The 288,358-nt window shown below is 42.1% G+C and overlaps 4 protein-coding genes and 1 long non-coding RNA gene across 8 annotated transcripts; 4 read left to right on the top strand and 1 right to left on the bottom strand.

The window, feature by feature from the left end:
* Positions 1-146,356: 146,356 nt before the first annotated feature.
* On the top strand, positions 146,357-217,385 carry GRIN3A (glutamate ionotropic receptor NMDA type subunit 3A). Its single transcript, XM_051641954.1, has 10 exons — positions 146,357-146,637; positions 177,118-177,722; positions 184,481-185,528; positions 200,463-200,608; positions 202,021-202,136; positions 204,428-204,579; positions 212,972-213,136; positions 213,901-213,974; positions 214,361-214,444; positions 215,922-217,385. Exons 1-10 carry the CDS (start codon positions 146,392-146,394, stop codon positions 216,256-216,258), a joined length of 2,973 nt encoding a protein of 990 aa, XP_051497914.1. The 5' UTR covers positions 146,357-146,391; the 3' UTR covers positions 216,259-217,385.
* A 3,309-nt stretch (positions 217,386-220,694) lies between these two features.
* Positions 220,695-237,124, bottom strand: RNF20 (ring finger protein 20). Its single transcript, XM_051641956.1, has 21 exons — positions 237,086-237,124; positions 235,858-235,919; positions 235,429-235,599; positions 235,118-235,285; positions 234,870-235,017; positions 234,538-234,720; positions 233,357-233,475; positions 232,374-232,520; positions 232,103-232,180; positions 231,519-231,638; positions 230,195-230,374; positions 229,890-230,025; positions 229,017-229,138; positions 228,295-228,686; positions 227,592-227,709; positions 225,960-226,109; positions 224,813-225,025; positions 223,624-223,749; positions 222,428-222,568; positions 222,018-222,119; positions 220,695-221,798 (listed from the first exon to the last, which is right to left on the bottom strand). The coding sequence occupies exons 3-21, from the start codon at positions 235,555-235,557 to the stop codon at positions 221,622-221,624; spliced, it is 2,949 nt and encodes a 982-aa protein (XP_051497916.1). The 5' UTR covers positions 235,558-235,599; positions 235,858-235,919; positions 237,086-237,124; the 3' UTR covers positions 220,695-221,621.
* A 117-nt stretch (positions 237,125-237,241) lies between these two features.
* Positions 237,242-244,426, top strand: LOC127395287 (uncharacterized). The gene is made up of 3 exons (XR_007891772.1): positions 237,242-237,420; positions 238,075-238,222; positions 244,358-244,426. It is a non-coding gene; the product is annotated as an uncharacterized LOC127395287 (long non-coding RNA).
* Positions 244,427-246,609: 2,183 nt separating this feature from the next.
* On the top strand, positions 246,610-257,532 carry PGAP4 (post-GPI attachment to proteins GalNAc transferase 4). Of its 4 annotated transcripts, none has more exons than XM_051641960.1 (3): positions 246,621-246,684; positions 247,357-247,561; positions 253,930-257,532. In XM_051641960.1, exon 3 carries the CDS (start codon positions 254,059-254,061, stop codon positions 255,244-255,246), a length of 1,188 nt encoding a protein of 395 aa, XP_051497920.1. In that variant the 5' UTR covers positions 246,621-246,684; positions 247,357-247,561; positions 253,930-254,058; the 3' UTR covers positions 255,247-257,532. The 4 variants fall into 4 exon arrangements, with proteins under 4 accessions (XP_051497918.1, XP_051497920.1, XP_051497917.1 ...); XM_051641957.1 differs by having other exon boundaries at positions 246,625-246,684; positions 247,347-247,561; XM_051641958.1 differs by lacking the exon at positions 247,357-247,561 and having other exon boundaries at positions 246,610-246,684.
* Positions 257,533-263,552: 6,020 nt separating this feature from the next.
* Positions 263,553-273,265, top strand: LOC127395534 (fructose-bisphosphate aldolase B). Its single transcript, XM_051642658.1, has 9 exons — positions 263,553-263,671; positions 269,733-269,854; positions 270,147-270,358; positions 270,889-270,943; positions 271,098-271,258; positions 271,476-271,559; positions 272,043-272,217; positions 272,360-272,559; positions 272,767-273,265. Exons 2-9 carry the CDS (start codon positions 269,743-269,745, stop codon positions 272,860-272,862), a joined length of 1,095 nt encoding a protein of 364 aa, XP_051498618.1. The 5' UTR covers positions 263,553-263,671; positions 269,733-269,742; the 3' UTR covers positions 272,863-273,265.
* Positions 273,266-288,358: the final 15,093 nt, after the last annotated feature.

Here is a 288,358-nt window from a genome sequence, read left to right as displayed (position 1 = left end):
AATGATAGCAGCCCCTGTCCCTTTGGTGAGCTGGTTGCACAGGAAAGTGTTTCAGTAGCACAGCTGTATGTGAGTGTGGGCTCAAGCTCCGATCTCCACTGATGCCACAAAAATCTAGGAGTGAAAATCTCCCAGCTTCTTCAGAAGCATTGCAGGGTAAACAAAAACAGAACCTGGACATGGAGTCAGTGAAATTCCATATAAATGCAAGTTGCCTGCAGTGCACTGCTCTTTTAATGAGAAACTGACACAAATGTGTGTACTCTGCCATAGCACATGAATGTCTCCTGTAAGAATGAAGACTGACGTATGTAAGCAAAATGCTGTTAAGAAGAGCTTCCTACTGTAAGCAAATCCAAATGACAAACCTGTAGAATTAGCAAATGATGCTTTGGCTAAGCAAAGATCAGTCATTTAGCAGCTGTGAGTTATTTTCTCCCTGGGTTGCTGCCAAATGTGTGGAAGACATTGGGAAGCTCATAAACTGGAAGCAGAAGTAAGATTATCATGAGGAAATGTGGAAAGGAGTGGCTAGTTACAGAGCAAGTCTGAAGTTACTGATACAAAGGACAAGCTCATCACAAAACACTTCACAGAAAGCTCACTAAGCTCACTGATGGGCTGCAGCAGCAGCTGCCACCAAGCTATGCTACAGCCCTGGGACTTGGCTAGAGGCTGAGCAAGTCATTAATTTCACCCTACAACCTCTTGCAAATAATGGGGAGGCAAGTGATCTCTGCACAAGAGGAGGACGATCAGCCATGAGCCACTCTCATTTATCACCTCATGTTGCACATGGACATTGCACAAACCAAGCATGGCAACACTGTTAGACTGTAAATTTTTAATGCAGCACCAGTGTAAATATGTGTGAGCAAAATCCTATGCCTGGGGAGTGAATGTTGTGTGTCGTGCAATGGAAGAGGAGCTGCTGCCTGCATTAGCACAACAGTGCTTGTGATTAGCTAAGCCAATGTATTCAGAATGAGACTGCTGTAGAATTCTGCAGAGTTATTGTGGTGGAAGGGGTATAGGATGTAAGAAATGTGGCAAGTGCAAATATCACTACAAAAGACAAAGACTGCCAGTTCTAAAGCAAGGAGACTTAAAAAGAATCACAAATGCACACACACACACATTAAAAAAAAAAAATCTGTTTTCCCTTCATCCACCTGTAGGAAAAAGAGACACTGAATGGAAATAAAAAGTGTCAGAGTTTACTTTTTATACCACATGTAGGTTTCTATCCTCTAATGCCACCAAAGTTAAGATTTAAACACATCCAGAAATTATCAACTGAAAAGAAACAAATACTTAGTCTCATTGTCAAGGGTTAAAGCCACTTCCAGCTACTACAGGTTTTCAAAACTGTAATGTCACACTTACAGAAATTATTGACTATAATAAGCATTAATATGGAAATTCCCTATTCCAGTTATATTTTTTAAAAACAGTCATGTCATAAATAGTTCACCATTTCTGTTTTCTTCTATAGAGAAGAATGACCTGATTATTCAGAAATACAACTTTCACCAAAAGTACTGTTCAGAAAACACTTCAAATATTCAAACATCTAGGGGGATAGACACGTCATCTGAATAATAAACCAACCTTGAGGAAATGGACCATGTTTAATATTCAGTTGTCAGTTCTTTCTACTGTCATTTCAATTTCTGAACTGCACTATGACTGACTCCACAATTTTGCAAGCGGAAAGTGTTAGAAAACTGACCTCCAGGATAAAATTTTTAAGCACTTCTCTTGGTTTCCTTCAGGGGATGTTTTTGTAGTTCACATTTACTCATGTAACAGATATTAGGATAATCCCCTTCTTCCTGCCCCTGGTACTAGTTATTGCCACTTCATCAGAATCTGTTGAATAATACCTTCCAAAGGTTGTCTTCTGAAAACTCAGCAGCTGGCAGTATAACTCAAAAGAGAAGAAAATAAGTAAATATTTTTTTAAAACAGGGCTTCATTGGTCCGTGCTCTCAAAGGTGCAAAGCATTACAAGATCAAAGATGAAAACAAAGTGTATTTGTTTCCTTGTTTCTTCACCTCCAGGAGTGCTAACCAGTGCTTCTGTCTGAGGAGGAAAGATATAACCAGGCATGTGACTGCTGTGCCTTTCTGTGAGTTCTTCCAATCTCTGGCAGACTTTTTGCCATGTGTCCCCACCTCTCACTTTCCTTTAAAAGTAGTTGTATCTTCTCAGCATGGTGAAACCAGTCAAAGCTGAGTTAACGGCATACTTTTTTCAGGCCTTAAAACCTGTGTTCCAAGGACTTCTGGAAAACTCTAACTTTTCTGCATGATTTATTTGAGGAGCTTTTCACAGGTTTTTTGTTTAATTCTGTGCCACTAAATGAACTACAGGTACTGCCTGATTTGTAGCACAGGTGGTTCAAGTGATGGTTGTGCAGGCTGGAGGGGAAGGAGGGATAGATCAAGGAGGGATTCTGCATCATCTCTCTAAAACTTACTTCAGCTTTAGATATTGAGAATTTAAAGAAGATTTACTGTCCATGAAGAGAGAACAGATTTAATAGGTACTTCAACACCTCGCTTTTAGTTTGCACACACGTACATAAAAGCAGAGTACATCTTGGCTTCTCCAATGGTAGTAAAAATCTGCTGTTCATACAGGCAGCTCTGAGACAGAATTATCACACTAACGGAGTCACTGCTGGCTTTGTACCATGCTTGGCACTGATCTGTGCCATAATACAGGACTACTTCCCATATTTTCATCTCTTCTAATGAGGAAAATTATACCATGCATTATTCATTCTTGTAGGAATTTTTTTTGGTGGGGTTTTTTTAGTGTGAAGTATATTTTTCTTTCTTCTGACCTCTCCAAAGAAAAGTTTCTCATCTGATTTCTCCAAAAAAGAAAGAAAAAGTAGGGAGGAGGAATGAGAAGAAAAGGAGGAAGCAAGGGAAAACTCTTTGTATCTTTTACAAGAAAGTAGAATTTCAGCTAGTTTTTAATTTAGCAGAGCTCTGGATTTTCAGGGAAATTTGGCTAAAATTACAAATTTCATAGGGATAACTGCTTAGCTTGAGTTCTGAATGTACTGCAAACTGACCATCACAGAGTGCTGTACATATACTCTGGGACAAGAGTCATAGCCTCATCATATAATACAACTTGGAGCTGTAACTTTTTTCTACTATAGTAGCTCCCTGATGGACAATTTCTGATCCCTCCCGATCCCAGTGCTGGAGAAAACTCTCCAGACCTACCCTTCTGTGATGCCACAGAATATGCTTTTGCCTTATGCTCAATTTTGGGGATAGAGTCTACCATGCTTGAAAAAGCTAGGAGGAGAATAATTCCTGAGTTTAATTCAAGTTTATATTGCCAGTCAGAGTATTGCTGTGAACATTTTGCAGCCTGTTTATTATCCCATTAAACAGACTGCAGAGCTCTTATAAGTGATACATCAGATACTTTTGCTTATCTGGCTATGACAGTCTTTTATTCTTTCAATCACTCTACACGTTAAAGGGTTTTTTTCCCCTATAATACTGTATAGCAGAATGAAACATAACACAGGGCAAGGCAGGATCCTGAAGTTATTGGTAGATATTACTGAATTGGTCTGAGCGCAGTGAGGTCTTATGAGACACCTAAAATTTCTCTCCTACCCAATACTGGTAAAGTTCAGCTCGTCTCACTTCAAACCAGATGATGGTGAACCAGCTGATGGACAGTTCATCATCTCCAACAGGATCAAAGACTGCTCTTTGAGATGTAGCTTCTGATGAATGGCTGAAGATGCAGTAGTAGTTTCATCTGGAAAGAGAAGAGCCAGAGATACAAGTCTTCCAATATGCAGAATATAGAAGAAGCTATATTCCTCAGCATATAGCTTCTCAGGAGACAGTAGTAAATTTCCTTGAACAGTATAGCTTATTGGAAAAGGAAATAAAATCAGGAAATAAAACTGGAGTGAGGAAGGTCTAGGAGAAATTACAGAGAAACATAAGGTTTAAGTACTCCGAGAGTAACAACCAGTGATGGTTGTTTCTGGAGAAAAGTGAAGAGTCTGGATGTTGCCTCAAAACCTCATCCAGCCTAATTTCTCATGACTGCAGTTTGTGAAGGTGCTGTCTTTTTCTCTAGAATAAGAATCACAGTTAGTTACGAGAGCCTTCCAGGCTCAATAAGGAGTAGTCTGGAGTTCTTTACTGCAGACACTTGATGGTTCTGTTTACCATCAAAAAGTGGTGTAAAACTTGTCCCACCTCATTATTTCTTTGCAGAACAGCAAGAGTTAGCAAAGAAATTGGCAAGCCTATATATCGTCCAATCTATAGCACCGGGCATATCATTTGGCTTTGCAAACCAATTTATTTGGAAATGCACAGTCTTCTTTATCTATTTCATATCCTAAAGGCCCAAAAGGCCAGAGAAGACCAATGGTTTGAAGCAATAACAGAAATTTTTCTAGAAATCCACTAGAAGACCCAGACTATATGAACATAAACCAAAAATAAAGATCTCAACCTTTATGAATAAAAACCCTTTCCATCTAAACACACTGAGAAGAGGATTAAATGAGCTGGTCAGGAGTTAGCAGACCACAGGCCAGTGGGAGTTCTCTGTTTTTCTATTGCACCAAGTTAGCTGTGATCCCAAAAGTGCAGAACTCCATTAAGATCTTGCTGGAGATCATACACATGGTTTCTCAATAGAGGTCATTAAGTGAATTATGCTACCAGCCAGGTCAGAAACCTGACCTTTGAGTCCTGTTCCTCCTTGCTTTCTGTGCAGATGGAAATACATCCAGAAAAAGTGAGGAGTATTTGACAATTTTGGACACATTTTGAATGCCTGCATCTTATTCTTAGAAAAAGGAGCAAAACATCATAGTCATCTAGCCCAACCCCTCTACAATAAGCTGTGACACCTCACACTAGAACAGATTTCTCAGAGCCCCATCAATTCTGACGTTGAATGTCTCCAGGAATGGAGCCTCCACCACCTTTCTAGGCAACCTTTTCCAGTGATCTGCCACTCTTGTATTAAAGAACTCTTTCCTAATGTCCAACCTAAATCTACCCTTTTCTAGCTTAAAACCATTACCCCTTGTCCTATCATTACATGTCTTTGTGAACAGATCTTCCCCAGCCTTCTTACAGGCTCCTTTCAGGTAAGGTTGCTATAAGGTCCTTCCACCTGGACATCAAGCCACTGTTCCTACACAAACAGGCAATGTCTCTGTAAGCTTCCCAGGACAACTGTCGCCTCTTCCACTGCCTGTGTAGTTCCATCTTGCGTTTTAGTTTGACCAGAAGCACTTTTTCCCAGGGAGTCCTATTTACTAACTCCTTGAAGAGCTGGAATTTTGCTTTCCTAAAATTTAGGGTCCTGACTATGCTTTTCACCTTCTTTATACCTCTTAGGACAGTGAACTGCACTAGTGCATGATGACTGCAGCCCAGGCTGCCTTCAAATTTGACGACCCTGATCACTAGCATTTGTGACCATCAGGTCAAAAAATGCATCCCCTTGGGTAGGGCTGTCAATTTCAATTTCAATGACAAGTCTGATGTAGCTTGCTTGACGTCCACATTCTCATTTGGCTGTTCCTTCTCAACAAGAGCCTCATACCTGTAGTTCAGAGGAACCTAGGAGGGCAAGGTGAGCAAGAGGGGATTTTGCCTGCTACCCTTACCATGAGCTTGCCTCCACTCACTCCTCTCATTCAGACTTCTGCCTTTGGCCCAACAGGGGCAGGATACAGAGGCCCCTTGATCCTGGGTGCTCTTTGATGGTTGCTCCCATTTCTGTTTTAAGGATGGCACAGCCTAACTCCACCAGTCGATCTCTTGTTCAGCTTCCCTAATGCTCCTCAACCTTTCAACTTCTTTATGAAGCTCTGCCACCAGGCTAAGCAGATCATCCAAATGTTGACAGCAGACACAGCAGTTCTCACAACTGCCACTTGTTGCCAGTGCAAGGCTCTGGCACACCATGCAGCCTGTGACCTGAACAGCTGCATGTTTCTGTGGGAGTTCTACATGAAATGCTAATCTCTTGGGAGAGGCCAGCACTGTGTCAACATCGTATTCTTCTACTGAGAACAAGGTATCTGCAAGCCACGAAAACTTAGGGCCTCATCTCAGAAACTAGACCTACTAGAAAGAAAATACAAAGCCCCCCCCAAAAAAGGTAAGTCTGGTAAGCCTGTAAGCTTAAATGTATTGCCTATTTCTAATTTAGCTAATAGTGTATGCCAACTAAGATGCCAGTATGGGATTTGTGCCTGGATTTCTTTTGCATGGAGATGGAAGTCTGGAAGAAGCAGATAAGAGCCTAGGTCTTCCCTGGTTCAGATGCTTTTACATGCTGGAGGATCCATCCTGATGCAGGACAAGCCCCAGCATCCTATCATACAACCATAGTTGTGTTCAGCCCAGAGCTAAATTAAAAAAAAAAATTCAAGGCAAATGAGTTTAAATACCCTGACACCTGAGCTGCGTATCAACTTCTGGTATGTACATTCTCTATTTTATAACAATATTCCTCCTGATAACCACTCAGGGTGAGACAACATCATTTAATGTCTTTGAATGAAATGTTTGTCTGGGATGAGTTACTACAGGAAAACACTGTCAGAAACCACTGCTGTCATTGTGTGGCCTTTATCATGCACCCAAAAACAGATGATACAGAGATCAAGGAAGGAGTGTGTGTTATCGACATGTTGACAGGAGGGAACAAAAACACCCATTTATGTGCACAGTTAATTTTCCGGCCCAACAGAAAGAGCATGAATTTCTGTTAACTGCTCATGCTCCTGATTCTAATGCATTGTATTGCTGTTCGTTTATTGATTGAAGGCCATTTTAAAAGACAAGGATTACAGAGTTGTAATGAATCTGTGAAAGTCTTAAGCAGATCCATCAATCATTGTCATTTACCCCAACTAGGTTATTTACTTTGTTCAGTTCAGAAATGATGTGTAACATTTTCATTTGTGCCTGTTTTTATAAGTCCAAGTCACTTGTCATGCTATAAAGACATTAGTTTTAAGTAGCAATCTCCTGTGCAATAGCATGAGACTTGTTCCTTGCTGCATATGTCCCTTTATTCCTTCTTCTGCAAATGTTTTGAACGGAACATAAATTAGAAGTACAGTGAAAGTGGCGGTTCAAAGAAAGGTTACTGTTCTCAAAACATAAATAAGAACACGACATTTCAGTAAACAGTGTATTTTGATGTTTAGAGAACAAGTTAGAAGAAATTCCTACATAACCTCTCATGCCAGGAAATCAGTTCAGCAAAAGCTATTTTCAGCTGACAATGCTGAAATAAGATATCAGAAATTACACCCTAAATTGAGAAGTCTAATGTTAGTAAAAATATAGATACATATGGAGCTGATTCAAAAGTTGTGGTTGTAGACATCTTTATTGTTGAAAGATGCCATTGAGAAGCAAGAAGTAATATTTTTTTATTAGACTAAATGACTGTAAAGACAAATATATATATAAAAGAAACAGATTACACTTTTTTTTTCTGTTAAAGAAGAAAGGCAAAGAGAGGGATTACTGGACCTGTAACTTTGTACAGGGGTTTTTTTGCTATCAGATGTGAATCTTTTGAAATACTTTTTTTTTTTTCCTTAGTCACTTAAAGCTGTCTCAACTTCGTTAGTTTATGCTCTCCTAAACAAAGCAGCAAATTAAAAACCCCAATGGATTAAATGCTCTATTTTGCCTCCACATCAGTATTTCTTAAGGGAATTACACTTAGTATTTTTCACTCCTGCTCATTATGCGTGGACAGACAAGCAGGAGCAGGTCAGTGCTCATATTCCAGAATGATGTGTACCAAATAATGCTAGCTTTAGCTAGTTCTGGCAAGTCCAAACTGCTGATACTCCTCACTTGTTTCCCATAATCCTTGACCTTCCTACTCTCCCCTCCTACCCAACATCAAAAATTAAACACTTAAAAACACAGCTTTTACATCTGTGGTTTTTCCAGCAGCCTATTTAGAGCAGTTGATTTTTAATGTCACCAGCGCCGAAATAACCACCTCTTCATAGCACCTTTATCTGCAAATTCCAGAGTCCTCAAGGACACATGACTCTACAGAGTTTTAGATGGGGAGCATGAGGAACTGGCGGAAGTGAGAATTGTCAGCTCAGGCCAATGCCAGGGTTGGAGCCAAAACACAGCCCTCTCAGCTCCTGCCCCTGCACTCTCTGCTGCACCTCAGCTCCTTGCTGGCAGAGTGAAGGTGACTTCTCCTGAGGTGGAGCTTTAGTGGAACAATTGGTGTACAAATTTTCAACAGCCCTGCACGCCAGCCTTACCTGCAAGAAGTAGAATTGGTCTTTTCTTCAAGACAGCAGTTTTGGTAAATAGTAGATGAAACTGACACCACTCTCCTCGAGACACTCCCTGTCTACTGCAGGTAGAAAAACTTTCAGGACCTGACCATTTTGTTCCTCTTTATTCCATCTAAAGGAGCCTGCCAAGCAAGGAGACTGTTCTCGGGGATTTCAGAGTCAGGCACAAACTGCTCTCATTCCTTTTGATCAAACCAGCCACAGAACACATAAATCTTCTTTCTCTTGCTCCTTTCCAGGGCTGCCAGCCTGTGCTTGCTGCAGGGGCATCCCCAAAGAGCTCAGGCCAGCAGGGAGACAGCACTGACAGGTATTTCTTATGGGCAGAAATGTAATCATTGATGCCATTGATGGAACACCTCGATGTATGAAGTTTTACCAGTCCTCACCCTACATGACCTCTACTTCAGAGCAAGATGCCACACACACACTCCACTGTCTACTGACTTAAAAATGCACAGCCCTCAAACTAGAAAGCTGTTAGCCACCAGCACATTGCAACCATGGACTGAAATTATCTCCACACACAGACTGTACTTCCAGCAATGCCTTCTGGCTTGCAGGGAACATGTAAAGCTCCAGCCTGTCACTACCAATGGACAAACTCATAGCTGCAGAAAGGCCCTCAGAGAGCCAGAACAACTTGCAGTTATTAAGATTAGTACGTATTTGAGTTAGAAACCTGAAAAAAAAAAAGAAGAAATACTGGCTTTTGGGAAAAGAACAGTATCCTTCCAAAGGTGTTCTGTTTCTAATACAGGGTGCCCTGGTTTGGCAGCCTGTGGCTCCAGCTACCACAGCGAGAGCTACCTGGAGGCTGGATGTGACACACACTGGGTAGCACAGCTGCCTTATTCATTCCAGAATATGACTGTTAAGATCACCACCCGTTGCAATATGTGCTGTAAATGGCAGCTGCAAACCAGCTAATAATTTCTAAGTAAACATACACACAGCAAAATACTTGTTAATTATTCCATATGTTACTTAACCAAATTTCAAACTGCAGTTTTCATTTTAAAATGTTCATATTTACTAGCATGATTTATTTTTCACACCTGACACTGAAACACAATATCTGGTCCCTCAGGTAAGTGTTGGTGCCAGATCAAGGTTCCTGACTTCAAACAGGGCGTGGATGTTCTCATCCTTCTGTAACTTCATTAGAGGTTGTCTTCAAAGCTGTAATCACACAGCTTTTCCAACACTCCCAGGATCTTGTAAAAAAACTGAGTACCAAAGTAAAATTTTCTTTCTCATCTTTTTGCAGGCTAAATAATAGCTCTCAAGAGAAAATCTTTCGCTCCAAGGTTGTTTTGTTTCCACATGATTGCTCCTACGAGAAGTTGATCCCTGAACACTTGGCTGCTTTTGGTGTTGATATAACCATCTACATAACACCACTGCAATTAACAGAATGCTAATTTATACCACAAATCCACATATTCATGCCAAGGGTTGGATTTGTTATTTAATCCAGCAAAATGCACCTGAGATATTTTTTTTCAATGTTAAGCAAAGGTGCCTGATTAGCTTTCAATACTGTGACATGAAAAATAGAGCAAGATATTTTGCTCCGTATTTGTGCTGATGGCTTATTCTCAGCAGGATATCTGTTCCACAAAAGCTTTGAAAAGCATACAAATTAATTGTATGTATCACAGAAACCATCCCAGTTTCCACACACATCCCAATTTCTAACTAGCACAATGTGGCAACACTTACAGTGATACACTGCTCACCATAATCTTCTTCAAAAGAGTTTACTTTTTGCTTTCAAAGTAATGTTAAGGAGGACAGCAGATCTCACATTCCACACATCAAGCCATAAACATTTATCAAGGTGTCAGCAGAGAGTAACACTTCTAGGTTGTCAATATTTAATCTGCAGTAAAATTAAATCATAGGCCATTAAGCCCAGTTCACTGAGTCAAGAGTTCAGTGCACATGCTGAACTGGATGTCAGGAAGCTTCTAAACAAAGCATACAGAATCCTCTGCCCCTTTTGACCACAAAAACACCACATAGTACTTGCCTAAGTGGACACTATATATGTACAGCATCACCCCACAACACATATTCTTGAAAAGAGGCTGCATCAGCACTTTTACTCCTGAAAAATCACCACATTGCTCTTGTGGATGGGCAGCCTCAACCCCATTGCATACCTGACAGAGGCCAGCACAAGACCAAAGGGATGACATTAGCTTTCAGTCTATGTGAATTTTGTATGATCTACTGGTAGAAAACAAACCTGCTATCCAAGGAGCTCTGCCTCTTGCTCCCCTATCTTGTTTGTAGAAATAAGCCCAAACTATCAAAAGCCAAAAATTGAAGTATTTATGATCCTTTATTAGCAACTAGACATCATAGCCATGATCTTCATTAAATGACTATGAAAATGGCATGCCACTGTGCAACCCTGGTTTTCCTGCATCTTTTTCCCTTCCAAAGCAGGACCACAACTACTTCTGATTTCTTTATAAACACTCAGCAATCAGCAGTGCAGAAGTAACGACATTCATTTTCCAACTTAGTAGAAATTCTTTACATTTCAAAGACTTCTCCATTCTTTCTAAAGTTTTATGAACTTGGATAGTGAAATCTCATTCCTCCGAACCATTCTGGTGGAAGTATTTAAAAATAAAGCCTACTCTTGGACTGATTATCAGCAGCCATGCCTTCATTCTCTTTCTGCAGCTCAAGTGTAAGACAAACCTCAGGCCTGAAGGCAGCTGCCTATGCTAGACTGTGCTAAAGCAAAATGTAAGGAGTGGGATTGAGCTGAGATCCTGAGGCAAAACTTCACCTAATGTTGTAATACAGCCACAGCCTGAAATGTTGTTGTTTTCAACAGCACAGGCTGAGACTACTACAGTAGTTCTACATAAATCTCACCTGCTCTTAGCTGATAATACTATTCTCCTTTAACAGACCTAGTCACTGGTAGATGTAAACTTGTGGCAAAGACTAAAGTAACCTGTTTAACTAGATCTAAGGAGAGGACAAAGATCCCTTTGCCCACTGTTCTGGCCTTGCCACAGGACTCCCCTTTACCCACCTGGCCAGCAAGGGCTATTTATCAAACATAAAGATATGTGCCTTTTCTGAGTTAAATAAATGTGGCTCATCCACCTGATTAGTCCAGTTCGGAATGATGTTTCATGTTTAAGTTAATCATTATGAGATTCCCAGTTTTGTCCCACCCCTATCCTGCAGATTTTATTCAGAGAACCTGCACACTTAAAATGTAAACTGATGCGATTTACACACTTGCCTTTGATGCAAACATGAACAATCTCAACAGACACAAACAAAGCCTGATTAACAATTCGTCATGCAACTTTAAATTGATGTGACTTAGACAATCCAATTTCTGATGAAACATCATAATTACCTAGGTACCCCTATGGGAGAGCCTACATATTTTACACTTGTAGCATTTGTCAAATCCTGTATTTGCTGGGTAAGATGTTGTTATTTCTGAACATTTTCTGTGGCAGTCTCTGACAAAGAAGTAAGGTTACTTTTATATCTTAGAGTGACAACGATGATTAATGCTTGTTTATTTTTTACACATATTAAATCAGGTTTAAAAGGATTATTGCTGTCCCTTTGTAAGGGTTATGCCTCTTACCACAAAAAAATATATCTCTCTTAAAACTTTTTCATCATATGAACACTGCTCTTGCACGGTGCTCGTGGCACCAGGCACCATTCAAGATCTGAGGCGCTGGCTTCTTCTTTGCAGAACTGGTCTGCCTGCTGCCTGCACACGATGAGTGCCTGCTGCTCTCCAGCCCTGGAGCCATCACTGCTGCTACCTTCTGCTACCTTCAGCTTGTCAGGAGTGTAGGAAACCCATCCTAAAATCTTCCCTGCTTTCTTATCTCTCTATGGAGTTAATTCCCCATTCTCACACACACAACGGCCACCCCAAAGGGAGGGAACTGCGATGTAGACTAAATCACCTCCTTTTATCATAACAATCCTCTTCCTATCCTTCGCACCTCATTAGGGGCTTGTATTATAGTCATATATTTGTACACCTCTGTTTTGTTCATAAGATATCAGCACTCTCACAGTGTCCTAATTCTTTTTTGGGGCAGAATTGAGTACTACCTGTGTGGAGGGGGTTTTGACAGGTATCAAGTAAAGCCTAAGGGGAAGGGATTAACCACTTGAACCCCCTCTTGTTCTGTTTTTCAACCCTTACACCCTTAAATTTGGTTCTTGAAATACAATCCAATCCTTAGTTTTATCCTCCTCAATTAACAAATCCCATATATTATTGTGTCTTTTAATTCTAGCATCTTGTACTTCAGGGCAATAGCCAATTATATGGGCACATGATTCAATATCAGCTTGACAGTGTCTATGGGATGCATCTTGGCTGCCGCGTCTGCCTCTTGCCAAGAATTCTCTGCTACAATACACATTAGTTCTCAATCATAATTCAGTGAGGAGCTTCTGTGAGGAATGCCTCTGTAGCCAATTAGCCAGTCATTACTGGTCTTATCAAAGTTAGAGATTCCTTTGCCTTTAGTTAACAGTTTAGTCCAATTGTTAAATTCCTCTTTTCTCTAATTGCAAGGTTGGGATAGATGTTTTTAGGAGCAGACACCTCCCATTCTGATGTTAATTCCACACAATTCTTTTGTTACGGCTTTTAATTACGGTTCTTGGGTCCCAAATTGATGGAACCTTTTCTTTCTTTCCTCCAGCTCTTACCCATAGTTTTTCATACTCTTCAATAACCTTTAAATGAACTATTGTTATAACCTCATCTGGAAACTGTGCCAATAAGTGAAGCCTTCTGGCTTGCAAATTTGTGATCAATTTCGAGAATCTGGTAAGACCAAACCCACCATCCCTGTTGCTAGAATATAGGATGGCATCACAAGTAGTTGGTGGTAAATGTAGCCATTGCTTCACTGCAAATCTTATTTCTAGATCAAGCATCTCCAAATGAGTTATTTTAACACTGGCTTGATCGGCCAAATAATTTGTTTGTGTTGGAAGAGTCCTTAAAGATCATGTAGTTCCAACCCCCCTGCCATGAGCATGGACACCTCCCACTAGACCAGGTTGCTCCAAGCCTCACCTTCATTTTGTTCATAAAATATCAACATGCCTCACCGCCGTCATAGTGAAGCAAAAGCACCCTAAAAGAAGCAAAAGCATTTCTGGTCTCATAAAAACACAAAGGTGAGAGTAGAACTGTGTATGACATGTCTCGCAGGTTTCCCATTTTTTCAAGTTTGTTCTAATTCTCTCTTTCATGAGCAGTTTTCTTCCAAATTTTTTCTCCTTTGCAGCACAGTACTGTTCTGCTTAGCCCTCACTCAAACTTATGTTCACCATAGATATCTCACAGTCAAGTAGCATCCACCACTGTTGTGATCAGAAAGATGCTTGTGTAACTGCTAAAGGCTTTGCAATGACCCCTTGTCAGAACATCATAATCAACTTTTCCCTTCAACTCCACTCCAATGTCTTATTTTTTTTCCCTTGCAAGGTCAAAATGCCACAAAGAAGTGTCATCCAAAAATGGAAAGGAAAAAAAAAATAAATTAGATTACTTAATTATTTGTAGCTAGATTTCTTTAGCATCTCATGTCTCCTTGTATTATGATATACTTTACACTTGCTATCATATGCAACATATGTCTTCCAATTTGATCCTTTTTTTACCACGTCTAAAAAAGAAATCCAGAGCCGCTTCCTCTGCCTGTTCTGTTAACCTGACTCTGCCCAACTTATTTCTCATACCTCTCATCTGGCATAAGGTGACACACATCCCTGGCAAAGGCATTCACATTTTTACATTAGTGTGGATTGGCAGTTTATTCTTTACTTAGGCATGTCCTTCCTAAATCGGCGAGTTAATGGAGCAAATTTACCAATGTCTTCGCTCTTCTCATCTCATAAGTCTCAATTTGTCACAATTTGCTTTGTCCATTTCTAACATCTCACTTCTTGTGTCAGGTAGACATATATTCCCCTTGGAAGAACCCTGTTGCTGAAACTTTTTTTTTATTCTGAGCTATCTCTTTGAAACAGCCTTACTATCAAGTCCTCCACACACCTCCCAGCACTTAGAAGAGGAAGCACAAATTTAACTGATTGTTCATTCTGTATCTTGGCTAATGTTCCTGTAATTTGCTAATACCATTTACTTTCTCTGTAAATATTAATTTCTGTCTATAGACGGATAGATGCTGGAGGATAGAGTTTGCAGGAGACTCAGGGAAGCTGCCAAAGGAAAACTTCCACAATAGTTCCCTACTTAAAAACCATTATATCCTGGGATCAGCACAGACCTCTTGAGACCAGTCTTTGAGAGAAAGATACAAGGTGTATTTCTAAGGGAATACTTTTACCTGGTGGAGCTGGCAGCATATGGACACTTTTTCAAGAATACTTTTTTCTGCTCTTAGAAACCTTTGGTCAGTGATACTTGAGGAGGCACGGGAATGATATGAAAAAAATAACTGTGTGTTAAAATGCAAAGTAGGCAGCTGAGAGAACAAATACAGAACATCTAATGATAATGTCCTGGCACACTGTGGTGTTCTATTCAGATACCCAGATCAAAGCCTTATGTAAATACTCAAAGGCATGTTGTCAGGTAAAGACAAACCCTTGAAGTTCTCTGGATGTAAAAGCAGATCCATTCCCACACTTTCATAATTCAAAATACACATCTTTAAATCTATTTTAAGTTATTGAACAAAAATGTTAACGAAACTTATGTAAAATAAACAAACAAAAATACAAACAAGCAAAAAAAGAAACAACAACAAAACAAACAAACAAACAAAAACAAAACAAAACAAAAAAACAACAAAGAAAACCAACCAACCAACAAAAACCTTCCCTCAACTTTCTCTCCTTTTTTGTTTCTGTAATAACTGTATTAATCTCATTCATACATTCTGCAACATTGACATAAATTTCAAGATAACCTTAAGGGGAATGAAAATAGGGTTTTTCTCTCACTATTTCTTTGTTTCTATAAAAGCTGAGTTCTAGCTCCACTGAAAACAGGAATATTAATTTTCTATTTTAAGTTTTTCACACAATAGCAGAATCACACAGAATCACAGAATCTTAGGGGTTGGAAGAGACCTTTTCAGACCATCAGGTCCAACCCCTCCTGCCAGAGCAGGACCACCCAGACCAAAGTGGCATCTGGATTAATTATCTGAGGAGGAAGGGAGGACTGTGGAAATATAACAGAAATGCTCTAAAACAACAAAGGACTGAACACCATAAGAATAATGGGGGAGATAAAAAAAAAATACACACATTTGAGAAAGCAGGAAAGAAAGAAGATGAAATAACTGTATACAGGAGAGAGACACAAGCAGGGGAAAGGTTTATCAGCTTTAAAACCTGATGTAAGCATATAAGTTACTTGTCCCATCACCAATATAAAGCAATGGTGTGACTCCATTTAAACACAAGTTTAATAGAAAATAGTATTTTTTTAATGTTCTCAGCACCACAAGTATCATTATCATTAATGGGAATAGTTGGATGGTGACAATATCTTAAAGCCTGGCAAATACTGTCCAGTGATTCAGCTGAAAAACAAGGAGAAAGCATCAGACACTGGTTCCTAGTCCTATTAAGTCAATGAAACTACACTGTCTCAATTTGCAGAGTCAAATATATCTGCTAAATGCTTTATTCTTCCTCAGGAGAACAGAGAATGGAAACCAAACCCCAAACATGTGTTTCAAGTTCCTAGCAGGGGAACTGGAAATTTATCAAGAAATACAGTTTTATTACAAGTACTCTGTTACTATCATCATTCAACTATGTTAACACAAAAAATATTTGTTAAAGAAAAAGATTGTCAAAAAAATAAAACCTTCCATGCAGACCTATCCTGGTTTGAGCCAGCATTAAGCCAATTTTCTTTTTACTGATTTTTTTTCTTCAGTGAGCTCTCTTTTAAGCAACACACTTGCTTAAACTAGCAGCAAGTTTTCCAGCTGGTGGACTGATAATGCTCAGATGTTTATAGTTAGTGCTGAGAGACCAAGGACACTTTGCTCTGCTTGTCAGATCTGCTGTTTTGGACACTAATGGAGCAGAAGGATCACATCTACAACCCTTCTAGGGAGGAGGGAGGAGCACACTGGACATACGACAAAATTGCCTCCCTTTCAGCATAAATTTAGGGATAACAGAAGTGAAGCGCCTTTTCACCCTTCTTCCATCCATGGCCACTATCTCCAGAAGTGGTCTGGGACTTTTCAGGATGGCCCCAGCTCAGGGGATTGCGCTGGGATTTGCTGGGGTTGGGGAGAGGTGTAAGGGTTTTGCACATTCCTGCACATACTTGTATGTATTTGTACAGATTTTATTTTATCATTAGTATTTCACTAAAGCTGTCTTGTTTCATTTTCAATCCAGAAGCCTCTCTTCTTATTCTCTCCTTTCCCCGTCTGGGTGGGAGGGGGAGGATAGAGAGCATTATTGTCATTTGTTTAATTGCCAATCCTGAGCGAAACCCTTTCAAGACCTGATTAACAAAACTGTTGAAGAAATTTTCAGTAGCACAAGCAAAACAAGTGGGAATGAAACTGCAGCTTTAACATGCCAAAGAAGTACAAAAAGTATACATGCGAACATGTGAGAAAAAATAAGGAACAGAAATTAACTGGAAAATTACTACTAAAATTACATAGGTGTATTTTTAAATTTAAAGCTGGGAACCAGCGAACACCTCCTGCATGCTTGGCTTTGTCCAGGAGAATTATTTCATTCTAAAGCCACAGAGCACAGGTGCAGTCCCCCACTGCTGAAGTACTGGGAACTGATAGGTTCCCCCACATATTGGTCAGCTTTAAGTCTCAGCTTGACCAGGTGCTGGACCACCTCATATGAACTACAGTATTGTCTAAAAAGGGTGGAACAGATGATCCTTGAGGTCCATTCCAACCTGGCATTCTATGATTCTATGATCCTATGAGGTGTCCAAGCAGAGGTTCCCCTACAGTGGTGAGTTAGCAGGCTGTCTCCCTGAAGCCCGTGGAGGAACACATTGGAGCAGCCCGGGCCGGACCATGGTGAAGCAGGGACTTATATTGGAGGAGTTCATGCCTTCACTATCTCCCGTGGGAGGGATTCCTCTGACAAAATGACAGTATAAAGGAAAATTGTCTTTGGTGGGAATTCATCTATTTGATAGTAAACTGAGACACACTGGAAGTAAGTCTTGAAATGGCAGTAGTTCAAACAGTACAATCTCCTGAAGAACTTGTGAGAGATATACTCTCTGATTAATCAGGTCTTCAAGGCAAGCTATGATAGACAATGTGGAAGATGCAGCAGACTTGTGAGGGGGAAGGTGTACGCAGCAGAGGAGAAGCATCACAGGTCGCAGCAATAGCAATGCCAGCTGCACTGCTTCTAATCAGACATGCAATTTTCATAATTTATTATTTCATTATTAGGTTCCTAACAAGAGTCTCCAAGTTCCCCTAGGGCCCATCCCCAGTTTTGTCAGCTTCTGTAGTCTTGCTAGTTGCATGGTCTCTTGTGGGCTGAAGAAGCCAGGGAGACACTGTTTCTTCTCTTTGAGGGTGCTAGGGCCTGTCAGGTGAGCAATCTTTGCCCCAGCCATCAGTAGAGGAATCAGCCACCACCTGCCCCAGCTCCTCATTAGGCTCCTCCTGCGCTCTGTGGCTGGGGACAGGATTCCCCTCCAGAGAGGTGGCAGGACCAGGAGGTGTCATAGGGCTGTCCCCCTGCTCCTCAGCAGTCTGGGAGTCTGGGAAGCCCAGCTGCTGCAGGAAAGCCTGGCCACACAGGTCTGTGGCCACAGCAATGAGCCTGTGCACAAATGTCACCGTCTGGTGCTGCAGGAAGGGCTGCAGCTCCCGGACCAGGGATGCCTCGTCCAGCCCATAGTGGCACAGACTTACGAGGATGTTACCCTGTGCCAGAACCACGTCCCACCAGCGGGCCCCATACAGCCCCGACAGCTCCTGGTACAGCCAGGGCAGCAGGGGCTCGATCACCTCCATGCAGTCCCGGAAAAGGGCTGCCCAGACCTCAGGCTCGAAGACAGCCACATAATTCCTGGGGGACAACCCTGAAGCCTCCTGCTCATCCTGGTGGCTGGCAACTGATGGATCAGGGGGCTGCACAAGAAAAATCTCCAAAAAATCTTCCTCTGACCGCACAGAGTAAATTATGGTCTGGACAGTCTGCCTGCAAAGAGGACATGATGGTCTCCTCTTTGTCCACCGCACAATGCAGCCCAGGCAGAACTGGTGCAGACAGCGTGTCACGTAAGCGACATCATCTCGAGGGTCATGGCAAATGGGGCATCTCCACGCTGTCTCTGTGGCCATGTTTGTTTCCTGTGGCACACTGGGTAGAGCCAAGAACAAGGAGCTGCTGCCCCTCACTACTCTCTCATGCTGCAAAACGGGATGAGGCCAAGGTCAGTTGCAGTCCCAAGGAAACAAAGGCAGGAAGAAATGCCCCTGGAGAAGGACACCCTCCTGGCTCCCCAAGCTCATCACCCACCCCACAGCCACCCAGCCACCCGTTTCCCCACACAGCTCACCTCCTCTGCTGCAAGTGTGCCCCACTGCCTGAACACAGGGGATGGCTCTGGGACGGGCACCGAGAGCTGCCGACAGCAGCCCCCAGGGCACCACCAGCACCAGGAGAAGCCTGGCTCCAGCCTCCAGACCTCGCAGGCACGCTTGGTCAGAGTCCAGGCACAAGACAGACTGAGCCAGGCTCTGCTGGTTAAAGATAAGCAAGGAATGTGAGATCACAATCCATTACATATGATCATCACCACCCACCTCAGTGACTTAACAATGGGCCATTTGCTGCTTTGGGTAACACTGTGGCTGGCACTGGCATCTGTGCAGATGTAAAATGCAATAAATCCCATATTCCTTAAACCTAAAACTACCGCTCCTCTACAGTTTGACCATTTTTGTTTGCAAGTATAAGTTGGCTAGAGATGACATTGCTGAAGAATGACAGATGAGAAGAAGTCATCACTCATCTTTACTGCCTAAGCCACTTTAGGAAGCTCAAAAGCAAAGGCGCAGTTTGCACAGGAAACACCCTGCATACAGCAGAACAGATCTGTTTTTCAGAGATTTGAGGAGAGTTGCACACTACAGGAAGCTGATGCCCAAAAAGGTTTTTTCTGACTTTCTTTTCCTAATCATCATATATAAGTTAAGTTTAAATGGCAATACAGTGGAAAATTCTGTTCATCTGGAATTCACTGGTTTGATAATAAACTGAGACACACTGGAAGACCTGGAATGGCAATTGTTAAAATTGTATAAGCACCAGAAGAACCTGTGAGAACTCTCTGACTGATGAATTGGGGTTTCAGGGAAGGTTTGATAGATAATGTGGAAGTTTCACATCTGTTTGTAAAAGGGTTTAGTACAAACCATAGAAGAACAGGGGTTTTTTTAAAGTGGATTTGAAAAGGATTGTTGTACTTGCAAAGTTATGCTTAGCTTTAAAAAGCAGTAAATGCCTGGTTTTAACATCAGGTAAACACACCAGTCACCTACAGGTAGCACAGGGAGAGAGATACCTGTGCTCCTTTTTGGAATACTCATAACCAGTGCTGACACCTGTGATGTCTGAAACCTTGCCATGGGTACCATATTAAAAAATAGATTAAACTCTTTACCACACAAACAACATTTTGGAATACAATTTTCTTCAAACCTGGATTTCACCTCTTCAAAAATTGACACCACTTTTCTGCAATTTCTGCAGTCATCACAATTGGCTCCTATCCCAGACCAGACAGAAAAACCCAATGGAGACACAGCTCCAGTATCAAGAGCTAACAGCACACTAGTCAGACCAAGACAATTCAGATAACAAATTTCCCTGAACAGCACCAAAACTCCAGCACACGATGTGCCAGTGCCTCTGCTCCCCCCTCCCCACACACGCTGCTGTCGCGATACACAATACACGGTGCTCAGTTCTCACATCAGCCACTCATGGTCAATTCCCATGAGGGTCAAAACAAAGTGCACAGAATAATCAGGTGAAGGACAGCATGAGTATGTGAATCTAGAGTTATGTACCTCAAATCTCTGAATCAATACATCAGCATATGTCACAGCTTTCCTTCACATTTTTTGGTCATCCCCAGTATTTTCCTCCAGTTGCTCTTATCTGTAGCTTCCATTTCCTTCACTCTTAGAAAACACTTTTTGCAGCATAACCAGAGCTATTCATGATGTTTTCCTTTATTTTATCTTTACCATTATAGCTGAGATTAACACAGCTTCTAGACTCTTCTTTCTTTTGTGAAGACCCACGGTAAGAACAACACTGTTTCAACACAGAAAGTGCTCCAAAATTACACATCTTGTGCAATGCTGTGAAATAGTTACATTCAGTCAGAAAATCTGTGAAAACCGAAGGACACTGAAGTGTATAAAATGTCCTTATAGGTAATAAGGAGATAATAGAATAGTCTGTGAAAAGAACACATATAAATGCTAATGAAAAGAAGAGAGCAGCCTTCGTCAGTAAGACACAATGAGAAGGTTGTGTGCTGAGCAGAAAAAAAAATTATTGAGTTCATTGACAGTAAAAGAATAGTTAACCAGATAAAGATAGCAAAGAACTAGGAAATTAATGAAGAATTAAAGAAAATATAACCTTGTCAGTTGGGGTTTTATGTTTACATTTAACCCCCCTTCACCTTTTTTTTCTTTTTTCTTTTTTTTTTTTCTTTTTTTTTCCAGGAGTGAATTCCTGCTCCTCTATTAACAGACTGAAATTTCTGATCTTCCTCCTTGCATCAAAGCAAAATCCAGTTTAGGGCTTGGAAGAAGAAGGGGGACTCTTTGTGGATTCCTCTTCATGAAAAAAGATTATAATATTATTTGAAAGATGGCAGACATCATAGTATTTTTTAAAAAAAAGGCCAGTATGCCCATTATTAATGGAATAAGCAAACCCGTTTAGAATTTCTTTTGCTCAAGGGGATTAATTTGCAATGTCCATGCCTATGACTGTTCCCTTAGCACATAACAGATCTTTATTTGAAATCTTAATTTAACAGTCACTTTTCTATTTTTCACAGAGAGACAGTGTTCAGCATAACATAAAAGAAAGTCCACTATTGGAAGAACATTATTTCCTTTATCATCTAGCTGAGATTCATTCCCCTGCAGCCTCCTAGCCCAAGGAAAATGTTCATCTCCAGATCATTCAATCCAGTTTTAAAATGTCTTCTTTGTTTTTGGGAGTACACCTGAGAAACGATGTTTGTGTTCATTAGAATTATTCCAGAAGTAACTGGAAAAACAATGTAATTCGGGGCTTCCTAGGAAGAGATTTTTTGACGGTTCAGAGGTTTCCCTTTCCAAAATACATGGATCAAATTATCTTATTTTCTTAATCAACAAAGCACATTTTCCACTTAAACTGTTGCTTTTTCCTATAATTTTCCCTGTTTTGAGCCACTTAAGAGTATTCTTTGACTGACAGGGCACTAAAAAACAATCATAGATTTCAAAGCGAAGCTTCCATCAACATGTTATTTCTATTCTGGAGCCTTCCTCAACAACAAAATTGTAAGAAAGGAATAAAGTTTGTATTAGCCTGATACAAATCTCATTGTCTTTTCACCAGAATTGAGTTTCTTATCACATTTTCCAGATTTTTCCTTTCCTTTCCTGTACCATCTGTAGCAATCTGAAAACCACTGATCACCCTGAGTTTGCTGTGGTAGATTAGGACTGGGTTAGGGATCAGTTGAGCAATCCGGACATCCATAAATTGATGGGTCCGGATGGAATGAACCTGTGGGTGCTGAGGGAACTGGTGGAGGTGATTGCTGGGTCACTCTCCATCATTGTTGGTAAGTCGTGGGAACAGGAGAGGTGCCTGAGGACTGGAGGAAAGCAAATGTCATTCCAGTCTGCAAGAAGGGCAAGAAGGAGGACCCAGGTAACTATAGACTGGTCAGCCTCACCTCTATCCCTGGAAAGGTGATGGAACAACTTGTTCTTGGCACTATCTCTAAGCATATCAAGGATGAGGGGGTCATTAAGAGCAGTTAACATGGTTTTACCAAGGGGAAGTCATGTTTGACCAACCTTATAGCCTTCTATGAGGAAATTACTAGGTGGATAGATGATGGTAGAGTGGTAGATGTGGTTTATCTTGATTTCAGTAAAGCATTTGACGCTGTCTCCCACAGCATCCTTGTACATAAGCTGAGGAAGTATGGGCTTGATGGTCAGTTAGTGAGGTGGATCAAGAACTGGTTGAAAGGAAGAAGTCAGAGAGTTGTAAGAATCCAGCTGGAGGTCTGTGCCTAGTGGAGTCCCTCAGGGTTCGGTACTGGGACCGGTGCTGTTCAATATTGTCATCAAGGACCTGGATGAGGGAACAGAGTGTGCCCTCAGCAAGTTTGCTGATGACACTAAACTGGGAGGAGTGTCTGACACACCAGAAGGCTGTGCTGACATTCAGCAAGACCTAGACAGGCTGGAGAGTTGGTTGGGGAGAAACCTGATGAAATTCAACAAGGGCAAGTGCAGAGTCTTGCATCTGGGGAAGAACAACCCCATGGACCAGTACAGGTTGGGGGCTGACCTGCTGGAGAGCAGTGTAGGAGAAAGGGACCTGGATGTTCTGGGGGACAGGAGGATGACCATGAGCCAGCAATGTGCCCTTGTAGCCAAGAAGACCAATGGCATCCTGGGGTGTATTAGAAAGGGTGTGGTTAGTAGGTTAAGAGATGTTCTCCTCCCCCTCTATTCTGCCTTAGTGAGGCCCCATCTGGAATATTGTGTCCAGTTCTGGGCCCCACAGTTCAAGAAGGACAGGGAACTGCTTGAGGGAGTCCAGGGCAGAGCCACAAAGATGATGAAGGGACTGGAACATCTGCCTTCTGAGGAAAGGCTGAGGGAGCTGGGTCTCTTGAGCTTGGAGGAGTCTGAGGGGCGACCTCATCAGTGTTTAGAAATATGTTAAGGGTGAGTGTCAGGAGGATGGAGCCAGGCTTTTTTCAGTGATATCTAGTGATAGGACAAGGGGCAGTGGGTGCAAACTGGAGCATAGGAGGTTCCATGTGAATATCAGGAAGAACTTCTTTCCTGTGAGAGTGACAGAGCACTGGAACAGGCTGCCCAGAGAGGTTGTGGAGTCTCCTTTGCTGGAGACATTCAAAACCCGCCTGGACACGTTCCTGTGTGATGTGATCTGGGTGATCCTGCTTTGGCAGGGAGGTTGGACTAGATGATATTTCAAGATCCCTTCCAACCCCTAAGATTCTGTGATTCTGTGAAAGGGAAAATAAGGAAGTATATACAAATATATAATATCACTCTTCTCACCCAGTAATTCTCATGTCACCCCAGAGGCTGCAGAGAAAGGACCTGGGAAAGTCCTGGGCTGGACTCTTGGAGTCATTGGCAGATGGGAGCTGATGCAGCAACGCATGGTTCAGGAGCACATGGATCAGGATCGAAGGTGGATGAATGGACTGAGTCCTCCCAGGACTCCGGCCATGGGTAAAGAGATCTTAACCCTCCTGTTCCCTCATATTTATATGGAGTATGACATGTATGGGACAGAACACTTGCAGGAGGGTCACAGGTGTGACCCCTTCCTTCCTTTTGTTTCCAGTGCACAAGAAGTTTTGCAGACCAAGCAGTGACCTTGGTCCTGCATAGCATTTCTCACCAGTAACTATAAAAATGGAGCATTATCAGTCTTAGAAGCAGACACTGACTGAAAAGCATGTTGTTAGTTTCAAAAAGTGCAGTTACTTGGAAGAGATTCAACTGAATAGTAAAATTACTAGAAAGAAAATTGAGTCCTGGCTCAAGCCAGGACAGTGTCATATTGAGTACATTAATTTCATTTTTTCAGGTAAACCCAATGTAAAAAAAAAAAATTAGAAAAATTTTCCTGGGTTTATTTTTTTCACAGTAGAAATTTTCCATCTGCAAGATCACCATAGCAGAAAAAAAAAGCTAAATTACGAAAAAGCCCTCAAAATAGGAAAAAAAAATCAGATTCATTTTCGTTAAAAAAAATGAGAGTTTGGTTTTGCTTGAATATTATACCCAAGTGACTCAATATGAGGATGTTGTTGAAGTACTGGGTTTTTTTAGATTCTTACTAAAAACAAAAAACTAGTAAAAAAAAAAAATAAAAAAACACGAAAAGCCACAAAAGAACACAGGAGTTTCAGTTAATCCAGCTTGCTGCATTGCTTGTGCAATATCATCAAACACTTTCTCTAGAAGCAAGATTTTAAAGTCCTAACCTTATAACTTTGTTGGAGTACGTTTTGTTGGTTATAAAAAGTATAATTAACCAAGCTAAGATCATAATACCCTTCGAACGGATGTTATCAGAGCAGATACCACTACACATTTGCTCTCATGGCTGCCAACTCCAAAATCCAAATAAACATATAGCATCTTACCCCTCGGACCATACAAATATTCATCAGCCATATAATGCATTTTCCATTGTCTCATAGCGTTTAAATTTTTTCATTCTTTAGAAACTGTGCTGCCCTCTGATACAGACTTAGAAATTAAACCTTTTCTGATTAGCAAGGGATTGATCTTCCTTCCCCATAATGTAAGAAACAGAGACTAGAATTCAAACAGAGATTATGCATCCATCACCATCAACTCCAAGAGTGAACCCAACAATGCCATTCATGAAGAAGTTTATATGTATTGCAAAAATTTATGCCTCTCTGTAAGCACTGAGGTTTTGGGGATTTTTAAATTGTATGCAACACAGTCCAACACAGAGATTATATTGCTCACCTCCACTACCCAAAATTGTGTACATTTATATTTGTGCATGTGTGCCTGATTTAGCTCCACATTCCAGCTATGCTTCCCAGCTGCCATGACTATTCCAATATCTAGGTCAGGTAGTTTTAAACCCAGAGGTCTTTTGATTCCTTCAAATAATCCAGTTAAATGCAAAGATCCAGGCAACTGGCTTTCAGTTGCATGCTCCCTCTGCCTGCAATACTTTTAAAAAAGCAATCTGCGATTGAACCTGAAAAGAATTACTGAAAATCTTCATCAGTGACACAGACTGTGGGTTCAAGTACACCCTCAGCAAGTCTGCAGATGACATCAGGCTGAATGGTCCAGTTAATAGACCCAAGGGGAGGGACCTTGGCAGGCTTGAGGAGTGATCTCATGTAAACCTAATCAAGCTCAAAAAGGCCAAGCATAAGGTCCTGCATTTGGGTTAGCAACAGATTAGCTGCTCAAATTTCACATTAGCAGCTCAAACTTCAAAGCAAACTTCAAATACCCAGGCTGCCTGATCAAATCCCACAAACAGGTACCCTCCACCTCTCACCTCCAGAAGCCAGGAAGTCTAAACATAGCTTCCATGGTGACATAAGGAAACAAGACCAAGCACTTAGTTCTCCAGGGACTAAAAATGCCCACCCCATTTCAACTCAATAACGAGTTCATGCCTTGTGCTTTAGCTGAATCTGGAGACCAAAGGTGTGCCTTTCATAAAAACACAGCTTCTTAGTAGAAGCTTTTGTTGAATGAATGAGTGGAGTAGGTATGTTATTATAAAACAGTGTTAAAATTCTGATATGGTTGACTCCTTAGTTCTTTCTGACTATTACACACTTGGAGTACAGAGACAATGAGTCTGGTCTGGGCACCGGATGTGGGAAGAAGCTGCAGGAAGTCTGTTCTTGCGTGTCAGAGAGGCTCATGCAGCAAGAAAGTGTTTTGTTCTTCCCTGTTGTTCCTCCAGGAGGAAAAGAATGTGGTTCATTTGCTTGTTTTCAACTTGAAACAGTGTTTCTGCTTCTCAAGATGTAACCTGTAAACACAGCAAGTGCTGAAAAAGTGACAGCCTTTAGCAACCAGACCCTAAGGCTCTTTTACACTGTTATTTTGACATTCCATTCTATCTGTGCCCAAAAGTAAGCAACATCATTGTTTGGCTGCTGGAAGATTAAGGGCATTCACTGCACACAATAATAGAGCAGTAACAAATTACTTAGATATTGATAATGAGATAGATTGTGTAAATGCAATACAATAATGTTCTGATGAAAAACGGAGGAGCTCAAGTAACTACTATGTTTAAGTGTGTAGAAATCAGACTAGGAACACACTTCTATAAATGCATCAGGTTACAGTCGTGACCAGTCCTATACATTTGCTATTCCCAAGGTAGTTTATCTTCAGTGGATTACAAAACCTGAATGGACTATTTGGAGAACATCCTTCTTGTATTTGGCTATACCTACTCTAGGATAGTGTTAGTATAAGATTCATTAAAGTAATATTCACTTTATGTCATGTTTACAACCTCTGCATCAAAAAGAATAGTGACTGACAGCAGGGGCTTTGCAAACAGCAGAGTGTATATGATGTCTTTACAGTGTCACCCAACCAGGGAGAAGCTTCTAGCCTCCAACAAAGTAACTACAACAAACATCATTGCTCAAAACAAAGAAAAGAGAGCAGGTACACACACAGCATTGACTAAGAACATGCTTATAGGAATTGTATTTTGCAGTTTAGCACTGGAGTATTTGTTACAGACGCAATAATTTATTTGAAATTTGCATTTATTTTCATTTGTGTTACAGCTGCAGCCAGATGTCTCAAATAAAATAAAGGCCTTCACTCAGTGAAACCATTGCACCCCTAAAATCTTTATTATAATTTACAGAAATAGGACTAAGAAAAGGAAACCATCACAGAAAATAGCAATTACTTGATCTGGGGATCTGAGCAAATAAGAACAACAAACCCAGTGCCAAAGAGAAGAATGTCTCAGAGCTCCTATTTCCTGGCCAAGGGCTTTAAGGGTTGGGCACTTTACCTAAGTAGGAAAACTCCATTTCTTCTCATATTTTGGAAGAAAATAGTTAGCCTCACTTGTTGTTTTTGGGTTTTTCTTGTTTTTTTTTTTTTTTCAAGAATGGGTAAGGCACTCTTATTTAAGAAGACATTTTGAGAAGTAAATCCTGCTTTGATAAAGTTTCATCTCCAAGAACCTCTAGCCTCAGAGGGACCAGGATGGGACAACAGCTTTTCTCCAGCCAGCACCTTCAGCATAGAGCTGCCTTTACCACAAGTGCTACTCAGGGACTACTCTTCGAAGAACCCAGACAGACAAACTGAAGGGCAAACACTAATTCTTCCTACAGGCAGAGGCGATAAAGTAGGCCAGGGAAAGTGACACAAAACTGAAGTTCCTTATTGGAAGAACAGGGGCAAATTACAAAATTTAAATACCACTGAAGGATAGGACAAAAATGCCAAATCAATGTTAAGGTAAAATGACATTAGGTGTTCATCAGATATAATTGACACATTCACAGTGCTGACCTAGAGATGTCATTGCCCACAGGCATCTGTATTTCACTGATTTCCATTTCATTTGCAATTACATAGCTGTCTGGATGTCTTCGCTTCGTCTTACCTCTTCTCTTTTCCCTGTCCAAAGCATCCTGCATGCATTTCTCTGCTATTTATGCACCACTGAATGAGTACTGCTCTTGCTTAGAGGATGAATCCTGGGCAGCTAGTGACAGTGCTGATCTTTGCAAAATGACATTGTGTCTTGAGCTGCTACTTTGACAACCCTATGCTACCAACTGCTGGCAAGTTAAGCCTTGGGACCTGAGGACATCTTTAATGAATATTCAACAAAACTCTTCTATTGCAAATGTAGTCACTCTACCCTGTCACCTTGTCACTAACTACAAGCTTGAGTGTCTGATGATCAAGCTTAAAAGCATGACCAGAAATGCACATCTTGCAATATGATTTGTGAGTTGAAGGAGTGTGGCAGGGAGATTTGGAGCCATTCCCTTCCTTTTTTCCCCCCTATACACTTAAGATTTTTCTTTGTAAAATGCATTTATGGGAGAAAAGAAGCTCCCTTGGCAGCTGAATCTTAAAGAAAGCACTCTTGAGAAACTTCCACCGAATGCTTTCTGCATATTTTGTATTGGAGATCTCGGTAAGAAGGCAGAAGATGGGTAAAACAGTAATTTTCAGTCATCTCTCACTATTCTGCTATACAGAGCCAGTACAACATAGTTCATATAGCTCAATTTCATCTTTAAACTGCATAGCTTGAGACACACTCATAAGGGAACACATCCGCATCCATGATTCTAAACTTGACAGACTTCAGTATTGTCACTCATCATCATTTTTCTTTCTTTCTTTTACCTCCATAAAACCCTAGAACTAATGTTGCAGAAAAAGCAGTAGAAACACCTCTACACAAATCCTAAGGTAAGGGCTGAAGGAACAACTTCAGTATTAGGAAAATCTACAGACTCCCATGGGACGTGAAAGCAAAAGAGGAAGCAACTCCAGCTCCTAGGTCTTGCTTACACACAGAAGGTGCCTTGCTGTTACTGTACCAGTATTGTCAGTATTAGCTCCCAAGGCAGAGCAATTATCCCACACCCAGGGAACATCAAGGAAACATTCAATGAACAGACAGACAAAACTAAATATTATTTCACTTGCTGAATGAATGAATGAATGAATGCATGTCTGGGTTTTATGCTGCATGAAAATTACACCCAAAACATAAACAGATCTCTAAAAGACAGTTTCTTTCACAGCATTTTCTGTGGAACACTAATCCCAGGTACATCCACTTCTTTTCCCCTGCTCAGTTTTAAGGTCACTTTGTGACCTAAAAGAGAAAGGCAATGACCAATGTAAGATTATGATCTTTAGCCCAAGTTAGAAAACTAATATAACTTTTTTGAAAGCTGATCTAGTTCCCCTGCATGGTATTTTTGCTTTGTCTTGACTGATGGAACACCTATCATGACAAAATAAATTCTTTTATCTTTTTTAGATTGAACAAAATCAAATAACAACAAATTGATTAAGAGGGAAATATTATGGGAAACAATTAAAAGCACAAAAATCTCCCTTTTATTAACTTGCTAACCTCCAGTGCCTTATGTGTGAATGGACAAGTCTTCTTTTAACCTTTCTAATTTTAATAAATCCAGACCCTTAATGGGAAAAAACTCAGTTTTCCACTTTTTATTTGTACCTGGTATTTATGAACAATATGAACCCAAGTATTTCTAGACTTATTTAATCCCTTTAATATGTGCCAACACATGTTTCTCTGATGGATTTGTTTTCCCATGGTAGAATTTAGTAAGGCCTTTGTCTGATTATTGTGAAAAGAAAAATCTTTTTGTAAGTACAGATTTGTCATAAAGAAGGCTCTGAGTTTAAATCCTCTTCTAACCAGGTTGAGGAGCACCTCTCTAATTAACGCTTTAGAAATAACAGTAACTTGTTAAGGCGGCTATAATGTCTAGATGTTTGCTTTGTGCCAAACATCAACTCTTTGTAGCAGCTTCCACAATACAAAATTTAACAAATTGGGGGTTTTGTTTTCACAAAACACAAACAAAAACATTTAAATGCCAGGAAGTGAGAATATGCCTTTCTTGCACATACAAAGATTGCACAGATTGTTTCCTTTTTCCTTCCTTCCCTCCTCTCCTTTTCCTTTGTCCTCTCTTTTTCTTTCTTTTCCTTTTCTATTGCCTTTCCGGTTTCTTAATTTATTACTTTATGGTAACGTTGATAATTAGGTCAAGTTTCATACAAAATGAGGCAAGTCAGGAGAAGTTTATTGAAATTTTGAAATTGCTGTAAGTTTTCTACCTTATACCTCTGAAAGATTCTGCTGAGCAGTGCCAAATAGCCATAATCTGATCAGCTCCCCTACAAATCCCAAAATTTTCTTTGCATTTGGAAAGTCTTTCATTTAAATTATTATGACTGACTGCTATTTATTTCAGGCTCATTCAATAGAATCTGTGTCCTGAGAGACAGGAAAGAACATTTATCATAGTGTGGAACATAAGTTATGCATATGAACAGTTAACCCTCCTGGGCTAATAAAAACTATTTCTTTCTATTAACAAGGACAATATTTTGCTGCCAGCAATTTGGATTTATTCTCATAATATAACTAAAAGAAAACACTGTATTTCTGTTTCTAATTAACCTCTTCAGCCATAGGCACATATCAGTGTAGTTTAATTCAGATGGTAGTAATTATAATTAACACTTCTGGAAAAGTCATTTGTTGTGATTTGGAAGGGATTTCTTTTGGTAGGGCTTAAGGAATACCTCAGGAGTGCCTTGTAATAAAATGCAAACAGGAACTTACATCCCTGCTAGTGCTACTGAGACAAACTGCATACATAATAGTACAGAACATAGGGATTTGAAGAACTTTTCTCTGCCAAGCTTCTGCACCACGCTCAGTGATGAAGATCCCAGTTAAAAGACTAGATAAGGTAACAGTTCACAAAACAGAAGACAGCACAATACTGAAGGAGCTCTTCTAGCTGGGCCAGGCATTAAATTAGCTCTCAGAGAGGACAAGAACTGAAATCATTGCTGTTTTCTTCTATGTAGTTAACTTCAATGGAGTGTTGATGGTGAGAGTGAGTTGCTGAGCTCCCAGACAGCTGCAGACAGATTTCTCAAGGATTTGGAATAGCTCTACAAGTGTCTGACCTATGGTGAATAAAATTCAATGTTGACAAATGAACAGTAATACACAGCACGTTCAAAAAACCCCAAACATACAGGGGTACACATGAATTAACCCAGTTTAATCCTCAAGGCCATCCTGCAGTGTGAGGGAATAACAGTGGACTTCTTGTTAGCGAAGAAACCATACACTGCAAAGCTGCATAACCAAGTTAGCATGAGGTATTTAATAGCTCAGGTGAAGTTGTCTGGAACATCAGCACACAGATTCACTGCAACAGCTTGTAATGAATGGAGATCTCACATGATTGGAATGTTTTGTTTAAGCCTATGCTGTCCAGATGTTGTTATTTCATAACTGAAATTAAAATTTAAGTGCAAGTTTAAAAAAATGGTAGGAACCTCCTCATTCTATTCAGGATTTGCTGAGTTTGCTGCTGTACTAAGAAGGAGTGGGCCTCTTTTGACACACAGGAAAACCATAGTCTGTGGTCCTGCTTCTCCTTCCAGTTGTTCAGGTCCATCAGCTAAGTTCTGTATCAGAAGGTTTTTGGGGGATTTATCCAGTCTGATAGGGTTTTTATAGCCAGAGGAGTTTTCAGGAAACCATGCAGATAAATAACTAGTTTCTAATTCATAATTCTCACTGTTATAATATGAAAAGTTACACAAGATGCCAAGTGGTAAAGTATCCAAGAAGAAATCCAAAAGGCACAAGTTTCAGCTCCATTTTGGGCTTTCCAATGCCTTTACCAGGAAATCAGTCATACATAAGGTGCCTGATCTGTTTGGCTCAGGAAGACAAAAGAAATCAGTGATAATACACTGCTTCTTAGTGTGAGCTGAAAATAGTGGCTAACATTACTAAGGGCAGCCTTTTGGTTTGTGTTGTTTGGGTTTTTTTTCCCCAGCAAGCTGGAGTATTTAACGCAGCTTGAGGGTCTCTTATATGTTGCCTGGGTACATGTTCATCATGAAGAAAGCAGAGTAAAAAAAAAACATGTTGGCCACTGAATCAGAATCCCTGAATATGTGTTATTCCTCAGCAATATTCTGCTATAATATCCTTTCCTGTGTGTTGTGTCTACCATAACTCAAGCACTTGACATTTTTCCAGTTAACGTAATCAACCAGATCTCTCTCCATTCTTCTTCTGTATTGATCTGCACCATCTGCACCATACACACCTCATTACTGTGTAATTTACACCTCATGCCATTACTATCCTGATAAAATGCAAAAAAATAATTAAATTTTACTAGGTTTGCTGTGGAGGCATATCTTCAAAAGCATCAGGGACAGGGAAGTTTTATGTATTAGTGATTCACAAAAGTTGCTAGTCCTAAAACAGGAGCTGTGTGGCATGTAACTAGATGTGAAGAGAAGTTGTACTTGAGTAAGTAGTTGCCAGAATTTGCAAATTCCACACTAATTTTGCTTTCTTTTTTGGGCAGAGGTACCATCAAATAAAGATCTGTCCTACTTACCCTCATTATCATCATATGGTATAAAATTTAAGGGTACGTTTGAGGCACAGTAAAGATCCTGAGATAAGAAAAGTAATTTCACCAGCCCTAAGTCAACTGTTAAATAAGAGTCTGTCCGAAGTTTTGTTTGGGTAACAACTATCCCTTAGAAAAGTACACTAAATATTTTGTGCCTGGAAGTCTTAAACCAACTATAATGTGTTGCTCTGCCCTGGAAGCTCCTATTTCAGCTTCCTGAAGTGATAGGATTACCTAGAAAATATACAATTCCTCTATAAGTAAGCCCTGAGAAAATACCAAGTTACTTGGATCCTGGTGTCATACCTCTCTAAACCTCAGAAACACATTTGTACATTAGTCTTGTAAGTCTCTATGAAACAAAGTATTTAAGTATATGCATCTTAGGTAAGGTAGAAAATATACCATAACAATGGCACTTGAACTCATGTTTAGCTCTGCTCAACTAGAATTAAGAATGCAATGCTGAATAGGATTTTGAATTTAATGTGCAATCCTTCTGTGGCTGGCTTCCAGCAGTGGGACACATTTTCCAGAGACTGGATCACCTACTGCTCCAACAGTCAATGGCTGTCAAGGTTTAATATTGGGTTGGCAATTTAATGAATGAAAAAAGCTCTCAAATAACCCCTCTCTCTTCACCAGGAAGGGAAAGGAAAGAGGACAAGGGAAGAGAGTTATGGGTTATAAACTGAACTACACAGCTTTAATGAAAATGATGAAAAAGAAAATAATGAAATATATATAAATATCCACCAACCCTCTATCTCATTCTGCTCCAATAATGCTCACATCACCACAGAGGCTGCAAGGCAGGACCTGACAAAGTCTCAGACTGCGCCCCTGGAGTCAACAGCAGACAGGACCTGGATGCAGGAATGCATGGATTCAGGAGTACCTTGATGGGCATCAAAGGCAGGTGAATGGACAGAATTCTCACACATCACCAGTCACAGACAAAGAGAGCTTGACCCTTTTGATCCCTCAGATTTATGCTGAATATAGCATGTAGGGGGTGGAATATTTGATCAGTTTTGGTCACCTGTCTGGTCCACTCCTCCCCTCAGGAGGGTCTTGGGTGTGACCCCTTTAGTCCCTTTTGTTTTCAGCACACAAGAAGTTTTGCAGAACCAAGAAGTGACCTCAACCTTGCACACCATTCTCCAGAAATAACTATAAACGTTGAGCATTATCAGTCCTAGAAGCAGACACTGACTGAAAAACATGCTGTTGATTTCAGCAGCTGCTGCTACTTAGAAGAGACTTAGCTGGGAAGTAAAATTATTAAAAGAAATTTGGTTCTGTCCTGCCTCAAACCAGGACATTTCCCCCCTTATTCCATACCGTTTCCATCATGCCCAAGTGACAACTGTCCTTTGTCCTCAAAGACACAGAGTACTAGACCATCTTTCTATACCAAAGTTCACTGAGTTAATTTAGTCCACACTGGCAGGTATCCATCTGGCATTGCAGTCTCTCAGGGCAAGGGAGAGGGTGTGAAAGTTGCTACAGCTCATGCCCAAGGGTTGCAGGCTACAGATGTCAGCCTTGTATTCTTCAAGCATCTTACAAGATGCCAGTTGATGAGGCTCATTCTGGTTTGATCACCAAAACATTAATATGAAAAACACTTTTTGAACAGCTAGTATTATGTAGCAATTAACATACGTGAGGTTCAAGTCCACAATCCCAGGACTAAAAAACCCCATGAGTGAAAGAGATCCCACAAATGGCTTTGGCTTTTCCCCAAACCAGGAAAAACACAGTTTTCCTCAACAGTTTATTTTCATATACCTCAGGGACTTTATCCCCTTTTACATTTCAATCATTAAAACCTGAGTGGATCACAGTAAGAATATATCACCTCTCAAAAATATTGCTACTACAGTATTTTAGCTCATTTGTCTGATGCCTTTACAAGCTTTCAAAGCAGGCCACCCTTTCCTGAACACCACATTTCCTTTCTCCCCTTTTTCTGCTGCATCTGCATTGCAGATACCTCAACAAAGAGCAGCCATGGTTTAATTAATTACATCTAGAAATCACTTGTGCACATTTTCCTTTGTTACTGCCAAAGTGAAATGAGAAAAAAAGAAAAGAAAAAAACACAAAAAGAACCCACAAAAAAGTCACTGACTCGGGTTTGAGAACCAGATGCTTAAAAACTGCCATTCCTTTCTTCGGTCATTAGCATTTGATGGAAGTTTGATATTATGTTTTTATTGTATTCAGGGGAATATTTAATAACAATGTAAACCTAAGGCATATCATTGGAATACATTTGGAAAGTGTGAGCCCTTTTAAAAATGAAGACACGACTGTTAAGAACATTAAGTAGGTTTATAACCAACTTATAACCAAGGCTCTTAATATTTATCCTTGGTATTACATCAGGACAATTTTATGCTTATTTTTTCTCTCATTAGTAAGCTGGCTTTTGAATGGAAAACAAGTCAATCTTTATGACAAAGCCCAGTGTTTCCACACTGTTGAAAGAACATTAAGCTTTTTTCTCAGGTTTGCAAAACATGAAAAAAAAAAAAACCACCCTGAAAGGAGAAATAAATTTTTAAAATCATTAATTGCAGCCATTTGAATTTAACACATTTGATATTTAGGATGCAAATAAATCAGATCTATGAAAAACAATTATCATAACTGAGCATGAAACACTTTCACCTAGTTTACTTATCTTTATCTTCCTCATAGTAACAATAAAGGTAGAAGGGAGAAAAAACAACATTAGATTTTGGGACATTTTTAGTGGGTTTTTTTCCAAAATGAATGTTTCTTCCTTTTTTTTTTTTTTTCTCTTTTTTTTCTCCACACAGACTAGCACTGAAACACTGAAACAATGTCAGTGTTCTGCAGACTGGTTTGAATTGTTCTCATTTAAGTATTGCTACATGGTACCACACTGCAGTCTTCCTTTCAATGAATGAAAATTACCTTAAGGAGTGATTTGGAGATATTGTATTTATTGTAATAGAATTTTGATCTGTTACACCAGTCTGTGATGCTTGCATTTATACCTGTATTTCAAAAATTCATTGACATTGTATGAACTGTGTAAGATTGAAATAAAGGAAGAGACAAACTAGGCCACCAAGATACTAGGTCTAGGCCTTCAGTTTGACACAAGGATGCCACGTTTTCTAGTTTAGGTAAACTGAGGACTCTAAAGAGATAACAATAATATAAGTGTTGAAAACTGTGAAAATCTTAAGAAAATCAAACCTGTTGTACAATCTCTAAGTGAACCTAAAAAAATATACACAAGGGAAGCAGAGGTCAGCAGCCTCTAATGACACAGAACAATATTTTTTTTTTCTCAAGCTCAAAACTGGATTTTTGTACTACCTGAATAAAAATGAAAGTGCTAAAATCTGTTTAGAAGCTGTATGCTGCAGATGACTGATCTGACACACACTGTGTGTCAGAAGATACCTGCTGTGTATGACAAAGAACAGAATGAATCCTTTATGTAGGATTGAATTTAAAGTCTTATTATGTAGAAGAATTCAAAGCTGGCTATTCTGAAGCTAATATCTGTATCCAAATAAATTATTTAGTGACAATCCAGAGATGGGATGCTCTCAGTTTCTCTTTATTACTGGTCAATTTAGCATACAATGAACATGAACTAACAATAAGCCCAGAACTCTGCAACACCAGTCACTAACCATCGGGCTTTGGGCATTCCTCTGAGAAAAGGGAGTTAGGGAGTCATCTACCTGGACACTCTCAATATAGAACAGATCAGAATTTGGGTCTTCTCTTATACTGTTTGCATGCACTGACTCGAACTTAAAAAGGAGTTGGAAGATGTCAGTGAGTTCAAATCATTTTCTTACACATCAGTCAGTCGAACAAGCTCCCCTCCTTAATCACTCAGTTCTAGCAACATTATCCAGGAAGATGGCAGCACAAAAATAATGCAAATGGTCACATCAAACATGTTAAAAACTGTGCAACTTCTTTAAATAAAGTTTTGTGTTCCAAAATATTTTCTACATGTCTCACACAACTATCATAACATCCATTTAACTGGAGTTCTGTCATTAATAAATAAAAATAAAAATTAAAAAATCATAGAATCATATAATAATTATGGTTGGAAAAGACCTTCAAGATCATCAAGTCCAACTGTAGTCCAACTACCACAAACACTAAACTATATCCTGAAGTGCTACATCTAAATGTTTCTTGAACACCTATGGGATGGCAACTCCATCACCTCCCTGGGCATCCTATTCCAACACCTCACCACTCTTTCAGTAAAGAAATTTTTCTTAATATCCAACCTAGACCTCCCCTGGCATAACTTAAGTCCCATTTCCTCTCATCCTACTGCTAGTTCCCTGGGAGAAGAGACCAACACCAGCATCTCTACAACCTCCCTTCAGGTAGTTGTAAGGAGCTATAACATCTCCCCTGAGTCTTCCCTTCTTCAGACTAAATAATCCCAGTTCCCTCAGCCACTCCTCAAACAACAAAAAAGACCTGTTCTTACTCTACTGTTAACATCTTCCAAGTCTTAGAAGTAATAGGCTTTGAGCTAAGGTCTACAGATTATATCTAAAGATTTGTATGCTATGGTAACCAGTATAAATATATGCTGAATCACAATTAGGTTTCAGAGCTCTATTTGCACTTGCACTTTCCAACAAAGACTTCTCTCCACTAATGTGGCATAGGCCCTTAAATTTGCTCTTGCAGCTAAGTCAGAGCACAAATGCCAATGCCACCCCACCCAGAATATTTGCATGGCAGACATCTACTGAACTATCTGGAATGCAGTCTTTAGTTCCTGCTGCAACAGCAGCTATCAGCTTGATCACAGCCAATAAACTCTGCTTATTGCTAGAAAAGTTACAAGTGTAAGCAGCATTTATGCAATCTCTCTAAATATTTCGACACCGAAAAAAACCAAAGTGCTGGAGAAAACTCAAGACCTGAAAGAATATCAGCCCTCTGACCTTATCAAAAAACTATGTCAATTCAGCCAGCTTCTCCTCTCTTTACACCACCAACTTTCTGTCTCCCTGGAGCATGACTATGGTCTGGAGCATCTGAGTTCCTGAAAGAACATATGCCAAAGCCAGAATACTCAACATAAAATTCTTCCCTGCGTCTTGTTAGTTAAAATTTTAATGACACTGTGAAAAATCCTTGTAGAAAAGAATGCTCCCAATTTATTTTCTAAGCACCAGAAAGTCATCCTGGATACCCTTGCTCATTAGAAGACAATTTTTACTCTCTTAACCTTTACGCCACTTCTTTTGCTGCTAATTCACCCCTAACGGGAGATATCTTGGCACGCCTGGGATACTCCATGCAATATGCAGGGAGGCAGGCAGAATTCTGTGGCAGTGTGTTTTCCTCCCCTTCTGTCTAAGCAATAGCCACCAGTGGCAGTCATGATGGCTGCATCTATCTTAAGTTGGACTCTGGGGAGGCAGATCACAACACAAAAGGTAAGGGCTATAAATCTTGTTCAATAGCTGAGGGCTAGTTGAGCATGTGCCAACAGAAATATGGCTGCTGTGCAAATAGAACTGTAAGGGATGCGACAGGCTAGATCTTTCTTTCCAAACTTTGGTCATTCCTTCTTCTTCATGAAATCTTTTACTCTTCTACTCTCATCTGAAACAGTTTCACTTTCTTTAAGAAATCTTTCTTTTTAATCCGTGTCACTTTCTGCATTTTTTTGTTGTTGTTGTTAATTAACAACTGTTTCACCCAGTAAGTGAAAATCTCTCTTTTTAGTAAATCACTCTAGATCTTTCTCTATGAAATGTCTTCTCTGCTAAATCTCTTAGAAATCACTCTGTGGTGACAAGGTATTTGGGCTGATCCCTACCACTACCTCGCATCTAAGCACAGTGTATGGAACCAGTATTCCATGGCTCTTCTATCTTTAAAAATCCACAACTTATTTGCCTTTATGGAAGGCTCATTCCTTCAGAAAGGGTGGTAAAATATCGCTGATGAAGTACACTAAGGGCTATCTTCAAAGTGTTCAATTTCAGACAATCAGAAGTTAGGCAGTATGAAAGTTATGCTCTTCTTCCTTCTTACCTCTAATCACCTGTGCACCATCACTTGGGTTTAATGTCTTGGCTTTATGTTATCTTTTTTCTTACGAAGGATCTGAACTTCAGCTGCATTAGAAAACCCCATGTTTCTATAGAAACATGATAATTTTAGGTATAAGAGGAGCTGTGTATCTGTATTTAAGAATGCAATCTTTTATGCCTTATATTTATTGTTCTTTTCCAATATCCCTCTCTCAGTTTTGAAAAGGAATAGACTTCACAGTGCACTGAGTAGGCCACTAAAGCAGAGGGTCAATGAAGAGATGATCTGAAATACTCCATCATGCCCTTTATAAAGTTCTGTGGTGTTCTGGGACAAAATCCAGACGTAGTATAGGCACCAGCAGCTGAACAGGTAAAAAAAACTCCCCTGAAAAAGGAATTCAGTAAGAAGCACAAAGGCATTAAAATTCCACACCAATGTGCATTCTGCTATTGGATAATTCATAAAAGATCACAATCAAATAAGGGAAATTTTGTGCTAAAAGCAAGCTTCATAATTATAATAATCCTCAATTTCTGCTGAGGAGGTTTAAAGAAATCAGTAGTGAGCAGACGTAGCCACTATGCATTCAGATGTTAGAGAAAGCTAATTCCTTTGACAAGGCACTTTGCCAGCTCCGACTCCTCTGGAACCAGGTTCTGCCATTTTGGAGTAATTAAGGCCATTTCAGAGTTGCCCTCTTCCCCTCCTGCGGCTGCTCATTGGGACAGGCAGAAGCTGGAAGTCTGGCAGAGCAGGTGATAAAAGAAGACAAGTGCAACTGAAGTGATTTCTGCCAGTGACATACAGATATTAAAACCCAGAGAACCACTGTGGGGGAAAAGTCACATTTGCATACCTCAGGCAGACCTGAAACACAAAGGTAACTACTGTCAGTGGAAGGGGTGCCACTGCTTAGAGATGCTGAGAGAATTTAAGAAGTTTTTAGTGAGAAAATTAAAAAGTGAGAAAATATCTACATATAAGAATTCTGAGTCTCCCAATAAAAGAGCATATCAGTATTTTCAGCACAGGAGAATATTTTGAGAGGGAAAATAATAGGGCAGTATTCTGTAAAGAAGCTGATCTTCTTTTCTGTGTTACAGGTTTCATAGAATCACAGAATGTGTGGAGAAGGGACCTTTAAAGGTCAGTTACTCCACCCCCCCTGCAGTGCACATGGACCTTTTTGATTAGATAAGGTTGCTCAGAGCCCTGTTAAGCTTTGCTCACCTGCAGATTAGCTCTTGTTTGACATGCCCAGATATCTGCCACCTCATGATTGTCCCATTAAGAAAAATAATGAAAAATAAAAAGCTCAACAATCAAGTTTTAGCAAATTACTCTCTTTTCCCTCACCACATCCTTCTTTTAATCTATCTGTCCCTGATAACAGCAAAGATCTTTACATTCTCACTGGAGCTGCTCAGCACATCCTGACCTACAATATGCTGAGTTTTGATGTAGATAATTTAAAAAGTAGAATTAGAGATCATGATGAAGCAAAAAAAAAAAAAAATCCCAGTCTGCAAATTTTGGAGGGTTTTGTTGGTTTTCTTAGTCTTTTTACATTTCCTCTTTAATTCATCTACTTAGTTTTGTTTTTTTTCCTCAGACATAATGACAGAACCATGTTTATTGTAGGTAAACAGGAATCATGTCAAACCTGAACATAACAGAAAGCAAAAACCTCATCAGGCACAGCGTGACCACTTTCAACTTCACATTTAAAACAACTTATGTAACAGTGTAACAAAAAGACAAAATTCTGCACCTGGAAATGCTTTAGAAGTAGAGCAATGCTTTTCCTCACAGTTTTCTCATAGCTGTCAACTTACATTGTCTGGGAAAGGAAATATTCTAGGACATATAATCTGTCATTAATTTTACTAACTTCTAAAATTCCTCAGTTCCTTCACTACAAGAACATTATATTTATTTTTTTTTACTTCACCAAGTAACCTTAAGAAAAAAAAAAAAAAAAAAGGTAAACAGCCTTCAGAACTTGTAACCTAGAATTATTAGGTTCCTCATCTTTCATAACAGCTGTACCAAAACATCCTAAAGAGATAAGACAACATCAGAATAACCCAGAATGAAACACAGAAAAGGAGTAACAAAGACAACAAAAGGGGATTTTCAATTTAGGGGGAAAAAAAGAGAGAAAATTTGGAACATTCATGGGAGTTCTGGACAGTTCCTACAGAGGGCCTAGTACTACAGCAAGATCATGCTGAACAAAGGAAGACTACTAAGATGCTAAAAGTCAGTCAGATGAAGAGGAGAAGAAGAAAGGATTTTGCAGACCATATTTTCATCAAGTATGTTTGAGGTCTTTAAGCTGAAGCTGGGGCTAGGGTGAATTTTGCAAAATAACTGTTCTTCAGCATGTTGAATTCAACACCTTGGCTGTTGGGATCCCAACATCTGCATGTGTGCATGACCACAACCTTGTGCCTAAGAGTAGGAAATAGATGACTTAGACACAGGGTATATAAGTGTTTTGTAACTTCACATGGTATTCAAAAGGATGAGCAAACTGCAGACATAACTTTCATGCTCTGAAAAGCCAATTAAGTAAAGAGCAGTTACAAGTCCCAGACCATACTGTGCTTACTCAACATATAGGAAACATGAAGACTTAAGCATTTTTTACATCATGTCTGTGAACCATGTACTTCTGAGGGAAAGTAATATGTTTGCTTCTCCAGCTCAGTCCTTAGGAGGAGGTGTCATAGGCACTAAACTCTGCTCTGAAGTTCTCCCAGATAATAGCTGTTTGGCCCCTTGGCCTCTTCAGTTTTCCCTTTTATCTCATAAGAGACATGATATGTACAATTTTCTAATTTTTAGTGTGGGGTATGCCACTTTCTGAAGGCAGGGCCAAGCAGAACATTTATGACCTGATTATTAATGGATTTGTTAACTGAGTTGTGAGTTTTGAGTGTTCTGAAAACATTTAATTAAATATATATGATACAGTGTGAGCATTCACCTTGTTTTCTTCAGATTGTACTGTTTGTTTCAATATACTGTGAAGCAGACTTTTTTCCTTGCTCTGCTATTTCTGTTTGTCTTTTATATAGCTGATAAAACTTTAATAACTCAAGGATAGTGCTTACATCCATTCTGTTGAGCCCTTACGTTTGATACATTTCACATTTGAATTTACTTCTAGTCTGCAGAAAAATTGTGTGCTTCAGAATTGCCTTCTAGCATTTTCCATGTTCTTTAGATTTGTGTTATCAATACTAGTTATTAACAGATTTTAAAAAGAGGAATTAGATGTTTATAAATTTTTCATTTTCTCAGTGGCAAGAATCACAAGAATCTTTGGTTTATTGCTCTTTGGAAGAGCTTCCTTCCTACTCTACGAGCTCTGTGCTACACCATTCTTTTAGTCAAGAAGAAAAGGATAATGATGTTAACAATAACCTGACAACATTCAGATACTGCTCTGCTCTTTTCCAAACAATTCACTGAACAATCTGTGCCTGAGGGCCACTAACAGCCACGTGACAATGAGTTAAGTCAGCAGTTCTCAAAGGTCAAAATTTTCCATAGAACTCAAATCAAAGCTGAGAATTTCTGTACTGCATACAGGGGTTTCATTCTCAAACATGGGCATTCAGCGAGCTGACTAAAGCTAGAAAAACTAGCAGGAACTCATCCCTAGCATACCAACCTGCAACTCCATCCCTCCTGCCTGTCTGAACAGACAGAGTAACTGTGGAGCATTGCTGTTCCCCAGGGAAGAGTCTCTTTTGCCTGTAAAATCAAAGCAGTGTTAAAACACCCTGGATAAATATTCATTTGCTCTGTATTTACCAGCTTGTCATTCAATCCCTGAGATTCATAGAAGGGGGGTTATACGGCACAGGTCTCTCTCTTTAGAATAGCTTGCTAAATCAGTATAATGACATCTAAACTACATAGTCTGATGAAGTGCTGAGGACCTCCCTGATCACACTCATATCAGAAATGATTTCTCTACCACCCTCATTGCTAACAGCTCCCATATGTAAAGAGTTTTTGCCAAATACTTGGTCATATTAGAGCAGAGGCATCTAATGTGTGACTGTTGTATATAGATTAATAGATTTTTGGAGGGTGGGGGACTTAAGTAGATTACCTCAAAATTCCTTAATCTCAGAAGTCATCCACTAAACTCTGGTATGATTCCAGAGTAGCTTATGATTGATGAAGCCCAAATTTCAGACAAGTATCCAGGCTTTTTCACCTAAACTAACATGTTGGTTACCCACTTATTAACAACTAACACTTAATAACAGAGCATAGCTACATGAAACTTTGGTTGTTTGCTGTGATGTGTTATGCCTAGTGACCAGAGACCACTAAAAAATGATAGACATAAATCATCTCATCTCTGAATGAAAGCTGGAAGTAGGAAACATCACTCAAGGGGAGTCAGTTGCAGCATCTACTTATTCCATTCATGAAATCACAATAGCCTGATGGAAGAAAGTGAAATGCCTTTTTCCTACATCCTCATCAGCCTTATACAGATCACACAGATCATTAGCTCCAGTAGCCTGTCACCTTTTAAATACCTTATTTTCTTTTTTTCTTCTCTCTAGTATTACTACCACATGAAAAATGGGTTTTGGACACGGACAGCTCAATCTCTGTAGGCTCAGTAGTTTCCATGGCAACAGGCAAGTCCATGGCAAAACACAACAGACCAATTAGAAGGTAAACAGTTATTGCATATCAGGGATACTTCCACTGGATCCCCCTCAATTACCCACATTTCAGAAACATCTCATGAGAAACTATAAACAAATAGGAAAAAAAAAAATTAGTTTCCCGGCAGGTTTATATCTTGATCTTAGGCATAGGAAAAAGCAAGTGTTCACAGTAGCACAGAATCCCATCATCTTTTAAACTGCCACTACAGCATATCCAGAAAAGGCTGAATATCTTAGAAGAGTGAGGAGTGAACTTCCATCCACTTAATCCTGAAAATAGTATTGATGTTCTTACTCCAGCTATGGATGTGAACACTAGCAAGGTGCTAAACACTCTAGTGAAGAACTGCAGAACAGATTCTTTTTTCTTCATAGTCCTAACAGTTACAGAAATTAAATTGTGAAAAAGGGAAAGATAATTAAATTAATCTTAGTCTAGCAGCCACTCATTACTAATGTAAATAAAAGCAGACTGAATTCTTTTTCTCTATTCCACAGGTAACCACTGGAATAGCATGTATTCAGTGGGTCTCACTACTTAGATTTTCTCATCTCATGACCAGGCAACTTTCTTGCTGTGCATGTGTGCAGTATCTCATCACCAGGCACAGGGCTGGCTGGTGACTGAGACAGCATGAGGATATTGTTAGTAATTTGCGGAAAAGCTCTTCTGATACATTGCTTAAAGCATTTAAAATTACCTAAAGGTGCACACTCTGAAGCATGAGCATCTTTTAACAAAACTTCTTCCTGATATGTGCAAAAATCAGTCAGATCAAGGCTAGAGGAGTGTTTTGGGAAAAAAAAAAATAAAAAAAAAATTATATATATATATATATTATCCTCAAACCATATATCTTAGAACAAGTATGGCCTGGGAAGATGTCTATATCAGCTAAGTAGCTAACAAACTATAAAAAAAGTCAGGGAGAGTATAACAAGTAAAGCTTGGTAGAAACAGAGAAGTAAGCAGTGACTGGAAGAGCAGGTTTTTATTACTGTGCTTTCTAAACCTGATTACAACAAAGAGCATAAACATTCAAAGTGAAAAGAAAAAGACCTGCTCTATTGCTTTAGATTGTGAAATGGGCGTTTCCGAGCCTGAAGGAACAGGTGTCTCAACTCAGCAGAGCTGACTGCTCCTGCAATTTGAGCGGTCTTTAGAAATGACATTTAGAAGGCCATGAAAGAAGTAGCAATTTCTAATGTGTAAGGTCAAACATTGTTTCATTTTTATTTATACTAAAGACACACACGAAGTCCCTTGGAGACCTAACAGAATATAGTAACTTTTCTTTTTTAAAATAAAATTTAATATTTTGATAAATTTCCAACTAATGCTGTCTGTTAAATTTGTCAGGCACTCTATGGATCTGGCACCACATAATGAGAATTAATTACCTCTTGCTCTCTATATCAATTTATATATATTTTCATAGACTCATAGGATCGTAGAACGGTTTGGGTTGGAAGGGACCTGAAAGATCGTCTAGTTCCAACCCCCCTGCATGAGCAGGGACACCTCCAACTAGATCAGGTTGCTCAGAGCACCATCCAGCCTTGAACACTTCCAGGGATGCGGCAGCCACATTTTTAAAAATAAAAAATAAAAAAGTAAGTAAATACTTCCATTTTAAAGTAATCGTTTATAGCTCAAACAAAAGGTATTTAACTTTCTCAAACCCTCCTTGCTAAGTTGTTCTGTCCTTCTATTCCTTTTAGAAAAAGGCTTTTGTCTTTTTGTCAACTAGTTGGAGGCTACCAAAAAGACTGAGTTCAACCAGCATGAAGGAAATCATTTCTTCCACAATGAACTCTCAGATCACCACTGTCCTGAGTATGTACAGAAGATCCTATTGCCTGAATTTTCATTACCAATGAACTCTTAAATCTCTAGCTACCTTTCTATATGACTGACAAATAACCTTGGAAGAGAAAGTAATAAAGATAAACAATGTCATTGAAAGGAGACTGAAAGTAGCTCTTTAAGAGTGATTATTTATCACTAAATCACAAGAAAATATTAAAACGTTACTGAGTCCATAGAATACCAGTGCAAAAAGAATTTGAGGTTGTGGAAATTGAAGATTTTGATCATTTAGCATGCCAAGTGCAATCTTAACACTGCCATCTTTTTTACTTTTTCAGTTCACATTGCCTGGAAAAAATAGAAAATCTACTTTGAACAAAAACATTTTAAAAGTGCACTATGAATTTAAATACTTCCTCCATATCTTCCCATATATTACTTTAAGTGGAGCATTTACGCCACTGGCATCAGCTACTAATTATTTGTTTTCCCTGTGGCAGCACATCAAGGAATAGAAGCCACCATTAATTCCTTATGTTCAGCTCCATTCAAACCTGACTAAAATTGCAGTGCATGCCCCAAAGGCTGTACAGTCTAAATCATGAGAGTTTCTCCATTAATTTCAGGGACATTTGCAGAAGATCCTTGAACTTCTTTTCAAACAAAATAGGATTTTAACAGCACAGTGCGAGGATTTGACTGACCAAAATGAGTAGAGAGAGAAACAGGAATAAGAGTTTGATTCATCTTAACATTTTATCCCTACTATGTATTTCAAAGGGCTATTCTGCTCACTTATTATTGTTGTTTTACAGTTATTATTGACTGATGCAGCAGCAGCAAAGTCTCAAAATTGGGTTTATTACCACAAGACACTGAACATTCTGCAGACACAAAGGACTGTCCCACCCTACAAACTCGTAATCTATGCAAGGCATAGATTCGTAAGTTTTCCTGTAAGGAAGTCAAAATAATAAAGATTTTTAAACTAACCTTGACCTTACAGCATGACACAATGAAAATTAGTCAGGAAACACTGACTTGCAATGATTCAGCCTCAGTGTTCAACCTGCAGAGAACAGATCAACCTAACACAGGTTGTTTTAGAAAATAAAATTGTCAAGAGCCATCTGATCATTTGCAAACATTGAGTGTGTGAGTTAGAAAACTGCTCAAGTCAAGAAACTTTGCCGAAGTTAAGAAATAAAGCTGCAGTCACATAAAAATGTTAGAAGAGTTAACCAATGAAGATAAAATAGAGACAACTGGAGAAAAAACCCGATTCAAATGTGATGGTTTGGCTAGTAAATTTTCAAGAAAAAGTGAAAAAAAATGAAAGCAAAAGACCCAGCAGTCCTCCAAAAAGAGCCAGTTAAATTAAACAGTGTTATGATAAAAGAATACATAGGGTTGGAAAAGCTAGCTCAGGGAAATGCTAAGAACGGTTATGAAATTGAAAGAAAAAAAATTAAAAATTATGATGAAGATATGATTGCAAACCAGTAACTAGTGCTCTTTGGTCTGGAATTACCTTCAGGAGTAGCTTTTAAAAAGCCCAGATTTGTACACCTGACAGATCTTATTAGCAGATACTGCTAAACTCTGACTATCGTGGCTAAAACTAGTGCAAGAGTCAGCAGCATCACAACAGGATTTTCTCTTCTGAGCATTTGATTTGAGAAAAAAAAAACAACAACCCATGTATTTGTTCACAATAAACAAGTTCTCACCTCTAATGCAACTTGGTCCTTCAATAATTCATATTCAGTTCACAAGGGACCACACAAGACCGTTACTTAAGCAGTAGCATGCATTTTTTTAAGGAGAAAATCACGTTGAGGAAAAAAAATAAAAACTTGCACACAACAGTATGCAAAGGGAAAGGAAAGTAAGATTTGAGGAGTGAAGCATGGCAGTTGAGGCAGCAATGTCATTTCATACCATTAGTCTACAAGATCAGAGGTCAGGCACTGAAACAATTTTCTCTTCCCAGATGTGAAAATGCCTGAAAAGCTGAATAACTGATAAAAGACCTAAGAGAGAGAAATAACTGTAAATTAACAGAGCAAAAGGTACACATTAGGAGTTGCTGCACCTGGCAGCCTGACACAGGCAAGGCTGCCAGAACTTCATGGTTCAAAGGGCAGTGATGCTGAGCGTGCATTCCCAGTGGGTTCACATCTAGAAACAGAACTGTGTAACACCTACACTCATGTATGTGCAGCCAGGCACACGGACTAACCCAGACAGAAAACAGCCAGTCCAAGAAGCAAGGCCAGGCTCTCAAGCGGAGCATCACCATCCTTTCATGTATGAAAGTACAGTGTCAGTAGAGATGCTTTGCAGGATGATTTAGAAGTCAAAACCAAAGGGAAGTACACTGCCCTTTATATGCTTGCAAATGATTACCAAGGCAACAAGCAATTAATTTAAAAGTTAAGAAAAATGTTTCTTGTGGAGCTTCCTTTACCAATTTAAAAGTCTTTATGGGACATTGAGGTACAGATTGTAAATACTGTGCCCAAAATCACTGCATTTACCTGTTGATAACACCTTTGACTTATCAGAGCTCAGTCTCTTCTAGAAAATCACAGATGTTTCCCTGGCAGAGAGCAGGAGAAAGATTCCCATTTCATCAGTGTGGTCAAAAAATTTGGAGGAGGATAGGATATCAACAGCACAGCCTTGGTATCATATGGAAAGGACGAGTGGGTCAGACAAGCTGCAGGGTTTGTGTCTTTGATGATGGTTTAATAGAACATAGATCCTACAGCTATCCCAGTGTAAGTACTAATTGAATTTCCAAATTTAAAATAAGTTAAATTACATTTCCAAATTTCCAGCTTATTTCTAGTAAGTTCTATTTAAACTTTCAAATTCCTTTGAGAGCTTGCTAAGTAACACCCAGAGTGTGAGGAAACTGTTAATATTCCCAGCTCTGCTCTCCAGCCCAGAAAAGACAGAGTATCTGTCCAAATGACTGATGGTACAATAGACTTCAAATGGAGAAGCTCCATGCTTTGTGCATGAAAGCCATCTTGTAACACTGAAGAGGGCACTATCCACTCCTCTGAGCTCTGGCTTCAGCTTCCTTCACAGAGGACTGAGGGAGCACAGCACTCAGTCCTGCTCAGGACCTTCTTTCTCTCCACAGTCGGGTAAGCTGGAAAGAATTCTTTTTCATTTGAACCTTACTTACTACAGATAGTGGATGACACAGGAAAAGAGGCATGCCAGCATGGGGTGATAGATTCCTACAAAGCAGTTCAGAGCAGTTAATGAATGTTTCTCACAGCTCATTAGTGAAATGCTGACAATTACATTGACCACTTCCTCTTTTCCCAGTCAAGGCTGTAACTTCACCTGTGTAAATCACAAAGGCAGGCTCAGCCCTGACCTGGTGAGGGGAGTTACATTTTCTTCTAGGCAACCTGACTTTGTTTCTCATCTTGTCCAACTATTCTTTGATTTATGCCACATCATCCTTGTAGGAAACTACTTGTGGTTTTCTCTGGCTGGACTTTCAGGTGCTGCAGAAAAACCTCCTGCCAGGTCCCTGGCAGTGACAAGGACTATACCTCAGAGAAATTATGGGTAACATTAATCAGAGAATCAGCCAACGGCAGACATCACCAAAACTGTTATCCCACTTATCGTAAGATCTGGGATCCAGGTTTCTTCCAGGCTGGCCATGTCCTTTATGACACACAGACCTCAAAACAGCCCTTTTCATTGAATTTGCCCAGTAAATGCAGGAAAGACTTTCTTACAATGTAGGATCTCTTGATTAATAATCAAGTCAATAAGTGAAATGGCATCCATTTATTATAACATGGCAATCATTTGGGGGGCAACTACAGAACCTTATATGTCCTACGGCAGTTTCAACTTCCAAGTAACTATGGTGCAAAAATACCAGAGTGACAAAAAATACTGCTGAGGGAAACACAAAGAAGTCACTGTGTCATAGTATGTAGTCATCACTTTGTGCAATGTTCATTGACTTGTACAGAATGATGAATCTTTATTCCCTTGTGAGAAGCTGAAGAGCCACGTGCCTATTTATACCACACACAGAGAAAGAAAACCTATCAATCTGTACAGTGCAACTTTCATCTCATTTTTCACTCATCCTGAATATTTTTAATTACAGAGAACAGAAATAAATGGCAAGCTAATTAACTCATTAACTTGATTCTCCCATTCAAAATGTTGCCATCTTTTGGAAACAGCAGAGGACACAAAGGGTCATCCCTTATTGCAGAACTCAGTGTTTTGCATGTGTTTTGGGTTGCACTTTTTTTGCCTTGGTTGACTTTTTCTTTTACAAAAAAAATCCCTAAAAATGTAATACATATAAATGATCTTCAGTTCTATAAAATTTATTCTCATTTTATGCAAATATTTAATCCTCTATTACATAAAACATGAGCTGTTCCTGTACTTATTGTCATAAGCAGGTCATTAAACACCCTCTCAGTCACATTTAATACAGCAGAAATTTTTTGCTAAAGGAGTACATCCATTAGCATCTATTGGCTTACATTTTGCAAACCTCACTAGCCAGGCAATCCAAAAAAAATTCAATTTGATGGTAAGACAGAAAAATGGGAGAAAAAAATTATGAAAGCTATAAAAAAGTTACTATTAAAAAAATATTGGAAAAGTTTTAATTACATGTTGGAAAAATCTGTTCCAAAATTCAATAATGAAATACCAATTTTAAAATGTCCTTGTAGATGTTTAATTAACTACATTTTATTAAATGTATAAAAAAAATGGCAACAGCATTTCTAAACAGTTCAACAAACTAATATTTTTAATTTTTTCTTATGTTTCTTTTCTGAATTTTCAATTGATTTGTTTCTTCATAACAGAGTTTTCAAGCAACCTTACATACAAAAAAACAATTACTGATTCAAAAAGTAAGGAAAAAAGCAAAGCAGCTGTTCCTCTGTACAGAACAGTGCTGGAAGTAAACAATAAACTCAGGACCTTTCCAGAAGTTTTTGACCTTGATACTCAGAAAACGGGCATAAATGTTTTACTTACCAAAAAACTGGTAAGGAGAGGAATTGGTAAGGAAAGGAAAAGGAGAGAATTTCCCAGGTCTCAAGTAAAAAAAAAAAACTATTAAAAAAAAAAAAAAAGGAATGTGGTGTGGAAATGAGGAGATAATTTCTGGAAAGAGCAGGTAATTTAAGTGTTTGTGACAGTGCTCTTAGCTGAGGCATTTAAACAAATGTTGCCTAGGAAAAAACACTTCTGGCAATGGTGAGTAACAAACCTCCACTGATGTGGATGTGGTCTACCCTGATTTCAACAAGGCTTTCAAAATCAGCTCCCACAGCATCCTCACAGTCAAACTCAGGAGGTGTGGATTGGATGATAGAGCAGTGAGTTGGATTGGGAATTGGCTGAAGGACAGAGCTCAGAGAGTTGTGCTAAGTTGAGCAGAGTCTAGTTGGAGTCTAGTGGTATCCCTCAGGGTTCAGTACTGGGTCCAGCCCTATTCAATATATTCATCAATGACCTGGACAAAGGTCACCATTCGCAAGTCCACTGATGATACCAAACTGGCAGGGGTGGCTGACACACCAGAGGAATGTTCTGCCATCCAGCATGACATGGACAGGCTGGACAGATTGGAGAGTTGGGTGGAGAGAAATCTTATGAAATGCAACAAGAGCAAGTGTAGAGTACTGCATCTGGGGAGGAACAGCCCCATGGATCAGTACAGGTTGGGGGCTGACCTGCTGGAAGACAGCTCTTGAGAGAAGGACTTCAGGGTCCTGATGCACAACAGGCTGATCTTGAGCCAACAATGTGTCATCCTGAGGTGCATTAAGATGAGTGTGGCCAGTAGGTCAAGAGAGGTCACCCTCCCCCTCTGCTCTGCCCTGGTGAGGCTGCATGTGGAATACTGTGTCCAGTTCCAGGCTCCTGAGTTCAAGAAAAACAAGAAACTATTGGAGAGAATCCAGTGCAGGACCACTAAGTTGATTAGGGGGCTGGAGCATCTACCATATGAGGGAACGCTAAGAGAATTGGGTCTGGTCAGCCTTGTGAAGAGGAGACTGAAGAGGGATCTCAAAAGATCTTATAAATATCTACAGAGCAGATGTCCAGAGGATGGGACAAAATTCTTCACAATGGTGTCCAATGACAGGACAAGGGGCAATGGTCACAAACTGAAACACAGGAGATTCAACCTAGACATAAGGAAAAATTTCTGTGCTGTGAGGGTAACAGAGCACTGGAACAGGCTGCACAGAGAGGCTGTGGAGTCTTCTTCTATGGAGATATTCAAAACCTGGATGCATTCCCGTGTACGTGATTCTGCTCTAGCAGAAGGGTTGCACTAGGTGATCTTCAGAAGTCCTTTCTGAACCCAACCACACTGTTATTCTGTGGTCCTATGATTAATGTCCAAACCAAAAAAATTACACTTTCTCTCCAACAACAGCAGTACCCCTGTGGCCACCAGATCAACACCATGTCAAACGTCTCTGTGTCAAGCTGTGAGCACAGGGCACTGTTCTTTTAAAGGTATCTGACACATAAAATTGATGGGAATTTGCCATCACTTATACTTTTGAAACTCTCCTTTGAGGATCTCAGCTACTGTCCCCAACTGGATATTTTTAAGGTTCCACCTAGTGCCTAATGCAAACTCTGATTTTTCTGATCAATCTTGTATGCCAAAGACTCAGTGTCCTTCTCTTCCCAAGAGATGTTGATCTTGTACTCCTTTTAATAAATAGTTTTCTCTAATGTGTAAATGCATTGAAACAGTGATCATTCTATTATGACATACAACTATACAGTACTGCCGATTTTAAATGATCCATGAAGGCAAAGAAACCAGACACAAATCTCCTAAAGCTCCAGACACCTAAGATGGTTAGAACTGGACAAAAAAGTTGCAGTTTCCAGGTACATGCCTTTTCTAATAATTTGCCATTCATGACAGACTGCAGGTAAGTGATTATTTAAAGAAGACTTAGACCAATCATTCTGCAATAAACTCATTTAAGCATGTCCTTCCAACTGATCAGTTATGTAACAACAAGAAAAAAATTAAAACCAAGGGATGCAATCTTTAGAAATGGAGGTTTCAGGTGGTAAGCCTCAACACTTTTGCTCATATTTAACAAATCTTAGTGTAGTTTGAACTCCATTAGCTAGCAAAAGTTTAAAATAAAATCTATTCTGCATTAGGCTTGGTCACCTTTCACATTACAGTTAGATCAAGGCTTTTTGCTGTATGCAATTTTAGTTCTGTGGTGTTTTTAAGGACTAACAATTCTGTCATGGGTCTTCTGAAGGCTTCTCTGTTCCAGCCTTTATATCAGCTTACAACCTATCATCCACATATGACCATCTCTCAGAAAATAAATTGTGACAATATTTCTCACTCAGGATGATTTCTCACTTACTTGAAATACTGAAGACCAGAGACTTCAAAGTAGGGAGGCTGATTTACTGCAGCTTAGAATTTGGCCCTATTAAGAATAACAAGGTGCAGGCAGTGAAGCTGCTATAAACAGACCTGAATGACTTCAACATGTCTTACTCCATATATCAAGCAGTAACTCTACACTTTCTCATTTCAGATGCCATTAGAAAGAACCATTTGTACCAAAGGTCTCTCACTGTTCAGGAAGCTAACCTGACCCATGGTTTCACAGGAAACTCCTTGGAGGCTCAGATTGTGTCTGTTTCTCCACCTCCCATGCAGCAACTCCAAGCCCCCAGCCAACATCCAACCTGGAGGAAGACCATTGTCTGTTGCTCACCAACAAAATGGAAGCTTTATCTTAAACACACTGTCAAGCTATAGACTAGAGCAAGCTTCTCATTCACCTCACCTCCAACACAGAAATTATTTTCTAGCTATGAATTTCTCTCAGCATTCAGCACGCACATTTTGTATTTTGGAAAGCAATGTTCATTCTGGCTCAGTCTCACTGTGTAAGCATACACTGAGTGAATACATATTTCCTTTTAAGCAAAGCCTTGGCTTAGAGCAATATACAGTGTCGGGCATGTAACCCATTAGAGGAAGTTTCAGTGCCTTTTTAATAAAAATCTGCATTTTCAGGAAGTCCTCTCTACAAAACCTGGTACAGGAGGAATGCTCCACAACAATTATTTACTTAAATAAAAGGGAGTTAAAATTCTTCATTAACCTTTTTCATCCTTCATTTTCCTGCTCAGTACGTGAACATAATATACACTCACTAAATCTTAACAAATACTGGAGGAAATAATTTAATTTACTATCAACAGCGAGTGCTGCATTTGTTAATGCTGTAAACTGCGCTTATGATTGGCTAACCCCACCACTATGAAAAGGACTTAACACATCCTTACTAACCGCTTTTATATGTCTCTATCCATTTCATAAAGGGGAGCTCTAAACCTTGCTGTTACTGGACACAGAAGCAGAAAGTAATACACACCAGGAGACATTTGTACACAGTCAGGATGAGATGGTTTTGCCTCTAAAACCATTTTCACTAAAATCTTTATGTTCAAGTTTGACAACAGCAAAAACCAGAGCAGCTGTAACACAAATAAGACCAGAGTTATGTACTACCATGCAAGCCATTAGTGCATGCCAGCCATATGAAACCTCCATTAAATTTCTCCATAAACAACTTAATATTACCTCATACTAGTCATCTATATCAGGCAAATATTCTGCATTGAGTGTTGTGGTGTACTTGAGCAGGATGACTCACAGCTTTCTAACTGAAGCCAAGCAAGTCCTGGAGCGATGCAACTCTCCACTCAGATTTACTGAGAATGTGTAATAGGGCATTTTTCTGAGAGGTTTTTTTTGTTTGTTGGTTTGGGTTTTTTTTCTATAACAGATATATTAATAAATATTTCATTCACATTTGTTCTTTGCTTAATTATAAAGAGTTTGAATAGCTGGAGCAAGACAGCAACAAAAATGGTGCCTCTAATCCTTAATATCCACACAGTCAGGAACCAGAATACACAGTTCCTTATCTTAGAATACTAGCAGTTGTCCAGAAGAGGATAGATTTTACATAAACCCCAGGGGGCTAATTGAAAGTCATATGAGAAAGCAGAAGGTAAGCATTCACTTTCACATATGAATGCAAATAGTTTAAAAACAGAGATGAGTTAGAAAGCTTGGCATTAAGAAAGACTGTATGTAAATAAATGTTTCCAACTCATGGTAGGGTGACAGCCATAAGTTGAGTAATTTTTTTAAAACAGATTAGTTCATGAAAGAGCTGCTTCTAAAGCCAGACATCCTGGCAGGCAGCCCAAGCAGTGGAGGTGCTTCAGACAAGGGAAGTGTCCTCTGCTGTGTAGGCAGTAGAGACAGGCCAGCAACCCCAGGGGGTGAAGCACAGTGCAGAAAACAGCATCACCTGTCTGCTGGCTGCATCACAGCACTGGCTAGGCAGTTTGTTCAGAAGCACTAAGGTGATCCAAAAAGCCATATTTTCAAAAAGGCTTGGCATATGTGGCACTCAAAATACAGTGTTCCCACCAAGAGCTTAAATACCATTGAAAGATAGGATCTGCAGTGAAAACAGAACTTATAGATAGGAAAGTATCTCTTAATTTTACTTTCAGCTTCTACATAAAAGTGTTAGTAGAAGCTCCAGATACATATTATAGAACACTTTCTGAACTGAAGTGCATTTTGCAAACTCACAGGCAACATAACACCTTGACACTAACAGGAGCACCAATCAAGGAGCAATCACTGGGGATAAACAAACAAGAGGAAAACAAACTGCTGTCATACCCTTCCTGACAAAGCTGACTAAAAAAGTTTACAGTGTGCTGTATCAGAAAATTCACTTTGCTAAGAATCAAACTCTTTCCTGGGAATGCTCTGGTTTTCATCAGACATTGACAGCATATTGAGCCCATTTTGTATTACAAAAAGCATTTCACTGAGTGTTTTGGCAACAGTTCTGAACCAAGCATCAGAAACAATGTTTTGGTAAGGCCATTTTGAGTTTCTTGCCCCTTGATATAATTTAATTTAAAACTTGCACTGCAAAAAATATTTCAAGCTTGCTTTTGTTCCTAATACTGATGAAAAAGGAATCTTTCAGCTCTCAGAAACTGCTTTATGCTCTGAAGCCTGTCTGCTTTCTTCTCAAAAGATTGGTGTACTAATGGAAGAAAGGGACAGGAGTCCATTGAATAAGATGCTTATGAGTAGCATAACTCCATTACATGCATAATATTTTGGTGCTTTAATGAAAATATATTTATATGTGCTAATTTTGTCACTAACAGCAGAAGCCCTTAAGGGAAGAAATAATTCTCTAGGAACAGAAGGGGTTTGCAGGTTTATTCAAACCTTGTCCTTAGCAACACCCTAAATCCATTTTGAATGTTAGAACCTATGCTGGCAACAGCAGTTCTTTTGTTGCTCAATATAAACAGTAACCTCTGAGTTTATGGTTCTCTTTCACCTGCATCTAATGCCTCACTTGAATTACAAAATGTTTTCACTTATACCCAGAGTTTTTCACTTACACCTCAAAGTTAAACAAACTGTGACTACCAGTAAACTAAGAGTAACTTAGAAGTCAACTGTGAAACTAATGACTAAAACAAGAGGTTTATCTTGGCCATAGCCCCCTCTACAGCACTGCTGCCACAACGGCTAGACAGCATCTCCCTCCATTCTCTCCACAACTCCAGCTGGAATGTGATAATCCTTCTGTCCTTGTACACTCAGAGACCTCAACACCCAAGCAGAGAGTCTCATGTATTGTGGGATCCAAAAGCTGCCAGTGCTAGACAAGGATGTCTCTGCTCTGCAGGTCACTAACGAGGTCTTGAAATATTCCACCTGGCAGATTGCAGCCAAGCTTAGCCTGCCTGACAGCGAGCTTCGTGAGAGAAGAACAGGAGGCCATCAAGAAGCTGCCCCACTGGTCTCCAGCTGTGGTGGGAAATGAACAGGAGTCAGGAAGGAACTCTCAACTCTTGTGATTTCACTAGTATCATATCTTTTCATCTATCGCTTTCTCTACACACCCCCATGTGGCAGCGTTGTTCACTGCAGGATGGGTTAAGCTACGAAATGTAACTTCGCAGCTGAGACAGTGTAACACTGCATGGCCATAAGAGAAGCCCATGCAGGAGTCTCCCTTTGGACATTCAGTGTCGTAAGACCAAGTTTGATAAAAACATAATGCTATCAGGAAGTGAATAGACGGAACTGCTCAAAGTTAGTGATCCTGTACTTTTACCGATTCCCATGTTTTCCATTCTCTTCCCTCTCCTCTCTCTTCCTTTCTTCCCCTCTCTTCCTTTCCACTTCCCTTAAGCTTCTCTGCCCTCGACCTTTCCTCTTCCCTTCCCTTCCCTTCCCTTCCCTCTCCTCTCCTCTCCTCTCCTCTCCTCTCCTCTCCTCTCCTCTCCTCTCCTCTCCTCTCCTCTCCTCTCCTCTCCTCTCCTCTCCTCTCCTCTCCTCTCCTCTCCTCTCCCCCTTTCCTCTCCTCCCTCCCTCCCTCCCTCCCTTCCTCCCTCTCTTCCTCCCTCCCTCCTTTCCCTGGGTCATGACATCTTAAAATTCAGAAGATGAGAAACACAAATTCCAAGGCAATAAATATCAAAAACAAAGAAATTAAAAGCATTTAACAAGCTATTGAAGTTTCACACCTTCATGACACTTGGGTAAACCATTCTGTATATTCAGCTGAGACTCCTAAATTCAAATCCATCCTACAGGAGGCTTTGGTGCTGTGACTCTCCCTGTCCTTTAATCCAGTCACACATACCAAATCCTTCTTCAATTGTCCATGCACAGAATTAAACACTCCTGTGCAATCAGACAACACCAGCACCAGAATTGCCCCAAGGGGAGCTCACTGTCTCTGCTAACTCTGTATAGAACTCTGTCTTTTCAATTTTCGCCTCCAGTCATTAAATGCAAACACTTCCCTTCCTGGACCTTAGGCCCCTCTCCCCACATTGCGGCTGCTTATGTCTTTCATCTCAAGGGTAGAATCCTGAAAAGCACTCCACCTCACAAATTAGGATTTGCTCCAGTGATGTTTCATGTCTCCATTTCCAAAAGAAAGCTTCCCATTTCATGGGTAATAACTATTCAAATTCAGGTAACACTACATTGTAAGCATTACTGTGTAGTTTAAGAGGTGGGCTGTTCATATCTGAACTCAAACCAGCTCAACTGAATGGGTTCTCTTAAACATGACAATGTTTTTGACTAACTTTCGCCAGCTGTAGGGAATCTGCCTACAAGGAGGATAGAATCTTCTTGCTCCTCTGCAGATATATCTGATTTATATGCCAGATTTTTATGTTAGCCTACTTTTGACTAGAAACGTTTTTTACATTGTTTTTCATACAAATTTTATTTCATAAATGGAAATTTTTCTACATATTCCCAAAGAGAAAAAGAAGACATTTATACTTTTAAAAGCACCTCAGGGAAAACAGGAATACTTTATGCTAGAACAAAAAGTGAAAGTTTTTCTACTGGGTTAAAGGTCACTGTTGAGCTAAACATTTTGAAGCTGTACATCTATTCTCTACTACATTCTTTCCTGATATTTAAAGCACCTAATTCTTCCATGATAAAACAAAATACTGCCATTCAAAAACCCACTAAACATTACAACATATACAAATGTTGCTAGAAAAGTGAAGTTAGAAGTATGATGTTGAGTCACATGAGATTATTTTATTCAAAGCCAAAACACAGACTCATAAAATCATTTAGGTTGGAAAAGACCCTTTAAGATAAAGTCCAACCATAAACCTAACATTGCCAATCCATCACTAAACCATGTCCCTCAGCACCACATCTAGAGTTGTTAGTGACTGCACAGCTGGAATGGGTTATTCAAAGTACTAGTAAATTTATTCATAGTCAGCCTGTTGCAGAGTACTTGAGGTGGGGAAAAAAGCTGTTTTATATGGGGCTTTGGATATTACCTAGCAATGCACTGTGTAAGAAAAAGCAAATAACCTGTATATGCAACAACAAATACCTTTTATTTCTTAAATTAACTAGAAGACAAATGAGAAGATATACACTTTTAATACTGCCTGGCAGTTTGGTGCACACCATAAAATAACAGAGTTTAGGATTCCATAACAACATAAGTGTTTAACACAGAAAATCCACTAAGGAATCCAGTTTTCTAGTGTAAAAGCAAAACCCTGGTTCCCATATGAGTGAACGGTGAAAGAAGACATGGAAACACTTCAGTGAATGCTGTGCTGCAACAGCCAGTGCAATATAATCTGTAGGGTATATGTTTTTAAAAATATTCCAAAATCTCTTTTCTAAATTTTCCAGTTTCACTTTGAAAATGCTTTTCCAAACATTGAAGTGAATTCACCATTAAAATACAGTTTAAAACACAGAGCACTGGAATACTCCTTCATATCACATTTTAGAGGAGAAAAAATTCTTAATCTTCAGGATTTGGCAGGGGATAGATACCTCTTTTTCAATGGGAAAAAATATTAATGAGTAAATAACAAACGTTTTAGTCACTGTAACCCACCACTAATAAGATTTTTTTCAACTAAATGAGGAAAATTTTACAATACTTTGTAATAATCTTCTCAGCTGCTCTGTGATTATTCAGAGGGAAAAAGACTATGTACAACTAATCCATATTTACTAAAAGACACTAGCTATAGTAGATGTCTTATAGTTCAGTAATTTTGAGAGCTCAAATCAGTTAACCAAGACTTTTTTTCCTACTGGTGAATAAGCTTTCTTATTCAGTACAACATGGACAGGCTAGAGAGTTGGGCAGGGAGAAACATGAAATGCAACACTAGCTAATGTAGAGTACTGCATCTGGGGATGAACAATCCCATGGATCAGTACAAGTTGGGGCTGACCTGCTGGAGAGCAGCTTTGGAGCAAAGGACCTCGGGGTCCCGGTGAACAACAGGCTGACCATGAGCCAGCAATGTGGCCTCATGGCCAGGAAGGCCAATGGCATCTCAGGGTGCATTAAGAAGAGTGTGGCCAGTAGGTTGAAGGAGTTCATTCTCCCCTTCTATTCCACCCTGGTAAGGCCACATCTGGGGTAATGCATCCAATTCTGGACTCCCCAGTTCATGAAGGACCAGGAACTACTGGAGAGAGTCCAGCACAGGGCCACAAAGCTGATGAGTAATGGAGCATCTGGCCTGTGAGGAAAGGCTGGGAGAGCTGGGTCTGTTCAGCCTGGAGAAGGCAGCCTGAGATGGGACCTCATCAATGCTTATAAATATCTACAGGGGGTGTCAGGAGGATGGGTCTGGTTTCTTTTCTTTAGCGTCCAGCAACAAGAGAAGGGGAAACAGGCAGAAGCTGGAGCATAGGAGGCTCAAGTAAAACATAAGGAAAATTTCTTTAAGACCCAATAAGCAACATTTTTCTCCATCCAAATAAATGGTAAACGAGACTTCTCTTTACCTTTTTTTTTTTTTCTTCTTTTTTTTTTTTAAATACATGTTCTAACTACCCAGGGTAAATTCAAGAGTACAAAACTGGATTCATTAGGATGAGATCTTCTAACTAATTCACTGGGTTTGGCTAGGAGAAAGTTCCATAGCATAAAATGTTTCATGTGTCTGAAATGAGTTTGTTTCACATTTGAATGAAATCCAGAGAATCAGACTTCCAAAGCCAATTAATAAGAAATTGGCAGACATAGGTGCAAAGGTTTTGCCTTGTTGATACAATCACAGGTTCAAATTGAAATGTGATTTTTTTCAGACTATGATTCAAGATATAAACAAACCAGTTTACGCATCCCAGCAGTTGAGACACATTCTCAACAGCAGACATTCTCTAAGTAAGCCGTCCCACACACACTGCTGTATCTAGATAAAGTGATCATTACCAAGACTACGGTAGCACCGAGCCATGTTTTCATGATGCCATAAAATTCTTAGATGAAGAATTATCAATGTGCCAATGAGAATAAATTAAATTAGGGGGAAAGGTGGGTTTATTTAACTAAGGTCTGGAGGTTTTATAGCAAAATGTGCTGCCTCCAATTGAGTCACTCTCCTGTAACCCACGTGGTTACCAAAACAAAGCTCTTAGAGTATCATTAGTGCACAATGACAGTTCAGCATGGTTACTGCTTCTGTTATGACAGAGAGCATCAGTAAAGGAAAATCCAACACTGAAGATAATGAGGAAAGGCTGGAAAGAAAAGCTGTTAACATTCTGTGAAGTGCTGTGACATGGTGAAGATAATGTTTGTTGTTGAAAGTGTGTAGGACTGTGCAAAGACAATGTATCTGGCAAAAGAAGAAAATTATTCTTATTTATGAATAAAACATCACCTGAATTAGTAAGAAAAAAAAATAAATTGGAGAAGTTACAGAGAATACTTTGGACTCAGAAACATAATTTTTTAAATGTTAGTTTACAAAAAGGATGGGTATTTATAAGCCTGTTGAAGCATCACTACAAGGAGTCTAAGGAGAACATAATCTGCACATATACCAAAATAAACAAAAACTGTGTTATTACACTGAGTTTCCTTCAAGGTTAAGTTTTAAACAAATGCAGAGAAGTAGGTGCTATAAATTTATCAAAAGAAAACTCAAAAAAACCATTAAAACAACACCCTTTAAAAAAAGCCTTGATGTTGTCCATAATTAACAAGCACTTAATGGGCAGAATCATGTTTCTAATATAATAATAACAAATCACTATCTCTATTTCTCCTCCTTTCACAATATTCAGGATGTAAGATGTGTTCACCCTCTGCCTCCACAGCTGCATCCAGTCCCTTGGGTTACTTGTGTGCCAAAGGACATTTAATTCTGTCCTTTTCTAGTACTCCAAAGTGTCCAGTGCAAACTGCATTTTCTCTTATCTGCTTATCCAGTGTCTCAGTATTAGTTTAGAGATTCTGAACTAGTTCACAACTCGTGTCAATTAATGCCGACCTTTTCAACACTTGCCAGTAGTCTAGTTCCAAACCAGCTTCTCCTCAGACCACTTTTTTAAATTGAGAGGACTGTTTTTTCACAGAAGAGAAATGTTCTGATCATCCTTAACTCTCACTGCTTTATGTCACTGTCCATGAATAGCTATCTCTCCAGGGCAAACACTGTGGGCCATAGATCTAGTGGATATAAATCTCCATGCTCCTATTGACTTAAGTGTAACTACAGAGATTTACATCTGCTCACAGTGTGTGTATATGAATTTCAGTGCCCTTTAAATACCACCTAAGAGCAGAGACCTGTGTCCCTTTAAATTTGTGGCAACCATTAATTGGTGAGGAGTCAAGTTTTAAACACATCTGTTTTATTAGAAGTAAAACAAGTTGCCTGAAACACCTATGTTCAGTTCTCAGTTGAGCTGACTATCCATGCCAAGTGACTTTTATGACAAAAGGGAGAATTTTCACACAAAAAATTATATGCTTTATAGCATATTAGCCATAGAATACCAAAGAATTTGCGTACATTAATATATCATGCTGATATTCCTCAAATTTTTGTTTGAAATACATTAAAATAGACAAAATGTATTAAATATGACTGAGAAATTTCTTTTTTTTTCTCTAACACAGGGTATTTTTATCTAAATCAAATAAAAACCCATTAATTAATCATTAGGGCATATCTGGTGGATATCAGATACTGAAATTGCAGACAGCTCTCAACTACATATGGAGGAAGATCAAATATTTTTTGCTTTGGACTGAGGCAAACTTGAAGTTCTTTTCCAACCTTGACAACTCTATAATTCTATGAAAGAACAACTTGAATTCTCTGCATGCCAGCAAAGATATGTCAGTGTATGCAAACTGGAAATCAGTTATCCAGCCTCTGTAGGGCTGCTTGAGAAGCACATCCCATATAACTACAACAATAACCACATAAAACTCAGATTTCGACCACAGATTCATTTATATGTGTACTAAGAATTACATGGTACTGTTCACTACAGGCTTGAATGTAACACATGCTACATAAAACTTAGTCTCCTTCCTTCTTATTTCCCCTCCTCTTTTTTTGGTTATTCTTCATCTAAAGGAGCACAACCATAACTCAGATTGTATTTGCTGAGTCTGCTTTAAGAGAAAACTTCTACATTAGCAGCAAGCAAGTACAAAATGTTACGTACTATATTGAACTGGACTCAGAGTTGCTAACTTCCATGGTCATGAATTCTGGTACAGAGAAGTTCCCTTTCACACCACCAGAGAGGCACATCCCCATTGCTGGAAGAACAAGGAACCGGAGTTTACGTAAACCATATACTCAAGGATTTGTCTCAAATTGCAGTTGGACTAGTTGAACTGGTATCACCTAACTCCTTTGTGAAATTAAAAAACCACCACCACAGGACTATCATTATGACGTAAAGGTATTGCAATATCTTAATATAACATGCCTTGGACAAGCAAATTAACATGTCACAAATCACTGTAATTCTGATGTTTTCCAACTTTTTACCATTTGATACAGCAAAAAAGGAGGTTTTTCAATTCAGATTATTGAATGCTGTTTCCATTAATTACATAGGGTTTATGTGCTGTCCAAAAAAAACCTGCAATGGTTAGTGACAAATGATTATGGATAGTGACACTTATTTGTGTTTAAACCTGATTATGCATGCTGCATGTAAAATTCATCTGATAACAAAAGGATGTTTGTCAGTAACTGGGAGCTGGAGAATGCTCCCCCACATGAAGAAAAATAGTGTGTTGAGTTCATATGCTAGATGTGAAGAATCCTTCTCTGTACCTGAGAAGGAGTACTTCTCCCATACCATTCTCATTGTCCCTGAACACCCTCTGGAACATCACAGTAGATATACATTACTATCATTACTGCAATTCCTGCCCTAAGCTTATTTCTGTGTCAGTCTTACATAGGAGGCCCATTAAAAATTTCTGATCCCAGCTAGACTCAACTGGAGTGTCACAGCACAAACAGAAGTCAAAAGCCTTTTTCCTGTCTTAACAATGCAAGTAATTTTCAAAGGAAATAAATGCTCAAGAAACTAATGCCCTATGCAGTTACCAGAAGTCATTACAAACATATACACACTAAACATGCTGAGAGTCCTACTCATAACAGACATTTCACAACCTGAAATGCTACTGGTTTTCTGTGATCTAAATTTTCACAGCATGAAAAATGTTATTCTTCCTCCCATGCTGGACACCAGCCTGCACATCCACACATGCAATCCTTTTGTTCTAGATTCCACAAGGGATGTGTGCACTGCCTGATCTGTGATTTCACAGTTCTTTTTGTATCAATGTCACTAAGAACATGCAAGCTCCTTTTTAGTTTATTCACTGAAATATTGATGTTTGCTGAAGGAAATATTTTTAAGTGAATGGGTGACACAAAAAGCACTAACCCAGCTTCACGTTGTTCAGTCAATTACACATATCTACAACACAAAAGACAGAAGAACTTTACAGGTTTGGAAAGCTAAGGAGATTTAAATTTCTATATGTCCCCTCTGCAACACATTTCTGCCCTTCACAGTTGTCACTGATAACCACAAAATTTTTCATGCCTCATTTAACACTTACAATAAGATAAGAACTTCAGCAAAAGATGTGAAGCTGTGGTATGACCCCTGCAACACTAAAAGTCTCCCATGAGTCGACTGTCCCGAGTAATTTCTCCACTGTTTCCTCAATCTGTATTATTTTAAAAGCTGATTATAGCTTTTTTGTTTTCTAAGTTCTCACTAACTCAGTTTGTATCAGTCACTTTACTCTTGATTTAACCATGTCCAACCGGAGTAGAATTTTTCTGTGTGTACCTTTGGCTTCCTGACAAATTCAAAACAAAATAAAACCAAAAAAACCCATATAATAATGAAAAGTTAAGCAGCTTTCATTATCAAGAGGATATATTAATTTAATCAGAATCTTTCTGCTGCAGCTAAAGGCAACCTTCACAAATGCAACTGCAGTATCGCTGTCTGTGGCTGGAAACAAAATCAATGTTCATGTTTGCTTAAATAAAGCAGTACATTAAAAGTTAACATAACTCCAGCTGCATCTTCTGTACTCTTCCATTTCCAGACTCTTCTTAGTTTCAAGCCTCTTGTCCTCCATTGTTTTCCTTTTTGGGATTTGATACCCTCCAGCTTCTTACACAAAGAGCTACTTCTGTCTCAGGAGCCCTTGGGAGTCACCAGTCAGCTGCCTCAGGAAAGCCCCAAACTTCTTACTAATCCACTCTCTGCTAGTTTTTATCAAGAGATTCAGTCCCCAAGGCTCCTTTTTCCTCCAGCAAGTAAATCTGCCCCTTCTAAAGCTACACCAGTAAACAAATCTCCCCTCTGTCACAAGCCTTGTCCCCTTCAGCACTGTCTTGTCTTCTCACCATATGCCCCAAGCTGCAGTCCTGTATCCAAGTTCTCCAAGATGCTTTTTACAGACATTTCTAAGGCAGAAAGAGAGTGCATGTAAATCAACAGCCATTTTTGTAGTATTGCTCTTTCAGAATGAACACAGTTTGAAATTAAAGTAACGAGAGTTTGACTTGTCAGTCAAACTAGCTAGTAAAGAACTCTTACTTCACTGACATGTATCTCTGTCATGTATCAGTCCAAAGATACATAAACTGTCAAAGCTGAGTGCGAAGCACATAACACTCTCAAATAAATTCACTCTCATGAAATGAGTCCACACAAACAATACACATCACAGTCTTATTTCCATCTACAAACTTAATTATGTGTGTTTCACGGCTTATCTTCTTAACAGGCATAATTTTGACTCCTTTGTGTACATGTAACAGCATTTTTTAGCATGCAACAGATTAGGTCAGCTTTTTCAGCTGGTATGAAATATGTACATGGCCAGAATTGACTAGGCCTTGGCCATGCTGTCTCCAGAATAAACCTTCAGATACTTATCTGGCTGACAAAAGCACATAGGAAAGAATCATTTCAAATGAGGACAACTTAAATTGAAAAGACATTTTTTAACAGAGAAGTTTATTAACCACTAGAAGAATGAGCTACATGGAATGGCCACAGAGAATATCCCTTTGCCTGATCTTTTAAAAACAAAAGCAGATATTTTTCTATAACACATGCTCCAGTTCCAGTAAATACCATCAGACCTGACACAGGAATCACCTGGTGAAATTCTGAGGTTTATTTTACATGGCAAGCCAGAGGTGCTGATAACAATAATGGCTCTTTCTGGCCCTAAAATCTATTAAGTCCACGGAACTGTGCCAGTTCATATCCAGCTCCTAACGTAAATTTGAGGAAGACAGTCCTATAGTGAGGCTGCTTCTCATTAGTTTTAACAATCTCTGTAGTATGTTCCTCATTCAACAGACAACACATATAAACTCAGTTGCTCAGGTTACTGCACAGGGTGCTTAGGAAATTAACAGTTTTTATAAGGGCTGGCTCAGGAAAAAATATGTTTTATTCTAAAACCAGATATTAAAACATTAAACAGAGGATAGAACCTGACAGAAGGAGCAAGAACTATCTAAGGAGAAAGCACATGGGAAAGAAAACTTTTTTCTTGTTCCCCTTAAAATGCATGTCTGAGGTATCGGAAGAGTACTGTACATGAAGTACAAACTTTACATGTTTCCCCAAAGTACATGGGGAAACCCCTGCAAAGGTCCTCAAGCACATCACACACTGATGTATAGAGGAGGTTCAGTCACCTCACTTCAAGATGTGTCATGCATAGTAACACATTCAGCAGAGCAAGGAAGAAGCCTGTTCTCCTTGACACTCAAGTTCCTAAACCTTAGGCTGCTGTTTTAAAGAAGGCAGAGTGCAGAAATGTGGTATTTGAATACAAGTTAATTTCTCCAGACACAGTTAGATGATACTACAACACAAATTAATGAGCTCCCTCAATAAAATAACATGCTACCATGGTGCAGATTTTAACTTGCTTTTGCTGGATAGAAAGCACTGGAAGTAAAAATAGCGCTCAGAGATGCATTGCTACAGGAGGTACTTAATTTTTGTGACACCTGATGGTGCCTTTAACACTACTCATGCCCATGAAGTGTACATAAAAGGGAACGGTTGTAAAGTAGATTGATGGTAGCCTTACTTCAATCATCTTTGAATGACAAACTGGAGCATCATTAAATGCAAATAACTTCCGTAAGATGTACTCTCATGATGCAAAATACAAACTACAAGCTTCTGTACAGTGCAAAGTAATTTTACTGCAGTCTTCTTTTGCTTAAAGCCATTGCTACACCCGACATTCTCAAAACTGCCTTGACCCTCCTTTGCTCCTAGCAAGAGAGATTTCTCGCTCACCCTCTTATTCTCCATGACTTCATTGGAAATACTTCTCTGCTGCCACTTTATTTAGACTTTAATCACATAATTACTTTTTTTTTCTCATGGCCACTGAGCCTGTATTATGCCAGGAATAGAGCTGAGCAGCCTTTTGGATAGTTTAAGTGATCCTAAACTCTTCTTTGTAAGCACTCTGATGCAAATACATACAATAATTTAATGTTCTCATTCCTCCTCTTTTTCATCTATGTGACAGCTCTGCATATAAAATCCTGTCAGCTGAACACACAGTACTCACTTCCTGAAAATAAAATACACACAAGAGTTGCTTCATGTCCAAGCTGCTGGAAGTTCCTGATCTTGTAACTGTGCACATCTTCAAATGACTCAGAGCAAACAGCTTCCCACAGTAATTTTACATATAACGATACAACGTTAAATGCATCAGTTGAATGAGGGTATTTTGACTTAGTTGCTGCAAAGGTCAAATTAGGATTTTAATGACATTAAGTATACTATTTGGGCTTACGGGCATTAAAAGGTGTGTTTAATTTATTAAGTATTTATGAAGTATCTAGCATCTCTTACTGGAAATGCATTAATTTATAGGCTGATATAAAAACCAGCTGCTTAATGAGGTTGTAACAATAGCTCTTCTGTCAGAGATACTGTTCCCATTGGCCCCTCTCTGCAGAGTCAGCTGTAAGGTTTGCCATCTGTTGTTCCATCTCCTGTTCTACTGCTAGTCATTACGGAGAAGAGGCCAACACCCACCTCACCATAACCTCTTTTCAGGTAGAGAGCAATGAATCTCCCTTCAGCCTACTCTTCTCCAGGCTGAACATTCCCAGCTCCCTCAGCCTCTCCTCGTAAGGCCAATTCTCCAGACCCCTAATCAGCCCAGCTGCCCTTCTCTGCACCCTCTCCAGCACCTCAATGTCCTTCTTATACTGTGGTGCCTAAAACTGCACACAGTCTTTAAGGTGCAGCCTCACCAAGGCCATGCAGAGGGGTAGGATCACTTCCCTGGTCCTGCTGGTCACACTGTTCCTGATGCAGGCCAGGATGCCATTGGCCTTCTTGGCCACCTGGTCACACTGCTGGCTCATGTTCACCCAGCTGTCAATCAGCACCCTCAGGTCCCTCTCAGCTGGACAGCTCTCCAGCCACTCCTCCCCAGGCCTGCAGTGCTGCTGGGGGTTGTTGTGGCCAAAGTCCATGACCCAACACTTGAGCTTATTGAAACTCATGCCATTGGCCGTGGCCCATCAGTCAAGCCTGTCTAGATCCCTCTGCAAAACCTCCCAGCCCTCAAGCAGATTGACACTCCCACCCATCTTAGTGTCACCTGCAAACTTACTGAGGGTGCCCTCTATCCCTTCATCCAAGTCATCAATAAAGATGTTAAACAGGAGCAGCCCCAGCACCGAGCCCTGGGGAACACCCCTCGTGACCGGCCGCCAACTGGGTTTAACTCCATTCAACACAACTCTTTGGACCCAGCTGTCCAACCAGTTTTTTAGCCAGTGAAGTGCGTGTACTTCCAGTGTCAGGAAGTTATCTTCAACACATTCCAGAAACCTCCAGGACTGTTCCCTCTCTGCTATGTTTTAGTTTCAGCAGACATCAGGGAAGCTGAAGTCCCCCACAAGAACCAGGGCAAACAACCACGTGATTTCACTCAGGTACTTACAGAACATTTAATCCACCTCACTGCTCTGGTTGGGAGGTCTATAGCAGACTCCTACAGCAATATCAGCCTTGTTGGCCTTGCCCCTAATCCTGATCCAAATGTACACTACCTTGTCATCATTATGGTCTAGTTCTAGACAATCATAACAATTCCTAATATACAGGGCCATCCCATTGCCTCTCCTTCCTTGCCCATCTTTCCTGAAGAGCTGGAGGCCATCAAGAGTGGCACTCCAGTTGTGTGAGGTATCCCACCACTCTTTTGTAATAGCCACTATGTCCTAGTTTCCCTGCTGCATCATGGCTCCCAGCTCCCCTTGTTTGTTGTCTATGTTGCGTGCATTGCTATAGATGCATTTCAGATGGGTTAATGATCTTGACACCTTTTTGTAGGCACAGGCCGAAATTCCTGCCTGACCCTTCTCAGATGTTTCCATGGCTGCTGTACTGTCAACAACCCTTGCTTTTTTGCTTCCCACTATATCTCTATCTCCCATCTCCACTCAGATGGCAGAGCAAGAGTCCTCTCTCCATCCTACAAACCAAAGCATGTATCCCTTTCGCTTATTTACAGGCTCAGTTTTATGCTCTTCTCCCTTCAAATCTAGTTTAAACCTGTGTCAATGAGTCCTGCTAACTCCTGCCCCAGGATCCTCTTCTGGGACAGCTGCATTCCAGTTGTTATCAGCAGGCCTGCTGTCTTGTCTAGTAACCCATGACCAAAGAACCCAAAGCCCTGATGATGACACCAGTCCCGGAGCCATGAGTTAACCTGTTGGTCCTTCCTGTTAGTTTCCTCATCTGTTGCTGCCAATAGAATGATGGAGGAGAAGGCAGCTTGTGCTTCCAGTCCCTTCAGTTTCCCAGAGCCCTGAAATCTCTCTTGATGGATTTCGACGTTCTCTTCACCACTTCATCACTACCCACCTGAAAGGCCAAAAGTGGGTAGGAGTCCGAAAGCCTGGCAAGGGTGGGAAGTTTACTCACAACATCCTTTACCCAGGGAAGATGCAGACTTCCCTATGAAGTGGGTCTGGTCTGCATATTGGGCCCTCTGCACCCCCCAGGATGGAGACACCCACAACAAAGACTTTTTTTCTTTTTGCCCTGAGTCATGAAGGCTGGTCAAGGGCAAGCTGGCCTCGGTGGCACTTCTGGCTCAACTGACGTGTCCTCAGCATTATCAGGCATTTCCTCTTCAGAGCCCCATACCTGTTCTGCAAGGGCACTGAAGGCGGTGAAGTTCTTAAGGGGACACGCCTGCCCTGTCTGTGTCATTGGGCAGGGACCTGTTCCCATTTTCCTTGCTCCTGTAAGTTAGCTGGGGAAGGCTGAGGAGCTTGCTGAGATGGAGAGGAAGCCTGTGTTCCACTAATGAGGCTTGCCTTCTGTGGAAAGCAGGCTATGAAAACACTTACCTAATTCCCTCTCACTCTCCCTGATACTCCTCAGCCTGCTCATCTCCCCCCTGAGCTCCATCACTTCATCCTGCAGCTGTGCCCCCCAGCAAAACAGGTCTTCAACTTCTCACACTGGACACAGACATGGTCAGAGCTGCCCCCTATTGCCAGGGATGGCAGTAGTATTCAGCTTTGGCATTCCCAACAGTCTGTGACCTGGATAGTCACCTCTTTCCATGGGGACACCCTCTGAGTACCTACATCCATTTTGGTGGGTGCTGGTGGCACAGTCTTCCTCTTCTGAGTAGACACCATTACTCCTGCCCCCCCAGCTGCTGTGACAACTGCCCTGGGTGTTCTATTTGTTCCCTGTTCACTAGCACCAGTGGAAACCATAGTTGACAACTGCAAGGAATGGGAACAATTAGTGCCAAAAACAGTGTTTGAGAAGGTTTCTTCAGGAGATAGGGACCTTGTTCGTGTGTTGAGACCTCCTCTTGCCTTCTCTATGATAATATACCAAGGCACTTACAAATTAGCCCTGGAAAATTTTGTTGGAACAAAGGGCTTAATGACTCCTGTGACAGGATTCTGGTTTTTGGGAGGAGCAGAGGAAGTATATCAGAGACTCAGGGTACTCCCACCAATTCCTCTGTGCTCTAGACAGGAATTCCTTTCCTGCTGAGCCAATCTGAGCCATAATTTAGACTCCAGCTCAAAAATTAATCCTACATCCTTTAAATCCTTCTGCGATTCCAGGAAAAGCTGGATATAAGAGCTCAGTAGGATTTTTTTCTGCAGAATGGATGAAATGCAGAGAGCTAAAAAAAGTGAAAGGCTGCTTTTAGTTGGCTGAGGATCTGCAGAGTGACAATATACAATCTATAAAAGGTACTGACAAACTGCAAAACAATTACATAGTATTAAAACCACTCATATGCTAAATTAATGTTATTTACTAAAGCATTTTATTGTGCTGAAGACCAAACTCAGTTTTAAATTCAGCTACCAAGTCTGAGGCAGGCAATGATCTCAATAAAGTCTGAGGGTAGAAAGATTTTGCCATTTGGGAAGACTGAGTGATTCTGCAGATACTGTTAGTTTGGAAAGGAGAAGAATAGAGATAGGAACCAAAATGCATAAGGGGAATAAGCATAAATCCTGGAATCAAGGACAATAAAGTAAAACAAGTTAATTTTTGTAACATTTATTTTTCTTTTTTTGTACCATAATGCAAGAGTAGAAAAACAGTGAATTATTAAGGATTTAAAACAAGGGAATATCTTAGACTAGCTGTTATAGATTGATTACATTGGAATGACTAGCAACAAGAGTCAGGTATTCAAACTGATTAATAGGCTAAAAAATGTCTTGCTTTAGAGGCTATGGAACAAAATTAATGAAATGGACAAGAACGGATACATTCCCCTGCTACTCAAATGCTTCCAGTTCCTTTCTGCCTATTTCTTGCATACTCTGTTCAAGCAAAATGTCTGTGTCACTGATTGCATTGACAGCATCTCTTTACTCCTAATTTTGTGCAATTTATAATGTTCACTTCTCACTATATTGTCCTATGAAGAAACATTGGTTATTCCTGTTTTTGTAGTAATTCTGAAACTGGAGGAAGTTGGGAAGGTTTTAGCAAACACCACTTCATTGTTACCTTCCCTTCACCTGTTTTTTTCCCTTTCCTTACTCAACTATGCTACACTTCACCTTACTCCCTTCTGGGCTGTCAAAGCTCTTTCACAATGCTACTGTTCACTACAGGAACACCAACTGCATCTCCTACAGCAGCAAACTACACAGTGTCACTTTTCCAAAGTTACATAATGACCCTGGCTTCCAAAGAAAAGTGGCCATCTCTCCTTTGATGTTTATAAAGTTTGTCAGGCATGGAAAAAGTTGGTCAGCTGGGACCCTGTATTTTGAAATTATTTAGTAAGCACTGTAATGCAGCAGGAGGAAAGGAAATTGAAACTAAATCTGCTGGACTGTTCAGTTATCAATCCTACTAATAAAGAATTTAGCCTCTGCTTCATTTAGCAAACACTTTGCAAACTTATCTGTTCCTCCTCTACACATCGTGTTTGTTATTTGAATGGTCTGGAAAATGTTTTTCAGACAGAACGCTTATCTATGTTTTTTTCCTTCCTAAGTTGCTTTTGGTGTAGCACAGTACATACACTTGGTTCAGGCAGCACTGGTGACCTCACACCTGGAAAACATGACATGAAAAGATATTGATGGGGGCAGAGGGAATGCATGTAAAAATTTATCAAGACCTGGCCAGCTGATCAACGGAGGTTTTCCCCCTTTGCTCTCATGAGACCCCATATGTAGTACTGAGTTGAGTTCTGGAGCCCCCAGTGTAAGAAGGACATGAAGCTCCTAGACACAGTCCAGAGGAGGGCCACGAAGATGACCAAAGGTCTGGAGCACCTCTCCTATGAAGGCAGGCTGAGAGAGTTCGGGTTGTTCAGTGTTGTTCAGCCTGTAGAAGAAAAGGCTCTGGGGAGACCTTAGAGCACCTTCCAGTGTCTGAAGGGGCTACAGGAAAGCTGGGGAGGGGCTTTATACAAAGGCTGGTAGCAAGAGGACAAAGAGCAATGGGTTAAAACTGGAAGAGGGGAGATTTAGGTAGACATTAAGAATTAATTATTTCCTGTAAGGGTGGTGAGACAGTGGAACAGGTTGCCCCGGGAAGTTGTGGATGTCCCATCCCTGGAAGATGTTGAGGCCAGCTTGGATGGGGCTGAGAGCAACCTGGTCTAGTGGGAGGTGTGGAAGTGGCCCTGCCCATGACAGGGGGGTTAGAACTAGATGATCTTTAAGGTCCCTTCCAACCCAAACCATTCTATGATCCTATGACTCTATGATTCTATTATTAAAAATAGGAGCTTGCTGAATTCCCCCACATTTTTCATAAGTACTAAGCAGTTATTTGTATACTTATTAATAATACATATTGGTTTTCAGATCTTCCTGTGAGTCCACTCTATGGAGCCGGAAAACACAAGGGGAAGTCTCGTGCCCAACCTTTAACTCACATCCCTATCAGCACTGAATTTGGGCTGAGACCATGGCACTCAGACTGATATCAGGCACCATGCAATCATGTCCTGAAATCCTCCCAGGACAAAGATCTTAACAGCTTCTCTGGGACCCCACTCCTCTGCCAAGCTGACCACACTGTGGTTGTTTTTCTCTGTTTCCAAATCAGAATGTCTTTCAGATTGTAACCGTCGCGCCTTAACAATGAAGCCAAATTTCAGGTATGTAAAACTCCAGAAAAGAATTCTGTACTTAGTGGGATTTATAAAAGATTGGTTTGGTCATTCAACACAAGTTTGATTCTGTAGGGTCACTTTGTATCTCAATTGTCCAGAGATAACCAAAATTTGCACTGAGCTGCTTAGGAATAGCCTGGTGTTGCACCAATTTTTGACATATGTAATGTGAACTTGTATTAATGACAATAGTAATTAATGTAATGCATTTCTTGTTAGCAAAGGGGAATCACTGCCCCATTTATTTAATTGAGCAAGGATCCTCTCATAGAGAGCAGCATTGTAAGCGAGTTGGGGGACAAAAAGAGAGTTAGGTGAATGCAAAACTGTAAGAAGAAATGTACTTGGTCTTCATACATCAGTGAAAAAATCTATCACTTGAAATTCCACAGAACTTTCTCCATAATTATTTTGATTAATAACTCAGACTATGGAGCCATATTAAATTTGCAGGAGGCACTAAGCTGGAAAGTCTCAGTAATAACCAAAAATTAACAAGTAAAAAAGCTTCTGTTTAGTTGGGACACAACAGTGCTGAATAAAAAAAAAAATATGAAAAAAAAAAACAGAAAAAAAAAAACAAAACAGTTTTATATGAACAAATGCAAAGTTCTTTGTGTGGGTAGAGAAAATCAACTGCATAAATTCATTTAGGGAATTATTGACTAGAAAATAGTTCTTTTAAAAGTGATCAAACAACTGACTTAATTGGTCTGAGGATGAATCAGCAATGCTATTCTGTTCCAAAACGAGGAAGAGACATAGACTCCAAAGCAGGGAAAGCTATACCTCAAAGCACTGAAGTCCAGGAAGGAGAGAAAAATGGGGGAGAGGGAGAGGGGGAAGTATATAGTAAGGAATTATCTTAAACTGCGTAATTATTTTAGTGAAGACATTAACAAAGTCCCTCTAAACAGAAGAAAAGGGAAGTATTGGAAAAGTCTGCCAAAAGACAAAACACTTACAGTTAATACTGCTTCAAGGTTTAAAGGGTATGTTTTACAAATAGCTTCTAGAAATTAAAACTGCATAGTTGATCCCACACAGAAACAGCAGACCAGACTAATATTTAAAAAAACAAACAAACAAACTAGTGCCAGCCTAATCTTTTCTATTTATTTGATAGTTTCACTTGTACAAAAAATAGACATTAGTTGGTTTTTGTGGGGGTTTCTTTTTTTTTCCCCCCTTGAAATCCTTGGATAATTAGCTTTTATTCTGGAACGTGAGAGACATCTTGTCTTATGCCTTGGCCCTCCTTGTTAGTGATGTTTAGCTAATCATTAATTGGAAAAGTAAAGGCTGACAATATTCTCAGAGACCAATTGACACAGAAGTCTCCTACATGACTGGGGAAACAAGCACAGGCTGGCCATAGCCTGTAAATCAGCTCCTTGCTGCAGTGCTTTAGCAGCCATCAAGATAAATACTTACAGTTTGCAAAACAACAGCTGTTTTGCTTTTCCTTCTGTCAGTCTTTTTTATAAACTTGTTAGTTCAACACCTAGGTCAGCTTATCTCAGTGCAGGCTGGGCCCTTGTTCTCTTGCAGCTCCCAGTACATATGTAGAACCACAACTCTGGTCTGATGCCTCATCTGAAAAGCTGTCTTAAAGTCATAATTTTTTATTATTTTTTTTCCACTGTTTAACAAATTGTTTCTTCCAGCCCAGGAGAATGTCTCGCTTCAAGGTTTTGGTGACTATTTCCATTAACACCAATTCTGCATATTTGTCTGTTAAGTCTATTTTCCCTTTCTCACTCTTCTATGCTTTTCTTGTCATCCTATATTTTAAAGTACAAACCCAACAGCCTGATAGTAACCAAGACATTCTAATAATATGCTACTGTATTTCCAGATCAAGATAAAGGTTATGAGGAAAACTGAATGGAAAAAGGAGTGCTCAGACACTAATTTATTTTTTAAAAAAGCAAAATCTGACCATCTTTTATAGCAAAGGAAAGTAATAAAGACCCTTCTGCATTATAACTTCTAATAGCTAAATTCCACAAACACTGTTTCCACAAGTATTGTCACAAGATTTTACCCAAAAATCAAACTCGCCTGCTGCACACATCATTTAACAATATGCAGTGAAACTCTAATCACTAATTTGTCAGAACAATGCAAAACAATGGAGCAGAAAGTGGATTCACACAGTCTGCCTTGCGGCACTGAAATTGGGAAGCTGTATAAATGGGAAACTAAATCATTATCTTGTGTAGTGATGGAAATCAGGGTTCCTCCCTAATAATCTAAGGAATCTCATAGTCCTGGAGCTTTCTCCTCCCCACTTGCAAGCTGAGCACCAAAGCAACCTCAATAAATTTTTGAACTTTGGGAAATACAGTAACAACACTGGTCTTTTCACCCGAGTACTTACTGCTCTTCCCCCCTAGGGATCATCAAGGTAGGAGAAAGATGCAGAAAGGGGAACTTGCTGTCTGACTTCTGGCCACAATTATTCCCTAGTACTTTGTATCCTGTTTTGCAACCACCTCTTAAGCTGGTGAATGAGTATTTTTAATATTATTTTTATTATACTATTATGAGTACTGCTGTTGAGTCCTTTCTTCTGCTGGGTGTGAGGAGGTTGCTGCCCCTCCCCATTCTGGAAATGCAAAGTGAAGAACAACAGTCCAGTGGAACTCACGGCTGCTTGGACAATGTGAGCTTCATATTCTGCTGGTGTTCAGCAGCAAAAATAAAGAATATGTAACTTCAAATATTCATGAGGAAAGCAATGGATAGGGCAATTTTTATTTTTTTTTTTTTCAAATAACCAGTTCTAATTTTCATCACCTTATGCCTGCTATTCACTGTCAATGTTTTTGTTTTAATCCTAGCAGGTTGTATTGTGCCTGAGCTCAATTTATGTTTATCATACATCTATGTCAGAAGTGTTTGTCATGTAAAAGTTTGCCATGCCTCATATATCATGATGTGAAAAACAAGCTTAGTAATTTTGTCATCAAGTGCATGCTCTGTGCATTTTTAAGAGTGTTTCCATTCCTCCTAATCCAAATCCATTTCTAAAACTTGTAAACCAGAATCATCCCTCAGCTAAGTCTTAGCACGGTGCTGTTTCTAAGCGAACGGTATCTTGTCCTTTCCTTTTTATTTCTTTCTACAGGAGGGAAGCCCATGTAGAAAACAATTTGTTTTTAAAACAAACACCAGTCAACTGACTTCATAAAGATCCAACTCAGTCAACCTTATTCAGGAAAACTGCAGCATTTGCATTTGGGCACTGCATCTCGTAATTATTATAGGCTCTAAAAATACAACAATGTATATTTCCAAGTGTATGCAACAGTGATTGGATAATACTTCGAATTAAAGCATTGTAAAGGAGGAATCAGCAAAGCTTTTCATGTCATATGACCACAATCTATCCAACTTTTTGGCAATCTGTCATAGCCCTAGAAAGTCTGTCCTGGTTTGAGCCAGGATGAAGCCAATTTTCCTTTTTACTGATTTTTTTCCTTCAGTAAGCTTCTTTTAACGAGCAACACTCTGTTCTAACTAAGGCTGATAAGACATTGGAATGTTTTTCTAACTGCTTGGTCTTCAAGGTTGCACCTTCACTCTGCCGGCTCAGACACTACGGGGAGATCTGTGACCCCCCCTAGGAGGCTGAGTTAGACAGACAGCAAAACTGGCCAGAGATATTCCATTCCATGTATCTACGTAAGCTCAGAGGAAGGTCAGAGATCACAGAAGAAAATTCCTTCCTGCTTCTTCTTCTCTTCCATCCATGGCCGGTGTCCAGGGAGGACTCCATCCATCCATCACCACTGACCCCCAGGCTGGAGCTCTCCTGACCCTCATCACTCTGCGCTCTCTCCAACAGCTCCAGCATTTCTCAGGACTGTTCCAGCTCAGGAGATGCTGTGGGAGTTGCTGGGGGTGGGGAGAGGCAAAAGGCTCTTGCACATATCTGAACATATCTGTGTATAATTTTATATATTTTCTCTTATCATTAGTGTTTAATTAAAGCTGTGTAGTTTAGTTTTCAATCCAGCCAAGCCCCTCTCTTTTTCTCTCTCTCCTTCCCCACCTGGGTGTGAGGGGGAGGGGATCGAGAGCCTTGTTGTGGGACCTGAGTCAAACGGTGACAGTCATTACAGGCTTTTATACCTGAAAAGCTCACTCAAAACCAACATGCAAAGCTCCCAGGTGCCATGAGCCCTAGCTTCTGGCCGTCTAGTACTTTTCTCAAGCCTGTTCTAAAATCATCATTAGTCAGAAACCACAAAAACCCTCCGTAAGCTCATGATAAGGAGCTGAATAAGAAGAGTTATGCCATATGTCAGCATCACTTTAGTAAAGCTTGCTTAAGGCTATTAATAAGAGCAATTCCTGCACAACAGGAAGCACATAAACTTCTAATACTTTTTAACTCTGGAAAACAGGCTCCTGATGAGGAAGAACAAAAGCAATTATACCCCTGTTATCTTTGATGTGATGAATGTTGACATATTTTATTCAAAGAATGTTTAAGTATCCCAGAAGTAAAGACAGAAGTTAAAACAATCCTTTAGAAAACACCCAAAATAGAAACACTGCATCTTTCCTCTCTTCCACCAGACAAGGTGAGAAGTACCATGTCATTTATTTACTTTAACTAATTTGCAGTGCAAAGTCATTAATCTGAATTCCTCAGGACACAACAAGAAACTCAGGGAAGGGCAATTTTTCTTTGTTTCTGTAAACCCTTTATCTAATGTTTGGTTTTTTAAATTTTAATTTTTCATAAATTTTCATTTATAAACATACTTCATACAGAGGGCCACAGATGCAGAAACATGTTCAGATATGTGGTTCTACTAAATTATAAAATATATAGTTCCTAATTTTCATAATTTCTCTATCCTGCTTTGTTCAATCTATTAGAAACTACATTATCACTGCTATATGACCTTCTAGCTGTTTTATTAAAAACTGGATAAATAATGAGCTCATGAATGATAATCTGTCAAAGATATAACATCTTTTCTGTTAGTCTTTAAAAGGGAAGACCATGTGAGGCCTTCAAAACAAAAAATAACAGATAATGAACAAGAGGAAAAATCTATAGTTAATATTGAAATTTGAAAAAATCAGTTATTCAGACAGCTTTTTACCCAAGAATACTTGGATTGGCTTATGAAAGTGGAAATAACATATTTAGAATATAAAATTAGGATGGTCTACATAATTCTACAGTCAAATACCTTTTTGAAGGAGGAAAGTAACATTTGTTACAACATTTTCCTCTTGCATAGTAAAGATGAATAGATTTTAAATCTGAAGCACTGAGTTCTTGTCAAGGGCTTTCAAGGGAGGAGACACGCAGTTAGCTACAAAAAAAAAAAAAAAAAAAAAAAAAGGCCCTAATATGTTTGACTGCTGTGATCTACTTCATCTCTCTACACACAGGTTTCCTGTGATGTCGATTCACCACTCATCAGTTGTTTTACAGTGATCGCTAGAGTCATGTTTATCAAAGCTGACCTTCAACTTGCCATTATGCAAATCGATACTCGATATTGCAATTATCTGCATGATATAGACAGTCATCTATTAAGCTGATGTGTTTAAGCAATTCCAATATTTAGCATTTTTCTCTCAATGATAAACGAGTCTCTTACAGTCTCTTATGTAACGAAATTTAATTTAACTATTCAATTGTAAAATACTTTTTCTGGAAGAAGTGACTTGCTCAAATGCTTACAAAACACTTGGTTTTCAAATAGGAGTTTTTCTTCCAAATTTTAATATTTGGGAAGCTGTGTACAATATTTCCAGGGGACTGTGTCTCTGTAGTGTTCTCTAAGAGAACAAAAGAAAATAACTAGTAATTTCATTGGTTCTTTCTAATAAAACTCAAAATTATTTCTGATAAAGTAATCTTCATTGTACTTCAGCTACTAGGCTGTTAGTGCAGGAAGAGTGCAGAAACAATTCCACCAGATTGAAAAATATATGTCAGTCTTGAAAAAAAAAAAAAGTATACCTTTGCCATTCTAGAGTTATTTTTAATCTAAAGCTTTTTTATAGAGTTCCATCCTACTTGTGTGAGCTTGATTTAAGAGCGTAGTTCTAGGTCAAAGAAGACTTGACAGTAACCAAGCAACAAGTGATTAATTAAGCGATTCTTTTCAAATTATCTTATGTAAGAAGAAGGTGTAGCTAGCAATACTAAGGATCAGGGGGTAACATAACAGCTTAAAGCAAAATCTAGATATATTTGCATTCCATGCAAACATACAGTACTTCTTCTGGAAAAACCTTGAAAGCACTCTGTCCCCAATATATATCTGTGACAGAGATTATTTACATGCACCTCACATTATGAGACCCTGCTTCTTAGATGTCATTCTACTCTACATCTTTCCATAAAAGGGAAAAAAAGAAAGAAAATATCAGGTATTAATTCCTTTGGCTTTACTGGAGCAACACTCCATTACAGTCCTAGAGAAAATGCTGAAGCTAATGTATTTTTGTGACTCAAGACACCATCATGTTTGGAATAATGAAAACAATACCTGAATGCTATTTATTTAGTGCCACTGACTTATTTCACTATATTCTTCATTTTGTTTTTCCAAGTATTTTCCAAATGTTTGACAACTCAGAATGCCAAGCTTCTCAAGTATTCAACTTGTCACTCATCATTCTGATATCATCTGCTTATCTGCCCTGTACATTTCATAACACACATCTAGTAATGCATCTGCCCAGATTTTCTGCATATACCAATTTCTTACTTAACATGGGTGAACATATTCTACCCATCCAAAAACTATTAAATCAAAGTAATGTAGGATTTAATTTATCTTAATTGAATATATTTCCATTTTAGCTTTGTTTCACCTCAATTCTGTAAGAGAGAAATCTCCTTAATCTAAGAAATACCTTTTCATGGGACCTTTCTTATTTGGGGATATGATTTTATTCTTATTTGAATTACGTGTTTATATTTATTTTTATTTCCAGTGAAAAATTTCTGAAAATTCCAGATATCATTTCTGATGCAAATACCAGCACACAGCATTTCTGTTTCTGCACCTGTATACTTTCTAGGAGTCTAGAAGCATAGAAAGACAGGAAACCTTCAAAATATAATTATTTTTTTATTTTTATTTTTATTTTTTTTTTACATTTAAACAAGCGGGTCTGAGGACAAATAAGAGCGTGAAATTAACTGTTCAGTTCTGTATCTTTTGTGCTTTAGCCATGTACAGTTAAATCTTCCAGGTTTGTTTTGTTGTTGTTGTTGTTGTTGTTGTTGTTTTGTTAGAATCTGTATCTCTTGCAAGCACACCCACAGAATTGAAGCAGCCCTGGTTTTGCACAACTTTCAGTTGAGTGCTACCATCTCCACACACATTCTTCACTTCTCATTCAGCCTGTTTATTAAAGCTGATGGCACTTCACACAATAATTTTGGTTTTTGATAGGACAAGGGGTAATGGGTGGAAATTGGAGCATAGGAGGTTCAAGGTGAACATACAAAAAAATTTTTTTACTGTGAGAGTGACAGAGCACTGGAACAGGCTGCCCAAGGAGGTTGTGGAGTCTCCTTCACTGGAGACATTCAAAACCCACCTGGATGCATTCTTGTGTGATGTGCTCTAGGTGACCCTGCTCTAGCAGGGGGGGTTGGACTAGATGATCTTTCGCGGTCCCTTCCAACCCCTAAGATTCTATAATTCTATGATTCTATGATTCTCTCATTTCCTTGGCAAGTGATTTACAAATCTAGAGGAAAAAGAGTGCTTGGATGAACTGATGTACAGAATTTTAAGGAGCTGAATGCCTAGAGTTCAGAGACAGCATCTGTTTGAACTGAAGAGAAGGTGCAAGGCAAAATCAGTTTGCATCTATCACTTCATGCAGAACCTAGGGATTAGGTCAAAGGAAAAAGAAGTCACACACAGGACTCCTGAAGCAATACAGAAAGAAGGACCAAGGCAGATAAGTGGGAGAAGCAAAGAACATTTCCCTATCCAACCAACCAGGTGCTCAGTTAATACTTGCATTTTGTATTAGTCATCTTTCTTCAGCACCTGCTCAGCTACAGTAACATCTAAGGGTGTCTGTGCTAGTACCTAGGAAGAAATCCTTTCACATACATGTCTGTACAGCTGAAATCTTGAAACCCCTGCACTTTATAGTTTCTGGTTAGGCTTGTATAGTACAAGAATTTAAGGACTTGCCACAGGAAAAAAAAAAATATAAAATTTATTTGAAAAGTCCAAGCTGAGATGGTGAAAACCTTAATATAACAACTTTCTGAATGTAAGGAGTTGATTTGTTTCTTGCTGAGTGCTCTCCATAGTTTCTGTGTGCTTTTGAGGAAGTGGCAGCTTCTACACTGATCTCTCACTCAATAAGAACCATTTCTAATAGTCACCTTTCTCACAAATGCATGTTAAAGGCTTACACAGAACTTTGGAAAGTTGTTGTTAGAGTAATTTCTTGGGTTTAATGGATTTGCATTTAAACTTAACATCCAAAACATTTCAGGTATATGATATGAATAACTTTGGCTGATCTTTCTTTGCAAGTAGTAAATACAGGTGTGATATGTGTCTTCCTAAAATCCAGAAGGTCACTTAGGGAATAAAAATGCAAGACAGCTTAGTAAAGGTCACTTGTAAAGCTGATGTAGTTGACAGAATGAGACCTGGGATGGAGATGGCCAGAAAACACCCCATCCTCTCCTCTTTCTTTCTCTTGCTGAGATCAACTACATTACTGAAGTACTTCAGTCTGTTCCTGGCATCCACCTGAAAACCTTTGGAAAAACAATGGTGGTAACGTCAAATCTGTTCATCCAGGAAACGTCATTCAGTTCCGTACTGAATGAGAAGCTGTAAAAACTAAACCATAGTACTAGGAAGTTTGAAAAGCAAAACAATTTAAGACCTCTATAGTCTAGCACAAGGAAAAATCAGGCTTTACAAACAGCTGTCTCTCCCTCAAGTTTGTTTTTAATGGCTTCTCTGAAAGACTAAGTTCTTTCACTAATCAGAAAATCATTCTTTAAGAAGCCATTAAGAGAAAAGGGGGATAATTTGGGGTTAGTTAATTACAGTGTTCAGTATATACTGTGTTGAGTATAAGTTTGTCTACAGTTTTAGGAATACCTAAGTATTCTGTGGAGGTGGAGGAGCTTAGATCTGCTAAAAATTAATGATCTTGGAAGAACTCTATTTAAACCAGAATGGAAAAACACAGTGAGGGATGTAACTGTTACAAGACAAATAAAGCCTTTGAATGGCAGTATTCTCAGATTGAAGCGTAGGGTATAAATTTTTCCTGACCTGGCAACAGTACAGTGTTTTCTCCCTTCTGTTCTCCAGAGGTAATATGAAAGGGCTTAGCAGTAACAGAAAAGCAAAGAAGCTACACAGATCTATAGGAGTTCAGTGTTATCTAATGGGATATTGCGTGTACAGATGAGTAAACCTCTTCATAAATCTGTGATCGAAACATTTCAGTTTTCCTTTCTTCTAAATCTACTTAGAAAAAACTTTATCCTAAATTCTCTCTCTTCTCTCGGTTAACAAACACAAATTTTATGTTTGACCTGAGAAACATGCTGGCTAGCCAGTGAGGAATTTCCAGTGATTTCTGAGCAAAATTAGAGGCTCATCTTGAATACTGTGATAACTTTAAGTTTTATGACTTCTGTGTCATAAAGATATATAAGACCCATCATTACCTATAATATCTGAGTCATAAAGACTTCTGTGTCTGCAAACTGAGGAGTTTAGAGCCTCATAGTTCTTAACTGTTCTGGTTGGAAAAATAAAACATGGCAGATCCATAAAAATGACAGATCCAAGTATGAGATAGTTGCTTCAGAATACTTTAGTTAAACTTGTAACTTTTGGCTCAGGATGAGAATTTCACTGGGGAATTATATCTCAAGAATGACTAGAAAGTAGTGAGCATACACAGGAGAAGAAGGAGGTAAATAAATAAAAAATTAAGATAGCAACATTCATGGCAGGAGCTATATGTGTAGTATTTCACCATAACTGGGACAGATAGAAGTGGTAATTGTTCTTGTCGCTTCTTCAGCCTTTCCTTTTTTGTATATGGCAGAATAAAAACCTTAATTTGACGGATGCAGTTGTGGCCCACATACAATAAAGGCTTGCCAGAAGAATACCTCCGACTGAACCTGTCAAAACCTTCCATCTTGACGGCAGCTGTTGTTGAGAGCTATCAACTCAACACACACAACAGACATGTGCCATGTTGGTATCATCAACTGGTCATTACACTACACCTGGTAGAACCAGCTGTTGTGTGTCACATTCATTCCTTCCCACCAGCTGCAAGTGATGAGTTCCTTCTGGAAACAGGACACTGTTTAGATGCATCTTAAAATATTCTGTCATAGACATTGCAGGTATTGCTATCTGAGAGCATTTATTGACACACTTGCATTCTCCTTCAATTACTTTGAAGGGATTGAAGTAAAGATAAGCAAACAGATTTATAATATGATCACTTTCAGTGGCATCTGGTTTAGAAACATATCTCTTGCTACCCATGCCCTGACTTCACAGTCTTCTCTACTAAGCAGAAAAATATTTTTCTAAAGCAGACATTACTGTTTAATTCAGGTGAATATACCAATTATTTACTGCACTAGTTGCATCTTTCAACAACCTTGTTAAGAGACACAATATATCTTTTATCAATGGTATCACAGGAGACAATCTTTCCCTCCCCTGCTTGTTATCCTTAAGTTTTTGAAGAAAACAACAGGCTACAGATATCTCAATTTGTCAACATAAACTGTCTTAATCCTGACAGAATCAACCATTGACAAGGCCTGACTTAATTTATCATTAGCTTCTTACAAGAGAGACGTGAGTCTTGAGAATTATTCAGTTCTGGGTAGAGAAGAGTAGAAACCAGGGTACAAAACCCCTCTTTTTTGTGTGGCATGCTCCTAACAAGTGTCAGAGCTATCAAAAAGAAAATAAATTTTCTGTCTCTCTTTGGAAGTTTAAGCTTTGATTAGTCCACTGCCTACTTTTAGGCAGCAGATTGAGACATAATACAGGAATTGATTAATGACTCGAATAAATAATATGACTTTTATACATTCTGTAGATTTCTTATCAACCACTCCAATAATCTTATCCTGGCACTGAAACTCTTGGGTCGACAGTAGCTTGGGTACTCCTTCTAAAGAGCAAAAAGTAGCATGACTGACTTAGGGCTAGCAAAATCCAGCAATGAAGAGGCGTCCCACCTTTAACTTTAGTTCAATGACACTCAAACTTAAGAAACTAGTCTTTCTTCTGAACATCCTGCACTAAAAAAGAAGCTGGTAGTATAGGAGGAGGAACAAATGTTTAAAATTAATCTTCTGTGTTTCAACTTCAGTTCTTCCATCAGGCCTGGGCAGCTTTTCTTGCACAAATGTAATGCCTTGGACAAATATTAGTGCTCCATGAACTGATTTCTTACAGTGCATTTTAACATGAAATTAATACAATTTAATCTTTGTACACTAGGCACTGAAGGAAAGGTGATGGGCAGAAGTAAACTATGCACTTTTGAAATACCATCCACAGAATAAGCTGAAATGGACGAAGAAGCAGTATAGAACTGTGAATCATTCTGATCAATTAAGCATATTAATATTCCACTTTTCTGTCTTCCTAAGTGCTGTTTTGTGTATAGGAGGTCATAGCTCTGCAGCAGCAGCAGCAGCAAATGTTTCTGTAACTGAAGTGATGGCAAGAGCTAGAGAGGCTTTTGAGAACAAGCAGAGACTACCAAATCAGTAGCAACTATTAGAATAGATGCAGCTCCAGACACAAGTACGGGCCAGAAAGCTGCTGTCAGTTTTGATGCCCTGATGGTAACATCAGAGGAATACCAATAAGTGACAAGGAAATGAGTATTTTATATTAACTTTCCTAAAAAGAGGAAATATGACTGAGTTCCTGGAGTAAATCGCTTTGATGCTAAGAGGATCCAAGAGTTTATATTGGATTATGCTGTCCACAGGTAACATCTACAAAACACCGGTAATGCTTTCCCTGGTGAGTATAACTGAGAGAGAAGATCTTCACAAGAATAAAGAGTGAAAACTCCACTTCTCCTTCCTTGATTAAGTGGTTGACTTTACAAGCGAATATCCAGAGAAAGGTTAGAAGCTTGTCAAAGTTAAGCAGTATTTCAGGAACATAGTGAAACTGCTGCTGCTAGGCATGTATTCTTGACAAGATACTACTATGCTAAACTTTGAAGTTAGAGTATGTCTTCCATTTGAGCAAAAGAAGTGGAATCACCTCTTGAGTTATTTAAACTTGGACTTATGTTAGATGTTCAGGATAGAAAGATGCGTAGGCAGTACAAATGAAATGTAAACAATTTGTAACACTAGTGGCAAAACCACCTCTGACTTACTATAGGAATTCATAACTGCAAAGAAAGAATTAAAGAAAAATCCCTGGCTAGCCGCTGCAACAGCTCATGCCGGGTATGACCAGATGGAACATGCATTTGGGACTCTTCAGAACTATGCTCCCTTAAGCGTACAAGGTAATTAGTGCATTATGACTGCTTTTTCTGACCAGATCACGTGGCCTTTGAAGAGCAGAGATGTTATGTGGCATCTCTATCTCTGCAATAATTTCTTCCTTCAAAATCTCATGGTAGACATTCTCTGAGGATTTTACTTATAAACCAGTGCTCTTCACAGCTGGATTAAAGGAAAGGCTTTCACTCAAGATTAGATGTAATCCTTTTGCCTTATGAGAGCCGGCTGCCTCCTAGGTATAAATCAAAATCACAAATTCCTGCCTTGACATATCCACAAAATTGCCTGTTATGGCACCAGTTATAATTGCATGAATGCTCATAGCACAATGTCCATAGGAGGCTGGATTAAAGCCATTTGCACAGAAGAGGCCGGCTTGCTTTAACTTGCTCTTTATTTCTGCCAGGATGGCATGCAGTCACCTAGCAGCAGCCTGTACTTTTCCCTTAGCAAGAATAAACATTGTTACCACTTTCAGCTAAGTTTACAAAAGCTCTGGGGATGCTTGAAGCCGCTTCCATAGAGGAGGATAAAAAGTTAGTACATGTCTAGACTCTCATTACAACCAAACTCCACCAGGAGCCCACCACAGCTCCATGGCCAAAATGAAACAAGTTGGGCACAGCACGATGGAAATTCCTTAACTTCAGCACACAATTCCCCTAGCAAGAAACTCTGTAAGGTTTCCACATTCTCAAAGTTCAAGCCTCTTGGTTCAAGCTTAACTAGAACAGGCATCTAAACTCTTACATAAAACCTGCTAGCTTTATTGGGAAGGTCCAACACTGGTGTATGGCACACATACTTCTCTAATCCAGCAGGATCTGCACATGTAGACATTTCTGTACATACACAAGCTCAGCTTTATCTTGAACACATTCACAGATCTGTAGTTTATACACAACCTGCTTAAATGTTCTCCTACAGGGAGGTGTTGGTCAAAGAGGAAAAATGTAGATGGTGTTTTCAGGAATTTGTTCATCATCAGCCTCCTGTAGATATTGTCAGTTCACTTCTTAGCAGCTGACTAGTGATATGAATGTAATTTGGAGTTCCTTCTCTTCTCAGAGAATAGACTCAAGGTCTACCTGCCTTCCCAAACCTAGCTTGACTGATCTAAGGCTGTGGTAAAGAACCTTCAAGATGACAAAAAGAAGGAAAAGCAGATGTGGCTGGAATGAAGTAGGGAGCAGCCTGGAAGGAAAAAAATGACCTGGAATTTGCCCAGCCAGAGGTACATCACCAAGCAGTACATCACTGAACTCAAACCATGATTCTGCTGTGCAGAACATTACATACCATGTCTCTGATTTCCTAGCCCCTTTTACAGCATCCAGAGTCTTGTGCTCTGGCAGCAGTTTGTAGTGTCCTGTTCTTGAAGGACATCTGTCATGGCCTGATGTCTGGCAACCAGAGTCTCCCAGCTGACATTCAAGAACAGCTGCATCAGATCAAAGACTGCACTGAAGATGCCCACGCCTCCTTCTCAGCTACCACACCCTTCCAGAATCTTTCTAACAATTATTTCTGTCAGAATAGAGAGAGAACAGATAGTGTCTGGACATCCTACTGGATTACCTAATTCATAGAAGTCCCTTTAGAAAGTATTTAGGATCCTTCACTCCTTCAAACAAATCTTTGGAGGAGGAAGGTGGCAGCTAGGTAACTAAACACATTTTGGACTTGATAATGTAAAATATTAATACTGCTCCTTCACTATAGAGTATCAAAAATAGTCAGAAAGGTTACATATAAATTGTTATTTTCTTAGCTTATGTAAAAGTGACTGGCTCATTACTGGTTCTGTACATGCAGAATTTTTCTAGAAGTTGAATCAATATTTTAATGCATGTTTATGCTTTTCATGCCTTCAGCCACTCATTAAGCTGCAAATATCTGTATCACAACTGGATTTATCTAGAGCTAAAAAGGTATGAAGGAAGAGTTTGACTACTGTGTTCCAGTGTGGAGGGCACTAGTGTGTGTATTCAAGAAAGATCACATATGCAGTTTTTAGATTTTTATCCTCTGCACAAAAGCTTTTTTAGCCTGGAAAGCTTTTATGTAAGAAGTAACACCTCTTTGTATCCTGCCTAGCTAAACAGGCCAAACATCTGCAGTCAGTTAACACAACACTAAGCACCCAAAATGAGATTAGTCTAACCTGTCTGTTGCAAATGAATTATTGATCTCTTGGAACAGATCCCCTGACATACCTTAAAACACACTAATTTTAAAATGTTCTAGACAACAGTCTAGTAAATACCCATTGCATCCTCAAATGATTGCCTCATTCTTTCAGAAGTAAACATATTTGTCTAAAAGAAGCAGGAGGGACAGTTGAAAATCCCTTTAAATTAATACCTTGTGAGTAATAGACCCTTGTAATAATAGTTGTTCTATCCTAGTCAGTGATATAAGGGTGCTGAGGCACACAACTAAGTCTTATAAAGATACACAGAACGACAGAATAACAGAATGATTGAGGTTGGAAGGGACCTCTGGAGATCATTGAATCCCAACTCCCTGCCAGAGCAGGACCACCACAAAATCTAGGGCAGGTCACACAGTCATGCATCCGGATGAGCCTTGGAAGTCTCCAGAGAAGAAGACTCCACAGCCTCTCTGAGCAGCCTGTTCCAGTGCTCTGTAACACCCACAGTAAAGAAGTTCTTCCTCATGTTGAGGTGGAACTTCCTGTGTTGTAGTTTGCATCCATTGCCCCTTGTTCTATCATAAGGCACAATTGAAAAGAGACTGGCCCCTCTTTCCTGACATCTGCCCTTCAGACATTTCTGGACATTAATAAGTCCTCTCAGTCTTCTCTTCTACAGACTAAACAGCCCCAGGATTCTCAGCCATTCCTCCTAAGACAGGTGTTCCAATCCCTTAATCATCCTTGTAGCCTGAGTATACGCGTGAGTTCTGGGCAAAGGTTGCTCCATTACCTCTTGAGGTAAGACTGTAGATGTTCAAAAATGCAGCCAAACTTCTGCTGGCTCCTGGATTAACAGGATTACCCTCTCTAGTTAACCCAGAATATGTCATCAGTCTCATTCGTCAATAAACTTGCAGCCTTGGGCTATTTTTCCTGTTATATGATCTTGGTTTAGATCAAACATATTCAGTGCTAACACCACCAAATCCATTCTGCACCCCACCACCACCAACATCAAGACCAGGACTGGGGAGAAAGTAAGCAAAATCATGGACATGGGGCAAAAAAGACAATTATATTTCTACCACTGCTTTCCCTCTTGTTTGCAACTGCAGCAGAGATAGCAACATATGTTTGAACTTAAATTTTTACGTAATTCTCTTAACTTCTCCCTGTTTATTTTCCTCATAGACTTCTAAAAACTTTCTTAACAAAGACAACTCTTTTTATTATAGACTTAACTTAAGAATTGCACTATAAGGGGGAATATAAACATTTAACTGCTGAAGTGTTGTTCCAGCAGGAACAATGTGAACCTGTGGGTCTTATACCCCATTGTGGGAGAGGTCTGCACCTCCATTCTCTGAAGAGTATGTCTTTCAAGGAATAAAGGCTGAGTCAAAAGACTGTCAGGTCAGCCTGTGGTCTCTTATTATTTTTCTTGTTAAAAAAGCATTTAATTGTTAACTGAAGTTGTCTTCCTTTCTGTCTTTTTAAACCTTGGTCCATTTCTTTTCACTTGTCATTTTGTGCTGTTTGACCTTATTTTTATGCCCTTCTAAACAACAAGGTTAATGTGATACATTTGAGTTAATACTTCTGTTATGCTGCCACAATTCAACGCAAGGTCTGAGTCATCCTTCTGAGTGTAGTAGTCTCATCTGATTGCTTATTACAAAGTATATCTATGCTGAGAACAACTCTTTTCCCGAACATCTATCCATAATGGATTATGTTATGTTCCACTTTCAGATTCAAACAGAAGCTATCCTTGCTGAGCACAGAAATGTTAACTTTGCTGTTTTAAGAGGCTGCTGACTGCTTAAACAGAAACTTTTCTTATTCAGCTTCTATGCAATCACTAGATGTCAAAAAGAGTTAGTTGTGCTCTCTGTCCTGCCCTACATTTTTCCTATGTGCATGTATACATATAATGTTCCTGAGACTAAATTATAGTACCAAAGTAAAGGAAAGTTCTGATCCTGAGACAAAGAATAGTAATAATCCCCCATAGGCCTGTCTCCAACATGTGTGTGCCATGACAAATCCTGTGACTAAACACAACATTCCTTCCCCGATCCTGGCTCTTTCTATTTTATCATTGCGGTCTTTATGATGATGTTCATAGCTGGAGCATGTCTAAAGAACACTGAAAAATCAAACACTTTACTGTTGTGAAAACTCCAGGCAAAATGCTTTTGTTAACTGAAATGTTGTCTTGGAAGTAGCTGGCATTCATCCTTGTCCCATTCTTTCAATTGCAGCATATCAGTGAAAATGTTACTATCTACTGCTGAAGAGCTCCAAAAATTAATATGTCAGGAATTCTTCTTGAAAAAAACCCTTTTTTTTTTTGTTTTACATAACTTTACTTCAATATTACTGTGTCCCCTGTTAGCCAGATTTGCATCATTACATAGTACAGTACAGGTGTTGGGGGTAGGAATGGACTTGGACGTGAACATGGGCAGACCTACACTCTTCAAATAATAGTGACACTTGCACTGTCAGATACTGGTTATGAAGTCTCAGGATACTCATTTTTCCCCTCTACATGTATGGAAGCTATTCTGTTTTTAATCAAAAGATCATCACCTTCCTGTAAACTCTTCTCTATCAGCTTTTATGCAATCACCAGCTGACTTGATAGAAGCAGTAACAGCAGCGGTGTTACACAAAGCTAGGTTCAGAGCCACAGGTTTCATTTGTGCAAAGGTCAGCACTACAGGGTATCATGAAACTGCATAAAAAGGACATAAAAATTGATTCCACAGAAAACAACGGCCAAATTTGTACTGGGTTTTTGTTTGGGTTTTTTTTTGGGGGGGGGTTAGTGAATTGAGGGATGTTGCCTCATTTTTTAGCTTGTAAACTTGATTGACCAAGAACCTACTTTTAATGCTCTCCAGTTTTGATCCCATTATGCCTCAGCTCTAAATTGGAGATAATAAGATTTGAATGTGTTGAAAGTCCTGGAAGCTAAACACTTCAGTATTTCATGATATCCAGGCTACTTTGACAAAGCATCATAAAAGAGTCTAAAGGAATCAATTCTATTTTCAGAGAGAGACTATAAAATGTGCATCATAAATTGCTTTCCACAGATCCTGTGAGATGGTGGAGTTCAGGATCAAAGGTGGTAGGAACAGACAATCTAGCAGGGTCACAACCCTGGACTTCAGAAGAGACAACTTTGACCTCTTCATGGAACTGCTTGGTGAAATCTAGTCAGATAGGGTATTAGAAGGTTGAGGGGCAAGAGAGTTAGTTAAAATTTCAGCGAAGTTTCCTACAAGCTCAAGATCGGAGCACCTCAAAGAGTAAGAAATCAAGTAAGATAGCCAGGACATTTGCACGGTTGAGCAGGGGATGCTGAAAAAACTCAAGTGGAAGAAAGTTTCTAGATCATGGAAGAAGGGACTGGCCACTTGGAAGGAACAGAAGAATGTTGTCAGAGGATGTAGAAACGCAATGAGGAAAGCTAAGGCTTCCTTAAAATTAAAACTGGCAAGGGAGGGCAAGGATGAGAAGAAAGGCTTCTTTAAGTACATTGGAAGCAAAAGAAAGACTAGAGGAAATGTGGGCCCACTGCTCAATGAGGTGGGTGTCCTGGTGACGGAGGATATAGAGGAGGCAATGTTACTGAATCCCTTCTTTGCATCAGTCTTTACTGCTAAGGTCAGCCCTCAGGAGTCCCAGACCTTCCAGACCTCAGAAGTCATAAGAAAGGAAGACTTTGCCTTGGTTGAAGAGGACTGGGTCAGAGACCAACTAAGTAACCTAAAAATCCACAAATCCATGGCTCCTGATGAGATGCACCTGTGAGTGCCAAGGGACCTGGCAGAAGACATTGCTAGGCCGCTCTACATCATCTTTGAAAAGTCCTGTAGAACAGGAGAGGTGGACAAAAAGCAATGTCACTTCAGTCTTCAGGAAGGGCAAGAAAGAAGACTCTGGTAACTACACATTGGTCAGCCTCACCTCTATTTCTGGAAAGATGATGAAACAGTTTGTTCTCAGTGCCATCTCAAAGCATATTGAGGAAAAGGTCATCAGGAGTAGTCACCATGGATTCACCAAGAAGAAGTCATGCTTTATCAACCTGATAGCTTTCTACAGTGGCATAACTGTGGTCTACCTTGATTTCAGCAAGGCATCCAACACCGTCTCCTGTGGCATCCTCAGAGCCAAACTCAAGAAGTGTGGATTGGATGATAGAGCAGTGAGATAGATTGGGAATTGGCTGAAGGACAGAGCTCAGAGAATTGTGGTAAGTGGGGCAGAGCCTAGTTGGAGACCTGTGTCTAGTGGGGTACCCCAGGGGTTGGTATTGAGTCCAGCCCTATGCAATATATTCATCAATGACCTGGCCAAAGGGATAGAGTGCACCTTTAGCAAGTTCACTGATGATACCAAACGGGAAGGGGTGGCTGACACACCAGAGGAATGTGCTGCCATCCAGCATGACATGGACAGGCTGGAGAGTTGGGCAGGGAGAAACTTAATGAAATGCAACAAGAGCAAGTGTAGAGTACTGAACCTGGAGAGGAACAATCCCATGGATCAGTACAGGTTGGAGGCTGACCTGCTGGAGAGCAGCTCTGGAGAAAAGGACCTCGGGGTCCTGGTGAACAACAGGCTGACCATGAGCCAGCAATGTGCCCTCATGGCCAAGAAGGCCAATGGCATCCTAGGGTGGCCAGAAAGAAGAGTGTGGCCAGTAGGTTGAAGGACGTCATCCTGCCCCCATGCTTTTCCCTGGGGAGGCTGCATGTGGAATACTGTGTCCAGTTCTGGGCTCCCCAGTTCATGAAGGACAACGAACTACTGGAAGGAGTCCAGCATAAGGCCACAGAGATGACTGGAGGAATGAAGGATCTGCCCTATGAAGAAAGGCTGAGAGAACTGGGTCTCTTCCGCCTGAAGAAGAGCAGTGTGAGGGGGGAATCTCATCAATGCTTATAAATATCTACAGGAGGTGTCAGGAGGGTGGGTCTGGTCTGTTTTCCATAGCATCCAATGACAGAACAAGGGGCCCTGGGCACAAGCTGGAGCACTGGAGTTTGGAAGTCAAATATAAAGAAAGACTTCTTTACTGTGAGGGTAAGAGGGCACTGAAACAGGCTGCCCAGAAAGGTTGTGGAGTCTCCTTTGCTGGAGACATTCAAAACCCACTTGGAAGTGTTCCTGTGTGATCTACTGTAGGTGATCCTACTCTATCAGGGGAGCTGGACAAGATGATCTTCAGGGTCCCTTCCAACCCTGACTACTCTGTGATACTGTGATCACCTTCATAGAAATCTCTTTAAAGAGATCTCTAAGCTATGGAAGGCAACAGTGCATTTCTGTAGAACTAAAGGCTGTTCAAAACCACTCCATTACCAATATCTGGCAATATATAAGACCTGTAGTGTGATAGTTCTTGAGACACCTGCCCAAGTGAAAGTTGTATTTCTGATTTCTATGTATAGATTAGTAGCATGGCTTGCACCTTCTTCTGGCTTCAACTGGCAGGAAAGACTAAACTGAAACAGAAACAGACAGATTTGAAAAAGCCAATCATTTTTCTTCTTGATATTTTATAAGTAACATTTATTTCACTTGTGAACATCTCCCTTCTACTTTATATCTGACATCTGGCCTTGAATATACTGTTTTGAAATATGAAGCATCTTAGCAAAATTACAGGTTATGTTAATTTCAGTTGGGCACTTGTATTCCCAGGAGCCATACAACATCACAGAAATTTGGATACTTGCTTACATTCAGTAAAATGCTGACTGCTCATAGAAATCTACAGAATTTTCAGTCTAAACTACAGGGAACAGTACTGCTTAAAGTTCACATTCTCAGGCACACATATGTTAATCCTAACACCTAATATCAAAACCCTCTTACATATTCTTTGTTTACAGCTGCTTTTATGTGTCTGAACAGTGCCAAACACAGTAGGATTTTGACAATGATAGCAACATCTGGAAGCCATCACATCATGTATATAATATTCATAAAGTTGAAATTTCACTGCAAGGGTGAATGAAAGGAAAGAGCAGAATTGCTCCAAATAATAGGCTAGAAAAATGAAGAGTCAAATCTTCAAAAAACAGCACAAGAATTAATTTCTAAAAATATTTACTATTTAAATAGCTGCACTTTGCAAAAGGTTGGATCAAATAATTCAGAATGGTTTTGGAATGTTATGGAAGAAAATCAAAGTACAGCAAAGCACCTCGGTTCATAAAGCCCCAGAACATAATCCTGGGGAAATCAAGACTTGAGATGAAAAAGTCCTTTGTTTTGGAAAATAAAAAGCATCACCCACCAAATTCTACAAGGCTAATTCAAATTAACCATTCCTTTGCACAGGTTTCTTGATGGTGCATTAAAAAAATCTATATATTAAGTACATACTTTGTTCCACATATTTCTTCCTACAAGTTGCATATTCCAAGTGATCCATACCTGCATTACTTAATCAAGCGTGTATTTGCAAATCTATGAATTCATGCTTTAAGATCAAGAGCTAATAGTGTCCATCTAACATGTCAGTATTCTGAATAGAGATATGCCCTTACATGGATAGGCTTGGGAGGAAATGGAAGAAATTGACATGAATCAAGTTTTATCAAATATATATATGGAAGACAATGACAAGTGAAAAGAAAGGAGGGTGTAGTCCTGGAGAGAGGCAGGGCAGGAAGATTTTTTAAAAGAAAAAACAGCTCATACTACATAGTGCAATCTTTTCAACAATGAGTTGAGGGACTCAGTTAAACTGAACAGATGCTGGGAATATCTGACAGCTCTGCTGAGGCTTCCTGAGTACTCAGGGGTACTGGTCCCATTCTGTGGAGCTTTCTCTCTCCCCTGGCCTCACTGGATGTTATGGAGTTAGCCAGCAAGGTTAGACCTTAACTCAGGATTTAATTACTATACTTTCATCCATTGTGTTTCTCACTAGTTATGAAAACATTTTTCTCATATTGTAAGCACCTGCTTATTACCAGACTTTAAATTACAATAGCATAAAGAGTTTGCTCCTTGTTAAAAGTGGGTAAGCACTGGAGAAAAACAAATGAGCTGAAGAATGAAGCTGTACTTGCCAGCAAATGTTATTTGGATTGCCTCCACTGACCTCTGTGGCCATGTATTGGTGGTGAATGCGGCACAAAGAAGTCTCTCTCACTTCACACTCTCTTCTGCTCTTTCATGGATTAGGTACATTTGGTCCTTAAACTTCACAAGGTCTCTAATAAAGACATTCTCAAGATGCTCGTTTAGCATAATAGCTCCTAGATGTGATATCGAAAATGGGACTTTAGAGTTCATTCTAGTGAGTTCTGCTGCAGACATTTATTCATTCATTTGCACTCTTAATGAGCACAAACACCTTTCACCAGTTCATGTAGATAAACTGAATGCCCTACAGACTTTGACTAGATTAGGAGGATCTTATTTTCACCTAAGTGAATGACTTTGATATGTGATTTTCTGTTAATTTATCTGCAATAAAAGGGCTAAAAAGGCTCAGTCCTCAGCGTAAAATTAACTGCAAGAAAAAAAAATGTGAAGTACCTCAATTCTAATTTAAGTGATTTCATACAAAAGAGATGCTAGAGTGCAGAAAGACTCTAGGTGGTGACTTCCAGGTATGGACCCATTTCTTATTGTTAATATCCCTGCCCCAGGTACAACAATATCTCCCTCCCACTCTCTCATATAAACTCATCCTGTTATAGTACATCCATTGCTCTAAAAGCTGGCAGGAGACACAGCTTTCCACTGACATCAATTAAGCAGAAAGTCAGGCACTGTTATCAAGACAGTCAGTGGAGTAAAACTGTACAAAAAGAAACTCTCCTAGCATTCCCCTGTGACAGTAGAGTAAATTCACTTTCAGTTCACCTAAATCACTGCATCTAAAACTCCCTCCTCACCCAGTGTCCGTGTATTCTCCTGAAACTGGTTCCAGAAATGTCAGATAAGTGGGATAAGAGATAAAGAAGCAACTAATTGAGTAATTGTTTACTCTTTTTAGCTGATTGAAACTGTGGCTCATAAAAAAATTTCCACTAATAGCCTTGGCCATACTGATAACCATTTCAGTTATGCCCTCTCTACTTCATGGACTTGCTGGGTTAACTTCCACAGCTTTCCCTTTCCCAAGCTATCCCTGACAACTGATGTTCTAGTATTCTTCATTGACTTTACTCAGAACATGTGTGACCTCTGTAAAAGAACAGAGGACATAGCTGGAGAAAGAAACCACTTAAATTACTACTGCAGATCTGTGAGAAATCATCTCTTAGAGTCCTTAAGGTTTCAGCTTTTTGGTGAAAATGGATGCTGTGAATTGAGGCAACCTGAAGGAAGGAACCTCTTTTTCTGCCCTAGAAGGTTTGGCCTCCTGTTAATGTTCAGAAATGTCTTATTTAAAATCCACTCCAGCAACAATCTACCTATACAAACTTGGCCTTGGTGTCCTAACAGCAAGTAATTCTGACCTTACCTGTTGTGCTATTTCAATCAACTTTAGCTCTTACTCTCAAGAAATACCTTTATTCTTTAGTTCTGAGGAAAACATTCATGAACACATCAACCACCAGACCATGAATAAATTCAATCAGTACTACAGTGCCATTCTAACATATGAGTGCAATTCATCCTTTTTCACAGGTGGTGAAGCCAGGCAACTAGCTTAACAAAGACATCACAGGAAACCAATGAAGAGCTTGATGCCAGCTGGATCTAAGCATATCAGGGACTAATTTGGCCCAGCATGCTAAATAACTTCATTGAACTAACAGTGTGACATCAGAGAGGAACTTGGTTAATGGCCAAGAAAAGAAAAGGGTAGAAAGAAGGAAAGGGGAGAGATGTTCAGAAATCATTATAATAATTCAGTGCATTATACAAAACCATTTTCTCTGGCAAACAAAAAAGATCCTGATATTTTGAAGAGCAATTTCACAAGCATCTAGACACATTGCATATGACAGTTTATATGTCATATATAGAAGCAAACATGAAATCAATGACCCAGTTTAAAATGGAGAAAAGAGTAGTAGGAAGTAGCAGCCAATAAGTCTATGTCATGTTTTAAACCCAGCCAGCAACTAAGCCCTTCAGAACTGCTCACTCTCATCCCCCTGGTGGGAAGAAGGAGAAAATCAGAAGAGTAAAAGTGAGAAAACTCATGAGTTGAGATACAGACAGTTTGATAGGTGAAGCAAAAGCCAAGCGTGTTCAAGCCAAGCAAACCAAGGAACTCATTCGCTTCTTCCTATGGCAGGCAGGTGTTCAGCCACCTCCAGGAAAGAAGGGCTCCATCCCATGTATGGTGTCTTAGGAAGACAAATGCCATTACTCTTAGTGTCACCCCTTTTCCTTCTTTTTCTCTCAGCTTTATATGCTGACCATGCCACATGGTGTGGAATATCCCCTTGGTCAGTTGGGGTCAGTTGTCCCAGACGGGTCCCACCCCAGCTTCTCCTGCACCCCCAGCCTACTTGCTGGTGGGATGAGGTGAGAAGCAAAAAGGTCTTGACTTTGTCCAAGCACTGCTCAGCAGTAGCAAAAATAGCCCTGTGTTATCAGCACTGCTTAAGGCATAACTCCAAAACATAACCCTATACTAGCTACTGTGAAGAACATTAACTCTATCACAGCCCAAACCAGTACATTCTACTAGAATTTCCTGCAATTACTTTCACAGCATGTCCCACTCTATTTCCTAGCCCATTAAAGGAATTTCCTACAATACGTAATTTTCACAAAATTTTTATTTGTCCCAAATCCCTTTTTTCACAAAAATCCCCAATTATTCACTCATTAGCTAGTGCTTCCTCTTTTCTCTTCTTTTTCTTTTCTTTCTTTTTTTTTTTTTTCTTTAACTCCAAGATGCCATTTATAAGATTAAAGATTATAGATTCCAGGTGCTCCTTGCATTTCTATTGAGTTTGGTGCTACCACAAGGTGCCAGGACAGAAAAGATTCTTTTCACCTGGGTCTCTGCCTGCAGAAAAAGAGATACAGCAAAAGCAATTACCTCTGACAAGACTCTTTTCTGTTTACAGCAAAGAGGTTTAAAATTCTTGAACTGAAAGGCATGCAGCAAAATGATGCAAGATTACATTTTTAACTTCATTAGGTTTTCCCATCTTTCACATGGATGCATGACAGCAACAACATTCCTTATTTCTAAGTCGGTAACAGCCTGCAAGGTTTGTTCTATTTAGGAAAAACACATATGTCACTCATAGGCAAAATCCCTAGCAAATTCCTGACAAAGTTTATGGAGTTACAACACAGGAAATCTATCTTGCTTTTACAATTTAAATATTTTAGAAAGCACGCACTAATTCAAACTAATGTGCATACACTCAATGGTGTGAAGGCATTAATTTTCTTAAACAGATTTTTAATTAAGATTTTCTTGAATTCCAAACTGCTGTGTCATCTTTTTCTTATAAAAAAATAAAATAAAATAAAAAAAAAGACTTAAGTCTAGAAGAGTTTTGGAATATTTTAATATCAGTAAAAGGCTAGATTTATAAAACCAGAGAAAGATGGGATAAGCCTTGCAACACTGAAGCTAAGCACTGATATGGGAAGCAAAGAAACAAAATCCTCTGACTTGCTACAAAATTGAAGAAATTTCCTTGCAGTAGTTTTCCAGCCTCCTTTAAGAACAGCCTTATAAATGCAATTTACAGTATTCTGCAGTTAACTAATTTCAGCTTATCCTCTTGATGTGTTACATGGTCAGTGGAACTGAGGCTGAAAAAATAACTCAATATTCAGTAGGACACTTTTATGAGGACAGAAAAAAATAGTTTAATAGTTCTAATATTTGTTTGACCTGCCCTTGTGGAACCGGCTTGCCCTGAGATATTTAGAAAGTTTTTGTCCAGAGTTCTTCATATACCACTTAAGGCGGTCACTAATGATGTGTGGCACCTTGGAACTAATCCTGCTGAATCAGGCAAAAGAGGATTTGAACTAAGACTTCCACATCCCAAGAGAACATGTGCTTGTTACGCTGTGACACTTCTGCTTCTGCCTTAAAGAAAGTTATTTAAACTCCTCGCTAGTCATTTAGTCCAGTGAGTTAGTTATTGCTCAAAATTATGCAGATGATTGTTTTTCCAAAATTGTATATAAACCCTTACCAGAATAATTCCCATGTTCTAGTTTTTTAAAAACTAAAAATCAGCACCCTCTCCAGGAGGATTATCTTTTGGTTATCAGACCCTAGTGCTATCTGATATTAAAGTTATGGCAAAAAATGGAGGAGGAAATTAAAGTCTCACCCAAGTTACCCTGCTGGATATCTGCAATGTTTGTAAAGACAAAGCAGATTTCCAAAGTTGCACTCTTAGTATAATAGTCTTGATAAACAGATTTTCCTGGTTAAATATGAAGGCAAAAAGCAGTATTGGGATAGACAAGGCAATAATACTGTGTATATCAAAAATACAGAGAAAATATAACTTGTTTCAGTCTGTAAAATAAGATTTTGCTTGTCTTTTCCTAAACATGCACTTTTATTTCTACTAGCAGAGATTCATCTGACTTTTTTCAGCTATGTATGGATTGTTTTAAACAGGTAACCTCCATTTACTGTTATTTACTGGAATTCAATAGCCATTTCAAGATGTTACCTGCAACAAGAACCTTACTAACACTGTTCCAGATATATATAACTTTTGAAGTCAGAAACTAAAATGTGTGTTTGAGCAAGTAGAACAGAGACCCTAGAGCAGAAAATCTCTCTTACTCTGAGACCCATACTCAACCCATAGGCCACAGACTTGTCTCATTAAAAGTTAAAATTACTTGGCATTGCTTCAGTTCTTTTATTGCCAGAAGGCAATACAGCTGGTATCAGTGGTGATAATACTGTGCACACAACTGTTGTCTTCCCAGGTCACAGGAGAACAGCCTGCTGTTCAACCAGTATTAATCTGTACTTGGGCTGAGGCAAAGAATTGATAGAGCCAGCGAGAAAATCCTCACTACCCTGGAAATGATAGGAACATAGAGGATGCATTAATACCGACATTCAGAGACTGGCATATTAACAAAGATACTAATTGGACACTAATTTGAGGAAGCAAAGCCTCTCTGCCTTAAATATTCAGGCATAGATGGTCAACAGTCCTCTTATACACTTGACGCAGTCTATTTCAGAGACACTCTGTCCATGCAACAATGAAGAAAGGAGAAGTACACATAAAAGAACCACTTCTGCTGCACTCATGAGCAAAACAGAGCTCACTGCCTCTGCTTTTCAAAGTTCAAAATCAAATAAAGCTTCACTTAAACATGTGCTCTTTCTCAATGCCAGATATGCTACAATATTGTCCCTGCACCACACATTACAATAATGTATTTTATATAAGACACAGAGATCATAAAAATATATGGAAACACAGTGAGGTTGGAGTATGAAGAATGGAAAATGGAAAGGACTCTCCGGAGGCACACTATATGCATTACCATACAGAAAAATCACAGAAGAAATTAATCTAAAGCCTTAGCTATGTTAAATCTCCATAACACTGTTGACTTCTATATAATTAATCTGGTTTTCATTGATGATGGATTGGGTTGAAAGAACAAATACAATAAAAGCTTCATTCAGGAAGGGAAATTCAAAATTCACCTGAGAATGGAGCAGGGAAATAACTTTTAATGAAGAAATAGAATAGAGGGGTGAAAAGGAAGCACCTGTTACACCATCTGTGTTCCCTGCTCTCCCCTAAACACACACAAGCTGGAGAGGGTCCGTTTCCAGCTTCTGAAACTGGCACTGGTTTTCCTGACAGAAAACATGACATACTGTTGACAGAAAAGCTTTGGCTTTAATCTATTGATTATAAAAGCATCTGGTAATGAAAGAGTGAAAGAAAGGAAGGGAGGAATGAGTGATGAGGAAGCAAGGAGGAAGGGAGGAAGAAGAGAAGGATGAAAGAGTCAATGAAGGAAAGGATAAAAAGCCAGCATCAAAGGAATGAGATTCAGATCTTTTGCAAAGTGAAAGCACTTTGCAAACAATGCATTTCTTAAGCCAGACAAGAGTATTTACATGAGGAAAGTTTGCTTCAGTGTGGAGAAGCAATCCCATTTGTATTTATAGAGAGTGAAAAACATTCCTGTACAAAGATATCACACATTGTCTCATGTTTTTACTGCTACTTTCATCATGGGCAAGTCTGGTGGATCCTAAGCAGTCACCATGTAGGAAGCAGACCGCTATTTTAGAATATACCTGGAAAGCTATAGGGCAAGGAGAGCTTTACCTATTCTACAAAATATGGGAAAGCTATCTTATTAAGCATAACACTCAGAGCCCAGCAGAACATGCACTTCAGTGGAAAGGAGAACTTGTACAAGCACAAAATCTTAAAGAGAGTTTGATTTCTCCAGCAAAATCAGATTAAGCACCGCAAAGGCAAGAGCCTTCCCTTCTTCCCTCCTTTCATTCCTCAGATGGTGAGAAATGTGGCAGCCCATATGACACCCACAGTCTTCAAGTAAAAGGAAGGAATTAAGACACAGGAGTCACCATGCAAAAACACCATTTCTTCTATTTCAAGGACAGCGATTTGAGGTGAGTCATAGCTCTCTGCCACTAAATTTATACAGCAAGACAGGGATTTCACCGTCTGCATACAGGGGGAAATACAGTAAGTAGCCTGTTCAATTCCAAGCATTTCTGCCCCAGTCCAGGAAGAAAGGGTATAGACGACTTTTATCTGCCACCAGTACCATCAGGAGAACGGTTACCTGGTGCTGACATACACATTGAGTTGCCAAGTGGACTCAGTGCCACTGTTGCACTCTCTGCAGCTGCAGCACAGTGGTGTGTGGAGGAGAGCAACCGACTCCAGCAGCATGTGTCCTACAGGCATTGACTCGTTGGACCTCTGCTCAGCTGGTGCCTCTCTACAGCATAATGTACCCTTCCAGAACTCTCAGAGCGCACTCCTTTCCTCACCCTCCTTTGGCTTTCAAGGGCCATTATGTAGCTTGAAGTGTTTTGTGAATGCTGCTTCCTTTACATCTGCTGGTGATGCAAAAAACATCAACAACAACACAAAATACTCTCTGATGTGGATCGCAGCAGCAGCAGCAGCCAGCAACTGCTTCACCCTGTCAGAGCAAGGAGCATTTTGAAGACCCAAAACAACATTAGCAAAATATATCAGTTAGTTTGCAAGGACAGAAGAAAAGAATTTAAAAGATTTTAGTTGTCTAAAGGACAAAGGTAAGCTGGATTCACAGGAAAAGTATGCAGGTTAGAAGTAACCAGGGACTTTGAAATGCTGGGGGTTAAATTCTCATAATAAAGCCACAGCTTAAAGTTTTAGTTAATTATTTCCTTGTACAAAGATTTTGTGTTTTCTTACATATTCTTCTGAGGTATCCAGTGCTTTGCACAGTGAGAAATGAGATACTGAGTGACACACTGTGAATCTAGTCTCTTCTGACAAATCCTGTGCTCCTGTCATATGAAAAAGAACAGTTTTTCTGAGGGAGCTCCTTTCTGGTCTGTAGAGAGGAAGCTAAAAGTTGAAAATCCCAGTAAAAGTGGAAACTGAAAAAAAAAGTATAAAAATGCCCTTGAAATTAAGACTAAAAAGACAGACTAACAAATTCTGCAAGTTAAAAGATATGGCAAGTGAACACATACATGGCATGTGAGAATAAGCAACATGAAGGAGTCTCGATCTTGTGATAATCTGTAGATGAATGCTGGGTAACTTTCTGCTTCAGAGCAACAGAAACGTACTGAAGATGATGGATGACACTGTAATCAATTCTTTTTTAAAAAAATAAATTTCAACAGCTATCATGTTTTGAAATTGTGTTAGCTAGGCAACCTCATTCTTCAACACATGACAGGTAGAGCATACTAGATGTCTAGTATGAATTTGAAAGTTTGAGAGCAAATTATTAATGTTTTATGTTCCCGTTCTTAACATCTGGAAATTAGAATTCCATAAACATGAAAGCTAAAAGTCATCCCCTATACATTGAAAGGACTGCAAATTGATACAGACTCTGTAAGCATTTCCATCATCTACTCAAAGTTCTGTTCTTTTGTTTACCTTTCAAATGACCCTCAGTCTCCTGGTTGGTTCTGTAAGGTGTGTTTCTCACCACCTTAATACTGCAGCATTAGTGACACATTGGAGCCTCATGTGCCTTCGATCACAGTCAGGCTGTTTTAGTTTGCAGCAAAGCAGAGCTTAAAGTCATGAGGCAAACTTCAGTGACATGAAATCTGCAGATAAAGGAGGCTGCCCAAGTAACGATGGATATCACATACATTCCTAAAGATGTCCTGTCATATCCCCCCTGTCCTGTTACATTAACCCCACATTCGGCCAACCTATTGTCACACAAAACAGAAAGACATGTCAGTATTTTTTTAATCTTGCCCTGTTTTCACCAGGAAAACTGTCACTGATTTCATTTTAACCACTGGACCAAAAGCAACACAAATATCACCTGGACCTGAATGGGGTTATTTCATACAGAAACTCTTGTTCTCAGTTAGGCTTGTATTGGTTTCTCAAGTGGTTTAAAGCTGAGGCTGCTCTACAGATTCCCAGAAGACTTTCTTTGCCAGTGCCATTATTTTTTATTACTTTGAAGGCAGATTAGACAAAATCCAGCACATCTGTTATCTCACAATTTTGAAGGTTTAAGATTAATGGCTGTGATAATAGCCTGCCGTGCAAGTCAAGACAAGAAATTTTGGAGTTCAGTGTCTTCCATAAATTCACATATGGTGGCTTTCTCGATGTAATGAATGCAAATGTTGAACACAGACAGAATGAAGTTATGGTGTCCTTGGAGACTTGTCCATCCTCAGCTTTCAGCTGGAAAGACAGCTTTTGCAAAAAGTGCTGATAGGACTCCAGTCTTCACAAAAGGTGAAGGGGAAAAGAAGTAAAGGAAGATTTTGTTGCATTTGAAATCTCTCTAGTCTTTCCTTGGACAGAAAAAAGGGTTCCATCACATCTCCCACCTCACTTCCCACCAATGTGTGAGATGGCAGGTAAGTGGTATTCTCAAAAGCTAGCACAGCATAACAGTTGGATGTTGGATGCACCAGACCATGAATAAGGGGACATAGCTGGAGATCACTAAGTGAAGACCAAGTATCTCCCCAAGTTACCAGAGTATAGAGGTGTATGCTCTTTGGTGAACCAAGTACAAAAGATGACAGGAGAAAGGCTTCATTTTCGGCTCTGACCAACACCTCGCCAACTTGAGATCCAGGTTGGTTGAGCACATAAACCAATTATATGTCTTTGTCCTACACAAGTAAGTCAGGAAGATTCAGACCAGTCAGAGCAGCTTGGTGCCCACTCAGGTTACATTTTAATCCAGTTTTAAAGCAATGATTTATGGAATTATTCAGAAGATCTGCCCAACAGCAACTGATCAGCAGGTCTAACACTTACTCCTCATCTGTGGCACCCAAAAGAACACAGGAGCTTTCTCAATTACATTGTTCCTTAAGATCCAGATGGAAAAATTATTGTTACCTTAATCACCGAGCAGAGCTTAAGAAATGCATATGGTCCTCACAAAATGCCTTTCTACATAGTGTTTTATTTTAGCTCTCTGTTTTCAAACGTAGTGTAATGTTTGAGATAGAAAGTGGGCAGAAAAATTAGCTGTTAATGTGACAGCAGTTCAATAAGGAATTATAAAACAACTTCGACATGCCTTCCAAGTACAGTCTGCATCTCACAGAAATTAAATACAAAAAGTCTCAGCTGTTTAAGCACACTGTTTCTGAAAGAGGACAAGAAACAGATAAAGAAAAAGGAGAAGATTTTGGATTATGGTTTTTATTACTGGCTCACTTACTTGATTTCCTACACATTGGGATGCTCTGATCCTGAGCTTGGGAGAAGTGGTCCTTGAATGTTGACCAACTATCTTGAGCCCCTTTACCACCTTTCCCCTTGAGCCCCTTATCCCTTTCCCATGAAACTTCCCTTAACAATTGATTGAGGAGGCCAAAGTTGGCCCTGTGGAAGTCCAGGATTCTGGTCCTGCTAGTTATTCTGTTCCTCCCACACAGGATCCCGAACTCCACCATCTCATGATCACTGCAGCCAAGGCTGCCATTGACTGTCACTGCTTCAACCAGACCCTCCTTCTTGGTGAGCACAAGATCCAGCAGTGCTCCTCTCCTAGTTGGTTTGTCCATTAGGAACCTCCTAGACTGTGAATGGCTGGCTGCGTAGGGCTTCCAGCAAATATCTGGGCAGTTAAAATCCCCCATGAGGACTAAGGCCTATAATTGTGAGGCTGCTTTCAGCTGCCTGCAGAAAGCCTCATCAACTCCCTCGTCCTGATCAGGAGGTCTGCAATAGACCCCCACAACTGTATCACCCATGCCAGCCTGCCCCTTAATGCTCACCCGCAGACTTTCCACTTGATCCTCATCAGCCCCTGGACAGAACTCAATATATTCTAGTTGCTCCCTCACATAAAGAGCAACTCCACTGCCTCGCATTGCTGACCTGTCTTTCCTAAAAAGGACAAAGCCATCCACAACCACATTCCAGTTATGTGACCTGTCCCACCATGTCTCTATGATTGCCACCAGATCATAACCTTTAGACCTCACACAGACCTCTAACTCCTCCTGTTTATTCCTGCATTGGTGTGCAGGCATTCCAGGGAGCGAGCTGAGCACGCTGGTGGCACCCCTGGGAGGCAGGACACCTTCTGGTCTTCATTAATACTAGAACAATGCCCCACTAGTTCAAATCCAGCTACAGTCCCTTACCACTTTGAATCGAGATTAAAGCTCTGTGAATAAGCCCTGCCAACTCCTGCCCTAGGACCCTTTTTCCCCTGCAGGACAGGGTCTTCCCATTCAATGCCAGCAGGCCCAGTGTCCTGGAAATCAAACCATCCAGGAGTTTTGTCCCCTACCCTCTTCAAGCCTAGTTTAAAGCTCTCTCAATGAGCCCTGACAACTCATGGCCAAGAATCCTTTTTCCCCTTGTTGATAGCTCTATGCCATTGTTTGCTAGCATACCTGGTGCCCTGTAAACATCTCCATGATCAAAAATCCCAGACAGCACCAGCCTCTAAGCCATACATTAATCAGTTGTGTTTCCTAGTCCTTTCAGCTTTTCCTGCCACTGAAGGAACTGAGGAAAAGACCACCTGTGCTCCTGATCCTACAAGCATTCGTCCTAGTCCTCTGAAACCCCTTTTCATTGCCCTGGGACTTGCCTTGGCAACCTCATCAGTGCCCCCCTGTACGACCACTGGTGGGTAGTGACCAGAGGGCTGCACCAGCCCTGGGAGTTTCCTGGTAACATTGCTAACCCGGGCCCCAGGGAGGCAGCAGACCTCCCTGAGGTTGGGTCTGGCCAGCATGTGAGGCCCTCAGTTCCCCTCAAAAGAGAATCTCCCACAACAATGACCTTCCTCTTGTTTTTAGCAGAGGCTGTCCTCATGCATGGGGCAGGCTGCCTCGGCAACTCCCTGGACAGACCTTTGTCAGTAACCTCAGTTACTTGATTTTCCTGATCCAGGGCCATGTACCTGTTCTGTAAGGGCACATGTGAAGGTGAGGGAAGCCGGGTTCACCTGTTGCCTCACTTCCAGTTCCCCTCTTCTCTCAGGTCCCCTACCTCTGCCAGGTGACAGGAAGGCAGATGTACTCCATCATAATATAAGCAAAATAAGGTCCAATCTACTAGCATTAATTATTTTTTTTAAATTGGGTTTTCTTAACTTTTCAGATAGCAAAAGCAAAATTCCCCCTTTATCCTTAGACCTTGAACTCAACCCATTTACTTTATTTTAAGAAGCTAAACCACAGTGCATAGATAGAGTGAGGATGATTACTCCCAGCAGCAGTTCTGGCAAGAGCAGGTTACAAAGTGTTCGTTCTGATTTTGGCCATTTATTCAACTAGACAGGTAAACAGACTATGAAAATTTTATTATACATGCCTAATCTACTGATTTGCTAGATGAGCTCTTTTGACACCTGCATAAAACAAAGATCAGTTTCTACTCATTATAACCCTGGGGAGGATCATTTATGATTAGGCTTTAGATTATTTTTTAAGCTTTTAATCTTCCCACATGGAAGGAAATAAAATTAAACTACTTAAATTTGTGCCCTTCCAATTCAGTTAGACTGCTAGCTTACACATATGATGAAACTGCTATTTATGTGCAATGGTGTTAACTAATCTTACACAGCCAAAGAATATATCTTTATAACTGAAAGACAAAAGGTTGTTTCTAGAAACAGCAGCTGGGAAGCGAAGGAACAGCAGGAACGTAGGAACAGCAAAGCAGCTACCCTGTCCATCATAAATCCTTATATGCATTGATTTAAATGAAAATACGTAAATTCAAGATTAGCCCCCATGATAGCACAGACCATATTGTTAAAAACAAAGCCCTAGACATAGGGAAACAATAGGTTTCCCTACTTGTTTCATTCAAGTGCAGCATTCAGTAGGTTGTTGGTTTCAGAAGAGTACAGTTTCAGTTACAAATTTTTCAGGCACACTTGGTATCTTCTTGCTTTCACATGGGTGGTTCCCTTTCCAAAAGAAATTAAACCAGAATGAAGGCATAATCCATTACCAAACATGGTATTTTTAAGGACAATATCTTAAACTTGTAATTAGGTCAGCGACTGCACACTTAATTGTGTATGCAAAACACGTATTGGACTCTGGCACGGAGGACTTTGTGCCAGATTTCACCCTGGCAGAAGGTCAGAGCTTCTGGATGCAGGAGACGAGACAGTCTTGGCTCCTGAGAGTGCTTTATTTTGTGAAGGTCACTGCCAGTTTTTCCAGCTGGGGTCTTTGAGAAAGCCCCCTTGGGAACTGCTGTCTACCAGACATTAGACCAGAGGTCTACGCTTGGAAAACTCAGCTTGTGTTTGCACTGGCTTTGGGGTTACAGCTAGACCCTATTGAGCCAGGCTTCTAGCAGTACCCAATGCTCACTGCTACCAGTACTCAGGATTACTTTAAGCTAAGCCATAATTGTGCACTTGTAGTCAAAGAGACTGGTAGAAACACTATTACTTGTAGGAATAATCTAGCATCTTGTTTATACTGTTAGCAGACCCTTAGAGCTCCTTTCAAGTCATCTTTAGGGAAAACCCAAGCAGTTTGTTTCTGCCACTGATCAATGGCCTGTTTGTCTAGTAGCTCCTGCCTCAGCAGAATTCATTCATAATTTCCTAAACTCAGATAGATCATGGATATCTTTTAAGTCCATTACAAGCTAAGAAAGGGACAGATTCCTCTTATTATTATAGTACAGACTTATAGCACTTGATTCTTCAAAATGTGTATCTAGGAATAATAATAATAATAATAATAATAATAATAATAATAATAATAATAATAATAATAATAATAATAATAATAATAATAATAATGGATCTGGAATTGTGTTACTGATTTAAGAGAGTAACGAAATATCCAGGTATATCTCTATATACACCGAAGGGAACTCAATGCTATTCTCACCAGACCAACAATTTTCTTCTTTTCCCTGAGGCACAAATCCATTCCCATCCTGTCATTTTTCCTTATGGCTCTCTACAGCTACATCCCCTTTTTTTCAAAATGTAAATTGAGTTTGTCTGTCAAGCAGACTTGCCACATGACATTTCAGCCATGCTATGCAGGACCAGTGAAAGTTTTCTGCAGCACCTTGGTCCCTTCTTGCTGCCACCCTTACTGTAGAGAGCATCTGAGTGCAGCTCTTGCATACAAGACTACATGAGGCTGGAGGCCACAAGAGGGGTCTCCATTTTGAGTGCAGTGATCCCAGCACACTGATTCCAGTACAAAGATGGATTTAATCTCAACTGTCTTTGGCTTCCCCAACAGATACATAGGCTACCTTACCTACAGTAATGACTTACACCCCTCTGTCCTCATTTCAGGTACACAGGCCCTGCATTTCATTACAGATACACAGATACAGATACTCATACACATGGGTGCATGCATAAAGTAAACATATTTACAAAACCATCTGCAGTATGTACCTACTTCAGTACAGACCATGTCAAAACAATCTGGTCCTCAAATTATTTCAGGCACTAACTCAAGTGCTCCACAGCTAATACAGCTCAGAAGAGGTAGGAGCACATGCCCTGAGCACTGGGAGCTCATATAATGCTTTCTTAAGGACAACTACAAAAGGAACCTTCCCTTTCAATTGCACCCTGTAAATTACGCTCATTTAACCCTCTCATCTGTTCCCTGCAGCAGCCAGTGTGTGATCACTGCTTTGCCATAAGTTTTACTAACAGGCATTTTGCTAATGCACATCCACTACTAGCTGTAGTCAAGTTCAGCTGGTAGAAAAATAAGCAATCAATCCCCAAAAAAAAGCTAAATAGTCCACTTCATTAAAAAGAATGTTTTGAATTGAATTTTCTATTATATTTCTTTCACTGTCACAACCAACTATAATATTATCTAATTTTATCATAATGACTTTTTAATATTTTAGGTTTTCAGTATGAGTAAACTCTATCAACTAACCATTGTTCTACTCTTCAATAAAAGCATATTCAGGGCAGGATGAGAAGTAACAGCTATTTTGGCTGATACTTCTTTTTCTGCCACACTCATCTTAAGTTACTCAACCCCCTCCCACATACCCACTATTTAAACTGGTGAAGAAAACAAGTGCTACTACAGAACATCTGTAGATGAACAACAGAAAACAATGAGGATTTCTTACCATTTCATTTTTGTCTCTTTGTTACCCTCAAATACAATTTTCAAACCCCCTGAACCTTATGTCTCAATGCCCCTTTCTGTAGTAATAAATGTCTCTGCATGACCTTGTAAATAGAATAATATATGAAAATGTGTTTCTCTACTTTAACCCATTTTCTCAGTTTGAGTCATAACAGCAAGGTCTGGAATTGGTAAACAGTGATCCTTAATACTATTTCACTTTCCAAAAGCCTATCTTGCAGACACTGCTTTATCTGAATTTATTATAAACAGAAGGGTTTGGTATTCTTAATTATGTAATTACATCTGCTTTAGACTGATTGGAATTGAGGAGAGTAACTCAGAAAGATAAGGAAATACTCTGGGATCTTGGCCATAGCAGCAGAGGACATGGAAAGAACAAGTACTTTTCTTATGCAAACCATGAGGGCAGTAGCTAGAAGGCAGACTAGATCAATGTCAGTTCAGGATTATGAACTGTAGGAGTGACTGTTGGCAGACATGCCCTTAGACTAAGGTGAAAATCTCTTGCTATTCATCTAGACAATTGTGTGTTGATCTTCATGATGAATATATACCCTTTCTACTCTTAGGCTGTAACCACAGGCAGTCTTTCTCATTTCATGAAAACATGTAAGACTCACAGTAGGGAGGAAAATATTAAACAATGATCCACAGAATAACTATAAAATAAATTCATACACTCCTGCAAGCATAAGCAAGATGGCAAATTGTTTGGAGAAGAATTTTTTTTTAATTTAGCACCATTTTTCTTTTGTTGGAAATGAGAACCATGATGGCAACACCACCACAATTGCTCCTGGCTCGTTTAAATAAAAATGTAATGGTCCTAGGATTTTAAAAGATCCAAATACCTCTATGCAAAACAAAAGTAGATTATTATAATTATTAGTAATGGTTAAAATGAATTCATTTTTTTTCACATAGATCTGAATGTTAAGGGGACCATCCACATAAAAATATTCTTCCAAAACCTTCTATGATGGATTATACCTTTCTCTAAAGTCACAGAAGAGCACTGGGTAGGGAAAAGGTGTAGAGACTGGTGAGATCACTTTCCCATTTTGATTCCAAGTACTACCCCAGAAGGTGTAGCAAAATCTTGTACATCTGTCATCACAAAGTTTATAGGAAGGTGTAAGGATACATGAGCTTCTCCCTCCTATGAAGAGTAGGAAAGGTTGCTTGAATCCTCAAAAAGAACACAGACACAAAAGACTTTGCTTTTTACATAGGTTACCAAGACACAAAATCCCCCTTTTTCACACACTATTCCCATTTAACGAACAAGAAGAACTATGTCACTTCACTGCCTATTCCAGTAAATCCAGATGATGGAACAATCTCACATTCAAAGATATCCAAGGTCTGAAAATTTTTCAACCAGTTGAACCAAGTACTCTCATCTATTAAAAAAGTGTCTCTACAAGTCTTTTTATTAACAATAAATTAAAAACAAAAACAACCTGCAAGAATAAATAATTAAAAATAATAATAAATAACAAACTTAAAACTACTAAAAGACTCAATTAAATCAGAAGGAATTTCCCCAGCCCTTATGTGCCCTGATGTATTTTAGGGGAAGCCATTCCTCTGCCCCCCTGCAGTGGAGTAGAGGGAACATTGGTAGAGTTGCTGTTACTTTCTCCTGTGGAAGAACCTTTCATCCACATTTTCTACAAGGGAGTTACATACGGAAGAAAAGCAACATTTTCCCTGTTTTTTTCTCTATCTAGGCCTAAAATCCCACCATGTTGTATATGAAAATGCCAGTATATCTGTAATGTAAGTTCCATGCTTAGGAATATTCTCTGAATTTCTGATGTTTGAGTCTGAAAAGATAAACATAGAAACAGTGAAAAAATAGGGCTGGAAGGGATTTCAGGGAAGTCATCCAATTACTTGCCTTTACCCCAAGCCAAGAGCATCTTTCATGGTTTTAAATCCATGTATTAATTGTGGTCTATTAAACCAGACTTATAAATCACTTGTAAACTACTGTAAAGAAAAAGTAAAGCTTTTTTCTTTGTGAAAGCAGTGGAGATACTGCAGGGTAGGGGTCCTGAACAGCACAGCTACCAAAATATTAAATATAGGTTGTCTTAACCATTGGTGAGGAAAAGCAAGAACACCAAAAATTCAATGTATACTAAGCTTTGTTTATGTGCCCTTGCTTACTGCTCTCCTTGTAGACATCACTGATTTCCTAATGAAAATATACTCTTTTTTTAAGGCTACATCTATCATTTTTATCTGTCTACATTATTACTTCTACACACTTCTTCTATCTGCTTCTAACTCCCTGTATACCCACTAGATACAGGAAATATTCCTAAGCATATAACTGATACAGTCCTTCTCCAGAAAAAACTAGATGATCTCTTCACGTCAGTGACTTCTAAAAGAAGAGAGGCTATGCATCTGTACACTCAGCTTCTACATCTCTGATCCCTAGCAGCCTGCAGCAGAGGAATATTATTTGAGGATTATTATTGAGCGTTTACTCCTGAGGAATAATTTGGCACATCCTAAATCACCTCTAAAACATATTACTCTTATTTCTTCTTAAAGCATTCAGGAAAAGATATCCCTTAAACTTCCTGAGGTAGCTTCTTTTATTGATCATCTGTGCTTGGTGTAAAAAGGTTTACTCGGTGACTCACCAGGTCTTTTTTCTTCTCTTTAGCTGAGACTTACTTTAAACTTTCCTCATGTGGAGGTCATGCAGAATGCTTTGCTGCTGTCCCTTATGCAAGTACTTTAACTCGGGTAAACAGCTACTGTTCACCTCACTTCAGCCTTATGTTTCTAAGATGAACACCACTAATTCATTCAACCTTCCCTCAGAGGCCCCATGTCATAAATCTGTTACCAGTCCGGGTGTTCCACCTTCCTGGTGTCTGATGTATTTTGAATGGGTTGACATCATTACTTTCGGAGGCAGGTAGTCAAACCTCCAGTTTCTGTATGTTCCTCAAAGTGCAAGACAAAAAAGGGTAAATAAATGTCCAATCCAGCTATGAGTATGAAAAAGCAGTATTTTTCAGAGTTAGTGCCTCATTAGTCACACGTTACAGGAACAAAAAGATACTTGGACCATATCCCACAACTGCCTGAGAGAAAGTTTTCTGTTCATCCCTGTCTCCTCCCATTCCTCTGGATTTCAGTCATTTTAGCACATTGAGGCCCCAGCCTCAGCAGTCTCAGTGTACCAAAAAGCTGTTCTCACAGAACTGTGTTTCTGTGCTTCTCTACAGCTCCTATAATTTTGATTCAATTATACTTTGGTGCACAGATAAGAAGTATCAGCAGGAATTGGCTTCTAATTCTGTCACTTATGACAGAGCTGCTATTTACTGTATTGTATTCACCAAGCAGCCTTGCTTTACTGCAGCTCGTTTTTATGATGATCTAGGACAAGCTTGATCAACAAAACAATTAAATTCCTGTTCTCTCATCTTTCTTTATGATCTGAAAGAAAATTGGCACTTGATATGTCTAAAATAAGTTCTATAATGGCAGCAAAACTACTTAAATACATTCAATGTGCTGAAAATATCAGATAAATGGCAGGCTTGGCTCATGTTAACAAGCTTTGCACTTTTTGTATTATTTTCATCTGTGTCAAAATTCAGCACTTACCAGCCATTAAGGTTGCATTGTGCAAGTAAAAAATGCAGACAAATATTCCAAGAGAATTTTAATCATATAATCACTGTACAAGACATTCAAATACTGTATGATCAGATTTTATTTTTTTCCTGCATTTAATAAAACATGCACATAGACAAAATGAAGAATTCTAAGAGACAAGATTTTATTTATGTTCATCCAAACAGCTGTTTTGAAGATGGCAGAACTGATGGCATTATCAGAGTCTACATGACCAAAAAGGTCATATCCCAAAACAGCAAGAAGAGATATACGTGACAGGATGCTTTCAAACTCCATAAATCTACAAATTATGCCAGAGGTTATTAGAGCAATCTGCACAAGCAGGTGCTGAATATGCCATTTTTAATTGCTGAACAGAGCAAATCCAGAAAACCTGCCTGAATTGACCATAATATTTGTCCTCTCATGCAGTTACTGCTTGTGGTTACCTGTTTATTCAGCCAGAGTGATGGTTATTAGCACCTCCTTCTTATGGGCCTGAGTCATGGGGCAACAATTCACTACTCCAGGGCACTGCACAAGAATAACATAAGAGGACCTTCAAAAGAGCTCACACAGTCCAAATACAAGGAAAACAACAGGAGGGGGAGCTGTGGGCGGAGACTAGGAGCCATGCATGAGATTGCTCAGCACAGCTCCTCAGCCTCCCAGCTGCCTGCCACACTGCAAAATATTACATTCTTTAATACAGCACCCATAAAACCACAAGAAAGGAAACAGTAATGCAAGGTGAGTAGAAAAATGCCATGTCTCCTGGCAGCCATCCAAGCTTCATCTCTGTTTTAATTAGTTCATCATCATATGGAAAAGATGGAGGTGACATCCTTGGATGTACAGTGAAAGGATATAAATGAAAGAATATTTTATTACTTAAGGTTAGCTTCAGTTTTCGCCATCCCACTTGAAGTCATCTGTGGGTGTCTGGGTCTGCCAGTTCAAGATGGAGTTATTTCTGAAAATTGGATTTCTGAAAATCAGAAGCTGGAAAGACACTTTTCTCACTTTAGCCATATCTGAAATTCAAACAAAAAATAAAGTTATTTTAATTTTGGTGAAAGGGAAAAAATAGAGTCTTTCTTTTGGTTTTAATTTTCAGTCTTCAGGAACCAGAAAGAATAGAGAGAGCTTTGTCCAAAAAAAACAAAACCAAAAAGATCTGACTACTCACAACTAAAACTTTTTCTCAATAAGCAAAAAGAGCCAACATTGGAAACCTCTCAAGGTAGGATAGGCTATTTTAATAACCTTTTCAGGTCAGAGATCTCAATCTCTTCCCCTAAACGAAGAAGCCCAAATATTAGAAATTTCCAAAGGAACACGTAACTCTTGCTGCTTTTATTCAGAGCACTTAAAAGGCCAGTTACTTTACCTAAGTCAGGAGGAGAGTTTCTCATAAGTGCTTTCTAGCAAAGCTTTTGCTGTTTGCTGAGCTCAAATATCTGCCTTTCACAACCTGGCACTCACTACAAAAGCAAGAGCCAACTTGTGCTATCAAAGCAACGTTTATGAGACAAATAATCTGCTAGGGACCAGAGGGACAGAAAACCAGAACCAGTGGACTCCTGTTCTGGCTGTGAATTTCTTGGGCTTCAGGATTATTATTCTGTAAGGTTGCTTTCCACCCTGAGATCTAGTATGGATTATTTTTAACTGATCAGTTACTAAATAATCTTAGTACTACAATGGGCAAGTATTATGAGACTGAAAAATTGCAAATGAAGTAGAAGCAATGAGAAATTCCTTTTCTACTGTGATTTCAGAAGTTATCTTTGTTTCCTGGGCTGACATGAGCAGTAAGACAAAGAGACATACTTTGTCATTCATAGGAGTGCATTTATATTTTTTAATCCCTGTCACAGAATGCAGCGTGTCTATAGGACTGGTTTTAGCCAATGGCATGGGTTATGTCAGGTGTTAGCTTCATCTTCATTTTCTTTAAGCTGCATGATTTTTTACCATGAGGATTCTAAGAAGTCTTTTCCCATTGTAACAAACGTCAGTGAACATCCATGAGTCACTGCTCATTTGCTCAGACTGTTGGCCTCTGGCTATCTCAGCTCTTGACACGCTAGCCATATGGAAATACATGCTCCTATTCCTAGTGCACTTCTAGAAACACTTCTCTGTCTGACTCTTCTGGTTAACAATCTTACATCTCATTCAGCAGTATCATGAAAATCACAGGAATCACAGGAAGGAGGTTTTTCTCATGGTGAGTACATTTAAACTCTTCCACTTTATTCCAGAACAAGCCTAAAGAAAGGCAGAACTAGCTGAGAGTTACAAAAACACCTGAAACAAATATTCTGCTTATTTGTGTGTCCATATCCAGAAGGTTACATATGGGATAAACCTATGTATGGACTTAAAAACACATTCAAGGTGCCCCAAAACAAGGGAAATAAGCTGTATCTTATTTTTTAGTTCTTGTTTTGCCTGAAATTCCTCAGTTAAGAACCAGGTTGAAAGAATATATCAAATTCTAACTTGCATGAGAAGCTGTAGTGTAAATTCACAGTCCAGCTTTTCCACTTGAGTCAGGTATGTGTGGCTCATTTATCTATTTAAAGTAGACTCCAAAAACTGAAATTATTCTGTTCTCTGCTTACCTCAGCATGACATCTGAATGAACTGTCTCATCAAGGATCAGAAGTCAGTAAACTTTACCAGAAGTTCTGACCTGAAATTCTTCCAGCAGATACTGTCAGAAAGCTCCCCAAATCACTATGGCCTTAAAAAGCTTTACCAGTTGACCTGGGAAGAGCAGGCCAGTCACACTCTGCTTTCCTGATTCTTCAATGCCTCCAATTTGCTGGTCACAAAGGTGCATGGTTGCACTCTCCTCTTGGTTTCCTCCAGTGAATGCCATTAATAGCAATTTCTGCCTTGTGACCAGTCTAGAATTTGACCTTTCACAACATGGAAAATGGAACACATAGCTTTTGCTATTTTCTCTTTGAATGGAAGACTTTCACGTTTTTGTTTGTAACATTGCATTTATTGCCATTACTCTTAATTTCACCTGATCATCACTGAGTAAACCAAGTAGCTGTTTTTCCATTAGTTTTGTAATGAACACAGCTAAATCTTCTTCAGTCCCAGTCACTGTGGATAAACTGGGCACAGAAAAACAGTGTGGAGTGTAGGAGATTAATTTGATTCTAAGAATAAACGTCCCAGACAACCAGGATTTTTTTTATTATTTTTTTTTTTGCTTTTACTGGACTCACCATAATTTATATTAAAAAAAAAATTAAATACAATATTTAAATCTAAATCTGGATGGGAATTAAGGTTGGTTCCTAGCCAATTTTCACTTTGATTTCTGATTTCTAACTAAAACTCACTCACAAATGCTGTCGCCATATGCTTCAAATCGCTCGTAACAAGGTGGACTCAGAATAACCCACATATGCATGATGCACAGCAAATCCTCCAGTTTAGGGGCTGCTGTGGAACTTTGCAGAAATTGTATTTCATCTACGTTTCTGTGTACAATCTCTACTCACCTGCCTCCACAGAGGCAGTGGCCTAACCCAAGTGGAGTGGCGAAGTTCCCCTTTCCTATCAGCCCTGGGTCAGGTGGTGGAGCAGAGTTATTTCAGGGGACCTCAGATGGGGACACAAGGAGTTTCCCCCACCAAAATACATATGTCTGCCCTCTAAATCCTTACAGCTGCCCATGTGAGGGTCAAGAGCCTGAGGGAAGCCATGAGATCTTACCACTGTGGCAAGCAGCCATGTGTTACTGCCACCTTATTCTTTCCTTCTCCTTCCCCTTCACAGAAGTACAGCCATACTGTGATAAATGATAATCTGAAAAGCCACACTTTCACTCATCCATTCTGAAAACAGTGTCCATCTTTTGTCAGCTACCTTACAGCAATCTTTTGCACCATCAGGAGAAAAGACAGACCCATTTGTTGAAGTATTGGGCAGGAACAAGATTTCACATTGAGCGCTTGTCTTTCATGTAGATTTACTGAGTAACTGTGAGGAATTCACGTATTTACTAACCACGAAATACTCATCTACAACAGACAGAAACAAATATGCAACATGTTACTTCCAGCCCCACTTGTTTAGATTTTACAAAATTTAATCAGTGTAAAGGTGTTCTACTCAAGCAAGAACATAATTTGGACAGGATGAAAAGAAACATGCTTATTTTAATAACAAAGCTGGTTTGTCTGTGGAGCTGTCCAAGATGCAAACAATATTGAATTATTGTGGGCCCAAGTATACATTTTTTCTTGGAGAGAAAATGAAATTATTAGGCTAGCTTTTTTATTCAAGAATTAAAAAGAAAAAAGTAAAACTGTAAGTGTAAGAAAATTTTCAAAGTGATTGTTGTTTTAATACTGCAATACCATTAACTTAAGAAGTTGGGTTTTTCCTGGCATGAAGGATGTGCCAGCTGGATGACACATCAGTTAAAGCAGAGTGGCATGGCAGTTACCTAGTGCTCTGGTATCATGTGTTTTTTTTTACCATGCTGCTGGTGTTGACAGGGTTATAAAATCTGAACTCTCTCCTCGCTTTCCTATCCAGCCATCTTCATGGAGCTGCTAGGAATAGTTTTGACAGTTCCTCACTAATGCCAGTTTTGTCCCTTCTGCTTATGAATTCCCTTACTTGGCCTGCCAGTTTTGTCCCTTCTGCTTATGAATTCCCTTACTTGGCCTGCCAGTTCCACTGACACCCCAGGACTTGGAAAGCCCTACCAACAGTGTGAGTTTTCTCTCCAACACACAGCCGCCTTCTCTTCCATGCCACAGTGAAGAACAACTCTCAGTGGCAGCACCCATCTTGAATTTCAAGAAGAGGGGCAGAGTAAGATATGTGTGCCCCATGACAGTGTTTGTGCAGTAGGTGTGATTTGGACTAGACTCCCCAGGACTCCATTCAATTCTGTGCTACCTTCTCCAGCTGTGAGCATCAGAGATGGGTTTGATGTAGCTCAGCTCTTCAATCTTCTCACCTGCAGCCTGTTCCTTTACTTGGCACACTGCAAGGCCGTGGCACCAACAAGGACTCATGTTTGCATGTGGTTATACCTTTCTCATCTCTGAAATCCTTCCTTTTTTGCTCTGTGTGCTGCAGAGAAAGTATTTCATGACTGAGAGCTTCTGTACATCCCTTAAACCTTGTTAGCAAGCCCCCTGCTCATTAAGAGCTGACCAGATGTGAAGTTTGGCATTACAACAGTGCAGTCAAAGACAGCAGAGATCTTCTTAGATGTGCTAATATTTCTCTGCTTGGAAAAATTATCATCCTGATCAATTGCTCCTAGGCAGGGACAGAAATATTTCGTACCAATTTTACCAAGCCTGGAGTATTTGGAATGGTTAAAATATGATTGGCTGGCTATTGGAGGAATATTTAGTAGCAACTTTACTGAGCCTGGAGTATCTGGGGTGGCTTAAAATATAATTTGCTGGCTATTGGCTGCCTCACTGAACCAGCAGCTCAGGAAAAATTGTAGTGAATCATCACTTAAGTCAATGCATTCAGATGGAATCTTATTCTGCAATGTTCTTGCATGTTTACGAAGCACAATCTAATGAATCTTAGACTTTTACCATAAAAATATGCAGAATTGTCCCATCCCATTACAAGATATTTTCAGTTATTATTAATTGCATATCTTCCTCCAGTTTATGAGACTTTTCATAATGTACTACAGCTCACTAATCTTTGTACCCCTTGAATACCCTGGCTTTTGGAGGCATAACCCAGGTCCAGGCAGCACTGAATACAGAGGGTTGCTGGAGCCAAAGCTTTCAACACACAGCCCACTACCCACTTACCCACCTTCATGAGGTGATGATGGGAAGCCACCAGAAAGCCCATAAATCCATCCTGTTTCCATAGTGCTTTCATTACAGAGATGGGCCGTGTTCACAAAAATAATTACACGGCACCAGGGGGGAGACAAATAAAACCCATTGCAAAAAACTTCCTGCTCATTTCTAATAATGGAAATGCTAATCTTAAAAGAAGTTTTGTACTCTGAAACAAGCTGATTTTAGTCTCTTCTAATTTGAATGTGATACAGTAGCCATCATTAGCATTGTATTACTGTTTTTCAAGCCCCTCTTCTCATCTTTGTTTAAATATTTCAATTCTCTTCAATCTCAAGCAAAGCACAAGATACCCAGTTTTGCCCATTAAATATTCATATTACGGGTTAGAAGAGACAAAACCCTAAACAATTGTACAGGAGAGATTGTAAATTTGGATTTATAACCACATTCTTACCAAAACAAGCAAAAATTAATGGGTCAATAGAGAAAAAAACAACAAAGCTTCTCAAAGAAAAGCAGCCAGATCTTCAGCTAATGTAAACTGCAGCTTCATTACAGTTGATGGAGCTCTGCCTGTGTCTTTGGATGTCTGCTTCTACTAGTGGGGGCCATATGGTAAGACTTCACATGCCAGAGTCCTCTTCATAAATGAACTATTGTGCTTAGCTAACTTTGTACGTACGAGTTTCCTGTCTGTGACTTCAGTAACAGCCATGAATAATTCATTAGGGAAAATTACAGATTTACAGTGATTTTCTGTCATTTTACCACCAGGCTTGTACTCAGCACACTCAGGTAGTATTTCTAGAGACTTAAGTCAGGCAAAGAAACATATTTTTCACGTAAGAAGTAATTGTTTGGGTAACATCTAATGTCTGTAATGCCTTTATCACAAATGTGCTTATATTTGCTTGAATTTTGGCAATACAATAAAGGCAAAAAGACTGAGAATGAAGATGAGGGTGCCAGACCCAGCTGACTTTCACAGAACCTGTTGTGTGTGGAGATATTCAACAAAGTACCTGCAGAGCCTTCAGCTGTAGCAGTAGGGCAGGCAGATGTGAAGGAGATGAACATGTGGCCCCCAGCCCAGACATCTATTGGCTGTGATGGAAGTTGAAATAATACTCATGGTCCCCTTGCTAAGCATGAAGAAATATGGTATGCCAGCAGCAGAGACAGAGACCCAGGACCAGATCCACTGCTGCATCCTCACGGCTTTATCCCGTTCCATGGGCACATGGCAGCCATTAAATCCACTGTGGGAACAATGTGATTAATGTGCAGTTTTTAGCATAGTGAATACAACATGTTATCAACTAAATTATCTGAGACACATTTATCGCCTGCACTGTCTCTCATTCAGGATCACCTGTGACACAGGGCAAACCACAGCACTGCCCACAGGGCTTCCTCTTTACAAAAGAATCACTTATTTCAGTCAGTTAATTAAAGCAGAAAACACGAATCTTCGCGTGCAGGCTTTCAGACAAAATACTGAAGTGTTATTCCTGCCTCTCTAATTGCAGAGCATGCCATTTTCTGGTATCCATCACATTTCCCTCTTTTACCACAGGATATCCATAAATCTCACCTCCGGCTACAAAAAGTCATCATGTTTATTTTGAATTATCAAAAGGCAGCCCTTTTGCTGCTTGTCTGTCAGCAAAAATCTACATTTGCCAGTGTCCTATATATTTTGAAAGTGTAACCTTTTGATTGGTTGTTGTTTTCTTTTTAATTTTGTCTCTCCTAAGATACTGGTCTTTTCAGCAAAGGTCTAATTCTTCCAAATCAATTAGTAATTTTGGACTCTCTATTTTAGTGTTTCCCACATCAGTTACATAAATACTACCTCCTTTTTTGAAAGTATTCACTCTTGGAAAACTGGACCTTCAGGATAATCAGTCACTAACTCTCTGCTCCTGTTTTACTCCCTAGCCCCTCAACCAGAAATCTTATTCAGAGAGAAATAGAGAGAATGGATTTGTTTCTTTAATGACACATTCATTTACTCATTAAAGAAAAAAAAGAGGTGAATCAAGACACAGGAGAAAAAACACACAGCAGCAATGAATCATGAGTCAGACCATACTGAGCCTGCGAGGAATGACTGCCTGAAATTGGGGCTCAACTAAATCTAATCCATCGCAGATTAATGAAGAACACCCTCATTATTGCCTACAGGTATTTTCATAAAAAGATTTCAATCCAAAATTTAGGTTTGAGAAGGAGGAGGAAGTTGGTGAGTCAAGAGGTTTAATAAATCAACTTTGACTATGTATTTGGAGGATGATCTCACTTTCTTTGCTTTGGATTAATGAAAGGAACTGAACTGTCCCTGACAACCGTTAGATTATCATATATACCTTTTTAACTTAAGATATTTTAAAATTACTATCTATTTTTCATCACTTAGACAAATTAAATTAATGTAGAACATTCTCTTTCCAAAATAACCTGTAGAGCCTTTTTTATGTGTATACCAGCTATCCTGGAGTACCAAACATCAGGAAAAGCAAGTGTCTTACTGAGTCTGACCTGTCAAGAAGTGTTGATGGTCAGAGATTCCCATTGTTTCCCTCCATTTACAAGTATTCCACAAGGCAAAATTTCATAGTGGAAAACAGATGTCATCAGAGACATGGATACCAGAAAAATCCTGTGCAACAGCCAGGAGGATTTTGGCTCCAACAAACAGACCTGGGAAATCATCAACTCGCAAATCTTTTCCAGGGGAATTAGCAGGAAGCTGAGAGTGTTTTTGAAGCAGATGCTCTGAGTATTAATAGACAGACTCCTACTTACAGCTGTCAAATCAGGACCCAAGGCAGGGGAAACAAGAGGAAACTCAGATGACACCTCTTCAGAACAGGGCAGGACTGAGGGGTAAAAGGTCTCTCAAGGAAATGGACAACAGGGAGAAGTGAAAGAGATTTGGATTTTGTCCTGCAATCTGGAGTTGCTGCAAAAAAAATAACTTTCTTCAAAGTTTTTTATAATGAAAATTAAAGTGATTTTCTGGGATGGCACTGTAACAGCTTATGGACAAAAACTCATGGTGAATAGTATACTCTTAAAACACTTTATGATTCTTTTTGAAGGACTTAGTCTCTTTCTAGCTACCTTCATTAACATAGCTCTTCAAAAATCTAATGACAATGATAAATATTCTCCTAAAGAAGCTTCAGGTTTAAGAGATCCAGGTGAAGCCTGGAATAAAGAACTCTTACAACATTTTATTTGCATCTTAGTATCAAAAGACCTTGACAAAATTACATGTTCGGGTAATTACCATAGACCATGCCAAGAACATTTTTTTTACTATGAACATCCTAAGTGGCAAAATCCATCTTTAAAATAGTTCATTTCTTACCAGAAGAATATCAAGTTCAACAGATTAAAAAGACTTTATGTATGCATAGCTTCTTTTATTCAGAAAGAAGTAAGTCATATTCAGAATCTTTTATATGTTATATTATTTATAAATAAAATTATTAGTTTCCATAACCTCATGCTTTTATAGTATTGAACTAGCAGAAGCCAAATACAGCATTGCAATGATTTCCACAGCTGCAAATGGATTACATTTCTACAGAGAAGGATCCATCACCCCTGTTAAAGGGAGGAAATACTAATTCATATCCTGTTCATTCACAGTTCCCAAAAAACTGAGCTCAGATAGCCAAATAAAGACCAAGCAGATAGTCAAGGCTCTATGCAAATTCTAACATAATAGGTTTCTAAAATCCCTTGTTTTATTGTTTAGAAGAGAAAATTTGAGAAATCCTCTCATAAAAGCAGAAAGGAACTAAAATTCAACACAAACCAACTACATAACTGCCTCTTCAAAAGTTCACTTCAGACTGGAAAAAAACACACTTCATAACTCATTATCATGATGGTTAAAGTAACTAAAACAATTTTAAAAGCTGCAAAAATCTTATGTCCTTTATAGAGGAGAAGAGGCAAGCCATGACTTTTGAAAGTCCTTTCTCTGAACATCTGCCCCCAGAGGGCAAAAGGATGGTGGGATTGAAGTCAACAGGACTATTTATTTTCCCAGTCATGCACAAAGATAAGCACCTGCTTGAACTGAGACTTCACAGACTAGCCATGATTAAATCAACTCTGATTGGTATCTCTTGTCTATGAAATAGACTTAGCCGTGTTTATTTTAGGTCCTGTAAAAGCTAAATTTACTCAATAACAAACTTATCATAGAATCATAGAATCATAGAATCCTAGGGGTTGGAAGGGACCTCGAAAGATCATCTAGTCCAACCCCCCTGCCAGAGCAGGGTCACCTAGAGTACATCACACAGGAAGGCGTCCAGGCGGGTTTTGAATGTCTCCAGCGAAGGAGACTCCACAACCTCTCTGGGCAGCCTGTTCCAGTGCTCTGTCACTCTTACAGTTAAAAAATTTTTTCCTGATATTCATCTTAAACCTCCTATGCTCCAACTTGTATCCATTACTCCTTGTCCTATCACTGGTCTTCACTGAAAAAAGCTTAACTCCATCGTCTTGACTCTCACCCTTTACATATTTGTAAACATTGATGAGGTCCCCCCTCAGTCTCCTTTTCTCCAAACTAAAGAGACCCAGCTCCCTCAGCCTTTCCTCATAAGGGAGATGTTCCACTCCCTTAATCATCCTTGTGGCTCTGCGCTGGACTCTTTCAAGCACTTCCCTGTCCTTCTTGAACTGAGGGGCCCAGAACTGGACACAATATTCCAGATGTGGCCTCACCAATGCAGAATAGAGGGGGAGGAGAACCTCTCTTGACCTACTAACCACACCCTTTCTAATACACCCCAGGATGCCATTGGCCTTCTTAGCCACAAGGGCACATTGCTGGCTCATGGTCATCCTCCTGTCTACCATGACCCCCAGGTCCCTTTCACCTACACTGCTCTCCAGCAGGTCAGCCCCCAACCTGTACTGGTGCATGGTGTTTTTCTTCCCCAAATGCAAAACTCTACACTTGCTCTTGTTAAACTTCATCAGGTTTTTCCCCGCCCAAGTCTCCAGCCTGTCTAAGTCTCTCTGAATGGCAGCACAGCCTTCTGGTGTGTCAGCCACTCCTCCCAGCTTGGTGTCATCAGCAAACTTGCTGAGGGTACATTCTGTGCCCTCATCCAGGTCGTTGATGAAGATATTGAACAACACCGGTCCCAGTACCGACCCCTGAGGGACTCCACTAGTCACAGGCCTCCATCTAGATTCTGCCCCATTGACTACAACTCTCTGACTTCTTCCTTTCAACCAGTTCTTGATCCACCTCACTGCCTGATCATCAAACCCATACTTGATCAACTTATCTACAAGGATGCTGTGGGAGACGGTGTCAAATGCTTTACTGAAATCAAGATAGACCACATCCACCGCTCTACCATCATCTATCCACCTAGTAATTTCCTCATAGAAGGCTATGAGGTTAGTCAAACATGACTTACCCTTGGTAAAACCATGTTGACTGCTCTTGATGACCCCCGTCTCCTTGATATGTCTAGAGATAGTGCCAAGGACAAGTTGTTCCATTACCTTTCCAGGGATGGAGGTGAGGCTGACCGGTCTATAGTTACCCGGGTCCTCCTTCTTGCCCTTCTTGTAGACTGGAGTGACATTTGCTATTCTCCAGTCCTCAGGCACCTCTCCAGTTACCCATGACTTACCGAAGATGATGGAGAGTGGACTAGCAATGACCTCCGCCAGCTCCCTCAGCACCCTTGGATGCATTTCATCCGGACCCATCGATTTATGGATGTCCAGATTATGCAACTGATCCCTAACCCAATCCTCATCTACTATGTCCTCACCTATCTTGACTACTTCTGGGGTGATATGAATCTGGGGCTCATGGGAAAAGCCTGCAGGAGTAAAGACAGAGGCAAAGAAGACATTCAGCACCTCTGCCTTCTTCATATCCTCTGTCACCAGGGCACCCACCTCATTCAGCAGTGGGCCTATATTGCCTCTGGTATTAGCTTTGTTAGCTATGTATTTGAAAAAGCCCTTTCTATTATCCTTAACCCGACTTGCAAGGTTAAGTTCCAAGGAGGCCTTAGCTTTCCTAGTTGCCTCCCTACATTCCCTGACAACATTCCTATATTCCTCCCAAGTGACTAGTCCCTCCTTCCATGATCTATAGATTTTCCTCTTCCACTTGAGTTTCCCCAGCAGTTCCTTTTTTAACCACGCTGGTCTCCTAGCTCCCTTACTAGATTTTCTACCCATTGGGACACACTGATGCTGTGCTTGCAAGAAGTGGTCCTTGAATATTGTCCAGCTATCTTGAGCCCCTTTACCTTCTAGCACTCTGTCCCATGGGACTTCCCTTAACAATTGGTTGAGGAGGCCGAAGTTTGCTCTGTAGAAGTCCAGGGTTCTGGTCCTGCTGGAAATTCTGTTCCTCCCACACAGGATCCTGAACTCCACCATCTCATGGTCACTGCAGCCAAGGTTGCCATTGACCACCACTGCTTCAATAAGGCCCTCCTTGTTGGTGAGCACAAGATCCAGCAGCGCTCCTCTTCTAGTCGGCTCATCCACCATTTGCATTAAGAAGTTGTCATCAATGCACTGGAGGAACCTCCTAGACTGTGAAAGGCTGGCTGTGTAAGTCTTCCAGCAGATATCGGGATAGTTAAAATCTCCCATGAGGACCAAGGACTGCAGTTGTGAGGCTGCTTTCAGCTGCCTGTAGAAAGCCTCATCAACTTCCTCATCTTGATCAGGAGGTCTGTAGTAGACCCCCACAACTGTGTCACCCATACTACCCTGTCCTTTAATTCTTACCCACAGACTTTCAACTTGCCCCTCATCAGCCCCTGCACAAAACTCGATACATTCTAGTTGCTCTCTCACATAAAGAGCAACTCCACCACCTCGCTTCACCGACCGATCTTTCCTAAAAAGCACATAGCCATCCATGGCCACATTCCAGTCGTGTGAGCTGTCCCACCATGTCTCTGTTATTGCTACCAGATCATAACCCTTAGACCGCACACAGACCTCTAACTCTTCCTGTTTATTCCCCAAACTTGAACCTAACTTGCAAAAAAAGACAAACTTATAAAATATGTACGTTCAGGAGACTTCTAATTGCAGTACTGAGCAAGTCTAATCCACCTGTCAAACAGTAACTTTTCCATAACAATCTGCAAATGCAGTTAGAAAAGGACTAAATTATTAAGCAATGTCATATAGAATCATAGAATCGTAGAATCATAGAACTATTCAGGTTGGAAAAGACCTTTGGGATCACCAAGTCCAACCACCATCCCTACTCTACAAAGTTCTCCCCTAAACCATCTCTAACAACACCACATCCAAACGACCTTTAAACACACATTAGGGATGGTGACTCAACCACCTCCCTGGGCAGCCTATTCCAGTGTCTAACCACTCTTTCTGTGGAAAAATCTTTCCTAATGTCCAGTCTAAACCCCCCCTGTTGCAGCTTGAATCCATTTCCTCTCGTGCTGTCGCTAATTACCTGTGAGAAGAGAGCAGCACCAGCCTCTCTACAATGAGCTCTCAGGTAGTTGTAGAGACTGATGAGGTCTTCCCTCAGCCTCCTCTTCCTCAGACTAAACATTCCCAGCTCCTTCAAGCGTTCTTCATAAAAATTATTCTCTAGGCCCTTCACCAGCTTTGCTGCCCTCCTCTGTCCTCACTCCAGCACCTCGAGATCTCTCTTGAATTGAGGTGCCCAAAACTGGACACAAGACTCCAGGTGTGGCCTCACCAGGGCTGAGCACAGGGGGACAATCACGTCTCTACTTCTGCTGGTCACACTATTTGTAATACCAGCCAGGAGGCCATTGGCTTTCTTGGCCACCTGGGCACACTGCTGGCTCATATTCAGCCCCTTGTCCATTAGAACCCCCTGGTCCTTTTCTGCCAGACACTTTCCAGCCACACTTCCCCAAGCCTGGAGCGTTGCCTGGGGTTGTTGTGGCCCAAGTGCAGGACCTGGCACTTGGCCTTGTTGAAGCCCAGACCATTAACATCAGCCCAACGATCTAATCTATCCAAGTCTCTCTGTAGAGCCTCCCTGTCATCTTGCAGATCAACACTCCTGCCCAGCTTGGTGTCATCTGCAGACTTACTGGTAATACACTCTATGTCCTTACCAAGATCATCAATAAAGATGTTAAACAGAAACGTTCCCAACACTGAGCCCTGAGGAAAACCACTTGTGACTGGCTCCAGCTATATAGGTTGTACAGATATAGAATATTGAACTAGAATATAAGTTCCACATAAAAAACATTGTTTTCTCTTTTTTTTTTTTTTTTTTTTTCTTGAAAGAGTAATCAAACCCACCATCAGTCAGATGGGTAACATCTGCCTGTTATTTCCCAGGAACCTGCCTCCAGCCACCAGGCTCTTCCCAACCAGCACAGAGCAACTGTGTGAGGACATCAGTCAACCACTTGGTACCTTTGGGTGTATCTTTCTGATCCCATGGGCCACACTAGTTATTCTTCTCTTGGTTTTGCTCTCTTTCCCCACAAGCTAAAAACCCTGGTCTTCTCATGCTCTCAGGGACCAAGGCTGGCCTTACACCTCTACCTCTTCATCTTGCTGAAGTCAAAGAATACAACATCCATTGCCCTTGTCACTAGAGCCAAACACCTCAGAGAAAAAAGGCAGCCAGGGTGATGATTTGCTTCATATTCCCAAACTTGCTGTTGCGCACAATTACTTGCTGTCCTCAAGCTTGGTGAAAAATATCATTATTCCAGCTTTCTTGTATGGTAAAGTCCTTGCCTTTTTTTTCCTCATTTCTTTGTATTTCATTTCCTTTTTGATTTAAGTGAGTGTCTTCTCTCACAACTTCACCTTGATTCTTGAACTTGTGTGGATAATTTCACTTTTAGATTCGGTGCTGAATGCCATCCCTCAGCTACACTGAAGGTAACTCAATGCACAGGTCTGCTTTAAAAGTAGAAAAAAAACAAATAGGTAAAAAAATCACAAACTTCATAAACTTATTTGTAAAAATTAATAAGTCAAAAAAGTCTCCTCATTTAAGAGCACTATAGACCTTTCATAACTGGGAGCTCTTTCCATAAAGTGGCAGAAATTAAACAGGAAACATTTTAGTAAAAACAAACAAACAAACAAACAAAAAAAGCCTTAAACCCAAACTCTTTCTAGCCCACAATATGCACACTCTTCTCAGTACTAAGTCCCAGAAGGTCTGATGTTTTAAAATATTTGTCTGTTATGACATTTCAGAAGTTAATATTGACATTCTTCATCTGGATGTCTGGAAGTTGACTTCTCAGTAAAAATCTCTTAACTGTTCACAGAGACCTATCAATTTCAGAAGTTGTTGTGGAAAGACGTAAAGTTCTCTCAGGGTTTAAGTACTTAACAGTAAATTCAAAGTGCTGCCTCTTTGTACTCCCAGGTGCATAAATTTTTATTCTGATCTCTAAGCTCAAGGTTTTCTGGTCTTATGGCAAAAAATGTTATGAAGAAAGTCTAATGTGTAGATGTGTAATGTTAGCATTTGCATCTCTTCTGCTGCTACTAAAGCACTATCCTTGTAAAATTATACTACTTCAGAGTCATCATTCCTATAATTAATTGGCTCATTAAATAGGCTTGCCCATATTAAACAACCTGATATCCACTATTGCCTCTCTGCAATGAGGGAGCATATTTTGGTAATGGCAATACTGACACTCCTGGCATTGGCCAGCCACATGAAACTGAAAGGGGGGAAGTGTCTACTGGAGATACTGGAAAGCTATTACACAGATTCTCAGATCTGTCCTTGTAGTCATTCATGGGTGATGGTTGGCCAGGATGTAAGAACTGCAGGAGCACCTTGGGGACCTTTGGGAACTGGATCCTCAGCCCCTTGAATGACCCAGCACAAGGAGTTCTCCTTCTAGCAGTCTCTCATAGAAAAGAACAAGGAGTGGGAGAAATGTATTCAACCCATGCAAATTTCCCCTTGCAAAAAAGGCAGCTATGATGTGAAGATCATTAAACAAAAGAGAAGCAGGGAGGCAATGAGAAAATAAGGAAAACTACTGGAGTCTTAAAGAAGCCTGAGAGAGCATGGATGAAATTCTTAGGTAAGCCTGAACATGTCCCAGAATAGGCTAGAAATAAATATTATTTACATTAGGAATCCATTCTTTTGCCATTTTGAAAGTCACTAGGCTTGGGATTGATTTTGCTTATGTGTCTTTTATGTCTAACACAATGTGGTAGTAGACTAAATCTATATTTTGTATGGTGTATTTCAGACATAAAAATACTCCAGAACTTTTGAGGAATACCTCATGCTGCAAAAATTCAGTGAGCAATATACTCATTTGTTCAACTTCACTCTCCTGTCATCTGAAGTAGAATTCCTACGTTGCTTAAGGTTTTCACAGTGGCAGAAGGTTGATACATGAGTTTCAGACAAGATAGAAAAAGGAACTTAAAACTGTCTGAGGCATGACTACTGATGGTGCTTGCTTGGAGGAGGCAAAAGAATTTAAGGTGAAGTACTAGAAAACCTCAGGCTGTGGAGATGCAGACAATAACAGAACAAGTGTAGAAAGAGGAACAGAAGAGAAGGAAACAACAGGCTGACTAACTCGTCTACCACAGGTCTCTACTGTGTTTTGAAAATGTATACAGATATACTTCCACTTAAGTGAGAAAATATTTGACCACCACCCCACAAGGTGCTATTGAGTTCATCAGACTGTAGTAGAAGTAAGTTGATAGTTTTAAATGTGCCTTAAGCCATTGTACTGTGATTGACTGATTGGCTGATTGACTTCCTTAGGTTTTATCCCTGATCTTATTCTCATCGCTGAACGCCAAAATCTACTTGTCATGATCAAACACCTAGATGGAATGAACTCTGTGAACACAGAACACCTTAGCAGCAGGAGATAAAAGCAACAGCTACCAGCAGAGAGCAAAACTGATCTGTTGTGATTTTCTATGTGAAGCGTACAAAAATGCATGAATCAGGGGGTGAGAAAGATTTTTATTCTTTCAGTTTTTTATATTCTTTCCGCTGAGGAAGTGTCATGTGGAACTTAACACGGGTAAAATCAAAAGGATTCTTTATAAATTAACAAAAGTTCTATAAAAGTGGCTTTAGACATACTTGTGGGTTTTTACCATCACCTCTCTTTGGGCCACATGAGCCCTTAACAAGTCACCAGACTGATTCAATCAGACACTTGTGTATTCATCAGGGAGTCAACACCAGCTACTCCATGGCACTCCCTTAAGGAAGCAATTCCAATTAGAAAACCACTGGTCTAAGTGCAACTTTTCCTTTAACTGCCATAATAGGCTTGGCTAAACGTTATCAGGCTCTACATCAGTCCCAAACTCTTGCTTTTAAAATCTTTCTCCACATCAATAAGGATCTTCAAATGAGAGAGCACTCTTCAGCAGTCAATGAACTTTTAAACTTGCATGCCAACAAAAGGCATGGCAACTCTGTAGTCCTGCTTCCCTCTACCAGCCAGGCCAGGCAGCCTCCCTGAGCAAGCATTGGGTCGTCTCCTTCCCTCACGCCAGGGCTTCTTCAGCTGGAGAATACAGTGTGAGCAACGGTGAGCATCCAGCTTGTCCTCAACTGCAAACCCTTCTTCCAAAGTACAACCTGTAGTTCATGAAGTTTCTGTGTGCTCTGTGAAAACATGCAGCAGGAATAGTTTCCTCTGGAAGGTTTTCAGATTCTTCTGAATCCCTAACAAAATATTATTATCTTTTCTAAACTTCAAACTGGACATGGATATAACATATATCTCCAATTTATATAGAACTGTTGACTTAATTAGCAAGTTGCCCTTTATCTAACACAAAGAAAAATGGAATTTATGGCATTTCAGGTATTTCTATCTCATTTGGCTTTCTGCTCACTCATTAGCCGTACACATTTTTCACCTGTATTTTTCATTATTCTCAGTAAATCTATTTTTACAAGAGTATTTTGACAACTTTTTAACTGCAAATGCTTGCTGATTTTCTGGCAGTCCTCTGCAGAATTTTTAGTAGGATATGCTTGCCTGGCGTGGTACCAGCAGAACTCAATGTTTGCTTTTCCAGCAGTTTAACTCAGTGTATTAATATCCTGGGGAGGGGGGGGCTCTAATCTTTTACATTAGCCAGTCATCAGCAAGTGCTGTTAATTTTGACCTCAGTGAAGCAACAGCAAATAACTTGTCATGGACTTTCCCCAGTTTGCTTGTCATTCTCCCAGGACCTTGCTGTTATTACTAGCTAGCTGGTTTGATCACAAGGCCTTCTGCTAAGATAATATGATGTGTTAGAAGTGATTAAATCATTGCTACACTCATATGCTTATTCCTCCCACAACTGACGACTTCTTGCTGGAACACTCAAAGGGGACTCAGCTTCTACTGAATGCCTATTAGCTGTAGACTCATAAACTCATTAAGGTCTAATCATATAGCAACATATGATTCATCAGTATCCAAGCTAATTTCAAACATAAGTATGTGAACTTAACCAAAGCATCTACCCTGAAAGCATCAAGCAGATACTGTCAGAAAGCTACCAAAATCACCATGACCTTAATAAACTTTACGAGTTGACCTGGGAAGAGCACGAGGTCACAGAATCACAGAATCACAAAATTACCAAGGCTGGAAAAGACCTTTAAGATCATCAAGTCCAGCCTATGACCAATACCATCACGTGGGCCAGACCATGGCACTAAGTGCCACATCCAGCCTTTCCTTGAACACATCCAGGGATGGTGCCTCCACCACTTCCCTGGAAAGTCCATTTCAATGTCTAATCACCCTCTCTGTGAGGAAGTGCTTCCTAATATCCAACCTAAACCTCCCCTGGTGCAGCTTCAGGCTGTGCCCTCTCATCCTGCCCCTAGTTCCCTGGGAAAAGAGCCCAGCCCCACCTGACTCCAACCTCCCTTCAGGTACTTGAAGTGAGGGAGAAGGTCCCCTCTGAGCCTCCTCTTCTCCAGGCTAAACAACCCCAGCTCCCTCAGCCTAGCCCTGTAAGACTTCCCTCTTGTCCTTTCATCAGCCTTGTTGTTCTCCTCTGGACCTGCTCCAGCACCTCAATATCCTCCTTGAAGTGAGGGGCCCAGAACTGGACACAGAACTCGAGGTGAGACCTTACCTTTCTCAGAGGGAGAATCACATCCCTACTCCTGCTGGCCACACTATTCCTGATACAAGCCAGGATGTCACTGGCCTTCTGGGCCACCTGGGCACCCTGCTGGCTCATGTTCAGCTGGTTGCCAACCAGGGCTCCCAGGTCCCTCTCTGCCTGGCTGCTCTCCAGCCACTCTTCCCCCAGCCTGTAGCTCTTCCTGGGGTTATTGTGGCCAAAGAGCAGGACCCTGCACTTGGTCTTGTTGAATTTCATGCTGTTGGCCTCAGGCCATTGACCCAGCCTGTCCAGGCCCCCCTGCAGCTTCTTCCTACTCCCTGGTAGATCAACACTCCCCCCAGCTTGGTGTCATCTGTGAGCTTACTGAGGGTGGACTCAGTCCCCACATGCAGGTCATCAATACAGATGTTGAACAGGACTGGGCCCAGCACTGATCCCTGGGGGTCACTGGTCACTGGGTGCCAGCTGGAGGCAGCTCCATCCACCATCACTCTCCAGCCCGGTCATCCAACCAGTTTCTGACCCAGCGAAGGGTCACCTGCCAAACCCGTGGGTTGCTGGCTTCTCCAGGAGGATGCTGTGGAGACTGTGTCAAAGGCCTTGCTGAAGTCGAGGTAGACCACATCCACAGCCTTCCCCTCTTCCACTAGGCAGGTCACCCAGTCATAGAAGGAGATGAGATTGGTCAGGAAGGACCTTCCTTTCCTACACCCATGTTGGCTGGACTTGATCCCCTGGTTGCCTTCCACATGCCGCTTGATGGCACTCAGGATGATCTGTTCCATAATCTTGCCAGGCACTGAGGTCAGGCTGACAGGCCTATAGGTCCCTGGATCCTCCTTCCAGCCCTTCCTGTGGATGGGCTTCACACTGGCCAACCTCCAGTCATCTGGGACCTCCCCAGTCAGCCAGGACTGGTGATAAATGATGGAGAGCATCTTGGCCAGCTCTGCCACCTCCCTCAGCACCACAGGATGAATCCCATCCGGACCCATGGACTTGTTGTGGTCTAAGCGGCACAGCAGGTCCCTAACTACTTACTCCTGGATTACAGGAGGGGTATTCTGTTCCCCATCCCTGTCCACCAACTCAGGAGCCCAGTTGTCCTGATGGTAACTAGTCTTTTTGTTAAAAACTGAGACAAAGAAGGTGTTAAGCACCTCAGCCTTTTCCTAGTTCTTTTTACTAAGTTCCCCACCTCATTCAATAAGGAATAAAGATTCTCCTTGACTCTCCTTTTGTTATTAATGTATTTATAAGAGCATTTTTTATTATCCTTTACAGAGATGTCCCTTCTAAAAAGCCTGTAGCCAACAACTGCAGCACTGCAAGCATGCAAATCATCCCCCACCTCGTTTCCATGATGGCAATTTTATCATCATCTCCCTGGTGCACAAGAGCTTCTATCTCCTCTTGTTTATTTCCCATGCTGCAGGCATTGGCATATATGCACTTGAGCCACGGTACAGATATCCTGACCACTTGTGTGGTTACTAACCTATCAGTGAACCCTATGTTTTGTTGCTGTATTTATCCTCATTTCCCACCTCAAATGGAACAGCAGACTGGCAGCCATCCTTAGGCTCATCTCTGGTGAGCCTGCTTTCATCCCCATCCTCCTCCAGACCTAGTTTAAAGCCCTCTTGATGAGCCCTCCTAACTCGTGCTCCAGGATCCTTCTCCCCCTTCGAGTTAGGCTTCCCCCACCTGTTGCCATGCCTGGTGTCCTGTAGGTCCACCTATGATGTAAAAAGCCAAAGTCTTGTTGTCTGCACCAGTCCCAGAGCCAGGATTTAATCTTCTTCCTGTTTATCCCATCATCAATCCTTGCTATCAATCCCTGGTCAGTCACACTCTGCTTTTCTTGACTTTTCAGTGCCTGCAATCTGCCAGTCACAAAGGTGCGTGGTCACACTGTCCTCTTGGTTTCCTTCAAGTAGTGCCATTAACAGCAATTTCTTGTTACCAGTCTAGAATTTTACCTTTCTCAACGCAGAAAATGCAACATGCAACCTGTTTTACAAATGTAGCTCTTCCTTTGTTTAAAATACTGACCTGCATAATGTTTTATGTATTCACAGATTATTATTATGGTTCTACTGTTTAACACCAGAGTAATAGCACAGACATCTCATTCTCAAGTTGTATGGATCAGCGTCTATTTGAAATTCTCTACAAGAATTTGCTCCACAGAAAAATGAAAAGAATGATGAAAGAACCAATATCACTGTTTTAATATTTTTTTAAATTACTTATTTAAACCAGTCTGGTGAATGGCATAAAAGCACATATATTTTAGTCTGAATAGTGCTTATTTTAGATTAAGAGTGTTTCCCTGGGTGTTTGGCATCACTGTGACTAAACTAGTAGCTATATTAGGCAAAAGAGATTAAACTTCTCCCTGTAAACAGGTTTAGTCCCTTGTCTAGTCCTTGTTTGTCCCTTGTTTAGTCCCTTTATTCCCTTGACAGACTTGCAGTGCTCCATATCAGCTGGTGAATAAGGCAGAGATAGCACATCTACCCCAATATTTGTGAGGGTATTATTGTTGTTATTATTATTAGTAGTAGTCATCAGTGAATAATTCATAGCAGCCTTCATGAATCTCATTTCTTTTTCTGTTCTGCAATCAGCCTATGCTTCTTTCTGGAATATTTGTAACTCACCAAATTATTTGTCAAATGCAGTCTCAGCTTGTAGATTTGTCAAAAACAGCTTCTTGCAAGTAGTTGATGGGCAAAATTCAAATGCATGATATGTTTCATCGGTCACACGAGGCTCATGAAAACTTTTTTATTATATTAATTGCAAAGCTATAACTGTAAGACATGAATTTGAGTTGGAATGCATCATTTAATTAATCAGGTGGGGATTTATTTAGACAACTGAGGGCATTTTAGCCTCTTTTTTCTTCCCACTTTAACAATACATGATGTGATCATGCACCATCCAATTAATCAATATAGTTTAGGACTCTTACCAGCCTTGAACTGATTAAATACTTATTTTTTACAAATCTATTCAAAGAAGTCCAGTGTCCTTATGGAATTTTCTTTTCCTAATTTGTTAGGATATCTGCAGAAACAAAGGAAAAAAACAGACCCAGGACAAAAACATTAGATTTATATGTGTAAATTATTTTAGGGGACAAAAGACACAGAATTCACTCAGTTGGAGCAGTTACACACTCTGTTACACACAGAATTCACTCCTGTAAACAAACCAGTGGCTTCATCAAAACCAGAAAGGTTTCCTCAAAAAAAACCCACTGTTTTTGGTAGCCTCAGGTTACTTTGATTTGTTATGAGGATGTTCAGTACTGGATTTTCTTCACTCACTTTTCTCCACTCCAAAATATTTATAAGCCCTTATTAGAGAGAAATTTTCTCTAAGTCACATCAGATACTTCTTTGTTGTTGTTTGGTGATTGCATTTCTGGTTTCGTCTTCTCCTTCTGTTGCACTACTAGCCAAAACCAGTAGTTATGCACTCCCAACTTACAGTTCCACAGGAGATATCCTCCATGTCTGGGTAATGCTTCGGGACATTTCAGCAATGAATGGAGCTAAGATACGGTTCTGCTTTCCTCATTAAATAAATATTCAGGTTTAATTCATTACCATTTTGTGTGCATGTGGCAAACAACACTGTTTGCTATTGAAAATTACCCCTCCATGGCAAAAAAATACTCTGAGACTCTAGAACATCTTTCCCATTTATACTGAAATTCATCAGCTAAAATAGTATCTTAGTAAGTGATGTTTCCACAGAGTTTCCTGGTGTCTGCAGAAAAAGTCTGAGGTAGGAGACATTGAGTACTTCAAATCTTGTCTGCATTCCAAATGGCCTGAAAAATTTTCATTTCTCATCAACCCTTGTCAGCCACTTGTGCCACTAAAGCTGGGAACAGCCAGTGCCCAGGTTGTCAGCTGCAAAGGCCACTGACATACTGGCAGAAATGCCCCACTCGCTCCCTTTGCATGGTGCCCAACTCCACCAGTACTCCCACCGAGGTCAATTACCTGGGGGTAAGCAGCACAAAAATTCACCAGTGGCAGCATTTGCCTTCAGTGGTGGATCTGAGCTTTATTATGAAAACTAAATAAAGGACAGAGCATAATTTTGCTTCTTTAGAAGCAAGAGAGATAAACATTTACGTTCATAATGCCAGTATGCTCTGCAATTTCCTCTCTATTCCTAGAGGCATGTGTTGTCTTTAGCAGCTCCTCTCTCTCTCTCCACCAGCTCACTTACAGAAGTTGTTCAGCTGCAGAAATAACCAGGACAACTGCTTTCTTCTGGAGGCCTCTCATCTAAACTCTCTATGGTCATATTAATGCAACCAACTTCTTACATAAAAATCCTTTTAAAACAGAGAAGGCAAAAAGGTAAGCTATCGTTTTGAAGAGCCTTGTTTAATAATTTACCTTTCAAAGGCATCAGGCTGCTTTGCCTTCCTTTTCAGTACTCCTAATAAAATGCAAAAATGCATTTTTTGCCACAGCTCTTTGTCAAGGGATAGGAATGCACAAGGCTTCAGACACACAAAATAATTCCAAGTCATGTTCAACATGCTATTATTATGTCTCCATTTTTTATGTGTTGGGATCTTTCCTGAAGATTTACCCAATAGTGGTTAGCCACACCACCTGTAGAGGGCTATAGCTTGACATCCTCTTATTCTCCAGGCTTGCAAACCTTAACTTTCTTCCTCCTCATCACAGAACAATTAGGTGTTTAAAGCAGCTTTTCAGAAGGATGCTTCAAGAACTTCTGGTGGTGCAAAAGTGGAGCTCAGAGATATTTCCCTTCCAGTGACACCCTCCTCTCTCCCTGTGAGGGGCTAGAGCAGTGCTGGAGTCAGCACTTGACAGTGAGAAATTGAAACTCCGTACAGACCCATGGGGTGTATAACAAAGTTATAAAGCACATCACAATTTGGAAGCCCAGGTTTACATCATATACCCTGAGCTATCTTGACTCTTCCTTTTGAAATATAGTGACATACATGTTCACTGGTACCCACCACCATGTAAAAATACTTCAGCTTGCTCCAAGACAGCCTGTTTGTACAATGAGAATAATCTGACACTGGCATTAGCACTTGGGAATTTAATGAGTATATTTTTAAAGGGTACTTGTGCTTTTAAAAACAGCCTTTATAAATATCAAACTTCATTTTAGTTGAGCAGATGTGTAAACTCTTCAGTTCTTCTGTTGCTTCTTGAGCATAACAGAAACCATTTATCATATGTACATGTCTGATTTAACTATTGCTTCTTCTGTATTAGCTTATCAGTAGAGCATCCAGCACCACTGTATTTAAAGGCTCCCTGGAACAAAAGCCACACATCCATTTCATCTATATCCTTCTAAAACCAAGACCTTGGGGGAATGCCATTCTCACTTGTACTTTATTTCACGTGTCAGCATTTCACAGACATCTCCCTTCTGCCAACATAATCTCATATGTGAGCCTAATCCTCAAAAATTTCGGCATTATTTAGCCTTCCATAACATCTACTTGTAAAACATTTTTTTTCTGATATCATCCTGAAGGGGGCTCATTTGTAATTTAGACTATATTGCAGCTTATACCCCTGCTGGGTAGCCTAGTCCTGAGCTCAGATGCATAGGAACAAACTGCTGAACACCTCCTTGAGACAGAACCGTTCCTGCACATGCCCTTATCATGGTACTTGACTCAGAAAGATAGACTGGATAGCACAGTTCACACCTAGGACATCTCTTGCTGAAACAAAGAGTGAACAAGGTGTGTGATCTCCCCCAGGGCTTCCCTGAGCTCAGCACTATGCCTAGGCACAACAGAGTGGGTTTTGGTTTGGGGTTTTTTTGTCAGTATGGCATGTCTTCAGGGTCATTTCAACAAGAAGCATCTTTCAAGGAATCAGTGGTTACATGTGCATACCACACACACAAACACACACAAATATGCCAGTGAGCTAATACTGTGCAGAAAAAGCAAGTTATTGGAGCAATCAGCAGCCCACTTCTCAGTGTTACAACCACATAGGACTTAATCAACAGGTGTAGGTACCACACCTGCCCAGGGGCTAGAAAGCATGTTGTGCAAGCACAGACCTCAGGGCGGTTTTTCCTTCTGATGAAAGCCAAAGTAGGAGCTCTGCATGAGGCCTGGCTCCTCAGAGGGACCAGAGCTAGAGGCTCACAACCCTTTCAGGGTGGCAACCCTCAGCTGGCATCCCCAAGAAGCTGCATCTTGCACTGTGCAGCTCCAGGCAGAGCCCAAAGGAACACGTGAGCCCACGGACTTTCAGGAGAGCAGCTGTCATGACTATGACTGGCAAGCAAACTCCTGCCCAGCTCAATTTTGCTTGCTCTAGAAATCCTTATTAAAGCAAATAATTTTGATAAGATCATCTCATCTGCTTAAGTAGGGGGTTGCAAAATCAGTTCTTTAAACAGCAAATGGAAGGGTTAAACCCACACTGCCTCTGTGCTTCTCGGAGATGAGGCAGTTTGCCAATTTTGCAGCCCTCAGTAAACTTGACAGAACTGTTTAGCTGGACAAATTGGGTGAATTATCTCTTACACAGATGCTGTTGTGGCCTTTCCTTCGTCTGCTTACTCAGTCTTTTCCTATTTTTCACACCATCCTTATCATTTAACTTTGATAAGCACCCATGATTTCTCACTCTTCCCTCTCCCCCTGTGTCCCCACCTCTCAGTAAGGGAGCTAGGAGGAATGAACAGTAAAAAGCCTGTGATCCTGCCAGGGACATGCAGTATGGGGGTGGCTCCCTCACCTTCTGGAAACTGAAGACTTTGCCTGAAAGTTAAAGTCTTTATTCATCTTTACTGAGCATTTACACCAAGTGGCCTTCTGAAGCCAAACAAAACAGTGCAAAGGTTGCACACAGCCTTTAATAATTTCACATTTGCCACAGAGGTAATGATATAATGCAGAGGGCACCTCAATGCTAGCAAAGCAGTATTGATCTTTTTCTCCGAGCTATGGGTTTGGTCTGTGAGAAGGTGCTTGTCTCATCTCAACACTCAAATGACACTGATGTTGGCAGCAATTTTGACACTGACCTCAAATAGGTTTTCTCTTTTCTTCTCCTCCTGCCCAAAGTTTCCTCCAAAATTTTCACAAGTGCTCAACTGTCATATTGAAACAAAGAAGCAAATACATATAGGGAAAGATATATTAAATCCTGCCTGGTCTTACAAAAGTCCATGGAATTGCATCCTATTTTTGTGGTGGATGTCCTGATGTCCATGGTAGAGGATCTCCCACTACCAGGAAGAAAAATTGGGGAAGGGAGTACCTGCCTACCTGCTGTCAGAAAGTAGGAAAAAACCTGTGTCCATAGTAGTGACATATGAACACATGCAGACATCACCCTAGGACCCACTTCCATGCTCTCTGCCCACGGCTTGACAGCTCATGGAAGCTGGCCTGTGGTAGGGATGACTCTTCTTCCTCAACAACTCCCTGTAGATAGTGGAATTACACATTTGTGCCATGTAGCTGCTGCTTTTTTTGTTAGCAATTAAAGGTCCCTGGCCAGATCACTTCTGTACCTTCAGCTCTGGAGATGAAGTTGTAAGCAGTGCTGGGCCCATTTGAGTGTTTTCATTGTGTCAAGTGTTGCACAACTCAAACTACTTTGAGTTCTTCTCATCACCATCGTATTATCTATGAAGGAACAACATGGGACATGTGACAACAGAGCAGAAAACACTTTAAAATAAAAACAACTACAGGCAGTGACAGAAAGTTCAGGTAGTTATAACTAGATGTTTAGTACTCAACTGATTCCTTAGAGTGCTCCATGTACTAGTTGTAGCTATGCCCAGGATTAATACATCTCAAAACTGAGAACAATGGGGAGCACTATAAAAGGACCAGCAGTGAGAAAAACATGACTAAGTGTCAAACTCGGAATACATGGCATGAACAAAACACGTGACAAGTGGGGATCTCATAAAGGTTTTATAGTTACTTTGTTCAGAAGATATACACTGCCACCTGAGACAAGGAGCAATAAACACGATTGATTGGTCGCTCAGATTCACAGACAGAACAGCACTTCCACCTGCAGCTACACTCTTCCTTCCTCATTCTGGCAATGGAAACAAGTCATGCAGCAGAGAGTATTCATGCCTAATTTAGGCACGTTTATGCAACTGAAGTGATGAAAAGAAGCAGTGAGTAAATATTAGTCATTTGTTTCTGTTCAATTGATAGGTACCTGTAATGTCTTGAGACCTTCCCATGGTAGTATCAGCTTCAGAGAGGAGACTTAGCAAAAAAACAGAGGGGTCTATGCATAGTCTGTGAGCTATGTATCACTACCTGGCAATGCTACAAGATCTCCTGCCTGCTCTTCTGTCCAAAAGAGACCAAAGATATAAAGCACTTTGCTGCCTCTTTTCCTCACTGACTCTTTGAGCATCCTCTGATGATATCAGAGTTTCTCTGCATTTATGCTCCCAGAAGAAACAAAGCAGGAGTTTTGTATAGGGAGTAAGAGCTGTTTCGGCCTCTTCTCTGAGGCACTAAAGTAACATGTAGCCTTCACTGGCAGAAAACAATTTGCCTTCAAAGGGGTTGTTGGATGCAGCACCAGGCTTGACCACGGGAGGATATTTGCAGGTACAGGTCTGGAGTAGCTGGTGCACTGTCAAATCTCACCAGACAAGCACTAGAGTGACATGAAATTTTTTCAAATATAATACCCTACTTAACATTCTTAATGCAGTTTTAGATATCTGGAAGTATTTCCAAATTTCTTCTGGCTGGAAAAAGAGTATGGAGGACAGAAAGTAAGGAACATTCATATTACTTTTTTGTTTTCCTTGAAGTGGCAATTCAAATGAAATACTTGAGTAATTTAAATAGAAACAAAAGAGTTTAATCCCAGTGAATGAAAGAATCAGTTTTACCTGAATTATTTATTTTTCTGTAATTCTCATTTTTCCATGGTGGTTATGAAAGGAAAAAAAAAAAAAAAAAAATCATTCCAGACTGACCCAAAATAAATCCCTCACCCTCTCCAAGGCTAAAGGGGTAGTGTGTGATATCCTGCATCTCAGCTAACGACTCAGGCATTTTGAAAAATGTGGGTGGCTAGAAAAAGGGCAGATGAACATGAGTTTAAGCAATCTGGCTATCACACTCTGGCAGGCCAAAAGAGCTTCTCTCCCAGAGCAAAGGGAGCAGAACAATTCATACACAAACAGGAGGACAGTGATAACCTACTTCTAAATAAAACAAGTTTCTCAGAAGGAACACGCCTTGCAGAAAGAAAGGACAATTGTTCTGCCACCCAGAAAACAGACAAACCAACCCTATTTCAAAGAAATGACAATAAGCCAAGCAAGCGGAAAGAGCAGCAGGAGAAATATGAGCAGTGATTTTAATCACATTTCCCTACTGCGTTTTTCATTGCTGAAGGGTTTTCACTGGCTTTTCACCAGTGATACTCAGCCACCAATCAAGGATTAATAGTTTCTGTGGTCACCATTCCCCAGCAATCAATGCCAGCAGCACAGACGTACTCATGGTTACCCAAAGTGACAACCAATTCAGAGGGGGTCCGTCCACTCGCCTGGATCTGCCTGCTCTCATTTAAGTTGGATATTTAACACAGGATAAAAGCAGAGCTGACATTCCTATTGCAGCAGCCACCATGAGAATGGGAAAAGGGGGCAGGAGAGTAGAAGGCAGCCAGTCCTTTGGCTGAAGATGAAAAATCACTGAATCACGGAATTGTCATGGTTGGAAAAGACTTCTAAGATCACTGCATTCAACCATCAACCCCCCAACAAGCCCCTGCAAAAAATAAGTAGATATATGAGATAGATAGATAGATAGATAGATAGATAGATAGATAGATAGACAGACAGACAGACAGACAGACAGACAGACAGACAGACAGACAGACAGATAGATAGATAGATAGATAGATAGATAGATAGATAGATAGATAGATAGATAGATAGATAGATAGATAGATAGATAGATAGATAAAATTGCCTACTAGAGTATGTCCTGAAGTGCCTCATCTACATAGTTTTTAACTACCTCCCCGGGCAGCCCATTCCTGTGCCTGATTACTTGAATAAATAAATTCTTCCTAATATCCAGCCTAAACCTCCCCTGCTGCAACTTCAGGCCGTTTCCTCTAGTCTTGTCATTATGCACTTGAGAGAAGAGCCCAACTCCCACCTCCCTACAACCTCCTTTCAGGTAGTTGTAGAGGGCAACGAGGTCTCCCCTCAGCCTCCTCTTCTCCAAACTAAACAATCCCAGTTCCCTCAGCCTGTCTTCACAGGACTTGTTCTCAAGACCCTTTACCATCTCAGTTGCCCTTCTTTGAACTTGCTGAAGCAACTTAATGTCTTTCTTGTAGTGAGGGGCGCAGAACTGAACACAGCACTTGAGGTGCAGCTGTGATCACCAGTGCTGAGGACAGGGGCACAATCACCTCCCTGGCCCTGCTGGCCACACTACTGTTCATGCAGGCCAGGATGCTCTTGGCCCTGTTGGCCACCTGGGCACTCTGCTGGCTCCTGTTCAGCCAGGTGTCAACCAACACCCCCAAACCCTTTTCCAGCATGCAGCTTTCTAGTCACTAAATCATCAAGAATGTGTCAAAAGGTTTATTCTGCCAGCAGCCTTTGAAGAGGGACTGCAGTGTTGGTAAAAGCAGAGTGCAACTGACAGACAGCAGTCTCCAATTCTTTTATTAGACTAAACAAATTGTGCTCTTTTCCACAAGCACCTTTATGCAAATAAAGCAGAAAATATAATGATCCATGTTACAAATGTTACATGTATATGCTTTAGTGGAGTTTATATCCTTTTCAGACCATTTTCTGAAAATATTCCAGCCTCTTACAGGGAAACTCTTAAGGATTTAAACGTCTTCTTTAAAAAAATGCCTGTGATTAAGCACTTCAGTATATCACGGGTATTGTAGAGAATTTTATTAACAGGAATATTTAAGCAAAGAGCAAAAATATACACGAACTGCAAGAAAGACAAATTCATGATGTGTTGTTATAAATAATCAAGCTGAAAAGACATCTTCAAGAGCTACAGGTATTTGAGTCAAAATTATGACATCACCTGTGGAGTCTGCACTCTGCAGAGCTCAGGTTTCTGTGACCACTTGCTATGACTTGCTCAAAAATGAGCTCCACTCCAGGAATCATTTGCAGCAAGAATCCCAGGAGTGGCACTGCATGGCCACCAAAAAAGCAGATTTCAATCTGGTCACAGATTATTCACAAACAAAAATAAAACCCCAAACCACAAGATGGAGATACAGAATTATTTGCCTCTGTTAATCAATTTCTTGTGTAATGTTCAGAGCTGTTTCAATAATAAGCTTGATTACACTTTCTGAAACACTTTTTTAAGCTAGTGTCACCTGTGCCCTAAAGCCAAAGAAAGAGCCAATCCTATAATGAGGCTTCAAATGAATGACAATTTAGGGCTGTCTGTCAAGATGTAGAAGAATAACATTTCTTATAAAAATAATTCCCACATGAAAACTAGTAATTACTGAACTGCACAGCAGAGAAGTTACATGCTTGCCAGAATTTTCCAAACCTGACAAAAAGGATGCCTGTACAGACATCAGCTCTGGAACTGTAAAGATCCCAAGTGAGCTCATTCTCACAACCTGCAAGCTAAGTCCTTTGGTTTTGTAAGGGAAAAAAAAAAAAAAAAAAAAAAAAAAAAAAAAAAAAAAAAAAGTAATTTTTCTTTGCACTTTGTGAAATTTACCATCATCAAAGCCAGTTCTCACAGCCAGTAATTCCTTATTTCTAAAAGAGGAGACTTTTGAATACCTGTGTTACTACCATTCATTCCATCAAAAACAGTAAAGAAAAGGGACAGGAGAAACCTGGGTTAATAAAGAAAGCACCAAGAAATAAAAAGGTCAGTGTAAGACTAGAGGAAGAAGGAAAAGGGGAAAATGGGAAATTGTCATTAAACTCTTAAACATAATATTAGCTCACCTTTACATGCAGCAGCTGGTATAGTCAGTCTTTGCCACAGACCACCAGTCTGCCTGTTGTAGTTTTTCACCTAGAACCTCATTTTGCAACCACATATGAATTTAGAGTACAGTATGAAAGAAACACTGGTCAGTTCTAAGACAGTAATGGCAGGCAGGGATGACAAGGTGGAGCTAAGGACTCAGGACAGAGAAATACCAGCAAAACTGCAAAAGACCTTTAGTAAAACCTCACTTTGAAGGCTGTGTACACCTCTGGTGACCTCCCTGCCAGGAATATTAATTTAAATCAGAAAACATGCAGAAAACACACCCTGTTATGGGGTAGTGACCACTCCATCTATACAGCATGATGAAACAGATTTTATGCTTAACAAATTAAGAAAAAGAAAGCCCATTATGTTTCTTCCCAAATATCTCTGAGGAGAAGAGTCAGAGAAAGGGGAAAGAAGGCTGGCATTCAGAGGAGAAGCGCTCTTTTAAGCTAAAGAATAAGGCTAGCACTAGGTGAGGAGCGAACTGTTTGTGAAGAAGTTACCAGAATATTTCTAACCTCTCCAGGAGTGAAGGTCTCAAACTGTCCTTTCACGCGGGACAGCAGGCACCAGGACACCACTCTGCGTTCAGACAGGGCTGAATCAGCCAGGGAAAGACGATAGGAGCCTCGTGGGCAGAAAATCTTTCCAAGTCTCCGGGAATCCCCTGTATCCGCAGCAGAACTGCACCTCGCTGCCGAGGAAGGCTGTGAGGATTATTTCCCCTCTAACGGAGGGCTGTCAAAGAGGGCTTCCTCTCAGATCCTGGAGATCGATAAGGAAGCCCAGACATGATGCTGAGCATGTCAGTGCCCCGACGGGAGTATTAAAAGCCTCGGACCCAGGGTTAGCACGGCTCCCGACTGCCCACGATTGCACCCGATTACCAGAGCCGAGACAAAACGGGATTTGCCGCCAGCCCCTTGCATACATCTAAACGCCCACCTCGGCTGTGCCCTACTTTCTCTTCAGTTAAGGCCGTTCTATCATACAAGCAATTTTATAAAGTGTCCGTGGCTTTGCTGAACCGGGATCTGGGGTCCCACACGTCGACAAATGACTCCGTTTGAGGCAGCAGCAGCGCATGAGAAAGGCACGGAACGCAGCCAGCTCTGCCCTTCCCGACGAGCACGTCCAGGTCGAGGGGACCTTCCCTGCCCCAGCCCTCAGCCTCCCCGGAGTCCCCCGCCTCAGCGCGCAGCTCCCGCTCTCCCCGCCCCTTCCCGCACGGAGCAGCCCGGGCAGTGAAGGCTGTCCCACCTCCCCGGTGCTGCGAGGAGGGACAGCCCGGCGACAACACCCGGGTTTCCGTCGGGGCAGTGTCGGGGGAGCCGGCAGAAGGGGCGGAGGGAGCAAACGACCACTGCCAAAGCCTCCTTGCCCCCCGGCTGGTGGCCCGCGGGGGCGGCGGCGGCTGGAAGTCCCGGCTGCCCGGGGAGGAGCCGGCGCGGGGCGGCCGCTCGCCCGCCCTCCCGCTGGCACAGCCGGCTACTCCTCCCCGCTCCGGAGCCGCGCAGGGCAGCGCAGCGAGGGGAGCCGGGTGGGAAGGGGAGCCCGGCAGGGGTGGGGGAGCTGCGGCGGGAAGCCGGGAAGGGTAGTCCCGAAGGGAGGCGGGCAGGGGAGCGCACGCTGGGGTCGGGAGGAGAAGCCGGGGCGGGCAGCACTGCCGGGGACCGGGTCTTCTGAGGGGAGACCGGGGTTAGGAGTGCGGAGCCGCTGCGGAGCGGAGCTTGTCAGGCACCAGGGGAGGGGAGCCAGGCAGGGGAGTGCACGGCGGGCTGGGAAAGCAGAGCCGGGCAGGGTAGCCCTGCCAGGAGCCCGGGCTGCCGAAGGGAGCGGGGCCGGTCGGAGGAGCCGGGCAGGGGCGGGAGCGGGCGGGTGCCGCCCCGGGGCTGGGCCGCTCGGAACCCGCGGGTCCGTGGGGGGCGTGCCGGGGGCCGAGCCCCCCCCGTCCAGCCCCCGGGGCGTGGGCGCGGCGGCCCCATGGGCGGCCGTGGGGGCGGCTCTGCGCGGGGGCCGCCCGCCGCGGCTGGTGCGGCTGCCGGCCGCCCGTGGGGCGGCTGAGGCGGGCGGCGGGGCCGGGGGAGGCGGCGAGGGGCTGCCGGCCATGCCGCGGCCGGGGGTGCGCGGGTTGCTGGGCCGGGCGTGCCTGCTGCTGCTGCCGCCCTGCGCCCTGCTGCTGGCGGCGGTGCCCGGCTCCGCGTCCCACCCGCAGCCCTGCCAGATCCTGCGGCGGATCGGGCACACGGTCAGGCTGGGGGCCACGCACCTGCAGCCCCGCAGCGCTGCCTGGCCCGGGGGGGCGGCAGGCGGGCGGCAGGCGGGTGGCAGCCCCGAGGAGGGCAGCACAGGGGGGCTGCGGGGCCGGCGGCCGCCCCCCTCGCCGCGGGACGCGCTGCTGCTGGCCGTGGCGAACCTCAACGGCGTGGCCGGGCTGTTGCCCTACAACCTCTCCCTGGAGGTGGTGATGGCGATCGAAGCGGGGCTGGGCGACCTGCCCCTCTTCCCCTTCTCTTCTCCCAGCGCCTTCTGGAGCAACGACCCCGTCTCCTTCCTGCAGAGCCTCTGCCACACCGTGGTGGTGCAGGGGGTCTCCGCCATCCTCGCCTTCCCGCAGAGCCGCGGGGAGATGCTGGAGCTGGACTTCATCTCGGCGGCGCTGCGCATCCCCGTGGTCAGCATCGTGCTGGGAGAGTTTCCCCGGAGAAGCCCGGTAAGGAGCGGGGAGCGGCGGGCAGGGCTGCCCCGCGGGGCAGGGCAGCGCGGAGCCCCCCGCGCAGCCGGCTGGGCACGGGCAGTGGTCGGGGTGGGCAGTGACCCTGCCCGGGGAGAAGCTCTGGGGCCGCCGGAATCGTCGTTCCTGGTCTTTCCCTCCGCTTGCGCCTTGTCCCGCGTTGGCCCTCGCTCTCAGACCCCGGGTGGAACGGGGCGAGGATCCTCTCCGCGGGAAGGCAGAGCTCGGTGGCAAAAGCTGAGTCCTCAGCCTGGAGTCTCACGCCGCGTTAAGTTGTAGAGTTGAGAGGGAGAAGGGGTCCGCAGAATCACAGAATGGTAGGGGTTTGGAAGGGACTTCTGGACGTCATGTAGTCCAAGCCCCCCAGCTGCAGCAGGTTCGTCTACAGAAGGTTGCACAGGATCGTTTCCAGGCGGGTTTTAGATATCTCCCGAGAAGGAGACTCCACAACCTCTCTGGACAGCCTGTTCCAGTGCTCTGTCACCCTGGAAGTTTTTCTTCATGCTCAGATGGGACTTGCTGTTGTTCCAGTTTTTGCCCATTGCCCTGTGTCCTGTTGGCTGGGCTGCACTGAAAAGAGGCTGGCACCAGTCCAGGACAGGGACTGGTGAGAAGCTGCTCTTCTGGAGGTCCTTAGCTGGGCTTTTGGAGAAAGGGAGTCTTCCCAGACCAAAAGAAGATGGTTAACACACACACACACACAAAAGAAAAAAAAAAAAAAAAAGCTGAAACCAGCAGTCGAGGTGTTTATTTATTAGTAGTTTAAACAGAGTGTGTGCCTTGTGTGTGGGAACAGTAGGTTGTTCACCAGATGATGCTTCTCAGGGAGGTTGTTCACTGTAACTTCACTTTGCATTGAGCTATTTAAAGCATTAGGGTATTCTTTACTGGTAGTTCATGCATCACTGCTAGATGAGATTTTATGCTAAATCTGATTGCCTAACTAAAGGAGTAAAAAGGGAAGTCTGTCAGTTTGATTGTGTAGCTAAAACAGTAGAAACTGAATTCAGTCTGTTTGGCTGTCTTAGGCACAAATAGTGGTAGTATCCAAGGGGATCTAAACTGTTGATTGTACAGAGATGGCAACTTACTGTTACATATTCTGGAAAAAGGTGATAGTTCAATGTTTTGCAAATGTGTGTTTGATGCCATTAATCATTTTCAGGCAAAAGAGATGGAAGAAAAGGCTCTGTTCTGTATGGTCCCTTAAAGGGAAGTTGTGAGTAAAATGGCAGAAGCTGCCATTTAAGTAGCCAGAAGAAATTGTTGTTTTGTTTAAAAGAGATATCTCAACTTTGTTCTGAAAATATAATCAGAAAAAAAATTAAAATATTACCAACTGAATTTGCATTGCAAAAAAACAAATATAAAACCCAGCCTGGAACACAGACTTCTATTTATTTATTTATTTGAATGTTAGATTGTGACAGCAACAGTAAGGAAAGGACATCTATGCTAGGCAGCTGCTAGTCTGTAATTGAAGGTGTAACTGCTCAGTGTTGGTCTGATAGTTTACCTCAGCAAAACCCACGTAACTCAGGTGTCTGTAGAAGGTAATCAGTGCCACTGAATGCCACTATTGATGTACCAGGGCCATCAGTTTCATCTACCAGCCTTGCAGCTACACTCATAGTTGTGCTGGAGTCAACAGCCAAAGCTCCCACTGAAGACCTGATCCTGAACCCAGCATCTCCTTGCTCTGTCTGTTAGAATCAGGATTATTTTCTCTTCCATTTTAGAGATGGGTCTAAGTTCATCCAAAGCTGCCTGAGGACATAAGATGCATTAAACACATCTAGCAGAGGGTTAGAGTCATTGCTCCCTCCTGGAGACTTCACAGCTTCTACTTAACTTTCACATTGTTCTCACTGGGGAGCCAAATGGATCAATCCATCCAAATCTTTCTTCTCCAGCAGACATTTAAGTGTCATTGTCTTCAGTGACAGTGAAACCAATGCCTGACATTGAACCTGTGCCCAATAGTCTGGTTCTTTTCAGCTGAGCTAAAAAAATCAGTCTTCAGGGCTCTGTGGATTTAAAAAAACCCCTCACCCTTACTCAAAGGCCAGCAGGCAATACAAGTATATTAGTCTCTCAGGATTGGCTTGGAGGGTCTGATTTTTTTCTGAGCACTCTTTTTTCATACCTTCATGTAATAAATACCATTTTAAGGCTAACTTCGCAGGCAATGCTCCAGCAGCTTTTCCTCACACATTCCTCGGAGGTACAGGATTTCCAGCAGCATCTTGGATTTGGGAGTCCCCAGAGATGTTGGCCTCAGCAGCCTCTGGTGTCTTACTACATGCTGCAGACAGGGATTTTGTCACTTACAGTCCATGCCAGCACTGTCATGAAATGAACACATCATGCATCTCCCACCTTCCTATCTTAGCAGCCCTGGAGCTACTGACTGGCAATTTTTGAGGAGGCAAGTGTAAATGACATCTTTGTAAGTGAGACGGATTTTGCTAATAGCAGTTTTTTAGAGAAGAAAAGTCAGGAAGAAAAGACTGAGATCTAATCCCACTTCTGAAATGAGAAGCATCAGCCTGCCTGGAGTCACCCTTCCTACTGATACTTTGCCAGGGTAATCCCCCTTCCCTCCAGAACACCACAGCAGCACCTCCTGGGGGTCTGAACTGCAGTCAGCTTTCTTCCAGGCAGGAGCAGACCAGACCCAAAACTTGCTTGTCCTTGAAGAGCACTTCCCACCGTCTGCTGGATGAGGAGCACGGCACCCATGCTAACACACATGGTGTTTGTGAGACGCTGCCTTAAGCTGCTTCTCAGCATTCAGAATTTTTGTTAGGATGGTTTTAAGGTAGTATTGTCTATCAGGGTCTCATTGTCCACATTTCACCAGGGTAGGAACGTACACATAGAACGTTTGTACTGCTGCTGAATGTGGACATTATTGCTCCGTTCAAAAGTTTGTAATAAGCATATATTCATTGTAATTCTGTGATTTGGTAATTGAAAATAACATTGATTTTTGACCAAATCTTCCCTAATGTGGCAAGAAGCAATACTTAAAATGAAAGGGAAGATGAGGATCCAGAATGGACTGCATATCAGTATTACTGGCAGACCCCTCTGTGGCGTTTGGTAACACACACCCAACATGTAACATCTGGAGAGGATCCACCATGTCACAGGTGGGCAGGTACAGTCCAGCTGGATGGGTACCCAGAGTGTTTTGAAAAGTTTTGTGGCTGCTTGAGGATCTTTGAAAGTCTGTTTCTCATGAAGTTCTACCCTCCTGAAGTTAAATAAAAAGAATTTAAAAAAAAAAAAAAGAGCAATCTTCCTCCACGACAGTTAACAATGACAAGACAACAGCCATCACAAGATGTGGTACAGCATTCATTCTCTCACAAGCAACAGCTTTTGCTGGAAGTTCAGCATTCAGCATGGCAAAAAGCACACATGGCTTCAAGGGATGCTACACAGAGTAAGATGTGACTAATTTTTTTTCATTTTCGTTTGTATATGTGATGTAATGACTAACATCTGTTGACATTCAATCCAGATTCAGTGGTGACTTGAAAAAAGCTGTTTACTTTTTCAAGTTTACTGTCTCTCCAGTAATTTTTCACACCCTCAGTAAGCAAAAGTAACAATTTATCCCTGTCATTCAGCAAGCAGAAAAACCCACTGGATTTCTTTAGTACTAACACAAATGCAAATTGCACTGAAGCTTTGGCAGATCATGATTTTGGAGAGAGCAGCTCACGAGCACTGATGCCATTGAGGCAAGGCTTGTCACATTACTTGTGTTTTTATGAAGACACACATTATTTTTTAATTCCAAAACTGCCAAGGTCATTAATAATTTTTCCAAGGAATAAATTCAGGGAACATGAACCATAAATAAATACAGTGATATCAATTCTAGTAGTAGAGTTCTACAGAGCAGAACTCCCAAGAGTTTGGGAAGAGTAGCCCATAATACCCATTTAATATGTGATGCTATCAGAAACACCGGGGACATCATGTTTGCAGCAGCATTCTCTGGACTTCAGAACTCAGGGAGTATTTTCAGTGAGCCTCAGATAAATCAGTAGTTCTGATGGTTTTTAACATGAAAAGGAATCTTCTCAGAGCAATGAAACACAATAAAGTAAATCTGAATCATCAGTCCCCACATAGCCAGTCTGTGCTGTGTCTGCTTTCCTGGGGAACAGGAATTGCAGCACTGCTGATTGCTGCTATGACTTTAGAGAGCGTCAGAAGAATAAATAAGTCAGAGTTTTAGGTTAAACAGTGAATTTCCTCGTGAAGCAGTAAGCTCAGCCTCAGAACAGATGCTGTAAAAAGAAACTGACTATTAGTACTTAATGTCTGGTTTGTTTTTGAAGGAATTAAGTTTTCTTTTGAAAAAAGCTTTATCATTTATATTTATCAAACCAACCTCAGTGGGGACTTACACGTCTTCCCATTTTGGAAATAGCTTGGAATTTCCATATTGCTGCTGTCCAGAACAAGTTTCCTTCACATTGATGGGAATATCTGGGCTTTCTGACCATGAATAAGAAGTAGGTTATATTTTCTAATGCAAGACTTTTCATTTTTCTCAAATATATACAGAACATTACTTCCTTCATTAGTAGATGTATAGATGATAGAATCCATTGCCAGCAGTATTGCAACAGTAAGTAGTGGTTATGAAATTACGTGTACGTGTGTGTAAAAAACATCACAGTTGTAAAAGTAAATCCTAATATACATAAAATGAGATGGAAATACATTATATTCTGTACTGTGTGTACAGTATCCCCAGAAGTCATACTGACCTGTGAGACACTGGCAGTGTAGAGCAGCAACAAAGGCAGGCAGAAATTACAGCAAGGGAATGGAAATGTGGAAAAGCTTCTGTCCAACCAAATGCCTGAAGACACTTTTTTCCCTCCCTGAAGTCAAAATTGAATTTTTTCAGAGAAGTATTTTTGACTGGGGAAAAAAAAACAACCAGCCAACCAACCAAAAAACCCCTCATTTTCCAGGAGAGGTTGCAAAATATGTGCTTAGCTGTAGGCTCTGGTAATTCAAACTTATCATTGCAAATCTGATTTACACCAGACATGAAAGTTTGTCCTAGTCTCTGTGTAGATGAAGAATATATATTCAGTCTTTCCCAGTGATCACCAACCTTCCTCACCTCACACTGCATAAATAGTGTGACACATACCTTTTGTGCCCTTCAAGAAGGTTTATGAGAGATGCCTTGAGGGGATAAAGGATGGAAACTGAAAGGACATGCACTGAACTGAATGTTCAGCTGCTTCTCTTTCAGCCAGAGGTCTCTGTGGTTTTCCTCATAGTGAGCTTTTGAAACTTGCACAATTTAGGCCACAGATCTGTTTTAAAGTGAGAGTCCTCTTACATTGCCAGCTAATGTAAAAAGGCTTTGCACAACTGACAGTTTTGCTGCATAGCCACATATCCTGTAGAGTCATTAATTCTTTTAAACAGAGATTCCAGGGCCATAACTGGCATTTTACTGGCAGCTTTGTGGTCCTAGCATCATGCAAGAGGGTCTCATTGTAACAGCCCTCTGTTAAAAAGCAATTGTGCAACCTTTGCTAACTGATCCAGTCTCCTGGTTCTCACACACTTTTCCCCAATGTCATACATTGTCCTCAGGTTGTTATTTTGAAAATGGTTTTATTTGTGCTTCTGTCCTGTGTTGAACACTGTCAGGTTTTCATAGTTCACTGTGTTGTCATCTGATGCCAATCTATCCCTTAGCTTTAGGTTGTTAAATGATGCGCGTTGAAGGGAAATTAGTCCTTGTTTATATTCTTGTCCATGGTCAGAAGCCCCCAAGTTTTGTGAAAGGAATGTTGGCATCACATTTGGGAGCTTTATTGGCACCTTCTGTGTTTTGAGGTTTTTCACCTTGTTTAATGCTCTGGGTCTGTTTTCTCTGCATTTGGCACCCTAGATAATACAAGAAGTATCCTTGTCCCATAAACTGTCAGAGTCATAATAAACACTGTTTAAAAAGCCACTAAAGGCATCTGGTCATGTAAACCAGAACACTGTAGCCTATATACTCATGGGGACCTCTTCAGGAATTGTTCCTCTTATCAACAAGGTTTGCATACTCAGAAGCATAGGACAAAGAAAAAAACCACAACAAAACTAGCCTCTTTATTCCACTTGCAGTGTTTAAGGAGGATTCAGTTCATCATGACTGCAAAAGATCATTTTTCAGAATGCAGGGTTATGGAGAGAGCATTTTTACTTTCAGTTCTGTCTTCTGGATCCTTAATTTTAACATCCCACTGAGACAGCAGGAGCCAGAACTCTGCTGGAGTGAACTTTTCCAAGTAGCACCTTTCAGTGCGATCTCCAACCCCTCTTTGGAAGAAAGCCCCTCAGATACCCATTGAATTAACTGTCTTGCCATTGAACTTTTGAAATTAAGGGATCTTGAAGCTTACGATAATTTACCATGGTATATGTATACGACACTTGAAAGTATATTATTTTTCTAGGTGTTTTGTTGCTTACAGTGGAGCAAATTTTTGAGGTGAAAGAAGTGGGTTTAAGCATATTAGTTGTGGACTTGAAGTTCTTTGTAATAATAGAAAATTATTTAGTGTTTCTCACCACCCAAGTCTCAGTGAACTCTTCTTTCTTCAGCTCCCCTAGATTTCTTAAACACTTAGCTCGGATAGCAAAAGGTGTTCTTAGTTTGTAGTAGTCTTTTGCAATGTAAGTTGCAAGTTTGGGTTTTGACAAGTACCATTCACACGATTATTCACCATCCATAGTTTTTTGTGTGTTCTTCTTTTCCTTTAAATTACTGTCTGAGGAAAAGTTGGACATACCAGAGTCCAAGTTAGGGGGATATAAGCATTACATATTGATATAAAACTTGGAGAACTGGATAGTGCAGCATTATTTGAAGTACATATACTAGATCAGTCTATTTCAAGTACAGCAAGAGGTTGTTACCCAGATTTAGAATGTGCAGTGAGTCTATAATTATTTAAGGTATATGACTCTGGGAATTGTTAGATAAAATTACGCCAATGATCATTTTGTTCTTGAAGTACATCCAGTTCTGTCAAGTTTTATCCAATCACTTAGTCAACTTCATAAATTCTGTGGTATGTTCATACCAATTCCATTTGAAAAGGGCGGTGAAGAGTTAAGATTTGAGAAAGGGGTGGAACAAGTGATTCTTGTAGTTAAATACTATACCAGTAGACATTGCCTACATAAATAAAACCCAAATAGCTATATTGAGTTGATAAGAAGATTCAAAAGCAAAGATAGCTGCGTCGTAGTTTGATGTGCAGTTCTTTATTAGTTCTTTATTCTTTTCTTGCTGTACTTATCATATACTAGATTCTGGGGAAAATATCTGAGCTAGCTAGTAACAAGCTTTTCTCATTCCTTATCCTGTGTTGCTTCTGTGATGCAGAAAAAAACTGAGTTTATATCACATTCCATACTATACATGATGTTTTCTTCTGTGTTTTTTGCTATCCTGGATATTCATGAAACTATGTCTTCCTCATTGCATAGCCTAGAATAGATCTTCCATATTATACTGTATAAACTCATGTTAATACTGAGTAATAAAACTATGACAGGGTTAAATAATTAATTATTGCTTTACTGAATTACATACATTATTAGAGAAAACAGCAAAGATTACTTAGCTGTATTCACTAAGAAAAAATTCAAATTTTGCCAAAAAAAAAGAGAAATCCAAAGACAATTTGCAACCAAATACTATGTTAATATAAAAGTTATTGTACCAACTAGATTATTAACTAAGAAAACACTCTCTAGAAATATAAGTTGGGGTGTTCTGTATAACTTCCCCCAAGAATTTGTCCGCAAGAGTCACAGAAAGTACCCCATCTTTCCACTGAGATACATGGCAGACTTAGGTAAACAGAGCTATGGAAACTGGAAAACAGCCGAGGATTTTGTCATGCAGGATGTTATTCAATTTAATGCTCACAATTATGTTCAAAGGCTACTTACAAATGTTCACATCTAGGGTGCATTTATGAGATAGTTGCTATTTAAACCCACAAAAAAACTGAAAGTTCACAGCGTTAGAACTTCAGGCTATGTTGGATTTAGTTACAGTTACAAGTCATCATATAAAATGTTTATCTCATGTGTTACATTCTTTTTCTCTGTGGATTTCCATGTGATTTTTTAATGTGAAAGAAATCCATAGCATGGCTAGAATTCTTGAACTTATTTTAAGTAGCAGAAAGCTGAAATAAGCAAAAGTTTCTTTTTAAATTCTAATTTTGTCTTTCAAAAAAGAATCAAGCCATAAATCCACTTTTCTGTAGATCCTACCAAAGAGCTTTTAAAGAGGGAAGGATGGTCTTTTCAGTTTGGTTGACAAGAAGAGCACACTGAATCTCACTGCAATACTGATAGCTGTGCACTGCAGTTTATTCTGAATAGCTGAAATTATCTGAAAGAGAAAAGAGAGGGAAGAAAACAAGAAAAGGAAATGGAAAAAACAGACATATTTGTGACACAGGGAGGGAGAAGGAGAAATGAAACTGAATTGAGAAAAAAGAAAAAGAAAAGAAAAATAAAAGAAAAAAAAAAAAGATAAAGAAAAAAAGAGGAAGAGGTGCCCTTCTCTGTCCCTTTAATTTTTGTGATTCCAGAAGCATAAAAACAGGATTACTAAATTGTAGGTGAAGGCAATGTACAAAGAGCTGGGATCACCAAGCACAAAGTGAAACAGCTTGCCCAAGTCAGGGTTGAATTAGCAGAGCTGTCTTGATCCCTGGATAAGGACAACTACTTCCAGTGTGTAGTGCTTGCCCAGAAAATGACACAGACCTCCCAGGGATCTGCTACCAATGTCTCAGAAGCCGTGAAAGAAAGAGACAAAAGGTAGATAGTGGTTTATTGCAGCTGCCTGGGAGGGCCTTCTTGCAAAGGGTCTGAGGCTTCAGTGTTGGTTGGTGTAATTGGTGGAAGACTTTTTTTCCTCCTTGTTGCTGAGAATTAAAAGAAGAGAGATGTACCTGGGCATCTCAGGACACAGTCTCACCTGATGCTCTGGCACCTGGGGTCAGACATCTGGTCAGCTTTTCAGAGTGCCAGGACACAAAACAAGGTGGCTTAGATATATGCAGCCTGATACCAGTAGGTACCCTGGAGGGATTTCCCAGTAGACGGGAGCAGCTTCAGGCACAGCAGCTTTGAGATAGCAACTTTGGACATCAGCAACCATTCCTTACTTCTGGTCTGGCCCTGGAATTCTCCCCGTATTCCCAAACACCCCATCAATCAGCCAGATTGGTTCTCAAGACCATGGGGAGAGGATGTGCTGATGGTGGAAGTAACAGCAGAACCGGCAGAAAGATCTAAGCTTGAGTAGGCAGCAGTGATAGATGATTCATTTATTAAGGCAGTCACACTTGAGCAAAGCCATTTGTGCAAGGGATTCCTTGTCAGCATGACTAAGAAGTTCACAATCTGGCCCCGAGTGCTTCACAGCTGTCACATCAAGGGACCAACATTACTCTTGGTGTAATTATGGACAACTACATGAAGAACTGAGAGGGGACTTGGCATACCACAAACCACAATAAACCACAGTCACTGTTTACCTGTCACCTTGGCAAGGTATCACAAAAAAAAAAAATCTTTATGTGCAACTGACCCTGGGGTTTGGCTTTGGCTGCAGACAGGGTTTCAAGACATACTGGTGTTGAGTCTTGATGTTCACCACTCAGCCCTGAGCTCACTGTATCCTTTCCCCACAGCATGGTACAATACAGCCATTCAGGAGGGTCTGCACATCCGTGTGGCATAAACCCTGTTGGCGTGAGCAGAGAGCACGAGAGTGCCACTGCCGTGCTAAGCAGCCACCCCCATCTCTGCGAGGCATGTCAGTGCCTTATCAGCAAGTTGAGAGATGGTGCTGAGCCTCTCGGTTGCTCCCTGCTGCACCGAGGCTCCCTTGCAGGAGACTGCACCCTGCCGGGAGCGGGGAGCTGGGAGAGCCCTCCGGAGCAGACTGGAAGGTTTCCACGTGGCACCGGTTTGGAAAGATCTGGTGTGCAGCGTGCTGGCTAATTAACTTTATCTGAAATGTTTCAGTCGCCTGAATCTGCATGGCTGCAGGCAGCAGATGGGGAGGTGGAGAAGGAGAGGGGGAAGAGTGAACGTGGGCACAGGTGCACCCTCAGCTGCCACTGAAGCACAGCAAACAGGGAAATTACTGTGATTGTTTGATTGTCATTACTATATAGGGGAAATCAAACGTTAGGGAATTCAGAGCAGGCACCATTTTTTCCTTTTCTTGCTACAGTGTTTTTATTACTTTTTTCTTCACCAGCTTTCATCTGTGATGATAGTTTCCAAAGCCCTTTTTACAATGTGAAAAGTGTTTGAAATGTGTTATAAAAGTCTATAAATATGCTGCACAGGCATATTTTAAACACTTTGTACTTCCCTAAAGGCATACTATGATACTTCCAGCTTTTTAAGACTGTGAAGGAAATGATTGCCCATTTGTAAGACATTTTTTACAGGGCTTTCTAACTTAAGACAGGGTTAAAAGACAAGATAGATCTTTAAGCATAAACTTGAGATTTTAAAAATTAAATTTTGCATTCGTTGCAAGGAAAGAACTATTAGACATAGCAATTAATAGCCAGAAGGAGCAGCTGTATTATGCACCAGACTCTCTCAGTGATGCTACTGATAAAGCAGTTACATTTTACTCATCTTGATAGTGTACTCACTCAAACCAGCTTAAAAAGAACTTTTCTTTACAAATTGGATGAAAAGTCAGTATTATGAGTTCACAGCTGGATAATTTTCCAGTGCTGTCTTACATGAAGGCATAATTATTTATCACTTTCTCTGTGTGTAAGGTTCACTCATCCATATAAATTAAACCACTCTCTGTAGGAGTACAGTTGTTTTCAAAAATTGACTGTACTAAACATAAGCATCAGAACATGAGAAAAATAGATCTAACCTTTACTTGGAGCTGAGATCTATCCTCTTTTGAGGGTACTGGAGCTGTTGTAGCTGTGATTTACATTTTTTTTCAGTATGATAATACCATGCAGTTGATTTTACTCCTACATTAGAGGGGCAACAAGATGAAAGAGTTATGTGCCTGGATTTCCTCTGTTTAAATTGCATGTGATAGGTGATAAACTACAGAAGTCTGAGGGGACAGATATATGCCAAATAACAGCCTTGAGGCAAATGTAGGTAAATAGTTCAAGCGAACAGCATTGATTATTATTGGTTTAAGCTTTGAGACATGAAAACTTCAGACCTCATTGCACCATGTTGCCCATGCTGAACGGGAGTTTCCAGGACCTTACTCTTAGTTCAGAGTACAAAATCAAGCCATGCTTTGAAGGCTCTGCCCTTCTGCTCTCTCTCTTTCCCCAGTCATCCAGCAAGCACACAAGCTGCACCAGTAACATTTAGTGATGCTTACTTGCTCGAGGACCACAGAAGAAGATGGTGTGGTGCTATATGAACCCCACATCCCCACTTTGTAGCCAGTTCTGCAAAGCAGTTTCAGTGCCCACTGTCACCAGCTGACTCCCCACCACACAGAGGGGCAGCTCATGCCACAGTTCCACAGGTATCTATGAAATGGTTCCTCAGAGACTGGGGAGAGAAAAAAAAAGGCCTATTAATCACCTCTTTATAAGTTCATATCATAATGTATCATTACAGAAATGGGCTGGTACAGTTTCAAATATTCCTGTGGCCTCTGATTAGGAATCTTGCATCAGTAGTCAACACAGGGAAGCCAAAACAATGATTAATCAGTCGCCTCTATGATCATCTTTTTATGTACATGAATTATTTACATCATGCAGGGTACTTACACACTTGTTAATTAAAACCCACTTTTTTCATTCAGTTTTACCCCATAGATCTCTTAAGAGCATGTAATCCTCCTAATGGCATTTATTTCACGTTCGTTATGCCATCTTTTCTGTAGTTTTCTCTTTTATTGTATAAGCGGAAAATCACTCAGTGCAGAGTACTTGTGGGAAGGGATTCCTTCACACTGAGAATTCCTTTTGAGAGAGAGAGATGGGTCATTGGTCTGTTTTGAATATTGATGCCCAGAATCCCCAAGAACCTTCAAATTTTTTTCAGCTACACCATTTTCTACCTACTCTTCCATTTTCAGTGTGGTATGCTGATTTCACCCATTCTTAATCTGACCCATTGGTCTTTGTTCTGAGGTCCTGTCTTCCACTGTAGGATAACATAGATCCTCAATTAAGTCTTGACTCCAGAAAAAGACTGCAAGGCTCTATTGTGATACAAATACTCAGCAACATAAATTGCTCATCACTCACTGTTCATCACATTCTCTGAAGAGCACCAAAAATAATACACTTATTTATAAATAGCTCAGCCTGCTAGATTCCAATGAAACTGAATTTTGTATCTTCCCACCATTTTGGCAGTGCATAAAAATATGTAACGTAGTTTATGTGCGAGTTCGCTGTGCTGCGATGTCCTCCTTGGGCATTCACAACCCTTGCAGGTTTACAACAAAGGAATAAATTGCAAATTGAGGCCTGTGGTGGATGCAGGATACCACATGATTAGCATAAGAAAGATGCTTTTCTTGGCAGAGAATGGGAGCTTGTAGCTCAGATCATGCTCCGCTTGTATTCCTGCCCGGAAGTGTACCTTAAGAGGATAACTAAGTGGGAATTCACAGTGAATAATACATCTGATAATCACAGACATTTTTTTCTGGCCGAAAACCACCCGAACTTTGTCAAACAAGCATGAATATAAGCATTAGGAGTAAAAAGAGTAACAGAGCCTTCCAAAAAAGGTATGAAAGTGCTTCCTTTTACTTCACTGGCTTTGAATAGGGAGATACCGTTTTGGTTTTTGGGGATTATTTTTTTTTTCTCTTCCAATCTGATAAACACAGGAATTGGAGATATACATGGAAGACAGAACTGACAAATACTGCAAGTGTTTGGTTTTGCTGTTGTTTTCTGTGAGAGTTTGTCCTTGTGTAACTTGACTTTTGGAATGTTTGTGAAAGCAAATGTTGTCAAGAACAAAAGCAAGATTTCATTCATGTGAGTATATAGGTGTTGTTTCTGATGCCATTGCCATCATTAGGAAAAAAAATATATTCAGACTCCTAGTTAATTTAAGTGTGGTGCAGCTTTGCTTAGGATGAGTAACTAGTCCAACAGAATCTGTGGCTTGTTACTGTGATACTGTAGCTAAATTCACAAGCAAACTTAATTTTCTGTCAGCTTCAACCTTTAATTTTGCCTTATTTTTTGGCCTATTTTCAACAGAGGGTTACCTTCACTTTGAAGTCCATAGAAAGCTATTCACTGATCAAGATCAAGGCTAATTCAGCCATTTCATCTTCTGGTAGATCCGCATTATGCAGCACTCTTAGAGCAAATGCTTGTCTTCTGAGAGTTATACAAAATTATTACCATTTTATTAGAGAATAATAAGCAGAAAAATGGCTTTTTATTGTCAGTAGGAGGGGGAGAAATTAGTATGCAGTCTGACCATTGAACAGTGGACTCAAATGGGAAGTGCAGCCTTCTCCAGCCACTAGGAATGTATGGGAAAATACACACGGACTGAGTACTGGTTTAGTTACTGGTCTACCAGTCCAGGCATGGAGAAGGCCAGCTGAATTTCCTTGCTTTGGTAGAAGTTTTCTCTGGAATGTTAAAAGTTGTTCAGGGCTGTCAAAACCAGGAGCAACCCATCGCCTGCCTGTAAATGATGTGCTGAGTCTGTGTGCCCACTGTGATGACCAGGTGGTTGCTCTGGGGGCTTTTGCATGGCACCATCCTTGTGAAGAGAGTTAGTGGTGAGATGAAGAAACTGCCAACCCAGAGAGCAAGTTCCCAGCTGTGCATGGGATCTTTTTTCTTTCTTACAGAGATCTTTATTTGACTGGAACCAGTCGTGTGGTCCAGGAGAGGGATGCTGACCCTCTGGAGGGGTAATTCCTCTTGCCTTTGCGTTCTGTGTGGAGGGTGCTACCCCAGGAGGCTTCATACCTCTTTGCCTGGTGGGGTGTGTTCCCCCACAATGGAACAGATCCTATGCATGTCAATCAATATTCTCAAGCATGTATAAAGTCCTCAGTAATTTTAGGATTGGTCTCCAAATAAGTGTTGCTTTCTTTTAGAAAAGTAAAGCAAACCTTTCACAGAAGATCCTGCTGTCTGCTGGTGGCTCTCTCTCTTTTTATTCACAAAGCTGGCTGTCTGTTTTGCTCCAATTTATTAGTAATACATCCTGGGGTTACGTGTGGTACCTGGTAAAAGGTTTTAAGCAGGGATTTTCACAGGATATTTCAGTTCCCTTGGTCAAACAGAGCAGTGCTACCTCTGTGTCAATGTGAAATCTCAAAAAATCAGAGCTTAAGATTTTTTGCCTTTCTGTAGTTCCATCCCAGGGCACAGAAATGTGTATGAGTATAATTTATCTTTTGGAAAATTGAACAAGACTTGCATTCAAGTGCTAGCATCATGTAAACAGACAAAACTGGAATGGGGAAAGAAAAAACAAATACCTTCCTGTTTCTTCAGGGAATATACTTTTTTGGTGATTTTTTAATTTTAGATCCCTGAAGCAGTACCATTTCCTGCAGAGAGAGACAGCAGATTTAATTGTCTGTTCCTGCCAAACTCACAGAAGTGGTGGTCTGTCATCCCTTCCTTTCAGATTGTCTGGGGGAATCAGATACTCCTCTGCAACACTTGCCCTTGCTCAGAGATAGAAAGAACCAGGGCACCAAAAATAGTCGATGTAAATTCCTCGTTCCCAGGCTTGGTTCACCAGACTCTGCAGAGTCATTGTGGATTATTTGCATGGAGATGGGTAGATGCAAATATCTTGCTGAGGTTAGTGAGACATGACACTTCCATATTTTATCATAAGCCCTTATCCATGTTAAACTCCCAGGGCATGCTTCATTTTCGCTGGTTCATACCCTCTCCTTTAGGAGGATACAACCACCCACTCAAGAAGCAGAAATAGTGCATATGACTAACTATGTCACGGAACAAATGATTAACACTAAGTAGTTTGTGCTAGATGTTTGCAAACAATCCATGTGCTGACAATTATGCTGCAGCAATTTTGTGAGTACCTAACTCAACGTGTTTTGCATAACTCAAGACCGGCTCCCAGATCACTGCATTCATAACTTCTGTCGTGTTTGTTACATTAATAAATGTTGTTATTTCTTCTAGTCCGTAGAACTGGTGGTGCTATGTTTGACTGTGATGTTAGTCTGTAACACTGGACTGGCAACGGCTGTAGGAAGGATGGTGGCTCCCATGAACGAGGTGCTGTTACAAAACAAGTTGTAGCTGCTGTGCTGGAAGGGTTTATAAGCCACAAAGTGCAGAGGAATGAAGTTGCATGCAGGCAGATCCATTAATATATCTGATGCGTTTGGATTTGCAGCTGTGCAACTAACGATGCTCACTGCAGGGGTGTTGGACTATGTGACCTTCAAAAGCCCCTTCCAACCCAAACCATTCTAGGATTCTGTGATTCTGTGGTTGTCTTTGATTCAGGTGCACCCAGCCTGCCTGCAGAGATCTTGGTCTGGCTGCCCAACTGTGTCAAAACACTTGTAGAATCCATTACCAGGATCTGAAGGCCTGTTCATCAGCTGTGATCACTCTTCAGCCATCTGCTGATGTCATGGACAAAGAGCTGACCTAGAGAGGCACTAACATCCATCACATCATCACATGGATTAGGGCAGGAAGAGCTGAGCTGTGAAGAAGAAAGTGTCAGTATGTCTGTAGGAAGCTCAAGCACAGATGAGTTTCTTGATTCATTTGGTTCAGAGTATTTGAGAGCCTTTTACTCAGAGAAATGTGCAGCCCTAGCAGATCCTAAAGCATGAAGCTCTTTAAAAAATAATTTAAGTACCCAACATACTTGGATAACTGGTGCTTTTCACTGAGTGTAGTGGTTTTCAGGTGTCACAGAGTTACACAAACGCTACATAACTTTAAGGAGGAAATATGTTATTTTTATAAGGGGGCTTTATAAGGAGGCAGTGGAAACTCAAAGGAATTGCAGCAGAGAAGGGAGAGCCAGTGTTGAAAAGGAAACTGGATTTGTAAAGGCCTTTCCCTTCATTTCCATGCTGCGAAGCATTCTTCCCATCAATAACATCCAGCCTATTAAATGGTTGCTGTTACTTTCATTACTTTCTCATAAATGAAGCCAACCCCTATTAACCTGCCCCAGCTTTTTTTTCCCTTTCTCCCTCAAGAAACATTAGGTAGCAGTAAAAATTAGTTTTTGCATAAATAGGTAGGAGGAAGAACTTTATTTACAATGAAACAAATTTGTTATTTAACTCCTTACTGTTTTTTTCCTGAAGGGTAAAAAGTATATTAAACTTACCCACCACCAGGATTTGCTAGTAAGAGCAGTATGCTGAGTTATTTTTGGGCATATGCTGCTGATTTTCTCTTTAAAAAGGGAAGATCTTGTATTTCTTTAATGCAGTATGCTTTTTTTTTTTTTTTTTTTTTTTTTTTTCCCCGACTGGGTGCAGTTTGTGCAGCTCTCCAGCCTCCCCATCCGTGCAGCGCTGGCCACGGCCACAGAGCTTGCCCTGGGCTAAGCACAGAGCATCAGGGGCACGGCAGAACGGGAGGGATGGCTGAAGACAAAAGGCTCTTTGTTGGCCCCAGAGCTGCTGCCCCCAGGCTGTTGTCGGGGCCCATTGCCACCAGCAGCGACTTGTCCATATGGTGCTTTTATGCAGTTGTGGCAGGAAAGGGATCTGCAGGGGAAGGCTGATGAGCTGCTGAAGGCATGGTGCAGAGCCAAAGGAAAGGTGAGTTAGAAGCATAAAGTCATAGAATGGTCTGGGTTGGAAGGGGCCTTTAAAGGTCAGCTAGTTCCAACCCTCCCCCTGCATGGGCAGAGACGTCTGCAACTACATCAGGTTGCTCAGAGCCCATCCAGCCTGGCCTTGAATGTTTCTGGGGATGGGGCATCTACCACCTCTCTAGGCAACCTGTGCCAGTGCTTCACCACCCTAGCTGTAAAAAAAATGTACAATAAATATTCCTATTGTCTAAATCTTCCCTCTTTCAGTTTAAAAAACATTACACCCTGTCTTATCACTACACACCCTTGTAAAAAGTCCTTCCCCAGCTTTCCTGTTTCCCCTTCAGATACTGGAAGGCTGCTATGAGGTCTCCCCGGAGCCTTCTCTACTCTAAGCTGAACAGCCCCAGCTCTCTCAGCCTGTCTTCATAGCAGAGCTGCTCCAGGCCTTTGATCATCTTCTCTGGACTTGCTCCAGCAGCTCCATGTTCTTCCTGGGCTGGGGACTCCAGAACTGGACACAGTACTGCAGGTGGGGTCTTGCAAGAGAGGAGCAGAGGGAGAGAATCACCTCCCTCATCCTGCTGGCCACACTTCTTTTAATTCAGCCCAGGACACGGGTGGCTTTCTGGGCTGCAAGCACACGTTGCTGGCTCATGTCCAGCTTTTCATCTACCAGTACCTCCAAGTCCTTTTCTCAGTCCCACGTATTGGGCCACTGCCAGTGTCTTGTGATTTGTGCCACCTTCCGGCAGGTGGTGGTGTCAGACAGCGGTATGAGTCTTCAGGACAGCCAGGTGGTCCCATCAAGCATGGTACACTGTTTTTCCCCATGTGCATGGTGACATAATGACATCTTCGCTCTGTGCCGACCATCCCATACTATGTGCATATGGAAGGACACGTTGCTTAAAGCTTGTGAAGCATCATCAGTTACCACTGCTCCACTGAGTCAAAACTCAGAATAAAGGAGGGATTAATAAGTATAATTCATATTTTAAAGTGATTTACAAGCTCTATGCAATCCCTGAATTACTGGTCTAAGTGTCCACACTAGGTGCAGAGTAAAAGAAAACCAGGTAGCAGTAATTTATGTGAAAGTCTGTGCGTAGTACAAAAGGTAATGTTATGTATTTTCTGTTAAGCATTTAGATGAAAGCAGAAGATTGATTCACAACTAGGAGCTGTACACATTCACCTGATGGGCTTGCACTGTGATTTTTTTATATATTCTGCCAAGCCTCACCACAATACTTGCTGTAAACCACTTTCTGCTCTGTGAAGTACCTACTACAGTAAGGTCTCTTTTAAAGACTCTGAAGCAAGGACTCTTGGAAAACAATGGATCATTAGTAAGTTGCTCATCCACTTAAAACTAATGAAGAAATCACAGTACCCAAATGCTTGCAATCTTGGGGTCATGATGAGGCACATATTGGTAGGATGGTAACACTAATATGGAAGGACAGATCAGTGTACTGCAAGTAGTCTAATGGTGTGAATGCCCAAATATTTAACAATAACCCATGAAATAAATGACCGTTTGTTACTTACCACATGCTTTTACCTCTTGAGGCAGATATGCCTAGCACAAGAAGGAACAGGAGGTCTGGGCCCCAGATTCTCCTTCTGGCAAAATCTTGGTATATTCTTGAAGATGTGTGACTTGACTTTTTTTTTTTACCCTTTTTTTTTTCCCTTTTTCCCCTCTGATCCCTCCCTGTGTAAATGGGTGTGAAATATTTATCTTGCTGTAAGCTTTGAGAAGGGCAGAGAGCAGTTTCACAGCAGAGCAAGAAGCCTGGCCGTGGTGGTGGCTGCAGAGAGGGGTATCCCTACTTTACAGACAGGGGCTTGCTCACAAAGGGAGCACAAAATGAGGCAGGGATTTCGAACCAGATCAGTTGGGTTCTATTTTTGACAGCCAGCCAGGGCCTCTTCCTCCTCCTCCTCCTTTTGCTGTGTGCCTTGGTTACAGGCTCCGTGCAGTCACACACTTCTGTGGGTAGTTGCTGTATGCTTCATAGGAAATTCAAATGCTTCTGCCTTTTTTGGGGTGGGGGGCAGGTGCCTCCTGATTACAGGATCTTGCCTTATTTTGTACTTTGCATGCCCAGTAAAGCAATTTGCAAACACTGCCACAAAACCTGAATTGTACAGTTGTCTTTTGGGGTTTGTTCTTAGTTTCTTCGGTTTGTTTTTTTAGTGGCAATTCAGGATGAGGAATTAAAATGGGGGATCAATGATTAAAAAAATTACAGCCAATATAAGCCACTAGCCTTTGCTGCATTTTCAAAAGTCAGACTCTTGTCTTCTGTTGAAAGATAGTAAATACCCTGCCGAGGAGCTAACAAACATCACAGCACCTGCTTTATTTATGATTTCTTCCTGCAGCAGCTGCTGGTGTTGAGCGGCACTTATCCTTGAACTGTTCCGTGTGCAAACACACTGCTTCCTGCTGAGGAAAGTAGCTTCAGTGCCTGGCACAATTAGTGAGAGGTGCCCAGTGAGGCAAGGATGCCTGTGCAGGGTCAGACCCTCCTACCTCTGCTGGTAGAACAGCATCCTGGACCTTGGCCAGGCAGTGAGTGGTGTTTCATGGCCACTTGGGATGGCATGGTCCCCTCTGTCAGCTCCCTGCCCTGTGATGTGCAAAGTGTGTTTCTTTTTAAAAGAGTTGTTTGATTTTTAAATTATATTTTTCCCTGCTTACCCCCTGCCCTAAGAACCAATTATAACTCTCTAATTTCCCATCTTTCTAATTAAACCCTTGGTGTATTAAATAAGAAACCTCAAGTGAAGATGTTTAAATGCTGTTCCTGATTTTGAGCCAAGCAAGTACACATAAGAATTCACCTTGGAGCCATGATTTAAATGTCTAGCCTCAGAAAGATCAACTACTAACTTAATCTACCCTGGCGTCATTTAATAAAGAGATCAGTCTTGGCGAGCTTAATTCTCAGCTTTCTTTCATACGAAAAATCAATATAGAGTGAAATTCACCTGTAGGTAAAATTAATCCTGTGAAGCATACCCAGAGCAAAGCCCAGCAGAAGAGGATGTGATGATGAGCTGGTGCTGGCATTCTGAGGAACGGGACACGGGTCAGCATTAATTTCTCCCACTGTCTGATGCCAGACACAGCTATCGTGTCAGTGGCTGCTCCGCGCGGAACTGCCTGCAGCACAACACGTGGGCATTTCTCCATCCATAGAGATGTAGGAGCTGACTTGGTGCCTGGTCATTGTCCTGTTCCTCAGAATTTTTGTTGAATTACCACATCCATCCCCGTTTTTCTCGAAGATCACGTAACCTAGTTTCGCTCTGCTGAGCTGCGAGCACCAGGCAGGGTTGCACACCCTGTTGGTAGGCATTTGTAAAAGTACTGAGACACTGGGGCACAGCTTCTGAGGGCATGGGGAATGCAGATGCTCAGGGAAGAGTTAAAGAAACTTCCAAGCCACGATGGAATTGGGCTGGTGAGTGAAAACAGTGCTCCAAATTTCATCCCTTGCTGCAGGTGTTAGTGGTTAATAAAATCTAATTGGATTAAATGCTGCGTGGGTACACCAGGTGCATATCAGAAAGGACTATAGCTACTTTTGTAAAATGGGATCAATCTTCTTTTACCTATACAACATGAATCTCTCTTCTCCACACACCCTCTCCTCGTAGTGTACATTTTCTTCCAGAATTAATTTCTTTTTGTTCAGCCAGAATTTTTTTCATGCCTAAAAAGCCAAGTAACACAGAAAATTGGACTTGTAGCCTGTTGTTCTTGTGGGAAAGTAGCATCTTCTTGTAATACACTGCAACATGTCTCTCTTGCTGATGGAAAGGTGGAAGCTGCTATAACAGGGCAAGGATGGAAGCCATTGCAAGAGCCCTTGATGCTGAGGAGCCTGGCATGGATGACATGCCCTGGAACTCAGTGTGAAGCAACGCTTGGCGACGTGCAGTGTAATTACAGCCTTGGTTTCCAGATCCTCTGTCACCTCTTGCATTGTGTTAACAGTAGTCCTCAAGAGTGAGGCACCAGAGCAAAAACTGCATGCATGAGCCTTAGAAATCCATTCTATATGCAAAGCCAGGAAGTTTTTATTAGTCTAAATTCCTAGCAGTCTATTGAAAGTAGTAGTATTGGTCCCAGTGATGCTAATGCTTACAGGCAAATTTTCCAATTCATACAGCTCATTCTCAGTAATGATAAGTTCAAACTGCCACGCACATACTTCCTGTGTCTTTTCCCTGGGGATGGGCTCACCTTTGTCCAAGGTCAGCATCTCAAACCCTCTTTAGGGAGACAGAACAAGTGCATCTGTGTTTTCAAGGGGTGGGCATTGCTAGTTACAAGTCACCCGTGTCCCAACATCTCTAAAAAGAGGAGTATTGTGTTCAAGGCAGGAGTTTCTCCCTTTTCTGGGTTTGCTCTTGGTCATTTTTTGTATGTTTGTTAATGCTGTCTGCATCTCTCTGGTGTTTTACTGGTGCAGTCCTCATTCTTTTGCAGTTACCCCTTATGCTAACATGTGTACTATCTGGTCCATATTACATACTGGATGTTTGTTCTTTGCTCTCCCTAAACCCAGTTTTACCCAGCTCCCACAACTGGAATCTAGGGACCAATAGCTGGCTGTCGGTGAGGTGTGCTTTTTAGTCCTGGCACCTCTGGTGCTATCTTGTGCTTGCAGTATAAAGGTTTCTGCTTTCATCTTTTGATAGCAGTTCTGGGGATCTTTGATAAAATCCCTTTTTTTTTTCCTTTTCTTTTTTTTTTTTTTTTTTTTTCTGCAGTCTTTAAACTGTGATTTCTAGATCATCCAAGTAACACTTTATTATTGCAGCCTGGTCCCTCCTATGTAATTGATGTAGGGGTGGTTAGTAATCACTCTAAAAGACTGTGAAGAGTTCTTTCATTAGCAGGCACACACAGAGCATGCTCTGGTAACCACTTAAATAAATAATTTGCTTCAAGGTAAACCATTTCCACTGGTGTGTTAGAAGAATTCCTTTGCAAGAGGGCCTTGCTGCTTTGCACCTCATACATTAGAGGTGCCAGGAGCACAGAGGAAGATCTCATGCATTGTCTGTTCCTGGGTGCTGCCATGGTTTGGCCGCTGCTGGTATCAAAAGTTGAATGGCTACCTGCCCTCATGAACCAAAATTGGGCGAAAAAGCCTTTCCCGCTTGCATTGCCTGAATAACATGTGTGGGGAAGCTCAGGCTGCCTGCTTGGGAGTCACTTTAAAACAGAGACCCTTGACCAATGGCCAGGATGGGAGTAGCACCAGCATTTGTCAGGTGCTTCTCAAAAGAAAAGCGCTCAAATGTCCCTGAACAGTCTGCTGAAGAGCTTCAAGTTGGTTGCATGCTCTGTCTCCTCAAGGGAATAATTAAATTCTGCTAAATGCTATTTTCCAGCCATTCAGGCTTATAGTGGCATTCAGACGAACCCCTAAAAGATACACCTCTGTGGAACAGCCGCTGTAATTTGAATCCTTTACAAGTGTGGGAAGACTTGTAATGAAGTAGCTGGAGCATGAACACCAGATGAGCAATCCTGATCACAAAGGTGACAGCCATAGGAAACCTGTTACTGGGAAATGAGAGAGAAAGCCTTGGGTGGAGCTAGCCAAGATTTCCCTGCTCTTGCTGGCAAGTGCTGACATACTTGTGAAAACCTGATCTCATAACAGTATTGAGCTTCTAGAAAATAAAACCATGCGGTTACAAATTGTCCCTTGTGGTTAATATTCACACTTGGTATCTCCTGGCATCTTGTAACCAAACATTTGCCAGGGCTTTGCAGACATTGATGACAATACTGTAACACTTGGGAGTGAGAGTCACAGACGTGGACCTGGCCACCTCTTCCATGTAAAATGTACCACGGAGCAGAGGTGGAGTTTTCATTGCTGTTTTAATGACGGAAGCCTGTCGTGGACAATGAATGCAGCTCCCCTGATCTATTTGTATTAGCAACCATCTCTCTTTTCTTTAACTATAATGACAAATTTTAGGGAAGAAAAAAACTTTTGGCTCTTGGTATCTGTATGAAGTATTTTTTGGTCAGACTTCAAATACTGGATTTATTTTCTTTTTTCTCCGAGAGCAAAGAACACCTTTGAAGTCTTTGAACCAGTACTACTTATGGTAGTTTATAAGTGGTAATTAAGATAAATAATAGGTCTTACCTTCCAGGAACAGCTGAAAGTTCATATTTTATATTGCCCCTTTGACCTCACAGAGAGCTGTACATATTCAGATTACTTTGGAGTATTTGCATATAGGCATGAGAGGTGCTAAGCAACCTCAAGTCATTACTGTCTGGTCTAACGACATAAATCATTTTCAGGACAAACTAAGTAAAGACCTAAATTAATGTAACTCTTTTAGTTCTGTGGGTTTTAAAATCAACGGTCAGTGACTTTGTCAGATCTTCTCAGAGGCATTGCCTTGGCAGATGCCAGGCTTCTTTTGCTGCAGGAATCAGAACAGCTCTGGCTAGTCTGAGGTAGCTTTTCTTGCTCAGAAACATTTAAATCGTCTACAAAACAAATGGCCTTTAGTGTTGTCCTGGTTTGAGCCAGGATTAAGCCAATTTTTCTTTTCACTGATTTTTTTTTTCCTTCAGTAAGCTTTCTTGTAACTAGCAACTGTGTGTTCTGCTAGGCTGATAAGACAGTGGAATGTTTTTCTAACTACTGAGGTTTCAAGGTTACACCTTCACTCCGCCAGCTCAGACACTATGGGGAGATCTCTGACCCCCCCGTGGGAGGCTGAGTTAGACAGACAGCAAAATTGGCCAAAGATATTCCATTCCATATATCTACGTAGGCTCAGAGGAAGGACAGAGATCTTAGAAGACAGCTTCCTCCTTCTTCTCGTCGCTTCTCTTCCGTCCATGGCCGGCGTCCGGGGAGGACTCTGCTCATCCATCACCGCCGACCCTTAGGCTCGTGTAGAGACCTGCCCTGTTTCCAGTCACAGTCTTGGTCAAACAGGGGCATGGTGGAGACAGACGTGCAAGACAAGAAAAAGAGGGATTTGTGAAGTTACCTCCTCTTCTTGGGCCAAAGCAGATCTGGGATTTTCTTCCCTAGTGAATGGAAAGACAGAAACATAAGATTGGTATTTTTAATCATACTGATGCTGCTGCTTAAACAGAGTGTGAAGTGTTTTGCTGGAAAAAGGCCTAGGAGCCACATCTAATGCTTCCTGACATCCGTGACAGGGCTCTGGAGGTTAACAGGGACCAGGAGCAGCACAACACCCGGACCCAGCTCCCCTGCTCCTTGCTGGGGAATGGAGGGGCACATCCCTGCCCTATGGGCTTGTGCCTCTATGGGAGCTGCAGAACAGATTTTGGAAAGAAGGCCTGGATGTCTCACCCTCCGCTGTGGAAACCTGTGGGTGCACGGCGAGCAGAGCGGGTCTCTCATGGCAAACTGGAGGTGGGAATGCTGGAGCAGACCATCCACCCCTCTTGGCACAGCCACTGGGATGCAGTGTTCTGGGCAGCCCCCAGCTCCTCAGGCAGGGCAGTAGGACCTCTCCATCCAAGGTCCTTCCCATGCTCTATCTGCTGCCCACCCACCACCCCTCTTGAAGCCTTGCAGTTTCAGCCTCAAGGCAGGTACTGAAAAGATGAAATAACGTTTCAGAGCATCTTTTGTCATGGCATAAAAGGAAGAAGCAATAGATGTGCCTGTAGTCGTTAGGGAACTGCTAAAGCTTAAATTTTGTGATTTCAACTGTGGAAGAAAGAACTTCCCAGTTTTTGAAGCTGTGTCATCAGCTTGCTGGCAGCTGCCATTTAGCTCTCTCTGTAAAGCTGTGAGTCCCCACAGTTGCACTGTAAGCCAGAAGGTCTTTTTTTCCCCTTTTTTGGAGCTTTTTCTGATACAGTAATATAGCCTGTTTTCCCTTTCGTTTTTCTTATCATAAATCTATATTAGATCACTGCCTTTCCCCCAGGAGTCAAAGGGGAAAAATATTTTCTGTGTATTATTTAAAAGAATATTCACATACATGGTTTTAATTCTGCTAATGAAGCTATCATAATGTCAAATAAAATGTCACTGTGACCATGCCTAATTAGCATTACAAATTTAGTTGAAGAGATGAATAGCCAGATCCTTCAGAGTGTAAGTCAGTCCAGGCTGCTCCAGGCATTCGTGCTCATGGGATTTACAAGGGCTGAGGATGGGTCTCCAGGCTACTGAAACAGAGGCTTGAAAAATACTGCATTAATGAAATGCAAATCATGTTTCAGTTAAATGAACCTGCTCTCTCAGGTGTCTTGGGCAATGAAACTGTAAAACTGCTCTGGCTGGGATAGCAAAAAGCAAATAAGTAGTTACAGCCTCTGCTGATACACAAGAATTAACACATCAGGCCATGTAAAGCTTAATATTCCATGAATGGCTTTATCCAAAGCCCACTAAAAATTGGTGGAAAGACTGCTGGTATCTGATCTGAAGACAATTAGTCAGAAATTAAGGATTCTAGGTCTGTTCTTGTGGCTTGGGCCTAACACAACAGCAAAGTACCAGCCACATGGCCACTCACTCAACTCTTCCCCGACCTCCCACCACGCACATACTAGGATGGGGAGGACAAAAGCCAACTAGGAGTTCGTGGGTCAGGGAGGGTTCTTCTCTGATTACGGCTCCTGGCAAAACAGACTCAACTCAGGGAAAAAATGATAATTTAATTTCACACTAATCATACACACACAGGACACAGACAACACAAAGAGCAGGGCTTGCATATGTTACCCCACCTCTCCCTTCTTCCCAGCCCCAAATCCCTTTGTTCCCGGTTTCTCTCCCTCCTTCCCCCCAGCAGCACAGGGGGATGGGGATGGGGTTTAGAGTCAGTTCACAGGCTGGTGGTTCCTGCTGCTCCTTCCTCCTCAGGAAGAAGGATTCCTTACAGCCCTGCCCTGCTTCCCCACAGGGTCCCTCCCATGGGAGAGAGTCCTCCACAAACCTCTCCTTCATGAGTCCTTCCCACCAGGTCTGGAGCTGCTCCAGCCTGGGCTTCCCACAGAGTCACGGGCTGCTCAGGGAACAGGCACCTCCTCTGGCTCTGGGGTCCTCCATGGCTGCAGGTCCAAGTCCACATTCACCCCTCCTGGCACCTTCAGGGAATGTTCCACCACGTTCCTCCACGAGTGCAGGGGGACAGCTGCCAGCTCGCCATGGGTTGCAGGGAAACTTCTGCTTGGGCACCTTCTTCCCCACCAACCACCAGCACAGCTCTGCCCCTCCAGCTCAGCTCTTTCCTCCACTGCTTCCCCTGCTCAGCTCTTACCTCAGTTCTTTCATATGTTAATCACTGAGGTGCATCCATTGTCCCTCTGATGGCTCCTTGGCTGGGTTTGGAGCAGGGGAAACTTCTCAGCTTCTCACCGGAGCCACTCCTGGGGCCCTTCTGCAGCTACCAAAAAGCCCCCAAACCAAACCATCATAGTTCTTTACCCCATAAAACCTGGTTTAATGGACAGTTTAACTGAAATAGTAAAACTTTACTAATCTCTGAAATGAAGTAATGAAGTATTTTGCATAAGAATTGGAATAAGGATCGATGGGCACAGTTCAATACCCTGATACTGTCTCATAAGTCTTTTCCATGAGAACAAAGTTATATGCATCTAAACTATCATGTAAGTTGTCAAAAGCCTTTGTTACAAATTTATGCAGTTTCAGTAACTGCTACTGTGTAACTGACTAAACAATTTTCAGAAGTTCCTCATTAAAAAGCAGTAATTGTTTCTTTTAAAGACACATAAATCAGGAAAAATACATTAAACCATTAAGAACATTATAATACCGAAGAATGTAAACTGATATGTGACTTTGTGTAATTTCTTCAGGGTCTGTATTTTCCAACTGCATCCTACAAATGACAAACATTTCAAAATAAAATTAAGAGGGTATTAAATCCAAACGTCTCCACATTCTTTCCTAAAAGGATCTCATTTTGCATATAAACTGGTAAAGTCTTCTAACCTCTCACTAGATGAGGCCAGAGAGAGTTCTTCTTGGTTGAGCTATGAAAGATGGTGGCCCATCAAGTATCCCCTTCCCTCAGTCTCAGTGCAAAGCAAACATTAACTGCTGTTCCTCCCCAGTGCCTACAGGGATGGCTGCATGGTGTAAAATCAGCTGAAAGTTAAGCAGAAGACAAACACCTACTGCCTGAATTTTATGTATGCTATTCTGAAGACAGGTTTGCAGTCCCAGTATAAATAAAGGAGTCTCACATTTCCTACTTTTTCAGGGCTGAATGTTTACCTATCAAGCACATTAGCAGGGAATTTAGCAACTAATAAACCACAGTGGTGATAAATGCTCATGTGGATTCACCTGTGGGCTCTTGAAAGTGCCAGCTGAAACAAATGGCTACATGCCAGGAAGTGCTTTTAAACACAGGCCCAGACTAAGCCAGGTTATCCCAAATCCATCCCATTCAGTGGATGAGCAGTGTCACAATACACAAACAGTCTGTTGGACCAGATTCACACATCCAAGTGAGACAGGGACCACCACCAGATCCTGAGAACTGAGCCTGTAGTTGTGCTGCTGTAGGAGAGTCCAGTCCTGCATGCAAGATTACCAAACCTGATGGAAATAACCCTCTACCTGCCCTGCTGAGTGAAGTTCTGTCCTGTTTTCTGGCCCCGAGGCAGCTTCACTTTCTCTACTGTGAGTGCTTGGTGCAATGTTTGCTCTGAGGGCAGTGAAATGGCCAGCAATTTTGACCTTTCATGGATGTTTATTTTGTGTATTCAGTGTTTTAATACTGGGAGAACTGTGCTGTAGCCAAGCAGAAGCAGTCTTGCATATGTGAAACTGCATAGGCACATAAGGATTTAGAGTTCTTTAGAGATCTAAACCTGATAGGTAAAATAGAGAGCCAGTTCTCATGCAGACTTTCCTGTGCTGCCTACAGGGAGTGAACTCCAAAATGTGCTAGGACCCAAACTGCCAGGGCATGGTATGAGCAAGAGAGCTGTCAGGCACCAAAACCAGACCATGGAGAAACTAAGCATTACAAATGCACAAGTTTGTTTCCTGGGGCTGTTTTATTCAACAGTATGGACACAGCTGTTACTGCTAACTTCTATCCTTCATCAGCACATGGCTGTTTTTTGGAATTCAATATATTATTGTATTTTTTTATGCCTGTGCCTGTATTGTAACAACTATAGTACTATGCTTGTGATGTAATACTTCTGAATATTCTGAAGACATTTAATCTTCCTCATGCAGATATAGTCAGGCTGTGTGCTATCATTTAGATATGCAAAATGTTCTGTGTATACTGAATAACTCATTTCTTCTCTAACACTCAAGTGAGCCAGTAAGCTTGCAAAGTATTTCTGGTTGGAGGCAGATCATCATGTAAAAAGTGTTCATCATTTTACTTGATCTTGGACAGAGATGACAGGAGGAAAATCTTTCTTACTCCTTTCTATTTGCAGTGAGAGACCATCTAGAGTTAACTAGATTGAGCTGACAAACTAGATCACATCATAACCTCAGAAGAAAAAGTTGGTTGTGATTCAGTTTGCAGAGACTAATTTATTAAAATAAGCTTTCCAAGCCCTGGTATTATGCACAAATACTTTTTTTTTTTTTTCTTAACTAATCATGTATTTTAATTAGTAGGCAATGTTTTCCAGCATATAACTCACAGAGTCTGCACAGCTTAGCTTCTTGTGCATTCAGGAACTTGTTCTTCATCAAAGAGTCAGTCCTCTCATGTCTTATTGGCAGTACATGATGTGCATTGATTGTGGGCAGTGATCTCTTTAATTAGGTTATTCTTGTGCCTGTGAAAAAAAAAAAAGGCCACAGATACCAAAACCAAGAGATGGCAAAAAGAGCTGAGAGCGTCTTTATCGAACCCTGAATTTAGATTATCTGCTCTGGAAAACAGATTATGAGTTAATGTAACTGCAAATTAACACAATGAAAGCGTGCTGCTTATAAATGGTGTTTAATTCTTCAGGTTGGGTTTTGTGGTTTTTTCTCATTCTACCTCTTACAACTGTATTGGAAAGCCTGGAAACTTATTTTAGTGAAATTAGTGCAAATAGAGAGGTTATCATATATTCCAGATTCACAGTTTCTAATATCCATACAAACTGGGGCCTGTAATGAGCAGTAAAATACTTTTAAAATAAAAATCACAGCATTTTTTACCAACTTTAAACACAGTAAAGGTCTGATCCCTCATATGTAATACATGTTAACTACTTAAAATATAAGAGAATTGAGAACAGACTTTAAGTGTTCAGTAATTTAAGAATGGATATAGATATAAAACTCAAGTACCTGTGTAGGACAAGATTTAATTTGAGGGGTCTTGAATACAGACAAATGTTGAAGTCACAACAAAGATCTCACAAACCAAATGGTGCATTCAAACTGGCATCAGTAACTCAGATTTGAGCAGTCTCATGGCTGGAAGGAAACACCAGGATAAAGTAAAATAACCTTTTTAGTAAAGCTACACTGAAGCCTGTCAAGTTCTTAGCTGAAACCAAAAGCTGGAACAGTAGGTAGTGTGCTAGTTGAAGGCCTGATAGAAGCATTTTGATAGAGCAGAGAATTATTTTGTAGCAAAATACCAGAAATTGCTTGGATTCTTCTTTTTTTTTTCTTCCTTTTTAAATTGGTAGATAAAAGTTAACTTTATTTTTGGGACCAGGGAAGCAGGAGGAATAGGAGAATGGGAAAAGTATTTATGGATCAAATAATAAGAAAGGAAGAAATACTTACCTCAAGAGAAGAGATTAATTAGCCTTACATTCTTCCTCCCTTTCTGGAAAAGGTAAAGCCAAAGGCAATGGTGTTGGCTAAGGTAGTGGGTAAAGTTCTGTTAGATTATCAATGACGTGGAAAAAGTGAGTGTGGAATGTTTATTTATTGAAATATTTTCCAGCTCAGAAATAAAAGTCTGCACATCTTAGCCTTTGGTACATTCAGTACTTTGTATTTTGCCAAAGAATCAATTTTCTCTTGTTTTATTGGCAGTATATGATGTGCATTGATTATAGACTGTGATCTGTTTAATTAGGTTGCTCATGTACCTGTGTAGAAAAAGCCCCCAACTACCAAAAAAAGCCACCAAAACAAAACAGAGAGAGAGACAATAAAAAGGACTCAGGTTCTTACTTATTTTTCTGTTTACCAAAGAACTTGTCAGCATCCATTGAATTTGAACATTAACACCAGGGCTGAACCTGAACAGTAAGGCCACACTTTCTTATACCCCTGTTAGAAGAGCAGGAGGGTCTTTGCTAGAGAATGCCAAGAAATCCAAAAGTAAAAGTGGAATGAAAAAATGGAAATTCTTGGTAGTAACTACTGAAGTTGACTGGACCTCTAACTGAGGAAGCCCATAAATCACAGTTCCTTTAAGCTGGGTGTGTGTACATTTCCCTGTATCCCACAAAGTTCTCTTGGTTCACAGGTGATTGCTTGGCACCAAACGAATAGCTAAAACTTAAGCAAACTCATTAACTTTATGTCCAGCATATTTCTGATCAGTTGCTTTTCATCTTTTTATCTACAGAATCCTCTTCACCTGCAGATGAGTTTAGAAAACTCACTGAGTTCTGATGCTGACATCACCTTCTCGATCCTTGCAATGAACAACTGGTATAATTTCAGCCTGATGCTATGCCAGGAGGAGTGGAACATCACAGATTTTCTCTTCCTCACACAACAGAGCTCCAAGTTCCACCTGGGCTCCATTATAAACATCACAGCAAACCTCACTGCAACCAGTGACCTTCTGAACTACTTACACTTTTACCTGGAGAGCATCAAAGACACGTCATCTACCATGGTGATGTTTGGATGTGATATGGAAAAAACACGGAGGATTTTTGAAATAACCACCCAGTTTGGTGTGATGCCTCCAGAGCTTCACTGGATTATTGGGGATTCACAGAACGTGGAAGAACTGAGGACAGAAGGTTTGCCACTTGGTCTCATCGCTCATGGCAAGACAACACAGTCAGTCTTTGAACATTATGTACAGGATGCAATGGAGCTGGTAGCAAGAGCTGTAGCAGCAGCCACCATGATTCAACCTGAACTAGCTCTTATTCCAAGCACAATGAATTGCATGGACACAGATGAAAGAAATATCACTTCTGGGCAGTATTTGTCAAAGTAAGTTTTTCCCTTTTTTTTTTTTTTCTTCTTCTTCTTTTGTATCTAATACTTGTGTTATACAAGAAAAACAATTAATCTCCCTGCCGTTCCTGGTGGCTTAGTTATCATTCTGTTAACCCTCCCTCATACATGTGTTTCAGCATTTTCTCCTGCTTCATTACTTCTGGGCAAATAATGACACAAACTTAGTCACAGAGGGTGATTAAACCAGTTGAAGAAGACACTGTTCCACAGAAGTAGAGGTCACATAGTAAACATAGGCTGGGTTACAGAGTATGCTCTGAAAGTATCTTGTAGTTGTGTTTATGCATGTGAGAGGGAAATGGCAGGTCTGGGGTCAGATTCTCTGAGATAACCTGAGAGAATACAAAAAAATAAGTATATTTGTGCTACCAAAGCAACCAGAGAGCATAAGAGCAGATGTATAGCCCTTGGTAGTATACTTCCATGGAAAACAAACAGAGAAAATCATAGAATCATAGAATGGTTAGAGTTGGAAGATCTAATCAAGTTCTAATTCCCCCACATGCACAGGGATGCCTCCCACTAGATCAGGCTTGTCAGAGCCCCATCCAACCTGGCCTTGAACACCTCCAGCGATGGGGCAGCCACAAATTCTCTGGGCAGCCTGTTCCAGTGTCCCACCACCCTCACACTAAAGAATTTCCCCCTGATCTCTAACCTAAATCTCTCGTTTCAGTTTAAAACCATTACCCCTTGTCCTCTCAGTACAAGCCCTTGTAAAATGTTCCTCCCCAGCTTTCCTGTAGCCCCTTCAGGTACTGGAAGGCCACTATGAGATCCCTCAAGAGCCTTTTTCAGACTGAACAACCCCAACTCCCTCAGCGTGTCCTCATAAGAGAGGTGCTCCAGCCCTTGGATCATTTACGTGGCCCTTCTCTGGACACGTTCCAACAGGTCCACACCTTTCTTGTGCTGGGGGCACCAGAGCTGGACGCAGAATTCTAGGTGAGGTCTCACCAGGGCAGAGTAGAGGGGCAGAATCAACTCTCCATCTGCTGGCCACACTCCTTTTGATACAGCCCAAGATGGAGTTGGCCTTCTGGGCTGCAACTGCACATCGGTGGCTCATGTTCAGCTTTTGATCCACTAGTGCCCCCAGGTCCTTTTCCACAGGGCTGTTCTCCAGTGTGACCTCCCCCAGCCTGTATTCATATCTTGGGTTACCTCTGCCCAGGTGCAGGACCCTGCACTTGGCCTTGTTGAAGCTCATGAGGTTCACCTGGGCCCATTTCTCCAGCTTGTCCACGTCCCTCTGTATGGCATCCTGTCCCTCTGGCACATGAACTGCACCAGCCAGCTTGGTGTCATCAGCAAACTTGCTGAGGGTGCCCTCAATGCCACTGTCAGTATCATTAATGAAGATATTAAACAACACTGGTCCCGGTACGGACCCCTGAGAGACACCACTTGTCACTGTTTGTCATCTGGACTTAGAGCCATTAACCACTACCCTCAGGATATGACCATCCAGCCAGTTCCTCATCCACTGAACAATTCACCCATCAAACCCATATCTCTCCAATTTAGTGAGAAGGATGTTGTGGGGGACCGTGTCAAAGGCCTTGCAGAAGTCCAGATAGAAAACATCCACTGCTTTTCCCTGGTCACCTGATGTAGTCACTTTGTTGTAGAAAGCCACTAGATTGGTCAGGTAGGGTTTGCCCCGGGTAAAGCTTGTCTTGAATCACCTCCCTATCCTCCACATGCCTTGGTATGTCTTCTAGGAGAATCAGTTCCATGATCTTCCCAGACACAGAGGTGAGGCTGCCTCGAGATGGACCTCAACTACCTCAGAAGCCTCTGCTGCTGGTGAGAGCACACAGAAATATAAAGTGCTCTCTTAGTTGGTTGCTGCAGGAGGCTTCTTTTTCAGCTTCTGCTAAACTATTCCTGTAGACCACTGCATGTCACTATGCTGGAGTTACTCCCAAACCCACATGGGGATTAACACCTAAAAATTTGGGTTTAAAGATATTAGAAGAAAAATTGCATGGTTCTTTCTGAAAACAAACTAAAAGGACCTTGATAAGTATGTGGATTCATCAGCTGTTTTAGATTCAGTGACTGTTGAATGTTTTCTCCCCATCACACCTGGTTTTCAGCCTATGGATTTTGTTGGATGGAGTTAGGATAAAAGTTCTGGGAGATTTTTGTATGTTTGGAACTTTTTTCAAAATGGTATCTGAGGTGTGTCCTTGCCATAATGTGGTAACAGAACTGCTCAAAACAGAACCATTTGAGACCCTCATAGGTCCTTAGTCAGCACTCATCCATAACTTAGGTGTCAAAAGCCTCCTGCTTCCAAAGAGTGAAGAAAGTCTTGGGAATAAACACTGCACTGGTTTGAAATATTACCACTGCTTTGGGATATTAATTTTGTCTTATTATTCTGAGTATTCTAACTAGATCATACCTAAATCCCTGAAAAGTAAAACTGAGCAAGAGGTTTCTTAAAGTAAGAAGTATTTGAGGACAGAAGTTTTACAAGCAGACTTCTGGAAGGTTAAAAATGGGACAAAGAGAAAGGAAAGCAAAACTAAAGCTCTTAAAATCATTCCTGCAAAATATTTCTTCATCCTTGCTTTCTACAGAAAACTATTAGCTCTCTCATGAATAGAGAGGGCTGTAACTCTTGTTATATTTTGGGAGACAATATGCAGTTTTGCATCTTACGAAATTTCTTGTCCCTTCCACTCAATATTGTAGAAAGGAGAAAAAGGTCACATGCTTAGCCTTTTTTCCCAAGCAGCTTGTGGACCTTTTTCAAGACAAAATAACAGGTTAGGTAAATCCTTCTCCTGAATTATTTATTTTATAGTGTATAAGTTAAATACTTGATGTATTTGAGTCAGCAGCATAACTAGTAACTCTGAGTGGTACAATAATTTCTCAGGTGTGAAGCACCACGACCAACCTTGTCCATTGCATGAATTCTTTTCGGCGAGCCGTGCGCTCCCACAGATGAAGCTTTCATCTGGTGCTTACTTGCTTGTTTACTAATGTAGTGCTTTTCTGTCTGAAGGAACCCATCTGTTTTGGTCCATAGTCTTGGAGCTGGGTGGGCAGGGATGGAGAAGGCACAGTGGCACAGAGCTTTGTCCCCGTTGGCTGCAGTGTGTCCCACAGGCTGGCACAGCTGACGCCTGGGCTGTCACTGCCAGCCCTGCACTCACACTGGCTGTGCAGACATCTTAAATGTCACCCAGGAGCAGAACAATGATTGTGAACAAGAGCAAGGTCTGGGCCGTGGAAAAGCATGCTTTTATCCATATGGCTGGGGAAATGGATATAGAAGTACAAACCCCTGAAGGTTATACTGTTTAAAGTCTCTATCCTTCATTCCTCTTACAATGAGATTGATTCCCTGATCTATCACTGCCTGCTCATGGGACCATCCTTGTTGATGGAACAAGGCATTAAAATTTCAAATCCTCATATTGTCTTACAGCTTTAATTAGTCTTACAAATTTAACTCTGCTTCTTGGGTAAATTCAGCAGCTTGCTATTTGCTTGTCCACTCTAGTTCTTGCCTTCAATAAACTTTCCAAGAAAGATGTGGAATGACCAAGCCATCAAGCTTGAAAGAAAATAAAATAATTCCTAAAGGTACTACAAAAATATCACCACTGAAGTATGATAGTGCTGCTAAAGCTTTAATGAGCAGTTCTTACAACAAAGCACATGAAAACAAAGCTGAAATGAGCAAAATACTCAGTTTGGACTCATTGGTCAAACTGAACTGGTGTTACTAAAGCTTTCACACAGATATCACAGCCTGTCCCTGTGATCATCAGCTCACATACACTGACATAGCCTCAAGGAAATTCATTCAGCTGTCAGGCTTCAGGATCTGGCCCTTCATGCTCTGAAGTTTGCACATATTGTCTTTCCTTACAGATCTGTCAGTGGCCCTGTTGAAAAGATATTGATGAGATACTGTCAATGTGTCTATTGCAATACCCAGATCTTGTAATACCCAGAGATTCACTAGAGATTACTGGCTTAAATAATATAGTTAGATCCTCTTATCTATTTCCTAAAGATACTGGGTAAGGGAGTTCTTACATGAAGCCTTGGCATGAGGGGCATGTATGCATGCAGCATACACAAATTATTAGCCACCACAGCCACTCGTGTATAAAATAAAGTGTTGTTAAAAATGTATCTCCCACATGGCTTCCCTCATTTATTTTGATTAATGCCCTGTCACTACCAAGAATGTAGAGCATGCAGATCAGCTGCAAAAGTAAGCCACTAACTCAATAAGGTAGCGAAGCCACACAATCAAATGCTACTAAATCTCTCAGGTAACCACTTCTAACACAAATCAACCACAGGACAGGTACAGAAGGCTCTATTCCCCCTCGTGGGCACACTTACTTCTACAACAAAAGTTAGTGAACACAGTGCATAAATTCCACTGTTCTCATTCTAACTACAGAAAATAAATCTAATGCATTACTCCGTAGCTTCGTCTACTCCCAAAGTGCCTGGTCTGCAGCATTCTGATATTCAAGTCATGCTGTGGCAGCAACATGGAGCCAAATTCACCGAACTTTGCTCCCTCAATTTTGGCATTTTGTGAACTGGTAACACTTATTTTCCACACAAAACTATTCTTTCAAAATTTTACGTACAGACCCACGTACACACGCCAGGATGGTTTAGTGTTACTGTCTTAGTGATGGCTACAAAGCCAGCAAGGCTCATAAAGAGTAAGTTGCACAATTTTTTTTACAAGATTAAGGAGGAGAGATAAAATCCCCAAAATTTTATGGCACACAAACCTTTATTTAGTGCCTAAGGTTTCCTTCCCCTATAAATTTTGTCTTAATAATGTTTACCTACTCAAACACACAAGTACACCATCAAACAGGGAACACAGAGTAGATGGCAAAGGACTAGTCAAACAATGGCAGACACCACTGATTAATGAAGCTGTGGTATAATTTAGCTACAACCAGACTAAGTGGCAAAGGATTATAAAAATGAGAACCACATTACGCCTCTGTCCCACTTATAAACACCTGTGTGCGTTTTTAGGCATAATTTTCAGGCCCAAGTTAACACACACACAGCTCAATTGCTTTTGACACTATTGGTTGTATCATCTTTGTCCAAACTCAAACTACTGAAAATAGAATTAATAAGAATTGTGAAGCCACCTCAGAGAAGGCTGTCACATACACAACAACACTCAAAACTGTATCATTTAGGTTTGTAATTTTACCCTTTGCTGAGGACAAAAACAAATAGGATCTTGAGACAGTCTAGAGTTTTAACTACTAAAACTCCATAAAAAATCATCAAAAGTCATCAAAACAGAGGACAGAGATGGGGCAGAAGTATGTGTGCACACACACTTCCTGTGGTTGTATTCTTTTCAAATCAGTTAATGTTATTTTTTTATTTGCTCTAACTATTGATAAAGAATTAAGACTACTTACAGTTTATGTCTTGCTTTTTAAGGTGGAATGACAGCCCTAGCTTTTATACTTCTTCCAATACATGCTTTCATCAAATTCCCAGAACACATGTGAGGTGTTATATTCTAACATGACAGCTGAATAGTCTGGCTTCTGAATGCTTCTTACTGAAAAATATGTGCCTGACTCACCTTACACCACATTAGCAGCAATTTAACTTAGCTGTTTTTAATGGAATCACCATGCTGAGTCTTAGTGGGGTCCCTGCAAAATGCCAACCACCTTTATAAATCCCAAAGTGCAGTTCAACTGGTTATGATGTTTACACTAAAAAGGTTTTTCTCCTTATAACACTCACTTCCTGCTCAGTTCACTGTTTCTTTATCCATGTCAGTTTAGCCTCTTTCTGCTAATGACTTACCAGAAGCTGAATTCAACATACAGGAAGGATAATTAATAGCAAACATGGCCACCCAATACAAAGGAAATGCCTGACATTGTTGTGAATATCTGGAATAGTAAAAGCCAAGAAATCTCAATGCAAAATGTTCAGTGCAAAACTGGCATACTTCATGAGATCTGCTACAATGTAAAAATTGCACTTTTAAGAACATGGCTTTTGCAGGTATTTTAAGAAACTTCTTTTGGATTTGTTTTTTGTTTTGTTTTTTTTGTTAGGTAAGAATTAAAAGTGACTGACCTGAGGCAACCATCTCTCACTGAGTCCCTTTCTTCATTCTGAAGTGGCTAACAGTGATTTGCCAATACCAAATTTGCATTTTAGAATCCGGGTTTCTTGAATTCAGAGTGCTTGAAAGATCTTGACAGAAGTTCAGTAGCCCCTCTTATGTGAGCTAGAACTTACTGAGATGATGGGATTTTTCTTGGAAGGACATTTCATATGTTTTTTCCACTCCTCCATTTTCATACATGTTTTTATCAAAGAAACTGACTACAGGTTTGATGAGTTCAGCTTAGAACTTACCTATGTTTCATTAGTTTATGAGGCAAAGGTAATAAAAATTGTGTTCTCTTACTCAATTTTTTCTACCAAATAAAAATAATATCTTTGCTGAAGAGTTTTCACTTACATTAGGTAAGATATGTAGGACAGTATTCCCAAGTACTGTAGTAGTAAATTAGGTGGCTTGTTCACCGTGCCATAGGAAAGCTATTAATGATTCAAGGGTTCAACAACATTGCCAGTCTATTTTGCTAAACACAAATACATGGTGTCTGCAAATGCTTTTAGCATGATGACTGCAGTTGTCTGCTTCTGATTACTCTGGTTTCTCCTTCCAACAGGTTTTTAGCCAACACAACTTTTGATGGTCTCAGTGGCCACATTAAGGTGAAAGGCTCCTCCATTATCAGCTCGGAAAACAACTTATTCATCTGGAATCTGCAGCATGACCCTGTTGGGAACCCAATGTGGACTCGTCTGGGGAGCTGGCAAGAAGGAAAGATAGTCATGGACTATGGTATATGGCCAGAACAAGCCCAGAGACATAAAAACCACATGCAACACCCGACTCGGCTGCACCTCAGAGTGGTAACTCTCATTGAGCACCCATTTGTCTTTACAAGAGATGTAGATGATGAAGGTCTTTGCCCAGCAGGACAGTTGTGCCTGGATCCTTTGACCAATGATTCAGCCCTGCTGGATAACCTATTTGAGACCCTTCAAGGAGGGAATGACACTGTCCCTATTGAGCTGAAGAAGTGCTGCTATGGCTACTGCATTGATCTGCTGGAGAAGCTGGCTGAGGATATGAATTTTGATTTTGACCTGTACATTGTTGGTGATGGAAAATATGGAGCCTGGAAGAATGGCCACTGGACAGGGCTGGTGGGAGATCTTCTGGCTGGCACAGCTCACATGGCAGTGACATCCTTTAGCATTAACACTGCCCGCAGCCAAGTAATTGATTTCACCAGCCCTTTCTTTTCAACCAGCTTGGGCATCTTGGTGAGGACCAAAGACACAGCAGCTCCTATTGGAGCCTTTATGTGGCCACTTCACTGGACTATGTGGCTGGGGATATTTGTTGCTCTCCACATCACAGCTATATTCCTCACCTTATATGAGTGGAAAAGTCCTTTTGGGATGACCCCCAAGGGAAGGAACAGGAAAAAAGTCTTCTCTTTCTCATCTGCCCTGAATGTGTGCTATTCAATCTTGTTTGGAAGAACAGCTGCCATCAAACCCCCCAAGTGCTGGACTGGAAGGTTTTTAATGAATCTCTGGGCTATTTTCTGTCTGTTTTGTTTGTCCACATACACAGCCAACCTAGCTGCTGTCATGGTAGGAGAGAAGATCTATGAAGAGCTTTCTGGAATACACGACCCAAAGGTAAATCATACCTGTTGTTACCAACTCTGCCTTTCCCTTTTCCAAGACAAAATCCACTGCTTCATAATTTATGGTTTCTAATAAAATCAGAAAGAAATCTGCATGACAAACAGCAGTTGCACTACAATTAGATGGCACTTCAGGAGGAGATTTCAGTGAGAGCATCTTCAAACATAGAAGTGTACAAGGGGAATTAAAAGACTGAGGGTGTAGAGGGGAGTGAACGATTTTGTTGTTGCGCAGTGCCAAGAAGAAAATTGGCTTCCACATGCAGATTAAGGGATAGGTTTCAGATCTGAAGACTCTTTAGCTGTAGTTTTTTGATCAGTTGGATTATCTGGGTCATCCTGAGATGTCCTCAGACAAACCAACCACACAGCATGCAGGCAAACCCACTGAGGTTCTAGGTAGTATTTTGCCAGTATTTCACAGGCCATAATGGTGCTTTCAAAAGCAGAATTCCCCAAAAATTCTGAATGAAATGGAGCAGAACTGAAATGTTTTTAAAAATCCTACATTCTGCATGAAAACAGTGGAATTCACTTTACAAGTAGTCAAACAGTTTATTTGCAATGTTATTTCTGCTGGAGAACTTTCATGGGAGGAGATAAATTAGGTTGCAGACAACCCATTTGCAAATAGCTCAGACTTCCTCATAGTTTTTGGGAAGACAAGGGAAAATTGTAGAATCAGGACTGCCTCCACCCACTGTCTCTCCCACTCCCAAGAGATGAAGGGGTTCTCAGTTAGAATTTAAGTCCAGTAATTTCACAAGACTCTTCTGATTTTATTTGCCACTCAGTACATGCAGAATGGTTTGTAGAGAGAATACATGTCTGCAGGTGCCAGGCACCATCCTCTTTGTGTGGCAGTCAGTGTAGGGGACAAGGGTGGCAAGAGCAGATTTCCCTGGCTAGTTTGACACTTTCTCCAGTGAAGGTGTAATTGTATTGTCCGTTTTATACCGTAACCTAACTGCTGGAACATGGCTTTGAAACCATCCACCTTCAGTTTGTCTTGGGTGACTGAATTGATAGAACATTGCACCTCTGGAAAAAGTCATTTTAAGAACTCAAGAACTGGACATTTATTTTCCTTCCATACATTGTGTAAAAAAAGGTTACAAATGTCCCTCCAGACAGCAAAGGCCAAGCTCCATCTGTTATATTAGTAAAACCTTGCAGTTGGCTAATGGCCAGTTTTGACTTTGTGAGTACAACTTCTGACTCACTTCCTCCAACGTTGTTTAGATTGTTTCTACAAAAATACGAAGAGCAATACATTTTAGGATTTGCCTGAGTTATTCTAAAATTTATTTAGGACTTAAAGCCCATTGCTAAATTGCTACTAATAATCTGTCCTTCCCACCCACCCCCCCCCCCAGAAAAAACAAACAAACAAACAAAATATCATAAATACTGCATCAATAACTTCATCAATTTAAGCCACAAAAGTCCAGGAATGATGTATTTGTTTTATCTGAAGCATTCTGAAGAAGAAAATGAGAGATTTTGGCTGAATCTCTCCAGCTTCAGGCATATCTTCTTTACAGTCATTGTATGAGCTAGAATATTGTCTTGAAAGTGTTAGACCTCAGTTCTTTGCATGGTCATCACTTAATCCATCAAATAAATTGCATCAGATTATATTCTATTTTTCTGCATCATTATTGTGACCACACATAGAGTTCCTAAGACAGGTATTGGGAAATTTCTGCAATTGCAGGAAAATTAAAATGTTTCAGAGCTGTGCTGTAAAGCTTGGCTGTGGGGTTACAAAATTGGAGTGCAGGGAAGTGAAGTGTATGAGGTGTTGCAAACGTGACTCTTAGTCTTGAACAGAGGAACCAAGGACTCATGTTTAGTAACCTCAGTGATCCCTTTAAATTAGTGCATTACTGGCCTTTCCTAGGCAAGCATTCCGTGCTTCATGGACAACATCTAAGCTTCTGAGTAGTTAACTGTTTCCAGTGTGGGAATAAGACAAGGTAGATTTAATGGAAGAGGATTGCCTGCTGTTAAGTGAACTACCAAATAGTTTCATACATTCCATTAATGCATTTGCCTCCAAAGTCTTCGTCTGTAAGAGCAGTTATAATACAAAAATCTACTGTTTTAACCTTTCCTCACACAAAGCCTGAGCTGTGCAATTTCAAAGTTCTCTCTAAAACATAAAGCTTAGGCTTAGTAAATTATTGGAGCACAACAATTGCAGAGGTACATGCACCACTTTTTAGTTAGTTCTGTAAATAATTTTTTACATGATTTAAATATTATATGGGTTTTTTTCCAGATTTGCTTATCTCTTTGTTTTCAGTGGTGGAGACTCATTGCAAAAAGAAGGCAGCAGGATGCAGAAATAATTTTTTAATTTTAATATGCTTCTAAACATTCTCCTGCTGCTTTTGGGATACATATCCCCTTGCACTGTGCTTTTGAAATGTATTTAAAAAACAAAGCCCAAAACAGAGAACTTGGGCTGATTGCCCATCTTAATTGAAAGTTCCTGTTTCTAATGTCTAGTTGTTCCCTTATTGTTTAGCCTTAAATTAATTACTCCTAAGCAGTCAAGCAATAAACTATCACTTACTTATTCAAACCTGTATAATTTCAACTAAATCCTTTAAAAGCTTAGACATCAGAAGCATGTATCTTTATGGCTGTGGTCCATTTTAGCCAGCCCTGTGACAAATTCAGATGTTTAATATTTCCATTTCCAGTATGGTTTCCATAAAGCAGTGCTATCTGCATGTGGGTAATCTAGGTCTCAGTGCCACAGACAGGGAAAAGAAGAAATCATCCATAAGGAGAAGGCACTGTCAGTGCCTTCCTTTGCCAGCAAGCCTGCAACTAAGGCTCCAGTAAAACTCTTAATTATCAAATAAAAAAATAGGGTCTGGCATTACAGGATCTCCCTGGGGAGTAGTTTTTTTTTCAGTGGCAAGGGCAGTTGAAGCAGGGACTTTGCTTTCAGGCTTCTAATGCAAGAGCACATGCTGGACAAGCACCATAAAGTCAGGAGCATGTTCAGTAGTGCTGAATATCTGAGGCAAAATAATTATGAAAGCCCAGAGGACAAAAGAAACATTTCTGACATGCCAGCAAGAAACCAGCAACAGCATAAGCTGAGGAGCTGGACAGCTTTTCCATAAGGTGGTCCAATGCCTGTCCTTCTTTCTCTTAAAAGTGTCATTCTTTCAACAATATAATGACATTTTCAGGTGCTAGCAGACCAGATTCTGTCCCCTCCCTGACAGCTATCAGCTCTCAGCTTTTCTTTGCCATCTTTAGGATACACTTCAGTAGCTACGCCTGTTAATTTACTATGGTTATATTTTTACTTCTCTGGATCATTTCAAAACACCTTTTGTCAATGGCAAAGATCCTTTCCATATTCTATTTTGACAGCCAATACTGAAGCTATTGAGATTAATTTAACAAAAATGGCTGCACTTGGGAGTCCTCCCATCAGCAATTTCACTGTGTTATCTCACCTAGGTTTATATGGCTGCAGTGGAGACATTACATATTAATTACTCAGTCTAAAATGCCTTTACATTTTATTGGGAGAGGTAGGCATGTTGGGCTGCTCTTTTCAGGATTAGATCATTCTCAAACTATTCCCTGGAAGTGGCTACTTCTCTCCATGTACTAGCATGGCCAGCACTGATGTCTCACAAAATCTGGGGTGCTCCAAGGAAAGCACTGCAGGCATCACTCTGACAAGCCCCAGCCAGCCAGTCCTTAGTGTGCTTTGGGATTAGTTCTCAGAAATCCCTTCTTATCTTCCAGCCCATTGTCTGAACATTTCCTTCTATGAGCTGTCCATCTTCTTATTATAAAACTAAGTAGTTTGAGTAATCCAGACAAGATATTTCTGAGATTTTGTTACTCAGGAGTTCAGAATGTGCAATCACCCAGGGTTTTGTTTCTAGATTTAAATATAAAACATGAGTAAGCAAGTTCTCATTTCTGATTTATGAAAATCTCAGTTAATTTAGAGGCCTGAAGGCCCTTATTATACCAGTTAAAAACTCCGTTACATGTATTAAACCAGTCCAGAAATACCAACTGCAAATGAGCTTTAGCAATACCAAACCACAGAAACTGAAAGGTCCAGCCACTTTATCAATACTCCTACATTTAATGATATCTTTCCTCAAGTTCAGCAAGCTTTGGAGTGAGGCCATAACTGTTGTGTTTTTATTGATAAATTTTCTTCCCCAAAAAAAGGAAGTCTGGTTAAAATTACACTGAAAAAAACCCAAACCTGCTTTTAAGGATTGCCATGGGCTTTCACTGCAGCAAAGCAAGATGTATCATTATAAGGACTGCCACTTGCACTGCTATGTATTGAATATATAATGAAATTGCGTGGGCTTAAATACGCATTAAATGCATTAAATTGTGTAGCAAAAAACCAAGCAACACACTCAGCAGAGTTAACACGTATCTTGTTGCTCCCAGGGGAGTTAGTGTCTGTACAGGACTGCAGGATTCTTTTCTTTTTACAATTAATAGAAGTTGGCTGCAAAATTACATTTCTGTGCAGCATATCATCGGACACAGGAAGGTCATGAGTCCCAGCATCACAGCCTGCTAATTAATACATGGTGCTTTTCTCAGTATTAATGAGTCTGTGAAGGATTTGAACTCAAGAGGACTTTAAGTGTCACAGAGACCAAAGTGAAAAAATCTCAGACAAAGGAGAAATTAAATATCAAACTCCAGTCAGAATAAAGAACAGGTGTTGCAGAGCAATTTCATACAAGAATGAAAGACACCTGCAATTTACTGAGGTGAAATCTTGGCTCCTTTATCTTCCCCCTGCAATTTAAGGTGGTCACCACCTGACTTGTTTAGCTTCCCCATCACCTTGTTAAAGCTTTCCTGTACAGTTATGGCTTTGGAGGCTCAGAATCTGTCCAGTTCAGACTTTTATTATTCTGATATCCAGTTTATCTGACAATGCACTGCAGTGTTCTCCAAATCAAGTTTCCTTTCCCATTGAGGCCTGCTTTTTTATGTCTTCTTGCCAATAATTATCATTTTAGCATCTTTGCATACTAAGCCCTACTGCTCCAGGCCTTCACCTGCATAGAGTGCCTTGGCCACTCTTTACCTCACCATGTTAATGGTTTGATGTGAAGAAACTAGAGGTAGGGGTAGCAGAGAAGAAGTCTTGCTGTCTTTATTCCATGTGGTGTAGGGTCAGGAGGGTTGTTCTTTCAGCACAATTAAAAGGAATTAATGTTTCCTAGCTTTTTTTCCAGCTGTATTCATGTCAGTTTCTTACTGTCAAGTTGCAGTATACCTATACTGACATCACTTTAAAAAATATCAAAGTGAGCTTACTACCAGAAATAGCAACTGCATCATAGATGAGGCCCAGACAAGAAGATAAACAGGAGGAGAAGATGTTACTTAAGTAACTGGCAAAGATGAGCAGAGAACAGAGAAGATGCATACAGCTGATCTTCTTGCCTGGGAGATGTAAGATCATCACACAGCTGACTTGGCAGCACTGAGGATGTTTATTATTGTTGACAAAAGTCACAGTCATTGTAAGCTATAAACAGAAACCTGGCTCACCTTCCTAGTCATAGAAGTCCTCAGTTAGCTCCCACACTGATTCTCTGAGTTTCAGGAATGCCAAGAGGGCAATCTCCCCTGAAAAATAAGTAGTTTTCATTGAGAACAGTAAGAATTGACTGAACACCAGGTAAAGGCAAATGCTGTTGTCCGTATTTCACTGTGTGAGAGGTCAAGGCATCCAAAAAGCCTGACATTTTTCTTGTACACTTTGTGCTCAACACATGCCTCACTGTTCCAAACTGACTGCAAGAAAGAAAAAATAACATTTTAGTTCCAATGTTGGATCTGCCAGTAAGAAAGGACTCCTTTTGACTTACCTTAATTTGACGCTTTTGAACCAAAACTCAGTAACATATTCAAGAGACCAGGGCTGTACTGGTAGACAGTTCCACAATAGTCCACTGAGGCCACTTGGATTATTCAGCCTGGAGAAGAGGAGGCTGAGGGGTGACCTTCATTCCTCAGGGCTTCCTCACCAGGGGAAGAGATGGGGCAGGTACTGACCTCTTCACTCCTGTGAACAATGACGGGACTCAGGGAAATGGCAGAAAGCTGAATCAGGAGAGGTTTAGGTTGGATATCAGGAAAAGGTTTTTCACCCACAGGGTGGCTGAGCACCAAAACAAGGTCCCCAGGGAAGTGGTCACAGCACCAAGGCTGCCTGAGCTCAAGAAGCGTTTGGATGATGCTCTCAGGCACATGGTGTGATTCTTGGGGTGCCCTGCACAGGGACAGGGGTTGGACTCCATGGTCCTGATGGGTCCCTTCCAACTTTCTATGATTCTATGATCCTGTATGCAATTGGAAACCTTTTAATCCTAGTAACTGGTGACCCTAGTAACTGGCAACACAAAAACATTTTCTGTTCCTTTCCTGGCAGCCAGAGAACACTAGCCTTGACTTACAAGTTTAGACAGGGTCACCACGGAGGATTGTGTTCAGCCGTGGTACCAGGGGGACAGGTACCATATGGACAGGGCAGAAAGATGGACAATGTTGCCTTAACAGCTGAAGCAGAAGAAATTTGTAAGAAAGGATTGGAAAGGTGATTGTTTTGAAGGTGAGAAGCCTACCTACACTTATGCTGCTGTCAAATTAGGTTGCCCTCTCCAGACCTTGGCTGATTGTAGAGAACTGGGATAGCTTTTCATTTGAAAACCTTGAGACTTGGGATGGAAGGACAAAAGGGTTATTTAACTAGAAATCACCCATGTCTCTTTGGTAGTTTGAGCATGTATTCAGAGAAAACAGCTCTCCTTCCTTTGCTTCTGATTTTAATTAACCTGCCTAAGAGCAGCATTAGCCCTGTTTTCCAGGTAGGAAGCAGAAGAACACAGTCAATGAAGAGACTCAGTCTGGAGCATTTTTACAGCTGCTTTGTGCTTTTACAGCTGACAATAGTGGTATCTTGCCTATTGGGAATTACATCCTTTTCTTTTCTTTTCTTTTCTTTTTTTTTTTCCCTCAGTCTATCCATTTCTTTCTACAACAATTTACACTTACTATCTTACAGTTCTCAGTTCTCCTGGAATAAATTCCAGCTCAAGTTCCCTCTGTCCTGAAAACTCTCTAAGTGCTATTAAGAAAGAGGGATAAACACACAATTAGATTGATATTCACCATAGTTCTGTTCCCATGGAGCTTCTTGCACTAAGGCACTGCCCAGCGACTCAGTCAGCAGGGCAATTTTCAAAAATCAACTTTCCTACCACAGACTAGAATCCCTAGTGCCATGCCTTAGCCATACAGCTCCTGCAGCACACAGAGGAGTAGAGCAGATCTTACAATTAATTATTAAAACTCACACGGGGAGCATCAAAACAGTGGCTTTGTATTTTTAAAGAAAGAGTTAAGTCATAATTTATTTTCGTATATGTTCTCGTTGCAATACAGGAAAATAAACTGTCAGTACAGGACTATGCAATTGTTTCTAGATTGAAACTGCTTATTGACTTCAATGCAGCTGTAAAGATTTATGCCAACTAATGACCCAGCTGTGTTGGATCCAAAGTGACAGAATTTTAACAAAATCTGAGATTATCTTGGGCGAGCCAAGAATCAGCTCCACTGACACCTTCTGAAACAGAGAATGGAAAGTGAGCTTTCAAATCTATTCTGCATACACCACCTCCTGGAGGCCGTGGGAACATCTCCACTTCCCAAGCCTAAACACATGGGACAGTTTCTGATGCAAGCCTCCACTTCCAGAAGTTAAGCTGTGAATTTTCATCTGCTAAAATTTGAAATTCATGTGCTTCACTGTGAATAATTTTCTTAGATCTCCCTCTGCACCCCATAAATATTCACTAGTTTTCAAAACCTTGACAGTTAAGTAGGGAAAAGCTTGTGAACAGAGTTCTGCATTGTTTGGATTTCTGTTTGTTTGTTTTGCTCTTTTTCTGCTGAAATTTTGCTTAGCACAAGCTATTGCATTTCTTTTATCAGTGGGTCATGAGGAATCAAGTAGCAACCACATAAATGTATTAGTTGCATAAAGCAAGATAAAATGTTGTTTCTTATACACTGAAGACAGAAGACCTGTTACAAAACAGCAGATCTCTAAAAGCATGTCAGTTCTTCAAAGCAGAGCAGACCTTAGTGCTACCCCTCTCCAGTGATTAGCAACCAAAACTGAACATTTTTTTTAGGGTTCTGCAGCAGCTCCCTAGCAGAGGTCGTGCTGGCAATAACAGCAGTTCTGCTGATACACAAGATGCCTGTTAAATGCTGCACTTGTTGTTATACCAGGTAACCAGCACTGTCATGGGGCAGAGCACTGAAACCTTTCACAGTATTTCTTCCTCAGAAGTTGCTGGAAAAGTTAGGACAGTGTTTTAAGCCATGCTACCCCTTTCTATACCCTCTTATTTTTTTTTAAAGCATCATTGACAGTGTTGGTAAAAGTTGAATCCTTGTTAACACTGCATCTGTCACCTCAGGATGCATGTCCTGAATGGGGCAAGAGAGCAGACAAGATGTATGGGCACAAAACAAGATTTATGACAACACTGGGGTCTTAACAATCAAACTAAAAAGGCACAAGCCAGATCGTAGGATTGTTGGGATATTGGGGTAGCAAACCAGGATGTTAAAGCAATAAAGCAAGGAGGCATCTTAACAATAAAAGGCACAACTAATAGTTAGTTGGCAAAGGTTAACCATTTAAATGCTAGCAACTTACTTACAATTAGGTCTTATACTTGATATGAAACAATTATTAAAATAATACCTAGGAAAGCTATTGTAATAATTTTAGATAATTGTAATTATCTAAAAGAACCTGAAGGTTTTAAAGTCCTAGAACTTAACAGTGAAAGCTTTCTTAATATTCAAAGCCAGCTAATGAAGACATACAGGGAGTTTATATCTCTCACCCTTTATGGCTGTGGCTGGGTGTCCCTTGTCTGTCAGCCTCTTGAGGAGTAACCACTCCAGCAGGTGGGCCCACTGGAGAGGAGAAGGTTCAGCAGCTTCCTGGGAAAGTCTACAGGAGTCTCCCTGATCAAAGATGGGACCAGGCTTTGACAGAATAAAGCAATTAGCTGCTGTCATTTAACTAATTAGCTGTACCTCAAAAAAATCTCTCACTGGAGAACAAAAGGAAAACAGTGGAAAAACCAAGAAGAGCCTTTTCTCACCAAGCAAACTCTTTTGCTTTTCTGCTCATTCTTATTTTGTCTCCATTTTGGCCTACTTGTGGCTAGGCTTGAGAGCAGCTGTTGTTACAGACATCAACTTGGTCTTCTGTTTGTACTTTCAAGGTTGATACCAGCTCAGAGCTTGCTGTGCCCTTTCCTTTCCCATGGGAATCTTTCCACTCCAGGCCAGGGGCTGTAAAACTGAGAGACAGAGAGCAGTTGAGTCACAGAGGCAGCTGAGGGAGGCACACTGAGATGGAGCATCCTGCTACAGTGGCACTTCACTCCACTGTACACTGCATTGCCCTTTTCTGATTCCCCTCAAAGAATAATTTGTGGAGTTGAATGTTGGAAAGGAGAACCTAACTGAATTAATTATTAAATAATTTCAACTATTTGAGATGGCAATTACAAGTTTACTTCCTGAAGCATTTCTCCTCCAGCCAGCTGTCAAGATGCATAGAATTGTCTTGAATCAGATTTAGTGAAGCAGTTGATCAAGCACTGGGGAAGCATTTCCTAGATCTCAATCACTTAGGGGTTCATTGCTTATAGAAAATAGCCATAATTTCCTTTCCCAACAGTTGCTCTGCCTAGACCTTCCTTGTCTCTTCACAGATCCCAGCAAGATCTGACTCTATGGGATCAGAAGGCAAAATTGTGTTGCCTGCTTTTTTGGAGCTGAGACCATGTTTTCGCTGTATTTACATTCTGAACACCTGGGTTTCCTATACACTGCAAAAAAACACAAGTGTGATGCAAACTTCAAAAGTATAATAGACATAACTACCAAGCTACCAACGGGGAAAAGTCTTTGAGCCAAATCTTCTGCCTTTGCTGCTCTGAAAGGTCATACAGCAGACAGAACCTACTAGAAAGACCACAAAATCCACCAGCCCAACTTCGGAATATGTCAGTGTTAGCTGCTTGTATCATCTCATGCATTTTCAGTTTTAAATCCCAACTTGCAGAGGATATCTCTGTGTTTGAGTCTTTTCAAGTCTGAGTCTAGGTGTTCTCAGCCTAGCTGATGACATTGAATGCAATGGCACTGTATTACATAAACTGGAATGTGCTAAGTAATGCAAAATCCCTGACATTTAGTATTTGTATTTTCCTGTTTCTGCTCCTGTGGTTTTATCACATTGGTATTTTCATGCATAATTGGCACCCCAAGCCATAGATGTATGCACATGCCCAATTCTTTTCAACATCTTCCCGAATAAAATGAGTTCTCCACTTCCCACTCAGCAGATGTTTTGACAACAGAAGACAGAAACCAAGAAGATCTGGAAGCAAGGTGCCAAGTAAAGGGAACTGGTAGCTGAAGTATTTGCTCTTGGCTGTAAGCAGCCAAGCAAACATTATTGATTTAGTAGCACAATGCTATAGAAAGTACTGAAAACTCTTAATTAAAGTCCTGAAGCTCTTCCTGGCAATGTCAGAGAAGCTGGACGTTCTGGAGAGCTCTTGACTTTCCTTGAAGACTATAGGACCTCTAGGCCTCAGAGCTCAAGTAATGCAACAACCACTTTACTCCTCAGCAGTTGTAGGCATCCACATTACCCCTTGTTTGTTTCCTTACCCATGGTATGTTTTCTTAAACAGTGAGACTTTTTCTTGGAAATACCAGCACAGCCCATGAATCCCACAGTAGATATTGTCCTTAGACGTCACAGGGGCAGCATTGGTACCTCAGTTCTAGAAAATATACCTCCCCCCCTGTGTCCACAGTCTTTCTCCTGCACCGTCATCATACACTTTTCAGCAGCATTTCATAGTCCTCCCTCTCCATAGCTCTGTCTTCACAGAAGGAGGGTCGTCACCATCAATCATCTGTCCCTGACCTGTGCAGCAAGATCCTCTGGTCATGACATTCCATAGCCCTGAACCTGTGAAGTCAGAGTACTGATTCGAGAGGACAAGTGCTCAGCCCCCTCTGGCACTACATTCCTCTCTGTGAGGGTTCTCATGACCATCTCTTGAGTTTACCCCATGAACTAACTCAGATCCTAATGGGAGGTCACCTTGTGTCCCACAGCTTCATGGGATACAAATATTTCTCACAGTAGACTGGGGAGATGGTTCTAAAAATTTGGAATGCACCTAAGTGGTGTGGCCATTTGTGGTGTACACCAGTGCTTCAGATATAAAACTCTGTTTTCTAATATGAAATTCCTGATCTCCAGTATTTGAGCTACAACAGTGTTATTAGCTGCTAAAGCCATCCCCTTTTTTGGGAGAACCACTATCCAGCAACACTAAGTAGCTTTTTATCCTTTCAAAAACACTGGTTTTTAACTAGAAAACTGGAGTTTTAAGTCAACTCCATAGAATCATGGATTTTGTCCCCTGAAAGCCCCTATCTAGGTCAAAACAAACCTGGTTCCTTTGATTTCTTATAGCCATAGAGGTCTGCTTTTGGAGCGACCTCATAAGCTTACCTAAGCTCATGTCTGGAGATGGGGATGTGCATTTCTTTTTAATCATATCTGAATCACCACTAGGTCTCCAGGTACTCCACGGATACAAGAAGTGTCAACAATTCCTAGTGCCCCCACCTGCCTTGTGATGATTATTGTCCTTTCACACTGACTGAGATTTGAATGAAAAAACCACACAGAAGTGTAGTCTTCATATACCGAAAATTTGGACAGCTATTTCTTCTCAATAATACAGCTTTTGTATTTTCCATAACTGATTACAAAAAGCAAGTGACTGTCTTCTCCAAATCACCAGTTAAAAATAACACAATCCATTCTCGATTCTTCAAATTGTGATTCTTTAAATGCTGATTTTGCAGGGTTCCTGATTTCTCTGAATCCCTAGCCATTAGGATTCTGTTACTGGTTTAAAGAAAGCAGAAAAAGAACTTTTTCAATAAAGGAGCCTTAGAACATTATAAACTGAAAAGAATCAGAGCATGAGAAATAAAAAAGAGCAATATAGAAAGAGATAATTTATAAGGAAAGAATCACAGGAAAACTGACATTTACCTGTCCTGTTGGGAGACAGGTATTTGTGGTTTCCATCGTTTCACAGAATCTTTCCAGGAGAGGGCTACAGCAAATAAGAAAGCAGTTACAACTGATGAGTCTTGTTTCCATCTTGAAGTTTTTATCTTCTGTTGAATCGAGTAACCCTTAGCAGTCTCAGTAGATTAGGATTGAAGGTAGTGCAGGCAGTCCATTATCTGCTTTTGGCATCATTTTGCATTGTTAATCCACTATTCATACAGCTGCAAGCAAAACTTCTCCTCATGTGGATAAGCAGCAGTAAGAAGAAAAGAGAATTTCAAAAAGATTTAGAGGATTAAAACACTAATAAGCTTTATCTTTCATAAAGGAAGTGAAGAGTCATTGAATACAAATTTGCAGACGCATAATTATGCTTAAGACAAAGCATAGATTTCCAGAGGCAGGAAGAGCGTAGAATGCAAAGGATCAGTACATAACTTCCTTACAGAGTCTTTCCAAGACTTCCCACCAGACATATGGTGTTTGTAGAGGCAGGATATTAAGCCAGATGGACTTCTGATCTTATACACATTCCAATGTTGTCATCATTTGTGTTGAAATTCGACAATGTGCTGAACAAAAGGCAAAGCATGGACAGTCCTCAGTAAAGCCTTTGGGACAGGAAATTGTGTGGAGGTGCAGTTAACTCTCTCTTTTGCACTAACCTTCTCATAGAGGCTTAAATATTTAGCTAGGTGTGGACACTGGTGACAGCCTGAGTGAGGGACACCTTCCAGTGAAGTCAGACATCAGCAGTCATTATCTGCAGATCAGACACTGCCCTGCAATTGGCATTACTAGGTGTGCAACAGATATCACAACTAACAGCTGATAGCAGTGCTATGGTTCAGTGTTGAGACTCAGCAGGTTTTTTTGTCTCTTCACTGAAATTACCAAGAAATAAAACACCCCAAAATAGTATTGACTGTGGTGACTAACTCCTCAGGACATAGAGTGCCTGGAGCCCACCCCAACTCATTATTTAAGAAAGTCATCTTCAGTGTCTCAAGACGAGACCTAGTTTTAGGTTGAGAGCATCATGCTGGAAGTCTCCATGATGTATTGACACAGCAGCACTCTGATTTATGTCTTCTGGCACTTGCATGCTGCTTCCACACCTCCAGGCAAGAACATTTCCCTCTGCGCCCACAGTCCTTCTGGCACAGCATGCACTATGGCCAGCTCTGGATGGAGATACACCCTGTATCACTTGTCCCATCATCATCCAGATTAAAATGCCTCAAAAAACAGGCTGAGATGCCCTCCATGCCCACAGCCTTGCATTTCCCCATAGGTCTCATTCCTGGGTCGCAACACCAGGGACCAGATCAGCAGAGCACAATGTGGAAAGCACCTGCCCACATTCCAGATAAAAATTACCCAAAACATGCTACATTTATGGTTTTCAGGACACAAAATACCACCTTAAATACCTTTTCTTGTTCCTTTTGAGACTGAACTAAATGCCTCTGCATTTACAGCCTACCTCTGTTTTTAAAAAAGCTAGGAATATTTTTTTATCCATGGGGTCATTGAAGAGAAGAGTGGGAAAGGTGTTTTGTATGGCTTTGTGTTGCCCAACACTCTGTTTTACAGAGATGATAATGCAGAGAGCCAGATGGACTGGCAGAATGCCTCTTTGCTTGGTCTTCACAGAGCAGAGCATGGCCATGATGAGATCATCTTTGCAAGCTGCTGTGAAGACTGTGAGCTTCCTGGGAAGCAAATAGAGCATGACTACTTCAGCCTTAGCTTTATTTGGCTTCCTGTGCTCTGAAAGCTTGACCTTACAGGGGCTGGTACAAGGCTTTCCAATTGGTATGGTCTGGGCAACACTCAGCCATCTCAAGAAAGTGCTTGGCATGGTAGAGGACACTGCCTGACACCTCCATTGCAACTGAAGAGTTGAGTCATTGGAGGCTCCAAAACAAACACGGTACTTCAGAAACATAGTTCTGTGGAACTTATAAACATGCAGACTACTCAGGGCTTTGATACAGAAGGTGGAGCCAGCTTTGTGGAAGGGGAAGAGCACTGAACTGCAAACATTGTGTATAGGCTGGTAATCAAGCTTACAGCCTGGGCTCTGCTGAGGGATATTCTTCCTCCTCCACACTGCCAAGGGAGACTTCGGTGTCCACAGTACTTCAGTTCTTAGTTTCTCTGTGGAAAATGGCCACAAAGATAGCAGTGGTCTCTGATACGGTGTCTAGGCTTCTAGACATGAAATTGTGGTGCTACTCTTCTGCACAAGACTACATGTCATCCTTAAGGAGTCAAAAAAAGACATTCTGCCAAGACAAACCTAGACTGTGGGTCCTTGGCTGGCTACCTGGAGCCCCAGAAAGTGGATCTCACCAAGCCTAGAGGCTTCTCATGACACTGCCTGAAGCCCTGACTGGTTTGAAGACAAATAATACAGCTAAACACCTAGGTTTGGGGATTCGTGGTGTCTCAAGGGAAATGGTTTTTGCATTTCAAGAAAAACCCGTGGGCACACAAACAGGCTAATCAGTCCTCTGGTAAGTCTCTTCCAAGTTTTTTTCTGATGGGGAAAGCTGACTGCAGGAGAACATCAGAGGTGGGGGCTACGAACGCTGGGGATTTCTGACAGACTGTTGACACATCAAACCAAGGTGTGAAGGAGGAGAATGGCTCTGCTAACCTGTCATTTCATCTCCTCAGCTCCACCACCCATCCCAGGGGTTTCGGTTTGGAACCGTGCGGGAGAGCAGCGCGGAGGACTATGTGAGGCAAAGCTTCCCAGAGATGCACGAGTACATGCGCCGGTACAACGTCCCAGCCACCACGGATGGGGTGGCATACCTGAAGTGAGCCTCTGCATGCAACTGCAGGTCTGATCCCTCAGCCAGAATGCAGTGAGGTGGTGATGGGTTTCCCACTTCCAGTGTCACTTACCCCACAAAGCAGCCATTGGAGGGAGTGTGGCACACAGAGAAGGAAAGCACAGAATCACCTGGCAGGAGTGACACTTGGAGAGCCAGCTAGTGTAGCACCAGCTGGAGTGTTTCCAGGGGAAATAGTGCTTTGCACTGACTGCCATCAAGCATGGGCAATGTGTAAGTCCTGGCAGGTTCCTGTGCTTGGGAGCCCTTCATCAGGCAGTGAGAAACATTCAGGGAAAAAAAACCAAACAAATAACAAACATCAGAGTCCAAACAAAAACTGTGAATGAGGTTCCTCAGCATCTTCAGCATGCTGTGAGGAGAGAAGATTTTCAGGGAGAAACCTTAAAGCATTTCACATTAAAATGAATAAAAGAAGTAAATATAAAGGAAATAAAGAAAATATAGAGAAGTAATCAAAGACTGGTAAAAAGTAATAAATACCAGATTTTCTTGCTTTAGGGAATTACGGCATCACCATGTTTCAGAGATCCTTGTGCCAAACAGTCTGGGGTCATTCAATCTATTCACTGTGCCAGGAAACAGAAGAGCTTTAGGATAGTAGAGGATAATAAGCCTGAAATAATTAATTCATTTTACACATAAAAGTTGCATAACAGATGGCCTAATAATTTTTTATAAGAAGTTGTTTCTTGTTTACATTTTTTGCAGACCCATCCTAATTATAACTAAGATACATGGCAGTTCCTTTGAGTTAAACTGGAATTAGTCCATCTAGATCAATGAAGTAATGTAGCTTCACATCAGAAGAACACACAGACCTTTAAAGTTACAGGAGAGGAGGGTGCAGTCCCCATATCAGACGAGAACAGACACTGCAACTGTTCTTTTATATCATCCTTTTATGAAACTCTGCTGTTCATAAATTATGCTAAAATTCAGTCCTCTATGTTTCTTAAGACTGAATATAAAGAAAAGCCAATTTGGGTGAAGGAAATTAATTTTGCTCTAATGAGAAGCCAATGCAGCACTAGTATTTTAGGATTATTATTTTTTTTTTACAATAAAGTTTTGTGCTACCTTTCAGTGGAATTTAAGTCTAAAATATTTTAGTATTTTCCATCTTTCACATCAGTAGTACTTCAGGGGAGCAAAATAAGTCCTGTCTCTGCTGTCCTGCTGTCAGTGCACATTTCTATTTCATGCACAGTTCCTTCCTTCAAAATATAAATCCGTTTTTCACTTAAAGTAGCAGTCCCTGATCTCTGTTTTCTTTCAGTAATCTTCCAGAGAACTACATAGATAAGTGTTCAGTAAGCACCACTGAGTCTCTTAGACTGTGAAGTGATTCTCTTTGGCTTTGATGTTGAATACAGGCATGATCCAGAGAAACTTGATGCCTTCATCATGGATAAAGCACTCTTAGATTATGAAGTATCAATAGATGCTGACTGCAAGCTTCTAACTGTGGGAAAACCCTTTGCCATTGAAGGTAATAATCAATTTTATTTGTTATGTATTGCATTTGTTTTATTGTGATTTGGTATTCTCAATGAAAGTATGCAGGTGAAATAGTGGACTCCTTGAAGGTATGGTAAGATTCTCTGTGATTAAACAGAACCAAGGCTTTCTTCTGTTTTGTGTTTTTTTGAACTTTCAGATCACTTGTACCATTTGTTGCCATGCCCTGTGTAGGAATTATTCAAAGTGCTGAGATGGTCTGTCTCCAAGCAAGTCAAAGGCACCGTTCATTTCACTGCTGACAATGGATTAAAATAGGTCCTGAAAAGAGGCTTGCCTCGTGTGGGCTCACTTTCATTACACATGTTCAAAACTCAGAGGAATATGTTCAAAATGCTGTTCTACAGTTTTGCTCTTATCTGAGGCAGATACGCTCCCATTTTAAAGGTCAGCTTAAGATTCCTGCTGAACCTGTAGCTACTTGAAGCTGGAGAAGGGAGCCTGCCTACCTAGCACGGACAGGTTGGAGGGCAGCCTGGAAGCAAGGCTGGTCTGAAGCTGCTTCCAGCAGGGATGGGCACATTAGCAGCTCTTCGACTTCAGGAGTCATTTTTGTGATAGCTGGACAATGACAATGATCGAAGCTCCCTCTTTCCTCCCCTCCAAGGGCAACCAGTCTGGCTGCTCCCATTGCACATACAGCTGACCTCCTTCAGAAATGTTCAAACCTGCCTGAGGAAGGTCATAGGCTAAATGAAGGCCAGAGAAAACTGAGCATTTTAATCAATTCAGCTACAAGTCACCTGTGCTGGGCAGTTTGTGGAACACTCCCATTTGCTGTATTTCATCAGTGTCTCCCATTTGAATTGGCAGCAGAGACCTGAAAGCAATCAATTTTCCTCTTTTCTGTTTGTTATTGGGGAGGACAGAGGCACAGAGAGCTGCTCAGGCTGTAGCAGGATTTGTGGGTGTGCAGCTGCATGTTTCACCACACACACATGCCACCTGATAAATCTTCCATTTCAAAAAGGTCAGCTCTACTGAAGTAAACCACCAGCTCCCACAGCTTTGAAACAAGTAAAGCAAATTTAAATACAGAAAAAAAAAAAAAAGCCACAAATAAACCCTGAACTCTATGTTTTTACAAATTTGGACTTCATATAATGTAATTATGAAACACTTTAATATGCTGAAAATGTGATATTTGTGAACTCTAGCTGTGCCTTCTCTGAAACCATTCCTTCCATGTTAGCAGATGGATTCAGGTGGAAATAGAGGCACAATGTCCTCAAATCAGCAGCAAGAGAGGCTGTTGCGTTGTAGGTACACATCACATCACTCTACATCATTGAAAAGCAAGACACTGTGATGGCAAATTTGCCACTCATGTACATTTATCGTTTGTTGTTTTTTTTTTTTCTTCTTCCTGCCCTTGGTTTGGTTTTTTTGAAGAGACAATCTGAAACTCTAAATCTGAACTGAAAAACAAAAATCTACAGCAGACTAAAAAGTCATAATCTACAGCAGTTTTCTAGGCTGAATTGTTTTTCTAAAGTCTATATGTTTTTCTAAAGTCAAAACCTAGGTTCTGCAAATTGAAATACCATAATAAGAGTTACTGAATCCATTTTCACTTACACCAAGTCCTTCACCTCCACTACAACATGGTAAAAGACAACACAGTGGCTAAAAACTATTTATTATTAACTAAAAACTATTTATTATTAACTGAAGTCCCACATCACTGCCAGAGCAGAAGTGCATGAATGGAAAGCTTTAAATTGCTGTGTGACAGCAATACAGAGTGCTCCCATAAACATTTAAATGTACACAGCTTTTCATCTGAAAATACATAGAAGGAAAAGAAAATGTCCCATCTGACACCATAGTCACATCCACTGACCTAAAACTGTACGTGGATCACATTTACTTGACTTCAGGGCCCTTTTGCGTTGTTGAAACAAGGTAAAAAAGAAGAACCCATGGCAAGGGAATGCAAAAGGCTGTGTTTCTAGAGACAAGAGGGATTTATTCATCAGTATGTATCTATCTTCATCTGAAGTTTTTGACCCTCCAGTTTTACTTATTACTTTGGTGGCCTTCATAATTTTGAATTGTATATCCTGTTTGTAATCGGCTGCTCTATTTTTCACAGAAAAAAGTCTCAGTATTCTCAGTCCATGGTAAACCAGCATCCAACGTTGAACTGGCTTGCTGAAACAGAATGCCACCTATATCTGCTGTGCTGGTAGCTGACATGAACATACCTTAGCAAAAAGCAGACAAGTAAGAGAGTGGTGATTGTCCTGGTTTTCCTTCTAGGATATGGTATTGGACTTCCCCCCAACTCTCCGCTCACCTCAAACATCTCTGAGCTGATAAGCCAATACAAATCCCACGGTTTCATGGATGTTCTGCACGACAAATGGTACAAGGTTGTTCCATGTGGGAAAAGAAGCTTTGCTGTCACAGAGGTAAGTGATGAGCTTGGGTCACGTAAATGAGGATTTGCTCAAGTTGCCGATTGTTTCCCCTGATTCACAATGTGCAGCAGATACACACACAGCACAGATGGGCTGCAGCTGGAGGGAAACATTTGACATGGCAAGCCCAGCAATGTTGAGATCAGAGCACAAGAAGGACATCAGCAAGGCTGTGCTGCTAGATTAGGCAAGAAGTGTGTGCATCAGAGAGCATTTCTGGAGACCAACAGGGCATGTAAGGTGGCATTAGAAAAAGTGATCTGGCACATAGCACAACAAATGTGATTGCACTCAATTATGTGTATCACCATCTACAGGATCTGTCAGTGATTCTGGGCCATCTCACATGGGAGCAATAGCTAAACCAGCTGACACAGAGACCAACAAGAGCAAAAGAAACAGACAGAGTGGGAATTTACAAGGGCATGTAATGATAGGACGAGGGGCAATGGTCTTAAATTAGAGCAGGATAGATTTAGATTAGAAATTAGGAAGTTCTTTACTATGAAGGTGGTGAAGCACTACCACAGGTTGCCCAGAGAGGTGTTAGATGACCCATCCCTAGACACCTTCAATGTCAGGCTTGATGAGGCTCTGAGCAATCTGATCTAGTTAAAAAGGTCTCTGTGCACTGCAGAAGAGTTGGACTAGATGACCTTTGAAGTCCCTTCCAACCCAATACATTCTATGAATCTATGGTTCTATTCTATTAATTTAATACATCCCAAATTCTGAATATAACCTTGCCCACTTCCCAACATGGGTGGCAGCTACTTGTACCAAAGATAGGACTTCAGCCTACAAATGGTCCACTAAGGTATCAAGCTAAGAATAGAATAGAAGCAGGTCTCATGTCTAAGTAGAACTGCAGGAAATTGAAGCAAATCTCCATGGTTTTATGTCCTGGTATTAAATCAGAGGAGTTATGCCAGCTTGTAGCAGCTGAAGATGTACGCTGTTATCTAGGAGAAATATACTCCTCTTATCTGAATAGCAGCTTTTCATCAAGTTTCCCAGACTGTCAAAAAAAGTTGAGGTACTGCAGAATCAAAAGATCCAGCATGCCTAAAGCTTAGAGCATGCACTTTTAGCTCAAGGTGTTCCAAATGACATATTTTTACGTGTTCTCGCTGGTACAAAACACATAGGTAGAAGTATATTATCTCTGGTGTTCAGTCAAATATCAAACCAACCCTAACTGTTCTCTGAGAAAGTGGTAGCTTGGCCATTCTCGCCTAAAATAGTAAGAAACCTCCAGTTTTCTAGGGTTCTGACTCCTGACCTTCAGTGGTCAGCTAAGAATCTTGTCTGCAAACCTCTCACTGCTGACTAGATCACTAGAAAACTAGCATTTTTTAGAGGTCAGACAAAATAGATATGCCTGCTTTAATACGTCGATTGTTGGGGTACTTCTACATCTCATTACATTTTTAGCTTTTTAATTAAGATTGTGTCAGTATGAAATAAATTATATTCTAACATCACACATTCATAGAAGAAAATTCATGTTCTTTCTATTCAACTTGTTAATTTCAATTTGTGTGTGTGCTTAATTCAACACAAGAAAGCACATTTGAATGAAAGTGTGTATTCGCTGCTATTTCTGATCTGGCTTATCTGAAGATTGTATTATCATCTAACAAGACAGGTATCTGGGGAATTTTCTTTTGAATGTAGCTGACAGATCTGTTCTTCACAAGTGCTTCACTGAATGACCTGTTGTTACTCTACACTTTAACAGCCTTTTGAACTAAACCTCAAAAAAATTACCAGACAGTAATTGTATTAATTACCATAGCTGTGTGAAAACTCTTGTAGCAGAGACAAACTTACCTTCTTAATGATTCCCCAGAGATGAGACATAAGGAGCTTCCGCTGATCACAAGAATCTTAATCTAGTTGCTGTATCCAGGGCTGTCTTCTTTCTGTTCCTAAAGAAATGGCTGAGACACAGAACCTTCCAGTTAAGAAATAGGGGTTTATTTAGTACTTTAGGTCAAAAGCTAGTTTCCTTTTTTGTTATACCAATCCCCTCACAACCCCACAGTCAGTTTTCTGGCCATCACCTTGAAGCTGTGGTTTAGATGCTTGTCCATGGTGCACTGCAAGTGTCAAGGGAAGGCCATGCAGGCCCCTCAACAAAGGGAAAAGAGTGCCCTGTTCTCATAAATAAAAGCTGCCCATCAGTCACCCGTCATGGAACATTGTTACTAGTGCATGAAGAACCAGCACAAAGAACAGGAGCAAAGATTTGGGTGCCAAGACAATTAGCTCAGTGTGCACATGAGCTGTTTGGAGGGGAGAACTGACCCTTGCCCACTGGAGGGCTGGGAGCATGATGAAGAATCCTTGCCCGAGGGAAAAAGATCCTTTCCACAATGGTTCTGAAGAAAGGACAGTGTGAGTATTGAGTCTGACAAGAGAGTCAGGGGATGCATGTTTTGAGTCTCCTGGAAATGAGTAAAATATTTAGATTCACTTGTCAAAATTTTGGGGGGCGGGGGGTCAGAGTTTGCAGTCAAGACAAAGCTGTTATTCCCAGTTCACCAGCCTGTGATACCACAGAAGCAACATCTTCTTAGTACTTAATTTGGATTATATGTGTATTGTTTTTCTTCTAACTATGGACAGGGCTCAGAACAGGGGTGAAAGAAAAGGATTTATTACAAAAGGGAGTATTTTACCAAACCTGTGCAAAACTCTGCACAAGAAGAGGGGAAAAGAATTTCCATTGCTACACAGTATGTTAAAATTTGGCACTTGAAACTCTAAAACCACAGTCACCAGACTGTGCTAAGGATGAGCTCCCTAAATAGACTAAATATGTATTACTTGAATGCCACTATTCTTTGAGAACACAGAAAGCCGTAAGAATGAAAAATAAATAACAGTCTCTCTGCACTTACAAGAAGTGCCACAATCTGGAGACAGGGACAGATTTTGATACTGTTCAGTTACTTAAATATAAGCATCAGCATTATCAGGATTTTGAAAACCTTCTGAAATGCCCACATGAGTTTAGAAATCTGCCCTTCATATTCTTACTAAAGCTGGAAATATTTCCTTTGTCACAGAGGTGCCACAAAATCTAAGTTCCTGATCTCAGAAAAGCTTTTTAAAACTCTTGAGGGGAAAATGTTACCAAAAGGGTAGTATATTATTATAGCTAATACACACATGTGATATCCTTGTTTAGTGTTTGGGTTCAGCAGTGTGTAGCACCTGTACCTGTACTGTGCTGCCAACCTGAAAAGTATCCACAGAAGCCTTTACAGGCTTCTAATTAGTCAAAGCTGGACCACAGGCACTTACTGCTCCCAGTACAACCAGGGATAGTAAAGCTTTTACAGTCTCTTGGACTCGAGATGGAGTCAGGGCGTGCTTGTTTTTGCGTCTGCTCCCCCATTCAAACAGAACACAATATCAAACTCCTTCTGTGCATCCCCTTCCTCCTCTTCAAGGGCCAAAGGAAAAGTAGAGGTGACAGAAGGGTATGTTTAGGCAGGAACTGCAGATACGGGTTGAAAAATCAGAAGTTTCTCCAAGGATATACCAAAAAAAAGCAGATACCTCCACTTCTTTTTTTTTCCTCTTTTTTTTTTAATTTTCTTTTTTCTATTCTATTTTTCAGAAACTGCCAATTTCCCAGTTTGCAAGAGCCAAATAACTTAGAGGCTGTTGCCACTGTAGTGCTTAGCACCCATTACCTCTAATCATCACAGGTCTGACAAGGATTGCATATTGCTTCAGAACCACCTCGTGGGCATAATTTAGTTCCTTCTCCTAAAGTGCAGGGTACTACACTGAACTTCTGATTAGAAATTTGGAGCAAGGACTGCATTTTTGTCCTTGGTTTATAGAGAATACACCACATTATGGGCTTTTATTCCTAAAAAAAAAAAAAAAGGTACTGCAGAAGTGCAGTAGAAAAACTCATGAGTTGACTTTCTATTGCCAGTTCATTGCTGCTCTTCCAAATATATTCTATATACACACCTACAAATATATACACAAACAACAAAGTTGTAGAGTTTGCTGCTTTGATACCCATCAGCATGAAGCTATGAAAATGAGAGTTGTCTCTATTAGATGGTTTCCTTTATTATTTAACATGTGTGTGTCTACAGTAATTATGAACAGCTGATAAATTGCCTTTTAACACTGGTATGTAAATGTGCTGATACTGCTATAAATACTCTCCATATACTCCAAGACATGCTGTTAATTATTTCTCTCCCACCTTGTTTTCCCAGCTAACTCAGTTTGAAAATTTTCCCTGTACTCTGCAACCTTTATTGGGCAGCTTTTGCAATGCATTATCTTCTTTATTGTAAGATGAAATACTACTGATGCTTTGTTTTGGCATTTCCTTTCCTGTGAAAAGATGTCTTGCTTGGGACGATTTCAAAAGCTATCCATTACAAGTGAAAAGCACATCTGAGATGCCAGTGCTGGAATTCCTTTCACCTGTTCCCAGGGCAGATAGAAGACTGTTCTGCAGAGCTGACAGGACAGGGACCCCTAATCAGCATAAATCAGGGCAGCTTTACTGAAGATAAGGGGGTTATTTTTCATGAAAGGAGGTGGCCAAGTGTTCTCTCTGCAGCAGTACTGGAGTGACATCAAGCAGCAGCTTCAGGCTGGAGGAGACAACTCAAGCCTGCAGGAATCCCTGCTGCAGTTGCCACTGTGTCTCTTTCTATTATTATTATTTTGAATGGCTAGAATTTTATCATAGTCCATTAAACCTAGTTCCTATTCTCACAGCAACACAAACGCTCCCTGCCATACTGCAACCTGACACCAGCAGATCAGGCCTCCTTACTGATCTCTCCTGCCTTTGGGGGTTTCTGCATTCCTTCTCAAGCAGCTAAGCAAAAGGACTTTCACCCAGCTGATTCACTGGTTCCTGCCACCAAGGCAGTTAATGACTTTGAACAGACTGTTACTCTGTATGACACCAAACAGCAGTAGCTTGGGAGCCTATATAGAAAGGTCTGGTCCTTTGATGACTGAGCAAACCTATTCCTTTTTAATTATTATTCTGTTTCTCATTCAGTTTATTCTTACATCTCTAAGGGAGTTGTTTCATACTTGCCTGTGAACATCCTTTTTGGGAAGCAAGTGATTTGCATAAATGCTTCTTGGAGAATTAGCAAAAGTGCATTTAGCTGGCATATTCAGTTGGGATGGTAAGAGCCTTTTGGTTCTTACACATAATGGTATGTGCTGAATTCAGAGATGGGCCATACTGAGGTCTTAGCTATAAAGACCTCTGAGGAAAAAGTGAGACATGGGGCTTCATTCTGCTTTTATACTACCTGGACTAAAAGTTGGGGTTCACTGCTAACTAAAAGAAACAGGCCAGGTAACACAGACCTCCAGTCAAACTAGTTTCCTCTGGTTTAAAGTATTACCACCTGTCTTTGTTGTGTCACCCTCGTGTTCCCCTAACTGAAAGGACAAAATTTGGGACAACAGGTTTGTGCCAAGAAAAAAATTAGATTCTGAGAGGGAAGTTTTGCTTTTAGGTTGCACTCATGCACTCTCAGCAGCAGAAAGCCCTCGTGCCAAGACTGACACCCTTCCACCCCTCCGATCACTTTATTGTGGTTTTCCACTTTCATTTCCAGGCTGCAGTAAGTTTCTTTAGAAATTGTTTTTACACCCCCATTATACCCTTCAACACCCTTGAGGATTTATGCACTGGTACAAAAATTATCTTCCCAAGAATTCTGCTCAGTGCATTTCAGGGCAAGCAGGTTGATTTTGGCAGAGAAGCCCCAAAATAAGAGCTCATTGCCAGTGCCATGTGTGAAAGTTCTCACTCTGCTAGATTGTTGAAGCTCTTCTTGTTAAAAATATGCAATATTCTATCTCATATCATTGTGTTTTAAAGATCAGAAATAAAATATTAAAAAAACAAAGAAATACTGTTCACAATCACCCAACAAAAGTACACAAAGGGACTTCCAAGCCTTCAACTTCAATGGACTCAGGACTAATCAACTCTCTGGCTTAAAATGACCTCAAAACAGGATTTTTCACACACTCTGTGATCTATCTTTTAACTAAATCAATTTTTTTCCTGGATTACACAGCTATAGGTGTAACAGCACAATCCCCATTGACCAAACTAACAGTAGACTGAAGGAACACACAGGTCACTGGTCCAGGTGCCATCTCTTGACACAAACCTACCCAATCAATTTTCTGCTCCTCTTTTTAAATATTTTTTTTTTTCTGATATGGGAAAGAATATTATCTAATAAAAAGCACAAGTAGGACTTGTATTCTTGAAAATATTATGTATTATTATGTATTTTTGAAAATATTATATAATATTATATATATATTATAAAAATATATCAATATTTTCGTCAAGGACCTGGATGAGGGAACAGAGTGTGCCCTCAGCAAGTTTGCTGATGACACTGAACTGGGAGGAGTGGCTGACACACCAGAAGGCTGTGCTGCCATCCAGAGAGACCTGGACAGGCTGGAGAGTTGGCTGGGGAGAAACTTGGTGAAATTCAACAAGGGCAAGTGCAGAATCTTGCATCTGGGGAGGAACAACCCCATGGACCAGTACAGGTTGGGGGCTGACCTGCTGGAGAGCAGTGTAGGAGAAAGGGACCTGGGGATCCTGGTGGACAGGAGGATGACCATGAGCCAGCAGTGTGCCCTTGTAGCCAAGGCCAATGGCATCCTGGGGTGCATTAGAAAGGGTGTGGTTAGTAGGTCAAGGGAGATTCTCCTCCCCCTCTATTTTGCCTTGGTGAGGCCACATCTGGAATATTGTGTCCAGTTCTGGGCCCCTCAGTTCAAGAAGGACAGGGAACTGCTTGAAAGAGTCCAGGGCAGAGCCACAAAGATGATGAAGGGAATGGAACATCTCCCTGATGAGGAAGGGCTGAGGGAGCTGGGTCTCTTGAGCTTGGAGGAGACTGAGGGGTGACCTCATCAGTGTTTACAAATATGTAAAGGGCGAGTGTCAGAAGGACAGAGCCAGGCTCTTCTCAGTGATGTCCAGTGAAAGGACAAGGGGCAATGGGTGCAAACTGGTACATAGGAGGTTCCATGTAAATATCAGAAAAACCTTTTTTCCTGTGAGAGTGACAGAGCACTGGAACAGGCTGCCCAGAGAGGTTGTGGAGTCTCCTTCTCTGGAGACATTCAAAACCCACCTGGACACGTTCCTGTGTGATGTGCTCTGGGTGATCCTCCTCTGGCAGGGGGGTTGGACTAGATGATCTTTTGAGGTCACTTCCAACCCCTAAGATTCTGTGAAAAGCAATCCCTTCTCTCATTACTGCTGAATCCAGTTCAGTGCTCTAAAAAGACAAGTTCTTTCTTAGGACACAGGCTGCTTTACTCTGGAAGAGATTTTCCTCCCTAATTTTCCCACATTCTCACATTTATACTGGATGGTTTTCAATCTCCCAGGAATGTTGAGCTCTGGAAATTTCACCTGAACTGGGGTGACATGAAAGTACTTCTAGTAAGCTTAACCTAGAGAGAAGATTCTGTGGTTCTGTGATTTCCAAAGTAGTGTGTGGGCAGTAATTATAGGTAAGAGTTTTAAGTTATTGATAAACCTGTAACTAAGTTACAGAGGCATGAAAATAAAGGTGCTAAGATTATACATAACATGCAAGCCTGACCCCCACATTGGAGTGCAAGTGTTTGTGGTACAGATTGCTGCTGCACATGTTTTTCTGGTCTTCAGAGAAGATTAATGCCAGTAAGAGATTCAAAGTAATTAAAGCCTCACTACCCTACAAGAAAAGGGTGGGTCAGCAGAACACTGTGAGAGTGTTCCTTGTTTTCATAATTGCAGTCAGGGTTCCCAACAAACACAATTTCATTCCTGTTAATGTAGGGAGTGGAGAGGTGGCATTTTTAGTCTACAGCTTCAAAACATTTTCTCCCTGGCCTTCCATCAAGGCTAAAGCAGAAAAAGAAGTTAATGATAAATCCTGGTAAATATGAACAATCGGTCTTAGCTCACTGCTGATGAAGGACTTGCTCTACAGTTCATTGACAGTATTCTGTCAAGCAGTATTTGCTTTTACAAATGCAAATCAGCCAGAAATACTGGATTCTTCTACATGTTCAACACTTAATCTCATTAGGGAAACATCATGAGGAAAAGAATTCCCTGGTTTTTGGCTGGTTCTCATTCCCATGACAGGTCCCTGGGCCTGACTGAACACAGCTTTCTGCAGCACAGGAAGGCTTTGTTGTCAACAGTAACCAGACTATTCTGCAGCATTTCACCACTGTGCATTCAGAGTGCATTTCCAAGTGAGAAGACAGGCACATTCGTTAAAATACACTAACATCCTCCTTGATTCACTGCCCCTTTTGATTTTACTCACAGACACTGCAAATGGGGATCAAGCATTTTTCTGGGCTCTTTGTGATGTTGTGTGTTGGGCTTGGCTTGTCCATTCTCACTACGATTGGGGAACACATCGTGTACAGACTGGTCCTACCACGGATCAGGAGGAAATCCAAGATGAAGTACTGGCTCCATACAAGTCAGGTACGTATTCAGGATGAACCCTGTGGAAGTCACGTAGCTGATGAAAAAAGCCGGGACATGAACAAGATGTAAAAAGTTGTAACAGCTCTGAAGCATTTTAAGTGTGACAGAAGCTTGTGGAATTTGAAGAGGCTTAGTTAATGATAGAATAAGAAGCACAGAGGAAACAGTTAAAACATTCACAACTGTAAAACCTATAGAAGGGACCTTTCCATTTCCACCTGTAGCCTTTCACCGCTTTTGGACACTAGATGCAGCAGTGCTGCTACCCTGAGCTGGCTAACCAGTATTTTATTTCACTGTTAGGGGTTCCCAAATTTCTGATGCATGTGGGTAGTGTTGGGTAATTTCCTTCATTTTTCTAGGGAAAATAATGGAAGAAAATTGCTCTAGGTGTTTGGTCTAAAGGAAGAGATAACATTGCAGCAAAAGGCACAAAAAGGAAGAGCTTCTATTGCTTTAAAGCAGCACAGTGAAAAAGATCTTTTAGAAAAAAAAGTTTGCCAAGAGTCACTTTTTTCCAGAGGCATTCTAACACCAAGGATTGTTTGCAAACTATTTATCAGCCTTTCAGATTGCCCTTCCTTGGGAAACTAAGGGAAAATAAGTCTGTTGTAATGACAAAGCATAGACATTGCTTGTATCCTTGAACATGCAAAATAATTTATGCTCAAGTCAATCACACAAAGCCCAAATTCTTTACCTATTTATGGAGCTATTCTTAATCTTGCTTTTACTAATTTATTTTCTTCTTTTCCCTCTAGAGATTGCATCGTGCTCTGAACAGTTCATTTATTGAGGACAAACGCCAGCCTAAGACAAAACGAGTAGAAAAGAGGTTTGTATGGCTTTGTATGGCTTAAAACACAAACTAGAAAAATTAGTTTGAAATTAACTATGTTGTGTCTTCCTATTTACTTATGGATCCAATACACTCCAAAGAATGAAACAAAACAAAAAAGCATAAATTAATTGTTTCAGATGGAAAGTATTAAATTTAGAAATTTTGTTTTTTCATTATTTCACATACAGGTAATAGAAGCAACCCTGTTCTAAAGGCAGGCTTTGCAGTCTTTTAAGTCTGCTGTCCTAGTTTTTAGGTAATTAATTACTCACAGACTAAAGCACTGGCAGATAACTAGGGTCCTGTGAGATGGTGTCACAGTGAATCACAGATGAGGCAGTGTATATGTCAGAAACTTTTTCAGCTTTCTTATTTTTTAGAATGAGAAATAACAAAGCTGAGAAGAGGAAAATGCAGTCCTTTCAGAAACCTTTGTCTCAAACAACTCCTTTTGAAGGAAAAAAGTAGGTAACAACCTCACCCTGTTTCCATAGCCTGTGTCTTATGAAGAAGAGACAATCTTATGTACAAGGAACACATGTTTTATTAAAACTTTACATTTTCTCAGGAACTCAGAACTGTTAGTGCACTGTTCAAAGACACAGGCAGCAGTATGGCTTCTCTACAGATAAGTTCAGCTACAGACTATAGAAATGTCTCCCAGGTTGTTATCAGATATTTGGCATAACTGAATTGCATGTATGTAAATCTATGTTGTGTTTAGTTTGTCATTCCTGCGCTAATGGCAGCAAATTAAAGATCCAAACATCTTTAAGCTTCTAAACTGCCTATGTAAGAGCACATGCAGTTAACTTCCTCAGTTCACTCCTTCGTCTTCCTGCCCCACAAAACCCCATAGTGGGACACCACCTTGTACACAGCAACTCCTCACTTTTGGTATTTGAACAGCAAGATATTTCCTCCTCCTACACCTTCCTCACTGGAAGGTAGCATTCACACTCCCAGAGCCAGAGGGACTAGCACAGTCAGAGAGAGGCTCTTCTAGAGAAGGGGGCCCTCTGTATCTTTGCTGATACAAAAAGCACCAGGTAAATTATTTGCCAGACACTGAGCAGTGCAAACGCTTCATAACACAAGATGACCATAAACCCCAAAGGAAACAGCTTAGAAAAAGAACCACATAAATATTCTTTTGGCATTGAAACGAAGATATGCTGCTGCCCTAAAACTTCTGCCCCCACATCATCCAGCCCATGTACTCGTGCACCCACACTCATGCACTGTCCTTGCTTTTGTCATGGTCTGAGCTACTGTTTGCACAGAATTATGGTGAATTTAACTCAAGAAACCTCGTGTCGTGGTGCCCAGCTTGTAATGAATACTGATGTGGCAAGGGCTTTCAAAACAATTTCCCTGTTACAGTTTCTTGTATTCCTTCTGGGGACTGTGGAATTGTTAAAAGCTGCTAACACCAAAAAAAAAACAAAACACAACACGTGGTTTGACATGTGAAAGAAAAAATATATCAGAAATTATAGATTAATGATATGACTCTGAGAAATATTTACAAAACAAAGGGCTGCAGCTTCTCTGAGATGTGTACTTCTGCTCCAAAGCAAGTTGGTCATGCTGGCTACCCAGGACACTGAGGACCATGGGCTCTGCAGAGCTACACAGCTTTGGACATCACAGCCCCTTGGCAGTAGTTCTGCTCTCTGTAATTTCATAACTAACAACAGTGTGGGGGGAAGATGAATTTTAGGATTCTGTTCTAGTCTCTGCTATGGTTTAATCACAAAAATGTGACCATTTGCATTCATTATTTGTGCTTCTCAAGAAAAATAATTCCAGCGATAAAGGAATAATATTTCTATGCAATTCAGAACAGCATATTTTTCCAGTAGGATGGCTCACAGGGGAGGGTTGCATACACCTAAGAGCAGGTCCTGATTTTGTATTAACTCTCACATCTCTGTCCAGGTCCCACGTAGGGAATAGCCAGCATGCTGTGTGGAATACAGCCAGCCTGGGCAACTGCCACCGGAAAAAATACATCTGCACTGATGAAGGGCAAAATGAGGTGACAATTCGAGAGCACCAAGACATCCCCTTGCCACAGGTGAGGAGAGAGACTCCAGCTTCTTTAACAACCAACGGGAAAGCAGAGTCCCTCAACATTGCCAGGACCTCAGTGATGCAAGAGCTGACAGAGCTGGAGAAGCAGATCGAAATCATCAAGAAGGAGCTGCAACTCGCCATGGACAGGAAATCAGAGCTGGAAGAGTATCAGAGGACAAACAGAACTGCAGAGCCCTAGGCTAGCATACCTGGGCCCTTTTCCCTTTTCTTCCTTTCTCCCCCACCCTTCCTCTGTAAAATTTGTAACACACTTTTGTAATGCCAGAAATAGGTGCAAAAATAAAGCAGGCAATATGCTCCTCATGAGAGCAGAATTGCAGCAGCCCACAGCCACTGCCACCCTCCTGAGTCCTCCTCCTTTCATAACAAGTTTCTCATTCTCCTGGCAAACATCAGCCATTCCCAAGGGACTGGAGAAACAAGGAGCATCCAAACAGTGAGAGTTCCTGGTTCCTCCACTTCACAGTACAGTGAGGTTCTCACTTTTTTAGCCCTTTCTGTGCATTAATTAAAAAAAAAAAAAGAAAAAAAAAGAAAAAAAAGGAAATTTAAACTGCTCATTGGAAGCATGTCCCTTGTTGGTATGTTCTAGTTGTGATATCTATGGGTCTAGTCTCCATTCATGCTAAGGCTCCTTATGGTTGCCTCATTACACCAGGTGCTAGTTCTGTGTTGGCAATCCCTTCCCTCCTGGCACAGGCTGTGGTTTCACAAGACAAATTCTTGGTGACAATCCCAGTACACAGCGTCCCCTCAGCTCTGTCAGCACGAATGCAGATACGGCTGCTCTGTGACTGTGGTAAAGGAACTCACCCAGCTTAAAACTAAGTCGGCAAAAGTCAAACCAGCATTTCTGTCTGCTTCTGAGCCCAGGTTTGGCTTCCCCTCCCACCCAGAGAGAAGCCATGCAAACAGCTGCACTGGCAGATGGGAGGGGATGGGTTCATGGTGGCACAGAGCAAGTACAAGGGGGAGTGGGGATGGCAGTACTGTAAAACAGTGTTTACCACCAAAGGAGAAGTATTTATCAGCATGAAACTACTCCCTTAATATTCAGTCTTCAGCTGACAATAAGGTTCTTTCTCACAGCCGAAGTGACATAACGAGGCTCTGGTCCATTAATCATATTACCACCAATCTCCCATCAAAATGAAAGGGAGTCACCACAGCCTCCCTGTGGTCCAGGGCTCACTGTGAAGGTGAATGAGAGTTGTGGTTTCAAAAGCAATGTACTAAGTGGAGCTCTCTCCCACCTGGATGATGATTAGGGGGGAAGGAAGGGTAAGCTGTTTAGCATCTGAATAAATACTGCATCAACCCAACTGACTGTGTTATTTGAACAGGATTTCTATGAAATGCAAACACTTCCCAACACATCCCCTATTACAGAGAAAAAGAACATTTGTGAAACTGTCAGAATTAACTGTGTTCTCCCAGATATGTCATCAAAGTAATTTGCATCCTCCCTGTATCTCCAGCCACCTGTGTGAATGTTGCCAGGGGTGATGTTCTCACCAGGCATGGTTTAAAGGCTACAGGCAGATCTGAAACTGTTTGTGGGTTTGGAAAAGGCACACCTTTTTGCACCTATAACCTTTGAAAAACACTTGCAGACAGAAAGCTCTGCATGGACCACAAGAAACAGCAGTGATACCCTGACACAGAATCACAGAATGTGAGGGGTTAGAAGGGACCTCGAAGATCATCAAGTCCAAAAAAAAAAACCAAAACAAAACAAACCCAACAGATCACCCAGGGCAGATCACTCAGAAAGGCATCCAGACAGGTCTTGAAAGTCTCCAGAGAAGGAGACTCCACAACCTCTCTGGGGAGCCTGTTCCAGTGCTCTGTAACCCCCACAGTAAAGAAGTTCTTCCTCATGTTGAGGTGGAACTTCTTGTGCTCGAGTTTGAATCCATACCCCTCGTCCTATCACAGGGCACAACTGAAAAGGTTGTCCCTGTCTTCTAGAAAATCAGCCCTCATGTATTTATAGACATTAATTAGATCCCCCCTCAGTCTTCTCCTCTCTAGACTGAAAAGCCCCAGGGTTCTTAGCCTTTCCTCATAAGGCAGGTGTTCAGTCCCTTAATCATCCTTGTAGCCTCTGTTGGACTCTCTCAAGTAGATCCCTGTAAACCCCAACACAACAACAGCCTCAAAAACCCAGCCCCCCCACCCTATACTACTTTCAGTTCCTCATTCCACAGTGTTGTATTCTGCCCATGACAGACAACTGCCATGCTTAAAGGCTGCCTTTTTATACAAATGCTCTTTCAAAATGCTACTGATTAAGCATAAAGACTTAAGCTGAACATGTAAACCCACTCTTCTTTATATATAGATAAATATGTATGCAAACACACGCTAGGGTTAAAGAGACTTTTTCTTTGTTTATGCTTAATTTACCCTGGCTCAGACGCCTAATTCAGACAGTTTTGATAAAGAATACTCATTGTCCTTTCCCTTATTTTACCCCAAAATACTTCTAGTCTTGATAAACTTCTAATTACGTCCTCCACTCATTCTGGCAAGTGAAAATAGACCATCCAAAGTTTTCATTTTCTCAATGTTTAAATTATAACTGCAGAGAGAAATTTAGTCACTTCCAAAATAAGCTTCAAGAACTTCCTGAGCTTCAATTAAAATATTATTTTAACATAAGAAAACACATTTCTTCTTGGTGAGGATAGAGAAAACAAGAGCTTCCAAACCTCATCTGTGAAACAAATCCAGAATGCTCTGTGTGTTTCATTTCCTAACATGTTCAAAGTGAACCCAACACTGACATTGTATGCATAGAAGTTTCAAGAATCACAGAGTCACAGAATGCCAGGTTGGAAGAAACCTCAGGGATCATCTGGTTCAACCTTTCTAGGTAGTACTATAGTTGATATGAGATGGCTCAACCATCCTGAGTATGTATTACTGTAAGTGCACAAGAAAAATCATGATTCTGCAATAGAAGTTACCTTAAGTCAGTCTTATACAGCCATACAAGCAATGTTTCACTGAAGACATTTTTAACATTAATCCATAAAGTAACTAGCTGCAGTGTGGGGGAATCTACCACTTCCCTTGGGAGGCTATTCCAGTGTTTGACTGTCCTCATGGGGAAAAACTTACCTCTTGTGTCCAACTGGAATCTCCCAGGAGGAACTTATGCCCATTACCCCTTGTCTTTTCCATGTGACCCCATGTAAACAGGGAGTCTCCATCTTCTTGGTAGCCACCCTTTAAGTACTGGAACATGGTAATGTCTCCCCAAAGCCTTCTCAAGGCTGAACAAGCTGAGATTTCTCAGCCTCTCCTCATATGGCACCATTCTCCACACAGGTTCTCCAGTCCTCTGATCATCCTTGTGGTCCTTCACTGGACCCTCTCCAGCCTGTCCCATCCTTTTTTTAGAGCAAGGACCAAAACTGAATGCAATACTTCAGGTGTGGTCTGACAAGGGCCAAGCAGAGCGGGATGACGACTTCATGATCCCTGCTGGTGATGCCCTTGTTGATGCAGCCCAGCATCCTGTTGGTTTCTTTGCCCTGCATCACACTGTGCACTCATGTTGAGCCTTGTCACTGGCTTGAAAGGCATTTTGTTTAGTCTTATGTGGGGGGAGAGAAGATGGACCGTTCCCCACAAGCCTGTTGTCCACCAAGACCCCCAGGTCCCTTTCCACAGGGCTGCTCTCCAGGCAGGTGGATCCCAGTCTGAGCTGTGCACCTGGGTGATGTGCTTCATCTTCAGTAGAAAGGTGATGTGACTTAATGACTGGGAAAGGGGTAAGGAGCTTTGCACCTCTACATGGGCTGTTTAATTCAGATTACAGCTGCTCACAGCTGTAAAAAGGAAGTCTGCTGTTACAGCAAAGCTATTTGAAGATCCAATGTTTGTTCACCAAAATCAGGACCTGGATCATCAATAAACACTTCTACCACAAAAATCTATCATCAGCATTAGTGTTCCTAAAGCACTGTTCTTTCTCCAGTTTGATGTCACAAACTATAATCCAGTGAGCAACTTCCAGTGAAAGCAGAGAGGCTTCTGTTCTCATTTATTCTACACATACTCTTAAGAGCATTTAAGCCATGCTGCAGCTCTAAGCTTCCTCTTAGAAAGACAGGGTCATATGTTCCTTCTAACTTCTCAGTATTTGTAATAATTTACAAGGTTTATTTCATATTTTCTGGATGTTTTTAGAAAGGTAAAAATCATAATGAATACTATCAGATAGTCTGTGATTAATTGCTTTCACTTTACTATTGTTTCTAGTATTTCCCACAGTGAATACAGGAAGGTAATACAGATTTTATGATTCAGGGAAGGGAAAGAGATGAGACAAATAACTGACAGTTGCACCTTCCAACAGAATTTTTACAGGAAAAGCACTATGACCTATGAAGGAATGTTGTAAATACATGACTAAAAATGTTTTTTTTAGGCACAGACTTCAAATACAGCCTTGCACTACAGGGAGCATAGTGACTGTAACCTATGCTATGTCCTTCCACGAAATTCCCAGCAGCCATGACAAAATGCATACTAATCCAGCATCTTGACCCTTCCGTTGTATTAGGTATAATGTAGAGTGAAGATACAGCCAAAAGAAGGAAGGTTGGTTTACTTAACCATTTTTATTTTTTTTAAACAGAGTATGGAGGAAATAAATCACTCTGCTTTAGAAGCTTGTGAAAAATGTTTCCAATAACTAGACAAAGGACAGAAGCACTGATAGATACTACCAGAGGCAAGAAAAACAAAAAAATAACCAGGACAACAGTGTTTATTAGATTTTGTGCATTACAAGATTAACCTTTGTGACAAAGTAACTCCTACAAATTCTGTTCTGGAATCTAAGGACAACAACAGCAATGCCAGAGCCTAGGGGAAGATGTCCTCCACATCAACCAGGGTTCATCAGTGGAATGCTGTATCAAAGATTCTCCAAAGTCTTATCATTCTCCTCTGGATAGTAAGATGAGTGTTTGACTTTAGGGTAGAGAGGATGTTTAGGATGTTTACTAATACACCAGACGTCACAGACTGTTTTCCTGACTCAGGAAGATACAGGTCTAAGGAATCACTCCACTGAAGTCTACAGATGTAGGTGTTAATTCATTATTTGGCCCTTCAACTAGGAAACTAATCACTCTCAGAAACACTACCATACCTTGATGAAATTTAATCATTAACATCCAAAGCAGTCTCCTCGAATAAAGGCCCCATTTATCTCTGCTGCATCACAGACAGCTTCCCTCCAGGCAGGACTTCAGTTAGATGTTCCAAACTTGACAGTTTCAAAGTGATAGATGGGAAATACCCTCTCAGGCACAAAGAATCCACAAAAACTGAGGGTAAGAAAAGGGACACAAAAGGAATCAAGACCCAGAATTTGTCTCTTTCCATTCCCTAACCACACTTCTCAGAAGAGACCGCAGATCAGCAGACACAAGCACTGACCCAGGAGTGACAACGACAGGAGGTGAGGGAGGCTGGGTGTTCAGCTTAAGCAGCTACTTTCCATCACTCCACTGGAAAGAATCAACCAATGTAGATCCTGTGGAAGTCGTTGGCACCAAAGGCAGCATTGCACTTGGGGCACTTGCGCTGCCGGGTGTCATAGCGCGTTTTCACGCACTCGAAGCAGAAGACATGGAAGCACTTGGTGAGCACAGCGTCCTTCTTGCGCATGTTGCAGCACGGGCAGGTCAGACGGGCCTGCAAGACAAGGACAAAAAGTTCCAGGAAGGGCCCACTGCACTGCCACAGGTTTGTTACAAGATAACTAAGAGGAAGGTCCTTCCATTCCTCTGAAGGAGGAGGCGGTTTCTTCAATGCTGGAGTACAGGCAAGAGATGTTAAATACTGAAAAATGACTACACAGCCTTCTGACCGAAGTAGAGTTAAAGAGGGAGTGTGATAGAGACAGCTACTCACCTTGTAATCCTTAATTTCTTCCATCAGTATCTCATCACAGTTGGGAACCATGTCAGGCTTCTTAGTGGTTTCCAGCTTCCTGCGTAACCTAGAAATATCTTCCTGCATAAAACCAAGAGACAAAAAAAGATGAGCAGTATATTCTCTCTCACAGCTTCTTCAGGGATGAAAGAAAACCATCACTCTTCCAACAGCACACCTGGCTAAGTCACCACACCTTTCATCCCCAATAGTCCAGCAGGCCTACTATAAATTACATTATCATCTGGTGTCACGTGGATTGTCAGTTACCAGTGGACAAAAATGGAAAGAGACAAGACCTGATGAAGCTGAAATCAAAGTTGAAACTCACTCCAAGCTCAATAAACAAGGAATCAGACACCGAAGCAGACAGATACTGAGGTACCTACCTCAGCTCTTTTGAAGTTGAACATTTCCTTCTCTCTAGTTACTCTGTTTTCCACAATCTCATCCTGGAAGTCATGTAACTTCTTTTGAGCCAGCTCTAGCTGGGCTTTCAGATCATCTGCGAGCTGGGCAGCATCCATGGCCTGAAAAAAAGCCAAAAAAAATCAGGATAAGAGCAACAAACAGAAAAGGGGCTCCAGTGATTCCTAGTTCTTCTGCCTGACAAGCCAAGACTGCTCAGAGAATACTCCTGGGGCTGCTGGAGATGTATTTTTTCAATTCACTTTTGGTATTTCTACATGGAGTAAATGGAATAACTGAATTACTCCCTAAATGTTACTTCAACAGCAAAATACCTTATTATTAAGAAGTTCTAAACATTTAGCTTCAACATTCCTCTTTGGTAGTAGAGCCAACCTGTCACACTGCAATGTATGTCAATTAGAAAAATACTAATGACCACACAATTCTCTTCTTGTTCATCTATTTTCAGCCTTATACTTTCTACATGCTTGCTACTAAGGGAATTGCAAAATGTTTGTTTTATAATCCTTCTCTCTTTTCACCAGTTTTCCTACCATTTTCTGCCTGTCCCTATACCAATGAATTCATTATCCAAGTTCCATCAATACCACAGATTGTGATATTAAGCTCAAGTAATTGTGCTGAATTCCTCCCCATCTTCCTCTTTGCAGTCGTATTTCTGCTTCTGTTTCTTTTAATGTCATTCCTGCATTTCTACTAGTTTTAACAACAAAGCAACATCAACCATGAGACTTAGTCTTCCTTTACTCACGACAGATCTACTTTATTGATCTTAAGACATTTGTTAAAGGTTTTACCATTTCCCAGCTATATTCTTCCTTTTACTTATGCCATTTTCCCTAAAAAAGGTTTGACCTCAATTAACTCCATCTGTCTGCTGCCTCTTTCATGATAGGTTTCCCTTTACAGGCACCTTCAGCTCCTGCACCAGACTTTCACAGGAACACCTATGACCCACTCCTCCTTATTAAAGGAAACACGAGTCTACAATACTTTAATCAGAACTCTCTTCAGGACTCCTCAGCCTTCTGGTAGGCTAGACCAAACCCAGGGGCTACCAGGTTCCATAGTATCAGTGAGAGCTAGGAGCCCCCTGTGCTCCCACAAGACACCTCCATATTACAATCCAAGAGGACATCAAGCCATCACTCACCTTGCGTTTGTTCATTTCCAGAGCCTGTGTTCGGAGACCTAGTTCTTTCTCGCCTGTTCCAATACTGCTCTGCAGCAAGTGTTCCTTTTCCTCCAGCTTACGTACAACCTGCAGCTGGGCATCCACCTTGGAAAGGGAGAGGGGATATGGAAGAACTGAATTGCGTGTTCTGCACGTCTTCAGAGCTGTCATTAAAGCTGCATGCTAACAGTATCCCTGCCTCCCCATCAACAAGGAGAATCTCTTCAGTTTGCCATCTGCTCCCTGAACAGACACACGAGCAGCCCCAGAGCTGTATCTCAACAGAACACTTTAAAACCTAGCAGTCAAAAACTTGCAACAAAGATGTCTTATTTTTTGGAAGGTGGCTTAGAGAATTGCTGCCAGGCAGTCAATAGTTCCATCCTGGTTCCAAGGATGGCAGAATATATATGCAGAAATGACAAGGAAATTACTTCTGACTTCCCTTCTCCCTCTTGCTCTCTGTATCAATAGACCTGTGGGACATTTTATGCTCATACATCAGTCTCTGTTTCATACCAAGACCTTTGAACTCTGATGCAGCATACTGAGGTTGAGTAGGGGAACATTCCCTCCTGCATTGATTTTGGCAGGGATAATAGTTAATTCTCTTCACAGCAGCTCATCTGGTGCTGCATTTTGGATTTAGGATACTGTTTTAGCTATTGTGGAACAGTACCTATACAGCATCAAGACCTTCTGTGTCTCATGCTGCCCACCATCAAGTAGGCTGAGGGTATAGAAAAAGTTGGGATGGAACACAGTTGGGACAGCTGATGCCAACTGACCAAGGGGATATTCCACACCACATGACACTGTGCTCAGAAAACTGGTGGAAAGAAGCTGGGGATGTTCAGGGTTAGGGCATTTTTCTTCGCAAGTAACAACGACACGTGATGGAGCCCTGCTTTCCAGGAGATGGCTGAACACCTGTCTGCCATAGCATATAGTGAATTAATTGCTCATTTTGCTTTGCTTGTGCACACAGCTTTCTTTTAACTATTGGACCGCCTTCATCTCAACCCATCAGTTTTGTCACTTTGCCCTTCTGATTCTCTTCCATCCCACTGTGCTCACAGCTGCATAGAGCTTAGCTGCCTTCAGCATTAATCCGTAACACCTTCACCTTCCCCCAGCAGTTCTGTTGTCCTCTCTCCTCTCACATTACCTGTGTCTTCAGTGTCAAAACTTGGTCTGCAAGCTCCTCCTTCTCCTCTTTCAGCAGCTTGTGGATCTGGTTGGACTTGATGCGTTCTGACATCAGTTTGAAGTTGGCATCATCTTTCTCCCGCAGCTGCTGCATCAGGCGGATGTTCTGCTCCTGCATGTCTTCAAAGGCTTGGCCTGTGACATCCATTTCTGACAGCAGAGCCTCCTCCTCCTGCAAAGGAATCACAGGCTCTGGCAAAACTGTCTCCTGTACTCCCTACAATAATCCTGAACTTTTTTTAGCCAGAGTCACCAAATCTAGGACAGATGAAGATGGCTCAGTGTCTGGTAACAGTATCTTCCCTGCCACAAGAAAGAAGTGTTCCCTAGAAGTCTCCACTACACCTGAGATGCCTTGAATTACAAGGTGTAGGAAAGAGAAGGTCATCTCCACAAGCACTCACTGACTCACAGCTCAGTGGCTCCTGAGATCACTAAATAGCTGTGACAGTCACTGCAGAGCAGAAACCAACTACTAACTTCAGGCAGGTAGATGGACAGCTGTCACATGCACTAGACCAAGAATTCTACATGTGGACAACCCAACAGCTTCCAACCAGCAGGATAGCAAGCCACTTAACTCATTTAGGCCACTTAAGTGACAAGACAGAATGGTTCTGTACTATAAGAATCTGAATTCTAAAGAAGTACATGTCAAGTCACTGGCTTGTCTCTCCCCTACTGAGGTGGTTCTGCTCTCTTACTAGATTAAGCCTTTTCTTGTGGAAGCAGGTACGTCACCGTCCCACGCACATGTATTAATTATATGAACTGTGCAGATAATACTTATAAAAGAAATGGCAACCTCTTCCCCAAAAGGCTGGTCCAGCCATTTCTCCTCTGAGCTCTCCACCAACAATTAAATATTCTCCACCACCCGTGCCATCAGCTTTGTGACATGCTGGTATTTCAGGGGTTTTTTGAAGTATTGGGTTTTTATGGCTGGCCAAGTTTTTTCCGTGTTGATAAAGAAAGATAGAATTCACATCTCTGCCACATACAGAGACAGAAACTCCTCCTCTCAGGTAATCTTCCTGACTGTAAACAGAAGGCAGTATCTTCCCCAGGTGCTCTAGCCAAGTCAGAACTCATTGGAAACTTCTCACCTGCTTAGCCATGGCTAGTTTCTTCTGTAAATACTCAATTTGTTCCTCCACTGCTCGGATCTTGCGGAGGGCATCCTCATCAGCCATCTTTTTACTCTCCTTTTTCTCCTTGTCTTCTAGTTCTTTCACCCTCTGCCTTAGTTCTTCCAGCTACAGCATGGACAAAGCAGAAGTGACACTAAACATGAGAATGTGGCCTGAACATTTTTAAGACCCTGTTTTCTCCATAATTCTCAGAAACATTGGAGAAACTGCTTTCCAAGCATGAGGAAAGAAAACCCATCCCATCTTGACATAACGCTGTATTACTGGCAGACAGACCTTTAAGATGAGCTGTAAGCCTGAGATCTTAATTTCAAAACCATTAAAAAAAAAATCTCATAGCATCTTTTATCAGAGTAGGAGGAACACAGTCACTTGCAGTTGTATATGTACAGGTGTGTGGATGGAGAGCATCTGCTCCTTTAAGAGCATCTAGTCAAGGAGTATTTTAAACGCAAAAAGGGACAATATGAAAAGCAGGAAGCCATAGAGAAAACATGCAGAGACTCAAACCTGACAGACAAATTATATGGGAGGCAGTGATGAGAACCAAACCTGGTCAGTCACACTCATTGATAAGAGCATGTGAGAATGCCAGAAACAAGATATACAGAGACACAGAGCTGACACAACAAACACGGACACAGAGACAAGAAACAAATCTCCCCAGTCACAGCAGCTAGCAGGCTACCAAGAAGCTACAGACAGCACTTCCAGGAAGATTAACCTGGACTTTGCAACTGACAAGACTGTAAACCAGGAGTGGATCCTATATTGGGAAGGCTGTGGGAATAGATACAGCTGTACAAGCCCAGGAAGGATGTGCAAGGACAAACAAATTTGGATTAGACAGAGAAGGGCATAAAAGGAGCCAGTCACATGTAAAATGAGGGCAGTCAGAACACACTTGTCTGGCTCAGCCCCGCACATGATCTGCAAAGCCTGTCCTACCTTCTCTTCTTATAAAATATTTTCCTGTCTCTATGTAATGCAACTCTCTACCTCATGTGTATGTGTGTCAAATGGAGTAAGGGCTAGCTACAGGTGAGACTCATATCGGGGGGAGGGCCCAGGATCCCAGGGGGAGCAGACAGAGGGGCCATGCTGGTACTTGAGGGATCTGCGACTGCATGTGTACTTGTGAACCTAGAGAATGTTGTGTGTCTGCACTAGTGACATTCTATCTCTACCAGCGGAAGAGGAAGAAGGGAACTCATCTGTCTTGTTTGTTTTATGAGTCCTGTAAGTAGGTTCTGCTGCAGGAAGCACCTTCTTTGTGGCAGTCTGACTGGCCATGTCAGTGTATATCTCTAGGACATGTGTTCAGCTTCTCTACTGGTAGAATATGCAACTGAGAAAGCAAGAGCCATGTCCCTCAGCCAGGGCAAAGGGATCATCCCCACCCAGCGGATGGTATCTCAAAATCTCCCTGTTCATCTCCAGACCACTGCAATCTCTAAGTGACAAAGACAAGAAGAGGAACAATCTACAGTTTTGAAGACAAAAACAACAGAGTTCAGGTGCAAAGTATTTGAAAAAACATTCTAAGCAACATGCTGCAGAGAAAAAAGGAAAACAAATTAAACTTACCTCAGCTTTTGCCTTCTTCTCAGCTGCCATCAGCTGCACTTTGTCCCTCTGCTCTTTGGGAGCAGAGCGGTACATATCTAGCAAAAGCTTCATCTCCTTCTGGCTTTCCTGGGCCTTCCTGGAGACAGGGAGATAGACAACTGTGAGAACACAGCAGGAAAGCTATGCTGTTACATATGCACCATGGGAGTCAGAGCAATATTCTCTCAGTCTCCCATGTTATGCATATGGAGTCATCCTTGGCTCATCTTATCCTGATAACACAAATAGCTAAGAAATACAGGGTGGAAGCTGAAAAGAAACAGGCTCAGGTGCACTGGCTGAAAAAACAGGAAAAGAGGGATAGGGAGGAAACACATACCCTAACAGTAAGCAACAAGCTTTGGTACTGATCAAAGACAGGGAATACTACTAGCCTTTTATGAATAACCTGCTTTACACAAAGCTTTACACAATTGTTATGACAGATTACTTGAAAAAGATTATTTGACCCCACACCCTGAACTATCGGGTTTGGTACTTCATGCTTTAGGCTGTCATAGAGGAAATGTTACTAAATTGTTCAAATCACAATCAGATTTGGAGGGTGCCAGAAAACTGACTTCAGTGAGGCTAATCTCTAAGAGCAAGCTACAAGTCATCCCACACAAACACCCCAGTTTGGGCACTACTGAAGCAGGAAAGAAGGGACAACAACTCTTACTTGAGCTCAGCCTTTAGCTGCTTGATTGCTTCAGCCTCCTTCTTTCTTCCATCTTCATGTTTCCCTTTCTCTTTCTCTTTGGACTCTCTCTCTTTCTCAGATTCCTTCTGCTTCTGCTTTTCCCGCTCTCGTTCCTTTTCCTTCTCTTTCTCTCGCTCTCTCTCTCTCTCTTTTTCCTTTTCTCGTTCCCTCTCCCTCTCCCGCCTCTCTCGCTCCCGTTCCTCTTCATCTCGCCTGGCCTTCATTTCATTAACATCTTCAGAAGCAGCCTTGGGGACAGATGCTTGGGCAGAAGCATCATCAGGTTCCTGCTTGATCTCTGGAGGTTCCTCCTTTGTGTCTTCAGTGCTGGATTGGGACTGTAAGAGAGTACTACCACTGCGAGAGCGGATCTGTTGTGGAGTAGTGAATGAAAAGACACAGAAAAAGCAAACTATTAAGATCTCATCCAGAAATCCACCTTATCTCCCTTCTTAGTCTTAGCAGATCCATGCTTGCATGCCCCCTCCTTTACTTGCTACAACTTCTCATGGAGCACTACAAAGCTACAAAGGAAGACCATTCCCTAAGTAAGTGGAAGCAGGAGGGTGTAGAGTTCCATCATAAATTGCAATGCATCCCCCATGCCAAAAAAGACAGGCTGATACTGCAGGCAAGCAGGATAGCATTTCCTCTTCTCTTAAGCACTTTCTGCGTTTTTCAGGTATTTCCTGCTCTAATACCTTGCTCAAGTCAGACTGGGCCTCTCTCAGTTTGCGTTTGTATCTTAGCACCTCTCCCTTCAGCTGGTGGTTGTGATTCTGGAGGCTGCTGATGAGATGACGCATCTCCCGATTAATTGGGCCTACAAAGACACAAACACAACTGTAACAAACCACGCTTTTGCCAGCCTTGCATGAGGACTTCTGTGGAGAAGGAGGACAAGCTAAGTGCCAATGATAAAGAACCAAAGGAAGATTATCATTCTGCCACACAACGGAGCCATACAACACATTTGCAGAAAAAAGTTATACTGGTTTTACATGCAACCATAAAATCCTTGCAAATTTCCAGTCCTGATTTCCCCTTAACATTACTTTGTTGCTATGTTCCTAAGAAAAATGTGTCATGCTACAAAAAATCTCTATGACTTAAATGCTATTTTAGAAATAACTTTTTTTTTCCTCTGATGAAATTTGGAAATTACTGGTTTCCTATATAGGAAAGTTACTAGTATCCTATGTAACACAAAATATTCCTTCATAAACCAAATTATCATAGAAACAGAATCATAGAATGGTTAAGGTTGGAAGGGACCTTAAAGATCATCAGATTCCAACCTCCCTGCTATAAACAGGGACACCTCCCACTAGACCAGGTTGCACAAAGCCTCATCCAACAAGGCCTTAAACATGTATGTATTTTGCAACATCTAAAAAGGAGTCAGATAATACGAAACTCATCTCCCATAAACACGTGAAGAGCTTTGTTTTTGAGACAGAGACCTGACAGAACAAATATTTAACAGTAGCAAACAAAGAATCAAACCAGGTGTTTTACTGCAATGCAGTCTCTAATGGGCATTTGTTTTCTAGTATGGCAGAAAAGCTCCATACCTGCTTGTTCATTGGCAGCCAGTGTCTGTTCAAACTCTATCCTCAACATCTCATATTCTTTGCGGACTTGTGCCAGAGTGTCCTCCAGCTGAATCACCTCCGTGCGCAGCTTCTTGTGAAGGCTGACCTCATCCCTCTGCGGAATGAGAAGGGGACAGAACTTGGTGCCTGGAGTATCTCTCACCTCACCAACATGAGGTACCAGAACAAAGACATTTCCTGAGCCTTCCCAGAGCCACCCAGACCCAGCCATGATGGTCAATGGGATGACAATGTTGCCTAGTCTGATGGAGCAGAGGTGCTACCTCGATGAGTTCCACCTGGCGCTGGTGCGTGGTGCGGGTGCCATGAAGCAGAGTGCGGGCCTCGTCAAGATGTGCCTTCAGCTGGAGGCTCTCATTGTACAAAACAGAAAATTGGGACTGCATGCAGCGATATTCTGGGGTCTCCTTCACAGCTTCTTCTACTGCTCGTCGCAGCTCAACCTAGTCAGGATAAAGAAAATGTCACAGAAAGAAAAATTATCTCCTCGTTGATGGTATCTATTTTCAAAGGTAAGAGAACAGTAAATAAAGCTGCCACAAGCAAAGACAAAAGTAGAACTTTTATAGCATTGCTGTGAAGTAGATGCAAGTGATAATGCTTTGGTACCAATTTAAAAAGTCTGTGCTTTCTCTGTATGCACTAGATTGTTTTTCTTGCACACTGAATAAAAAAAATGAACACACAGAAAAGTATGACAGAAAACTAGAGACAATACATGTGCAAGCAGGCATTACATTAGCTTTCTACCAGTAAAACGAAATGACCAAAAGAAAAGAGAGAAAGCAGAAATTTGGATTCTGAATTTTCCTTACAAAAAGAAGTCAGCAAATGAGGGTGACTACTACTAGCAGTGAAACAGACTCATATACACACACATACAGCTTAACACTAATTAAGAGAAAAACAAAGTTGAAAGGTGTTTCTCTCAAAACAAACTCACTTATCATGTGGATAAACAGAATTTAGAAGTGCTTCGAGACAGCTTATGGACTCTCATCTCTGAAACAAGTTATCAGCTCAGACATTTCTTATAATAGGCTAACAGTTCTATTGAACACCAAGATAAAATTTAGATTATTCTCTGTAACATGTACTTATCTATTACAGAGACACAGCTTTTTGTGTTGCCACCTTTAAGACAGAAGAAGCTCATACTGTTTCCTCTCTATCCATTCTACCACGTGGGAAAAATTAAGTTAATCAACTCTTTCAAGTGCTTAGCTCTCCTACACAAGCTCCCAGTTTTTTCAGTTCTCCAGTTCCACTAGAAGGGGGTGGGGGGAAGGTGTAGGAGGGGTCAAAACTTGTAAAGAGGTGAAATTATTTAGACATCATTACAATGTACTGAATAGATCAGAATGGAAAATAGGAGATAAGAAAGCACTGCAATTTCCATTGATAACCACATGGTGCCAGCAGTGCACTAAAATTTAAGTCAAACAAACTCGCTACAATGTACAAAATATAACCCAGCTAAAGGGCAAGCACAGGACAGAACAGTATGAGGTTTTCTGGAGACACAGTACAGTAACACAGAGGGCAACCAACCACACAAATACCCTCAAATAGGTACAGGTGTCTCACCTTGAGTTTTTCATTCTGTGTTGTTACTTCCTCAAGATCCTGGCGTAGTTCCTCCAACTCATGGAGGCGATTCCCAGCAAGCTCTTTATTCTCTTCCAGCTCTGCATTCATCTCCTCAAACTGCCGGCAATAAACTTTCAGTAAATTCAAGGGACCTTAAAGATCAAGTAGTTCCAACCTGCCTGCCATGGGCAGGGATACCTCCCACTAGACCAGGTTGCTCAAAGCCCCGTCCAACCCAACCCTGAATATTTCCAGGGAGGTGTTAATGTATCTACTGAGAGTAGGTACTGTTAAGGTATCTGCTGTTAATGTATCTCCTGAAGGTACTAATTAAGTAACTTTATACAGTAACAGCAACTACACACTTAACAGATAACATTACAAAGTGAGACAGAGTCTACTTCCATTGGGTCTGTTGTCATAAGCAGGAAACTTGCACACAGGCAAAATGGCTTGCCCAGAGTCACCCAGATTTGTGGCAACAGATAGATATCTAAATTCTGTTCCAATATATGGCCCTATACACAAGCTCTCCTTGACTTTATTCTTCCCCCTGCCCACACCTAAGCCCCTGACATTACCTTGCGGGCATTAATGGTGATGGTGCCCCCATAGAGGCTGCTCCCAGCTCCATAAACCTTGTAGCCTTTGGAATTTACCTGCAAAAAAGGTAACAGATTTCATCAATACACCATTAAATGCAAGACTGCTGATACTGGTGGCAAAATCAAGACCGAAGATGATACCGTAGAGATTTTCACTTCTCACAGCAATGTAGAGTAAGAGGATTTCACACATCCCAAAACTACACCCATTTCTCTGGTTTCTCCTGGCAAAGAGGTTGGTGCTTACTCGTTCCAGAACATCTGCTAAGTGCCGGTTGAGCCTCTGCTCCCTTTTCCGTATCTTGTCAATATCCCACTGAAGATCATCAATCATGGTCTCCAGAACAGACACCCGAGATTCTGCTGTCTCCACTCTCTCTTGCAACTTGGAGAACTGCAATCAAAATAATGTTTCAGTCAACATATTGAACACCATCAATGTTTTCTGAGGCTGCTTAGTATTAATTTTTCTCTTATTCACCATGCCCTGGATTCATATGCTTTCCACCCCTCTCTTGTTGTGGTGACAGACTACTCAGTAAATTTTACATTGGCTGAACTCCCCCATAGTAATGAAAATAAGACAAAGCTCAAAAGGGAGAAAAAGCAAGAAGCTGCCAGTATCAGGCAGTACCTACCAAAGGCTTTAAGAAAAACACACCAAAAAAGCCCCACTTTTCCAATCCATATGTTCATCTACACTGAAATACTTGGTGGCCTAACTGTGAGGAAGGCCAATGTTAACACACTTATTAAAGGAACTGAAACCTCTTGACACACACTGCCAACAGCATTAATCCCTCAGTGACTGGGATCATCTTGAGATTCCTGTCATTACACTTTCGTACATGATTCAGAGAAAAAGAGGAATTTTAAATGAGAGGGATGCCACCTTAAATGTCTCAGATGTTTAACCCCTAACCCTAAACTTAGGACCACTTTACCATTTCCTCTGCTGTTTTATTTTACAATTAAATCCATTCAACTCCCTGGTTTGGTCATACTCCTTCATTCAGTGATCTAACAAGCAAATAAATCCAAATTACACAGAAAATTTATGTACAGTTCTCCACAACAATAACCCTTACTATAACCTCTGTTCAGAAGGCAACCTTCAAACCATGATGCTCTTGTCCCACTCCAAGGCAATAATCTGCTTTCCAAACTATGGTAACTACAAACTATTCTAGGCAGGACCCCAAAGAAGGTTTTTCTCTCTCCTTTTTATACCTCCTGAGACATGATTCGGTGCTTCTCCTGAAGAACATCAGCCAGTTCCTGTAGCCGTCCATTTTCATGCGAGAGATAGGTATTAAGCTCCAGGACTGCTTCTTCCATCAGTGAAATATCTGCAAGATGCACAAATAAAAGGAAAATTATGGGAACCAAGGAAGATTGTTATCAATTCTTGAACAGCAAGGACAGAAAAAAAGAAAACAGAAAAGGAAATTTCTGGGTTTAACTTCTGCTTCCTTCGTCTGATCTCCCGGTAAGACACAGCTTTGACTTTCATTCCCTAAGCAAAATGTCCTGCAGTTTAATGGACTACACATGTCTGGCTGTCAGTTACCATCTGCTAAAGCCAGAGACCATTCCAGTTGTGTCAGTACCAGCAACACAGAAGATGCCCTTCTAGCCCAGTGACACCCTAATGCAGACCAAATTCAGGTGTGTAACTGCTACAACAGGTGGCCTGAGCTAAGACACCAGGTAACAACTACAGCAACTGGGTACAGGCTCAGATTGCATTCATGCCAGCACTACCAGGGAGTTTAAGATTGCCAACTAAGGACAGTAATGCTTTGCTACACCCTCCAGATCTCCTCGATCAGAGCAAGCAGAACACTCTGGAAAGAAGACAAACCAAGGACGAGTTTATATTCCTTTTAAATTTTCACTTAGAAGTTAAAAATTCTAACCCAAACTGGTTCCATTTTTCAGAAAGCCGTATCAGTGTAAACTGAATCTGCTACATCAATTTTCAGAAGCTAGTCTGGCTTTCTTCTGCAGAACTGCTTTGTGCTCAAAACTGGAATCTACACTAGGCATACCACAACACGATGGCTACCATTTTGCTCAAAACTCAGAGGAAACTGAAGAGTTGGTTATTCCTGTAACTTTACTAGACTGCGAGTAAGAAAGAGTCCAACATCAGTTTGCAATACTGACTTCCCTTCTTCACTAGTAAGCATGAAGCCTTCCATGCAGTGGTGGAAGACAGTTGATTGATAAGGTTCAACTGTAATCTTTTAATTTCTCAAACAAACTGCAGGCAAAAACAAGCCTCTCCTTAGCCCAACACACTGGGGAGAGTTCTCAGCTGTCACTGAACATGGTTACAATCCAGGCTCTAAGAGGGGGTAGATAAGGATTCCTGAGTGTTAGCCAGGGATCAGCCACCTTGGTCATACCTCCACTGTTCAGCTTGTGGGACAGCACATCCACTTTCTCCTGCAGCTTGTCATACATTGTCACAATCTGGGCCACAGCCCGGCGGGAGGACTCCACACGCTCCTGCAGCTGAGATTCTATCTCCTCACTAGTGCTGCTGGCTAGAGTGGCTAGGAAGGAGAATGCTGGCTCCGGCCCCTCACCTGAGGACACAAAAGTATAAGAATTTAAATATGCTCTGGCAGGCAACAATACTGCAAGTCTTCACAATTTGAGAGCCTTTAGGAAAGGACATCAACATTGTTCTTAGCTGAAATCTATCTTTTCCACTCTCCCCAGCCAGGTGCCTCACCTCGTTCCCTCTCATCTTTGCGTTCCTGGTTACTGTCTGAGTCTGGCTCAGGTTCTGGAACCACCAGTGCTTTTCTTTCAGACAAAAGGTCTCCAACACCTTGGTCCAGGTCGAAGCGCTTCAGGATGATGCGGATATTTTCATCAAACTGCACGAAGCCAAAACAAAAAACGGATGACGTGGAGAAAAGGAGCGCAGCGGAACAGGGGGAGAGAGCAGAACGTAGAGAGAAGCACAAGGTGGCCAACCTGATTCCAGTATCTGTTGATGATCAGCAGCGAGGCGTCGTCCGTGGCCTGCCGGCGCTCCAGCTTCTCGATGTGCTCCCGCAGCTCGTCCTCGATGGCCTGTCGCTGGTCCAGCATCTCCGCCAGCTTCCGGTTCTTGGTCTGCAGGGTCCGGATGTCCAGCTCCTCCTGCGCAGGAGCACAAGTCAGGGCACACGCTCCAGACGAGCCAGGTGACCGGGCTCGTACAGGAGGCACAGAGAGGTATTTAGGTTTCCAGATTTTAAAAAGGTGGGGGTTTGGGGGTGGGGGGGGGGGTGTGCAGGATGTACCGTTGAAGAAACGCCACCAAGCTTAATGGTCTCCACTGTGGTCCCTGAGTCTTCAACCCCTGCCTTCTTCTCTGGAGGTGCAGAAGGGCCAGGCTCTCCAGCTGCCCGTTTATTGCCAATTCCAGACATGGTGGCCAAATCAGACAGGTTCCTGCCTTCTCTACGTTCGTCCTGAATATTGAAGAGCACCATTAAAAAAAAACTCCCAGCAAATACACACCCACACAATCACCTCAGTTGAGGGGTTTTAACACACAAATTCACCAGGATAACAAGATGTCCAAGACAGTACAGATCACATCACTCAAAAGGTTTCAGAAAACACTGGGCAAACATTAAGTCTTAGATGACACCAGTAGGAACAGCACCACAAACAGTGATGGGAAAAAAATCCCCTGATCTGTAAGGTTAAAACAGAAGCACTGCTACCTTGTCACCCTCCTTGGAAAAAAATCTTCATGCAGGTTCAGTCTCTGGTTTTAACTCTCCTCCTGCAATAACAAAAGTTATGTTGGTTATACTTTACCTACTGCCTTTCAGATATTGTGTCCACAGACAAAACAGTTCTTCCACTGCTGCCACCACATTTCACAGCCCTAGCTCCCTCCTCCCCACTCCTCATATACTGTACACCAGGACCTGTCCCACTGAGTTTTCATGACCAGAGACCCTACCTTGCCTTTAGGAATTCAACCTTACCCTCAGTCACAGCTACTGAATTCACCTATCCCCAAACAGATCACACCGACTCATCAAGGACTGACTGTCCTCCCCTACCAGGGACTCACCTTCATCTTAATCCCCCTCTTACAGTTAAAACCCTCCTAACAGAAATAAAAATACACCCCCACCTGCCACTCTCCACACCTAACACTGGCCAAAAGTGCTCTACCCTGACCTCCACCAATCACCTGCAGAGAGCAAACTTCCCCAGCTCCAATACTCAGCCACTCACCTACAGCCACAAGCCCACTATCCCTGTGTTTCAGCCCTTTCACACACCTGTGGCATCCCTCGTCAAGAAACCTCAGACACCTCGCCATTCAGCTTCCTACGCACACCAGCTGTTCTCTACACTTCGTTTGTTTTGTTTTGTTTATATAACCCACAGCCCTTCGGAGCACCCCCAAAAAACCTGTCACAGCCACGCCCCCAAACCCCAAAGCCTCCGCATAAAGCTCTACGAGAGACCACTTCCCCACGAAGAGCAAGAAACACGCCAACTCCCCAGCCGCACGCAGGGACCGGCTCCCCCGCTGCCCACAAGCGCTGCCGCACCTGCCCCGACACCTGCTCCCCCGTCCCCACGGGGCCACCCCCACCTTCCCACCACTGCCCGGCAGCCTCCTACCCTACCGACCTCTGGCACTGCTCGCCGGACACCCAAGCCCCAAGCCCCAAGCTCCAAGCCCCAAGCCCCAAGCCCCAAGCCCCAAGCTCCAAGCTCGCCGCTGCCTGCCGCCCACCTCGGGGCAGCCCCAGAGAGGCCGCGGCCCCCCCACCCCCCCGGCACCCTCACGTCCCTCAGGCCCTTCGCGGTGCTCAGCGCCGCCACGCCCCGTCCCCTCGGCTCCGCATCCCACCCCCGGCCCTCCCCAGACCCTCAGACCCCCAGGGCCCCAGGGCCCCGGCCCGGCCTCCCGCAGCCCCCACACACCCCAGCCCCGGCCGCCGCCGCCATCTTCCTCCCGCCCACCGGAAGCGGCGCCGCCGCGGCCCAATCAGCGCACGCGCCGGCGCAGACGTCAGGCACGTCGCCCCGCCCCTCGCGGCCGCCATTTCGCTGCCCGGGCCCGACATGGCGGGCGGGGCCGGTTCCGCGCCCCGGCTGCTCCCGGGCGGGGCCTCGGGTAACGCCAGCTTTGAATAGGCGACCTTGCGTACTTAGGGTTCCGTCTCTTCGCAGGCAAGCATTGAAAGCAGCCCGCAAGCGTCACCGGGCTTGTGTGTGTGGAGTGGCGCCTCGTGAGCAGCCGCGAGGTTTTCTTCCAGGTGCGGCGGTTTCCGTTCCTCCCCTCGTGAGGAAAGGCTGAGGGGGCTGGGTCTCTTGAGCTTGGAGAAGAGGAGACTGAGGGGTGACCTCATCCGTGTTTACAAATACGGAAAGGGCGAGTGTCAAGAAGATGGAGTTAAGCTTTTCTCAGTGTTGACCAGTGATAGGACAAGGAGTAATGGATACAAATTGGAGCATAGGAGGTTCAAGGTGAATATCAGAAAAAATTATTTTACTGTGAGAGTGACAGAGCACTGGAACAGGCTGCCCAGAGAGGTTGTGGAGTCTCCTTCTCTGGAGACATTCAAAACCCGCCTGGATGCGTTCTTGTGTGATGTGCTCTGGGTGATCCTGCTCTCGCAGGGGGGTTGGACTGGATGATCTTTCGAGGTCCCTTCCAACCCCTAGGATTCTATGATTCTTCCCCGGCCCCGCGAGTGGCTGTCTCCAGTGGGAAGTGCCAAAAAAAACAAAAAAAGGTACAGTCCGGCTGCTGCAAAGTCCCAAGAGCATGGGCTGCCCCATGAGCAGTGCTGCTGGCCTGGTGATGCACTGAAGGACCATGTGAGCTCCTGAAGGAACAGCAAAGCAGCTCCTTTTTTTTTTTTTTTTCCCCTTGTTTGTTTGTTTTTTTAATTCCCCCCCTTCCCCAGGACAGGCCTGGCGAGCCCGTCAGCTGCTGGGGCTGTGGGAGGAAGTGGTGAGAGCAGCTGGGGCAGGGAAGTTAAATCAGCCCGGTGGAGGTCTGTGCCTAGACGGTACAGCAGCAGGGAACCAACTTTACCCAACAGCACCGGAAAGGTGAGTACCTCAGGGTGTTGTTTTTAACGTTGCATTCAAGCCTCATCTACTTAAAAAAAAATAAAAAACAAACAACAAACCCGAACCGAAAAACCCCACACCAACATTTTTGTTCTGAGGTATTCTCCATTCACAGCGTGATTCCTTTGTAGCTGGAGACCCCTTAGCTGAGTCAGACCCGGCTGGTAGGTCATTGGTTCTCAGCACAGCCCGTCTTCAAGCTAGCAGAGCTTACTGCTTTGACCACAAAAACTGCAACACTCGTGTCTCAAGAGACATCCCTTTCTTCCTGGCTGATGTGCATATGAGGTATACTTTCATGTTACCAAACTAATTGAAAAATCTGACCCCTGAAGCACAAAGCTTCAGTCCTCCTCGCTCAAAATTGGGTTCCTTCAGGTTTGTTCTACTATCCCATCCTTTTGGCATGACTTTGTCTTTACCTCCTTGTGGCTAAGGATGTGCTGTAAAAATAGCATAATTTTTGCTTTCCTCTCACAAATTTATCTCAGCTATTGTTGTTGTGGGCGTGAAGCAGTGAAAAGGTGATGCTGTGGGGTGCTGTGCTAGGCACACATGCACGAGGGACATCAGTGAAACTATTCAACAAACAACACTGGGGTACTGAACATAATACCCACCCAATGCAGGGTGTATGTCACAAAAATACACCACTCTGTGGGGTCCTCCCTCTATCCAACAGCTGCTATTCCGATTATTTAAGATGGCATCATTTTCCTGGCAGACAGGCTGAAGAAAACGAGCACATAAAACTGCAGCCCATGCACTTGGCCTAAGTGGAGTCTTGCCTTGCTGTAAAAAGGAACTGTACTACTTTTCTTTAAACTGGAATCAGTTAATTATTGCTCATCTGAGTTCACCCTGCAGCATACTGGAATACTTGGGACACACAGCTGGGAAAGGAGATAGAAATTAAATTTTGCCTGAGGGTAGGGATGAAGTTCCATCATCATCTGACCAGAACTGTCTTGGACCGTGTCTGAACGGGGCAAGACAGCAGATGAGATGTATATGCACAAACCAAGATTTATTGTAAATAGTATGAGAGTCTTAAAATTTTAACTAAAAATACATAAATCAGTTTATTATACGAATGTTAGCATATTAGGGTCACAAAACAGGATATTAGGGTAATAAACCAAGATATCTTAAAATAGTTAGTTGGTTGCTACTGCATTAACCATTTGGATGCTAGCAACTTACTTCTTAATGGGCCTTCTACTGGATCTAAAACAATGATTAAAATAATTCCTAGGCAATGTGATAGTACAATGTTTGCCATCTTTTAAAAGGATCCTGAAGTCTTAAAGCTTTTCTTACAATGTAAAGCTAGCCAATGGAGATATGAACAAATGTATGGGGATTTGATATTTCTTACCCTTCATTTGGCTGTGGCTGGGTGTCCCTTGTATCTCAACCTCTTGAGGAGTAACCACTCCAGCAAGTGGTCCCACTGGAGAGGAGAAGGTCCAGCAGCCTCCTGGGAAAGTCTACAGGAGTCTCCCTGATCAAAGATGGGACCAGGCTTTGACAGAATAAAGTGATTGGCTGCTGTCATTTAACTAATTAGCTGTGCCTCCAAAATCCTCCATTGGAGAACAAAAGGAAAAGAGGAAAAAAACAATAAAGCCTTTTTTCTCACCAAGCAAACTCTCGTTTATCTGTTTGTTCTTGTTTTGTCTCCGTTGTGGCCAGGCTGGGCTCCATGTTCTTCAACACAGGAGAGCAGCTGTTGTTGCAGACATCAGCTTGACCTTCTGTTTGTACTTTCAAGGTTGTTATCAGTTCAGAGCTTGCTGTGCCCTTTCTCACAGGAACCCTCCAACTCCTGGCTCAGGACAGTGAAACTGAGAGACAGGAGTTGAATCACAAAGGGAAACTGAGGCAGGCACCCTGAGATGGAACATCCTGCTACAGACTGAAATGTTTACATGTCTTTTACAGTCTGCACAGGAATTTTCACTTACTTTTATTACTTCCCTAATTTTCTTCCCTTTTTTAGAGAAACACTTTGTAAGCTGAAGGGAGAATAAGATGTGAATGCAAAAAAATGTTTTAGTGGTTTTATTTTATGGAAGTAATGAGGACGTTGTTTGATTTTATTGAAATAATGAAAGATTCCAGGCAGTGAGTAACCCAGACGGAGAAGAACCAGAACTCACTCTCCTGCCTCGCTGCGCAGTAACAATCACAAGAAATAAAAAGCCCAGCAAATGCAGCAGGAGCCGAGTGTCTTATTTGTGGTTTTATTGCTGGGCAGCCTATCTTCTTAATCTGCTGTCTGTGCAAGGAGGGTTCTTGTTTGCAAATGATCCTGGGAGCAGTGCTATGAAGAGTGTTCCCTGAAATGAGCCAGTGTCTACTATCCATACTAGTAGGTGCTCTTACATTTCAAAGAGGTGCCATTCAGAAATGGCTTTCTTATCTTGGTAAGCTCTATACTGTTGCACTATGAGACTGGAAAAGGAAAGAGATTTATCTGACCATATTACTCAGCAGCAGCAAAAATTACAGAATTTACAAAATTAAATAAATCACTTGCATCTTCATACTAGCCAATGTAGCTCCAGTAATTGCTGCAGGTTATCCATCTAGAGCATAGACTAGTCACAGACTTCCACGTTCTTCTTCAGGCAAGGCTGGTGCCTCTAGGTGGCCTCCCAGGACTTGTCTAAACTTAAACATTAAAAATAAATAAATCTGAATAAATTAAAAAGATGAGCTAAAACTGAACTATTTCAGCCTGTGTGGCATCTGGTACAGACATGATTATATAGAACAAGAGAAGGTTAACATGTATTTTGCTTCTTTCACTTCCAAAGACCGTTCAGCTAAACTGAATTAAAACCTCTTAAATTTCAAATAGTCCTGACCCTTAGAGATTTGAAGCAGTTCACAAATAGTCACAATCTGATACCATTTTCCCATGACACATTGTGTGGTTAAAAACATATATGACTGGTACCTAAGCTTCACAGCTAGACAGGGTGTTTCTCTCATGCCAGTAGCAGACTTTTAGTTCCAGAAGTGCACACCTTAAATTTGCAGTAAAAGAGAGCAGGAAAATTAAGAATGCTCTGCTTTTCACACAGGCACAGAATATGTTAGTGAAATGTGCCCAGCCACTATACAAAGTAACTTTGCTCCATTCTGCAAGGAGAAAAATAAAAGCTTTCCAGCAGTCCCTGGGGGATAATTCCTTTCTGACCTTCAACTTGGAAATGTTGTGTTTTGCCTCTTTACCCCTTTCTCTTTGCAAAAAGAACACTGTTCCAGACTTTTCTTCTGCGTTGCAACACAGAGCCAGCAATTGAGAGCCAACATATTTTAACAGATCGCTTGGAGAGCCACTTGCCTCTTTTTCTAAATTGTTTGTCCCTCTCTTTTAAGTACTGTGTGTGTGGTCTGCAAGAGTTGGGGTGTTGTAGCAAGACAGGGAGGAAGCTGCATCACTAGAGCACATAGAACTAAGCCGATGAAGATCCGTCCATTTCTCTGAGTGTGTTCCTACCTGCAGCCCCTCTGAAATTCTGCCGCCGTTCAACACACTGCTATGTGAGCTCACACTGGCATTTTTTTTGCTATGAACAGCCTTACCTAATGGTTGGATCAGAGAAGCAAAGGAGGTATAAAAAGGCTTGATGTGTGTGCGTGTCTGTATGCACAATCCTGTAAAAAGAAGGCCTACAATTAGCAGTAAGTGTGTTTCAGTCGTCTTCAGATGGGTGCAGTTTAGGTAGAAGGGATTACTGGAGCAGTATTTAATGTTGTGTCTACAAGATTAATTATCTATTGGTATAAGCCTGAAAAGTCTTGCATGCAGTTGTATATAGGAGAATGCACACAGGGAAAACCTGAGAAATAACATGAAGAGTGCTTAGTCTCAAATAGAAAATCTAGTGCACAGAAAGGAGATCAAATTATTTCAGCCTTTTCAGGGAACGTTAATGTACTCTAGACAGCTGAGCAGGCATGAATTCATCCCCTTTGGAGCTGTATTTCATTTCACTACTGTTGTCTAAAGTCAAACACAATAGCCCTGACATATGAGCTCACTGTGACTCCAGTAAACAACAAAGGACTTTGAAACTTTTTGTCCCCAGTCATGAATACCAACACTAAAAGAAAAACAGAGAAAGCCACTGTATCTAATTTGGTATCACCAATATTTTCTTCCTATTCAAAACAGGCACCAGAGATGTCTGCTGCTTCCTAAAAAGCAGAATGTAAGCTGGAAATAGGTATTGATTTACTCTATGGATTTTTTCCTGTAAAGGGAAGAAAAATATTTTAAGGTTAGCTTTTGAAATGAACAGCAGACACCTACAAGGGGAAGATCCCTATTGTGCAGCTGGCGACATCGTGATAACAAAATGATTATTATTATTTCACAGAATCACTTAGGTTGGAAAAGACCTTCAAGGTCATCAAGTCCAACCATTAACCCTACCCTACCAAGTCCAGCACTGATCCCAAGCACCACATCTAGATGGCTTTTAAACACCTCCAGGGACGGTGACTCAACCGCTGCCCTGGTCAGCCTGTTCCAATGTCTGACAACCCTTTCAGTGAAAAAGTTCTTCCTAATGTCTAGCCTAAATCTCCCCTGATGCAGCTTAAGGTAATTTCCTCTTGTTCTACCACCAGTTACTTGTGAGAAGAGACCAGGGCCTCCCTCTTTACAGCATCCTTTCAGGCAGTTGTAGAGGCCCATGAAGTCTCCCCTCAGCCTCCTTTTCTTCAGACTAAACAGCCTCAGTTCTTTTTGCTGCTCTTCTTTGGACACATTCCAGGACCTCCATGTCCTTCCTGTATTGAGGTGCCCAAAACTGGACACAAGACTCCAGGTATGGCCTCACCAGTGCTGAGTACAGGGGGACAATCACCTCTCTGCTTCTGCTGGTCACACTATTTGTAATACCAGCCAGGATGCCATTGGCTTTCTTGGCCACCTGGGCACACTGCTGGCTCATATTCAGCTGCTTGTCAATTAGAACCCCCAGGTCCTTTTCTGCCAGACACTTTCCAGCCACACTTCCCCAAGCCTGGAGCGTTGCCTGGGGTTGCTGTGGCCCAAGTGCAGGCTATGTAAAAATGCTGCTGTATATATGTCACACAGTCTCTTGGAAAGCAGAGAGACCTACATGTCCATCCTGCCAGCTGGAAGCCTTCGACTGAACAGCAGCCTGTGTATTTGATTTGCTGGCTGGATAATCACATGTAGCTCAGAATCAGCTGGAGTATGCACTCCCTTATGCCCAGCCTGCTGGTAAAAACATGAAGCAGTTGGACTACTATGTTGGAGAAAAGCTAAGGAACTGGGAAGGGAGGGTCAAAGAGCATGAGACAGGAGCTAAGGATGTTTTGACAATGATTTATAGGACACAAGTGACACAACTTCATAATAAGCCAAGCTTCTCAATTAATCAGGCCCCAAGACCATGTGTATGTGCTCTGCTGCCTTCCACATTGAGCAAGCATCTGAACATCACCTGCCTAGCTTGTCTTGCTTCTAACACTCATGTTTGTGAAAAGCAGGAGCTGCACCTGATCTCAAGCCAAGCAAAAGAAAATATTAGCTACATTCTCTTGCACAAATGCTCAGTGTCCTGAGAGCTGTTACAGGGGGTGCAGAGGGGAATTCTGCTTTGGCAACAAAAGATCTGAATGTCTAGGCTGAATCTCCCCTACTTGGATACAATTCTTACCACATGTTTAGTTTTTTTCTTTTCTGATTATAATTTTAATGTATTGTCCTGTTATTGTACAGGCTGAATAATTTCAGAAATAACTATTTCCTCTGAGTATTTCAGGTTGCAGTTAGGTTACTGCATGATCAGTCTTGTCCCCAGATGTTCATCTCTGCTCTCCAGACCCTTCCTTGCTGTGCTGACATAGTAATTTTATGTGGGGAACTGAGAAAGTGAAGTGATCAGGGTAAGAAATAACACATCATAAGAAAAGGCTTGTTTTTCATCCAGATCAGTCTGCCTTATGCTAGTACACAGCAGCAGACAGCTGTGATAGGAATGAGTAGTCAGGGATGACAGGCTGTTGTTGAAATTGTGCCACTGCCCCCAAATCACCTGTGACTTTTCTCCCTCTGTCTTTCAGATCTAACAGAGGCTGTTTTAAAGAAATCAGCGTTTAAGGATGAAAACCAGGCATTCCCTGAAAAGCAGGCAAGTGAGTGAAGTGGGAGCAGAGAAGACTATAAAGAAGGGCTCCTCACAAAATTACTATTACTTAAATATTTAGTCCTGAAGAAAAGGCCTTCAGGCACATTCCCTTTAATTTATTACTGTGAAATTGTTCTGCTGGCTGAAAATACTGGGTGCAACGTGTTATGTTTCTGCTGATGTCACTCAACAGTCACTCTCCCACACACATAATGACACAGAAACAGAAAAAAAACCAACAACAACAAACAGCAACCAAACTTGTTTCTCACAAATTCTGCAGCTCTAATCCTGGGAAGAACATGCTAACGGATCTCCGAGGAATGTCTGATCTCTTTCCAACCTCCAGTACTCTCAGATACCCCTTTTCCTCTCTTCTGTTCCAGGATCTGTCATGTTTCCAGTGCATCAACAGTTGTGGCTATTAGAACATTTAAGTGATGAATCACAGTCACTAAAAACTAGAAGAGGCAAAGCGGGTCAGCAAAGAAGGATTTTGGAAAGCAGACTACCTGAGAAACTGTGCTTTCTTCTGCTGCCTTTCCTTATTATTTTCAGTAGGTAACATGCATCCAGGTAAACCTGTGGACCTTCCAGTGTGCTTCGCCTTTTGGTAGGAGAGCAGGTCACTCACTACAGGTACCCCAATGGGAGGCATTTTTTGTTGTTATGAGCTTTTTACCCATTCACCCACACTGTCTCTGCAGCAGGAGGCCTTAGCTGAGAGGCAGCTCTTGCCAGGTGTCAGATCTGAGGACCACAGGCATGCATATCTGGCTCCCCTTGCTCATAGTGCTTATTAGAGGGAATAATTCAAATTGATATGTTAAAATTAAAACAAAAACGTGCATAATGCTAGAAGCTTCTCACAGAACTGTGCTTTGGCAAAATTCTAGCTGTGCTTAGAATTAATAGAACTTAGTAGAACGTAGTGTTTTATTGAAATTGTGTAAGGTTTGGGGTTTTTTTTTTTTTGGTTGGTTGTGGGCTTTTTTTTCAGATTTTTCTTAGAAGAGAGGTCAGACCCCAAAAATAATTCGGCCTAAATATATGCATTCACATTTTTCTGGAGCTGCAAGCACAAAACTAGGGAATTATTAAAATTCCTTACACTGAAACACAGGAGACTTTCTTCGAGGCATATTTCAGGTAATTGCAGTTAGAAAGAACTGTATGATTAAGCATTATGGACACGGAGCTGTAAGGTGTGTGTGTAGAACAGGGAAACAAGGGAGAGAAAAGGGGGAGGGGAAATGAACAGGTCAGGGGCTCTCTAGGTGAATTTGAGGGCTTTTTGTTTGGATCCCGAGCAGCCCGACAGAACTTTTGGTGTAGCTGATGAGCCTGCCCACTTCAGCGAATACCTCTGCGATGAATTAATTGCGTGTTAATACGGCGAAAGCTGAGCATGTCTCCACGTCCCGGCTGACACGACGCGTAAAACAACCAGTCGCTCATCCTGAGCCCCTGACTCTCCCCCCGAGCAGGCGGGCGTGACCTTGCCCTCCGCGGGGATAGGGCGTGGGGAGTGGGACACGGTGGGTGGGAGGGCTGGAGCCCCGGCAATCGACCGGGTGGCGAGACGGGAGGGAGGGAGCGGTGCCGGGGGCAGGACGGGGGTCGTGCCGGGGGGCAGGACGGGCTGTGCCCCCCGGGGGGCAGGACGGGGGTCGTGCCGGGGGGCAGGACGGGCTGTGCCCCCCGGGGCCAGGGTGGGTTGTGCCGTAGGAGCCGGGAAGGACACCTGAGGCAGTCGGAGCTCGTTTTCAGGCCCGGGCAGGGCAGGGCTGTGGGGGTTGATGCAACCCTCCCAGAGGTTTTTAACCTCTCCCGAGGGTGCGTTCGGGGACAGAGCAAGAACGAGGGAACCCGCCCGCGCTGCCTTCCCTGCCCCGGGAGCCGCTCACAGGCTGGGTGGGACACTTTGCCTTGTCGCTCCGTCACCTGCTGTTACAGACCCGCCCGCTCCTCTGGTTTTGGGTTTCCCACTCTTTCCACCTCCCCTGCTCCCGAGCATCCCTGTGCCGGCCGAACTCACACGCGTAGGCTCTGATGTCTTTAATCCCACCCTCGCCGACAGAGAGGGAGGAGAAAAAAATTGCGGGGGGGAAGTCGGGCAGAAGCCGAGCGGGGAGGCAGCAGGAGGCGGGGGTGCGTGGTCCCCGCCTCCCCCGGCGGGGCGGGGCTGCGGGAGCCGGGGCTGCGGGAGCCGGGGCTGCGGGAACCTCCCGGTGCGGGGCCGGGCTGCCCAGCAGGAAGAGGGTAAAGCTGTGGGCGCGGCGGGGATGTCCCCGGGGCTTGGCTTTGGCCGGTCCTGCGGGAATGCGGGGCCGGCGGAGCGGGGCGGGGGGCGGTCCGGGCAGCCCCGGGGGTGGGGGGTGGAGGGGGGGGAACCCTCGTTGGAGGGTTTCGGGCCATTATCAGTGCGGAAGGACGTGCTTTCTGGTGGCCTGCGAGGGTCGGCTCCTCTAGCTGAGTCACAGCGAGAGAGAGGGGAAGGGGAGAGCCTCCCGCGGCGTTTTGTGCCGGCTCGGAGGATGTCACTGCAGTCGGTGACAAAGAGAAAAGAGCTGGAGGCTGGCTGGGCCTAAAGAGGCAGGGAAGGTGGATGAAAACAAACAAAACAAACCCCGCAAAAGCCACCACCAACAACAAAAACCTCTTTCAAGGAAATAAGAGAAGGAAAAACCAGCTGGGCTCCGGCCCTCTGCTGGGTGCCACCCAGAGGAGCCTTGGCCGAAGTGACAGCGTGGCCAGGATTTCTCCCGTCTCGGGACAAGGGGGTTGAGGACTGGGCACACTGAAATACCGTCTGTGTCTCTGCTGCTTGGCAAGGAGGGCAGAGATGGAGGGGGATCAGCTTTTCTTACTTAACGCCCTCTCCTCTTGGCCATCATCACTAAGGTAACTGCTATTAATCCCAGTGCTTTACAGGTCACCTTGTGCTACCTGGCAGCCCTCCCAAAGGCAAAGAGGAGCACCTCAGGGCTGAAGTCACTGGCATTTGAAGTCATGAGCTATGGAGGAAACTTGCAGCTGTTCTCATGGTGCTGCAGAACATGAGACTGCACTGATGTTCACTGCAGGTTCATAGGCTGAACATCCCGTAGCCTAGCTTACTCCCTTGGAGTCACAGAAGGTCAGTTTATGTAGAACCAGTGGCACACCAGGTTCAGCAAGCATTTGCAAGCACAAAACCCAGGAGAAATACCCTCCTGCACATGTAAAACCTGCTGCTTTTTTGTTTGTCCAACACGGGCAATAGTAACTGTATCGCAGACAGTTTTTTTCAGCTACTGTATTTACCCCACTTTCTTCTTTTGGGGTTCAAAGAGATCATTGGTATCCCCCAGAATCAGGGCATCCCGTTTACCATGCCTTTCTATGCAGGATAAATGGTCTGTCTCACCCAGGGGGTGGAGGGGAAGAAGACACAAGTGAGTACAGAAGAAAAATCAATAGTACTGTTTGACATCAGTTGATAGCATCTCTCAAAAGAGGAATGCTGTGTATCAGAATGACTAAACACTGTTTCTTTCAGACACAGGTTAGTATCAGAACATCTTGGTTGTCACCTGCTACAGTTTTGCATTTTTGCTGTTACACAGATCTATCCAAACTGGAAATTTACAGCCTTACCAGCAAAGGCCTGTGCTCAGAGAAATAGTGCCTATTTCCTTATTACTGTACTTTATCCTTTACAGTCATAAATGAACAACACTAAAGCTACAAGATTTTCTGCCCTAGCAGCCAACACCATTACCTTTTCTTTCCCTTCACCCTCCAAGTTATTAAGAGGAGTCATCATTGGGGGGGGGGTTAACTAAAAGGTTTTATTAATGATTAAACAATGACCAAATGATAATTAATAATTTATTAATGATTAAGATTAAACAACAATTTAATTATAATTACAGTGGTTTAACAGTAATACATAACGAAATAATAACTGATGATCTCATGGATGATTTAAACAATTATTTAAATGAGGATTAGAAGGCAGTCAAACACTGCTGCTCACTGCATTTCTGATACTTAAGCTGTAGTGGGATAGATACATGTCACAAGCATACCATGTACTTTTAGGCCTAATGTAAAATGTGCATACCTCATTACAGAGACCAGGTGTCAGGTAAGGGATCTCTCAGCCTCGAGGAGCACCCATGAGAGGAGTCCCTGCTCAGGGGAGATTGGGGCGTGCATCCTGCTGCCACACTGGAGAGCTCAGTGAGCTTGGGGGGGCTGCAGGCATCTACAGCACAAAGTGGTGGACTCGTAGCCAAACTCCCCTCAGTGCACATGCAGGACTGCAGGGGTAGCACCCGTAGTTTGTCTAGTCCCAGCTCAGGCTGGTGCTCTTAGCTCCAGGTAAAATGAGCTCTAGACCCCCGGTTTCCCAGCACAGCTCTCACGGTTGGCACAGTGGGGCTGTTTTCAGCCAGCCTGTGTGTTGATGATGGCTCCTCACTGCCAGAGCGAGGGCACCCCACCACTCCTACCCAAGTCACAGATACTCAGGAAGCTAATTTAGTCTGCACGTTGCTCTTCTGGAGACTGGGACAAACCTGGTTCCCTAGCAAGCCCCAAGGGCACAATTGCATCTAGAAACTGGATAGAGGAGCTATGGCAGAAGGAGCTATTCTGCAATAGGGATCCCTCATCCCTGCTGCTCTGGAACAGCTCGTTCTGGCCAGGCTTCTCCAAGACCAAGAGTTCTTCCTTGTCTGTTCAGATTCCTTTAATTTACAAAGAGTTGCTGTTACTTCAGCATATCACATTTAGTAGCTGTTTTTTTCAATAGCTGTTCTAGATAATATACCTGTGTGGAGTACCAGTGTGATTAAACTATAAAATGCCAGTCATTCATGACAAGAAACAGGCTGATATGTTACGTACCTGCGAAAAGCAGATCCTGTCTTTTGTATTCTTAAGCTGAAGATCCACTGAGGTAGAAATTGCCACTTGCTTTATTTGTGTACGGTATCTTGCATGCTGGGGCCCTGGTCTTATTTTAGCAAAAGTCTGTGACACAAGGAATTAAATACAAATTATCTGTATCAATTCTGATGAGTCAATGCACATTTAGCTCTGAGAGTCTAAATCAGACAGCAAAAGGTAACAGCTGGTGCCGTTACTAGCAGCAGCTTTGTCTCACATAATTTTTCTTTTTTCAACAAATAGGGTTGTATGTTTTACACTAAAGCAGAACTGGCCTCAAACCAAAACCCACATTTCACATATCTGTGAAAATATGCAGCAGTTTATATACAAATCATTATCAAGTTCACAAAAAACATAATCCTCTTTTGAGTCCTCTGGCACAAAAGAAAATAAAAATTCAGATACAGATTGCCTAATTAATGTTAAAGCCATGTAAACCTTTGGTGTAATCTTCTAAAAGACAGCTCCTCACAAAACCCTTGCCTTAATTCTCTGTGTTAAGCTGTTACCTTGCAGAACTCTCTTCTGCAGGCTGCTTTCTGCTCCCACTTGATCTGAATAGTGGCCTCACTGCTTGATAGCAAGAGGGAACAACATTGCTTTCCCATGACATTACCCAACAGGGAGGCAGCCAGGTAATAGGCAGCAGGTCTTGAGAATGGGCTCCCTTCAGATTTATATGGCAAAGGAAAATTAATGTACAGAAGAAGCAAGGCAGAATTTGGGGAAATAACTGCAGTTAATATATGTCCAGTTCATAGTCTGTTTAATGGCTGGCATAGTTTTCTTTCTTAGTTGAAGAGAAATGGAGAAAACATCTTCCAGCTGCCACAGCCACGTGCCTTACCTCTTAACTCAGTAGCTTTCAAACTGTGGTCCCTGGGTTTCTTGGGATTTGTGAGCAACCTTTAAAAGCTTACTACAGATAAATGAGAAGGCAGGCCAGCCTATCAGTAAATTTACATTCAGGATGCAATTCTGCAGTTCTTGGGATTTCCTAAATGGACAAGATTACTCCCTGTGTATCTGTGCATTTTCACTTCTCTGATAGTGGTTAAATTCCATCTTCTCTGACAGAAAAAGTTTATGTTCATCCACAGCCTCTGAGGAATGGCAGATGAAAACAGTCAGCTGTGCCCTTGATTTCTACCTCTTACATCACACAGGTCTTGCAAAGGACTGAGTCCAAACCCTCTCCACCTCCCTAGCCACTTCTCTGATGCTTTAAGCTGTGGCTAACCTGTTAGACAGTTGCAGTGTCATGCCCATAAGTACATAGACCCTATGAAACAAAAAGTAAAGTTCTAAGAGAACTCCAGCAGCCCTGGCCTTTGCCATACCAGGAAGCATTTTGGATGAAAATTAAATGGAGCAGCCTGGCTTATTTGACATTCGCTGTCTAAAAACAACATCATGACAACTGCTTTAGGCAGTGCTTGCAGTAAAAGAGGTAAGAGAGATATTTAGTACCTGCTATTAAAATACAAAGAACACTGGGCTCTTACCATTAAGACTCTGATTAATGTTTTTAGAAGCACAACTTTTTCTAGGATGGTTTATATTTTGTAGGGAGCCAAACTCCCATTTTGGCATCCAAGTGTCATGGTGAGATTTGTCAGTGCTTGGCTTCTTCTGGACACTGCTGTTTTCAAGGCACTTGTGAACACATGGCAGAAATATTATCTAGCACGTGACCTACTAAAAGCTGTGAGAAAAGAAGAGGAATTGCAGATGAGAAAAGCTGGCCATCTGGTCCAGTAATAGGGATCAGCTCATGGTAGGGACCTCAGGTTTCAGAAGCTGAGGATTTCTATACACAGCAGTCAGCTGTTGGCATGCATATATGAAAGAGGAGGTACGTATAACTCTTCATGACTTTGTGATGCTTGCATCAGCTTCCTGAGATTCAAGCAGGATGGTTTGCTGGTTCACTAACAATACCATGGCCAAGACAAAGCTCTCGTCTCTGCCAGGAAGGGGTATTTAGCAGAGGAGCTTGGTCCAGAGGTTGCTGCTTGTTTGCGTGACGTTAGGTTGGGTGGTTTTTTTGCACCGAGCCTTCAAGTGGCACTTGGGTTGCCACTGTAGGATCAACACAATTAAAAATTCCAGCTTGTGTGGACACCATTACCAGTATCACCACTATGGCTGGTTTGGGGACTATCACAGCTGGCTTTTCCACGACAATTTCCGAGAGCCTACCTTTGTTTCCCAGAGATGGCTGGCTGTATGGCTTCTGACCACACGACTCCATCCAGCTGTTTGTATGTTAGGAAGGGAATGTTTTTTCCCATTGACACTGAAAAGAAGTGTACTTAGGAAAAAAGGAATAATTTAATATCATAATCATAAAAAAATAAATATGGCCTCATCTTACAGAGCAGGCAGTAGAAGACAGAGATGCTCTCTCTTACATCAGCTATTCAGGAGCCTCCTAAAATTTCACAGCTTTGAAACATGTAGAAATCTATGTCCCAGGAATGCCTGCTTGTGAGAGTACCTCTGTGGAGAGGAGTTTGGAGCAGACAGACAGTCAGCATTCTCTTGTAAAGCACTAGCACAGTAGGCAGTATTCTGCACCCCAAAGAGGACATGGCTTATTTTTCTACTCTTCCTCAGTGTGTGCGGAGGTAACTTTTTCCAGTCCCATGTGCCTTTTCAGAGCTAGCTGCTGCCTTGAATGGCAGGAGGAGGGATGCCCTGAGAGGGTGGTGCTGGCCTGCACCACCTTTCCACAGCTGGGACACCAGCAGGTGGAGTCCCAACACAGCTTTCCCCGCAGCAGGGCGGTGGGGAACTGAGCGGCAGGCAGGGAGGCCCCTGCAGAGACTTGGGGAGCACCTTCTCCTGGTGCAGGTGAGCCTGACCCTTGGACAACACGGGCTGCAGAGGATCAAGACCTCAGGGAAGCTTCTCTTGGATTCCTCGTAGTTTTTGCATCTCAGATCTCCAGCAGAGCAGGTAGATGGAAAGTAAGTTTCTTCACTCCCTGAGAACAAAATGACCTTCTGGCTTTTCTTCATTTTCCCACTGTGATCCTTGCTTTCAGGTTGCTGACTCAGTATAAGTGCCAGCAATGCTGTTCAAAGGAGTGTGAGTTGTAGAGTATTTGTGTGTTCTTTTAATGCTTGTGACTGTCTATTTTTTTGATGCGTAAATGTATTTAAATGCCAGGTCTTAAATGTCATTTAAATGCCTGATGGATTTCAGGTCTTCATGTCCTGAATCATCATGGCTTGGATCTGGCAGCTGAAATGCAGCAATCACCTTTAAGGCCTCTACAAGGTCCACTGGTGCAAAACCAGAATTGTGTAATTGGAAAGAAATAAAAAATATCTTTATGGGAAGATACTGCAGATTCTCATGCATCAAAGTGTGAATTTGTTATTTCTATTTAATTATACTATATATCTGAAGTCTTGCATTAAGACAGCACAACATTGATACCACAGTCTATCCAAGGATGGTTTGAGATCTTACAGAATGTAGTTCCTGGTCTCTAAAAACATTTGGAATAACTCATATATTTTCCATTAATCTTAGTAAAACACCCTTCATACAAGATTGTCAGATTCCCCATATGCCTGTTCTCTTCATGGTGAATACAGGAAATCTATGACTACAATAATGAAGGCAGTTTTGAAGTAGTCCCAGAATTAGTCCCTGCTCAGTGTCCTCTGAGTAAGTTCTTCAATGTGGTTCATTTCTCTGAGACAGAGAAGAAAATCCACAGCCCTGATTTCTCTCCATCTGCACATTAGGCTGCTCCAGATGACAGTGCATAGGAAGAAGGGTAACATTTTGGTGTGGGAGCACGTTTGTATGATCAGAATTTGGTGAAGGCAGAATGTAAAAAAGGATGGGAGAAACTCCACTGGATGGGGTGAGGTCATTCAGCTGAGAGGGGGCATGAATAACTCATTTCATAAAGACAGAGAATGGGAAGGATAAGGGAGAGTCAAACAGTCACTTCGTGTACATGTGCTTTTAATGAAGTAAACTGGTATCTTTGTTACCTTGCTTCATGCTCTAGAGGGTAAAGTGAAATGCGTTTGGAAGTGTGTGAGCAACAGAAGGGAAGCATGTGTCATTCGGCAGAGGTAAAAGTTTGTCTCTGAAATATGTGCTAGGCTAAGATACAAGAGGTCTGGCTTTGGTTCTTGGCCATGACCCAAGTCTTGCTGTGTCACTGTGACCAAACAGTGATATCTAAGTTTTCTGCCTCTAAGAGAAAGGGATTTCCACACATCCTGCATCCATGCTGCCTGGGTTTTATGTGTTTCAAGCACAGCAACAAACACAACGAAGTCCAATCTAGCTGAGTCAGATCAGAGCTCCTACATGTTGAAAAGGCCTTAGGGGCACTTTGCTTGTAACTAAATTTGGCTCAACTTTCCTCAGCCTCCCATGACAATTCTATGATGCCCCACCACAAGGCACTCCCTGGTCGAGGAGTTTTATCGTGGCTTACTCAGTGACTAGCCCTCAGCTTTCCATTTCTCAAATCACAGTCTTAGCACTCTGGCAATTCCTATTTCATTAACCATCTCTTTCCTTCCTCTCTAGGCTTAGATGAACTGTGCAGGTTTGGCAGCCACTGCCCCAGTGATCCACCTTGCAATCCAGGGAGGATGTCTCGGAAGTGAAGGCATGAAGGAATGAGCAGAACAGGGGTGTCCTCCTCCTGCAGCAGCAATGTCACACCAAGCCTGGCAGCTCTCTGGAAAGTGGTGCCGTTGGTCCAGTCCTTTTATCCATCTCCTCACACTGACTGTGGTGACATTCAGTGTGCTTGCACCTTTGGTTTGTCACCGGCTGCTCCACTCTTACTTTTATTTGCGGCGCTGGCACCTGAACTCCATGAGCCAGGAGTTCCTGGAGCAGAACCAGCAGGAGGGCCAGGCTGCCCTGCATTACTTTGAGAAGCTGCAGATACCAAATGCCTCTGACACCGCTGGCAGTGACACCTTCCAGCCCTTGCTGCTGATCACCATTATCACTGTGCAGAGGCAGAATGATTTCCACTATGTCTTGCAAGTGGCCTCCCACTTCCACCGCCTCCTCCAGAAGTGTGGTGCACGTTGCCAGAGCCACCGCGTCCTCCTCTGCAACGTGGAGTCGGACCCGGGTAGCCATCAGGATGTCAGGCTGCTGAGCAGCTTCTTTCCTACCATCAGTCGTGACAAAGCTGGGGAGAACCCTGACCCCAGAGAGAACCAGTTTGAGAAGGAGAAGCAGGACTACGTCTTCTGCCTTGAGCAGTCACTGTTGGTGTACAACCCAGAGTACGTCCTTGTAGTGGAAGATGATGCTGTGCCAGAGGAGGAGATATTTGCCGTCTTGCAGCACCTCTTGTTGGCCCGCTTCTCCAAACCCTACCTCAGAGACGCGCTCTACTTCAAGCTTTACCACCCCGAGCGGCTTCAACGCTACTTCAACCCCGAACCCATGAGAATCCTCGAGTGGTTAGGGCTGGGCATGTTCCTGGGACCTGTGCTGGCCGGCGCCTACTCCTGGGCAGCGGGGCGCCCCGGCCTCAGCTGGCCCCTGGTCGTCTTCTTTGCTGTGTACAGCATGGCCCTGTCAGAGCTGGTGGGCCGGCACTACCTGCTGGAGCTGCGCCGACTGGCCCCCACGCTCTACAACGTCGTGCCCGTCACCGAGTGCTGCACGCCGGCCATGCTCTTCTCTGCTCCCTCTGCCCACCGAGCCTCGGGGTACCTGAGGGGGCTGCGCTGCCGCCAGGGCTTTGCCAAGGATATTGCCCTCTACTCGCTGCTGCGTGCCAAGGGGGAGAAGGCCTACGTGGTGGAACCCAACCTGGTCCGGCACGTGGGAATGTATTCCAGCCTTCGGCTAAATGACAACCCAAAGCTGCTGTGATCTGTCCATGCCTTTCCAGATGTGAAGCCCAGAGAAGCTGCTGCTGGGCGGAGAGGGTGCGTGTGAGCTCAGACACAGTGCTGCTCACACTGGGCTTTCTGTGCCTCCAGGTGGACAAAGAATAACTGAAAAAATAAACTCGCCTACAAGTAGACACTATGTGATATGCCCTTGGAGCTAATCAGCATGCACCGTGTGGGGGGAGAGTGGAGGATTCAAGCTGCAGGTCATGGAGCCAGGCTTATTTCAGTGATGTCCAGTGATAGGACAAGGGTCAATGGATGCAAACTGGAGCATAGGAGGTTCCGTGTGAATATCAGGAAGAACTTCTTTCCTGTGAGAGTGACAGAGCCCTGGAACAGGCTGCCCAGAGAGGTTGTGGAGTCTCCTTCACTGGAGACATTCAAAACCCGCCTGGACACGTTCCTGTGTGATGTGCTCTGGGTGACCTTGCTCTGGCAGGAGAGTTGGACTGGGTGATCTTTCGAGGTCCCTTCCAACCGCTAAGATTCTGTGATTCTGTGATTCTGTGACTTTCTGCTCTCCTTAATCTTTCCTAGGGAAAAGCTCTCACACCAATACAAGCAGCTGCACTGCCTTTACACTGGCTGCAGAAATCATCACCCTAGAGCAACAGAAATGTTGGCCAAAGTGAATGGTTCACATTTAAGAGAGTGAGGAGAAACCCCCCTATTTTCCCATCCTTGCTAAGGTCTGATCTCTCGACCTCTGCGTTTCAAAGTTGTGGTTTTGAGCAGACCTTTCAAAAAGCAGCAGTGATTTACATAAACTTTCCCACAAATTCCACCTAGATTCCTCAGATTTTACAAAGCCTTTGTTATTCTCTCCCCCTACTACTTGCTACATTAGACACTATAAACAACAAAGGATAACTACTGTGTTGGTTGGTATGACCACTAGTTGTAGTGGATCCAGTTGCTAAAAGAGGCCTTATCAGTTGCTGGTTGGACTTAGACATTCAACAACCTTGACTTTATGTCAGCACAGAGGCAAAGAAAAGATTAGATTAGGTGCTGCTGTTGTGCAGGATCCTCATTTCATTTTGGAGCTGTATTGCACAGCTCAGCCTAAGTGGTTCATGCACTGCAGCAAGCAAAATGCCCATAAGAAACACAGCTAGTTGCTCCTAAAACCAAGCAAGAATAGCACAACAGAGAAGGGGGCCACTTTAATACTGACCCATTAATTTAATGTGCTCTGGTTGTTAGGCATTTGGGATAAGTACTTGTTACCACACTTGTTTATTTGTTAAGAAGAGCCCACTTTGACCTTAGCGGGCTTTGCATAAAATTCACTTTTATGTGGAGTTTGGTTGAAGGATTTTTGAAAACATATTCCTATATTTGGAATCAACCAAGTAGACCGTTTTTGTCAAGTTTTGGCCAGTGGGGGTTGGGCTTTGGTGTTTTGGTTTTTTTTTGTGAAGGAAGGGTTCTACTTTGATTTTTCTCTCCCCCAGTCTCTCCCAGGCAATTTATGCCTTAAGCTCTTAACAAGTCTGGCTGTGGATGCAAAGGACATAAAACTCCTGAGAGATGAAAGCAAAGGATGTCGCAGACTTCCAGCTGTCAGCAAGTGATGAGTATTGGTTCCACAACACAGATGCATAATGCAGGTTAGCCAATTAGAAGTGGCTTCGCAACACAGAGCAGTGCTCTGCTTTCTTAGTAATCAGCTAGAAAGCTTTTATAACACCCTTGGTTATCAGATGTGAGAAAAAAAAACTGCTTATGGATGCTACGTCATTGCAAAAGCAAAGTACCTCTCCTGTCAGAAAACACAGGAAAAGCTGCACAGGCAGAACCACGATTTATTCCCAGCTTCTGAAAACCCCCAAAGATATCAGAGAGGTCACACAGTGGCAGGTGGGCAAACTTACTCTCAGGCTTTACTCTGGTATCGTTAAGATGTCAGGATTTGAGTGTCATTGTATATTTATTCCACTAAGTGCCTGTGTGTGTGAGGAAATACAACTTGTTTATGTATCTTCAGCGCTGAATGTTTCAGTGCAGTGTGCTTTCTCTTCACTCTCTTTGTACTGTACAAATCCAGGACAATGCCCAGTTCTTTTCACAAGGGTCCATTCGTACTCATTCTTGCAAAGAAAATCACACAGCAATGTACAATAAATGGGACAGTGAAAGGAAAAAGGAACAAGGAAAAGAAAGAAAGAAACTTTGGAAAATAAAGAATTAGAAAAGAAAAAATTAGAAAAGAAACCAACTAACTATGTGCAGTTAATAAATGTTTTGATGTGGGAAATGATTTATCCGTTTGTCTCTAAGTTATTTTCCTTGTTTGCCCAGTAGTACTTTATTTATCTTCCCAGAAGTCCAGGGGAGGTAAATAATTTCTCTGAGCTTCACAGCTGAAAATTAAGAACTTGAGTTTGTTCTAAACTAAGAGACAATTTTCAGGGCATAAGAGATGAGAGAAGTTCACTGGGAGACCAAACAAGATGCAGAGATCCTACAACTTGAACCTGCCAGTAAGAAAGTTTCAGATAATCCTGTTGAATGAATTAAAGGAGCAGGTCAATACATTCTTTGGGTCCTTCTGGAATAATTTCCTAAGTGCCCAATTCACCTTTACAACACAAGAGCTTGTTTTACTGAGCCTGCTGGGGGCTGTTTCCAAGTGACTCAGGTGCTTGCTCGGTGCCCACCATGCAAATGTGGCATCTCAGGCAAACTTCTTTTTTTTTTTTTCCCCCCCTTTTTTTTTTTTTTTTTTTCTACTGCCTCTGAACTTTCCCAAGTACATTGATTTTGGTTCTGTTTTCTGTGCTACATGTCTTATTAGAAATGATAAGTTAGAGAAGTGTACTTTGCCCTTGGAACAGAAAATGGGAGGTTATTGTGAGTTCTGAACTCCTATTGGATTTTGTTCCGCAGTTCAGGCTAAAAGTGCAGTTTCAAACACACAAGCCCTTTCCCTCTCTCTTCTATCAGGGGAGCAGAGCTGAGTTGCCATTATATCTCAGGCTACCTAAGTTCAAGGCCTTTGAACTTAGCATTAACTCCTTGAAACGCAGCCTTACAAGTCTGGCTTTTTTCACATTAAACAAACTGTGACTATTTTTGAAACAAAGCACATGGATTTTCTTGACTGTTGTTTCATTCGCAATAGTTTGGAGATTATTTTTCAATGCAGCAAGTACTGCTTGCACAAGATGAGTCTTTCTTGATGGGCCAGACGAAGGGTCTGGAGACATTATTGTCTAAGTTAATCAATTAAACAAAAACTACCTTTGTTTCCAAGGCATGTCCACAGAAGGCATGATTCTGGCAGAATACGAATCATAAATTGATAAGTTTCTATTAGATTAGAAGATCAAGGGGATTTTCTAACTACAGTAAACATGAACATCGTAGTGAGAAGTCACTGGATTTGAAGAGGGAAGGAGAAAGCCTTCCTCTCAGTTGTGAGGAGCTGTGAATTGCAGACTGGGTATTTCAACAGCAATTTGGCTGGATGCAGGGTGAATTACTTCTTTTCTAAAGATACGTACAAGCAAAATTTCTATCAAATAAACAACCTTTTTATTAAAACTCTGTTGTCTTGTCTTTCTCTATGCCACTGTTCATTTTCCTGATTGGCAGATCTATCTCTTTCCTTACTATATTTGATTAAGAGAGATACTTTTGCGTTTATGTATCTGCCTGCGTCTTCATGGATGTAATAATTTGGAACCTTCAACAATTCAGGTTTAAAAGGACCTCTGAAGATCCCTGGTCCAATGGCCTGCTCAAAGGAGATCTTACTAGAGCAGGTTGCTCAGGCCCTTCTCCAATAAAAGTATTGAGGCTTGGAGGGGACTGGGGGTAAAATTAAGCTCTAAATGGTGAAATTTGACCTTAGTATGCTTTTGTACAGGGAGGCTGTGTATTTCACAAAATAACAAAGGTAATTTTATGTGGGAGACAGTTGTAGTTACAAAGACACTGGCAGTTTCTCTCCAAAAGCTTGTTTCTTTTTGTGTATTTCCACACCAGCTTTAGAGAGTTTGTATCCAAATTCAGCAGATGGTGGTGTCCAACATATGATTCTGAATGATCTGCAGTATAACATACATCTGTCAAGAATGCATACAGAATTAGGTACTCCACAGTCTGTGCTTCTTCACTCTGCATGTGTCTCTGTTGCTAGAGTAACTTCATTTCCACAAACTATCCATCCTGACAGTTCATGTTTTGAGAAAATCTGCCCCATTAGCCAGTTTTCTTGTCCACTATAGGCTAAGCATCAGCAATACCAGTGCCCATTTCCAAGATTTTGTTCTGCATGGCAAGCTACTAATGTCACATTCCCATGATTTTAAATGTTGAAGAAGAAAAATAGCTTATTTTCTTGCCCTGTAAGTAATGCTCTGGCCAGCTATGCATCCCAGTGCCTACTTTCTCTTTGAATTTCTGCTATAGTGTTGTGTTCCTCCAGTTTGCAGACATCTACATCTAACATCTACAATGGTCTTTTCAGCACTCTGGTCCAATTCAGATATCTGTTGTAGTTTGTATTTTGCAAACTGTATGGCAACGCTAACATGCAGCACCTAAAGGTACTTTTTTGGGGGATTATGTGCTGCTTAGATAAACAGGTAATAAACAGTTAAGTTCCTCCCATCATAGCAGACAGTTGTTTGCCTATTGCTTTTTAAAAATGTCAACAGAAAGGCACAGCAACCAGTGTCATTACTGCATTTATCATTCTGTCCTGTTACAGCCCAGAGGTGTGGCCACTGGCAGCCTGATTTGAAGCTGTATCCTTGTTTGCTATCCCCACTATTGAATTATTACAAAGATTTAGGTTTTGATAACAGTAACGTTACAGCTGACCATGTCTTCATTCCAAGTCACGGTGTTTGTTGCAGCCCACCTTTAAGATGCAAAGAATGAAAAGCAAGCAAACCCCCCCCTGTGCAACCCCCTCAGTACTTTTGTGGGCTGGAGTCAGTTCTCAACACCCTCTGTGCCCTCTCTGACGTACACGTCTGCTGACACTGCTCTGGAGCCAGATACACAAGTGATTTCTTTCAGTGGGGTTAAAGGCCAGGCTCTGCACTGGGGTGAGGGCTGTAGGTGAATGGGGAAAACAAACCACTTAATAAACAATACCTCTGATTAGATAGGGATGAACAAGCTGGACTTTGAGACAGTTAAGCAAGACTGCAAGAGTACAGAAAACAGGAAACATCCAGTGTGGAGAGGTGAGGAGGAGGCAGAATCCACTGCGCTGGTCTGCTCTGGTTAGACTTTAACCCTGTCACGCAGCCAGCACTCTCCTGGGGCACACAGAGCCAGGTGTTTTTCATGTGGATGTGTATTATACTCAGACATTCTTCCAGCTTCAAGTGTTTTTTTCCATTCCAGTTCAAACCCTTTTACAGGCTTAACCACATAAAAAAGTGTTGATAAGATTAATAGTACTTAATTTACTGAAGTACAGGGGGAAGCTATACCTTTCTCATTTTTCTCTTGGTGACCATGTAATCACTGAAATTGCTTCATCCATTTCTTTCTCTTTCCTCTTTCTTTCTCAGATGTACTACAGTTTCTCTCTCTTCATATTTACTTTCTTAAAGAGTAATTAAAGCAAAATCAGGATCAGAATTATACTGCTAAAACCACACAGAAAAAAACATGCTCATCAACCTGAAGAAACAAGCAATTCTAGAATTTTTACTCATTGCCTTTAAACCAGGCTTTCTATTGAAACCCCCAAATCTGGTTCCTTACCTGCATCCTTATAACATCTTCCACTAACACTTCAGTGTTCCTCTTATTCTATGTCCACCAAAGGTGTCCCAGTCTTCCTGTCTTGCGATGCCTGTATCAAAGTCATGCTGTCCATGGCCAAAAATTCAGTCTTTTTTTGTCTAGATGTAGCCACCTCTACCCAGGGTGCTCACTACAGCAGACAGCCTCTTGCCAGCTGCAGCCCTATGGCTGCATCATGTTACTCTGGAAAAAAAAAATCTTAAACAAAAGAAGAAACCATTCCAAAATTAGTTGAGTTGCTGGAAAGCTGAGAGAGTTGGCAATACTTCGTGTTCAAACACTGGTTCAATGAAGCAGGTGTGCAAACTGGATAATATACCAGTTTTACTGTAGAATAATTAGTGCAGGCAACGACTTGATTTTTTTTTTATGGGGCAAGTTAGCTGCTTGTTTGAATGCAAGTACATTGCATTCCCCTCAGAATGCAAGCTTACTCCTGTTATCATTTAAGGCCACACGATACCACTATGTCTTAATTTTTAGAGGTATAAGTAGTGTACAGCTGTGATGATGAAAGTATGTACTCTTCTCCAGTGTTTCTTTAGTATCACTCTACTACTATCTTCTGCATGGCAGGGTTGGTGTCATGGTTTTGCATGTTCATAGTGACATTATCTAGTTTAATAGCTTATTCCAAATTGTTTGGAAAGGCTCTCATTCCTCAATGAAGTGAAAAAGTTAACCATAATGTCCATTCACTTTTGTTTTCTCCTCAGTCCTCACAGTGCCTGCTAGGACTAGTAATCCTAGTGCTTAAAGTGCTGGATATTGGCTCAGAAGTACTAGAATGGCACGTACTAGCCATTACCCATGAGAAAATACATCTGTATACTTTTAAAAGAGTAAAGAATGTAAGGTTGTCTGAGGGAGATTATCTAAAGTAATTTCTACATGTCAGACATTATTCTTCTCAAGAAGACACCCCTCATCTGTTCTTTTATGGTCTGTCAGACCATATCACTGATGATACTGGGAAAGAAACCCTTCCAAGTGCTTTCCTACTTGTGACAGCTTCTAATGAGACCAGGAATGACAGGACTGATTTTCTCTGTGGCTCTGAAGAAGACCATTAGTATGACAACTTCTTGGTCTCCAGAGACTCTTAGATAATATTTTAATGAAAAGCATTTTCCATCCATACTAGATGCCTCTGTTTGTGGCAGATAAACTTTATTACACCATTGGGTTAATCTTCGTGATAGGACGGGAGAAATTGAATGTGGGTGCCACAGCATTCTTCAGCAAAAAATACAGATGAGGAAGAGGAATGTTATATCAGAGCAATGCAAATGCAAGGCTTTTAAGTAGACTTTATCCTCAGCTTTGTCAGAAGCTTCTCTGCTTACTGTCAGAGTGCTGCAGCTGGCAGCATGTAAGGTGTTAAGATTACCTACAGGCATTGACTTTGGCTTGCAGTTCTAGAGGAGACATGCTCAAGGAGGAAGTTCCCTCGTGAAGACAGTGTTGCTCAGTGAGATGAGAAATGTCTCATTGTGTCCATGTAAAGGCTAAAGATGTCACTGCATGAGCCAAAAAAACAGAGAAACTACGTCATTCTTCAGGCAAACACTGGGTCTTTGTGGTAAAGACATACTAATGTCCAAGGTCTCAGAGTGGTGTTGTTGAGAGTGTGATGTTTGCCCAACAGTCCTTCTGCTGTAGTTCCCTCCAGGAGTACTGACCTGCAGTAGGGGCAAAAATATAAAAGAAAAATTAAATCAAGTCTACCTAGCTGGATTTAGTGAATATCTATAGTGTGATTTCATATAAAATGGCATGCTGACATGGTCATTACAGAGCATTAGTGTTTTTCACAGAAAAATATTGCTTAGGCAACTGAGAAGTTTGTGTGTCGTTGTAATACGGGTAGGTGTTGCAATGGAATTTGGTAGAAAATTTGGTTTGCAGTTGTGCACCTCAGTGGGGACATATTTCTTCTGATAACCATCATTCTCACACATATACTGTGTTGAAGGAAATCAGAACTTGTAACTCTCAATAATGCTGTAATGTTTTGCCTTTTCATACACTAACGGGAAAAGGAAACTATGTTTACATGATACATTTTCAAGTGAGGCAAATCAGTTTAACAGTTATGGAGCCACTGAAGTGACAGTACCTCATGTCAATTAAGGATCTATTGCATTGTTTCTGCATTTTATTTTCTACATTTCCTGTGCACTGTGCAGTGTCCTTAGTATAAGCTTCCAGAAGATCTAACCCTAAACTGAAAGTTCTGCCCAGTATCCCTCAACCAATCTCTAGTACTTTTCAGTCTGCTTTAGAAAAAGGAGGAATAATTTGAAGTAAATGGAAAACATCCCAGTTTCACCACATCATGGATGGCCTTATATATTCGGGCAGCTGAAAGGGGAGGAACCCCAGGAGCAGGACTGGGACTCATTGGTTGTGCTTGATTGTGGTCTGACAGCCAATAATGACCTCAGGCAATGACATCTCCCCAGCCAGCCTAGGGAGGAGGGAACACGAAGGAGTGGAGGAAAAAAAAACAACAAACAACCTCTGTCAAGAATGTTATAAAAGCTAGTGATTAGAAGGACCGGGTCTCTTCGCCTGCAACCACCTCACTGGGAACTTGTAGCAGCAGAGGCACTGTCCACAAACAAGTAAGTATAATTTAATGTCTAAACTGTATGGGTGGCATGTTATCAGAAGCTGAGACTCAACATGTTTAAAGTGGGCTGGGGGGAGTTGTTTTTTTGTTTTGGTTTTGGTTTTTTTTGTTCCAGGAACAGCTTGCAAGAAGTACTCAGCCATTCTGCAGTGATCTTCCAACGTGAGCATTTGCTGCTAACTCTGGCTTTCTAACTTAGCTTAGTCACTCAGAACTCCTGAAGTCAGAGAACCCTTAGTCTAAGGGGACTAGAGCAGTAACCTACCTGCATCATTTTCTGCTGTGTTGTTTTGTATGTTCTTGTTTATGCTTGTGGAATAGATAAATTTATGTTCATGCAAGGAAAAAAAGAGAATGTCTGGAGCATGCAGCTGGTCCTTAAAAACACCAGTGCTGACAAAAGTGTAATTATCTGTGTTTCCTATGCAGCTTCTTCTGACGTATGAGTGCAGTAGAGTGGATAAGATTCTTTGGCAGGGGGGATGTGAGGTAGTCTGCAGTGCAGGATACTAAAAACTGCGTTTGCCTTAGGCTGTAACATTTCCAGCTGTGAACAACCAGCTTCAGGAAATTGCTTAACAAACTCACTGAATCTGTGATGCTCCATCACTTCTCAACTATTGTACACGCCTAGTACCCAAAACTATTTTGCCCACTCAAAAACCTTGCTGCTTCCCCCAGCTTCCCCTGGGGGCATTAGAAGACTTGAATTCTTGTGCAAGTCAAGCAGCATCTAACTTCTCTGAAGAGAGCCCAGCCCTGAGAGAGAAGGATCTTCACCCTAACTTCACACTTACTTCCAAGAAATAGTTTCTTGCCACCTCAGCTATCTCTAGCCATTGTGAGTATTCCAGGAGTGCTTCTGCACTGACTGGTTCCTGAGTACACAACGTCCTTTCAGGCTTGCTAGAGAGAGGAAACGGGGGTACATTTGTCCATGGCTTGAGTATAGGTCTGAGGCTAACAGGGCAATCAGGACAGGGAACTGCAGGTCTCTCCTACCACTATCCACTTGAGAGAAGATGTTCAAGCAAGATCCCTAGACAAAGAATGAAGATGGATAAAACCCTTGTTCACACTCTCATAAAGAGTGCAAATATCAACCAGGCATTTTACCACCTTATATGACCCAAATGACCTATCAAGATGGTGAAATGAATATGTCAATCAAAAACGTCTGCTGCTTTTTCTAGGTGGCAGAAATCTGAGTATCTGGTTTTGTCCCATACGCTTCATTCATTTTTTAGAACCCAGAAATGAACAGTTTGCCTGTACTGAAGCATTCACTCCCACTGCAAAAATAAAGAGGGAAACATCCTGTTTTTCACTCAGAGCTTCTTCATACATATAGGAGGCACTGCTTCCACTTCAGCTCCCTAAAACAAGTACTCACAAAGAGCCACAGGGTAATTCAGAAGCTCTGTAGTCCAACCTCCTGTTCAACAGCAGGCTTAGACACAAGGTCAGACCAGGCTGCTCATAGCTTTAGTTAGGTGGGTCTTGACAGCCTCCAAGGATGGAGACATCACGGCCTCTCTGTCAACCTGCTCTACTGCTTGCTTGTCCCAGTAGTGAAAAAGTTTTTCCTATGGAGTGTGCATCTCTCTAGTTACAGCTTATGTCTCTCACCTTCCCATCATGTACGGCTGTGGAGCGCCCAGCTCTGCCTCCATCACCAGGCTGTAGGTGCAGGTGTTGCTGAGAGGTGCCCCCAAAGCCATCTCTGCTTAAGGCTGAACTAGAACCAACCCCTCCAGCCTTCTCCTCACCAGAGCAAGTGCTTCAGCCCCTGACCTTCTTAGTGGCATCTGAACTCACTCCAGTTTGCCAATGTCTTTCCTATACTGCAGGGGCCCAACACTGGATGCAGTACCCAGAGGTGATCTAAAGAGTGCTGAGCAGTGGGGGATCATCCCTGTCCTCCCCTGGCTCCCTGGGCTGGACCTCTGCTCACAGAGGATGCTGCTGGCCCTTGTTGCTGGCTCCTCTGCAGCCTTCTGCCAGACTGGGCCCTAGCCTTCTCCAAAGAGCTATTTCCTTGTCCCCTTGGCAGGTGGGATCACTGCCAGGGCTCTGCCCCTTGGCATTGACTGAGCATTTGTCCTGGCAGAACTTCATGGTGCTCATCTTGGTCTCTTCCCACCCCTTGTCCTGTGTCCTCTGCATGGCTGCCCAGCAATCAAGCGTATCAGCTAGTCCTGCCAACTTGGTATCACCTGCAGCCTAGATAAGAATGTGCTCTGTCAGCAGGATAGATCCAGGCTTGCCCAGCCATTCAGACCTGTCAGCTTGCCCAATGTCCAAGTAATGAGGCTTACTCAGAAATAGCTTTTTAATGTATCTCAATAAAGAAGTGAGGCCTATCCACTGTGATGAAGATATAAGGATATAATGAGGATAAGACACTAAGACAGTTCTAAGCATACAAGTGTAAAAGAGAAGTAAATCCAGTCAGGTTAACACTGTGCCTATTTGTGATGGGCTAAATTTTTGAATGATTTTCACCCTCACTATCAACTGTATTTGATGTTTGTACATGGAACTTTTGCCTCTTCAAACCTGCTCTCTGGAAGCAGAATATTTTCTGTCCATAGTGTGGTTTGTACTGCTGTCTGTCAGAGGTGATGTTGAAGGTCTGTGTTTACTAGTAACTGAACAGGAAAAGTTACATGCATGGGATAGAAACTGTATTTTCAGTTTGGTCCTGCACTTTTGCAACCAGTTTTATAAAAGAAGGCAATGAGGAGATCCAAGAGAAAAACTTACAGATTTGAATACAATCCTTCCCTTTCTGCACACCAGGACTCAGGTGAGATTTTCTGTGAGATTAGAATATACCAGTCACTTGAGGTGATGAGAAAGAAAAATGCCAGTGAAGTATTACAGGTTCTAAGATGACCTCAAGTGGAATATAACAGTTTGTTCCTTCTGCAGGTTCCCTTACCTCTGTCCTTAAGTTCTCACTATTAATATTAACAGGATGCAGTGCTTGTGCTGGTATCTGTGAGGATATTTCCCCTGCAGCCTTCCATTATGGTAGCTGAGAATAACTTGAGACTTCAGCACTTACAGTAATTACTTTTAAAACTGCACTGTCCTTGTTCCTCCCACCCCCACCTCCTGTTGCTCACAGGCTGGGGGCTGAGCAAAGATCTTTGCTTAAGGAGCTGTTGAAACCTGATAAACACCCAAAGCAGCCACTAAGCTGGTTTTTTTTTGTGCACTCAGTGAAGTTTTATTCTTTTGTGTTTTTTTTTTCCCTCCACTTTTTAAAAATGTTATGTAAGCCATCACCACAAAGAGAATACATTGTATTAATAAAATGTCAAACCAGTGTGAAATCACTTGAGCTTGTGACATTATGATACCAGCCCACAAACTAAAACTCATAAATGAAAATAAAAATTCTGGAAAAACATTAGTGGTGGGACAATTCCTAGATACTGTTACTGAGAACACAGTTTCTTTAAGCTTTTTCCTGCCTGGAAAACTTGTCGAGTTAATCAAATAAAGAAGAATAACAAGGCAAATAGGCTTTGTTCTTGGAACAATTAAATCAGATGTGCCGTTTTGGCAGCCTGGTTACAACCATTTTTTCTCAGGACCTCTAAGGTGATATATCCAGCTCCTTAAGGAGGGACATTAATATTTCTCTGGATGTGCTGGGAGCTTACTCTTCACAAGGCAACTGTATGAAGTGCTTCTTAAGTGTCTCCACTCCCCTTGAAATTTTCAGAGCAGTACCTCACCACAGAGACACCTTTTCTCAATCGAGCAGGGAAGATCCTCAGAGATTATGCTCCTTATCCTCTGAATCACAGAAAAATAAAGTCCTTAATTAAGGGTCCTTGATCATTCCAGACCCTAGAACTATAATTAGCTTTACAACTGCTCTTTTGCTCCCGTTTCTTCACCATTTCAGTTAGAAACACTATGTATTTTATCCATCCTTGTAGTTCAGTGGGGTGGATGGGAACCACTCACGATGGCCTCATGGATCATTTTGGGCAGCCTATTGGCAAATCTCCACACACTCCTACACACTCAGTGGGGTACTTGGATGGAGACTGGAGCTCATCTGCTGTTCATCATTGTAGAACTACACTCTCTTGTTTCAGTCACTCGGTATACTCACTTGGACCATCATTATCCACAGAATTTTATCCACTTATTTACATGTTTTGGCAATATGCTTTGCAGCCTGGTTTTGAGTGATAACTGTCCCTTTGCTATCTTTATGCAAACACTGGGAGGAAGCAAGATTCAACAGACATTGGGCTCATTGCTTATTGCATTTCTGGAGAGAAAGGATAAATAATAACATAACTAGAATGACTGATGATCTTCTAATTCAGCTAGCTGGATTAAAGATTATCTGGATATACCTACTCATACGCATATGTCCCAACTGCAACTCTGAAATCCATTACTCATTTAGCAACTCATTAGCTTTGACCTTGGACAAGATCATAGTATTGCCAGATCATGTTTTTCCAGTCTTTTCCACAGAGATTGTGAACTGCTGGAGTGATTCCTCATAATTTTGCATAGCAATTTATTTAACAGTTCTATGGTTTTGACTGAAGTGCTTTTAAAAAAAGCTGTTATTGCAGTTATCATAATAATATGCCACTTATTTCTAAGAGACACATCAGGCACAGAAAGCAGGTGAGGGATAGGGAAGGTTACAGGGTAACTCAATGAGCTATGCACCATAAACCATACCAATACCAAAGTAACTTCAACTGTAAATCAGAGACACAGGTTTATAGCTACCACAGTACTGTGATAGTATTGTTGCCAGAAAATGTTGGCACCATTTGGCATGGTGCACAGACCTCCACTGATGTTGGCATCCACCCTATCATGAGCAGCAGCCAGACCCATGATCTTCTCTCCCCAGTTTGCCCTTCAGCAAGGAGAGCAAGACAAGGATTCCCTCACAACTTCTAACTGTGTGCAGGGAAGGAGGATGGAGGACTTGCCTGCATACAAGCTTATATGAGATGATGTATTTGCTGGCCATCTCTGGCACATGGTGAAATGGGAAATAGCACGTTCTCATTTCCCTTTAAGGCTGAGTTTAGGACTGAAAATGCAGATGCTACCAAGAGACATGCTCCTCTGGAGGAAATCTTGTTACTGGAGATATTTTGTGAGGTTTTTTTAGTCATTAATGTCAGGGACTTACCACCTGCTCATAAAATAATGGGTGTTGCTTTAGCTATAGCATATGATAAAAAGAGAGAAGAGAGTCTGTATGTCTCAGGCACACAGGCTTGTACCCACAGGGAAGTAACTTGGATAATTCAGATGATCTGAGAAATCGTAATTTAATGCCATATAATTAAAACTTTGTAAGATCAAGCATTTTGTCAAAACAAGACAGAGCCTGGATTTCAGGTGCTGGGGTGTTGGCAGCTGGTACACCTCTGCCACAGCTGAAAAGACAGAAATGGGTGGTGAATCCTTCTAAACCCCCCAGGTTGCAGACAGAGTAAGCTATGTGCTCCAGTCCTGAAAGCAACATAGGGAGAGAAGAAAGAACTACAAAGCAAGACAGGAGGGTGGGCATGGAAAAGCAACTAGACAAGGCAGCAAATACTGCCAATGCAAAACAAGGCATGGGAAGAAAGAAAAGTGTAAGGTAAGCAAAGTAATAATTCTCATTCTTCTGATTGGGACCAAAAAGTCATAAGTGCTTTGCAAAGAAGTTTGCAGAGTCTGCAATTAGCATACTTGTTAGCTTGGTGCATTTTTTTATGGGTAGATTGACTTGTCTTTAGTCTCTGAGCAAATTAATGTAAAATCAGTCTTTCCAACTTTGGTTCTGGAAGGATGTGTTAGGATGTGACTCCTGCATTTCTCTCTTCTGGTTTGGACTGACACACCAAGCCAAGAAAGACTCAAATGTATTTCTGTGCATGTGCCTACAAGAACATGGACCAGAAGAACACCAAGAGCCCTCAAACAGAAATACCTGGGTGGCATGCTGGGTTCACACTTAGTGTGTATAGTCTCCCCCAGCTTTTAACAGTAATTCTCTTCCACAGATCTGTCAAGATGACCCACCAGTTCCCAGCGCTGTCTCCAGAGCAGAAGAAAGCTCTATCAGACATTGCTCAGCGGATTGTGGCTTCAGGAAAGGGAATCTTAGCTGCAGATGAGTCAGTGGGTGAGTTCTGGATATCAAACAATTAACAGTAACCAAGGCTTTTTCTCTTAAGTTTGCTGCATCTTTGAAACCAATGGAGTAAATCAGAAAACACTTAAAAACTGTTGACTGAGCAGGAACAATTCAGTCAGGCAGGGCTGCATCTATAGCAGCAAAAGCTGACAAACTACGGGTCAAGAAGGGAAGCTCTGAACTGAAGTATCTAGCAATGAACCTAGTTCATTGCTAGATACTGGGACCAGGAGCCCAGCCAAGCCTCATAACTCTGTCTGACTTTTGTCCACCTCACTAGGTACCATGGGCAACAGGCTGCAGAGGATCAACGTGGAGAACACAGAGGAGAACCGCCGGGCTTTTCGAGAGATCCTCTTCACTTCAGATGCTTCCATCAACCAGAGCATTGGGGGAGTGATCCTCTTCCACGAGACTCTCTATCAGAAGGACAGCACTGGAAAGCCATTCCCAACTCTCATCAAAGAAAAAGGCATTGTGGTGGGAATAAAGGTGAGTATCTGTACGTGTCTGGCTGGCAGCATATTCCAAACCCCACTACCAGTGAAAATTATTTATAAGGCTGCATGATCTCCTGCCAAGCACTTATTTTTCCCTGTTTTGCATTTGTTTTGACAATCACTAGTGGGTCTCTGCAACCATTCTCTGGTCCACTTTTGTATAACTAAGGAGGGGCACATTTACGTTTCATGCAGGAACTTCTCACCCACAAACTCCCATCTACTCATCATGCACTGCAATTCAATTGCTCCATGCAGGAACCTAAATCCAGTCCCTTCTGTATCTGATCAAGCTCTCAAGCCATTCCCTGAAGCCATCTACACACCAGCCCTTCCTCTTACCCAGTTCAGTCCTTTTCTTCCCTCTCTTCCAACTGTTCACTCCTTTGCACTCCTAGTGTGTTCAGCCCCACACTTTACTCACAGTCAGCTGGCAAAGACAGACTAGACATGGGTAAAAAGATAAGGATGAGACTGATCTCCATCCCTCTGTAACCCTTCCCATTTTTCTGGTCTCCACAGCTGGATAAGGGCACAGCACCCCTTGCAGGAACAAATGGAGAAACTACCATCCAAGGTAAGGAGAGATCTAAGGAGCCTCAGCTGTGACTGGCGCAGCAAAAGCCATGGGGTGACTCACTTTAGCCACAGCTTTGGCTGGTGTCATGATACTTCTCAGAGCTATGTCCTGAAGAACTGCTCTCAGCAAAGCCCTGTTCTTTCCTCTGCAGGGCTGGATGGACTGGCTGAGCGCTGTGCCCAGTACAAGAAAGATGGTGTGGACTTTGGCAAGTGGCGTGCAGTGCTGAAGATCACCAGCACAACACCCTCTCAACTCGCCATCCAAGAGAATGCCAATGCATTGGCACGCTATGCCAGCATCTGCCAACAGGTATCTACCCTCCAGGGACCTTCCTGAGATGCTGTTGCCCCTTCTCACTATTTCCTGTGATAGCATGCTATGTAACTTGAAAGGCAGATCTCTGCAAGGGTGTTAGGATGAGGAAGAAGGGCAGTGCAGCAAGAAGGAATACAAGTAAAGTCAGCATAGACAAGAACGACAGTTTGTCTTCCCCACTTCCAAAGAATTCCTTGTTTTCTATTCTTAGCATGGCTTGGTGCCCATTGTGGAGCCAGAAGTCTTGCCTGATGGAGACCATGATCTGCAGCGCTGCCAGTATGTCACAGAAAAGGTAAGAAATTCCTCCTCCTGCCCTTGTCTTCATCAATCAGTAGCTAATCTTACGCAGAGTGCATTCACAGATCTCCAAGAGTTTTGACCAGAAAGTACTTCGTAACTGTATCACTACAATGAGTTGCTCATGGTCAAGCAATGAGTTAACAGCAAATGTGAGAGTAGAACACACATTTGTAGATTTCCACTCACACTGGCAATATAAGTATTTGTGATCCCAAAAATATGCAATGGGAGCAAAACCACTTACCCCTCTTTCAGTACCTCAGTTTGCAGGGACAAATTCCGTAAGTAGGAAGGGTGATGTCCTGGTCATCTCAAAAGCAGTAGTATCTCTGGGGCTGCAACCCCTGTGATAAATTTCATGACAAAGGAACATTCGGTTTGATCTTCTCACACTCCCAAGGAATAAGCTGTCTTTCCACAGCAGGTTGAGGTGAAGATTTGAGCAGAGGTCTGTATTCAATCCTCCTGTTTTCAGGTTCTGGCTGCTGTCTACAAGGCCTTGAATGATCATCATGTGTACTTGGAAGGGACACTGCTGAAACCCAACATGGTGATGGCTGGGCATTCCTGCCCCAAGAAGTACACCCCTCAGGATGTAGCCGTAGCAACTGTCACTACTCTTCTCCGCACCGTTCCTGCTGCTGTTCCTGGTGATTCCTGATTCATTCCTATGTGTCCATTCACGCTGTCTCTGTTGCTCCTACATCTGTAACACTTGCTCCTCTAGCTGGTAAAGGTCAGGGTGGTGGCTGGAGCTCTCAGTTCATAAGTCTCAAAACCTCTTCCTTGCAGGCATCTGCTTCTTGTCTGGAGGTCAGAGTGAGGAGGAGGCTTCTGTCAACCTGAACGCCATGAACCAGTTACCTCTGCCTAAGCCTTGGAAACTGACCTTCTCGTATGGCAGAGCCCTGCAAGCCTCTGCCCTGGCAGCATGGGTGGGCAAAAGTGAAAACAAGAAGGCTGCACAGGAGGCCTTCCGCAAGCGGGCACAGGTACGAGGCTTCCCCCTGCACAGAGCAGAGCTGCTCGCCACAGAGGGAGACGTGTTGTCTCCTTCCCACCTGGTGCTTCACATTCACCAGGGATGTTACTTGCTTTTTGGTTTTTTTGGCCTTCCTTGATTACTCCTGCTGTCTTTCTACATCTGTCTTTCTTACCTCAAGCTAACTCTTCTCCCCTCCTCTTTGTTTTGGTTTCAGATTAACAGTTTGGCTTGCAAAGGACAGTATGTCACATCTGGGAAGACTGACACAGCTGCCACCCAGTCCCTTTTCACTGCTAGCTACACCTACTGAAAAAACAGGAACCTTCCTTTGTCTTGACCCTCTTCACAAGGTTGAAAATATTAAAATATGAAAGAAAAATCTAATTTCCCTTATTCTAATCAAAACTGGAGATAAAATGGATCAGCTTCCTCTCCACCCTTCACTCCCACATTTACCAAGGGGATATTCTTATTTCATTTGCACATTCCAAGGACGGGGATATTGTTTCCGTACAATAAACAGTAACTGCCAAAGGATCATGAATCCACTCTCCCTCAGGTTTAAGATTAGTCCCCAGAACAGTAAACAGATTAAGTAGTTCCCTAGCTATTCAGATACATACCCTTGTCCATTACCACATTTTGCAGCCCAAATCCTGAATTACAAAACCTATGTCTTCAATCAAAAGAATAAAACAGTAATTGAAAATTAATCTCTATCTCACCATTCTTTATTGTGTATAAACTTGACAATTCCTTTCACACATCTGTTGTTTTCAGTAGCCTATACAAAGATTAAGTCCCAAAGAATTACTGCAAAGGGAAATAATCCAATAGTGATGAACCTGGAGAGGTTAATCCTACTGACGGGTGTCTGACAGACACTGAGAAAACTCGAGAGATGTATGTGGTGAGCAGTGCATGGAACTCAGGCCACAGGTAAATTGCACTACCTTCAGAAGCTTCTTGTGTCTCTGGAGAATCACAGGGGAAGAGATGAGACTGCTGTACCTCAAGTTAGGGTTGTGCAGGTTGAGTCAGTGCTGTACAAAGACTGCTTTTCCACCGTGTTTTTACAAATGCATTTTTCCACAATAATTAACTTTAATCACACAGAGAGGCATCTTGGCCCACAGTCCAACCTTTGGTATGTTGCTGTGTACCTGCTAGAGATGTGAGCTTTGTTAGCTGAAGCTCAATTAGACAGCTGTTACAGAAAAAAGAGGGTGTAAATGGGAGAAGTAGCAGACCTAAGCTTATACAAGAACATGGGCCCAGCAACACACTACACCAATCACCTGGTGACACCTCGGAGCATCACAGCAACCAGCAACGACCACAGAACCCAGCAGACCACTCCCCCCTGCTGCTTCAGGGCTGCCTGGGACCAGACCTGGGCAGTGAGACCACCTGGCTGTGCTGGGCTGCTCCTCCCGGCCACAGACACCCACAGCTCCTGCCAGCAAGGAGGGGGAAACAGAGCACCAGTGCCCTGCACCTCCTCCTGCTCTTTGCAATTAGTAATGGCTCTGGTACACAGGCAATGAGCGCCCAAACTCCTTCACGTGGATCCAATCGTTGCATAAGCAGTGCATGCACTTGGTCTGTCCTGAGCTCAACTGTGAATAAAGAGGAAGTGACTTGCAACAACAACCAGTCAGGACAAACGCCTCTTTTCTGGTTTGTTGTGGTTCTGCAAGTCTCCACACTCCTGAGCCCAAATAAACGCCTGCTCATGAGGAGAAGTGTCCCCCTGATCCACATAGATCGCTCCTCTTACAATTGAGAGTGGAAAAAATATTCCCCCCAAACAGCAAAGGAACCTTCCTCACACTGTGGCTTTGCTGGTAGCTCCTGCCCCTCTGCTGGACACCTGTCACAGGTGCTGCGACTGCTGCTGCTGCTGGCCCTGCCCTGCCTTCTCACACTGCTCTTTAACAAAGGTGTTTGTGGCTGAAGCAGAGAGGAGCCTGCTGAACGACTGCCACGAAGCAAAGAAAGGCTGTGTACAGATGAAGCGTTATTTCTTACTTTGAAAAAGAACACCCTTTTAAAAAACAGGAACGGTGATATTCCCGTACAATTGTGTGCCCACATGAGAAGCAGGGCCCCCAGAACAAACTGCTGTGAGCACCCGGCAGCACTGGCTGCCCTCACACTCCTCCACCCCACAAGAACGGGATGAAAACCCCCAGAGACAGCTGCCGGGAGTCTCTGGCAAAGCCCCCCAGCCCTGGCTTCAGGCCCAGCAGGGACGACGTGTGTCCGTCCCTGCCGGCTGCTGCTCCAGTCCCACCAGACGCCGCTGCCAAAGCTCCCCGGGGCTGCTGGCGCCGCCTCGCGGGGGCCGGGGCGGCGATGGCCGCTCCCCCGGGAGCTGAGAAGGGAGGGCTGCGAAGGGGCTGAGGGGCTGACGGGACTGGTGGGGCTGAGGGGCCGAGGAGGCTGAGGGGGCAGGTGGGTGCGGGTGCCACCCTCCATGGCGGGCGCGCCCTCCGCCCTGCGGGCCGGCAGCTCCCTCAGGCAGGGCGGGGCGGGCGAGACAAGAAGGGCAGCCATGGTCAGGCAGGTCGGGAGGCCCAGCTCTGGCCTTCCTTGAGGGAGGAGAAAGGGCAGAGGCTCCCGGCACCGTGCGGGCGGGAGAGGATCTCGGGAGGTCTCCCGGCACGGCACGGCTTAGAGCAGCAGAGCTGCAGGAGGTGCCTCGGGGCCTTGCCCAGCTGAGTTTTTCTGTTAAGTTACTCGGCAACCTGCTTAGTTTTGGAATATCCCTCCGAGGGAAAACTCGTGTCCTAATACTCTTTCTAGTGAAGTAGTGATGTAACCTGACATGAAGGAGGAAGAATCTAGGCCCAATGGCAGTCAAAAGAGAAGGTAGGATGGAAGCAGAAAGGGGGTATGTCAAGGAAAGCAGGAAAAGAATGGATAATGTGGAGAACGCTCCTGACTTTGAGAGCTAAGCGCAGCTGGAACCTTATGACCGGTTTTGTCTGCCTGGCCCCTTTTCTCGCAAAACATTCACCCGGGTATTTGCGTGCTGTGTGAAACGTGTGTTGGTTTCCAGGAGGCAGCGTGTTGATTTCCTCATTCCCAACATGTTAGGTACAGCTTCCTATTCCAAGCCTGGCCAGCCCTGTCTGCTGTGTAAACCCACGAGCTGTATCCCTGTGTGGCTGCATTCTGAAGTCATTTCCATTAGACTCTTCTCCCTACGATCCCCCGTTTAGCTTCTTACAAAGCACTTCTTGTTAGGAAACAAGAATCTTGAGGAGCATCAGTCATGTTAAATCCAGGCTCAGACAGACTGTTCTGTTTCCACTTCTTAGTTCCACTTGTTTGGAAAAGGGAACAGTAACCTGAAGTGAAAGGGACAAAATGAGACCAGCACTCAGAGACTTTGTGAAAGTTTTCCAACTCCAGGTTTCCCCTTCGTCCCGACCCTGCATTCACAGTTACCTAAAAAGATGACTACAGATTCTGGAGAAGGAAGCAGTCCTTATCAGTGTTTCAGTCAACCTGCCTACCTGTGCCAAAGAGCTGTCTGAAAAGAGTAGTTCAGGCCAGTATTTGCATAGTATTTCCTCTGGGGAGCACAACTTAGTTCCCTGCTCCAGCCAAGAACTCTCCCGCAGGAGCCCAGACCTGACGAGGAAGCGCCTCCAGTTTTAATTCCATGAGGTCTCAAAAGCATGAGCACTTTGACCCTCTGACTTGGAGGAAGGAACAGGGGAAGGCTGCTGCTGAGAGCAGCCACACGCAGGTCTCTGGCAAATGGCTCTGAAGCAAAGAGCTGTGGAAGCAGGGGAAAAGAAAGGCAGAGAAACAACTTCTTCCCAAGAAGCCTGGCAAGTATTCCAACACTTGCACCCGGAGGGGTGAGCGGGTGCCTTGCCTGCTCGAAGGCTGGAACTTTAGAGGGTGATGAACCAGCAGATGTATCATGTTTAGGGCACTTGAGAGGTTGCCACAGTGTGCTCTGTGAATCTCGATGGGATGTAACGGCGCATTCTTCCCTTGTATCCCTGAAACCCTGCCAAAGTGGTGGATGAAAACTGCCAGTGCAGTTTTCCTGAAGCAGCTAAGGATTTGGAGATGTGAGCACCTCCGGGTTTCAGCTTAGCCAGCTGCTTTTGGCTTCTAGTCAGGGTGAGGTTTGAAGCGAAGGCTGAGGATGACTCAGGCTGTGCCCCTGAGCACCCGCAGCAAAGCTGCCTCTCCTCTGGCTGCCCAAGTTCAGCCTGGCTTCTTGCGCAGGCGGCCCTGGACCCTCCCCCTGCCCCTGCCCTCCCTCTGCCTGCGCCCCTGCAGGGCCAGGGGGAAGCAGAGCTGGGGGCTGTGATGTAGCAAGGTGGTGCTCCGCCATCCCGGTGACCGCCCTTCATGGCCTCTCCCTGGGGAGGGGGGAGCTGGTTGGTTTGGGGCTGTTAGTTTTTGTTCTCATATGAATCTCACTTGAACGACAGCACAAGCAACCCAAGCAAAGAAACGTAATCCGCCAGCAAGAACGAACAGGGGGACAGTTGTTTATTGCTGGTCCCTGCCTTTTCTCTTGGCCAGGAGGATGTCCCTGGCAGGGCAGGGAGGATGGGGCCGAGCCCTTGACTGCTGCTGGTCCCAGCTGCTCTTCCCTGGCAGCTTCCTCACCCCCTTGCCCACTGCCTGCTGCGGCCTTGAGGGTTCCACCAGCTCCTGGAGGCTGTTGTACCTGCAGAGGGTGTTCCCCGGCTGCGGGCTGGGGTCTGTGCTGAGGAAGGTGCATGGTCCCTGGTCCTCTGCCAGCTCCTCTGCCAGCTCCTCTGTCTTCTTCTGCCCCACGTCTTCCGCCATCAGCAGCAGCTTGTCCACCTCCTTCCTCACACCTCCCACTGTTGCCCATAGCTTGTCCTGCTCCTTCCAAACATCTTCCATCATTACCTGCGTCTTCTTCTTCTCCTTCCACACACCTTCCACCGCTGCTTGCATCTTGCCCTTCTCCTTCTCCATACAATCCACTGTCAGACACAGCTTGCCCTGTTCCTTCCACAAACCTTCCACCATTGCCCACGTGTTGATCTGCTCCTGCCTCACGCCTTCCACCGCCGCACGCAGCTTGTCCTGATTCTTCTGCAAAGCTTCCACACTGGTGCACATGGTGCTCTGCTCCTTCCTCACGCTTTCCACCGCAACATGTAGCTTGTCCTTCTCCTTCTCCACAATTCCCAACGTTGCCTGCAGCTTGTTCTGCTCCTGCCCCATGCCTTCCACCGCCACACACAGCTTGTCCTGATTCTTCTGCAAAGCCTCCACCATCACGCACATTGTGCTCTGCTCCTTCCTCACGCCTTCCACCGCAACATGTAGCTTGTCCTTCTCCTTCTCCACAATTCCCAACGTTGCCTGCAGCTTGTTCTGCTCCTTCCTCACGCCTTCCACCGCCACACGCAGCTTGTCCTGATTCTTCTGCAAAGCCTCCACCATCACGCACATTGTGCTCTGCTCCTTCCTCACGCCTTCCACCGCAACACGAAGCAAGTCCACCTGCAGGAAGGGGAAAAGGAATTGGCTCTAAGATAGGACGCATGTGGCCAACTTGCCTGGGTGCTCTGGAGGCTCCTTGGCCCCATCCAGCCAGGGGACTTGGCCTGGACAACAGCCAGGACCACCCTGCTGAGGCACAGGGTGTTGGGAGCGCTCTTCCCCACCGGCCTCACCTGCTCCTTCAGCAGCTGCATCATCTTGAAGAGGCGCTCGATCATGGCCATGCTCTGCTCCTGCTGCTCTCCTGGCTTGATCCCTGGCAGCGTGGACCTGAGCAGGCAGAGGGAGGCACGGGCAGCCTTAGGCTCTGTGGGGCTTCTCAGGGGTGTCTCTTGCCCCCAGAGCAGGCTTCCCCCAGCCACCCCAGCCTCCCTGAAAGCCCCACGGGGTAGGAAACCCTCTGCCATCCTTTACCCCAGTTGCTGGGTGATCTGGTCGCTGGCATGGATGTTCTCCTCTGCTCCAGCCACCCCCAGCTTTCCGTGGGTGTCCTTCGGACGCCTGGTCTGGGAACAGCAGCAGTGACACAGTGAGGGCATGGCCCCCCACCCATCTGGTCCCAGCACCGGGGCCCTTTGTCTGCCCCCTGCCCACCCAAGGCCCACAGCATCCAACAGCCCCCTTGGGGGCTGCTGCCAGCTCAGCTTCTTCTGGCACTGCTGGTGGCTGGGCAGGCCCTGCAGGGAGGAGGACCCTGGCTGTGTGCATGGGGTGGTGGTCTTCACGCCAGGGGACCCTGTCTGCACCTTTGTGATGGTGGCCTGGGTGCCACGGGACACCGTCCGCAGCCCTGGGCTGGTGGCCTGGGTGCCACGGGACACTGTGTGCATCCCTGAGTTGGTGGTCTGGGTGCCACAGGACACTGTCTGCATCCCTGGCATGGTCGTCTTCATGCCAGGGGACTGTGTCATCATCCTTGGGATGGTGGCCTGGGTGCCACAGGATCCAGTCTTAGTTGCTGATATGGTGGTCTGCGGGCTATGGGACACTGTGTGCATCCCTGGGATGGTGGTCCTTATGGCACAAAACCTTGGCTTCATCTCTGGGACAGTGGCCTGGGTGCCGTGGGACACTGTCTCCACGGCTGGGACGTTGGTGCCCCGGGCGGGCTGGCCCTGGGTGTCCACGTGTGCCATGGCAGGCACGGGGGGGGTTGCCTGGCCCCCAGAGCCCTGGGCAGGGGAGGCAAAGGGGAGCAGGGTTACAGGCTGCCGTGCAGCAGTGAGGACAGAGCCCAGGGCCGCCCGCCATGTCCCCAGCCCGGAGCTCAGGCCTAAGGCAGCCCATGGCGGAAGGGCAGGCACGGGCAGCGCAGAGCCCGCAGGAGGGGGTCGGGCAGGGGAGCCCCCAGGGCACCGGCCAGAGCCTCTACCTTGGGGATGATCTTCCGGAAGGCTTTCATCTTCCTGTTGCTCTGCCCCATGTCCGTGGCCACAGAGGGGACCTGGTGCTGCTGGCAGTGCCCGACTCGAGCGAGTCCGAGAAGCGGCGCAGCAGCTGGACGAGGCAGAGGAAACGCAGCAACTGCTTCCCTGAGCAGAAACACGGATCCAGTCCTGGGGAGGACGGGAACCTGTCTGGCTTTGGGAAACGAGACTGAGTGAGAGGGATGGACAGCCTGCAGCCTTCCTCCTCCTCCTCACCACAGCAAGTGAGCTGAGCAAGGGGGACACGGCTGCTAAGGTGAGGGCAGGGGCTGTTGTCACAGGGGGGCCGGCTGTGATGTCACCTCGTTCTAGGCAACGCCCCATGGAATCCCTGGGGTGAAGGTGGCCCCAGCAATGGCAGATGCCCAGAGTCCTTCTTCCTTCTCCGCTTTCACACCTCAGAGGCAGCCAGGGACATCTCCTGGTTGGCAGCAGCTTCCCGCAGCCTGTGCCCAGAGGGACGCAGCTGTGGGAACACACACATGGGCTTGTGCAAAGTGCATGAAGTTCAGCAAGGCCAGGCTCAATGTCCTACAGATGAGTTGGGACAACCCCAAGCACAAATACAGGCTGGGCAGAGAATGGATTGACAGCAGTGCTGAGGAGAAGGAGTGTTGATGTAGTCCCAGAACTTTTGCGCTATTTTGTGATATGTGTCCCTCTCGGCTGCATCCTGCAAGGTTGTTGGCTGTGAAATGGCTGGTTTTACAATAACTTTTTAATAATTCATCTCTTCTTAATATGGGATTGATTTTCACTAGCATAATGTTTGCAGCCTTATATTCTGCTTCATTACTGTTTTTTTAACATGCGAAATCTCAGGAAGTTTTCTTCCATTTTCTCACTTAGGCCTGATCAGTCCCATGAAATTAAAGCCTGACCTGAAATTTTTGAAGTTCTTAAACACATACACTGGAAATGAAGCCATGAGACAGGTTACCAGCACAGTTGCACTGAGAGGGAATGTTATACACTGTAAGAGAGCATGCACAACATTTAAAAATATATCTTAGTAATAAATAAATGCAGTCACCTGTAAAGCTGCTGTCTCTGAAACACAATTACTCAGGCTTTCCCTTTCTTCTTTTCAGAATAGGAATATTGAAGCATTAGTCATTGAAAAACATGATCAAATGTTGTCATGGTATGGGAAAAGGAAGGGGATTAAGCAGATGCCTCAAATGTTTCAGAATGCCATGCCACTATAGGAAAGAGAGGGAGAGTATTAGAGAGACTGCTGCATGCAAATTCTTAATAATATTAAATTAAGAACTTGGCAGCAGGGCAAAGAATTTCAAATTGTCATTTGTTGTAATTGATGAAACTATCAGAGCGTCATTTATGAAGGGAAGTCCAGGCACTCACGAGTAAGCACTCCTGACTGCAAGGAGAGTCAAAATCTGAACGCTTATAACAATCTTCCTAACAGTCCTGTTGTTTGAGCACAGCAGAAGAGCAACAGAATGTGCTCCTCTGTGGTGGCTTATGGAGTGACCACCAGCCTGGTGGAGGGAGGGCCCCTGCTGTGGAAAGAGGCAGGCACAGGGCCTGACTGCAGCCGCTTGTCTCTGCATACACAGTTACTGCTGGGAAATTATTTGCACATTTCTTACCCCAATACCTACCCAGAGCACTTAATGAAGTTTTCATAGGAAGGGCCAGCTCTTAAGGCCTTTCAAAATCAATAGCTCCTTGACCATTTGTTTCAAAGGCAGCAGAACAGTGCAGTGTCTAGGTGTTTGGCTTCTCTGAGGCTTTACATTCACCGCTGGATGTTCTGAGCTGAGAAATACTGTGGAACAGCAGTTGTGTTCTGTCTAAGAACAAAACAGAAGTTACTGCTGCTCTTCAAACCCTCACAGCTCTCTAACTTGCTGGCCTATCTGCAGGGTTCCCTAAAATACAAATATGGGTATATGTCCTGATTTTCTTTAGAGTTAGGCTTCCTTTTTACTCATGTTTGTATTGCCAAAAGCAACATCATTTAAGAATGTGACAGAACTTGTTTCTTACTGAGATTCTCTCCTGACAGACAGATTGATGACCAGAGCAAAAGAGGTGAAAGGAAGGGCAAAAATGTCTGAGGAGAGAACACATTTGGAAAGTATGCTCAGCATGAGGAAGGTGGGAAGATGAGTTCTCTAATGAGCTGTTCTTCCTCACCCTGCACAGTGACTCTATGTCTTTACTTTAAGGTTTTCCTCCCTGGAAAAGTGCTTCCCTGAGCCTGCAGGACAGGGATGCTGGGGAGTGGGCTTTCAGATATGTCTAGGGATCTTTTTTATAGCTTTTATGTCTTCCTGGAAGTGATGTGTGGATGAGACAATGGCCTGTGGACCACATGGCAGCTGTCTGCAAGAAGGTAGCTCCTTTCTTCCAAGTAACAGGCTGGAAAAGATCTTGAGGAAAAGAAGGGTCCACAGGGGACAAGGATAAACAGCCATCCATTAGGACGAGAGTATGTACTACTATGTAGAATTCTGTTCTGCTGTAGTGCACCTTGGCGTTTGTCTAAAAGTCAGGGTGGGCAAAAGTCTCCTCTTGACTGTGTTTGTCCTTAAGCTTTCCTCAAAAGTGTTGCTAGAACTGTCACCCAATCCATCAATAATATTTAAATTTACAGTCTGAAAACAAGTACTACAAAAGTAAGAATTGTGTTTTGGTGTGGTTTGGTTTCTGCTTTCTTGGCATGTTTATTCCTGTTGTAACTTGTTTTATCCTTATTCTCCTTTTCATATGATTCTCCCACTGTCACTTCCTTCAGTCTTCAGAAAGATGCTTGCTTTTCTACCTACAAGGACACATCAGAAATTAAAATATACCTCTGCATCTCTCAGGGAACAGCTTTGCTTAAAGATACCAAATTAATATACCATGGAGCAATCATGAAAAGCATACTGAAAAGATATTTTAGTCTGTTGTGCCATAATCCTGTGTCTTGTCAGGATCTGTTGCTTTTTGTCATTTGAAGAACAGATTTTCCTGACAGCTTCTATATAAGTGAAAATAGTCGTTAGATTAAAATGCCTTTAGAGTGCATGATGGATTTAACAGCTTTTATGAGCCATTTGTACAGTGAAATACCATCAGTCAGCAAGCCATTCTCAGGGTTGTGCAGCAACTTGGAATTTGTTTTAGCCAAGGGCAGCATTTCAGTATTTCAGGGCAGTCCTTGTATTAGATACTTTTGGAGCACTCAGCCTTACACAAATAAAATGTGTGTGTGCGCCCATCAAATCCGTATATCTGTGGAATGACTGTGGTACTTCAAAACTAAATAAGCTGCAACTTTGGCATTTTGGCTACTGAAATCAGGCAGATAATGAATTATGACAAGATCTTGCGATATTTCTGGTGTTCTGGATGACTCGCGTCAACATAGTCTAGGCTGAGAACAGTCTGAAGGAATGAGTCTCTGAACAGCCCTTTCACAGAAGGGTGCACCTTTTCTTCAAGTTAGAAGGACAAAATTCCACACCAAATTCCCATTAAACTTTTCGGAGTTGCTCTGAGTTTTACAACACTTTTATTATTTTGCTATACTGCAAAATGTAAGTATTCTGACAAGTTTCATGAAATTAGATATTTCTGAGGCTGGAACAGACCATTAGGTACATCCAGGGTCATCTCTAGTGAAAAGGAAGCTGTGGAACTTTATCCAGAGAACCTTTTCCCAAACGTAATGTGTTGTTGCTGACTAAAGCACTTCTTTCATAAAAATATCTGACATGGTGTGAAGATGTGAGAGGACAACAGGCTCCTGTCCTGTCCCACTTGCACTCCAGCGTGTACCTTGTGTGGATGCTTGTGCCTCACCCAGGTCCCTGTGCAGTAGCTGATCCGTGCAGACACGGGAGTGGTGCTAGGCTTTGTTGCACTGCAGAACACTCTTTCCTCAGCTCAGGGGAGACAGACTGCAGTATGTTACCAAGCAGATGACTGTGGGGAGATCTCGTCTTCGGATACATATGCTGAGTCTGGACTCACTGGGGAACAGTTTCGTGTAGTGAGTGCTGACTTAATGGATCTACTAAAACCTGGTGAAACATCCCCTCCATTGGAAGACTGTGATAGAACATTGTTGTATTGGGAGGGAAAAGCCTTGGTTGGCTTAGTGCTAGATGTTATCTACTGTATTTTAGCATGGAATCTCATTTTTTAGAGAGGAAGATCCTGAATCCCTTGAAGTACAATTTGCAGAACAGTTCTTTGAGGACATCCTGGCAGACTGTCATATTTTGTAATCCTCCTGTAGGCAGTTTCATGAGAGGAGAACTCAGGCTGCAGTTGGAAGAATCAGCATCAAATGTTCCAAGTCTTCCAACCACACAAGCTCTTCCAAAGCCGCTGTTCCTAGCAGTGGCTAGTTGTGTAATGCTTGAAACACAGAAGTTTTTAACTAATGTGTTAGATGCAAGTTCTCAAGGAGATGGTAAGAGCACCCTTAACAAGTCCTGAAGAGGATCCCAGGATTTTGTGCTGCTTGTTTTGGACAAGCTATAGGTACACAGGATAACCAGTCCTGCAGTGCAACTCATTTTCACTCAGCTGCACTTGCTTGTATGTACCTGCCATCTCAGGATCTCTCCCTTTCCTGTCACTCTCTTCTAACAGCAAGTCTTTAAACTTGGTGAAACCTGTATGGGACTACTTTGAAAAAAGGTGGACGTTGTGGTCATTGGCAGTGCTGCACAAGGTCTCCTGGTACATGCCTGAACGTTTCAAAGTTCAGTGGTGGTCTCTTCATTTGAAAATGTTGATGCTGCAGATGCCTTGATGGGTAAATCCAAACAAATGAAAAGAAAAGAAAACATGCTCTTGGCTCCTTCTAATTTAATATCAAAGTAGTCAAAATATATCTATGCTCTGCTTCTTTTGCTAAAAAAAAATATGTATTTCTGAACAGATGCCATTTTACCACAGCCTTTTTCTCCTAAGGATATTGCTTACTCTCGGCAATGGTTTGTTGATCATTTTAAAGTGTTAAGTGCTGGAAGGAGCAGTTTCCTGGCCGTGTGCCATTTGGAACCACAAAGAACGTTAATGCCACCTGCTGAAAAGCTCATGGGATGTGCTCGGAGAAAGACACATACTACACTTGAGGCTTGGAGGTTTTAGTAACACTTGGTAATAGTGGTAACATTCTTCATGTACAAAATAAAAATTTAAACATCTGATACATTAACCCTTTTGACAGCTAGAAGTTTAATTATCTTCTCCCCTTGTTTGTATAAATCTCATCTTGGCATTTCTCAGGAACGCTATCAGACCCAATGTTACTCCATGTTTCTAGGATCTTAAAGGAAAATTATAGTGCAAGCATCAGGTTTTGCAAAGGGTGGAGTCTTAATTTTACCAGGCAGAAGATAGCTGCCAGTTTCACAGGGTGTTCAGAAGGCCTCTATTACTAGAAATATTTGAGGAACACGTTTTGCTTTAGTATTGCATGACTTTTTTTGCCATAACAAGGGCAGCAGGCTGCACACACCTGAGGAAAATATCTTAAGTGAGTTACACTGTGTAATTGTGTATGCAGTGTGTATACGAGAGACAGAAAAACTGGAACATGCCATGTTGTCCCAGATACTGGAGCCAAAGCTAGAAAGCAAGACCTAAGTCACTTCAGAGAGCAGTTGCTGCTGTAGCAGACAAACAGCTTAATGATCCACATCCCTAATGCAGGTCTCAACTAAATGTTGCTTAAAGTCCTGATGTTATTGTGGATTTTAAACTGTTCTTCCACCCCAGTTCATTCTTTGTAAGTGATAATCTAAATTATCAGCTTCCTTACTTTTCTCTCAAAGCCAGTAGAGAGTGAAATAGGCACTCTGAAGGGAAAATGGTGCTCTTTAAAAATTGCCTCCTGGAAATACCTCTCTTCTCCAGGTCAGTAGCTACTGTCAGAGAAGCATAGGAAAGCAAGGTGTTGTCAGTCATTTCCTCAAATGTGCCAGATCTGATGTCAGGGAGGAACTGATGCTCATCACCAAATATCCCTCACAAGCACTGAACCCACCTATTCTTCCTGCTGGAAAGAATTCCCTTTGAAATTTCTGGCTGCACATCTACTGGTCATAAAATCAGCCTCTTCTCTTTTAAACTACATAAAACAGCGACAAAGACTTCTTTTTAAAATCAGGATGAAGCCTGAAATAGGTTGTTAAACAAATTGCTACTGTCAGCAAACAGCCTGGAATTCAAGCTCTGCTTTAAAAAATGAGATGATCTTGCAAAAAATGCAGGGGAGAAACCAAACATATTAAAAACATAAAACACTACAGACTCTGCATGGTTGGTTGGTGGTTTCGCATTCAGAATTTAATGTCGCATCAATGCCCCCTGCTGATAAGCCTACAAAGATCTACTTTGTATAAAGCTCAGTACTTAATAGTATTGTGGGTCAATACTTTCCTGAAAAGAAAAAAAAAAAAATCATAATAATTTATATAATTATATATAATATATAATATTATATATAATATATGATATAATATATAATATATAATATTATTATATGTAAAATGCATAACATAGTATAATATATAATACATATAATATAATTATATTATTATCATATTATTGTTATTATTATATATAATTACATAATTATTATATTATTATAATTATTATATATTATATATAATTATGTAATTATATAATTTTATTATTATTATAATTATTATAATTATTATAAGATTCTAGCATATATCTCATTATAATTGGATTACTCTTAAATAAATCATGTTTCTTGTAAGTCTGCTCCATAACATGGTTATAGTAGGGGGAGCTAAATTATAAGTCCTTTCACAGCCTTTATTATCTCTTTTCAAGCTAAAGAAAACATAATTAGGATTGATTTTATAGAGACTCTCTTGCATATGGCAACACAGGTATTGCCTGGTTCCAAAAGTGACCCAAGGATTCATTTCCTCCCTCTTCAAGCCATGGGGTGTCCTGGTTTGAGTCAGGATGAAGCTATTTTTCCTTTTACTGATTTTTTTTTTCCTTCAGTGAGCTTTCTTTTAACTAGTAACAAAGTGTCCCAGTTTGGGCTGATAACAGCTGGAATGTTTTTCTAACTGCTGGGACTTCAGGGTCACATCTTTGCTCTGCCGCCTCAGGCACTACAGGAAGATCTATGACCCCTCTTCGGGATGCAAAAGTTTAGTCGGTACAGGGAAAGAGGCAGGGGGAGCAGCAACAGGCATTAGAGAAGCAGCAGGAGCGGTGCCTGTGACAGGAGCAGCAGCAGCCACAGCAGCACTTGCTGCAGCAGTGGAGGAGGCACCAGGAGGAGCAGTTTTGGGAAAGCCCCCGGTAACCGCACTCGCTCTGGAAGCAGCGGAATCGGTCTCTGCTGCTCGGGGAGAGGCTGGAGCTGGCAGAGAAAGCTGTTTGTCCTCCTCGTAATCCTCCTCCTCAAGATCTAAGCTCTCCCAGATATCACCATCCGAGTCCTCTGGTGATGTTATTAATTTTCGGACTTGTCTCACACCTCTAGGGTTAGTGGCTTTCAGCATCCTGAATTCCACATTCTCCTCCAGTCGATTATACCTTACTGTGATGTCTTTCAGTTCTTGTTTTGATTGCAAACTTTGAAACATTTCTGTTAGTTTCAAATTAGTAACTATTTTGAGAGCTGGTTCTTTCCACTGCTCTGCTGCTGTTAAGCAAATTCCTGACATACTACCTATTACACCTTTTCCCTTTGCATCCTTTAATGAGCCTCTGTTCTTACCCATTTTATTTAAAATGTTCTCTCAGTTACACCACTGGCTTCTGACCGAGGGTCGTTAGATTCAGTCTGTATGTTGTGCCTCTTAAGAAACTTGGTTAAGCCCGGAACTTGTTTTACAACACAATTTGCCATCGTGATCCTGAAGGATCCTTCCCAGACCCTGCAGGATCTTAAGGTGTCCTGCTGACTATGCCAGCTGTCCCGAATGGGGCGAGATAGCAGACAACACATACATGCACGGATCAGGACCACCTGTTCGTAGCAGTGGCTGGTTGTGTGATACTTGAAACACTGTAACTGATGTATTAGATGCTAGATTTCAAGGAGATGGTAAGAGCGCCCTTAACAAGTCCTGAAGAGGATCCCAGGATTTTGTGCTGCTCATTTTGGACAAGCTATAGTTATACAGTGCAGTTTTCCTGAAACAGCTCGGGATTTGGAGATGTGAGCATCTCCTGGTTTCAGCTTAGCCAGCTGCTTTTGGCTTCTAGTCAGGGTGAAGCGAAGGCTGAGGATGACTCGGGCTGTGGCCCTGAGCACCCGCAGCAAAGCTGCCTCTCCTCTGGCTGCCCAAGTTCAGCCTGGCTTCTTGCGCAGGCGGCCCTGGACCCTCCCCCTGCCCCTGCCCTCCCTCTGCCTGCGCCCCTGCAGGGCCAGGGGGAAGCAGAGCTGGGGGCTGTGATGTAGCAAGGTGGTGCTCCGCCATCCTGGTGACCGCCCTTCATGGCCTCTCCCTGGGGAGGGGGGAGCTGGTTGGTTTTGGGCAGTTAGTTTTTGTTCTTATATGAATCTCACTTGAACGAAAGCACAAGCAACCCAAGCAAAGAAACGTAATCCGCCAGCAAGAAGAACAGGGGGAAAGTTGTTTATTGCTGGTCCCTGCCTTTTCTCTTGGCCAGGAGGATGTCCCTGGCAGGGCAGGGAGGATGGGGCCGAGCCCTTGACTGCTGCTGGTTCCAGCTGCTCTTCGCTGGCAGCTTCCTCACCCCCTTGCCCACTGCCTGCTGCGGCCTTGAGGGTTCCACCAGCTCCTGGAGGCTGTTGTACCTGCAGAGGGTGTTCCCCGGCTGCGGGCTGGGGTCTGTGCTGAGGAAGGTGCATGGTGCCTGGTCCTCTGCCAGCTC

Source organism: Apus apus, chromosome Z, assembly GCF_020740795.1.
Source record: "Apus apus isolate bApuApu2 chromosome Z, bApuApu2.pri.cur, whole genome shotgun sequence".
In the NCBI taxonomy this organism is placed as follows: Eukaryota; Metazoa; Chordata; class Aves; order Apodiformes; family Apodidae; genus Apus; species Apus apus.
The sequence above is the reverse complement of the archived record's forward strand: the minus strand, read 5'-3'. Positions and strand labels throughout refer to the sequence as shown.

Coding starts and splice junctions, on each gene's coding strand:
- GRIN3A (XM_051641954.1), top strand. CDS start 146,392: ATGGCGATCGAAGCGGGGCTGGGCGACCTGCCCCTCTTCCCCTTCTCT. Junction 177,723..184,480: donor TCTGGGCAGTATTTGTCAAA/GTAAGTTTTTCC, acceptor TCCTTCCAACAG/GTTTTTAGCCAACACAACTT. Junction 214,445..215,921: donor ACTCCTTTTGAAGGAAAAAA/GTAGGTAACAAC, acceptor ATCTCTGTCCAG/GTCCCACGTAGGGAATAGCC.
- RNF20 (XM_051641956.1), bottom strand. CDS start 235,557: ATGTCTGGAATTGGCAATAAACGGGCAGCTGGAGAGCCTGGCCCTTCT. Junction 235,286..235,428: donor TTGGTGGCGTTTCTTCAACG/GTACATCCTGCA, acceptor GCTCCTGCGCAG/GAGGAGCTGGACATCCGGAC. Junction 225,026..225,959: donor AACTAGCCATGGCTAAGCAG/GTGAGAAGTTTC, acceptor ATTCCTTTGCAG/GAGGAGGAGGCTCTGCTGTC.
- PGAP4 (XM_051641958.1), top strand. CDS start 254,059: ATGTCACACCAAGCCTGGCAGCTCTCTGGAAAGTGGTGCCGTTGGTCC.
- LOC127395534 (XM_051642658.1), top strand. CDS start 269,743: ATGACCCACCAGTTCCCAGCGCTGTCTCCAGAGCAGAAGAAAGCTCTA. Junction 270,359..270,888: donor GCATTGTGGTGGGAATAAAG/GTGAGTATCTGT, acceptor TGGTCTCCACAG/CTGGATAAGGGCACAGCACC. Junction 271,259..271,475: donor ATGCCAGCATCTGCCAACAG/GTATCTACCCTC, acceptor TTCTATTCTTAG/CATGGCTTGGTGCCCATTGT.